General features: G+C 33.3%; 4 protein-coding genes across 5 annotated transcripts; 3 read left to right on the top strand and 1 right to left on the bottom strand.

Moving 5' to 3' along the window:
• The first annotated feature begins 5,095 nt into the window (after positions 1–5,095).
• LOC126892896 (trypsin-7-like) lies at positions 5,096–74,952 on the top strand. Its single transcript, XM_050662728.1, has 4 exons — positions 5,096–5,149; positions 29,757–29,870; positions 34,043–34,198; positions 74,706–74,952. The coding sequence occupies exons 1-4, from the start codon at positions 5,096–5,098 to the stop codon at positions 74,862–74,864; spliced, it is 483 nt and encodes a 160-aa protein (XP_050518685.1). The 3' UTR covers positions 74,865–74,952.
• A 2,934-nt stretch (positions 74,953–77,886) lies between these two features.
• On the top strand, positions 77,887–160,993 carry LOC126882556 (trypsin alpha-like). Its single transcript, XM_050647526.1, has 6 exons — positions 77,887–78,075; positions 107,051–107,210; positions 107,265–107,400; positions 139,743–139,856; positions 158,923–159,072; positions 160,750–160,993. Exons 1-6 carry the CDS (start codon positions 78,015–78,017, stop codon positions 160,894–160,896), a joined length of 768 nt encoding a protein of 255 aa, XP_050503483.1. The 5' UTR covers positions 77,887–78,014; the 3' UTR covers positions 160,897–160,993.
• On the top strand, positions 129,572–139,232 carry LOC126882561 (uncharacterized). Of its 2 annotated transcripts, none has more exons than XM_050647532.1 (2): positions 129,572–129,911; positions 138,869–139,232. In XM_050647532.1, exons 1-2 carry the CDS (start codon positions 129,684–129,686, stop codon positions 138,971–138,973), a joined length of 333 nt encoding a protein of 110 aa, XP_050503489.1. In that variant the 5' UTR covers positions 129,572–129,683; the 3' UTR covers positions 138,974–139,232. The 2 variants fall into 2 exon arrangements, with proteins under 2 accessions (XP_050503489.1, XP_050503495.1); XM_050647538.1 differs by having other exon boundaries at positions 129,572–129,879.
• Positions 160,994–195,740: 34,747 nt separating the features above from the next.
• Positions 195,741–197,833, bottom strand: LOC126882572 (piggyBac transposable element-derived protein 4-like). Its single transcript, XM_050647548.1, has 2 exons — positions 196,229–197,833; positions 195,741–196,173 (listed from the first exon to the last, which is right to left on the bottom strand). Exon 1 carries the CDS (start codon positions 197,762–197,764, stop codon positions 196,376–196,378), a length of 1,389 nt encoding a protein of 462 aa, XP_050503505.1. The 5' UTR covers positions 197,765–197,833; the 3' UTR covers positions 195,741–196,173; positions 196,229–196,375.
• Positions 197,834–214,256: the final 16,423 nt, after the last annotated feature.

The raw sequence follows: 214,256 nt of genomic DNA on the forward strand, positions 1-214,256 counted from the left end.
GTTGTCGGTGGACGTATTTCATATATATAGTTATAATGTATATTTACATTTAACTATATAAGTATAATATAATAATATAACTACAGTGCGTCCTTAAAGTAAAGCATAAATTCGTTATTTCGTAAACCGGCGACTTTAAGGAAAAATCCCGAAACAGGTCGATTTTTATTTTTAAATTACGATCTTTTGGCATATATATCATCCTCGTGACGTCATCCATCTGGGCGTGATGACGTAATCGATGATTTTTTTTAATGGGAATAGGGGCCATGTGATAGCTCATTTGAAAGGGTATTTAATTATCTATTCAATAATATAAACATTAATATAATTACTTATGCAGGTTGTTCAAAAAACATTTTTTTAATTAAAATAAGTGAGACAAAAAGAAGAATATATACAGCGTGTCTACTTGAGTTGGAAACATATGGGAAACTTTTTTATTATTAATTTTACGAAAAAAAGTTATTCTTTATAAAAAGTTCTGCATGCCCCAAAACCTAAGATTCAATTATCAGATATCAAATTTTCTCAATATTATACGAGGTATGTCAAAAAATATGAATTTCGGCTAAGGGTAAAGTACCTTTATTTCTCTCAATATCGAAAATTCTTTTGATAAAAAGTTGTTTGGAATTAAAAACTAAGATGAAATATGCAATTACATGCTTCTTATTGAAAAAAAAATATTTTTCTCAAATTTATGGATACCCAACATCGTTTTTAATTATTACAAATATCATAACTCGTTTATTATTCATTTTACGAAAAAAAGTTATTCTTCATAAAAAACTTTGCATGGTCTAAAATCTAAGACACAACCATGATATATCAACTTTTATTAATTTTATACGAGGTGTGTCAAAAAATATGAAATTCGCTCAATATTATAGCACCTTTATATTTCACAGTATTTCAATTAGAAGGATGTAATTGCATATTGACACATAGTTTTTAATTCTAAACAACTTTTTTAATAACCGTTTTCAATATTGTGAAAAATAAAGGTACTTTACTCTTGAGTGAAATTCATATTTTTTGACATAACTCGTATAAAATTAATAAAATGTCATATCTGTTGGTTGAATCTTTGGTCTTAGGACATACAGAGATTTTTATAAAGAATACCTTTTTTTCGTAAAAGTAATAATAAAAGAGTTATCGTATGTGTAATGAATAAAAACGAAGTTAGTATCAATAAATTTGAGAAAAATTTGGAAAATATTTTTTTCCAATTAGAAGCATGTAATTACATATTTGAGCTTGGTTTTTATTTCCAAACAACTTTTCATAATAAGAATTTTCGATATTGAGAGAAATAAAGGTACTTTACCCTTAGCCGAAATTCATATTTTTTGACATACCTCGTATAATATTGAGAAAATTTGATATCTGATAATTGAATATTAGGTTTTGGGGCATGCAGAACTTTTTATAAAGAATAACTTTTTTTCGTAAAATTAATAATAAAAAAGTTTCCCATATGTTTCCAACTCAAGTAGACACGCTGTATGTAATTTATTTTAAATCAAAATGCATTTTACTACTGTCAGTAAAGAGAAAAAAAAATTATTTGACAAATAATAGGTCTGGATCCCGCGTATGAAATAAAAGTTGATTAATAGCAAGCTGAAAATTTGTTAATACCTTAAGGTTGTCTAGTCGGACAAACTTTGATATATGGGAACGCTGGAACAGGGGCAGTTTTAATTTGTGGAACAGGTTAAAAATTTGGAACGGTCAGACCACGAAAACGGCACATGTATTTTGTCCGACAGAACAGACTTAAACTCTCCGAACAGAGATTAAACTCTCATGCAAAAATCAGACTGCTATTTATCACCAAATGGGCGTTTTAATGAATGGAACATGTAGAATATGTCAAATGACAGGAATTCTGACAGGTGATAAATAGCAGTCTGATTTTTGCATGAGAGTTTAATCTCTGTTCGGAGAGTTTAAGTCTGTTCTGTCGGATAAAATAAATGCGCCGTTTTCGTGGTCTGACCGTTCCAAATTTTTAACCTGTTCCACAGTTAAAACTGCCCCTGTTCCAGTGTTCCCATATATCAAAGTTTGACCGATTAGACACCCTTAAGCTATTAACAAATTTGCAGCTTGCTATTAATCAACTTTTTTTCCATACGCGGGATCCAGACCTATAAACATTGATTTTCGTTTAAACGAAATGTTCAAACTGCCAAGAGACAGGTGGGTGGCAGCTTTAACATTGAATTTAAGCGAAAAACAATATTTATTTGTCAAATAAACATTTTTTTCCTGTTTTCTGACAACAGTAAAACGTATTTTGAATTAAATAAATTACATATATTCTTCTTTTTGTCTCAATTATTTTAATTAAAAAAATGTTTTTTTGAACACCCTGTAAAAATAAATATGTTAATGTTTATATTAGTGAATAGAGAATTGAATACCCTTTCAAATGAGCTATCACATGACCCCTATTCTTATTTAAAAAAATCATCGATTACGTCATCATGCCCAGATGGATGACGTCACTAGTATGGTATATATGCCAAAAAATCGGAATTTAAAAATAAAAATCGACCTGTTTCGGGATTTTTCCTTAATATAGCTGGTTTACGAAATAATGAATTTATGCGTTACTTTATGGACGCACTGTATACATAATATGTTACAACATATTTAACACAATATAACTTGAAAAACAAACACAATATTAGTTATAAATTCCTATTAACATAAACAAAATGCGCTAATGTCACTGTCACTAAATTAAATGATAAACGTCAAAATTTTTAGTAAACAAGGTATGAACGTAAAAAATATACTGACATTGTTACAGTAAAAATTCCTTTAAACATTTTTCGAAGTGAATTATTGGTATAAATTACAAAAATTATTGTATTAAATAAACAAATTTAAGTAATTTTATTTGCAGTTTATATACGATTATTATTAAAAGTGGCATGCGCCACTTAAATCTATTTTCAGCCCGTGAGTAATGACCCGTGAGTAACTTCAGCCCGTGAGTAATGAATTATTACTCACGGGTACAGTAATGGGTGCTATTATCTATGAAAAAATAGCGAATAATGCGAAATAGCGAATTTTCCTTATTCGAATAGGGTCTTTCTTTTACTCAAAGCATAAACAATTTACAAATAACAGTCCCTCTAAAAATTGTGATGGAAAGTAGATTTTCTTGAGGCATATCGATGGCGTCACGACAAAAAGGCGTAAGCGCCAAAAATTCTAAATTTATGTTTTGGTATCAAAATAAAATAGTTTTTACGTCCTATCGACTATTAAAAAGACGCAGCTGTAAAAAAATTCCAAACCAACTAAAAGGGGCTTTGAATGTTCTAACCGCCAAACGAGCTTCTTAAAAGATGAGACACTGAAATCAGTAAGCGACAAGATCCGTAGTGGAAGGTGGTGCTTACGTCTTGGGTCTGAAAACGTGGTTATATCAATAAGGTAAACAATAACTTGAAATATTTTTAATATTTAATGGTTTGTTAAGCGTTTAGTTAGATTATTAATGTTGAGAAATCATAATATACCATAAGAATCCACAATTTTACCAACTGTCGGTTACGCCTTTTCAGAAAAAAATTTTTCGTTTATGTAACCGCCGTTTGGCTATTTAAAATACACTATGACTCAAATTTGCCATAAAAAAATTACTACTTAACCGACTTAAATAAGGTTTGAACCTAAATAAAATATATATTTACTCTGTTGTATAGTCGTCTTTTTTTTATTTTAAAGTTATATTCTGGTAATAATATTATTTTAAAAAACTAACATTTGAGTGGCGCTTACTTCTTTTTTTTTAATGGTTTTTAGAATGGTTTCTCGGGGGCACAAAATAATAAATCTTGAATTGCTATCCATTTTGGAGGATCAGGATAGTAATGTGCAGGAATTCAGCGGAAATAATAAAAACCATGGTTCATTTTCCACTGAAAATGAGATCCTCAATGAAGCGCTAAAGCATGATGTTTTTTAGAGCTTATACTAAAAGACCATAAACAAGAACTCCAAATGCCTAGTTCTGTTCTAGATGATGATGCCATTGTGGATTTCAGTTTTCCTCTAAGTCCAAATTTGAATATTGACAGCCGTTTATTTTCGAACATTGATGAGACTGCCGAAGAAGAGACTTATTTATTAACCTGTGATAAAAAGCTTGTACCTTACTCAGATAGTGATGATACTAATGATAGTAGTAATAATGCCGCAATAGTATTTAGTCCATTAGTTAATGATAAGATGGGTTGTAATGATTTTATACAACATAATGATTCTTTATTAAACTCCGAATCAGATTCATCATCCTTGACAGTATTTCTTAAAAATGATACTGAAATTGACAGCATTAGTTCTAGCTCATCAACTGGTTCAATTTCTAGTAAAACATCAGGTAGTGCATCTCAAAGCACTTAACCTGAAGGTAGAGGACAAAAGAGGAAAAAAAAGGAAAGTAATTTATTACGTCAATGAAAGTTACCTACGTAACTTGGGGAAAAGTTACTGTAAATATAAAAACGAACTCGTTGCTGAAAAAGTTTTGCTTCCTAATCCATGTTTAGGCAAAAAATGTGTCAATCAATGTAATAGCTTTAATATTGAGGACAGAAATAGTATTTTTAAAAATTTTTGGAGTCTAGGTAATAATTTAGATAAGAAAAATTTCATTAATGGTTGCGTTAATGTCATACTGTAAAGAGAAAAAGAACAGTTTCTGATTCACGTCGTAATCTAACTTATCAATACTTTCTTTTGAAGAATGATGTACAAAAATGTGTTTGCTTACAATTCTTTAAAAAGCCAGTTTATTTTCTTGTTATAATTAATATAACGTGATAATTAAATTAACTTTATTTTTGTATGATATTTTTTTACACAAATATAACTCTATATAATTTTTTTACACAAATTTATAAAGAAACTCATAAATATATTGCGTAGTGTTTATTTTGTATTATTTTTAGTTAATTGTTATGCTTTAAAATGAAAAGATTTATTTTCCATTTTTATTATACTTCCGTAAAATTAAAACAAGTTCCTAAGCGACATTTTTTGATCAAAATATTTTTTTCCAAATATGGTAACCGCCTTTCAGAAAGGCTTAAACACCACAGGACCTAACATTAAAGGCGTAAGCACCAAAATGTTAAATATCTCATGTTTATAATAATTGTTTTATAACTAACATATAATAAGTCAAAATGCCTCAGTTCTATAATAATAAAATGCCAAAAAAATGTAAAAAAAAAAGAAATATTAAGCGATATTAAACGTTTTTTGTGTGTCCTGAAAAAAACTGTCAATGGAGCTTATGCCTTTCTGTCGTGACGCCGTCGATATGATCCTGTCCATGCAATCCTTTATTCCCACCTAACTTCTTTTAAATCGTATCACAACCCAGATTTTTAAAAAGTGACTCAATTTAACTGATTCCTAAACTATAATATTTGTCAACAGATGTATAAAACCTGTTACAGAAAAATATAGAAAGCTCATAATATGGCCATAAAAGAACCTAAAAAAGCGTTTGTTATTTATGTTTTATAGAAGATGTCAAAAAATAGAACATTGTTTGAAAGTGAACAAAAATTTTTACATCCAAAATTGCCCTTTGACTACAAATCAGTTATTATTTGAAAAGTAAAATTTTTGCTTGTTTTTGATTCAGATGGATGCACAATTCCTGGACAGCTGTTTCTGCCTTACAGGCTTCCTTAAGGTGATACAGTAGCGATCAACAGGTGGCAACAAACGCGGTCCAATATTGCGAAAGTTCTGCGAACTTTCAAAAGTGAGGCAACAGTGCGTCGGTAATTCGACACTGACAGTGACGTTTATACTATCAAAAACAATACTTTTTATACACATAGGCGCGAAATGTTGCCAAGTCAGTGACGTTCGATTTCTTGTTATAAAAAATCGATTTTTAGTAGTTCTAAGATTACACAAAATCTAGGCATGGGATAAAAAGTTTATTTGAAGAAAGTGTATTTTTTTGTCTTTCTTAATGGCGGTACAGGCTCCTTTTTTCAATATTTTATTTAGTTGTAGAGTAATTTCCACATACTAACATATTTCTGAAATTGGGCTTCTCTACCGCCATTCTTTATGATATTACGAATATGTGTGCCAAATATCTCGACAAAATATTCAAAATTAGAGCCGCAATCTTGGAACGCGTTTGTTGCTACCTGTTGTTCGCTACTGTTTCCTCTTAACATAGCTAGCGCGCACACATCTAAAGCGAAAACGTGCCAACCCATCTATTTAAGGTAAATTTCAAAGATCATTTGAAATCCACATTGGCACGCAATTCAGCGACATATCTTAAATGAACTGAAAAGTCTCAGATACAGAATCCACGATTATAATAAAAATTAAAATGGTAAATAATTATTTAAATCTGAAACTTTTCTTGTTGGAAATTCTTTCTGGTACATCCTTAGTCTGCGACTTTTACAATTTATAAGACAGCCGACGACGAATATAGAAAACAAAAAGGACTCCACTATATGTGGTCACATTCCGTTTTCATTCGTCTAGGAAAAGGACACAAAGAAACTCCCTACTACTCAAATCTGAGTAAATATAGAAAAGTAAAACATGGTTTTTGTTTGCATTCGATTCAGAGGGATTCGCCAAATTTGTATTGCGATTTGGCGGTAAAATCTGGCAGTATGGACCTTGAACTTTAGACACAGCTCGTCAGCTTGCTTGTGGCAGGGATAGTTTTGTACATTTCAGTCTGGCATGTCGCCCAATGTAATGCAATAACTTATGTCTTCATTTGAAACTCTTCGAAAAGGTGGTGGAGAAGATAGTTTTGCAACATTTCAGTCTATTATTTCAGTTTAGTCCTTTGCTTCAAAATTTCAAGTAGTAGGGAGAAAGGAAACACATTAGAAATCCAGGGCTAAGAAGAGCGTTAAAAGCCGGACAGACTAATGCCAAGGGCTAAAGTATTAGAAATTTTATTCCTCCTACTTTAAATTTTGAAGCACAGGACTACACTGAAATAATAGATTGGAATGTTGCAAAACTATCTTATTCACCAATTCTTCGCAGAGTTTACAGTGCTGGACACAAACAGATCAAAAAGAAATGTACATTTATAAATACATAATGTAAAAAACACACACTCATTGGCTGGTTGGACAGAAGGGTGTGAGTGGACCTTAGGGATGAGAAAAACCTACCGGTTTTAACCGAAAACTGGTTTTTTTACTTCGCAATAACCGGTTTTACCGGTTGTGTTTTGTCCCGGTTATAACCGGTTTTTTCTTTTTAAAGTAAAAACCGGTTAATAGGTTTTTACGGTGATTCGGATTAGCTTAGGTATTATTTTGGATCCCAACCATAATTATTATTCTCAAGTAATTATTCCAAATATAACAATAATTCAAATTTTATTTTATAAATACAGAAGCAAACTAAAAGTGCAAACTCACCTCAGCCAGAAACAATTAAGTTTTATTATAATATTTCGTTGAAAAGGTATTTGTAATATAATATTTACATAAGAAGTGATCTGGTTGAAGTAGACGCAAACATCATCTATTTTTCACACTTGACTCTTGTCATTGAAAGTGAGTGAATGACTTTTTCTGATTACCAAAAATAATGTTCTGACTATGAATATCGAATTACCGATTACGAATACGAATCTCCAAGCATTTTCCTACGTCTTCAAAACGGTACACCCATACAGGAAGTATTAAATGAGTTGTAATGTACCTATTATACAAAAATACAAACGTGTTAAAAGAAATACATGATAAATTTTTTGATGGTAGTAAAAATAAAAGATAAATTGCATTATCCAATTTATTTTTAAGTGAAATATTTATGTTGCTATTATTTTTTTTTAAATCCCTTTTGAAAGAGTCTGGGAAATTTTTTATAAGTTGAAATGGTTGGGTTAAATTGTATATTATTGCAATATGTATATGTTACAGTTCAAGTTGATTATCCAGTTGGAGTTAACTCCAACTAGTTGGAGTCAACTCTAACGGCTGGTTTCAGTAAAAGTTGATTATAAATATAAAATGAAGATTTATCTTCAACATTTACTAGTAAAAGTAGACTCCAACTAGGAAAAGTATACTCTTCCCAATGCCATTTAGTAAAAGTTGATTCTGATTCACACAAACAGCCGATTCTAGAAATTAAATGTTACTGGATATGTTCAAATTAGTCTAGGCTGTATCGTGCCCCCGTTAGGTAAATTACTCCCATTCGAATTTTTTGCACAAACTTACTCAAAAAGAGGTCCTTGTAACAAATCTACTGGGTGCCAGGCAGTACCTTGATCGATAAATTGTTTAAACAATTTTTTTAGACAAATTCACAAAAATAATTTTTTCACTTCGAACAATTTTTTTTAGATCATTTGGGTTATTCTGAGCAAAAATAGTTATTTTTCTACAACCACCATTCAAAGTGCACTTTTCTGCACGGTTTTATGTTAGCAAACTTGATATTTTCTCACAGTATAAGATATTTGACATTAGTGTGCAGAAAAGTGACGTTTCTGTGCCACAAAGTGACGTTTCTGTGCCGCAAAGTTCTTTTCTGCACAGTTGACTTTGACTACCTCATTCTGAGTAACGTTATATTCTGTTTACATCCGTGGACTACCGCATTCTGAGTAACGTTATATTCTGTTTACATCCGTGGTTAAACTTTAGACAAATATATAACCTATAAGATAATTATTATATTTAACTATAGCATAGAAACTAAATTATGGATGTTACAACTGTTTTGTTTTACAATTTTATTCTTATTAAACATTTTATAATTATCAAATAACCAATTTATTAAGTATAAGGAATTTAAATTGATTAGTAGGTATTAATTAAATACAGTTTAAAATTTATCACATAGGTACCTATTATAATTAATCGTCGTTTGGAAATTGTGATTTTTATTTTTAGGAAAAACTGTGCTTGTAGAAAAAGTATAGTGTGAAACACGTGCAGAAAGGTAATTTCTCACTCGTTTGAATTGCGGCACTCGCTTGCGCTCGTACCCAACTTTTCAAACTCGTGAGAAATTAGTACCTTTCTGCACTTGTTGCACAATATACTATTTTCTACGGCCGTGCTAAAACATCCACTTTTCTGCACGCATTTCGTTTCCGAAAGTTGCACTTTTCCGCACGACGTGCGGGAAAGTAAATTTTCCCGCACGGCGTGCGGGAAAGTAGAATATCTTGTAATATGGCATTATAATATATTATAATACGTGCAATAAACTGATAGTTAGGTATTATTTACTAATTTATTTCAAATTTATCGTATTTTGTTCATGTTTTAATGAAATTAATGCGATTATTTCATTCGTAGGAGATTCTGACCAATATAAATCTACAGAAATAAAAATTAAACTGATTATTTTTTAATGATTTTAACTTCCAATCGTATAGCAAGATATTTGATCACGTGTTTAATTCTGTCCAATCAGATTAAAATTATACTGAGAATTATCTACTGTAGAAAATTACCAATACAATTTTTTTAAATACATTGTTTCTGTTTAATGGCAACCAGTTTCCTAGTTTTGACAACTGTCACATTTAAGAAAATATCCATAATATACGTATTAAAAAATAATCTTACGAATATCACACGACAGTAAGAATAAATAAGAACATAATGCTTCATTTTTACTCAAACTCGAGCCCTGGGGCTCTCGTGTCTATTGCCAGGAAACAAATTTTCGAAAAACTGTCGCATTATTTTCAATTTATTCTCACTCTCTTGTGATATTATACCCGATAATTTTTGATAATTTCCCGTCGTCAAGTATATTACGTCAGATGCCCTTCGCTGCTATGAAAAAATACATTCAGTGACATTAATGACAATTAATGTTTTAAAAATTATAAAAGTGATGACTTTCAACCAACAAATACTTATAACCACTCTGTGTTTAATTGTACTAATTTGTACTTACATAAATAAATTACAATAAAATTTTGGTTTTTGCACAGTTTTATTCATGAAATATTCGCAACAAATTACACTCGATCTCTGAAATTAATATAGGATTTAAGAGCTCTTGTGCAATTACTACTTATAATTCGTTATAATAGAATTATTTTGACATAATATTAAAAAGTCAAATCAGTAGACAATTACAATGGTTTTGAATCGTCGTCATGGAAACCAATATAGTCGCCATCGTAATCAATTATATTAAAAGTTTGGTTTTGACAACCTTGTCAAAGAATTAATTTGTGTACATATTTTCACTCCTAAATAAAAATTGATATAACTCTATTTGTTGTGGCTTTTTTCATCGATTATAGACACGGACACGTTTTTTACACGTGCAAAATACAGAGTGTTTTTAAATATACGTTAAAATGTATAGATACTTACGTAAGAGAAAATAGATATTGTACAGGGCGTCAATAAGTTATATTTCATGAATGAAATACCATGACGTCACTTTTACTTTTCCTCCCTATCGAGGAAAAGTACAACTTTGCTCCCTACAATCAGGTACGGAGAAGTATACTTTCGGTAGAGGTAGGTGGAAATAGTTATTTTCCTAACTAGTGCGGAAAGTGATACTTCCACGCACGAGACTGCCGGCCGTTGACCCGAACGACGCGATAGCCGAGTTCGGGCAAGCAGTCGAGTTCGGCGAAGATATTTTCCAGGAACAATATTTTTTCTAGGGCCGTACGTTTGGAAAAAAGCCACAACAAATAGAGTAATATCAATTTTTATTTAGAAGTGAAAATACACATATTAATACGCTTTTTGACAAGGTTGTAAAAACAAAATATTCATTAAAATTGGTTACCATGACGACGATATTGGTTTCCATAAAGACGATTTAAAACCATTGCTATTGTCTACTGATTTGACTTTTGAATACTATGACAAAATAATTCTATTTCAACGAATTATCAGTAGTAATTTCAGAAGAGCTCTAAAATTCTATATTAATTTTAAAGATTGAGTGCAATTTGTTGCGATTATTTCATGAATAAAACTGTTCAAAACCAAAATTTTATTGTAATTTATTTATGTAAGTACAAATTAGTACAATTAAACACACAGATGTTATAAATATTTGACGGTCGAAAGTCATCACCTTTATAATTTTTAAAACAATTGTCATTAATGTCACTGAATGTATTTTTTCATAGCAACGAAGGGCTCTGACGTAATATACTTGACGACGGGAAATTATCAAAAATTATCAGTTAAATTTTTATTTCTGTAGCTTTCTATTGGTCAGAATCGCCTATGAATGAAATAATCGCGTTAGTTTCGTTAAAATATGAACACATTAATATAAATTTGAAATAAATTAGTAAATATTCTCTAGATATTAGTTTATTGCATGTATTATAATATATTAAAAATCCATATTACAGGGTAGTCTACTTTCCCGCACCAATGCGGGAAAATTCACTTTCTAACACCAGCACGGGACAGTAAATTTCAGCATCGAAATATGTGCAGGAAAGTGGCTGTTTTAGCACGGCCTTGGAAAAATAGCTATTTTCTACGGCCGTGCTATAACAGGCAGTTCAACCCACGCATTTGTTTTCCGAAAGTTACACTTTGCCACACTAGTGCAGGATAGTAAAATACCTTGGAGTATGGGTTTATAATATATTGTAATACATTCTGCATATACAATAATGCTGGTGTATGGGGTGGAGGCCTGGATATTAAAGAAAGAAATCAGCGATCGACTTGAAGCATTCGAGATGTGGACCTACCGAAGAATATTAAAAATAAGTTAATTAAAAATCCATATTACAGGGTAGTCTACTTTCCCGCACCAATGCGGGAAAATTTACTTTCTAACACCAGCACGGGACAGTAAATTTCAGCATCGAAATACGTGCAGGAAAGTGGCTGCTTTAGCACGGCCTTGGAAAATAGCTATTTTCTACGGCCGTGCTATAACAGGCAGTTCAACCCACGCATTTGTTTTCCGAAAGTTACACTTTGCCGCACTAGTGCAGGATAGTAAAATACCTTGGAGAATGGGTTTATAATATATTGTAATACATTCTGCATATACAATAATGCTGGTGTATGGGGTGGAGGCCTGGATATTAAAGAAAGAAATCAGCGATCGACTTGAAGCATTCGAGATGTGGACCTACCGAAGAATATTAAAAATAAGTTAATTAAAAATCCATATTACAGGGTAGTCTACTTTCCCACACCAATGCGGGAAAATTTACTTTCTAACACCAGCACGGGACAGTAAATTTCAGCATCGAAATACGTGCAGGAAAGTGGCTGTTTTAGCACGGCCTTGGAAAAATAGCTATTTTCTACGGCCGTGCTATAACAGGCAGTTCAACCCCCACGCATTTGTTTTCCGAAAGTTACACTTTGCCGCACTAGTGCAGGATAGTAAAATACCTTGGAGAATGGGTTTATAATATATTGTAATACATTCTGCATATACAATAATGCTGGTGTATGGGGTGGAGGCCTGGATCTTAAAGAAAGAAATCAGCGATCGACTTGAAGCATTCGAGATGTGGACCTACCGAAGAATATTAAAAATAAGTTGGGTAGATATAATCACAATCGTTGAGGTTCTCAGAAAGATAAAAAGTTTGCTACAAAACATATTGCAGGGAAAAATACAGGGAAAAGCGAGGTATTGGAAGTAGACGTATCTCCTGGCTTAACAATCTGAGAAAGTGGTATAATTGCAGTTCCATCGACTGGTTCAGAGCCCCGATCTCAAAAGTGAAAATAGCTAAATGATGACCAACCTCCTTAGAGGAGACGATATCTAAATAAGAAGATAATACATTAAATAGGTAAACTAATATTAATTTAAATATTACATATTATTTACTAATTTATTTCAAATTTATCTTATTGTGTTCATGTTTTAATGAAATTAACGTGATAGTTCGTTGAAATACAATTATTTTGCATTATATTCAAAAGTCAAATCAGTAGACAATACCAATGGTTTTGAATCGTCTTCATGCAAACCAATTTTATTTTATTGATTCGTTCATTCATAAAGATTTTGACAAATAGTTAAAATCTACAAGAATAAGAATTACGATTATTTCATTCATATGAGATTCTGACCAATAGAAAGCTACAGAAATCTAACTTAAAATGATAATTTTTGATAATTTCCCGTCGTCAGTATATTACGTCAGATGCCCTTCGTTGCTACGAAAAAATACAGTCAGTGACATTAATGACAATTAATGTTTTAAAAATTATAAAAGTAATGACTTTCAACCGTCAATATTTATAAAAACTGTGTGTTTAATTGTACTAATTTGTACTTACATAAATAAACTACATAGTCCACTGAAATATTCTCAACTGCTCAAAATTGGCAAAGAAGACGAAAACCTTTTGCAAATATGTTTTCGACCCTCAGGAATCCGAATCTGAAATTAGTTTTGCGAGAAAATGCCGGGAAATCCGGAAAAATCGTAAAATAGAGCTTTTCTGCAGTTTTCTTGAAAACTACAATAGCTAGCGGAAAAATAATCAAACCATCGTGTTTATTGGACGATTTTACATAAAAATAGATGTGCTACTTTGCGAGAAAATGCCGGGAAATCCGGAAAAATCGTAAAATTGTGATTTTTCGCAATTTTCTCGACAACTACAGTAGCTAGCGAAAAAATAATTAAACCATCGTGTTTATTGGATGATTTTACATAAAAATAGATGTGCTTTTTTGCGAGAAAATGCCGGGAAATCCGGAAAAACCGTAAAATAGAGATTTTCCGCAATTTTCTCGAAAACTACAGTGGCTAGCGGAAAATAATCAAACCATGGTGTTTATTGGACGATTTTACATAAAAATAGATGTGCTTTCTTGCGAGAAAATGCAAGGAAATCCGGAAAATTGTAAAATAGGAGATTTTACGCAATTTTCTCGAAAACTACAGTAGCTAGCGGAAAAATAGTTAAACCATCGTGTTTATTGGACGATTTTACATAAGAATAGATGTTTACTGAAAAATAATAGTAATCCCAACGATAAGTAATTAAATTCTTGTGTAAAGTGATAAAAACTTGTGTGATATCGGAAATAAACAAAGCAGGTTTTACAGTAGGTGGAAACAAAACAATATAATATTATTGTGAATGGTGTATTTCTACAGGAAAATAAAGCATATTAATAAACAGAATCAGCTGAAAGTAGAAAACTTTATTATAATATAATTAATGTTATTATAAACAGATAACCAGGGCCGGATTTTGATTTTTACCTAGGAATAAAAGTGCTGGAAAATTAGTAACGGCCAGCGCGGGCGCGGGTGGGAATTTGAACTGTGAGTAGAGTTCTCCACGAAACTTCACCCGTGACGCATTGACTAATAACTCTAGCACGAAAAATAACTAGGAATTAAGAACAATGAGTTCAGATAGCGAATTAGCTGATGAAATGAAAAGGAGAAGGGAAGAGGAGGAACATCCCAGCAAAAAATCAAAAAGAACAGCTATATCATTACAAAAAACAGGTGAAGAAAACATAAGCGAAATGGAACAAATGATGAAAATGATGAGAGAATTAGCAATGGATATAAAAGACATAAAAGAAGAACAATATAGATCTGGAGACGAAATCACACAACTAAAGAATGAAATTAAAGAACTGAAAGATCAACAAAGCGGCTACAAAGATGAAATAAAAAAGCTGCGAGAAACAAACGAAAAAGCTATAAAACAAATAGGTCAATTAGAAAAAGAAATTAGTAAAGCAAATGAAAAAATAGAGAAATTGGAAAATGAAAGAAAGAGGAAAAATATAATAATCATCATCATCAATGGTGCTACAGCCCTATGAAAGAGCCTCGACCTTCCCAAGTCTATTACGCCAGTCAGTCCTATCCATTGCCAACCGTTGCCAGTTTGCTGCGCCTATTTTTCTCATATCCTCATCTACGCCATCTTTTCATCTAAGTTTTGGCCTACCGCTATTTCTACTTCCCACCGGTTGTGACATAAGGATTCTTCTAGGAGGGTTGGTAGTCTCCATCTTAGTCTCTTAGTTCCTATTCTTATAAGAGATACTACGGGCCGGTTGTTCGAACGCTAATCAAAAATGATTATTATCAAATATTTAATTACTGTCACCAACTGTCAATGTCAACTTTGTTTGGGTTGCTGAAAACATAATTATGGATTACAATTATAAAATTAGTTAATCAATTATGTTAATAATTGTTATGTTAATTGATTAACTAATCTCATAATTATAATCAATTATGTTTTCAGCAACCCAATCAAAGTTGACATTGACAATTGGTGACAGTAATTAAATATTGATAGTGATCATTTTTGATTAGCGTTCGAACAACCGGCCCTACGTCTTAAAAAATATACTAATACAAGGAATAAAAATTGATACAAATGATCAGAAAGTTTTACGAGGGGCTATGGAGAATTTTATAGAAAAAGAGCTACAAGTTTCAGTAGATGTAAATATAGCAAGGAAAATAGGAGAAAATACTGTCGTAGTGGAACTTAACAGCGTGAAAGACAAAATAGAAGTAATGAAATATGTGAAAAGAAGAAAGAAATTAAAAGCAAGGCTATGGTAGAGAGGCATAATGGAAAAAATGTAAAAATAGGATACCAGAAGCTAAGCATTAATGGTGAAATATGGACATGGAATAGCAGTCAACAGCAACTCATAAAAGAGAAAAATATACAACCAAAAAACTATTAATACAACTAAAGCAGACTGAAATAACAGAGACGACATGGCAAAGTAAAGGTACACGGAATAGACAAAGTGTACAGATTATTAATGAAAAGAAGCCCGTAAACGAACATATATTAGTAGGAACATGGAATGTAAGAGGAACATACGAAGAAGGAAAACTGAAACACCTAGTAGATGAATGCAAAAAATATAAATTCGAAATAGTAGCACTACAAGAAACGAAACAACTAGGCCAAAACTCAATGGAAATAAATGACTATTTATTTTTCAATAGAGGAGGGGAATATAGAATGTTAGGCACAGGATTTGTAGTAAACAAAAAGCTGAAAGATCTAGTCGTTGACTTTAAACCAATTTCAGAGAGAATATGCATACTAAGAATAAGAGGAAAATACCAAAAAAATAACATTTATAAACATACATGCACCGACTGAAGAGAAAAACATAAGAGATAAAGGAAAACTTCTACAGTCAAATAGATACAGTACTTATTCGAAAATATTCCTAAATACGATATAAAAATAGTACTAGGTGATGCTAATGCCAAAATAGGAAAAGAAGAAATATACACACCCACCATAGGAAAATAAAGTCTGCATGAAACAATGAGGATTAGTAATAAATATGTATAAGTCAGAATACTTCATAGTGGGAAACGAAGACATTGAAAACCTACCATTGGAACAAGGACATGTTGTTGGTGTAAAACAATGCAAATATTTGGGAGCTATATTTAACAAACGAGGAAATAGTGAAGATGAAATACAACACAGGATCAATAAAGGTAGAAGCATCACTAGATCAATTCAATTTTATGGGACAAAGATATCAGGAAGGAAACAAAGAGAAGAATATATGAAAGTATAATGAAGATTGCTACAATCTACGGTGTAGAAGTTTGGGACATAAGTGCAAGAAATAAAAAGAAGCTACTTAGTACAGAAATGGACTTTTTGAGGAGAAGTTGTCAGGTTTCGAGATTAGGACATGTAAGAAATGAAACAATTAGAGAACGTATGAAGGTGGAAAAACTATAATAGACGATATTGAAAAGAGACATGGTTCGGTCACGTTAAAAGAATGAATGAGACTCGCTGGCCGAGAAAAATATTAGACTGGGTCCCACCGGAGAGAAGAAGAAGAGGACGACCACGGAGAAACTGGAGGGACAATATTCAGGAGGCAATGGATTCGAGGCAATTAGATAAAGATATGTGTTACGATAGAAAAAATTGGAAGCTGGGTATGGAGAGGCGGCGACAGCCGTAGAAATCCATTATATATATATGAAACAACAAATGAAAATGGTAACCTCTTAATAGATTTTGCAAAAGAAATAAACATGCTCGTTATGAGCACGTACTTTAAACACAAAAGAATATACCAAGGAACATGGAGATCACCACATGGGAAAACCATAAACCAAATAGATCATGTGCTCGTCGAAAAAGACATGGAAAAATGTATAAAGAACATAAGAACATATAGAGGACCAGATGCAGACACAGATCACTTTATAGTCGGAATACAACTGAAATCGGGTTATACCAGTTCTTCGAAATCAACAGAAAAAATGGTACAAAGTAACTAAACCTATTAGACTACTGTCAGAAGAAGAACAAAGTAAATATGAAAGACTAGTCACTAGAGAACTGGAAAATATTGCAGAAAATGGAAACATCGAACAAAAATGGACGCAAATAAAAGTATGTATGTATGACCAAAGTAGCGCAAGTCAGTAATAGAAATATAAAAGATGGATTCAAAGAATGGTTTGATAAGGAATGTAAAATAGAACTGGGTGAAAGAAATAAGTTAAGACTCAAAATGATGCAAGTGAAAACACCAGAGATGGAGATAAAATACAAAGAACAAAGAAAACGAACTAAAAGAATCGCAAGAGCAAAGAAAAGAAAGTACAACGAAGATAAATTGAAATGCATAGAGGAAAACTATAAAAATGAAGAAGTCAGAAACTTGTCTCTTTCAACATCTTTCTTCCATCTGGTTTTCGGTTTACCTTTCTTCTTCTTTGCTCCTATTCCTTGTCGTACCCCTCGCACCGACCCTAAACTTATCTGTTTCCTTTCGATTTATTTTAACCCTGTTCTCTGTTTCTCTGAGTGTAACTTTTACCATCTTTATTAATTTTTCACTAATACCAATTTCACATAGTGCTTTGTATATTTCTTTCCGTTTAACTCTGTCAAAAGCTTGTTTAAAGTCAATGAATAGGGCCATTGTAGATTTCCCGTATTCGTAGCTTTCCGCTTGTATCTCATGCAGTAGGAAAATTTGATCCACCGTGCTACTTCCTCTTCTGAATCCACATTGATATTCTCCTATATGTCATTATCTATCTTTTGTGTTATCTTGTCTTTTATATGTACTGCAAGTATTTTATATGCAACGTTTAGTAGGACTATTCCCCTGTAATTATGGCATAAACTTTATTCTCCTTTTTTGTGAATTGGACACAGTGTGGCTTCAGTCAATTCTTTTGGTATGTGTTCTTGTTCCCAAATTTCTTTTATCAGCTTTTCCAAATGCTTAATTAATACTGGTCCTCCATATCTAAACATTTCGCTGTTATTTCATCCTTACCTGGGCTCTTGTTTTTCTTTAGTTTCTCTATTATTTCTTTTATTTCTTTTTCATTAGGCCGTCTTTCCTGTATTTCTTCCTGATCAATACTTTCATTCGGTTCTTCTTCTTTTTCTTCTTCTTCTTATTCTGCATATTCTGTTATGGGAATTTCATTTAGAAGCTCTTCGAAGTATTCTCTCCATCTGTTCAATATTTCTTCGTCGCTTACTAAATTCCTTACATTTTTGCTTTTTTAGTGTACAGGTTTTCTTTGGAACCCCCTTTTCTCATTTTTTTACTCCTTGATATAAGTTTCTGACTTCTTCATTTTTATAGTTTTCCTCTATGCATTTCAATTTATCTTCCTCGTACTTTCTTTTCTTTGCTCTTATGATTCTTTTAGTTCGTTTTCTTTGTTCTTTGTATTTTGTCTTCATCTCTGGTGTTTTCACTTGCATTATTTTGAGTCTTAACTTATTTCTTTCATCCAGTTCTATTTTACATTCCTTATCAAACCATTCTTGGAATCCATCTTTTATATTTCTATTACTGACTTGCGCTACTTTGGTCATACATACTTTTATTTGCGTCCATTTTTGTTCGATGTTTCCATTTTCTGCAATATTTTCCAGTTCTCTAGTGACTAGTCTTTCATATTTACTTTGTTCTTCTTCTGACAGTAGTCTAATAGGTTTAGTTACTTTGTACCTTTTTTTCTGTTGGTTTCTAAGAACTGGTATAACCTGTTTTAGTTGTATTCCGACTATAAAGTGATCTGTGTCTGCATCTGGTCCTCTATATGTTCTTATGTTCTTTATACATTTTTCCATGTCTTTTTCGACGAGCACATGATCTATTTGGTTTATGGTTTTCCCATGTGGTGATCTCCATGTTCCTTGGTACATTCTTTTGTGTTGAAAGTACGTGCTCATAACGATCACGTTTCTTTCTTTTGCAAAATCTATTAAGAGGTGACCATTTTCATTCGTTGTTTCATCCAGACTTTATTTTCCTATGGTGGGTGTATATATTTCTTCTTTTCCTATTTTGGCATTAGCATCACCTAGTACTATTTTTATATCGTATTTGGGAATATTTTCGAATACTGTATCTATTTGACCGTAGAAGTCTTCCTTTATCTCTATGTTTTTCTCTTCAGTCGGTGCATCTCTCTCTCTCCCTCTTGTCGTTTCCCCATTAGTGAGGATCGTGATTTCTTCCAATATTCCTAACAATCTTTCTCCATTGGTCTCTATTTTCAGCTACTCTAAGAGCTTTGCAGAATGAGTTTCCAGCTGAATTCTTTATTTGATCGGACCATCTAGTTGGTAAGCGTCCTCTTGATCTTCTCCCCGGAACGTTTCCAGAGACTATTAATCTCTCCAAACTGTCGTCACCTCTGCGAACCACGTGACCAAAGAATTGCAGAATTCGTTGCAGACATATTGTGTACAGCCTTTTTTTAATATTGAGTTGGTTTAGAATGGAAACGTTTGTTCTATGAGCTGTCTATGGTATGCGCAGCATTCTTCTCCAGCACCACATCTCAAAGGCATCAATTTTTTGGTGCTCGCATGCGAAAAGAGTCCAAGTCTCTGCTCCGTATAGAAATATTGAAAATACAAGGGCATTTACCAGTCTCATCTTGATATTTTGAGAGATAGATCTGTCTTTCCAAACTTAAGTTAGGCGACTCATCGCATTTTTTGCCATACCAATACGTCTCCGAACTTCTGCTTCACAGTTGCCATCGTTAGTTATACTAGACCCGAGATAGACAAAGGTGTTTACTACCTGGTATTCCTGTAACATGTTAGTCAGTTGAATAGTGTCGAATCTGTCGACCACCATTATTTTTGTCTTAGCTTTATTGATTTTCAGACCAACTTTATTGCTTTCGTGCTCAACTCTTCGCAGAAGATCAAACATTTCTTGCTCATTTGCTGCTCTAAGTGTAGTGTTATCAGCAAATCTCAAGTTGGAGATTTTCCTATCCTTCTAAAGGCCCATCCTTCTAAAACCATCCTCATGACATGATCACCATAAATGTTAAATAAGTCAGGTGACAACACGCATCCTTGTCTAACACCTCTCTCGGTCTTGAATTGGTTTGAGAACTTCTGATCTAGTTGTAATGTCGCTATATTAGACTGGTACAGATTTTTAATAAGTGTCACCAGGTGCATTGGTGCGCCCATTTCTATTAAAATTGACCACATATTTATCCAGCTTACACAATCAAATGCCTTTTGGTAGTCAACGAAGCATATAATCATAAGTACTTGAAATTCTCTAGACTTTTCAATAAGTTGTCTCAGGTTCAGGATTTGTTCCCTTGTACCTTTACCCTTTACAAATCCCGCTTGTTACTGAGGTATTTGGTAATGTAGATAGGTTTTTAATCTGTTTTTGATGATTGCAACAAGATTTTACTAGCATGTGTTATTAGTGACAGTGTGCGGTAGTTTTCACATCTGGTAGTAGTTCCTTTTTTGTGTAGCGGGATATAAATTGAGGTGCACCGATCAGATGGCCATTTTCCTGAATTCCAAACTGCGACACAGATAGAATGGATGATATGTAGTCCTTTGTCACCTAGTAACTGTAGTATTTCACATGGTATTGAATCAATGCCTGGGGATATATATCTCTTTAGTGATTTAATTGTATCTTTAACTTCAGCGAATAAGACAGTAGGTTCTCTAGGGTAGTTAGAGGGCCACTGATTTTCTGCTGATACCTCGTTATTTTTATATAGCTCGTCACAGTAGTTTCGCCATTTTTCCAATATTTCGTCAGTATCGGTCTTTAGATTACCTTCCTTATCTATTACAGACCACGTTTGACGTTTAAATTCTCTGGTAAGGAGTGTGATCTTCTGGAATAAATCCCTCAGTTCATTTCCACAGCCATATTCCTCTATCTCTCTGCATATTTGAGAGATGTAATCAGCTTTGTCTTTGCGGCACTGTTTTTTGATTTCTTTCGATAAATCTCTGTATTCATCGTTTGTTCCGTGTCTAGCTTTGTGTTATTTTCTGCGTTGAATAACAGTCCACGTATTATCGGATATCCATGGCTTAAGGCCAGTGGAAACCGCTGTCTCACAGTCTTTTGCAGCGTCGATTACTTTATCTTTGAAATAAATCCAAGTGCTTTCAGGGTCACTATCTACTTGGTCTAAAGAGAGAGCTTCTTCTAGGTTGTGTTGGAAGTCATTGATTTTTGATGGATTTAGAGACATGACTTTTCTCTGGGGTCTTCTTTTGGGAACTTTAAAAACGAAGTCGAACGTTCAATACCAGTAGTAGTTGATGATCGCTTTCACAGTCTGCGCCAGGATATGTCTTACAGTTGATGGCCGACGACTACCATCTTGATCTTACTAGGATATAGTCTATTTGATTCCTTGTTGTTTCTACATTCTAGGTCTATGATGTTGATCTACAAGATGTTGTTCTACACAGAACTCCACTAGACGGTCCCCATTCTCATTTCTCTGTCCCAGTCCATTTTTCCCCAGCACTCCTTCAATATTTTCATTAGATGACCCCACTTTGGCGTTAAAATCTCCTAAAATTATGATGAGTTCACGTTTCGGAATAGCGCGAACAGTTTCTTCTAGACGACCATAGAACCTGTTGATGTCTTCTTCTTGTGCAGCTGTTGTAGGAGCGTATACCTAGACAAGGTGTAGGTTATTGGAGGATATTCTCATTTTAAGGGATATTATCCTGCCATCAATAGTATTATATCCAATTACGCAGTCTTTAAGTTTAGAGGGTACAATTATTGCGACTCCATTTGTACTTTTGTTATCTGGGCCTGAAAAATAGACGACGTTGCCAGCAGTTGTTTTAAAATGCCCTTTACCTCTCCAGTGAGTTTCAGAGAGTCCCAGTACCGAAAGATTGTGGTCTGCCATTTCTTTTTCAATTATGTGTAACTTTCCTGGGTTTTGGATCAGTCCCTGGACGTTCCATGTACCAATTCGCTGACATTTTCTTAAATTAAATGAAAATTTGGATTCAGTCTCACAATTTCTGCCAGGTGCCTGGTCCCTCACACCTTGGCAGCCGGTAGCAAATTTCACACCATCCGACCCGGAACCGAGATGGCGTGAGTTGGATCGCTACATATTCCATCTTCACTTACTGAAATTGTCATCGTTATGGGAAGAAATTCTCTTGGGAAAATAGTGCATTGGCTTCCCTTTGAATTCTGCAACGCTGTATATGAGCCGTTTCTGTGGCTATGATTCTCGCCGCATGGTCAGTTTTGTAACAACCAGCTGCCACTGTCCAACCTATCACCATGTCTGGCTACCTTCACTTAGTTTAGCCTGCAGACCAATGCAGTTGCCCGGGATGTGGCACGTGAAGCCATAAGTGGTGAGAGTTGAGTGCCTTATGAGGACAAGTTATCAAAAACAATCTCCCGTCGATGACGTTTCATGTGGTCGTTCCAATAAAAGGTGCTACCTCTATAACACATTCTTACACCCCACATCGGTGCATGTATGTTTAAAAATGTTATTTTTTGGTATTTTCCTCTTATTCTTAGTATGCATATTCTCTCTGAAATTGGTTTAAAATCAAGGATTAGATCTTTCAACTTTTTGTTTACTACAAATCCTGTGCCCAACATTCTATTTTCCCCTCCGCTATTAAAAAATAAATAGTCATTTATTTCCATTGAGTTTTGTCCTAGTTGTTTCGTTTCTTGTAGTGCTACTATTTCGAATTTATATTTTTTGCATTCATCTACTAGGTGTTTCAGTTTTCCTTCTTCGTATGTTCCTCTTACATTCCATGTTCCTACTAATATATGTTCGTTTACGGGCTTCTTTTCATTAACAATCTGTACATTTTGTCTATTTCGTGTAGCTTTACTTTGCCATGTCGTCTCCGTTATTTCAGTCTGCTTTAGTTGTATTGCTAGTTTTTTGGTTGTATATTTTTCTCTTTTATGAGTTGTTGTTGACTGCTATTCCATGTCCATATTTCACCATTAATGATTAGCTTCTGGTATCCTATTTTTACATTTTTTCTGGATTCTTGCTTTGCTTCTAATTTCTTTCTGGATAAATCTTTCTTCTTTTGACATATCATCATTAATATAGATTCTTTCGTCCTTTTTGGTTTTTAATTTACCTTTATTTTTCATTATTTCTATTTTGTTTTTCACGCTGTTAAGTTCCACTATGACAGTATTTTCTCCTATTTTCCTTGCTCCATTTACATCTACTGAAACTTGTAGCTCTATTTCTATAAAATTCTCCATAGCCCCTCGTAAAACTTTCTGATCATTTGTATCAATTTTTATTCCTTGTATTACATTTTTTAAGAAGTAGTACCTCTTATAAGAATAGGAAGACTAAGATGTGCAGGACATCTAGCAAGATCACAGCATAACAACCCTCTTAGAAGAATCCTTATGTCACAACCGGTGGGAAGTAGAAATAGGGGTAGGCCAAAACTTAGATGGAAAGATGGCGTAGATGAGGATGGGAGAAAAATAGGCGCAGCAAACTGGCAACGGTTGGCAATGGATAGGACTGACTGGCGTAATAGACTTGGGAAGGTCGAGGCTCTTTCATAGGGCTGTAGCACCACTGATGATGATGATTATTACTTTTTTCCTCTTTCTTTCATTTTCCAATTCTTCTATTTTTCATTTGCTTTACTAATTTCTTTTTCTAATCGACCTATTTGTTTTATAGCTTTTTCGTTTGTTTCTCGCAGCTTTTTTATTTCATCTTTGTAGCCGCTTTGTTGATCTTTCAGTTCTTTAATTTCATTCTTTAGTTGTGTGATTTCGTCTCCAGATCTATATTGTCCTTTTTTTATGTCTTTTATATCCATTGCTAATTCTCTCATCATTTTCATCATGTTCCTCCACTTCCCTTCTCCTTTTAATTTCATCAGCTAATTAGCTATCTGAACTCATTGTTCTTAATTCCTAGTTATTTTTCGTGCTAGAGTTATTAGTCAATGCGTCACGGGTGAAGTTTCGTGGAGAACTCTACTCATAGTTCAAATTCCCACTCGCGCCCGCGCTGGCCGTTACTAATTTTCCAGCACTTTTATTCCTAGGTAAAAATCAAAATTTGGCCCTGGTTATCTGTTTATAATAACATTAGTTATATTATAATAAAGTTTTCTACTTTCACCTGATTCTGTTTATTAATATGCTTTATTTTCCTGCAGAAATACACCATTCACAATAATATTATATTGTTTTGTTTCCACCTACTGTAAAACCTGCTTTGTTTACATTCGATATCACACAAGTTTTTATCACTTTACACAAGAATTTAATTCCTTATCGTTGGGATTACTTTTATTTTTTAGTAAACATCTATTCTTATGTAAAATCATCCAATAAACACGATGGTTTAATTATTTTTCCTCTAGCTACTGTAGTTTTCGAGAAAATTGCGTAAAATCTCCTATTTAACAATTTTCTCGATTTCCTTGCATTTTCTCGCAAAAAAGCACATCTATTTTTATGTAAAATCGTCCAATAAACACCATGGTTTGATTATTTTTCCACTAGCCACTGTAGTTTTCGATAAAATTGCGGAAAATCCCTATTTTACGATTTTTTCGGATTTCCCGGCATTTTCTCGCAAAAAAGCACATCTATTTTTATGTAAAATCGTCCAATAATCACGATGGTTTAATTATTTTTCCGCTAGCTACTGTAGTTGCCGAGAAAATTGCGAAAAATCCCTATTTTACGATTTTTCCGGATTTCCCGGCATTTTCTCGCAAAAAAGCACATCTATTTTTATGTAAAATCGTCCAATAAACACGATGGTTTGATTATTTTTCCGCTGGCTATTGTAGTTTTCAAGAAAACCGCAGAAAAGCTCTATTTTACGATTTTTCCGGATTTCCCGGCATTTTATCGCAAAACTAATTTCAGATTCGGATTCCAGAGGGTCGAAAACATATTTGCAAAAGGTTTTCGTCTTCTTTGCCAATTTTGAGCAGTTGAGAATATTTCAGTGGACTATACAATACAATTTTGGTTTTGAACAGTTTTATTCATGAAATAATCGCAACAAATTGCACTCGACCTCTAAAATTAATATAGAATTTTAGAGCTCTTTTGCAATTAATACTTATTATTTGATTCATAGGAGATTCTGACCAATAGAAAGCTACAGAAATCTAAATTAGACTGATAATTTTTGATAATTGCCCGTCGTCAAGTATATTACGTCAGATGCCCTTCGTTGCTACGAAAAAATACATTCAGTGACATTAATGACAATTAATGTTTTAAAAATTATAAAAGTTATGACTTTCGTCCGTCAAATATTTATAACAACTGTGTGTTTAATTGTAGGTACTAATTTGTACTTACATAAATAAATTACAATAAAATTTTGGTTTTGAACAGTTTTATTCATGAAATAATCGCAACAAATTGCACTCGATCTCTAAAATTAATATAGAATTTTTGCCCTCGTGACACTTTGACAGAATTTCACTCGCCTTCGGCTTGTGACCAACAAAAGGTAGTCCGGCATATAGAAACATTTTATGAATTTTAAATCAAAAGATTTGTATTGTATCGACCTAGTATTTGGAGGTGTGCAATAAGCTATGAAAAATGAAGACCTCGTAAATAATAATAAACACAACTTCATTTGAGATGAAAAACACGTATATCAAGATATACGAGGTTATCATAGTTACTTGGGCAAAGGCTCTATTTAGTGCAAGGATATTTACGTGTTTTTCATAGTTAATATTTGTATTTCCAATTTAATAGCAACATTTAACACTTTTAGCTCTGGGCCAATATCAGATATTTTTCTCAATGTGTTCGAATTAATAATATGTAACGTAATTTTTGTTTTAAGGGTATATTATGCAGAAAATCAGTTTTTTGGCTCTCCTGTAAAATTGTTATTTAATGAGATACGAGGTTTTCACACTAAGCCATTGACAAGAGAGTGAGAATAAATTGAAAATAATGCGACAGTTTTTCGAGAATTAGTTGTCTGGCAATAGACACGAGAGCCCGCAGGGTTGAGTAAAAATGAAGCATTATTTTCTTATTTATTCTTACTGTCGTGTGATATTCGTAAGATTATTTTTTAATACGTATATTATGGATATTTTCTTAAATGTGACAGTTGTCAAAACTGGAAAACTGGTTGCCATTAAACAGAAACAATCTACTTAAAAAATTCTATCGGGAATTTTCTACAGTAGATAATTCTCAGTATAATTTTAATCTGGTTGGACAGAATTAAACACGTGATTAAATATCTTACTATACGATTGGAAGTTAAAATCATCAAAACATAATCGATTTAATTTAAATTTATGTAGCTGGTCAGAATCTCCTATGAATGAAATAATCGCGTTAATTTCATTAAAATATGACCCCAATAAAATAAATTTGAAACAAATTAGTTAAGTAATTTTTAGATATTAGTTTACTATAATTGTATAATAATATTATTATAAAGCCATATTACAAGCTATCCTACTTTCCCGCCCTAGTGCTGGAAAATTTACTTTCCCTCACTAGTGCGGGAAAGTGTAACTTTCGGAAAGAAAAAGTGAGGGAAAACTGCTGCTTTAGCACGGCCGTAGAAAATATGGATGCAAGACAGATTTGCATCGCATGAGTCTTGCATGGCCTAGATATAAAAAGCTGCCTTAAGGTTAGAATAATAAAATTTCGGGCAGCTCGCCATGTAAGATTAGGCATTTTTTTCGCCTAACCCGATTGGACTACGAGTGCAATTTGCTTGTGTTAATGGGGATACTCTTTGTTTAAAAAAATAATTATTTCTCTATTTGGTTTGGTTTTTATTTAATAACGATGTATTATATTAAGTATTCGTTTAATTTTAATGATTTTATTGTTTAATGATTTACAGTAAATGTATGTATTTTAATATAGTGCTAGTAAAAAGTCCGTTCCCCCCATCGTATCTTTTGAACGGTTGTACGTATATTAGTAAAATTTGGTGGGAGGAAATAGATGTAGGCTTATTAACTAGTCATAAAAGGTGACGTAATAGTGACAGATAACGTTACAGCGCCACTGTGACAAATAATTTTAAATGCGTCCTTATGACAAGTTATACCTCGTTTGAAAGGTATTGAAAATACCTATTCAGTCATACTAATTGTGTTTGAGTTTAAGCTCAATTTGGTGAATAAATTAAATAAATATAAAATTGCGGTTTCGCATTCAGTTAATAAAAATTCAAACGTCCGCCTATGATTACTTGTTAAAAAGGTTGACGTTGACGTAAAAACAACTAGAGAATTGAAAAAAGTCAAACTTTTTTGACAAATTACCATAGGCAAACTTTTTAATTTTTATTGGTTAAAGGCGAAACTTCAATTTTATATTTATTTTATGTATTCATCAAAATCAAAAACAACTTATACCCAAACAAAATTAGTACGATTGAATATGAATTTTCAATACCTTTCAAACGAGGTAGTGTAGAAAACAGAGTTTGAACTTCGCAAAATGAACACAAGCCCGGTTTTATTTATATTTGGTATATCAAGGAGTGCCTATTATGAGACTAACTTTTTCTTAAAAAATTTCGACCCGGAACCCCCATTTTCATCCCTCTAAATGTGGAAATTTGTGGTTTTTGCGAAACGTAGCCTTTCCTGTACGTTTTGCAAAAAATTTACTTAATAGTGAAATAAAGAGGACTATATTTCCTACTATTAGTGGGTGATAGACAGCATATGTCTATCACCCACCGTTTAGCGGCGGTGGCGCCCCAAATTTGGCAAGTTTTTAAAAAAATAATTTTCCCTACTGTAATGGAAATTAAGAAGAATCCCTGCGTAAATTAATCACAAATAATTGACTGATTTTTGGTATAGGTTTCATTTAAGGTCAATTGCCTATTTTTTAATTACAGGTTGTTACATTTAAAAAAACCCCTTTTTATACCATCTGAACCGCTTATGCTAGAGTAAAAAAACTTTCAGCGATTATGCAAATACTGGCGTTATTTACAAATTTGTATAATGCACCCCATTTTTCACCGGAACCACCCTTAAAAAAGAAGAAATAATAAAGAAAGTGATTTTCTTGAAATCCTTCACACACCATCCCCTTTATTAAAATGCTTCATATATCATTTTGCGCACGTTCTTATTACCCATGCATGGACGCCTAAAGCGATTTCTTGATGCAACCCCTGTAAAGTAGCCAAAACATAGATAATAATAAAATGAGGGGTTTAAAAAAAATTTTTTTTTGCTTTTTGACCCATATGGGCATATGATTCATTAATAGAGTTTTTCATAAATATATATGGTTATTGCAACATTCCTGCGGAAACTACCCCTATATTCTTATTACCTATGATTTTTTTTTAAACAAAGCTTATACAAAATTAAAGACCGCTATTTTCTCTACAAATAAGGTCCTATGCATTTTTTTCGTATAAGTAACCGTTAAGACACAGTGGCGCCGTAAACCTCAGAAATGCTTTGGCAGGCTCCAGTTTTTATTTTTTTTTTAGTTAAATATTATTTTTATTGATAACGTACTAATGGAAATTAAAAGAACACACTGTCTGCTACACATTATTACCCATACATATTTTACTTTCTTTGCACCCTAAAGCCACAGTGGTGGCCCAAAATAAATTTTTGAATATTATCTTTATTAATTCTCTTTTTTGGGTGGTTCTGGGGAAAATATGGGGGTGCATTATACAAATTTGTAAATAATACTTGTACATGGTTAATCGCTGAAAAGTTTTTTTACTCTAGCATAAGCGGTTGGTTCAGATGGTATAAAAGGGGTTTTTTAAAATTTAACACCATGTAATTAAAAAATGGGCAATTGCCCTTAAATTAAACCTATACCAAAAAATTAGTCAGTTTTTTGTAATTAATTGCCGCAGGGTTTCTTGTTGATATCCATTACAGCTGTCGGGAAATAAATAGTAGAAAATATAGTCCTTTTTCATTTTACTATTAAGTAATTTTTTTGGAAAACGCACAGGAAGGGCTACGTTTCCAAAAACCAAAAATTACCCCCTTTAAAGAGATGAAAAGTGGGTTCCGGGGCAAAATTTTTTTTAAGAAAAATTTAGTCTCACAATAAGCACCCCTTGATATACCAGAAAAAAATTAAACCGGACTTGTGTCTATTTTGCGAGGTTCACCCTCTGTTTCCTACACTAAGGTATCACTAGATTTGCCATAAGGTCCTATTTAAAATTATCGGTCACAGTGGCTCTGTAACGTTATCTGTCACTTTTTTGTCACCTGTTATAACTGTTTGAGAATCTTACGTCTGTTTATTGCGTCCCTCCAAATGTCACTATACAACCGTTCAAAAGATACGAGACGGGAAACAGGCATTTGATTAGCACTGTATAGTAATTTTCTATAAAGTATTTAAAATATTTGAATTTCAATGTATTTCAGTTAGCAAAAAAAGTTACATTTTCCAAGAAAATCCAACCTATACAATTGCCAGAACAAGATTATGAAGTACCAGCAGGCACAAAAGTTACTACTGCGGGTTGGGGCAAAACTGAGGTAAACATTATGTATAAAAGTTTAATCTGTCTTTAGTTTTTTTTTCTTTTTTAAATTTTAAAACTCAAAATATAAACATTAGTTTTGTTATAAACATTTTTGTATGTAAAAAATACAGGATCCTTTGTAAAAGGTATCTTTAAAAGACCCCAATAAGGGTTACATCACAAAACAGAATGTTTTCGGAATAAAAAGTAATCCATCATCAGTGTTAAGCACTAAAATGATAAGTATAACTTAATTAATAAAAGACAATGGTGTAAAAGTTAACTAAGGTTAAGAATTGACAGAGGCCGTACTTACAATAGCATGCATGCGTGAGCCACCAAAAAGTTATGGTTAAAAACCCTTTAGTTGCAAGATCTTAAATGATACTACATATTATGATTAAATCAGATGGATGTTGCAAATATTCCTGGATATTACCCAGGACACAGAATAAATAACCACACAGAAGCGAATCTGACTGTCGTCTCCATTGATTTTGTTGGGACCGAAATAATATAAAATAAAACATATATAAATATAAAATTTAACTATAAGCAACTGTCACGTCAGTCGCAAAAGTGAGGTTGCACCAGTTACTGTATGGTTATTTATTCTGTGCCCAGGGCAACAGAGGGCTCTAACCCACGTGGATGTGATATGAAAAGGATGAACCTCACATGTTGAAAATTGAATGTCAACTGAACTGAAAGGTGAAGGAACTTTAGAAGTATGTCAGAGGCAGATTGTCAATGCGACGTTATGAACTGTTTTGTTATTTCAGCCAACTAATTTTTGTATATCCCATAGTTTAGTGTACACCTATAGGCTCTGAGCTTCGCTGGTGGCGCTCCTGGCGGATTACGAATTCAACTTTCACCGATAATTTTTAAATGTATTATTTAATTTTTATCGCTTAATATTTACAACGCAAAAATTAATTAAATTGTACTCGATTTTTTTATAATTTTGCTAATCATTTTGACGTTCTATTGATAAAATATGAATTTCTTACTTCGGATACTTTCACAATTATCGTGTAGATGGCGCTAAGATTACCGTTTATTTTAATCAACGATATTACGGAACATTAAAAAAACTTAAATTCAGTATTTAAAACGTAAGTATATTTAAGGTAAAAATATATACCACAGCTTTGACGAACTAATATTTTTTATAATTAATGTTTTTACTTTTAATTTTAAATTAATCACTTTGACATTTATGTAAAATTTCCAGTAAACATTTACAGACTTGTCACTACTGGCGCTCGCGAATTTGTAAATATTCCCTCTACGTACGAGCTCACAGCGTATATTGGAACCGTATTTCTTCGATCCGATCCGATATAGACTGATCTGATGATGCCAATATTCGTCCAGGAGGATCGGATGTGGAAATGGCGTATGTTTTATTTTTCACTTTTTTCTAAAAATTCGAAAGGGTTCCCTTATTTTCATCATAACTTGCTTAATTTTAATGCTACTTACTTCTTTTGAAGCTCATTTTATAAGTATTCTGAAGTACTTTGACAAGTGCTAAGGAGGTATTTTTTATAAAATGGGTTTTCCCTTTATTTAAGCTTGAATACTTAGATTTGAGTAATCGTCGAAAAAAATATACATTCAATTGCCCATAACTCACTTTGAATTAACAAAAGTTTAGTGCTTTAAATAAGAAGTGTATTTAATTTCTAATTTTCTTGAATTTTGATAGTAATAACTTTTTTTGTAAAAGCTTATAGTTTTTAAGTTATACGTGAAAAACAGCTAAAGCATGCATTTTTTTACGAAAAAATAAAATCTTTGATCTTCAATAACTTAAAAAGTATTGATTTATATTAATAACTTTATTATAACAAATCTTACTTAGAATATGTCCCTATACCGATTTATGGTAATATTTTTAATAAAATAATTTTCGCCCCCGAGAAGCTTTCACCCCCAGGGTAAAAGCGCAAGTTTGCATCATCTCACCTTTGTTCCTTGAGGTATCTAACAACTCACCAATTTTCATGAAAATCAATGGAGGTTCAACGAAATCGGAGGTGAAAACCTTCAGTGACTGCAATAGTATTAACTATAGTATTAATTGTTGATTTTATAGGGTTTCTAATAGGAGTAAACATATACAAACAAACATTTTTCACAATAATTCACGTTTTAAAATCATAGTGATAGATATGCAACAGTATATTTTTCATATAATTTTATTCAATTTTTTCAATTTATTCCAATCTTTTCTTTACTATATAAATCGTGCTAAATATAACTTGTTTATTCAATATATAAGTACAGTGAGGACGTTTGAGTTTAAATAAATTCATTATATCGAGAATGGACGAATTTGGAGAGGAATTCTGAGACAGGTTAATTTTTATTTTTAAATTATGACTTTTTGGTATATATATAATTCTAGTGACGTCATCCATCTGGGCGTGATGACGTAATCGATGATTTTTTTTAAATAAGAGTAGGGGTTGTGTGAAAGCTCATTTGAATGAATGGATATTTAGTAATATAAACAATAATCCAATTATTTATACATGGTGGCCAAAAAATATTTTTTTGATTAAATTAATTGACACAAAAAGAAGAATGTAAGCAATTTATTAAATTCAAAATACATTTTACTGCTGTCAGAAAACAGGTAAAAATATTTATTTCGCAAATAAACATTGCTTTTCGCTTAAATTCAATGTTCAAACTGCTAAGAGACAGGTGGGTGGCAGCTGTAACATTGAATTTAATCGAAAATAATATTTGTTTGTCACATAATAATTTCATTCTGTTTTCTGACAGCACTAAAATGTATTTTGAATTAAATAAATTGCATACATTCTTCTTTTTGTCTTAATTAATTTAATTCAAAATTAATTTTTTTGGACACCCTGTATAAACAATTACCTTAACGTTTATATTACTAAATAGAGAATTAAATATCTTTTCAAATAAGCTATCACACCATCCCTACTCTCATTTAAAAACATCATGGAGTACGTCATCCTTCCCAGATGGATGACATCATTAGTACGATATAAATATGACAAAAAGTCATAATTTACAAATAAAAATCGACCTGTCACAGGATTTCTCTCGAAATTCACCCATTCTCGAGATAATGAATTTATTCCAACTCAAACTTCCTCAGTGTATGTATGTTATATATAGACTTAGGCAAATATGCAGATTGCATATTTTGCATATTATGCATAAAAAATGCAAAAATATCAAATTTTGCATATTTTTATATAATTGTGCATAAAATTCGTATAATTTGATATTTTGGTTATATATTTTTATATTCATGTAACAAATAGGTTGGAAATCTCAATATTTAATGTTGATTTATAATCACCTGGTATTCAATTTTGTGGTATCGAAACTAATAAAAGATATAGCGGCTTATACATAGTTTTGCCACGTTTTATCCTACAAGGGTTCCAAAATCTGCCAGTTTATATTTCTAAGTATTAAAAATTTTTATTTTGACGGTCATTTTCTCACTTTTGTTGTAAAATAAGCCGTAAACACCTGTATCTGTAATTGATGTGCTTGGAAAATGCCGAAAATAAACAGTTCCGTGTCATTCATAAAATCAAACTATATATGTAGTTTTGTTCAGAAAACTATTACTCAATAGGATTCCTCCAAATTATCATTGTTAGACAGTACATTTTTAATAAAAGAATTTGAATCATTGTGTCAAAATGTTAAAAGTAATTATGTATATTGGTAAGGAAACTTTCCAAAATTTTAAACAACCGTGGAAAAAACAGTAGTTACCAGGTTCTTTCTTAAGAGGTTCAATTGCTAGCTGGGACATTTTCCGAACCATTTAATTTAGAGCCAACTATTATGGTGAATTTGAAAAATGCCCCAGTTACATTAGTTGACGTCGAAATAGTTTTTTTATATACTCAGATAGAAGCCATATGTTTTTGCTAGAAAAAAAACAGCATTTGATAATTTTGTTGTTACCACAATTCGAAATAATATTATTTATTTGTTAAAATACTTAAATATTTAAATTACATAGTATATGTATAAAAATACCTACGCATGTTAGTACAATATGTGAAGATGTTTAAAACACTGCATATTTATGCGCATATTTCATACATTTTTATTTGCATTTGCCTAAGTCTAAGTTAAATAAATTATATTATTCTTTTTTGTGCTTTTTAGCATCGAGTCAACTATACTCCGTTCTTACTGGAAATCTCCACCAAAATCATAGACAGTCAAACTTGTGAAAAACTTTTTTCCTCGACGAAGGGCGTAAAAGTTACAGAACGAAATATATGTGCCGAAAACTTCAAAGAAAAGAAAGTTGCATGCGGTGTAGGTAACTTTAAATCTTTTTTATGCCTAAGATATTTTTTAAGCCACCGACATAAGTAGGGGAGCAAAGTATGCTAAATGTGCAGTCACTCGAGCGTTACTGAGACCTATTTGGTTGTGAAGAATAGGTCCTAAAACCAAAAAAAGTTTATTTAAGTTTTCAATTTTAGTGGGCGCTTGCCATTTTTTAATTTAATTTTCCATTTCCAACAATCGTTTTTCCCGATTATAACGCCATCTATCCATAATTCGAAAAAATATTTCGAATAAAAGTTACTTATTTTTACGTAAGAAATCCAAATCTGCAATAAAAAGTGGGGGCTCCCATTTAAGATTTTAAAGTAACCCCCCACCCCACCTCCGTAGAGAGTCGTGTTTGATGCCATTCGATAGATTTTTAAAAAATATCGACTAAGTGTATTTTACAGTTTTTCGATCTGATGTTCATTTCGCGAAATATCGCAGGATTCGTATTTAAAATATTAAATTTTATCCCCCACCACTCTCCGTGGGGGTCATGTTTGGTATCATACGATAGATTTTTAAAAAATATTGAAAACATATTTTTTAGTTTTTCGATCTGTCATTTATTTCGCGAAATATTCGCCTTTTTCTTGTGAAATTTTGGGACTCATCCATCTGCTTACGCTTGGCTAAAATCGTCAGATTTTTGAAATATACATTCTTTTGCATATTTTGCATATTTTGCCTTATCTTAATCTGACAATTTTAAGTTTTTTTAAGGATAGATTTTTTTTCGGGCCCCCTTAACGAACTCATTTGTGTTAAGAGCCAATTTATGGTATAGGTACATCTGCAGGGTACCAGGTTTCTCTCCATATGATAATCTGACGCGCTCGAGTAACTGCAAAAATCCCCGCTTGGGCTCCCCTACCATAATGAATTTTGTGAGAAAGAATTTCTATTAGGAAAGAATAATTAACTGGAATATATAAAGGCCAATTATTATACTAAAATGGGTAGGATATGTGATACGCATTAACCATAGCCGCTTTACAAATTAATAATTACTCTGGGCTAATTAGCAAAATTCATGGAAAAGTTATTTACCAGCAATTTTATTGCTGGAATCAAATTATAAGATCCTATATATTAATAATATAGGTATGCAAAGTCCGCAGATAGTGTGCTACTTTTTTTTATAAACAAAATGTCGCCGACAAATCGTATTTTTTTCAATAATTGCTCTATAACTCCGAAGATTTTAACTTTACAACCAAAACAGCTTAATAAAAATTCACCGCAATTAAATTCTGCATAGACATTTGTTTTTCACGATTTGCTCCGATGATAATTTTCCTCGGAAAATGCGGGTTTTCCTAACAAAAACTCTAATTTTCAAATAAAGTTTTAGGTAAGTAATTATTAATCAATAATTAAATAACTTAGTGACATCAAAGCTTTCTTGGCATAGATTGTAATTCCAGAAGCCGGTGAAAATTAAACGAATATTTTAGCAACAATTCAATTGTTAATTAACAAATTACGATCGCAATAATAAACAAAATAATCATGATACATTGATCAAACTTATAAAGATTATAAAGATGAGATGCTTATTTAATATTTTATCGACGAAATATAAATTTTTTTTTGCATAATCTTTAAATTTTGAAAAAAAAATAGTTATAATACGCTGGTCTAATTAGTAAAGTACAAAGAAAGGTTATTTACCAGCAATTTTATTGCTGGAATCGAATTATAAGATCCTATATATTATTAATATAGGTATGGAAAGTCCGCATATAGTGTGCTACTTTTTTTATAAACCAAATGGCGCCGACAAATCTTATTTTTTTCAATTATTGCTCTATAACTCCGAAGATTTTAACTTTACACCAAAAACACTCAAATAAAAATTCACCCCAATTTAATTCTGCATAGAGACATGTTTTTCCCGATTTGCTCCGACGAAAATTTTCCCCGGAAAATGTGGGTTCTCCCAAAAAAATCTCGAATTTTCAAATAAATTTTTTGGGCCAGTAATTATTTATCAATAATTATATAGCTTGGTGAAATAAAAGCTTTCTTGTTATAGATTAAAAATTCAGAAGCCGGTGAAAATGAAACGAATATTTTAGCAACAATTCAATTGTTAATGAACAATTTACAGTCGCAATAACAACCAAAATAATCATGAGACATTGATCAAACTTAGAAAGATTATAAAGGTGTGATGCCTATTTAATATTTTGTCGACAAAATATAAATTTTTAATTTTTTGCATAATCTTTAAATGTTTAAAAAAATTGTTATAAACAAATTAACATTTCTCAGAAATTGTTCATTACATTCTAATTTAAAAAAATACTTAAAATGCGTATTTCATAGGTCTTGAAAATGAATGCTTTAAAAAAATTTTCCAACCATTTGCAAAAAAGTTATGAAACAGCAAAGTTAATATACGAAATCTCCGTTGTTTATAATTAGTTTTAATTGTTTCAAAGCTTAAAAGTGAGTCTATGGTACAACCTAATTACTCACAAAGAATGTCAAAAATTACTGCAATGGTTATATTTTAATCAAAGATTAAAAACACTTTTTTTGTAATTTTTAGCGCAAACGTAGGCCTGATACAGAGTCGGAGCTAAAATGTTCACTCGAAGCGACTGACACGCAGCATGCATTATTTATTAAAAGTGTACATCACGCGGCCGGTCGTCGCTCCGAGTGAAAATGTTAGCTACAGTACTGTGTTACTCTACTTTCGCACGTGTAAATTACAAAAAAATATATTTATAATCTTTAATTAAAATATAACTATTAAACTGATAATCGCTATTTTTTTGTAAATAATTAGCTTGTACTTTAAACTCACTTCTACGCTTTGAAAGAATTAAAAAAAAAGTATAAACACAGTAGTAATCATATGATTATTTTGCTGTTTCATAACTTTTTTACAAATGGTTGCAAAAAAGTTTTAAAGCATTCATTTTAAAGATATTTAAAATGCCCATTTTAGCTATTTTTTTTAAATTATAATATAATAAAAACTTTCTGAGAAACGTTAATTTGTTTATAACTATTTTTTTATAAACATTTAAAGATTATGCAAAAAAAATAAAAAATTCATATTTTGTCGACAAAATATTAAATAGGCATCTCATCTTTATAAGATTTCAAAGCTTGATCAGTGTATCATAATTATTTTGGTTATTATTGCGACCGTAAATTATTAATTTACAATGAATTGTTGCTAAAATATTCGTTTAATTTTCATCAGCTTCTGGAACTATAATCTAAACCAAAAAGGCTTTTAAGTCACCAAATTATTTAATTATTGGTAGATAATTACTTATCTAAAACTTTATTTGGAAATTAAAGATTTTGTTGAGAAAACCCGCATTTTCCGAGGAGGAAAATTTTCGTCGAAGCAAATCGGAAAAAACGCGTCTCTATGCAGAATTTAATGACGGTGAATTTTTGTTTGGGTGTTTTTGTTGTAAAGTTAAAATCTTCGGAGTTATAGAGCAATAATTGAAAAAAACACGATTTTCGTGAGCCATTTTGTTTATAAAAAAAGTAGCACACTATCTGAGGACTTTGCATACCTATAATATTAATATATAGGATCTTATAATTCGATTCCAGCAATAAAATTGCTGGTAAATAACTTTTCCCAAAAATGGCCTATTCTCCGATAATCAGCCCAGACTAAATGTATTTTGGGGAAAATAGGACAGCCTAGAAGAGGGCAGAAGGCAGAAAGGTGCAGTTAGAGAAGATCTGGAGAAAATAGGAGTTAGACAAAATGGTAAATATGACAAAGACTCACGAAGAGATGTAACGCCATTAATAATGATGATCTGAAATATGCGGACGATACTGTATTTCTTACAAATTCTGTAGAAGACTTACTGTTTTTAATTGACAGTGTTATTCCAAAATTCACTGAATAATGCTTTTAAAAATTAGATCTATGATAGTCAGCAAAACACCAATAGACGACTATTTTTTTAACATAATTACACCATAATATGGTATTTAACCTTTCAGAGTTAACGTGCGGACTGTGATTCCGCTTGTCTAAATATTTGTCGATTTCTGACGATTAATTATTACGATCTCGGTCATGGCGTGCTCGCTAGCTTCAAGTGAGGGGATACTCTATTCAGTAATGTTGTGAGAATTGTCTTAGTGCGTTTAGTTCTGCTGCTATATTGACCTGCCGAACGTGAGTCCGCACGTTATACAAGTTGCCACAAATCTTCAGGTAAGATTCAATTTTAAAATATTTTATTTTTAGGGTGAATATAAAAATATTTATGTAATTTATAATTGGGAGTGATCTACTGATTACGTTTTCTGTATATAAACTTATTTTTGTTACAGATTTTTTAAGATGAGTTTCGAAAAGCAACTAGCATATCTTGAAAAGCGGCATGCGGAATTTATCTCTGATTCTGAGCCAGAAGCTGAACCTGACGATGATGATCCTAGTTTGGAAGGAGATTATGAAGAAGTACGGGACCACGATACCGACATGGAAGAAGACATTGAGGAGAGAATCTTAGAATCTCCGAAAACATCAGCGAAGATTGGCTTATTTCCGTTCATTCATGTATGTACTTTGCGCAGCTCAAACATTTGTTTTTATTTAGTCATTATTTAGTTTCTTAGAAATAATTGTTTTGTATTTTTTTAATTTAGGTTTTTGTGATTTATAGGACTCAAAATGTGAAAAGGATATATCCGTTAACTTCTATTTTTGAAGCATGATTTTATGTGCAAGTTATAATAAATTTGTTTGCAAATGTTTTTTTGTGTTATATTTAAACAATTGACAAGCTCTTAGACCGTTTTTCCGAAAATATTTGTTTTTTGGACCTTTTCTGGATGTGCGGACTGTGAGTCCGCACGTTACACTTTATGTACCATCATGCCACGTTATCTCTGAAAGGTTAAACAGAACACACCAAGGAGATCACTTACCAAAACAATAATAATGAGGGGCAAAATTATGGAATAAATTAATTTTTCGAGAACCGGAGATTTTGGAGTGAAATCCCGAAGCAGGTCGATTTTTATTTTTAAATTATGATTTTTTGGCTTTTACCTATATCATACTAGTGACGCCATCCATCTGGGCGTGATGAGGTAATCGATATTTTTTTTAAATGAGAATAGGGTACGTGCGTAAATCATTTAAAAGGTTATTCAATTCTCTTTTCACACGACATACCAACAAACGAAAATATAACGACTACAACATTCGCAGACGACATAGCTATGTTAGTCACAGATGAAAATCCCACAACAGCTACCGCGAATCTCTTCAAAGGAATATTAGGAACACTGAAAAGTGGACAAAGAAATGGCGAATAAAGATCAATGAATCACAATCACAATATAATATATTTATATTTACAAAATGCCGCAAAATATCGCCTAATATAGAAATAAATAACAAAGCAATTCCACGAGCCGAAAGCATTAAATACCTTGGTATGCACCTGGACAAAACTTTGACATGGAGAACAAACACATATAAGGAAAAACTACCAACAGTTAAATTTAAAATTTCGTAAACATTATTGGATACTGGGCAGAACATCGAAGTTGTCTATACGTAACAAACTCTTGTTATACAATAATACAATACTCAAACCGGTCTGGACCTATGGGATCCAGCTATGGGGTACAGCAGCAAAATCCAACATATCAATAATGAAAAGATTACAACCTAAAGTGTTACGCTCTATAACAGACGCCCCATGGTTCGTGTCAAACAAAGACATTTATTGTGATATAAAAGTACCTACGATCAGTGAAGTGATAGTTCAGTGCAGTGTTCGGTACATAAAACGCCTAGAAAGCCATCCAAATACCCTGGCAATAAACTTGCTTGATAATAGTCAACAAACTCACAGACCAAAATGAAAAAATCCACTGGACCTTATTTATAAATAAGTTTTATAACTCACCGTAATTGTGTTTATATTTTAGATATATGTATTGTTTGTAAATGTAAAATGTATGTTTGTATGTAGCATATTATCGGAATGCCATGTTTGTTCCATGTTTTTTCCATACTAGAGGTCCAGTCATTGGACTGGCCTCTCTAACGTCAATTTTTTTTACTTCAAATCCCAAAGACGCTTATTGTTAGAATTTTTATAACTAACAGATTGCTGAATAAACGTAAAATGTATTTTTTTTAAATATATTTTACTGCTGTCAGAACCAAAACAAAAAATTTATATGTCAAATAAACGTAGCTTTACGTTAAATTAGGTGTTCAGACTGACGAGAGGCAGGTGGGTGGTAGCTTTGACATTGAATTTAAGCGAAAATGTTTATTTGTCAAATAAATGATTTTTCCATTTTCTGACGGCAATAAAATGTATTTTAAATTAGAATTAAAAAAATTACATACATTCTTCTTTTTGTGTGAATTACTTTTATTCAAAAATTATTCTTTTGGCCACCCTGTTTAAATAAGTAGTATAGGAATGTTTATATAACTGAAAAGATAATGGAATAATGCTTCATAATATGATGTATCACACAACCCCTATTCTCATTAAAAAAAATATCGATTCCGTCATCACGCTCAGATGGATGCCGTCACTAGCAGGTATGATAAATATGCCAAAAAAAATCATAATATAAAAATAAAAATCGAACTGTTTCGGGATTTCTCTCCAAAATCTTTCCATTCCCGAAAAAATGAATTCATTCCATAATTTCGCACCTCCCTGTTATATTTTTTCATAAAACACCGTAAAAATATAATTCGAAATAGATGGGTTCTGCGGTTCTGAACGTGTGAAGGTCGTTCTGTAAATCGTTATGTAAAGCGGCGTTTAGACACAGCGATAAGTCACAGCAACTTTTTGTGATGACAAATTTCTGGGATTTGTTGATGATTGAAACGCTGTTTAGACGCTGCGATATGTTGCTGCGATTTATCGCGATGTGATTTACCACAACAAATTGAAGAGGGGAGTATTGTATACACTTTACACCCTTGTTATACAGGGTAATTACAAAGTTATAACCAATTTTATATGAAAATCGTAACAAGCTCAACTCACTGTATATGTTTACTAATAGCAGATACTGTACGAGACATAATCATATCAAAAACAAGCAATAAACACTAATTACAACACCTGCGAATGAATTTTTATCCCATCTGGTAGCTTCTATTGAGAGAAAAGTGTGAGTTCCCCATAAGCGCAATACATATACAAATTTACATTATCTGGTTGGTAAATATTTCAAAAACTAAACAAAGGAGATATATAGGTAATAACAAATAAAAGGTAAAGGTTTGGTCATGTTCAACGTCGAGACGTTAACCACCCAATACGAAGAATAGCTGAAGTGCAGATTCCTGGAAGGAGTAGGAGAGGAAGACCAAAGAAGACCTGGGGGGAGACGATAAGGCAGGACATGTTGGTAAAGGGGGTTAACATTGATATGGCCCAAGATAGAATTGTGTGGAGAAATGCAATTAGGGAAGCCTACCCCGCATAGGGATAAGGCGAAGAGAATGATGATGATGATGAACAAATAAAAGGTAAAAACTTACAATCAAAGCCTTAACGGTGAAATCCAACAATATTTCGCGTGTGTACACTTCTCGAAGTCTCGAATGCATCTCATTCTTTATATCGTAGGGGAAGAATTCTTGGATCTCAAGTGATAAGCGTCCGATCTTCTTCGCTATGTGAATTTCGATGATAACATGCTAGCAAGGAACAACACAGGCGTCGACAAGGGTAAAAAGGGATATGATTTCGAACTATTTAAACCACCAAATAAATTTTATGGGATTTCCAACACTCTCCCCCGTTTAAAGGCCATAATGCATTTATCAATACCTAATACTACATATCACTATTTGGGCAACAAGCAATTACAAAACAAACAAATCCAATATATATTATTAAACTAACAACTATTAAAACTTAAGCTTAAATCAAAATTAAAATTAAAATGGTGGTTTTGTCGCAGTCCTACTAACAAATCCGAACAAAAAAAAGTGTAAAGTAACGAAAAATAAATTTAAAGTAAATCTAAAGCACCGAAAAGTTGGCATCTAATCCTCTATCGGCAAGGGACAGTGTCGGACAAGAGGCCGTTTCAAATTTCCGGTAGTCGTAAGCACGGTGGCTACCCGAGCTACCCCGTCTTTGCCCTCATGCAACTCAACAAGACGCGAAATTTACACGGAGCCAAATTATCCTCCTTTAAAACAACTAAAGTACCGACTTTAGGTACAAAGCCAGAATCTAACCATTTGGACCTTTCTTGTAAGGTATGTAAATACACCTTACGCCATCGGGCCCAAAAATCCCTATGGATGCGTTGTAACAACTGCCATCGGGACAAACGATTGAGGGATACCTCCGAAAAATCAAGCACAGGCAATGATGTCAAAGGCTCAAGAGTTAGGAAATGCCCTGGGGTCAAAGCGTTGAGATCCTCAACATCATTGGTCAATGGGGTGAGAGGATGCGAATTTAAAACGGACTCAGTTAACGTCAGGACAGTGTAAAATTCTTCATATGTCAAGATTTGAGCCCCGACTAACCGAGAAATATGCTCTTTTACTAAACGAATGCCGCGCTCATAAATACCACCGAAATGTGGAGCCGCAGGAGGCGCAAAAGAAAATTTAATATTTTCTTTATCGAGAGCACTGTGATGGTACACGACAACCCTCACGGAATTTTCCTAATTTATTTGTTATAAGAATAAGGTCAATATTATAGTTGCAATTTGTATAATTTATTACGACAGTAGCAAAGTTCAAAGTATTCAACTCATTCGCAAGACTGCAAACAAAGCACACGTCATTATTGAAATACGTATAGCATAACCATATATGGTAATACATATGGGCATTGTTTTTAATATAATAGATATAAGTGGGAAGGTCGAGTACCTGAGACATCGTTGTTGGATGAGTGTGTTCGCTGAACTCTGCTGGCGCGTAGTCAGGGGATATAGTTACCGAGATATGGGTCACCTTGACCTATCCTAACGATAATGTCGGTCGACGTAGTTGTAATTGTACCTTTAACCTTGTAAGAATAAAGTTATGTAAAAAGTTTAAGTTTGTTTGTTCGGGATAGTGTCTTCGTCCAGCAACCCCCAACATCACATGGCGATCCGTGCCTTAAGTTAAAGAATGGAGTTTTCTGGTTCGCATACAGATTGAGGTATGCAGCTCTACACGTAAGATGGGAAACATCCAGAATAAAGAAAAAGAGGAACAGATCTTCATAAACCAAGCAGGCAACAGCGGAGGTGTGACAGCTGAAACCGGCGAAAACAAGAAGCTATCAATCCCTGGAGTTTTGGGAATTGTATCGTTCAGCCTGGCCATAATCATCGTCGGATGGCTACTGTATCGACGATGGAAGAAGCAGCTTCGACGCCAGATCCGACAGGAAGTATCTAAATCAATGGAGATGCTGAGGTTAGACGCCCAGAATCCAGGACCAAATGCATAGACACATGAACCCATATTCGTGAGTAATTTTTCTTTTTAATACAATACAGTTTAACTGCTTATGAAGTAAGTTTGATGACTATTTTTTTTAATTTTCATATTGACATTTTTATTTTTTTTTTATTATGTAATTACTCACTTACTTATTTACTGATCCAATATTATCCAATATTATTGATCCTTTTATTTTACTTACATTTATGTTTTATTATAATATTTTATATGTTTTTGATATATTTGATAAACTTAACGGCAATGATAAGCTTTACGAACTAATTGAGACTTCGAGACACTAGGCCATATACTATTGAGTAACGTAGTCAGGCCAAGCCGAATTTATGTTCGAGGAAAGATTTCAACGTATTCTGGAAGATATAACTATATTAAATAGGAATCTCACAAAAGACACTATAGAACGAAGGGAAAATAAGCTAATCACAGATAAATGGGTGGAAAAACTCAGGACTATCACGGAACAGTTTAGGACGGTGCATAAAATATACAAAGGTGACAGCTGTAAGGCAGCAGAAGACAAATTCATTGCAGATATTATTGCAAAAATTGGAGAAAAAATCGAAAAAGTCCAAACATAACTACGGAAAAGACAAGTTGAACATAACAACGACAAGATGGGAGAGAAATTCGAACTGAAAACAGCAGGGAACCTGATCTCTCACATAGGAAACACCGAAGAATCAATTAGAGCATTCATAGACGCAATTGAACTGTACTATGAATTTTTAGATAAGGAGGGAAAACCGCAACTAACAAAGTACCTGTTGAAGGTGAAACTAACGCAAGCAGCAAAATTACGACTGAAGACTACTTACAACTCAAACGCGGCACTAATAACCGATATTAAAGAAAAGTTTCTAGTAAAACAATATATCCCTGTTCTGTCAGCGGAGATCAACTCAGCGAAACAAGAGAATAGGTCAATAGAAAAATTTGGAAGAAGTTTAGAGGAACTCATGGCTAAATTAACAATAGCACAAGCAGAGGGAAACAGAGATGCAGAAGAAGTGCTGGCCAAAGTAAACGAAAAAATTGCAATAAGCGTGTTTACTAACGGTTTAAAAAATGACAAGATAAAGACAATTTTGAAAGCCAAGAACTTTAGCACTTTAGCGGAAGCGATAACAAGCGCAAAGAACGAAGAATCGCTAACTCGAACGGAAACTGCAGGAATGTACCACATGAATAAAACATATAGAGGCGGAAGAAGAAATACAACAAACGGATACAAAAATAGTTTTGACAGGAGAAAAGAAGGTAACAAGACATATAATAATAGAAATACAAATGGAAACGAAGTAAGACAATATCATAACAGAGGTAGGTCTCAAAGAAACAGAGGAGCAGGACATGGTCAACGAGGGAGAAATAATAATTGGTCACAAGGTAGAAACCCCAGCAACAGAAATTCACCAGGAGCATATTTCGCAACAGAGGAGCAGCCCCGCCAAGAGCAGCCACACACAAGCACAATACAAGAAGTAGATTTTTTTCGTGGCCCATCGAATGGAGGCAGATAATTCCACAGCAAGTGGATTAAATTATATTAATGTTTATTACAGAGGAAAACGCAAAAAACTATTAATTGACACTGGCGCAACAGTCAGCGTTTTATTTGAAGAACGTTTAGATAAAAACTACACCGACATAAACAAAACCCGAAGTATTAGCTTGCGAGGCGTTACCGGAAAAACTGTATATACAAGGGGAACCTTATTGTGTGACCTTGAAATATTAGATAACTCAGAGAAGATAACGTTGACACAGGAATTTGCAGTTATGAAGAGTTTCACAAATAAAGTCGATGGAGTTATTGGTAGCGATTTTTTATACCAATATTTTGCTACAATAAATTACGAATCCTTAAAATTATCGTTACATGTAGAAGGAATGAGAAGAGATTTGGAAATGCTATCTATGGGAGAAATTTATACGATAATAATACCTAGGAGATGTGAAAAATTATTTTTTTTCGAGATCGGGACACACTACGGAGATTTTGTAACTATACCACAGGAGATAGCGGAAGGAATTTTCTCGGCAGGAACAGTCTCAAAACCAGTCGACGGAAAAATACCAATAAGGATATTAAATATCAATGATAGAGAAATAATTGTTAAGAATTTTAGACCGAAGGTCGAAAGATTAGACAAGTTCGACGTTTTCCACATGGGAGAATCAAAACAATCGGTGAGTCGTGCCGAAAGACTTTTGAATATAATAAACACAACAAATTTATCGCTAGAGGAAAAAAGAGCAATAGAAAAAATATGTGTAAAATATTCCGATGTGTTTTTCTTAGAAAACGATCCATGCACAACCACGGACGTATACAAAGCAAAAATAAAATTGCAAAAAGGAGTATCACCTGCTTATACAAAACCGTATAGATTACCACATGGACAAAAAACGGAAATAAATAGACAAGTAGAGAAAATGTTAAAAGACGGGATTATTGAAAATGCAATATCAGAATTCTCATCTCCACTACTTATAGTGCCAAAGAAAAACGATGAAAATGGAAACAAGAAATGGAGAGTTGTGATAGATTACAGACAACTAAACAACAAAATTGAGAATGACAGATTTCCATTACCATGCATAGAAGAAATCCTAGACGCTTTATCAGGAGCAACATATTTTTCACATTTAGATTTATACCAAGGATATTACCAAATAGAACTCGATTCTAAGTCCAGACCGTACACAGCATTCGCAACCGATAGAGGTCAATATCAAATGACACGACTTCCGATGGGGTTAAAGACAAGCCCAGGATATTTCTCACGAGCCATGACTATGGCAATGTCAGGTTTAAATTATGAAAACATGTTTATATATCTTGATGATTTGATAGTCTTTGGCAACAGTCTACAACAGCATAATCAGAACTTAGTGAAGGTATTAGAGAGACTAAGGAAAGTAAATCTGAAATTAAATCCAATTAAATGCGAGTTTATGAAAAAAGAACTATTATATTTAGGACACAAGATTTCGAATAAAGGTATAGCACCAGATCCGGAAAAGATCACCGCATTGGAACAATATACAATACCACAAAATGCAAAAGAAGCAAAAAGATTCGTAGCCTTTGCAAATTATTACAGAAAACATATCAATCATTTTGCAGAAATAGCCGCACCTCTAAATAGACTATCAAGGAAAAATGTAAAATTTGAGTGGACAACAGAATGCCAAAAAGCTTTTGAAAGCCTCAAGGCGTCATTATCAAACCCCCCCCCCCCCGTAATGGAATTCCTAGATTTATCGGAGAAGAACACGTTTATTCTACGGACAGATGCATCTGGCATCGCACTAGGAGCAACTTTGTCAAACGGGAATGACAAACCGGTAGCATATGCCAGTAGAACACTTAATAAAGCGGAAATGAATTATCCTACGATAGAAAAAGAATTACTGGCAATAGTATGGAGCATTGCTAAATGGAGACGTTACCTTCTACAGAAAGAATTTATTATTTTGACAGACCACCGACCATTGGTGTACCATTTGGTATGACAAACCCTTCCAGCAGATTAACCAAATTTAGATTGAAGTTAGAAGAATACGACTTTACAATTAAATACGTGAAAGGAGCTGAAAATGTAACAGCTGACGCCTTATCACGAATATAAGTTACATCAGAAGAACTAAAGCAACTAAATAAGGACTCAGAGAAAAGTATATTAGTGATGACGAGAGCACAAACGAAAAAGCAGGAGGAAATCGCCGATTCGAAGAACGAATGGACTGATCAACCAGACGTAGTCGAATTGTTGAAATTCCCGAAAAGTGCGGTAGAGGTAAAACTGATAGACAAGGACGATTGCAAAACAATGAAGCTAGATTCGGCTGAAGAAAATACAAATAGTAGTATATTGTACAACGAAGAAGACGATATTATTTATATGATTCGAGATTTTCGATCAACGTCTGCACTACGAGCGTCGTTGAGAAACTCGACATATCAAGAACCTCGATCAACGACTGCGCTACGAGCATCGTTGAGAGCCTTGATTCAAATGTGCGCACAAAAGAATATAAAGGAACTAGTACTAGTAAAGAATAATAAGAATCAGCCAATTATTGAAGAGAAAAGAAAGGATCCTAAAATATTTAAAGAAAGAGATATCAAAATATGTATAGTACAAGACAAACAGAATATAGCAGATGAAAAATTAAGAAGAATTATAATTAATGATTTTCACATGTTACCAACAGGAGGGCATGCCGGAATAAATAGAATGTACAAAAATATAAGGAAATATTATTTTGGAATAGTTTACGAAAAGATATCGAGGAATTTGTGAAGAGATGCGACGATTGTCAAAGACATAAGCATTCTATCATAACCAAACAACCTCTAACTATCACATCGACTGCCACCTGCGCATTCGACACAATATTTATAGATCTAGTAGGACCATTTGAGATGGATGACAGTGGGAATAGATATATATTGACACTGCAATGTGAGCTAAGTAAATACATAGAAGGATATGTAATAAAGAACAAAGAAGCCGAAACAGTAGCCAAGGCATTGGTAGAAAATTTTATTCTGAGGTATGGAGTACCCAGAAAAATAGTCACAGACCAAGGCTCAGAGTTTATGGCAAGAACATTTAAGGAAACATGCTCATTATTGCAAATAGAGAAACTAAACTCAACAGCATATCACCACGAAACAATAGGAGCTTTAGAAAACACTCACAAACATTTAAATGCGTACCTTAGGATACAACTATCAAAATTCCCTACAAATTGGAGTACATGGGTGCAATATTTCTGTTTTTCGTATAACATTTCAGTACACTCAGCAACGGGTTATACACCGTTCGAATTAGTGTTCGGAAAAATATGTAGACTGCCGACAAATGTTCAAAACGAAATAGAACCCCTGTATAATTTTGACGACTATCCCATGGAACTGAAATACAGACTACAAATAGCCGCAAAGGAGGCCAGAGAAACACTAACACATACAAAACACAGCAGAAAAAAAATATATGATGCCAAAACGAGTAAAATAACTTATAAACCAGGAGATAAGGTATTAATAAAAAATGAGCCAAACACAAAACTTAACTCTTTGTTTTCGGGTCCATATACCGTAATTAAAGATGAAACGCCTAACGTAATTATTGAGAAAAAGGGTAAACAAGTAGTCATACATAAGAATAACGTTAAGCTGTATAATATATAAAAAGAATAAGTACTGAAAAATGTTATAGTGTAAAAGTGTAATAATAGTCCACCATAAGACTTTTACTAGTACTTAAGGTTCAGTGTACATATTTATATATCTCATTTTTTTTTCTTTTCTCATTTTCTTTTAATATGTTTGTTTAATTTTCTTATAAAGGAGAGACGTCAGTCAGCATAAATAATATAAAATAGAGATGAAAGGAAATTGTTACTGAAATTCCCTTTCATCTTTTCCCCGCCCAGAGAGATGTGATGGTACACGACAACCCTCACGGAATTTTCCTAATTTATTTGTTATAAGAATAAGGTCAATATTATAGTTGCAATTTGTATAATTTATTACGACAGTAGCAAAGTTCAAAGTATTCAACTCATTCGCAAGACTGCAAACAAAGCACACGTCATTATTGAAATACGTATAGCATAACCATATATGGTAATACATATGGGCATTGTTTTTAATATAATAGATATAAGTGGGAAGGTCGAGTACCTGAGACATCGTTGTTGGATGAGTGTGTTCGCTGAACTCTGCTGGCGCGTAGTCAGGGGATATAGTTACCGAGATATGGGTCACATTGACCTATCCTAACGATAATGTCGGTCGACGTAGTTGTAATTGTACCTTTAACCTTGTAAGAATAAAGTTATGTAAAAAGTTTAAGTTTGTTTGTTCGGGATAGTGTCTTCGTCCAGCAACCCCCAACATCACATAAAGCTACGCAATTGTCGATGCGCGCCATGAAAGTTGGTACCGTTATCACAAAATACTTGTGATACTCGACCACTCCGAGCAATAAAACGCTGTAAAGCGGCTAAAAAGGCTTCTGCGGATAAATCACTAGCCAATTCGAGGTATAAAGCCTTTGTGGCGCAACAAACAAAGAGGCACAAATATGTCTTTTGGCTTCTAACTCCTCTATAACCAGACATAGTTATCGAAAAGGGTCCACCATAATCTACCCCACAAACCGAAAAGGGTTTAATGGCCCTGAGACGAAATTTAGGCAAATCACCCATAGGGGATTGTAAGGCCCTAGGAGATTGCTTCCAACATCTAATGCATTAAGACAAGACTGAATTAACGGACTGCTTAGAAGACAATATCCAAAACCTTTGACTAACCAAAAATTGCGTACTCTTAAATCCAGCATGTACTTACTTTTCATGATAATGTCGAACTAGGAGAGTCGTAAGACAAGATTTCTTTGGTAACAAAAAGGGGTGTTTTGTCTCATACGACAAGGAAGACCACCTACTCGTAAGCACTGAGTATTATCATCTAGAAATACTCCAAATTTGCGAAATGGTTTTGGAAACGAGTTCGACTGAAGCTGGTCTTCAAAATACTGTTCCTGTGTGAATCTGACAAGAATAATCAGCGAGCTTTTCAATTCTACTGAACTTAAGGGTCCTACACGTTTTGACTTTTTAAAACCAGAATTGTGCGCGAATCGCAACATAAAGACCAAAATTTTTTGGATAGAGGTAAACCACGATTGGTTTTTAACAAACAAGACAAAAAATGTTCCTCGCGAGTGGAAACAAACACTAAACTTTTCTTTACCTCTTCCGAAGGGGATTTTTCCCGCAATGATGGAAGAACCTCTGAAAAGATTAATGGAACATTATACAAAAACGAAGGACCTGTCAACCAGTCTAGTTTCGATACAAAAGCGGCCGGTAGTATGCCTCGCGAAGGCCCATCGGCTGCATTACTTTGAGATTCAATGTAATGCCACGAATAATTTTGACTATGGGTCTGGATATACGAAATGCGATTTGCGACGAAAGTTTTAAACCTAGAAGGTGAACTGTTAATCCGGTGCAATACTATTTGCGTGTCTACCCAAGCATACACCTTTTGAAAGATTATATTCTTCCACGACTGTGATACAAACGACATAAGTTTGATCAAATGAACAGCAGCTAACAATTCTAATCGAGGTATTGTAATCTGTTTCGCAGGAGCTACTTTCGATTTGGCACAAAGTAAATTAACTTGAACCATGTTCCGACTATCAATACTACGAATATTAAACTACACAAGCGTATTCATTTTCACTTGCATCGGCAAATCCATAAAGTTCTAAGATGGAACAAGAGGAAATATTCAAAAAACAAGGAATTTTAAACTGTGAAATAAGAGATAATTCACTTTTATATTGCTCCCATACACGAATAATTTCTGAGGGAGGACGATCATCCCATTCAAGACCAGTTGCCCAATGTCGTTGGATTAAATATTTGATAAAAAAGGTAATAGGTGTTAGATAACCACAAGGGTCATAAATTCGAGCTAATTCGGATTAAAACGATCTTTTAGTACAAGGGACATCCTGCAATTTGACTGCAACTTAACTTCAACAAAGGGGCTAATTCTTCAACTAAACTTTGTGCTTCTTCGAGCGTCGAAGCACCGAAAACAAAATCATCAATCTACGAAGGATTACAAACAATCGAGGCGGCTTTAGGAAAACGAGAGCCTTCGATATTCCTGAATATAAATCGATATTCCTGAATCTCCTCAAGGCTAGAAAATCTCCATTACACACGTTGATAATCTGTATGCTCAAGAACTACTAAAATATTACGATATATCTGACGAATATCTGCACACAACACAAAACGATTAAGTCTAAAATTTCACAAAAGCGAGATGATGTCCTGTTGTAGCTTAGGATTGATTAATAAACAATCATTTAACGATTTACCAAGCCTTGGACTTTTCTGAGACGCATTATATACCACTCGAGTTTTAGTAGAGACACTTTCCGATTTAACAGTGCATTGATGTGGAACATAACACTTTTCCTTTGTCTTTTCGACCTCAGGGACCAATTGCATATGACCTAAACCAATATACTTCTGCAGGGACGAATATTCCTTTTGCAAACTAGGCTGACGAAACAAGCGACGTTCTAATGAAATTAATCTGTTTAAAGCAACATCATATATATCTCTTAAAAAAGGCGGTGATTCACGAAAAGGCAATAACACGACATATTTCCCTGAGACGTCCCGACTATGCATTTCCCGATAAATGATTTCGCACAGAACGTCTTCCGGTTCTGAGACTGGCTCTTCCGGTATATTTTCCAGTTCTAAAGAAATTCCTTAACGAAGAATCTAGTGAGTCTTCTACATTTGAAAGACAAACAAGCGACGTTGACGAAAGGTTGGGTGTGCTAGTTGGTCTTAACAAAATATATCCAAAAACGGTATTTAGAGCATCAGGTTATCCCAGTTTACCTTCAATTTTACACTCTAACAACACCTTCGAAAATATAATACAACCAATTAACAAATCGACAGATTGACTACAATTAAATTTGGGATCAGCTAACTTCATATTTTTAATATAATTCCAAGCAGAAACATCTATTTTGGTGGTGGGAAAATCCGAGCAAACCCTATCTGTAACAATAGCCTCCAAATGAAACACCGGTGACTCCTGATGACGAGGTAGGATAGAGAAATTTATTTGTCCCTGATTCAGTTTCGTTTGCATCGAATTGAGTCCATTAATTTCGAACGAGCAAGGAGTTTTAGACCATCCCAATCGATTGGCAGCCTTTCGACTAATGATCGAACTCATCGAACACAAATCAAGAAGACATCTCAAGGGTTGTTTACACCCTTTACTGTCAATTGCATGAACCAAAGCAGTACCGAGCAAGATTTCCTTTTTGGTTTCATTTTCTTTTCTACAAAACTAGCGACACAATGGGATACTTCAGGAGACGATTCGATTCCCGATGTCCCTGCACTATTATTTTCTGAGAACGACTGACTATTTCAACAGTTTCTATCGAAGTTCAACAAACTATTATGCAGATGTCTACTACATTTAATATATTTGAAGGATTTAAGACAAGATTTGACTGAATGGTTAGCTTGATTAAGACAATTAAAACAAGAAGAAGACTCTCTACAAAACTGATATCTCTCTTTTGGTGATTTTTTCAAGAAAAACGAACACCGGTTGAGAAAATGGCGTTGTTTGCATAAAGCGCAACATACTGATGACGAATTTGTCACGAACGACGAGCTACTACGATTCTGTCTTGAATCATTCGCCTGGTATTTCGAGTTGACCTTTGGCTCCGTGTTAGTTGGGACCCGCGACGACTTCTTTTCCTCACCTGTACTACTGACTAAGTTATCATAAGCTATGTATTGTGTTTCGATGAACGCTACTAATTTTTTGAATGACAGAATTTATTAGATTTATTTTCCAACTCAAATAACTTAATGGAATCAACATCTAATTTGGACAAAAGCAAGTGGAACATAATGAAATCCAATGCTCGGTGGGAAGGCCTAAGGTTTTCAATGCGGTTAAATTTTCCAAAAATATGTCTACCAATTTCGCCAGATTTTTAGAGTTTACCGCGGAGATTTGTTGAACGCCCATTATCGCGTCCCAATGGGCGGTCACACAACGGCGAACATTTGTGTACCGTTTAACGATTAAACCGTAAGCCACTTGGTAATTCTCGTTAGTTATGGGCAAATTTCGAATCAAACTAAGCGGAGTGCCGTCTAAACAACCTTTCAAATATTTGAATTTTCCTACGTTTCCTAGGGCTGCATTGTTATGCACTATCGAATTGTACATGTCTAAAAAGGATGCAAAATTTCGGAAATCTCCTTGAAATCGAGGGAGCTCTATCCTGGGCAGACGCATGTGACATGGATGAGCTCCACCTGAAGCACAAGACGCTGGACCTGGACTTTCAGGCTGTGACCCGAAGAATTCCGCGTTAAATTTTTTTATTTTGTAGAATAGATCCAAGAATAATTCTCGGACTTTCTCTTCGTCCCCCGTATCAAAAGCCGGTACTGACAAAACATTATTAATAATACCTGTATGCTGTTTTAAAAATTCCTCCTTGATCACATCTAGTTCGCTAAAACCAACAATATTTCGCGTATGTACACTTCCCGAAGTCTCGAATGCATTTCTTTCCTTATATCGTAGGCGTAGAGGAAGAATTCTTGGATCTCAAGTGGTAAGCGTCCGATCTTCTTCGCGACACATGTTAATTTCGATAACATGCTAGCAAGAAACAACACAGGCGTCGGCAAGGGTAAAAAGGGATATGATTTCGAACTATTCACACAACCAAATCAATTTTATGGGATTTCCAACACACTGTATAAATATAAAGCACAGCGGCAATGGTTTATTGCTGCCATATTTTTTTGTTTATTGTCAGAATTTTTAAAAATGATTGATATTGCTAATTTTCTTTATATCTAATACAGGGTAAGTTGAAACTCAAGTACATTATTCTCACAGTAAAATTTAAATGGGATACCCTGTATTTTACGTCACTATTGAAAAGTACCATTACCGTAATTTAATTTGTATACAACATTCCCTATGTCTAAATTAGTTTTCGAGATATTTTCATTTTTCTATGGACCAGTAGCGTGGCTACACAGATCACCAGAATTTAATAAACTGGACTGGTTTTTTTGGGGTTACTTTAAGAATGAAGGTTATAAAATGCCTCCAACAACAAGAGAGGAGATGAAAAATAGAATACAAATTGTATTTCGAAGTGTTAATTTACAAATGCTTCGTAGTGTAAGTAACTTATTCAATGACCATTTTTAGGCATGCATATAATGTGTTAGGTGGTCATTTTGAACAACATTGTAATTACTTTAGGTGTTCATTACGTTTGGTGTTCATGTCTTGTTTGTAAAATTTTTTACTGATAAATTATCTTTCATTCTTTTTTTGTTACATTGGTACATTTACATACAAAAGTAGTTTTTATTTGTTTTCACAAAATGTTTGTTTTGTGTTTTTTTTCTTTCTTTTTTCGTACACTTACACAAAAAAGTAATTTTTAATTGTTTCAAAAATTTTGTAAGTATGTTGTGGTTGTGTTTTTTTTTGTAAAATTTATTACTAATAATGTTTTTTTTCTTTATTTGCTACATTGTTACATTTATTACCAGATTGATAATGGTAGGGGAGCCCAAGCGGGGATTTTTGCAGTTACTCGAGCGCGTCCGATGGTACCTGGTACCCTACAGATGTACCTCTACCATATATTGGCTCTTAACACAGGGGGGTTCGTTAATGGGGGCCCGAAAGAAAAATATATCTTTAAAAATACTCGAAATTGTCAGATTAAGATAAGGTAAGTTAAGTACATGCAAAAGAGTGTATATTTCAAAAATCTGACAATTTGAGCGAAAAAAAGAGAATTGTTTCACAACAAAAGCGAATATTTCGCAAAATGAACGTCAAATCGAAGAACTATAAAAGCTACATGTTCCATATTTTTCAAAAATCTATCGAATGATACCAAACATGACCCCCACTGAGGGGGATGGGGGTAAATTTAAAATTTTAATTAGAGATGACGCGATATTTCGCAAAATAAACATCAGATCGAAAAACTGCAAAATAAATGTATTCTATATTTTTAAAAAATCTTTCGAATGGTACCAAACATGACCCCCCACGGAGGTGGGGTAAGGGGTTACTTTAAAATCTTAAATGGAAGTCACAAATTGTTATTAGAGATTTGGATTCTCGTAAAAATAAACAACTTTTATTCGAAACATTTTTTCGAATTATGGATAGATGGCGCTATAATCGGAAAAAACGATTGTTGGAAATGGAAAATTAAATTAAACAATGGCAAGCAATAAAATGGAAAATTTTACTTAACTTTTTTTTATTTTAGGACCTAATAATCACAACCCAATAGGTCCCCACAGCGCTCGAGTGACTGCACATTTAGCATACTTTGCTTCCCTACCATAATCAGTAATCATACATTGTCAGTTTTAGACAATCCAGTGATGGCTTACTCAAATTTTGGAAAGTTTTAGACCCGTAATTAATAATTTGCTCTGAAAAATGTAAATATCTCGAAAACTAATAAATTTAGACATAGGGAATGTTTTATAAAAATTAAAGTAGATACGGTAATGATACTTTTCGATAGTGATATAAAATACAGGGCGTTCCATTTAAAATTACTGAAAAAATAATGTACTTACTTTCGTTTTGACTCACCCTGTATACAATATAAAAAAATTAGCAATATTAATCCTTTATGAAAATTTTGACAATAAATAAAAAAATATGGCATCAATAATCCATTGCTTTTGTGCTTATTTTTATTTATACAGTGAGTTGAACTTGTTACGATTTTCATATAAAATTGGTTATAATTTTGTAAGTATCATGTATAACCGTTATAACCCATGTATAACATAACAAACCTTTATATTTTTGTAATAGAGAAGTTAACCTTCCGATGACAAACCTTTTTTTGTTACACGAATGACCAAGGGGGAAAATAACCCCAGGTCAAAAATGTCAAAAATGACAATTAACAAAAAAATGAAGTTTTTTTTAATTTTTAATTTTTTTTTATGGCACGGACTTTATGTCATTCAGCCAGTCACAACATGAGTATTAGTGTCATGTGTAGTGTGCATGTTGAGTAAGTGTCTTGTTACTTTGCAAAGTCGACGTCATTAGCGTAAAACTAATTGGAATTACACATAATAGACGCTATTTTACTAAACATCAACTCCAGAATATATTTTTTATTCGTAAAATATAGGAAATTTTTTTTATTTCAAAATATGAGGATATCTAGGATGATATTAAAGTCAAATAAAAAAATAATGAGTTAAAAATTGAAAATACTTTTGAATTTATTAAAGAAAAACATACGCTGGGGTCATAATTTCCCCCGCTTGGTCATCCGAAGGTTAAGATGATTTCGAGTATAAAATAAAATATAGGGTGTTCCATTTAAAAAAAAACATAATCTTGATCTGCCACTATGTTATCGAACACCCTATAACATTCTTATTAATTTTGAAATGTGAATCTCAAAGTTGGCTACAATTTTTTTATTACCTTTTATTGCTATCTGTTACTATAACGGATCTACGAAGCTTTACCCCACTAATAAATCACCCTGTACATATGATTCTTATAGTTGATAAAAGTATTATATTATTGTCGATTAATTGACAAAGCCACATAGTATCAAATTATAAGCATTATCAAATAAATTCTTCTTGTTAAAGTTCCCTCTCCTATCGGAGGTTGGATATCATAATGGCTATGGTCACTTTGTGCGCTCCTGCTCTGAATAGTTGTACTGAACTACATTTAAACCATTCTCTAAGGTTCCTCAGCCAGGAGATGCGTCTTCTTCCTATGCTTCTTCTTCCTTGGATCCTTCCTTGCATAATAATTCTCAGCAACTCATATTTTTCTCCTCTGGTAATGTGACCCAAATATTCCAGTTTTCTAGTTTTATACTTTTTATAATTTCTTACTCCTTATTTAAACGTCGTAGCACTTCAACATTGGTAATCCTTTGAACCCACTGAATTTTCAATATTCTTCTGTAACACCACATTTCGAACGCTTGTATTCTATTCTTCTATTTATGAAATAAATGGTATCCATTTAATTGGATATGTAAATAAATTCTAATTGGGTAAGTTTCTCCCAAATTGAAGCAACCCAACTACAATTCCGATAAATCGCGGTACCGTTTAGACACGACGATAAATTAAAAAAACTTATTGTGAGATAAAAAAACTTCGATCGTTAGAATAAGTTGATGCAATCCGATACCATCTTCAATCCAACTCCAACTTTGATAAGTCGCTGCGATGCACCATTTATAGTCGGAGAGATTGAAGCGGATTTTGTGCGTGATAAGTAATATGGAAAAACTATATGGGGATATGTTGAACTAGTTGTGTACATTACTTTCCCCAACGGCCGGAAACCAGAGTGGGGGCCGAGGGTAGATATAAGGGGTCAAAATCGCGGTTTTTATTAATTTTTTTGTGATGCTCTTGATAGAGATAGTGCACCAAAATTTGGGAATAACTAGGTCATGATGTAACTAATTAAAATCTCCAGGGGCGGGACGCTGCGTGGTCGACAAAGGGGTGGGGGAAGGGGGGAATATTAAAATTATAATTGGGTTTTTTGTGACGTTCCTGATCGAGATAGTGCACCAAAATTTGGAAATACGTAGAACATGACCTAACTAAGTAAAACCCCAAAGCCGGAAACCAGAATGGGGGCCGAGGGTAGATATAAGGGGTCAAAGTCCCGGTTTTTATTATTTTTTTTGTGATGCTCTTGATAGAGATAGTGCATCAAAATTTGGGAATAAGTAGGTCATGACGTAACTAAGTAAAATATCCAGAGCTGGAACGCTGCGTGACCGACAAAGGGGTGGGACAAAGGTGAATATAAAAAATATAAGGGGTTTTTTGCGACGTTCGTGATGGAGATAGTGCACCAAAATTTGGAAATACGTAGACCATGACCTAACTGAGTAAAATCTCCAAAACCGGAAACCGGAGTGGGGGATAAGGGTAGTTATAAGGGGTCAAAATCGCGGTTTTATTATTGTTTTTCTGACGCTCATGATCGAGATAGTGAATCAAAATTTGGGAATAAGTAAGCCATGACGTAACTAATTAAAATCTCCAGCGGCGGAACGCTGCGTGGCCGACAAAGGGATGGAGACAGGGGTAAATATAAAAGTTCTAAGGGGTTTTTGTGACGTTCCTGATCGAGATAGTGCACCAAAATTTGGGAATAAGTAGATTATCACATAACTAAGTAAAATCCCCAGAGCCGGAAACGAGAGTGGGAGACGAGGGTAGTGATAAGGGGTCAAATCGCGGTTTTTATTATTTTTTTTTGTGACGGTCATGTTCGAGAGAGTGCATGAAAATTTGGGAATAAGTAGGTCATGACCTAACTAAGTAAAATCTCCAGGGGTGGAACGCTGCGTGGTCGACAAAGGGGTGGGCAGGGGTGAATATAAAAAATATAATGGGTTTTTTGCGACGTTCGTGATGGAGATAGTGCACCAAAATTTGTGAATAGGTAAACCATGACATAGCTAAGTAAAATTTTCAGAGCCGGAAACCAGAGTGGGGGACGAGGGTAGTTATAAGGGGTAAAATTCGTGGTTTTTATTTTTTTTGTGACGCTTATGATGGATATAGTGCACCAAAATCAGGGGTAAGTATAAAAGTATAAGGGGTTTTTTGCCGTTCGTGATCGATATAGTGCATCAAAATTTGGGAATAAGTAGATCATGACATTACCAAGTAAAATCTCCAGGTGCGGAACGCTGCGTGGGGGACAAATGTTGTGATGTGTCACAAAATAACAATACAAACTGCGATTTCGACCTCTTAAAAATACCCTTATCCCCAACTCTGGTTTCCAGCCCTTTAGATTTTGCTTAGTTAGGTCATGATCTACCTACCCAAAAATTTTGCTTCACTATCTCGGATACGAGCGTCACAAAAAAATAATAAAAAACGGGACATTGCCCCCTTATAACTACCTTCCTCCCCCACTCTGGTTTGCGGCTCTGGGGATTTTACTTATTTATGTCATGGTCTACTTATAAAAAAATTTTGGTGCACTCATTCACGAACGTCGCAAAAATCCCCTTATATTTTTTATATTCGCCCCTCTCCCCACCCCTTTCTCGGCCACGCAACGTTCTGCCCCTGGAGAATTTACTTAGATACACCATGACCTACTTATTACCAAATTTTGGTGCACAATCTCGATCATGGGGGTCACAAAAAAAATAAAAGCCGCGTCTTTGACCCCTTATATCTATCCTCGTCCCCCACTCTGGTTTCCGCCTCTGAAGATTTTACTTATGGTTTCCGCCTCATGGTCTACTTATTCCCAAATTTTGGTGCACTATCCCCATCGCGAACGTCGTAAAAACCCCTTATATTTTTTAAATTCACCCCTGCCCCACCCCTTTGTCGGCCACGCAGCGTTTCACCCGTGAAGATTTTACTTCGTCATGACCTACTTATTCCCAAATTTTGGTGCACTATCTCGATCATGAGCGTCACAAAAAAATAATAGAAACCGGGACTTTGACCCCTTATAACTACCCTCGTCCCCCACTCTGGTTTCCGGCTCTGGGGATTTAACTTAGTTATGTCATGGTCTACTTATTCCCAAATTCGGTGCAATATCTCGATCAGGAACCTCACAAAAAAACCCAATTATAATTTTTTTATTCACCCCTTCTCCCAGCCGTTTGTCGGCCACGCAGGTTTTCGCCCCTGGAGATTTTAATTAGTTACGTCATGAACTAGTTATTCCCGAATTTTGGTGCACTATCTCGATCATGAGCGTCACAAAAAAAATAATAAAAACCGCGAATTTAATCCCTTATAACTACCCACGTCCCCCAATCTGGTTTCCGGCTCTAGGGATTTTACTTAATTATGTCATGGTCTATTTATTCCTAAATTTTGGTGCACTATCTCGATCAGGAACGTCACAAAACACCCAATTATAATTTTTACATTCACCCCTTCCTCCACCCCTTTGTCGGCCACGCAGGTTTCCGATCCTGGAGATTTTAATTAGTTACGTCATGACCTACTTTTTCTCAAATTTTGGCGCACTATCTCTATCAAAAGCGTCACAAAAGAAATAATAAAATCCCCGACTTTGACCCCTTATATCTAGCCTAGGCCCCCACTCTGGTTTCCGGCCGTTGGGGAAAGTAATGTACACAACTAATTCCACATATCCCCATATAGTTTTTTCATATTACTCATCACGCACAAAATCCGCTCCCAGCTCTTACCCGTTGTCCTAGGTGAGCGACAAACGCGACAACGCGACACGACGCGACGCGACGCGAAAATATCAAGTAATGGTTGTATTTGTGTGTGGCCTACGTTTTCGGGTTAATCAGTCTACGACAAGACGCGACGAAGTGCGAATTTGTTTTGTTCGCGATTGTTCGCGACGAGACACGACGCAGTGTCAGTGTCAAGCTTGCAGTGTCAAGTGCAAGTTGCTTTTTTCAATTCAAATTATGCTACTCAATAGTTTATTAAATAAATAAAAACTAATATGTATAGTATTATACCAGTGTTTTTTCATTAACATACTTTAAAGCCAGTAACAGCGTCTTCTCAATAGAAATTGGTTTTTGAAAATTACTTATTGACATTTGAATATGTACTGGGTTTAACAGCTGCAATAATATAATCGAAAGTGCATGGTAATAAGCCACAATACATTTTAAACCGACGTGGATTATTTATTAATTTCGAATATAAATGATGAAACTCTCCAAATTTATTTCGCTCTAAATATATGATATTTGTTGTCTTTCGTCTTCGTTTATGGAATTTTTTAAAGCTAAGTATTTAATATGAATTTTACAGCAAAACTGCCGTATACTTCCCCATACTTAAGATTAGGAATGAATTGACATCGTCACCTTTGTCCTGGTTTGAGTGGTGGAAAGCGACGCGATGCGACGCTACATAAGCCACACGTCGCGTGAATTACTGGTCGCATCGCATCGCAACGCATCGCATCGCGTCGCGTCGTTTTCCGTCGCTCACCTAGGACAACGGGTGAGACTATTACACACAACGATAGATTGCAAAAACTCGATTGATATCGATAAGTTGCTTGATTTATCGCTGTGTCTAAACGACCGGACCCTTTAAAAGTGAATATTTGGAAAGTTGACTAATTTTTGGACATTTAAACATAAGCTGGAAGCCCGGAAGCTCATATTTACCAAAAAAAGAGACCAAGTTTATTTTGATGGTAATTTCCTTATTTTTGATACTAAATACTTTTTTAAACACAAAAATAAAGATTTTTTCTACGGGCGTGCAAAAATGTCTACTTTAACGCACGCATTTTAGTTTAGAAAGTTTCACTTTTCCGCACGCATGTTACTTTTCCGCACGCGGTTTTTACTTTTCCGCACGAGTTTTAATTTAGATAATATGTTAATATGGCCTTAAAGTAATTATAATACATGCAATAAACTAATATTTAGATATTATTTACTAATTTAGTTCAAATATATCTTATTGTGTTCGTGTTTTAATGAAATTAACGCGACAATAATTGCCTCCACACTAGAGCTCACAAATAATTATTCTAATATTGGCTGCAATCATGCACACATAAATAATGTACTTCTTTCAACTCCTTTAATAAATGTCAAAGATTCATCAGATAATTTGCATGTATGCAGGGTACTTTTAGATTTAAGTAGTCAATCAAATTTCATATCTAAAAATTTGTGTGATAAACTTAAAATACTTTTGTACAATACACAAGCAAATATTTCCGATATAAATCAAGTATTTACTCCTGTAAAATATCGATGTTCATTTTTTCTTTATGCAGTGAGTTTAGGCATACAACATCATGTTTGATGTTACCAAGTATCTGTAGCAAAATACCAAGTACCCCAATTGAGCCATCATTAATTCAATTGCCTTCTAAAATCTCCTTAGCTGATCCAGGTTTTTATGAACCAGCTGATATTGACATAGGGTAACGGGTACAGTGATTGGCCACTTAAGGGATTTCAAATTGAATTAAAATTGTAAATTTGTATATTTTAAAGTGAAATATTTTGTAAGGGTTTTTTAATAATAATAAAACATCAAATTTTATAAAAACAGGTTATTTTAATAAAAAATAATAATGTATATAAAAAATTAACACAAATTTAAAAACATACAAAATTACACAGTTATTGGCCATGCAAACATAGTTATTGGCATATAGAATTACAGTTATTAGCCACTCATAAAATTCCTAATTTTCTTTTTTTGTTTGTGCAGTTAGGGCACACAAAACTATTTATATTTTCAATTTCTTGTTGTTTCTTAACACAACTACCAATATGGTAGCCTCTGACACAAAATAAACATTTTATTCCAACTTTTGATTTAGAAATGTTATAGGAACAAGAAGAGCACAATCCTGTATACAAAAGATTATTATTTACAGGTATGTTGGTGTTGTCTGATTGTTTCACCAATATATCTGAGAGAATTTGTATTTTTTCATATTCTGGATATCCCTCTGTTTCGAAAAACAACTTTCTTTTAGCCGAATCACCAGCACGTTTTTCTTTGGTGGTTTCCAAATTTGTACATTTGCTTTGGGAAGTATTCCTCAAATTTGATGAATTCTTATTGTTGGAGACATCAAAAAATACGTTATCAATTGATGGTGGACTAGCGTTTTCCTCTACGGAATCAGGAAATTGGTTCTGTGACAGTTCGTGGTTTTCTTTGAGGTTAGTCACTTCTGGTATATGTACTCTAACTCCACTTCCCAAAGTAGTGCTTTTAATTGTATGATCAAGAGGTGTGTCTGCTTTAAAAGTATTTGTATCTACAATATCTCCTGTACTTAGTGTAACATTTTCTTTATTCTTCACAACATTTTGACATTTTTTGCTCTCGGAATTGGCTCTTGTGGCAATTTTTTTTATTACTTTCTTCTTGGTTTCTTTATTTTGTTTACCTTTATTGTTTGATTTTGCGTCAATTCACTTTTGTTTTCGTTCTAATTTTATTTTTTCTTGTTCTTCTTTCTCTTCAATTTTACGCCTCTCTGCATTTTGACGATCTGAAGAAGTGAGCACGAAAGGCAACCTTTCTGTTTGCTTTTTACCCTGTCTTTTTGGGGTTTTTGGCCAAAAAAGAATTTGTCAATTGAGGTGTCAATTTATTTATATAATGAATTGTCTTGATTTACTGAAGGCAAAAAATCGGATGTCGATTGAATATCTAAAGTCATTGTATCTTCTGTGACAGTAGCATCTTTTAAATTATATATAATATCACCGTTTTCGGGAAGTTGAACTAGAAAATCAGAAAGTAGATTGTCTTCTGTAATAACAGGAATATCTTGTATGTGGCATATAATTTCATTGCCACCTACAGGTTTAAGTGTAAGATCTGAAGATATATGATTTTCTGTGATGATATCTTGTATATCATCTGTGATAACACCTGTCTCTGTAGTCTGAATTGTGTGTATATCTACGGTATTTTTAAATAAATTAAATATATTAAACAGCAATTTTGAACCTCCATTTAGTTCTTCTGAATTATCCAAACTTTGAAATTCTAGTATTTTCTCGGCTCCAACTGTGTGTACAAAATCTTCATATGTTATTGATTTTGTCATTGAACTAGTGTGATTAATACCTTTATTCGGGTCTTTGTTCTTTCCTAAACATTTGGAATAGTCTATTACCTCAGGGTTCCATGGATACAATCCAGATGCTTGAAAGCCATTAATTATGGAATCTGATTTTAATTGACTAATGGCTGTGCATAATACTAATGCAAAATTCTCTTTGGTGACTACTGAGTTTGGGTTTTCTCGTCTGAACTTTAATACTGCCCGGTTCCAATTTGCCTTTAATGGTTTAAATGCAGCAACATCTGCAGGCTGTATAATTCTGGTCGCATTGGGATATAATGCCACTAAAACAATTTGTAACTTCACTGGTTTGAATGGTTAAGTGAGTTTTATGTCCATCAACGAACAAAATGACTGGAAATTTAGTGTTTTTTGCAACTAGGTACTTATATAAGACGTTTCCTATGTATTCATAGAAGTTTTCATTCTTCATCCATCCCGTATCGCTACAGCCTATGCCCCATTCTCGAGGAACTGAATTTATAACATTGCTAGGAAGTCGTTTGTATGGGTAAATAATCATCGGTGCTGTTATTTCTCCAGACGCTGCAAACGTAAACATAACCGTCAAATTAACTTTGGAGTGATGTTCTATTTGATATACATTTTGCTTCTTTTTACAGCCAACACTCGTTTATTTTTGGGACACAGGAGGAAGCAGGTTTCATCCCCATTTAAAACACGTGAAGGGTCTTGAAGAATATCAATGTAACCTTTACGATGCAAATATTCTTGAACACCGGTGAACCATTTTCTTATATCTTTTTCAGACACAACTGAACTTGCTGCTGTTACCGCTTCTGGAGTTCACTCGCTTAAATATGGATGTCGCTTTAAAAAGGATCTATACCAACCTCTTCCGGGCCGATTGTCAGTAAAAGGATTAGCTCGTGGATTTGCGTCAAGAAAACCATTAACCGAGTCTTGTATATCTTCCACTCTTACTGGAAAACCTTTGTCTTGGCATGTTACGATCCAATTCTTTAAACGATTCTCTTCCTCCAAAGAAAGAATAGGATTGGGACCAAGAGTAGTTTTTTCATTAAATTTTTCGCTTGCTCTAAACTGCAGTGTTGCTCTTGGCACATTAAATTGTTCAGCGGCTTTCCGTTGGCTCATGCCATTTTTTATGGCCTGAAAAGCAGACTGAAGGTCTTGTTCTGTATATTTTTTGTGATACGTTTTATCTTTCCGGATATTTGGCATTTTTGATTCTAAAAATAAAAATCATTTAATAGTATCTAATATCTAATAATGTTAGCTACAATACGGACGTTTCAAATTTGATTGAGATTGCCCGCATTGGCACTAATTTTACAAAAACTAAAATAATTGTAATTTTAGAAAAACGAATCCGGACAAAAAATATATTCTTATTGCACATTACAGTTATTGGCCACCCTGTGGTTTAGTGATTGGCAGTCTGCCAACCACTGGTTATTGCCATAAAAAATAAGAAAAAACGCTTGAAATATGTTGTGTTGGACCAAACTAAGCTAAAAGAACCTAAATTATAATAAATATTTTAATTTAAAGTAGGTACAGTAATTGGCCGGTAGGCCAATCATTATAACGCGGACAAATTTAAGATACAGTGCTTGGCCACTAAAATTTACCGCCAAAAAATTATAACCTTACTATTAAAACCACCGATAATGTAAGATGTACCCCACTAAATCGCCACAAAACATTAATATAAGCAGATACACAATATTATTAGCCAAGATAACTCACCTCATGAATTGCCTTCCTTAACAAATTCTTTAAAAAACTCTTAAAACTGGATGCACCTGTTAAGCTTCGAACAACACACGCCGTCACAACTAGACAATATTAACTGAGAGAGATAATGGCTACACCAAATATATAGCAATGTTGCCGAATTGCAATGCAAATGCATTTATTTCCTTATACTTTCTGAAAATCTTAATATTTCGGATTTTTGTGAAAGTGGCCAATCACTAGTGACCGGCCAACAACTGTACCCGTTACCCTATTGCTAGGTGTAGAAGTATTCTACAAACTTCTCAGGGATGGTAGCATCCGATTAGAACCCAAATTGCCTATTCTTCAAAACTCAGCTTTAGGCTGGATCATTTCTGGAACTATTCCATCTCCAATAATAAACAACATACCTACAAAACAGTGGCGGCCCGTGAGGTAGTGCCATAGAGCCATGGCACTACCTTGCTAACTATCCATAAACATATAAAACTTTTTAATTTTTTTGTGTGTATTTCTTTTGATCTTCATAAATTATATAAAATATGGCAACTATGGGCGCAATACAATCCCTGCCGACAGCGGAGAGTATTCGACAGGAGAATCTCCTTCGCGCCGAAGTCAGTACTGGCACGAGTAAAGAGAGAAAGATTTTACGAGCATTATATGTAAGTGACAGAGAAAGTGCTATATTGGACTATTAGTATACCTTAACATTAGAATCTCTGTGCCAGACACGAGGGTATGAAGCCAGGTCTATTTATTTTGAGTTTCTTTACGTGCTGGTTTGTCGCTTTTATTATGTATATTTTCTGTTAAAAAGTTTTTGTATTTTAAACTTTTAGTGCATCATGATCGTGGGTATTTTGATAATATTTTGATTATTTATTAAGTTTAATTTATTAATTGACAATAAAGATTAGTATTTTAAAATTTTTTTTGGTGGTTTTTCGCTAGAAAAAAAAACTACAAATGTTATAAGGTGTTGTGGAGCTTTCGAGTTAGCTTTAAAAGGTCACGACGAAAAAGAAAATTCAGAAAATAGAGGCATAATATGCCTCTATTAAAATATTATTTAAGAAGCTGGTCAATTTTAGCGCCGAATTAGACAACGACTTAAAGGTTCATATTATTCAAAGTACCAGATCTTTCAAAGGTCTACCTTCTCCGGACATTTAGTTGCTTCTAATTTATTTATATCGGAGAAGTTTTCTGCTTATAAGCATCAGTTCTCCGAATCATTTCTTAATGAACCATGGAGACAATTTTAATTTTTAAGCAAAACTCGGTTTAAAACTGAATTAGAAGTAGGTACTGTATTAGCGAGACGAATTAAGTACTACCTCTGGGGCTGTTTCGCTATCGGTCTTATTGTAGAGACAATCGGTTTACATCGGTAAACATCGGTTTAAAAAGCACATTTGAAGAAACTATTAAACTTTTAAGTATTTAAGTTACCATTCCTATATCAACATCTGAAGCAGAACGCTGTTTTTCGATGTTTACATCGAAACCTAGTGCTTTAGGTATGCTATCTGCAGAAAAGCATTTTGTAAATTGTATTGATAATTTTAATTATAAAGTCATTGAAAACTTTGCAACCAAAAAATAGAAGAATGAACTTCATATATCGTAAACTTTAAAAGTGACATTACAAAAATTTGTGCATGTGTGTGAATAATGAAATAAAATTATTTTTATAAATTGGTAAATAGAGACTAAATCGTAATAACAATTTTCAAGCACTATCAGCAGTAAATGCTGGTGGTAGGTTAAGAGGTTTTTATTATTAATTAATTTACGGAACTGTTTTGATCAATGTTGGACAATTGCTTGGCACCTCAGATCAATAAACTTAAGATATGTACATAAGATAAAAGTATCCGCGCATATTTTTTTTTAGTTTTTGTTGTCAGTATACCTTTTTTTGACAATATCGTGAATCCGTCACTAAAAATTTTGGCGGCTGCCCGAGTTGTGGCACTACCTTCTTAAAGTGGTACGAGCCGCCACTGCTACAAAATACTTTCTAACTAATACTTCTGATCTTCAATCTCAATTAACAAAATTTTGGGAAATAGAAGAACCTTTTCACGACACCAAATGTATAAATAATGAAGAAGAATAATGTGAAACATACTTCACTAAAACTACCACTAGGAATGAGGAAGGTAGATTTGTAATAAACATTCCTTTCAAAAGAGATCCTTCTTTATTACTTGGTGATTCTAAAGCCTTAGCTTTAAAAAGATTTTATACACTAGAGCGTAGACTCTTATCTAATGCTCCACTTAAAATCTTATATGAGAATTTTGTGAAAAACTATGAGGAATTAGGACACATGTCTAAAATCGTACCTCAAAACCAAGCAGACAAATGTTATTATCTACCTCATCATGGAGTCTTGAATGAGAATAGTTCTACTACTAAACTGAGAGTGGTCTTTGATGAATCTGCCCCAAGTGATAATGGCATTTCTATTAACAATCTCCAGATCGTCGGGCCTAAAATACAAAATGATCTTATATCTATCCTAGTTCGTTTTCAAAAACATCAAGTAGTTGTCTGCAGTGACATTAAAAAAATGTACCGCATGGTTCTAATAAATTCAGATCAAAGATGTTTTCAGCGAATATTTTGTAGACAATCAACTACTGACGAGCTCTCTGAATATAATCTAAATACTGTTACATATGGCACAGCATCGGCAAGCTTCCTTGCGATAAGAGCCTTGCAACAAGTACCTATTGATCACAAAACAGAATATCCGTCTGCTAGTAATGCTATCTTAAATGACTTCTATGTCGATGACTTTCAATCTGGTGGAGACTCAGTAGATGGTGTAAATAAATTTTGCCATGAGGTAGCATCTTTGCTGGAGCAATCAAGTTTTAAATTATGCAAATGGCTATCAAACAAACCCGAATGTTTAACTGGCTTAAATCCTAAAATTCTATATGATTCAATATCAAATCGCGTATAATTTTCAGATGGAAGCAGTATTAAAACTCTTGGACTTTACTGGTCACCTTCTAATGACTATCTCATTTACCATATTAAAAGTCATAATCAAGTAAACTCAACCTCAAAACGATCAATACTCTCTATTATATCTACCATATTCTATCCTCTTGGTCTTTTAGCACCTTGTATTATCATCATTAAAATCCTTATTCAACATTTGTGGTCTTTAAAATTATCCTGGGACCAAGAGGTAACTACATCCATTCAGATTCAATGGGACAAATTTGTACGTGAACTATCAATGCTAGAGGTATTAAGAATTCCAAGATGCATAATTTCAAATAATTATTCAAATATGGCTTCTTTAATTCTTCATGGCTTCTCTGACTCTTCAACAGCAGCTTATGGAGCAGCCATCTATATTCGATGCATTGACTCTAATGGTCATATCAATGTTTATTTACTTCTTGCTATATCTAAAGCAGCACCTCTCAAAACTTTAACTGTACCAAGGCTATAACTGTGTGCAGCTTTAGTTCTATCAAAACTTATCAATCAAGTTAAATCTTCAGTTAAATCTTCTATAGCTATTAACTTTGATTCTACTCATCTTTGAAGTGATTCCACTGTGGTACTATTCTGGATTAAAACCCCAATACATCTCTTAAAACCTTTTGTATCAAATAGGGTCAAACAAATTCAAGAAATAACTGATCTTAATTCATGGTTTTACATAAACACCAAACAAAATCCTTCGGATTTATTGACAAGAGGATTATATCCCAATCAAATTATTCATTCTGACCTTTGGTGGTCAGGACCTTCGTGGTTAAGTCAACCACAGTATATATGGCCTATTTCTGAACCATTCATACCAGGTCCCATACCAGAATTAAAACATTCCAAATTCGAAATCTTACTGTGTTTTAACCTACGTAACATGTCTGTTTACCCTATCACTATCCTAACAAACCAATTAGCATAAATTGGACGTACTAATATGACAACAACTAAGTTGCAACGAAATCCTTGTAACGGCATGTAAGTAGATTAGAACAATATTACTATCTCTTTTATTATTACTACTTTGAATTTGGAAGCATATTTAAGTCAGCTTATGTTTATTTTGTTTTTTAATGGTTAAAAAAATTTTAATCTCAACAAATTCACAAACTGTATGCACCCATTTGCACATACATGCCTATGAGCATTTTTACTCATAGGTGTGCCTTTGTATATAACAATATTCTGAAATGTCAACAGTTACAAACCTTTATTTCTAAAAAATTTTTATAAAATTTTTTAAATTTGGCTTTCTATTAACATCTCTTCAATCAGACACTGTTCTAACAGAGGTTTTCTCTTATTGTAGCATTTAACTACTTGTAACGCCGACCTGAAGATGATCTGTATATTGTAGAGATCGAAACCGGTCGTCAAAGTATAATTAAATGATTGTGAGTATGTCTGTGTTTCATTACTATATTTAATATGGACTCACATATGCAACCCATTCAATATTTCAATATCAGAATTAAAACCTTAAATTAATACTCTAGTCTCTACTCGAGCAAACAGACTTATTTCCTTTGAAAAGTTTTCTTCTTTTAGTCGATTAAAACGTAATATGACATATTGCTTCCGATTTATTCATAATTGTAATCATAATAATCACAAACTATCTGGTAGCTTAACATCCTGTGAATTATCTAATGCTCTGGACATACTCATAAAACAATCACAACAAGAATCTTTTTCTTAAGCCCTTCATATGCTTAAGACAAACAAGCCTTTAGACAAAACTTCAAAAATTCTTAATTTGAATCCTTTTCTAGATAATAAAAATATTTTAAGAATAGGAGGAAGATTGCAAAATTCAAGCTTAACGTATTCAAAAAAAAAGCATCCAATACTTTTGTCTAGCTCACATATATTTTCAAAATTATTATTTAGGCATGAGCATGTAGCATTACTGCATGCTGGTCCACAACTGTTACTATCATTCATTAGGGAAAAGTATTGGCCTCTAAATGCAAGAAATTTAGCTAAACAAATATATCACACATGGATTAAATGCTATCGTTCTAAGCCGATAGCAGCAGTCACTATCATGGCACTTATCCCTTCCTCTCGTGTATCTGCTCATCACCCTTTCTATATTACAGGAGTAGATTAAGCAGGGCCAATTAATATTTTGGATAAAAAAGGTAGAGGATCAAAAACTCAGAAATGTTACATTTGCTTATTTATTTGTTTCGCAGTTAAGGCAATTTACCTTGAATTAGTATTAGGTCTAAGTACTGAAGCTTTTCGTTAAAACCCAAAATTACTCTTAAGTGCAACGATCTAGTCTTAATTCGCAACGAGAACACTAACCCGCTACTGTGTTCACTAGGCAGAATAATCACATTACATCCAGGCCGTGATGGTATATCAAGAATAGTAACTACTAAAACTGCCCATGGTGAATTCAAGAGGTCCATATCAAAAATATGCCCCTTACCAATAATAGCAGAAGCCGAGTCTTGAAAGCGTGTGGATTCATTTAGAATGTGAATCACTGATTACAGCCGACGATAAATAAAACTATCGAGTTGCTATCCGAAACAATATTACACACTACCACCATCATTAGAATGCGCACAGGCCATTGTTTAACAAAATAACATCTGTATAAAATGAATATAAAAGATAATCCTTTTTGTGAATGTGGTCGTCTCGAGGATATAAACCACATCTTTTTTGAATGCCCGATTAATGTGATTCCTAATCTTGATATATACACATAATTCATTTCCATGAACTTCAAAACATCGCTCTCTATATACAATATTCTAAGTTCCTTAACGTTCCTTAACGAAGTAAGATTGAAGACTCTGAAAGCAAGATTGGAAATTTTGGATTCGGCACAAGAAACACAAGGGGAGAAAAACTATGGAATTTCTGGAACAAGAAAACATATATATTATGAATACCTTCTACAAAAAGAAACCTAACAGAAAGTGGACATGGGTTGCACCTAACGGAACCACCAAAAATGAAATAGACTATTTTTTCTCAAACAACAAAAGAATATTCGAAGACGTAACAACAATAAACAACGTAACAACGGGTAGTGACCATCGTATAGTTAGAGCAAAAATAAATATTAACATGAAAGAAGAGAGGAAAAGAATATTTAAAAAAACAACGCGAATAGATGCCTTTAAAGTAAAAACAAATGAAGAGCAATTCCGAGAGGTCTTAGCGGATAAGTTCAAATATGATCCTTCACATAATCAAGATGAAATTGACGAAATTAACAAAAACATCAATAAGAACCTTCTCGAAGCCGGACTACAGGTCGCAAAGAAAACAAGTACTAAAGAAGACAAAATAAGCAACGAAACTAAAAAACTAATGACGGAAAGACGACAACTACTAACGCAAAACAAACGCCATACTCAAGAATACATAGAACTTAATAAAACAATTAGAAAAGAACTAAAACGCGACTTACAAAAATGGAACGAGAACTTAATAGAGCGAGTCATTGAAAACAACAGAGGCTTAAAATGTCTAAGACCCGCATTGGGTTTTCAAAAAATCATTAAAATTAAAGACGCCAATAGTAAGGAAGAGAAGGACAAATATAAAATAACAAAAATAGTCGAAGACTTCTACAAAAGCTTGTACAGCTCGCAAAGCCAGCCTAATGAATCAACAAAGGAGAACGTCAAAAGAAAAATAAAAAACGTGGGATCAGAAGTACTACCAAATATAAAGGGATTCGAAATAGAAAGAGCTTTAAAAGAACTAAAAAATAATAAAGCTCCAGGACAGGACGGTATAATTGCCGAGCTCTTGAAAACAAGCAAGACAGTAACAATCCCTATACTAACAGAGCTATTTAATAAATGTCTCCATAATTGCAAGATTCCTAAAGACTGGAACAAAAGTCTAGTAATACCTTTACACAAAAAAGGGGACAAATGTGACCTACAGAATTATAGACCGATATCGTTGCTCAGTCAAGTATACAAACTATTCATGAGAATTATTAACAACCGGTTGACCTACAAAATGGACAATTACCAACCAGTGGAACAGGCTAGCTTCCGCAAAGGATATAGTACATCAGACCATCTGCTGACAATGAGAACATTGATAGAGAAGGCAAATGAATACCAACTACCCGTATTTCTTGCCTTCGTAGACTATGAAAAGGCGTTTGATAGTATCGAGATGTGGGCCATAGAACAAGCTATTAATAATTGTAGAATAGATTCGAGATATAGACAACTAATACATAATATATATGAAAATGCAACTATGATAGTACAACTAGACGAAAACACAAATCCCATCCCTATTAAGAGAGGCGTGAGACAAGGAGACGTAATATCGCCAAAGTTTTTCAACCTAGCACTAGAAGACGTCTTCAAAACGACAAATTGGTCAACCTATGGCATTAACGTTAATGGCAAGAAGCTAAATCACCTCAGATTCGCTGACGACATTGTGATTATAGCGAGCTCATTCGAGGAACTGCAAATTATGATAGAGGAACTCGCAGGCAGCTCCCAATACGTCGGTCTAAAAATGAACATGAAGAAAACAAAAATAATGACAAACACAGATGACCCCAGACGCATAACTATAAATGGCAGTGAGATAGAAAAAGTCCAGGAATATATCTACCTAGGCCAAATCCTGAAACTTGACAAAGAAAACTAAAGTGCGGAAATTAATAGGAGAGCAAGACTAGCATGGGCAGGATTTGGAAAACTTGGTTGGATACTTAAGAACCGCAAAATACCTCAATATTTGAGGACCAAAGTGTTCAACCAGTGCATCCTTCCTATCATGACATATGGGTGTCAAACCTGGACCCTAACCAAGGCAAATATGAATAAACTAGCTACAACAGAAAGAGCTATGGAAAGAGCAACGTTAGGTATACGACTGTCAAATAAAAAGAGGAGCGACTGGGTAAGATCAAAAACAAAAGTCGAGGACATAACAACAAAAGTTGCCAAACTTAAATGGAGCTTTGCAGGCCACACTGTTAGACAAAAAGACCAACGTTGGAATGCCACGATACAACATTGGAGACCTTACCAAAGTAAACGACCGAGAGGAAGACCACAGATGAGATGGGTTGATAATATTAAAAGAGTAGCCGGAACGAATTGGAAATATGTTGCTCAGGATAGAGACCGATGGAAGGAGTTGGGAGAGGCCTATGTCCAAACGTGGACGATAGAAGGCTAAGAAGAAGAAGAAGAAGTTCCTTAACGGAAGAATCAGTCAATCAATGTGATTATGCGTTTTCTTGCAATTAACCAAATAAGCTTATAAACTGCAATGCGTTTTCTAGCAATTAACAAAATAAGCTTACAAATTGCAAGGCTCAACTGTTTATATGTATTCGTGTTATATGTGGCTATTTGTCATTTCATTTATGTTTTAATTTTTAGTCATAACCTGACCCAATTCATCTAATTTAATTATAATCATAACACCTCATCAAAAGCTTCCTTACAAGAACATATTCAGCGATTTTGGTATGGCTTAGAGCCAGACTACGTCAAGATCGCCTATAAATCGTGCTGGTAATCGCCTTGCAGCGAAACCAAAAACAAAAAGAAGAAGAAGAATTAATTAATGACAGAGACATTTTTCAGGATTATGTATGTGGTCTAATTTATTACTTGTAGCGTAATTAAAGAATGAAATATTCGACCTATGTTAAAATAAATAAATATCTTCTACAGTCCACAACTAGTTTCCTGCACACATCTTTTTTATACACTCAAGAACGTCGTTCTACAATTCGGCGTATTGGTGATTAAAACAAACATTTTACTCAGACTATTTTAAAATTACCTGAGGAACCTCCGATCTTCGTTTCTCGAGAATTTCTGGATACCCTGTATACTATTATACAGTCATTGTATCATTTAACTCGTCGTCAAGACACGTTATTTCCAATAAAAAATATTGAAACACAGTATGTAAAGTATGAACAATTAATGTGAAAACTATTTATATATCCTTATCTATTACAGGGTGATTCAGGTGGACCACTAGAACTAAACGGCACGTTAATTGGCGTTGTATCATGGGGTGATTGCAATTCACCTGCAGAAGTTGTAGAGAAGTATACTACAGTTTTTAGCGATGTTAGGGATTTTATACCATGGATCAAAAAACATGCTGCCATCTAGTGTAAATATTCTTTTCACAAAAAGTTTTTATTCACATAATTGTCTAAAAAATTCCAAAATCAATAAAGAACTATCAAACATAATAAAAGTCTCTATTGTATTTAAAAAGTTTTATATATATACAGGGTGATTGATTAGTGGGTTAAAGCTCCGTAGATCCGTTATAGTAATAGATAGCCATAAAATTACTAACAAAAATTCTAGCCAACTTTGAGCTTCACATTACAAAATAAGTTATATTGTTATAGGGTGTGCGAAAACATAGTGGCTGACCAAACTTATGTTTTTCTTAAATGGAACACCCTGTATTTTATTGTATATTCGAAATCTTCTTAACTTCTCCATTACAAAAATATAAAGGTTTGGTATCTTATACAGGGCATTTACAAAGTTATATCCAATTTTATATGAAAATCGTAACAAGTTCAACTCTCTGTATAAATAAAAATAAGTACAACGGCAATGGTTTATTGATGCCATATTTTTTATTTATTGTCAAAATTTTCATAAATGATTGATATTGCTAATTTTCTTTATATTGAATACAGGGTCAAAACGCAAGTACGTTATTTCCTCAGTCATTTTAAATAGAACACCATGTATTTTATATCATTATCGAAAAGTTCCATTACCGTACTTTAATTTCTATACAACATTCCCTATGTCTAAATTTATTAGTTTTCGGGATATTTTCATTTTTCCATGGACCAGTAGCGTGGCCACCCAGATTACCAGAATTTAATAAACTGGACCGATTTTTTTGGGGTTACTTTAAGAATGAAGGTTGTAACATGCCTCCAAAAATAAGAGATGAGATGAAAAATAGAATAAAAAGTGTATTTTTAAGTGTTAATTTACAAATGATTCGTAGTGTAAGTAACTCATTCAATGACCTTTTTAGTCATGCATGTTAGGAGGTCATTTTGAACAACTTATGTAATTAAATATTTAAAATATTTTATTAAAAGTAGCTTTAATTTTTTCAATAATGTTGTATTTTGTGTTTTTTTTTGTAAAATTTTTTACGGATAAAATATTTTTTGTTCTTAATTTGTTACATTATTACATTTACATACAAAACTAGTTTTTAATTGTTTTCGCAAAATGTTGTATTTTGTGTCTGTGTTTTTTTTTTGTAAAATTTATAACTAATAAATTATTTTTTTTTTATTTTTTACACTTACATACAAAAGTAGTTTTTAATTGTGTAAGAAATGTTTTATGTTTTGGTTCTGTTTTATTTTGTAAAATTTATTACTAATAAATTATATTTCTTTCTTTATTTGCTACATTGTTACATATTTATTACCAGATTGACAATTAAGACAATTAAGACAATTAAGTCATGGCTTAGTTAAAGTTTGGAAAGATTTAGACCCGTAATTAATAATTTGCTCTGAAAAATAAAATATCTCGAAAACTAATAAATTTAGACATAGGGAATGTCATATAAAATTTAAAGTATGGAATGTTACTTTCCTATGGTGATACTATAATTTTTTCTCTATTCTATTTCATCTGAAAATTCTCTATTCCAAAAAAATGAAAAAAGCCCTAAAGAAAAACCATGCAGAGAGCCCTAAAGGATATATGTTTGTAACTTTTGTTTGAACAAGCAGAATTAGAGTTTTTTATCATTTTTGTTTTTGTTTTTATCATTTTTCTTAGATATAGGTTATTATATGGCCTTTGTTGGTAATTACCTTTACTTTTACTATTAAAATAACTGATGGCTCCCATTACCCACATGATGGGGTAATGGGAGCCACATCCTGTTTTTTAAATATTTTTAAATAAATTTTATTATACCTAATTAGCTTTTTTAAAAAAATGTCACGTATAACAAAATTATACATGTAAAGGTTCCTATATAAATTTTTAAATTTGTTTAAAGGTTAATAGTATGGTTTAAATAAAAAATATTCTTAGGTGTCTCCCATTCCCCCTCTCTCCCCTATGCATTGTATAAACATTATTGAGCAGCGGAAACAGTTTTTAACAAATTACTTACGCTTCTTAAAAGGGGGCTGGTTTTCACAACGTTCTCGGTGCATAAATGATAATAAACTGTCGGAATTTAGAATTACAGAAATATTTGTGTACCGGGAAAAGAAATAGAGCATTTCACCATTTCACCCGATTCACCGTATCATCCTGAATTACCCTAGATAAGGAAAAAATATTGGTAAAGCTCGCAACATGGAATAAAGAGTACTCAAAAATATATGAAATGATGTCATGCAACTGCAGACACGTGTTACTGACTAGTTAGTCGTCATCAGTACGGTATAGCCAAGTTAGAAAAAGGAGGAATTTAACTTGGGGAAGGATCACTACAGAAGCAAGTGCCAATTGTTACAAAAATGTTAGAAGAGCACGTTGGATTAATGGCTACATCTAACACAGCCATACTAAGGAGCTACAGCTACCTGAGGAAAGCAACGCCAAGATGTTTAAAACATAAAAAGGATGTTAATTAATGCGAGTTAACAGTATAGGTATAGATAAGGAAAAAATATTGGCGAAGCTCGCAACATGGAATAAAGAGTACACAAAAATATATGAAATTATGTAATGCAATCGCAGACACGTGTTACTGACTAGTTAGTCATCAGTACGGTATAGCCAAGTTAGAAAAAGAAGGAATTTAACTTGGGGAATAATCGCTACAGGAGGAAGTGCCCAATTGTGGCAAAAATGTTAGAAGAGAACCAAAGAGGGGTGATTAGACAAAGAGCCAGAGCAATTTTTGAAAACTAGTTCACTTTTACTGCTTTTTTGCACCATGTCACGGGAATCCACTTGTAGTGGTTAAATAATATTTTTTATATGGGTAGTAGTTACTGGTTAAGCGGTTGAAAACAGTATAAATCATAGTCTAGCAATTAAACAAATTTGTTGATATATAAGGCTAAAAATAATATATTGTTTTGCATAACAATTTTCTTTTAATTTAAGGCTACATTATTTGTTCTCTAGCAAAATATTTTTGACTGATTCACGCTGAAATAATTGCTTAATTCTTCTCACTTTGTCATAAGCAAACATACAATGTTTATCCATGATAACAGTTACTGTTTGTCATAAATCAGTTCCAATTAAAATCTGAACAGAAAATGATTGTGTGAAAAGTATGTGATATTCATCAGAATGAAACTGTGTACAGCTATTTTCTTTTTCATCGTTAAGTTTATTGATAACTGTCAAAATGGTAAGTTAATTCTATTTTTTTTTAAGTTTCTTTTATGGTTAAAACCATGAAATCTTTTGAACTGAAGTAGTTAAAATATCGGTTAGACTTGACATTCTTACACATTTTATCTTAGGATCTTGAAGTTGAGTTCATTTATACAGAACTGACAATTAAATCTCAAATAAAACCCAATATATAACCCAATGTTACATTTAAAATTGCATTTCTTTGGAGTCAATTTTATTTTTTTAATGTATAGGGGGTTTCAGTAAAAGCTTAAGTTCAAGTTTTTGGGGTCGCCGCCCTTGTCCCCCGGCCGCCATCTTGGAAAAAGGGGTGCAAAGGGCTTTCGCGCTGTATCTCCTAAACTAGCAAATATTCTACAATTTTATACCTACTACTTTTTATCGTCAAGTGACCAACAAGGAAGTTATAAACAAAAAGAAAATTTTGTAAGAAATTTCCTTTTGGAGGTTATAACTTTTTTCTGTTCATTTTACAATAAAATAACAGCATAACGATTTTATAGAGAAATTTCCATCGAAAATTTCCACTTTAAATTTGTTAAATTTTATTTATTTATCAAGGTTTTACAGCGCTCCAAACTTGACCAAATTCTCGAGTTCTCATAGTAACACAATAAAAACCAAACATTGGGCTTACTTTTCTATCTATATATTTATTTATTATTATTTTAATATTCCTTTGCTATTATTAAGCTATTTTTGAACATTTTCCCGGCCACCTATGAGGTAGAGTCTGGAGGCGCGTTTTTTTTGGCTTAATCCACGCCTAATCCCAGTAGGCCTAATCCACGCACAATTTCTAGACAATAATTTCTAATATTATTTATTATGTTGAAAAAGATCTATCATAGTTATTATTTTTTCATCTTTTTCGATGGTCCAGGCTGCGAGTTAAGATCTGAATCAGTATCCGAGGTGAATATTTGTGGTATAATGAGAGTTAGAGTTGGAGTCATTGTCGGTAGTTTATATACCATTTCATTTTCTTCAATTATTAATGTTGATATGTCCACGATGTTGCTGCAACTTTCACCACCACAATAGAGACACACTGCTGAACATTTGAGGTATGCTTTTCGGCAACCACATGCACTTCCAGTTTCCATTGCATCTGCTATAGGTGAATATCATAAGCTCGGGGGTACTGGAGGCTTGGAAGTTTGGATTGGTATCCAAAATTTTCCATGCTTTTTCCAGCCCCAATTTTCTGAATCACAATGTTTACCGAGCCATGACTGAATCTGGTGATACACTCGGACTCTGTGGAAACGGGCTGCATCTTGTGTTGGAGGAAGTGAGAATAGATTAAATGCATTTTTTGTCACTGTTTTAGCGAATGGTTTGTATCTCGGGGTTTCCAGAGAATCGCCTTTATTTCCGCCATATAAAGAGAAGAAGATATACAAATTTACAAAAATATAAATTCTACCCTCAAGACTCTCAATATACTCTATAAAACTCAAAATACTTTTCACAATTTTTAATACGACTTCACGTGGTATTCAGTCCGGTATTCAATGACGTAGCTGCAAATTTTGTCAATTCCTGTTTATTGCTCAATTAACTTCCAAAATACTATGTAAAGATGATACAAAAAGACCGAACTGTAAAAATGTGCTGAGCCACTATAGGGTAATTGCGTCGTTACTGAAATACGCGCTATGTTATATCTTGTTTCAGATGCATAATGACGCAACTGTAGATAGGGTTGAAAATGGGGCGATTAAATTAAGATAATGAAATTCGAACCAATATCGATGAAAATAAAAGCCATCGTTGTCAAAAAACAAACGCCATACCGATGCTCCTGGACGATTACTCTTTATTTAATCCCTATTTTAAATATTTAGAAATCTTTTTTTGCTCTTCTGAAGAATTTTGCATTTTGCGGTTGCGTCATTCTTCTTCTGGACCGGCGAATTTGTCCTCAAACAACTTCTTGGGATTTTCTATAATTATATGCTTAGGGTTCTAAGATTTATAGTGAGGAGAAAGGTCAAAAACAGATTAATAATAGCATAGGAATGTTAAAATCATAATAAATTGTATGAATAAAAAATATTAAGATAAGAAAAGTAAGCCTAATAGGCTATTGATTATGTACTATAGAAAGGAACTACAACGTTAACGGGGTTTTATTATTTCATATGGTCAATGAATCTCTTTATATGAAAAAACCGCTGAGTGCTACCATTTAAAGTGGTGCGTTTTTGAGAAATGGGTGAATTAGTCCCTGGGCACAGGTTATATTAGGGTGAGTTTTATGCACTTTTGGTACAAACACGTCGACATAAAAATTATTTCTGGTTAAATATTCTATCTAAATATAACTTTTTAAAGTCAAAGATACTTTTTTTTACAAAAATATATTCAAAAGAAAAAGCACAAAGAAACCCAAAAGAAATAATTTTTGTTTTGTCCCATAACTTTTGTCCACGGGGATATAGCTATACACATTGCTTCACAGAAAAAAAACTTACATATTTTCTCTTTAAAATGATGTTTGGTAGAGGTCATTGGGATTTACAGTTTTCGAAATATGATTTTTCAAAATTCGCCGCTCACAGCAATTTTGGGCAATTTTCCTTGTTATTTCGCAAATATTGTTCTGTAACTTTTTTCTACGTAACTTTAGGTATATGCAATGGTACATATAAGAGGAATAGAAATCAATTACCTTTAAAATGGTCTACTGTATAATGTTGTACGACTTCTTTTAAAGAGGTTATCTTTTTCAAGACTTTTAGCGAGTTTTTATATTTTTTACGATTATTTTTTAAATTTCCCATCATAACTTTTTTTTCTATACGGCATATATTATATTATAATAAAAAAGAAAGCTTATTCTGTTTACTTTAAAATGGTGTATGTATTATAAAAATTCTAGGGTTATTTTTGAATAAGATATGCTTTTTTCCAATTGTAATAAGTACTTGCAACGATTTTTGATTTTAGGATTATTTTTTAAATTCCTCATTATAACTTTTTTATGTGATTGTGTGTTATGATTTAATCTTATTTTTTATAGGTAAGACTTTGGATCCACTTGACTCGGTCGGAAAAACTTGAAAATATGGATTAATTCCAATATTTACTGTCAAAGCTCCTGCACCACAAGTTTTGCTTGAAAAAATAGCATGTAAATGTACCAAAAGATGTACAAAAAACTGCGGTTGTAGGAAGATAGGAATTAGTTGCTCAATATTCTGCAAAGGGTGCATGTGCATGGGTACTAATTGTGGGAACTCTAAGATAACTGAGGTGTCAGAGGAAGATATTGAAGCTAATGCTAACGAAGAGATGGACTTTGATTTTGAAAATTTTTTAAATGTCAACGTTTAAATAATTTTAAATAAAGTGATGTTGTTTAAGACTAATGTTTATGTAATTTTTGTAAAAGAAATAATTTTAAATAATACAGGTAAAAAAATATCAAAGAATCACTCGGTTTCCATTATGTATTTAAATATAGATGATACACCATTTTAAAGAACAGAAAGTAAGCCCTCTTTGTTGCGCAATATATAGATAGTATATTCATGTACAAGAAGAAAAAAGTTATAATGAGATATTTCAAAAATAATCGCAAAAAATGTAAAAAATATTTTCTTTATATTAGGTATTATATAATATATAATATATTATATAATAATTTTGTTTTATTTTTATATTATATTATAAAAAAATCGTTAAAATTATAAAACCTTGAAAAACCATAATCTCTTTAAAAAAAGTCGTACAGCGCTATACAGTAGACCATTTTAAAGGTAATTGATTTCTATTCCTATTACGTGTACCATCGCATATACCTAAAGTTACGTAGAAAAAAGTTACAGAACAATGTTTGCGAAATAACAAGGAAAATTGCCCTAAATTGCTGTGAGTGGCGAAGTGAGAACTCACCTAAATGTAACCTGTGCCCAGGGACTAATTCACCCATTTCTCAAAAACGCACCCCTTTAAATGGTAGCACTCCGCGGTTTTTTCATATATAGATGTCCATTGACCATATCAAATAATAAAACCCCGTTAACGTTGTAGTTCCTTTTAGCTATCTTATTTTGAATATAATCAATAGCCTATCTATAACGTTTTGTTTTTATTGTATCCCTATGAGCATTCGTGAATCTGGTCAAGTTTGGAGCGCTGTAAAACCTAGATTAATAAATTAATAGAATTAAACACCTTTATAGTGGAAATTGTTCGCTGAAAAACCCTCTACAAAAGTTTTATAATGTTATTTTATTGTAAAATGAACTGAAAAAATTATAAGGTGCAAAAGGAAACTTGTTAAAAAATGTTTTCTTATTTTTTTTATAACTTTTTTGTTGGTCACTTGACGAAAAAAGTGATAGAAACAAAACTGTAGAAAATTTAATTTGCTACATTATATGTTTTGTTAAATTTTCCGTAGGGTTGGTAGTTTACCAGATATAGCGCGAAACCCCTTTGTACGCCTTTTCCAAGATGGCAGCCGGGGGACAAGGGCGGCGACCCCAAAAACTTGAACTTAAGCTTCTACTGATCGTTTTTACACATTAAAAAAATAAAATTGACTCCTCTAACAAAGGTATGGCCTAAAAAATGTAACATTTCAATGGACTGCAAGTCTAAATTTTTAGGTCATTTAAATATCACCTCTGTGTTCTTAACGGGGGGTATGGTTTGAAATCAACATATCAAGCACATTTTTGTGAATTTTTTTAGAAGCTATGGTACAAATGTTTTATTTTTAAATTAAATAAACATATTAAGTACAATGCGAAGGATATTAAAAAAAAAACAATCCAAAATATTGAAATATAAGCCATTGGTGACAAATTTTGGCAGGCAGCTCACAAAAAAATGGATTTTGCGGTGGACATCAGAACTCGTCACTAGATCATACGAAACAAAAAATTCAAAAAGATTTAATTAGCTTATGAGTTTCACGGAGTCACAACGTCGAGTTTTTTTTATATTTAATGATTCTTGAATTTTTGGTATCACTCAGAAATCAAAAAAATGAAATTTTTGGTAAAAATTTTGTGAAAATCAACAGATTTATTATTGTTGAACAAAAAATAAGCGAAAAAAGGAAATATCTCGACGTTGTTACCTCATGAAATGTCTAAAGAAAATCTGTGCAAAATATCAGGTAGATCGGCTGAGTAGTTTTTCAGTTACAATGTCCACCGCATTTTAAAAAGCAGTTTTGAGGAAAATGCTTTTAAAGTTTTGACAACTGCATTTTCATCTTCTTATTTGTCTGCCAAATCGTAAAGTGATGCATATTGGAATATGTTTTTTGAATCGAGGAGTAATCTATAAAAGAGACGGCGAACAGTTGTTTAACGTGTCTCACTACGCTCAAGCGTGCTGGCGCGAAGTCGCGGCAAAGCGAGTCGAAGATAGAGATATTCAACACGCTGCATCTCTGGTAATTTTACTCCGATTATTTTGAAATTTTCAGAGAGTATTCTTGAAAGTATGCACTTTTATTTAAAATAATAAAAAAATTAAATATTTCAAACCATACCCCCCCCCCCCCTTAATTAGTTATTTTCCAAACAATTTTTTATTCTTTCTTAATTGCTAAAAATATTTTTAAATACAAATAGATTTATCCATTTTCCTAAATACGGCAATATGGCTATTTACATATGGATGCATGCAGTATGCGGTAAAATAACCAGTACTCAAACGAATATTGAAAGATTCATGATTATTTAAATATCTAGTATACATGATATAACCTTGCAAGCATTATTCACGACGACGCACGTTCCCGATAAAACAGATATTGAAGATGACCTCTGACCAGTGGCGGATCTACAGGGAGGGAAAATGAGGAAATTTCACCCATAAAAAGGTCAAAAATTAAAGAACATGAATTTGTTCAAACATAAAAATATATTAGCTGATATGAAACTGAAACCACAGAAAGACAAATTCAGCCCAATAAACACGCTAGCTAGGAAAATTAAGGGAACCTAATGCCTATAAGTTATTATTTATGTCTTTTATGTAATCTGTTTTATGTCTTTTGGTTTGTTTTTTTTTGTTTTTGTAGATCCGCCACTTCTTCTGGCACGAAAAAATCTTTAATTCTAGTCCGCAATTCCGAAATGACAGACGGTGGTTCTGGCTTCCTTCAGCGTTCCCCATATGTACGCAACTGGTGGCGTTAGTTCTGGTGAGCGGCAACTCCCAAACTGATCGCGCAGTATTCGAAGAGACTTCCTGGCAGTGTGACAGGTTGCTCATTCCAGCTGAAACTATTGTTGATTTTAAGCTTGGACCGTTTTCATGACATTTTCTGTATGAACAAAAATAGTACTCCACCATAAAAATTTTTTCTGCAAACCAGAACCATTCTGAAGCATCTGATATTATCACGACATTCACATAGGTTATAACAACGTTTGGAAACCACTCAATACGTTTCGGCGCCTGACACATACAAATGTTAGTCCAGGGTAATAAGGATTTTCTCGGGACACTCAAAGATCCAGGTAGCTGACTACTATTTTAGTTATTGTAGACCTATAGGAAGAAAACCTACCTGTTTCCCGCCTAGAGTTCGCGTCCGTTCTTTAATTATTAACAATTTAGTGCAAAAATCGTGATTTTTTCGATTTTTTGCACTCCATTCAAAAGCTAAACAGTTGACATAAAATTACAAAATTTAGTTTTTTAGAACATTGAAAAACCTTCAAAATGCCGATTTTTGAAAGTTAAAAAGGTAATTTGTTACAACGAAAACGGCAAAATAAGTGAAAATCGTTATTTGTTAATAACTTTTACTAAAACTACCTTAGAACTTTAGTGTTCCACCCAAAGTTGGGTATTGGGGTACTTAACAAACCCTCAAAATTTGAGACCGATCTATTAATTAGTTTAAGATTTACTCTATTTGTTATCCCAGATACCTTTATTTTGCAATAAGATAAGACAGAAAATAATGAAGATAGGGCAATTGTGAGTATACCAAATGAAAGTGGAAGAGTGATAGTATCAAAATATATTAAAAAAAAAGATAAAAAAATAATTAATATAGTCAAAAATCCTATGGTAATATGGCTATTTACATATGGATGCATACAGTATGCGGTAAAATAACCAGTACTCAAACGAATATTGAAAGATTCATGATTATTTAAATATCTAGTATACATGATATAACCTTGCAAGCATTATTCACGACGACGCACGTTCCCGATTAAACAGATATTGAAGATGACCTCTGACCAGTGGCGGATCTACAGGGAGGGAAAATGAGGAAATTTCACCCATAAAAAGGTCCAAAATTAAAGAACATGAATTTGTTCAAACATAAAAATATATTAGCTGATATGAAACTGAAACCACAGAAAGACAAATTCAGCCCAATAAACACGCTAGCTAGGAAAATTAAGGGAACTGAATGCCTATAAGTTATTATTTATGTCTTTTATGTAATCTGTTTCATGTCTTTTGGTTTGTTTTTTTTTTGTTTTTGTAGATCCGCCACTTCTTCTGGCACGAAAAAATCTTTAATTCTAGTCCGCAATTCCGAAATGACAGACGGTGGTTCTGGCTTCCTTCAGCGTTCCCCATATGTACGCAACTGGTGGCGTTAGTTCTGGTGAGCGGCAACTCCCAAACTGATCGCGCAGTATTCGAAGAGACTTCCTGGCAGTGTGACAGGTTGCTCATTCCAGCTGAAACTATTGTTGATTTTAAGCTTGGACCGTTTTAATGACATTTTCTGTATGAACGAAAATAGTACTCCACCATAAAAATTTTTTCTGCAAACCAGAACCATTCTGAAGCATCTGATATTATCACGACATTCACATAGGTTATAACAACGTTTGGAAACCACTCAATACGTTTCGGCGCCTGACACATACAAATGTTAGTCCAGGGTAATAAGGATTTTCTCGGGACACTCAAAGATCCAGGTAGCTGACTACTTTTTTAGTTATTGTAGACCTATAGGAAGAAAACCTACCTGTTTCCCGCCTAGAGTTCGCGTCCGTTTTTTAATTATTAACAATTTAGTGCAAAAATCGTGATTTTTTCGATTTTTTGCACTCCATTCAAAAGCTAAACAGTTGACATAAAATTACAAAATTTAGTTTTTTAGAACATTGAAAAACCTTCAAAATGCCGATTTTTGAAAGTTAAAAAGTTAATTTGTTGCAACGAAAACTGCAAAATAAGTGAAAATCGTTATTTGTTAATAACTTTTACTAAAACTACCTTAGAACTTTAATGTTTTACCCAAAGTTGGGTATTGGGGTACTTAACAAAACCTCAAAATTTGAGACCGATCCATTAATTAGTTTAAGGTTTACTCTATTTGTTATCCCAGAGACCTTCATTTTGCAATAAGATAAGACAGAAAATATTGAAGATAGGGCAATTGTGAGTATACCAAATGAAAGTAGAAGAGTGATAGTATAAAAATGTATTAAAAAAAAAAGAAAAAAAATAATTAATATGGTCAAAAATCTCAATGCCAAATTTTTTAAATTTTGTAGTTTATAAACATTTAGAATAACTTTAAAAATGTTGAACGTGAAACAACCTTTTTATATATTCGAAAAGATAGTATTTTAACACGAATTTTCAAATAAAAAAATTTAGCCTGGGTTCATTTGGGACATATGTTTTTTTTAATTCACAGCTAATTTGTTTATAATAATTAAGGAATCTCATTAATGCCATTTTAAAGAATGGGATTTGTATATTTTCTTAAAAAATTTGCCCAAACATTATACCTTCACAGCGCCCTCTACGAAAATGTAGTTCAAACGATTACTAGGGGAACCTACAAATCCACCGAGTTAAAATACCGAAAAAGCAATTTCAAACGAATATAATTTTCTGTATCTCCGGATCAACTCAATGGATTTTCATCTTTCTTTTTTAATTTGTATGTAATTTCTACGTACATTACAAATATGCAATTTGTTTATAAATTTATTAATTAATAAACAGTCTAATTTGTTTAAACAATTCTTGAAAAAATATTTTTTTCACAAAAATCTATTTTTTTAATCATAATATCATTAATGATCATAGAACAAGTTAAAATACACTTTAATAAATAAATGATTTGTATTAGATAATTATTTATTGAAGATAATTTATTTATTAAAGTATACCTTAACTTTTTCTATTATTAATAAAGATAGTATTATTAAAATCATGGATTTTGGGAAAAAATTATTTTTTCAAAAATAGTTTAAACAGATTAAACTGTTTATTAATTAATAAATATCTAGACAAATTGCATATTTGTAATGTACAGAAAATGACATAAACACTAAAAAAGAACGATCAAAGTATATTCAGTAGATCCCGAGATATAGAAAATTATAGTAGTTTTAAGTTGCCTTTTTTAGTTTTTGAACTCGTGCATTTGTCGGCTCCCAGCTCCCCCTTCACTTACCACGACTAGTCACCAATTGAACTACATTTTTAAAAATTCTAGTAAAATACCAACTTTTCTAATATATAAAATGACTTTTTCTACAGACAATATTTTTAAAGTTATTAATGCCTGGTTGCACCAACAGATCTTAAGCTATAGCTTAGCCAAGCTCTACTTATAGATAGGGCCTGCTAGAGTATCACTTACGTTGCACCATAGTTTTCGATTCTTACCTTATTACCAATTATATCTATTACTATATTATGATATTTTTATAATTATATTATATTAATTTTTATGTTATTCTCGTCTTAAGCTTAAGATCTGTTGGTGCAACCTGGCATTAATGATTATAAACTACAAAATTTCACAAATTTGGCATTAGATTTTTGACTACATTAGATAATTTTTTTATCGTTTTTTAGTACATTTTGATAGTATCAGTTTTTTGCTTTTGTTTTGCATACGCAGAATTGCCCTATCTTCATTGTTTTCTGTCTTATGTTATTGCAAAATAAAGGTCTCTGGGATAAACAATTAGAATAACTCTTAAATTAATTAATGGATCCGTCTCAAATTTTGAGAGTTTGTTAAGTACCCCAGTACCCAACTTTGGGTGAAACACTAAAGTTCTAAGGTAGTTTTAGTAAAATTTATTAACAAATAACGATTTTCACTTATTTTGCACTTTTCGTAGCAACAAATTATCTTTTTAACTTTCAGATATCGCCATTTTAAAGGTTTCTAATGTTCTCAAAAATTAATTTTTGTAATTTTATGTCAACCATTTTGCTTTAGAATGGGGTGCAAAAAATCGAAAAAATCGCGATCTTTAAACTAAATTGTTAATAATTAAAAAACGGACGCGAACTCTAGGCAAGAAACATGTAGGTTTTCTACAATAACTACAAAAGTAGTCAGCTACCTGGATCTTTGAGTATCCTGAACATTGTCTATTTCTAGCTTGTTACCCTGAAGTATTTGGGGCATACGAATTTTAGTACTGTTTATTTTGCTGCATAACCTATAACAAAACTGAGAAAATCTGAAGTCTCTCAGAACTCTGAAGATCCCTGGGAGCGTGAAACGTTCGTAAAGAGATGATGATCGCCACTAAACCGAAAACTAATTATGTGCAGAATTCCCATAAAATTCCAGAAGTTGTCTCCCCTTCTAGGTATCAGATGCCTGAAAGACCATCGCCATCACGATATTCGTGAACAGTAACCTCAAATACGTCTAAGTAATGAGTTTGCACTGGTCGTGTATCGAATTTCCATAAAAGTCCAGACGAGGCCCATCATGGTCATAAAGTGCCTTGAAGACTATCACCGTCATGATATTCGTATTCAGCGACCCCAAAAACGCACGAGTATTAGTATTAAACTCATTTCCCTCAATTATTACCGATATAAATAAAAATTATTTAACTGGTCTAAAATAATTCAAATACGGTTAGTCCGGCTAGCAGATCAATAATTAAAACATCAGATCAAGATAGTTCTGCTAGCGTACTACCCGTAGAGTTCCCTTAGTCCCAATCCTTCTAAAACCCAAATCTGCGCCTTCTACGTTCGCACAAAGGAAGCCCAGAAAAAACTCCAAATTGCGTGGAATGGTAATACATCATTAGAACACAGAGACCAACCTACATATCACCTTGGAGTAACTCTGGACCTGTCCCTTACCTACAGACAACGTAGTACCGTAAAATGGGGTTACTTTGACCGCTGGGGTGAATTTGACCGAAAACATAGAAAAATATCTATTGTGATATACTTCAGCCACCCTGTATAATTTTTAAAATTATTTTTAATGATTCAAATTTATAAATATCTAAGAATTCATTTTTAATTAAAAAAAAAAGAATTAATATTCCAAGGGTTGTTAAATCCACCGATATAACGAATTAAGAAAAAATGGTTTAAAAAACGGTCAAATTAACCCCACTTACAAGAAAAATAATTTTACAGGCAAAATGCATATACGGTCAACTTCCCCCCCAGATGGGGTGAACTTGACCAAAGGCATTTTTTATTTTTTTTTTCTGTCATGATTATTTTTTTAATGCACTAGGTGCATTTTTCCGTTGGAACTTTACCAGCTGCAGACGGGGGATGTGAATTGCATAGTGTAGAATTCCTTCCCTCTCGTCTTCACTGCAGCATCCATTTGACTTGCAAATTGTAGAAGTCTTGGAGGTGTCACCAGGAAAGTGTACCAATAAGTTTTCAATTTAAAAATCTTTTAGTAATATTTTTAATATTTTCAATATTAATAATTTACTATTAGGATTGAAAACTACTTCGTCTTTCAATGCCAGATGGCGCTAGCCACCTACTATCATCACTTCAGTTGCAATGGGTGGGAAAACCTCTCGATGCGAATCAGTTAAAATATGGAGAACAGTGCCTACGTTCCTTCCGATGAAGACTCGAATAAGAGCCGAAAATCGCGATTCAAGGGACTGGACTGCACTCCGTATTCTAATTGAAAAGTAAGATTGTTTTGCCTTCGCATTGCAACTGAATAAAAATGGTATACATTTTTATTTTATAGTCGTATTACTCCGTAGAGTAACTAGGTGCATTTTTCCGTTGGAACTTTACCAGCTGCAGACGGGGGATGTGAATTGCATAGTGTAGAATTCCTTCCCTCTCGTCTTCACTGCAGCATCCATTTGACTTGCAAATTGTAGAAGTCTTGGAGGTGTCACCAGAAAAGTGTACCAATAAGTTTTCAATTTAAAAATCTTTTAGTAATATTTTTAATATTTTCGATATTAATAATTTACTATTAGGATTGAAAACTACTTCGTCTTTCAATGCCAGATGGCGCTAGCCACCTACTATCATCACTTCAGTTGCAATGGGTGGGAAAACCTCTCGATGCGAATCAGTTAAAATATGGAGAACAGTGCCTACGTTCCTTCCGATGAAGGCTCCAATAAGAGCCGAAAATCGCGATTCAAGGGACTGGACTGCACTCCTTATTCTAATTGAAAAGTAAGATTGTTTTGCCTTCACATTGCAACTGAATAAAAATGGTATACATTTTTATTTCATGATTATTTTCTTGTAATTATAATCTAAGCTACTGAAAGTAGACGCCTAAACCCATAACATATTTGCATATAGAGAAATGTAGCAAAATTTAAAATATAATTTTTATAGGATTAAAGTACAAAATCGGTCAAAGTCACCCCATTTTACGGTATAAAAACGAGAGGAAAAGTGACAACTAGGAATAGCATATTCAGAAAGCTAACAGTAAGTAAAAGGGGTGCATATGCTAAGAACAACGGTACAGGCACTGTGTTTTTCAACTGCTGAATATGCGTGGTGGGGCAGATTTGCCTACAGCAAACAAGTTGATACTGCGCTAAATAAGACATGCAGGATAGTAACGGGGTGCATGAAGCCAACGCCACTCTCAAATCTATATAAATCAGCGGGTTTTGCAGAAACCTCACGCGCAGAGGCGTTGCAGAGCACATAGTGAAAATTAAACAAATCGCGGACGATTGGCATACCCTGTACAAAGCTCGAACACAACGAAAGCGACTAAAATCCAGGAAATGCTTCCTTGTAACAATTAAGCCTGGGTATTTTTTTCTTCCCTAGGACCTATGTTCCGAACAATTAAATTCTAAATCGAGTAATTAATACGTAATCCCACAAAGTTAAGAAAAGCGTGGTTAAAATTCTGAATATTAAATAAAACATATATGGTTTGCATAAAATTAGTTGCTAAATAACCCCATGACGAAACACTGGATATGTTTATGTTTATATTACATATTAAATGTTCAATATTATAAATTAAAACGATACATTGTCGATGTTGTAAGACTTACTTTCCGGGAACTAAATGGCCCCTACTCGAAACTACACTCGCCTCTGGGTTGTTCAAAAGATTAACTGCTGATGCCCTTAAGGCCATCGGTACATAATTCGCAAATATTTTACGGCTATCCCTACTTTTTCTGTCTTTATACGGCAAATTACGTGTAGTAAAATTCACACTGGTATGGATATGTAAACCTTACTAGAATGTCATTCTACTTGAAAATGGCATCATTAACTTTAAAGTCTTTCGAATGTTCTTGGATAACTGTTATTTGTGTAATTGCAAATTATTAATTCAGTTAATAAATGTGATAATTTTTTTACTAACTATATATTCAGTGATTGTAATAATTTATATGTACAACAAAAACTAATACTCAATCGAGAAAAGAGGAAAAGTGTTAAAATGATTTTTTAATAATATATTGTTACTATGGAACGCTTACAATTTTATACATCTCTAACAAAATAATACTTGGATCACAGAATATATCTTGATGTATTCTCTGCTTGGATCTTCCATAAATAATAAACAATAAATAAATTTTTATCAAGACCACGTCTTAAATCAATTATTTATCAAATACACTCTCAATATTATTTAATCAACAACTCAAAATATTCCCGATGCAATGTCAAATATTTAAAACTGTCACTGTGTCTTGTCATCATATTCTATTTAACTCAGTGCGTTGTATGACAAAGTTAGCGCATGTTCGATTTGGAAAATATCACCAGGGATTATTTTATCCATTTTTTTCGAATCCTGAAAAACTAATAAATATTTTTAAAAAAATTTAAACGCAGAATGAAAGACTAAATTATTGTCGAGGGCCGAAAGTCCCTTAGAATAAATAAAAAGTTTCTTTTAAATGAAATATTTGAAATTAATAACACTACATTTTCTCTTAGTTTTTGACTCCTGTAATTTATTAAAATAAACATTATAGAAGTTGTTTTCAGGGACTTTTTGCCCTCGGTAAGAACGTAATATTTCATTCTGCATTTAAATTTTTCAAAAATACTTATTAGTTTTCTCAAGATTTGAATAAAATGATTCCCCATTTGAATAGCATTTCAGCCGAAAATACGTACCCATCCCCTTAATGAAAATTTAAAGTAATTGACAACGACATTAAGACCAGGTTGATAGGTTTTTTAAAAAATAAATCCTAGGTCAAGGACCCTGAAATCAGTATTTAGTTGAATAATTATTTTTGCACTTAATAGTTATGTTTGGTTTTGAATTGAATTGAATTGATATAGGTACCTATTTTATTTTAAATTGATTATAAAACTAATTTGATCAAAGAAGTTGTGAGTTCAGATAATGGGAAACCGAGATAAAAAGATAAACAAGATTGTACGGTATCAATGACGTTATCTGGCATCAATGAAATTTATCTTATTGTTTGTGAGAAAGGAAGATACACTTTCTGTAATTAGTAACAGGTATAAACTGACGATTTTGATTTGATAATTTTTAAAGTAGGGCGAATGTATAATTGAGTTTATAATCGTTATAAGAAAATTGTAAATTGCATTGGTATTTGTTTAGATCTACCAAGATATATAAGTGGGAAATATAAGTGGAGGAGCATATTGTTGCTCAACCAATAAAGGAATAATTAACACATGGAAGGGATATTGGTGTATAAAAATGATATTTCTATTGACCGAGATGATATGCAAAAATCTCATACAGTGTGTCAATTGGAAAAGGTGCCACTTTCTATAAATTTGGTCCCTATAGACCATATAATATAATTTTTGTAGGAGATATTTTGCAGACCAGTTTGCAACTAAATTATATTAATCGTCTAGCGGGGCAGACATAACCACTAAAATATTTAACAAAGAGGGGGTTGAGTGATACCTTATTACAGAGGTCATTCAATTGCCATTTCAACTCGATATTTAATATCTGTACGTATTTAAAAAAAAAAGAATGTGTGTGTACTTTGTACGCACGTACGAAATTATTCTTCTATTATATAATTTTAACGAAGTAAATATACTTAACAGGTTATTTGTATTCTATTTAAATATTAAACTAACTTTCTTATCTACCACTTTCAAAAAATTTTTATAAAACAACCAAAAATAAAAAAAAAATGAATCGTCGAGGATTGGAAACCGGGACCTTTCGATCTCTGACCGAACGCTCAACAACTAGACCACCGAGTCTCCTGTAATTGACACGTAAGTTTCGGATATAATTACACAACACGGTGACAAATAGATTGAGTGGTATCGTGATAAAAATGTTATACTTACATATTTTATTTTCTTACTACAGAAAAAGAGAAATTCAAAGACACAAAAATTAGAATAAATAATACATTTACTAAAAACACTAATATGTATATTCTTTTAATGACTTATTTGCGCTGATACAGATACTATTTTGAAAGATTAGAAACGAACTACATACTGTCTGTGTGCGCATGCGCGCAGATTTAAAAAATTTTGCTCTAAATCGCGCTGAAAGAAGAATAACTTCAAAAAAATACGATATTTAATTGAGGTATCACTCAACTTCTCTTTCCATTAAAAATTGTGGGTGTTGTGTCGACACCCCCAAGAGAATTGGTGTAATTTAGTTAAAAACTTATCTACAAAATGTCCCCCTGACAAATAAGTTTGACGTGGTTTTGCATAATTTTAGATTTTTATAGGGACCAAATTATAGAGGGTGGCACCTTTTCAAATTGACACACTATATTATACAGTAATGAGCGCGCTAATAACCGGCAAAATAACGCAAAAGATGAAAAACATATTAAGTTGTGAGATAAAAAGGAATAAAACTAGTAGAGTTGTTAAATTTAGCGATAGTAACAATATGAATTGACATTATATTGACTGTTTCCCACCTTTAGACGTATCAGAGGCGTATGTCAACTAAAACTGTCACTGTGAGAGTGGCATTTCTCAAACTCGTCCGATACGTCTAAAGGTGGGAAACAATCAATATAATGTCAATCTATATCCTCATCCCTTTTTATCCCACAACTCAATATGTTTTCCATCTTTTGCGTTATTTTGCCGGTTATGAGTGCGCTCATCACTGTATTTATGTAGTATAAAAATCTCGTTATTAAGAGTTTATAAGAATAGAGTATCTGAAAATGAAAATAAAATTACAATAATAATTCAGGAAAATATCGGGACCATCGTTTTAAGGTGGAACCAACCCATTTGTACGGAATATTGCGCAACCTTGTGTTAGATTCACACAACCAGAACCGTACACTGAACTGTGTTGAAATAAAGTGGATAGCTTACAAATCTCTGGAATGGTGGAAAAATTCACCAGTGCAAAGACAAACGCCCCAGATGTTCATTACAAAACATTCGCCAAAATTTACGGCAGACGTAATAAGCAAAGAAAGGAAAACAGTTAAAGCCATAATAGTAGGTCATAATAGCAGGGTACTGTCAGCTAAATTGATAGTTAAAAAAGACGGCACACATAAACGAAGCGGTTTCGGCTTACGGGCAAACCGCGCGGTTCTCGCGCGCGGGTATGGTAACACAGTGAAGACGGGTAAAAGCGAGAGAGATCGTTCAAATTTGTCAGTTGCGTCTACTACTTGTAGCAAAATGTCGTCTTCCGATGACGATATAATTGCTTTAGGTTCTGTTTTGGCTAAACTGAAAAGAAAGAGAGTTGGTGTACACATCCTATTAATCGAGAAAGATTAATTTATGGTGAATATCATCATCTAGTTCAAAAATTAAAAGAAGATAATGAACGATTCTTCCAGTATATGAGAATGACTCAAGAGACTTATTATATTTTGGAGAAAGTGGAGTATCGTTTAACTAAAAACTGGTGTAATTTGCATATGTTTGCATATTCATTGTAAAATCACTGAACTCGCGCGACAAAAAGATGAAATAAACTAAATTCTCCTTCGAGTAAACATTAAAACCGCGTGGAAAAAACTAAATTCTCATTCTAGTAAAAGCGGTCAGGCGAGTTAAAGCGGTTGGCCCTCGCGAACCTGCTTTGACTATGTTCGTGTACATTTAAAGACGTGCATTCATTTTGAAAACGTTTAAAAACGGGTCCGCGCGGTTTAACCGTAAGCGGAAACCGCCTTCACTGTGTTCGTCGACTAAAGCTAATGGGATTGGTAGATGATGATGCAGATTCTGTCACTAAGAAGAAGAAAATAGCAGAGCACATTTGGTCAGTAGGGTAACCTGAAATATGTGCACTTATTTGTATTAGGCGAAGAAAATAATTGGATTTACTAATTATTGTTATAAATTACTGTAGATTTTTATATACAAATCTAATTTTTATAATAACAATGTTTGTTTGTTTTGAAAATTTAACTTACTCTAAGCCGTGGATGGATATTATTGCAAAAAAGATTTCGTTTTATTACCTTTTTATTTTATTTACCATGCACAAATATCTAAATTAAATAAATATAAAAAACTGATAGTCAAAAGACAGTCAAAACAATATTTCTCAATATTTTTAAAAACAACAGTAAGTACGTTTTAAAATGTTTAAAGTTTTAACTTGTTCGCCATTTTAATCTATGAGTTAGTTACAAAATTTTTCATCGAATTTATTTTGATTAAAAATGATATCTTTCTTCATGCTTTTTGTCTTATTAAAGGCAAATTTTTTAACTTGAAAGTTAACTTTCTCTTTTCTGTTAAAGAATGTTTTTATCATGAACAATTCATCATCATCATCTATTTTAGTTCCAATGCCTCTAGTCCTCTATGTGACGCTTCATGTTCTCTAGTGGATTGAATAACATTCACCGTCTGCTATAATTAATTGGAACCTATAATGATGGAACCTATTTCACTATACTACGTATTCTGATTAATTTATAGAAAGCTTTTTCTTTATACACTTGTTTGTAAAACTTCCGCTACGTTGGCTTTTACTTTTCTAGCAGTAGTGCACAGATGTACAAACTACATATATGTTGTGTTGTGTTCTGAAGTTCTTCAATCAGTATGTTCTTCTTCTTCCTGGATCCCACTTTCCAAATATTTGTCCTTGCAGGATGGCTGGTAGGAGGCTTATCTGGATTCATTTCACATAATGTGTCTAAAGTACTTTAGCTTTCGGGAGATGATAGTGGTCAGTACCTCTCTGTTCTTCTTCATTCTTTTGAGGACTTCCTCACTTGTAAGTCGGTCAGTCTACGGGATTTTAATTACCCTCCGATATCGCCATATCTCAAATGCTTCTAATTTTCTGCACATATCTTCAGGGCCGGTTCTAGGATTTTGACAGCCCCGGGCAAGACAAAATTTGGCGCCCTGTCATACTAACATACAAATTTACTGCAAATATTAAAAATAGTAAAAAAGTCGAAACATCAAAATATCATGATAAATAACTATGTAAAAAATATATTTATTAAAGAAATAGTACAATAGTTATTATAAATAACTATTTATAATTAATAATAACTATTGTACTATTTCTTGAATAAGTATGCCTAGGTATTTTTACATATCGCACCCCGGGCACTAAAGAGAGTTAACTCAAAAAATGTTATTTTTGAGAAACGCAAAAAAACACAAATTTTTGTGATGATTAATTTTACCGTATTTTAAAAGCATAGCATAGTACATTAGTGCTATTTCTTTAATTTTCTCTAGTACCGGTTAAACTAGATGCAATATTAAAACATTAAATTCAAAATTTTAGTTGCACCTGTTTTCGATTTCGTATCTTTTGTTGAATTATTTTGAGTTGTTTGAGGGAATTCTGGTTATTTAGGCACTCAGTGCAATCGCTCGCACAAGAACTACTGCTGCTACTGGTTGATGTAGAAGACGAAGAAGATCGTCTCACGATAGCTGGAACAACAAAACGCCTTTTTTTCGGGGGGGTTACTTTGAAATCGGGATCATTATCTGAATCGTCAATTTCACTTTCATCTTCTGTTCTTTGTCGAGATAGCTGGGGTGTACGATAAGAATGTAATTTATCGTCAGTATTGGTTGTGTATGTTGATGGCTCTGAACACAAATTCTGCATGTCTTCTTGTGATGGCGTGGATTTTGAGTAAAAATTATCGCTTAACTTGTCTGTGTTATGATGCAAAAGGTTACCTGGACTTACTGCATTACTTCTACTAATTCGATTTTTCGGTTTATCTGAAATTTTAAAATATAAATGCGTCAAAAATTATGGATCTAGTTGCCTAAAAAGAATTACCATTATTATGTAGTATAGATGGGGTAAGAAATTAAAAGTGTTCTTTTCCAAACACTACTTGAACCCAATGATTGACGATGACGTTTTAGTTTCATTTTTCATTCCTATACCATCTATGTGGCATGATTATAAACTTTCTTTTAAAGCAAAACATCAAAGATTGGAAACCAAAGCTAATGCTCATCATAAAAGCTAAAAAAGAGTGTCAACTAAAAACACCTATGTTGTTTGCAAATACGTAAGTAAATTTACTATGTGTCAGACAGAAATTATAAAAAAACAAGTAGGCAGATTGATACTAAATGAAAAAGTTCAAAAAAACCTGTGTTAAATGAATACAAACTTGAATTGTACAGTGGTGCACGAAAATAGATGCAATTCAAAACTGTCAACATATTTCAACAAAACAAAAACAAAATAAAATATACAATAAAATAATACTTACCGATTTCAACAAAACGGATGCAGCACGAAAACAATCAGGAAAAAACACAAATTAAACCAACAAAAGGGAATCAATTCAAATTATTTGGTATGATTTTGAGCGTAAAAGTCAGCTAAACAGCGCCAACTAAAATTAAATCTGATTTGATGCGTGCACACACCTTCGTTGTTTAGAGTCAACTAAAAATGTCGCTGTGTAGAGGCAGCCACTTTTCTCACTCCCGTTCATCAAAACAGACTCAAGCGACCTCTGCCGTGAAAACGTGGAAGTTTTTGTAACTCTGTTTATGTGGTGCTGTGCGTAACAATAAACTGTCAACAAAACAGTGAAAACCCAGCTTATCCTAAATTTTGAGTTGACTCTCTTTAGTGCCCGGAGTGCGATATACTTTAATAACTGATGCAAGCTATGGCATAACATAACAAGCGCATTTGAAGTTCAGGCGATGAAGGAACGAGAAAAGATAAAGATAAATGCACATTTTCAACAAATAGAAAAAAATGTGTATAAACGTTGTAAAATACCAAAAAAGATGTTGATTTTGCGCACAGAATGTGCATCCCTAATGACTAAAGACCGGATTATATGTTCCTGTTTTGACTGAAATATGTGCATATATATGTCTGAAATATGAGTAAAATATGTTGAAAATATTCCCTAAAAGTTTAAAATATGTTCCATATATGTGGAATATGTGAAAAACATTTTAAAGTAACAAGAAAATATGCATTAAAAAATGTATAAAAGTTTTATTAAATAACGGTAAGTACATATTATATTGACAAAATTAACCTAAATATACGAATGTATACCTATCTTGTACCTATTACTATTACTTACGTTTCTACATTTTATTCCTTCTTATAAAAACAATTCACAATCAAATGTTTTTAACCCGGGAGTAGTCGCGCTCACTTCTGTAACGTCGATAGTCGCGTGTGAGATTATATCTCAAAATACGAATTTAAAACAAATTTTTATTTTGTACTATTTTTATCTACTTTTTTATTGAAAATATATATTTCTAACAATTTTATTAAAAAAACCTGTGTTAACGGCCACCTGCCAAAATCGGTCACCTGTCCTAACGGCCAGTTTAAAAATTTCCCAAACCAATAATATGTAGACTACAAAAACTGGCAATACCGTCCACCTTTCTATATCGGCCAATAGTTCTTTTATTTTTAGTGGCCGTTACTGACAAATTTTACTGTACAGTAAAACCTATGTTAACGGCCACCTGCCAACATCGGCCACCCGTCCTAACGGCCAGTTTAAAAATTTCCCAAACCAATTAGGTATATATATGTACACTATAAAAACTGGCAATAGCGGCCACCTTTCTATATCGGCCAATAATTCTTTCATTTTTAGTGGCCGTTACTGACAGGTTTTACTGTATTACGAAAAAGGATGAAATGTGAGATTCTATCTAACGGCGCGACTACTCGCGGGTTAAAGCTAATTGGCTCTCCCCAAAGCCATAAATTCCACAAAAAGAAGAAGAAGAAAAAGTTCCTACGCATTACTACACCCTTCCTCGAAACACTTACGAAATTTTTTAAAAATTGCAAAATTTTTCATCGAGTTATCGCGAAAAAGGATAAAAATTGAGATTCTATCTCACCGCGCGACTACTCGCGGGTTAAATATTTTCAATAGTAAAATTATGTCGCCTATCCGTTAGTAGTAATTTGTGTGTTGAAAATCTTTGTTCAACATCAGCTGATGTGATTGGTGCAAATTTTATAACATTAACCATCTCCGCATTTAAATTGGTATTGACATCAAAATCGTCACAAATAATTTGGTTTGCTTCCTGTAATAATAATTTTAAATCACTATTTTTCTGTAAAGTTTCAATCTATTTTTTATTTATTGATTGTCCAATTTTTCCAGAAACTTCTTCAGCGTTTTCCTTAAATTTCTGAATTAAATTAAGGGACTCTTGTAGTGAAAACGACTCAGTTTCAAGATTGAGGATGGTTTTATAAACAAATTCATAATTCCTTTTAATAAAACAAAGCTCATTGTGCAGTGATCTGTTTTCTAAAATTGATTTGCATTTTGAAATCGCACCAATATTTGTTTCTTCAAAACATAAAATTAGTCCTTTTATAGGGAGAAAATGTTCCGCATAAAAACAGGCAGCTTTTAAATATGTTCCCCAACTTGTGATTATAGGCTCTGGTGGCAAAGGAGTATTTGGTAATTTTTCTTTATATCTGAATCCTTAAAGGCGATTTTGAAAATATTTTGTTCACGTTGCTAATTAAACTATTAAATGTAGGAAATGAATTTCGAATTTCTTCCTCCACTCAGTCTAAACCATGCGCCAAACACGTCACATGAATTAAATTGGGATATAGAACTTTAAGTTGTTGGCCAGATTTGACCATGTATGACGCAGCATCGGAAACCATAAGCAAGATTTTGTTAGCTGGAACAATGTCGGGAAGGAAAAAGTACATTAAAGCATCATTTATAAACCTAACCATTGTTACATGGTTAACTGTGTCAAGCTGTTTACAGCAAAAAATATGTCAAAATATGCCAATCTATGTTAAAAATATGCCAAAATATGTTAAAAATATGCCAAAATATGTCAAACGGTCGAAAATATGTTCAAACCATCAAAATATGTTAAAAAACCGAAAATATTCTAAATATGTAAAATTAAATTAGTGTCAAACGCCTTTAATTATCATAATTCGTCCACATCCTGAAGCGTTTGATTGTATCTTTGATGTTATCGATATGCAAAAAACATATAATCCGGTCTTTACTAATGACTAAATTGATGGAGTGGCATCCACATGGCATAAAAAACACGAGGATCGAGGATATTCTTTGCAAACACGAGCTTGTACACCTTTATTTTTCCGTTCGAGTTAGAGTCGTTGTCATATCCTTGGCCCCTACAGTAATCTAAATTCAATTGAAAATCATTCATTAATTGTTTTATTATACTTACCTATAATGTGTAGGCCTATGACTCGATACCTAGACCCAAGAACATGGGAACAATGGAAGAAACAATCGAGATTGCACTAATATTAATAAAAGCAGGGTAAGCACTCTACAAGAATAACAAAGTTGATATCAAAATGGGCAACAGAATATGCAGTCCATTTAAGAAGACAAAGGGACTGCTACAGGGCTGCTCCAGATCCCCTTTCCCATTAAAAATATTTCTGGAAAAATCCCAGTAATCATGGAGAGGAAAGTGTAAAGGAATGGGCATACCATTGAGAAACGAATACGTATATACTCTGAGTTTTGCTGACAACCAAATAGTGATCGCACACTATTTGGAATGGAAATAAACTTAAAGAAAACTGAATACAGTGGAACCCCGATAAGTCGGCCCCGGCTAACCCGGACCGATTTTCATCAGACAAAAATTTAACAAATAAACAATTTAACAATTTTATCAAATAAAAATATATGTAGGCAAAATAATATTTGAGAGATAATGTGTATTTGTGTAATTTGAACTACATATACAATAGTAAAAATGATTCATGCACCCGGCGGCAGGCAGAGCGACCGTCTCGGCTTATCGGAAAGAACAGGCACCTGTCTGTATTCCTTTTCCTTTATTTATGTCAAACTGTCTTAGCATTGTTTAAAATAGACGTGACTATTTAAAAATTCTTTTTTAAAACAATGGTCTTAGTCTGTTCTTAAATAACAACATTGTTCCTTGTGACCGTATTGTGTGTAGTATTACAGTCGTATTAATCACTTCCGTTCTGTAATCGTGCTTCAGATTGTGTTTGCGTGATTTTTGTCTACGTAATGGTAACAAAACGTAAAAATGTTGTAGTGACAATGGAAAAGAAACTAGAAACATTAGGTAGGATTGATAAATTCGAATCTTTAAAATAAATTTATTGCAGCATCATAAAATATGATATTATGATACCATATTATGGTGTCGGTACATCTCTACAGTATGACTGAGTTTTTTACCAAGAAATGAACAAAACTACACTCTATACAACTATACGTAATTTATATGTGTACTGTGCATATGTGTTTCATGTTTTTGTAATTATAATGGAGGTTATTTATTAATTTTTACCGTATTCTCCGGCTAACCCGGATTTTCGATAACCCGGATCGGCCGCGGTCCCGATTAATCCGAGTTATCGAGGTTCCACTGTACCTAACAATGTAGAATATAGAAATAACACAATTGGAAATAGACGAAGGTAAACGAATCAAAATAACAGACAAGTTTTTAGATTTTATAATATTAAACAAAGGAATAACTGAAATATTTATAAAAAGAAGAATATATACACCATGACAAGAAGTAATGTTACTAGTAACAGAAATGGACTTCTGGAGAAGAGCAGTAGGCAAATCAAGAAGAGATCGGATACCAAATGAGAGAATACGAAAAATGATGGGAGTCACACATACAATAATTGATGACATAAAAACAAAACAACTAGTATGGTACGGCCATGTACAGAGAATGCCAGATGACAGGATCCCTAAGCAGATTTTGGCATGGACACCACAAGGGGGAAGAAAAAGAGCAAGGCCGAGAAGAAGTTTGACGGAGGGAATTGAAAAAGGACTAGAAGAAAGAGCAATCCCTCCATCTCTATGGTTAAACAGAGAAGAATGGCGGTTAGGAGTCGGAAGGCGTCTGAGAACGCTGTAAACCGATAGTAGTAGTAGTAGTACAAGAAGTATCCAGTGTAACATATTGGTGTGAAAATTGTATAAAAAAAATCAAAAACAAAATAAGAACAACAGAGATGGAATTCCTAAGAAGAAGAAGAAGAAGCTTCATAGTAACAAAAAGAGATAGAATAAATAACAAAGAGGTAAAGAAAAGAATGGGAACTAACTCAGATATAATAGACTACATAGTACAGAAGGAATTAACCTGGTACAGACAGTCAAAAGAGCAGACAAAAAATATGGATAAACAGAATAACAGAGTGGAGCACCATAGGAAAAAGAAAGAGAGGCAGACCACGAAGATCTTTCAGAGATGAAGTGGACGAAATAATGGAAAAAAGAAATCTGCAGGAAGGGGACTGGCAAAATAGAAAGAAGTGGAGAGAACGGTTTAGTGAAGGAATACACTGAAAACTGTGTAAATCCTTAGAAATGATGCAGGGTGCTTCTATGTAAATAAGTGCGACAAACTCTAAGGAGTAATTCTACATGAAACATGATGACACGTTGCTCTATAAACGTATGTCTTGAGATTTTTCTAACAAACTGACGATTTATTTATTGCTCTAAAGTTATTCCGCACCTTTTTTTTTTCATAAAATTAAGAATTTTATATCGATCATTGGCGCGCATGCCGGTAATAGTGTGAATTAAAAAAATAGTACGTCACTGAGATGTTTAAAATAACAAATCATTTTGAAATTCCTCGTTCAAATTATGAATAAAAATCTACCCCTTTTTTCATACGACGATGCGCCGTTTTTATGCAAAGAAATAAAACATCTTAACGCTTACAAGGTATTCGAAATAGGTTTCTATACATTCATATTTATTATCAAGAAGAACTTGTCATTCTTAATTGATACATGCCCAGTTTGGTAGAAAAATAATTTAAAAGAAGAAATAAATCACTTTAAAATGAAAGAATAGGTAAATTTATTTACTAAGATCGATGAGAATAATAATTTTAAAAAATCACTTGAAATGTGTCGTCATTTACCTCATTCTAATGTAAAATTTAATATTAGATAATATGATTTCCTACCATAAATTTAATTATTAATTTTTTTATTACGATAGCTCCTTACCGAAATTTATTTAACATAATATAATAAAAATTCATTAATTCGACAACCAATATCTTAAAAAACTTTTTTTGTTTCACAAAGCACACGCGCCAGTGTTAATGCAAATTTACAGAAATAATAAAAAATAAAAATATTATTTAACCAATGAGACGTATGATGACATAAGCGCCAAAATAGTATGGCTGTTTATTCATGAATTTGTTGATAATTTAAAATTTGATCTTGTATTTTTTAAGTAGATTGTTTGCATACGTGACAAATAACCGTTTAAAAAAAATAAACTTTTAAATCTGTCTGCAGTGTGCAGTAATTTTATATGAGTGATAATAGCCCTAACAATCCTTAGGTTGCATTATTTTTAATAGTGGGCTTTGGTTTTAGTCCATTATTCTTTTTTTTTAGTTATAAATTCTGACTATAGATAAAAAAGTTTTCTTTTAAATAATATTAGAAAATTATTCAATCAATATCTTAGGAAAAATGTTCAAAATTAATATATAAAATCTAAAAAATATTTTATTTTTATATCAGCGTCCCTAAAAATTTGGAGCCCGGGCGGTCCGCCGGCTATCCGGCGCTGCATATCTTCGCTCAAGGTCGACGATTCATCACCATAAAAAAGTACAGATACGACGTAGCATCCGAGCATTCTTACTTTTATACTTAAAGAAAGGCTGTGGCTCTAGAATAGGGCCCATATCCGGTTGAAGCTTTATCTAGCTTTTTCAGTGTGCGATCTTATTTCTTAGTTTTTGGTCCATTCTTAATTTATGGTACCGAGTTATTTGTAGTGCCTCACCCTTTTCACAGGGTTTTGGTTGATGTAAAGTTGACCTTCTGTTCTTACTAATTATCATATACTTTGTCTTATTTACGTTTACATTGAGTCCACATTCTTAACTGTAACACGTGATTTTGTTCACTAAGCCTGGTAGGTCTTCTAGCTTGTTCACAAATGCTATGGTGTCATCTGCATATCTGATGTTGTCTAGCTGGTACCCATTTAATAGAATACCTTCGATATTCGAATAGAAGAGCTTCGATAAGTATTCTTTCAGAGTAGAGATTGAAGATTAGAAGCGACAAAATAAAGTCTTGTCTCACTCCACGCGTGAACTTCACATATTCGTTGTGTTCGGCTTCAACTCTGAGATTTGCGGTGTTTTAAGTACGTGTCTAATTACTACTCGTTTATTTTAGCGTAGGTACATATTACGTAAATATAACTAATTGCATGTAAACAATAATGCGAGGATGTTCATGCTAATATGAAAGTAGTTCGCGCATGCGTGTAAATAACTCTTCGGCGCGTGCACCTCGGGATTTGATAGTCAGAGAGCTCGATACATTACACTTCTCCCTCCTAGATGAATTTACTCATCATAGTCCTCCAAATACTTTGGAGGTTTTCTTATATGAGCGGGTGGCTTCTTGACTTCAGAGACCTGCTCTCCAAGTTCTGGTTCTGGATCCACCAAATCGTTAAGATGCGGAAAAGCTGTTGCGGAGTTTCGCGTATCCCCTTTTCCATCGAGGTTGACAGTGTAACTTCGTCTCTGGATTCCTGGTCACATACACGAGTTCTTATTTGGTCAGAATGACGACGTAAAATTTTACCATCAGGTGTTTGAACTCTGTAGCTTAATGATCCGGTGGTTTCAATTATTTTGGAAGGAAGCGACTTTTGACCAGGAGTAAATGACCTTGCAAATACAGTCTCGTTTTCGTGAAAAACTCTCGGCCCTGCTTCCTTAGGCTATTTGATCGCTTGCTTGGATAGTATCTCTTTCCTAAAATCAGGCTGTAGACGATCAAAAAGTGAGCCTAACTTCCGCCCCATTAATATTTCGGATGGACATCTCCCTGTCGCTTAATGGGGTGTAATGTGCTGAGTAAGGAGATATATGTGCAATGCTACTTGTATGTTGGTTTGTTCATTGCTATCTATCATTTCATAACCTTCGGATGACCAAGCGAGGGAAAATGTGACCCCAGCGTATGTTTTTCTTTAATAAATTCAAAAGTATTTTCAATTTTTAACTCATTATTTTTTTATTTGACTTTAATATCATTCTAGATATACTCGTATTTTCCAATAAAAAAATTCCCTATATTTTACGAATAAAAAATATATTCTGAAGTTGATGTTTAGTAAAATACCGTCTATTATGTGTAATTCCAAGTAGTTTTACGCTAATGACGTCGACTTTGCAAAGTAACAAGACACTTACTCAACATACACACTACACGTGACACAAATACTCATGTTGTGAGTGGGTGAATGACATAAAGTCCATGCAAAAAAAAATTAAAAAAAAACTTCATTTTTTTGTTAACGGTCATTTTTGACATTTTTGACTTGGGGTCATTTCCCCCCCCCCCCCCCCTTGGTCATCCGTGTAACAAAAAAAGGTTGGTCATCGGAAGGTTAAGTGCGTTTTTTACATTTTGTACCATGCGTTCCGTTTACCCATTACTACTTGGATGGTACGGTACAACCAATGCTTGTCTAATAAGGTTTTTCTTTAAAAAATCTTGGAACTCAGCCGACGTAAAACTAGTTCCGTTATCCGATACGACAACATATGGGATGCCATGAGTGGCAAATAACGCAGTAAAAGAAATCCATTCGTTCCACGTAGAAGTTTCAATTTTTTGACTCGCTAACATTTAAATTTTCTGTGTGTCCGTAAGATGCCATCTTTACTAACCTTGTCTTAATATTTATCTCTGGGATGAACAAAGAACAAAGCACTTAAATCCCATTTATCTTCACCGCCAGTTTTAAGTACGGGTCCGGGTTGACATAATATTTAATTAATACAACAGTAATTGAGAATTACTACTCGTTTATTTTAGCGTAGGTACATATTACGTAAATATAACTAATTACATGTAAACAATAATGCAAGGATGTCCATGCTAATATGAAAGTAGTTCGCGCATTCGTGTAAATAATTCTTAGGCGCGCGCACCTCGAGATTTGATAGTCAGAGAGCTCGATACATCACACGGTCTGATTCCAGTAACGGTTTCTAATTATTACATTCTCGATCATTTTGAGACTGACCAGGTAAGCTACACCATAAGTGCAGCATTATCTGTTGTCGCTTTACATTTTCTTGTACAAATTAAGAATCGTGCTGTAATGAATGCCCTGTCAGTTAGTGAATTTGTTAGCCGCACTTGCCTTGTTTTATATTACTTTAAGTTGTTACGTATTACAAATAATTTTACAGAACGGAGTACTATAAAAAGAATATTTATTTTTCAGCTAATATTCCTCACTTAGATGGAAGAATTGTTGGAGGAAAAGATGCTAATATTACCTCATTTCCATATCAGGTATCTTTAAGAAGGTCAGCGCAACATGCTTGTGGAGGTTCCATATTCCATCCCTATTACATCTTAACTGCTGCACATTGTGTGTCAAAGTAACAAAATATTTTTAGCAATAAAACTTTAGTGTAATAATTACTTTATTTTAGTACGGCAAGAACTTACACGATTAGAGCAGGAAGTAATTATAGTAACAGAGGAGGAACGGTAATGAAAGTTTGCTCTGTTCATGTACACCAAAACTATAGTGCTGACACTATGATTAATGATATTGCAATTTTAAAAGTAAGTAGCGGTTTTTTTAACATCGTCATTTAAATTATTTTACAAGTTATATTATTATTTTCGCTTGATGAGCATTCATACAACTAGGTACTCTAAATTATTATAATAGCCATAAGATTTTATACCTTTTTAATTATTTTGGGCTTGTCTTTTCCTTTCCCTCTGATGTTTTTTCTTCGGAGATACTCTCTTTTTTTCCTTTTCCTGTGAGGAACATTATGTGACTTTTTCTTTTTGATACATCTATGACAAACATCAACTATAATGATAATTTAACAGTTCCTTCCGTCTGATCTCGTCTGAAGTTTATTCATTATAAAAAAAAATAATCAAAATCAAACTCGATCGTTCTGAAAGATATGATAGCAATTTATCCCAAAGAAGAAGCCATTGGAAGGTAAAATGGCCAGATTAATGATTAAGCAAAAAACATATTGGCGGACAAGAAATATATAAAACCAAATCAACGAAATGTGGATTACTACAGGAAATCAAGAAGTTAAATTTATGAAAAAAAAACAGAAATAAAGAGCAGTAAAACCAAAAGTTATTACAATAATAAATATGCCTATATACTCGTCTAACTTACGTTAAAATAGACAAACACAGTATAGCCTGAAATTAAGCAAGACATGCTTGGATGAAAAATAACAAAGCGACTGGCTCTGAAGACTTAACTGCAGAACTGCTAAAACACGTCCCTTCGGCCTTAATACAAGAATAATATTCGTGGACTTTCAAAGAGACTAGGATAGTGTCCCAGTACACAAATTTTGAAAATCAATGTAAAATCACGGAGGAAATAACCGTTACTCTATATAGGACTTCGACAAGTATGCTGCCTGTCACTAGCCTTATTCAAACTTTATATAAATGAAACACTAAAAAACTAGAATAAGAACTGTGGACCAATGGGGGTAGAACTTGTAAAAACTATATTCAGTCTTTTGTTGGCCGATGATTAAATAATTTTAGCAGAAGCATCGTCTACATGATAAAAAACCTGGAAGAGAAATCAGGGTTTGATATTAATTCTAATAAAATGCAACATATTATACAGGGTGTCCCGAAAAGATTGGTCATAAATTATGCCACAGATTCTAGGGTTAAAAATAGGTTGATTGAACCTCATTTACCTTTATACAATAGTGCACACACAAAAAGTTACAACCCTTTGAAGTTACAAAATGAAAATCGATTTTTTTTTTCATATATCGAAAACTCTTAGAGATTTTTTATTGAAAATAGACATGTATCATTCTTATGGCAGGAACATCTTAAAACAAAATTATAGTGAAGTTTGTCTACCCCATAAAAATTTTATGGGGGTTTTGTTCCCTTAAACCCCCCAAACTTTTGTTTACGTTCTAATTAATTCATTATTGTGATACCATTAGTTAAACACAATGTTTTTAAAACTTTTTTACCTCTTAGTACTTTTTCGATAAGCCAGTGTTTATCGAGATATTTTGAATATTTGTCGATTCCACCACATATCGCACCTTGAAAACCATAGGGCAGTAACTGCAAAAATCATAATATTGAGTTATGAGCATTTTAAGTTTTTGTAAAGTTAATTTTATTTACTGTAATTCCAAAAATTAGGCTGCAAACCTGGTATTTGGCACAATTGTCTTTAATGTTGCATATTTTTATATGAATTAAGAAGTACGTAAAATTTCCCCCAGGAAATAGGTATTTTAGCACATACGGCCATATGGTTTTAAAAAATATATCAATTTTCGCAAATGATACAGTAAAAATTCATATCACATAACAGTTTTTTTAAGACTGTACTTATTTATTACAAATTTTTAGTGTTAACACTTAATCAAAGTCTTGCATATTATAATCTGTCTGTTCGGTTTCTATTGTTGCATTGGTCACGTGTAAATCTGCATATAACCTATGATAGTGCTCTTGAATAACATTAGCCTTACATAGTGAGAGTCTACATATTGTTTTTTTTAAATTGCATATTCCTGGTGGATGCGAATATGCTTTACTTAGTTCCATATTAGCCGCCATCCCTCGTTGTCTTTGCCTTATATTAATGGTTCTGAACTCTGTATCCTTGAAGCTTGCCTTAACCTGAAACTTATTTTTAAGTGTCTTCTCCACCTAGCTCATCTTATGTGATTCCAGACGACCTGATTTCCTTCTTCGTCAATGTTATAATTGTTCCCCATTTCCTTACATCGTTTTTTAAAATCCAATATATCCGATGTACTCATTTCATTAATTAAGTTCACCTGTTTTTTTTTTGCTGTTTGAACTACTGTGAACCATTGCGCAAGCACGTAAATTGGTCATATTTTAAAGACTTTTTTTGTTTCTCAATCAAAGAATGCGCGTTATCTACCGTATTTTGGAAGTGACACGTTATCAAAAATTTGTGGGTAATTTTAGGTATGTTCAATTTCTGTACTGCAGATTGATAAAGATAGACAATATACTTGTTCTTATTTTGCCCAACAACGCTATTTAATTTGAATCAAGATTAGCTATTCGCTCGAACCAAAGACAGGAGTGTCCTGCATTTGTGGTCAAGTAAAAAATTGTGAAATTAAATGTTGATAATCAGAGAGAGAGAGAGAGAGAGAGAGAGAGAAAATTTATTGTTTTTAAAAATGAGTTTACATTTATAAAACACAACGTGGTATAGTACAAACACAGTACAAGGTACATTAAAATACTAACTATAAAATAACATTTACTATATTATTTTCTCTTGGATTTACTTGACTAAAAAAGAGTTTGGTCTATCTTCTCCAGTTGACAGACCTCTATTGTGATGCTCACGATCTAAAAATCTTCTTCCTAACCTAAAGTTAAATCGTTCAATGCCAATTTTTTCGGCCAAAAAGCAGGATTGTAAATTTCTTCCCTTAAGTCAGGTAGTACACCTATCATGAAACATTGATTATCCCTTCTTTTCTGGTCAGTTGGTAACAATTTTACTTGTATATCCTCGCAGTTTGTCTTAGTTATTATGAAACTCTTGATGTGGTCCGCATTTACACTATCTGGAACTTTTGAGATGAATAGCCACAATTTTTTGTCTGGTTTTTCGGATTTTCCATAGAAATCCTTATCACCAATTCCAGTTCCCATTATTTTCTTGCGTCTTTTTGTCACAATCTGATATCCTTCATCGTTCGTTTTATTCTCTGAACTCCCCATTGTGATATGATTAAGATTCATTTTTGTACGTTCCTCATTTTCGACAGTTAAATTTGTAATGTAGTCACATATCTGTTTGGTTTGAATATCCACTAATTGTGCATTTAATTCGTTTGTAGTAATTTTTGAATTGCCCTGTATATTAGAATTCCTTTCAACATGTTTTGTGTTTTTATCATTAAAATTTTTATTTGAGTCAGTTTCATTGTTTGTTTTGTATTTAGAATTCGTTGACTGGACACTGGCCGTCTTATCTTCATTACCTTGAGTTTTTATTAAACCCTCATTAGCAGTTGTGTTGGGTTTTTGTGAGATTTTGGTTCTGGTTATTTCTGATTTCAATAAATTTAATTTTTCTAGCAAATGTTCATTATTTGATTTTAATAGATTATTGTTATCTAATAATAAATTGTACTTATCACCTTTTTCAGCTAACAGCCTTTTTAACCACTGATTTTCTATCGCTATGGCACTAAATGATTCGATGGGTTGTCCATCACTATTTTGGCAGCAGATTACACGCGAATCCCCTATCTTGAAGAATTTCACTTTGTTTTTCACAGCACATGAGATATGATAACTATTTCCACATACTATACAAACGAGTGTTTTATTAGGCTTCGTTTGACAACATTTAAATGTATTCTCTTCAAAATCTACCTCTTTTACTATAGAGAGAGGTGACGGCACATTTTTACTTTCCGCCATCTTGGATAGGATACAATGAATCTCCTTTTGTAATAAAATAAAGAGACTTCGCCTGAAGGTGTCGGTAGTAATAGTAGTGTTCGCGCAGTACAAATCGAGCATACCCAGAGTAAGTTCGGGATTAGTTTCCAATGCGCAGGCGTCAACGTAAACTTATCCTGGACATGCTCAGTATTTTTCGCTCCGCGAACAATTTTCGGATTCGCAATGTAATGACGGGTTGCATACATTAAGGTTAGAGAAGGAAGACTTTTGTTGTCTCTTTCTTATTTCGAAATAAATGTCAAAAAAATGCAAATGCAACAAATTTGTATGTCAACAAAGAGAAAGAGAAAAGAGAATAAAGGCAACAGGCAAAGGATTAACTTTCTATTCAATAATTCAATGCCTTTCTTAGAAGGTAGAAATTTGATTAGAGTCTTTCTTTATTATTTCCACAATATAATGTGGTTATTTCCACTCTGAAATCCAGCTTACATTTTTGTAGAGAGTAAAAGATTGTTGATATTTAGATATAAAAATTACCTTTAACTTCCTGGGGATTGAACATTATCTGAAGGAAGGAATAATTTAGTAAAACAATCATTTCCAATTTTGATATCTATGTATTGAATTTAATGGGTTGTGGCATTGTGTTGTGGTTTATTACACCACAAAAATAATGAAATATAACAAGACACAAGAAATAGTTTCAGAATAAGTTTGATGTATTGTTTATGTTTCATTATATTCAATAAGAGACTAATTTAACTAATAAATTAAACTGAAAAATAAACCACAAGAATATGTAGGTACATACTTATAAGCTCATTTAGATAGAAGAAATTAAGTAAAAACAGAGTACAATTTATTGTAATACATACTACTATGGTGGCTCCCGCCTTCTGAGCCACCCTGGATACTGAGGCTATCTTCTCCCGGTGAGGGTGGTTATCCCTTATCCGAGGGGTGGAATAATTGATACGCTTTTACTTGTTGAGTTGTTTTATTTACACTCGCATGAGCATAAGCTGGTAGCACCGCACCCAAAGAACGTCTCGTGAAGAAAGAGACACTATCTTTAATGTGGAAATATTACGTCTGATCACCAAAATAGAATGACGAATGTCTAATATAATAATAAGAATTCCCTTGTTATAGTTTTGCTGTTTATATATTTAGAAATGCCTATTCAGCATCGACCATGAAAAGTGTTTATAATTGACTCTGCAATTATTAGTGAATCGTGATCTAGGATAACAATATTTATATAATCGAATGAAGGTTGTAATATTGTTATGATGACATAAATAACTGAAAGTAATAATTATCGTAGATAATTACAGGGTGTTTTTAAGATATATCTACTGAGTACAGATGAATTCTTGTACACCTTCCCTTTTTAGGAATTTTCCGACTACGGGGAGGGAAATTTGCAAGTCGTGCTACCAACCCATACTGTGTTGTAATCAATACAAAAAATTTATTTTATATACAAACTTCCTAAGCCTACGCAAATACATAAATAATATAAAATGTTCGTTTAACAACATTGTTTCGTAACACTTATCACTCACTGTGTTTTCGGATTGTAAGCATATAATCTATTCTTATGTATTTCCTTGATTTTATTGTTTTCTATTCTGATTTTACAATTAACGTTATTTACTTCTGTTATCGTGAAAGGAACTACATAAAGACTATCAAACTTACCATTCTCTTCCCTTTTTACAAGGACTAGGTCTCCTATTTTAAAGTGTTGTGGTGTTGCTTTGAGCTTATTCTTTTCTTGCCGCTCTTTTTTGTGTTTTAATAAGAAGGTTCTGGCTCTCTCGTGTGCGCTTTGTAGTTTGTATCGTAACTCATTGTAGTAGGCATCTATATTGTAACATGGTTGAATCTCATGTGTAAGGTCTTCCGGTAGGTTAACCTTCCTGCCATATAACAGTTCGAACGGTGTGTATCCATGATACGCGTTAGGGGTTGTATTGTAGCAGTATGTGAACATTCTGCAACACACATCCCAATTTTCTCTGTCTTCGTCTATGAATGCTCTTACGTACTCGTTCAACGTTCTGTGCAATTTTTCGCAACTTCCAATGGACTGTGGGTGGTATGCCGTTGAAAAGTTGTGTTCGATTTTTAATAGCTTTGTTAATTCCTGCATTGCTTCGTTCTTATACTCTGTGCCTTGGTCTGTTCTTATTTGCTTCATGAGTCCGTATGTTGGTATGAAATGATCAAAGATTCCTCTTGCTATTGTCTCTGCTTCTTTATTGCACACTGGTATGCTGACCGCGTATTTTGTCAGTTCACACAACATTGTGATACAGTATTTATTACCTTCATTACTTCTCGTGAATGGACCTATTGTATCTATGTATACTATGTCCCATGGTTTGGAAGATGTGTCCGATATCACGAACTCTTCGACATGTGTTCTTTTCGGTTTGTTAATTTGACATTTGTGGCATTGTTTTACGTATTTTCTTACGTCTTTTTCCAAATTTTTCCATCGGAATCTTGCCTTTAGCTTCTTAATTAATCTGTTATTCCCTACGTGTCTTCCGAACATCGGGTGATTATGGTATTCTCCTATTAATCTGTGTTTTTCTTTGTCATCTTTTATTGTTTCTGGTACTTCACATATGTATATTTCTATATTCTTCAATTTTTTATTTCCTTCTTTAATAAATTCATCAATTGTGCACATTTTAAAAATAATATCATTCACGTATATTTTTACTTTACGTACTGCATTCTCTACCGCCAGCTTATCAAGCTGTACCAACGCTTGGTTTAAATCGAAACGATTCAATCCTGTGGCTATGCTTTTGCTGCATTTTATTTTGTTTTTGGCCCTAATGCTCAGTCTTGGTGAGATTAGCTCTGCTCCAAAGGACAAAATTGGTAGTCTATGCGCCTCTAAATTATTTAGTACCTTCCTTACTGTCTGTTTGGTGGCTTCTGGCTGTAGTGCGAGTTCACTTTCAGCCTTTGTTTGTCTTGCTTCTTTCTCCTTTTCTTTTGCTTGAGCTCTTGTTATAGCTAGTATATGGGCGTTGTCTATGTATAGGTTTTTTAGTTGATGCAATGTTATTCTTGAAAGGCTGTCTGCGTAGTTACTTTTCCCTGTTATATACTCTATTTCGAAGTCATATTCTTCTAGGTCTAATCTGATCCTCGTGAGTTTTGAGGTTGGTTCTTTCATTGCAAATAGGTGTGTCAAAGGTTTATGGTCTGTTTTTACTTTGAATGTTGGTGCTCCATATAGATAACATTTAAAATAATTAATTCCCCAATGAATCGCTAGTAATTCCTTAACGATTATAGGTTTATTACATTCTCCTTTACTAAAACTTCTTGATGCATATGCTATAGGTAGGTCAATTCCGTTATAATCTTGACTTAGGATTGCTGAACAACTCTCATTGGATGCGTCTGTTGTTAAGATAAACTGTTTGTTGAAATCAGGATATTTTAAAATTGGTGGTTTCGTCAGAGATGCTTTAAGCTTTTTGAATGCTTTTTCACACTCCTCGGTCCACGAAAATTCTACTCCTTTCCTCGATAATTTGTTGAGTGGTCTGCATATTTCCGCAAAATTTTTAATAAAACGTCTGTAATAGTTGCAAAATGCTACAAATCTCTTTGTTTCTTCCGCTGTCTTAGGTGTCGGATATTGTTCAATTGCTGCATACTTCGCTTTGTCTGGTGATACTCCCTCTTGAGAAAGATCATGTCCTAAATGTGTTACTTCCCTTCTAAAGAATTGACATTTTCCTGGGTTAAGTTTCAAATTGAATTTTCGACATGTCTCGAATGTCTTTTTCAGGTTGTCTAAGTGATGTTTTTCGGATATTCCAATTACTACGATATCGTCCATGTAAAGAAATGCTTTGTCTGGTGTTAATCCTGAAAATGCTATTGACATCATTCTTGAAAAGCTATTTGGGCTTACATTTAATCCAAAAGGTAATCTGGTAAATTGAAATGCTCCATTTTCTGTGCTGAACGATGTGTATTTTCTCGATGATTTTTCTAATGGTATCTGGTGAAAGCCTGACATTAAGTCTATAACTGAAAACCATTTTGCTCTTCCTAGTTGATCTAATATCGAATCTATTCTTGGTAATGGAAATTTGTCTCTAACTATCTTCTTGTTCAGTTGTCTAAAATCTATGCATAATCTCCATGCTTTTCCTCCATCTATAGCTTTTTTCGGTACCAGTACTACTGGGCTGTTGTACTCGGATGTAGATGGTTCTATGATTCCTTGGTCTCTTAGGTTTTGTACTTGTCGATTTAATTCCTCTGTTTGCGCATGAGGTGTCCTATAATTCTTGATATATACCGGAGTTTGGTCTTTAACTCTTAGTTTTTGTTCGTAGAAATTGTTACAGGTTAACATATCATGCCTTAGGGCGAATATGTCTGAATATTCCTCGCATAACGATACTAAGTTGTCTCGTATGTATTCTGGTATGTCTAATTTCAGTGATTCTCGTAATTCTTTTTTCTGTCCTTGCTGTCGTTGACTAGCCTATATATATTGAATAGTTTAATATCCAACGTCCTGATTGTGCTTGCGTCTACATTTACTGTTTCGTACGTTGTGTTCAAAATTTTGATGTATGGATTATTACTTGAAATAATTGCTCTTGCTATGAATATTCCTGGTTGTATTTCTTGCTGTTCCACTATCCTGTCTTTCTTTAACGTTTGAAAAATTTTTACGATTCTGTAAATTTCACATCTAGGCGGTATTATTATGGTGTCATTGTCTATATTATCCAGAATTTTCTTACTAATGTAACAATCGTTGTCCTCTTTAATGTGCATTTTAAGGTTTGCGTAATCTAGTATACATTGAAAGTTAGAAATAAAGTCTCTCCCAATGATTCCGTCTGTTGGAATTGGAAAGTTAGGTTCTACCAATTGAAAGATGTGTTCGAATCGAGTTCCTTTTACTTCGAGTGTTGTCTCAACTTCTCCCATTGTTTGCAACTCTCCTTTAGTGACTCCTTTTATTTTCGCCTTTGTGTTTGGTTTCACCTGTTCCTTCATAAAATCTTGTGAACATTTTAGTATTGAAATATCAGCTCCTGTGTCTATGATAAAAGTGCTTGTGTTTTCAAGAATTCCTGTTTTCATTCGTACAAAGTTTGTTAGGTTTAGGTCGAAGTTGTAAATGTTATATTTTATTTCTGCCTGTGTGCTTCCAACTTCTTGTTCATTCAAAACCCCAACTGCTGGTTTTCTTGCTCTTCTTGACTGTCCTCTATTTCTAGTAACCTTACGTTCCTGTTACGTCCGCCTCTCTGGTTTCCTCTGTATGTTTGATTGTTAAATTGTCTGTATCCTCTGTTCGAATAATTTCGTTGATTGTCCGTTGCTTCTCCTTCGTTCCGTTGACCGAAGTTATTTCTTCTTCCTCTGTCATATTTGTTATGGTATCCTCTTCTGTATTGCTGCTGTCCTCTCCTATTCTCGTAGTTTGTCCTATAATTTAAGACTCTTCCTTGTGCATTTTCTTCAGTCGTATCGATCGACAAAAATTTAGATACTACTTCCTGCGGTGATGTAAAGTTACCTGCTTCCAGTATTAGCTTAGCTTTCTCTGCATTAGCGTTTCGTTTCATTGTTGTTACTACTGCTTCCGTCGTATATTTCTTTGCTAAGTCAAGTGGCATTCCTTCCGCTATGTATGCTACTTTTAATTGTTCTGCTAACTCTTCCACTTCAGATGCGTACACTGCTGCATCTCTATGCCCTTGCCTTTTTTTGGCTAATTTGGCTATTAAATTCTTCGGATTATCACCTTTTAATTCTTTCTTTAGTGCTTCAGCTATCCGTGGAATCGTATCTTCTGTGGTTATTAGGTTCCTAGCCTTATTGGTGAGTCTCGTTTTTATTAGCGTTACAGCTGTGTCTTCATGACCTTCTGCCAATTTTCCAAGTAGTTCTAATGCGTCTAAAAATGGTTGTAATTTCCCTGCGCTTCCATCGAACTCGTTGGGCAATATCTTGCTTGCGATATTCAAAAATTCATTGATTGCCAAAGCCATGTTTAATATTGTTATATCTTGTTTTATGTCACCTTTTTCCTCTTTTATTCCGTCGTTAATTATTTCTTCTTCTCCTTCCTCGTCGCTTTTTCCTTCTTCTATTTCCTCATCGCTTTGTTCCTCTTCAACTTCCTTGTCGATTGGTTGATGTATTGAACTTGGAACCACTGTTCTCACATTTACTGCTTGAAATGATCGTATAGCTTTGTCTCTGATTTTTCCAAAATATTTGTTGCACGATTCCCTTTGTTTGTCCGAAAGTGCTTCCCAGTTTTTCCTAGTCAATTGCGTGAACTTGTTATAAGCTTTAATTAGCTGTGTCGTCACTTCTTCCTTTATGTCCTTAGATTTCGGAACTTTTTTCTTTAAGACTCTTCTGCTTTGCCTGTCTATTTCTTGTGCAATTTCCTCAACTATTTTGACAAAATCTTCCCAAGTAACTTTGTTGCTACTCATTTATACATAATTTTTCTTCAGCTCCTGCACTTCTTAGCGAAAATATAAATTCGATAGTCTTACGGTGTATATAGATATGTAGTATATAGATATATAGTAAAAAATGTGGAGATAAAATAATACGTCAATATATGGTAAAAATATGTAAAAATTGCAGTGGTAATAAAAAATTCAAAAATAACTAACGTTATATTAACCCTTGTAAATAAGTAGTTAGAATAATAATTTAAATGTATTATGCATATAGCGTATATTTGTTATATATCGTATATTTATTTTGATAGGTATATTTACGATAGCAAATATTAAAATAAAAAATTGCAAAAATGTACTAAAAATCAGTAGTCAAATAATAAATGAATAAAAGTCAGCAAGGATAAAGTATACGTTGATAAATATGTCAAAAAAATCATATAAAATTGTATCATTGCGTCCTATAATAACTTAATATGAGGGTAAAAAAAAATCTTTGTATATTGATAAATATTGATAATAGAATAGAATAATTAAGTAAAAATAGGTAAACTTGAAACATATATTAATGTAATTAAGGTAGCACATAATGTTTATACTTTATACTTTATATTAATCAGGAAATACCATAAAAATAGCTAATATGGACTTACCACTTTTACACGTCTTTGTTCGTATCACAAGTCCTCGCTGCACGTTCCATAGCATTGTCCATTTTCCATTGTCCCACGATGTTCCATCTCCATACTATTCCCTTTTCAGCTCCGCGTCGGCCTGATGTCTCCATCCATTTTACATACCACACTGTTCTAGGGTGGTCGAGGTGCCAGAACATTGACGTGTTTTTCCATTTCTCGTTCTACTGCTTGTTCCTTACGTTCTCGCCTGGTCTTGGATCGCCATATGGTGGCTCCCGCCTTCGGAGCCATTCTGGATACTGAGGCTATCTTCTCCCGGTGAGGGTGGTTATCCCTTATCCGAGGGGTGGAATAATTGATACGCTTTTACTTGTTGAGTTGTTTTATTTACACTCGCATGAGCATAAGCTGGTAGCACCGCACCCAAAGAACGTCTCGTGAAGAAAGAGACACTATCTTTAATGTGGAAATATTACGTCTGATCACCAAAATAGAATGACGAATGTCTAATATAATAATAAGAATTCCCTTGTTATAGTTTTGCTGTTTATATATTTAGAAATGCCTATTCAGCATCGACCATGAAAAGTGTTTATAATTGACTCTGCAATTATTAGTGAATCGTGATCTAGGATAACAATATTTATATAATCGAATGAAGGTTGTAATATTGTTATGATGACATAAATAACTGAAAGTAATTATCGTAGATAATTATAGGGTGTTTTTAAGATATATCTACTGAGTACAGATGAATTCTTGTACACTACCGTAATAGATAATTATCGAATATCGAATGAAAATAATACTAGAAAAGGTACCTACTTATTTATAAACATACGAAATGGAAAACATTGACAAAAACAACTAAAAAAGCTTTAATATAAAAAATATTAAAATTTCTTTGAAGAATATTTAAATGATACACTTTACATAATTTCAAAACTTTAAAAACCAGAATCTACATCTACAAGCTGTTTAACAAAACAATATTTTAGGTTAATAATTGGAAGCGGTAAGAACAGAATGTCAAGAAATTCTTCCCAAATATTTTGTGCGCATGTGCGAACTTAAAATCCGAAACAAAATCCTCGAACGTCGAGAGCGTATCCCGGACATGTTCAGGATCTTTTTTCTGTCCTGCGCGAACACCGAATTAAAAATCCGGAGGGTGTTCAGAGGGAAAGATTTGGACTCCGCGAACGCCCAATTTTGTAATGCGCAGGCGTTCTCCCTCTGGGTATACCCAGGACGTACTGCGCGATCAAAGCTATTGATTGTAAATCAAAACAAGCAGTGATGCAAGTGTTGTATTTTGCAGATTTTAAGTCATTTATTTCTCTTTCCTATTGAGTTCCACTTCTTGACGGTGAATATTATAGGCTGTTTCTAATGTCGATTTATCTAGTTAATTTCTGTAACTTTCTCACAGCAAGCAAAAGTATTTTTGGGCTTAAAGAAGTCTATATTAAATTCCGTGTGAAATATGGTCATCATCGTAGCGTAATTTCCGAACACCGAAACTTTTTTTTTGCAAAATTTTATATAATCGCGATGAATATCAGCAAGAGTTTTGTCATCGCTGACGAATTATCTGGTAGTTTGTTTCCTTAGGTAGTGAGATTGTACTCTAGGAATGGACTCGATGTAAATCATTATATATTGTTTCACGACCTCGTTGATTCTTTTTCCATTCTTATGAGTTCTTCGCTTTTCTTTTGGGATAAACCCATCTGCAGTACGACGTTGTATATCAGTTTGTTATAGTCTTGTCGCTTATTTCCAGTGTTGCAATGAAATCTCTATGCAGCACTCTATGTTTTGTTACATGCAAAGGATGTTTCCTTAGTAGATCTTGCTTTCATTTTACGAGCGTGGGTCACATTTTGCACATATTGCCATATAGATCTGAGGTTTTGTTCCAATTTTAGAACCGTAGAGCATCAACTACTGCAGATAATGCCTGATGGTATAAAAAGAAGAATCGATTTTTGACAAAAGCCATAGGGATGTATCTTTCTGGTGCCGAAGTTAAAATTTTTTGCAGACGCTGCTCTATAGCATTAAAAAATAGATTTATTTTCCTATTAGACTGCATTCAAAGGTCATTTCATGAAAAAATTGCAGATATTGCCATATGGTTTTCAAGGTGCGATATTTGTATATGGTTAAGTACGATTATAGAGGCCTGTTAATAATCTGAAAATTTATTTATAATTTACATTTTTAGGTATATTTTGAAAAAGAAGCCACATCTCGATAAAAGGTGACTTGTCAAAAAAAGACAAAGAGACAAAAAAGTTTTAAAAATACTATGTTAAACTAATGGTACCACAATAACAGTTTAATTGGAACGTACACAGATATTTGGGGGGTTTAAAGGAACAAAACCCCCATAAAATTTTTATGTAAATATATTAAAAAAGAAGCCTCATCTCGATAAAAACTGGTTTATCGAAAAAATACTAAGAGGCAGAAAAGTTTTAAAAACGTTGTGTTTAACGAATGGTACCACAATAATGAATTAATTAGAACGTACACAAAAGTTTGGGGGGTTTAAGGGAACAAAACCCCCATAAAATTTTTATTGGGTAGACAAACTTCATTATAATTTTGTTTTAAGATGTTCCTGCAATAAGAATGATACATGTCCATTTTCAATAAAAAATCTCTAATAGTTTTCGATATATTAAAAAAAATCGATTTTCATTTTGTAACTTCAAAAGGCTGTAACTTTTTTTATGAGCACATTTGTACTAAGGTAAGTTAGGTTCAATCGAACTCTTTTTGACCTCAGAATATGTGGTATAATTTATGACCAATCTTTTCGGGGCACCCTGTATAGTAAAATTAGGAACACCGCAGAAGACTTGGTGATAAATAATAAAAACTCAAAATAACAAATGAATATAAATACTTGGGGTAACTCTAACGAATATAGAATTAGATAATATGGATGTAATAAATAAAATATTGAGAGAAAAGTCAATAACACAACAATTACACTGGATTGTATGGAGCAACGATATTACAATCAAAACTAAATACCAAATCATTAACGCAACAGTGGAGAAGTCTTCACTGTATAGTGTTACAGATAAAAGAATGAAGAACGGAAGAGACAAGAATACTCCTAAAAACTTTGAAATCGAAATGAAACAGAAGGAGGGTACGTGTTTAGTGTACATTATTTTTAGTACATTCTTCAACGGTAAAATATTGCAAAACCTCTAAATTTTAAGGAACCGCTTGGATTGACATGAAATTTGGCATACACATAGCTAATGAGCAAAACAAAAAAAGTGATATTGTGCCGATGTGTGCTTTTGTCCTGGGGGTGCTTTTAACCCCCTCTTGGGGCTGAAAAATATTCGTCCAAAGTAAGTCCGCACATGGATAAACCGACTAATTTTAAGTAACTTTTGCTCTATAGAGTTTTTTCACCAAGTTAATACTTTTCAAGTTATTTGCCAGTGAATAGGTTCATTTTTTCAACAAAATAACCACGCTTTTAGACAGTTTTTCGCAAATAACTCAAATAGTAAGTATTTTGACGAAAAAACATTCTCATAAAAATATATCTTGTAAAAAATTCAAAAAAATGGTGTATATATTATCACGTCTCTATACCTAGTAGAAGCAAAGTTATAGCTAATGAAAAATAGGTTCATATTCGTCAAATTCCAAATAGAATACTTGATTACGTGAAATAAAGCACATTTCGGGGAAAACTCATTACAAATTATTTAAAGTGTTTAGAAAAAGCTTCATTTTTGTTTTATAAAAAAAAGTTCTAGCATCAAAAGTAAACAAGTTACGCTCAAAATAAAGTTAGTCCCTTTTTTGGTAAAAAAAATCTGGAAAATCACCCCCTAATTATTATCTCAAATGAACTTAATCGTTACGACTTCACAAGTTTCTTGACTCATGTATGTATTGTTTATATGATCTGTAAGTTTCATCGGTTTAAAGTCCTTATTTTTGAAAGGGCTGTAGTTAAAAGGGGTTGAACGAGTCACTGATCACGAATGTATGCAAATTTAGAAACACCAAATCTTAGTCAATTTTTGTCTGACATAAAACAAAAAATACATGATATTCAGAAAAGCAATGCTGACTTTTTTTGTTTTTCGAGATTTATGGTATCTCTAACAATTTTTAAGTTATTTTGAAAAACAAAACATATTTTTCAAAATTAAAATTTTTAAAAATTTTCCTTTAAAACCAAAATTTTTCAAAATCAGCACTTTGAATCGATGAAACTTACAAATCATATAAACACAACATAAATAAAATAATTTGCGGAGCGATAACGATTAACTTCATTAAATTTGCTAATTAAGGGGTGGTGTTCCCGATTTTTTTTGCCAAAACAAAAAGGACCAACTTTATTTTGAGCGTAACTTACTTAAATTTAATGCTAGAAACTTTTTATAACAACGAAAATAAAGCTTTTTTTAAAAACTTTAAATAAGTTATAATGGGTTTTCCCCAAAAAGTGCTTAATTTTTTTGATATTTCACGTCGAAATTTTTATTTGAAATTAGGTAAATATGGGTCTATTTTTCATTGGCTATAATTCTGCTTCTACGAGGTCCGGAGACCTAGCGCGTACACCATTTTTTTTTACTTTTTTACAGGCTATATTTTGGCTAAGAACGATTTTTTCGACAAAATACTTACTTTTTGAGTTATTTGCGAAAAACCGTCTAAAAATGTGGTTATTTTGTTGAAAAATGAACATTATTCACTCGCAAATAACTCGAAAAGTGTTGACTTGGCGAAAAATCTCTATAGAACAAAAGTTACTTAAAATTAGTCAGTTTACCCATTTCCGGACTTATTTTGGACATATATTTTTTCGCCCCCAAGAGGGGGTGAAAGTCACCCCAGGGCAAAATCACGCATCGGCACAATATAACTTTTTTTCTTTGACATGTAAGCTATGCGTATGTCAAATTTCATGTCAATCTAAGCGCTTCTTTAAAATTTAGAGCAAAAACCGTGAAAGAATGTACTATTTTAAAATTTCGATAGAAAGTTTGTCTGATATATGAGACTGTTTTTTGTGTGATTTTTAGCGCATTGTTAATTATTTCTGTCTTTTTTTCGACCTGCTCTTTTTTGCAAGAATAAATTTTCTAGTTTTCCTTCCTGGTCTATTTTTTTGACATATTTTTATATAAATTTGTTTTAGTAGGTATAGTCTCCTTGTTATAATCTTCTAATCTACTAAACTTCTTTACTTAAGTTGAATTGTTTATATTTATTCTCAATTTTTCCGGTCTCTCTACATCATTCGTTATATTATGCTTAGTTTGTCTATCTCAAGTTAGTAGTAAGTAAGTTAGTATCATTATTTTTTACTTTGCATTTTTGCAATGTGATCAATTGAGATATCACTTTTTTATGGTGTCTTCCACAAACCTGTCTAGGTCGTTCATGTCATTACCCGTGTTGAGCTGCCCCCCCCCCCCTCACTTGCAAAAATTGAAAAACAAATAGCCCTGATTTATGAGCTATTTATGAGCTCTCATATCCAGCAAATTAAAAATTTTGAGCTCGTTCCACTGAGCAGGAATTTAATATTTTAGTGGAGGGGCTGAGTCAGCCCCCCACTACTTAAAACTAGGAATATTGAATCGATTTTTGCGGCAGAATTACGAGCTATTTATAAGCTCTTGAAATGATATAATTTCGATTTTTGAGCTCATCCCCTTCACCCCCAAACAACCCTTTACTTGATTTAACTTAAGAGAAAAATGCTGAGGAAACTTAAAATATATCGTATTGCGGATATAATTCCTATAGCTTATATATTCTAAGAATAAACTATTGTGAGCGGCCGTGGGTAACGGCATAAACGCTGGCCTCATACGCCAGTAGACGTGGGTTCGATCCCTGCCAAAGACAAACCATTTTCATTTCCAATAATGACACGAGCCGTCTCACCGTGCCTCGGAGAGTACGTTAAGCCGTCGGTCCCCCTGGGCTAGTGTACATCGACACTAGTTACTTGAAACAGGGTTAAAGATGGAATTGGCGCTGGAACTATCCGAAAGGATCTCCCCGGCAAAAATGCCATACGATATTATTATTATTAGAATAAACTATTAAATCACGTGCATTTCGATTATTGAGCTACAACCCCTTCGCAAGAAAACTACCCCAACTTCCCGGCTTAAGAGGGAGTTGTACTTAAAATGCATTAAATTAATTATTTGGAGACTACATATCATTCAATAATTTATGAGATCACAAATTACGCTCATTTAGAGCAGTAAATTGCAATTTATTTTGTATAGTGCAGTCACTGAAGGTAAAAATCAACGATTACCTTCAATTTCGGTGAACCTTCATTGATTTTCAAGAAAATTGGTCAGTGGTTATAGGATACCTCAAGAAACAAAGGTGACATGGTGTTACCTTGCGCCTTTACCCTGAGGGTGGATACCGCCCCTTCTCGGGAGTGAAAATTATTTTATAAAAAATAATTGTTCAAATCTATAAAAGGACAAATTATAAGGAACATTTGTTATATAAAGTTAATAAAATAAGTCAATGTTTTTTAAGTTATTAAAGATTAAAGATTTTAATTATTCGTGAATAAATGCATGTTTTGAAGCAGATTTTCGTAAATCACTGAAAAACCGTAAGTTTTTACAAAAAAGTTAATAGTAGTTTAATTCGTATAGCTTATATTCTAAGAATAAACTCTTCAATCACGCGCATTTCGACTATTGAGCTACAACCCCTTCGCAAGAAAACCATCCCACATTCCCGGCTTAAGAAAGAGTTGTACTTAAAATAATTTAAATTAATTATTTGGCGACTACATATCGTTTAGTAATTTATGAGCTCGCAAAATATACGCATCTCAATTATTGAATTGCAATTTTCTTTCTATAGTGCAGTCACTGAAGGTAAAAATCAACTATGACCTTCGATTTCGGTAAATCTTCATTTATTTTCACGAAAATTGGTGAGTGGATAGAGGATACCTCAAGAAACAAAATTAAAAATAACAACTTGCGGTTTTAGCCTGGGTTATATGTCACCCCTTCTCGGGCGTTAAAATTACTTTATTAAAAATAACCCCACAAGTAGAGAGAGGGATAAATTCTAAGCAAAATTTGTTATATAATGTTATTAAAATAAATCAATACTTTTTGAGTTATTTAAGATCAAATATTTTAATTTTTGTGAAAGAAAATGCATGCTTTAAAGCGATTTTTCATAAATAACTCAAAAACTGTTTTTACAAAAAAGTTTTCATCACTAAAATTGAAGCTAATAAAAAATATAATAAATTGCTTACTTAAAAATAAGGTTAATTTAAAGTAAGTTATAGGTAATTAAATATATATTTTTTCTGCGACTATTCAAATCTAAGGATTCAAGCTTAAATAACGGGAAAGAGGTGCATTTTATGTAACACTTACTAAATACTTGTCAAAGTACTTAGAAATACCTATCAAATGAGCTCCAGAAAAAGTTGATAGTATCAAAATATATACTCCAAAAGTTTTTCCAAAAAAAATGAATTTTTTTTAATAACTCTGATAATTTTTATGATATCAGGCACAATCAACTAGTTGAAAGGTAATTTCAAGAGCTATAAAACTGCATTACATTTAATCTTTCAAATACTAAGGGCCGGTTGTTCGAATGCTAATCAACAATGGTCATTATCAAATATTTAATTACTGTCACCAACTGTCAATGTCAACTTTGTTTGAGTTGCTGAAAACATAATTGATTACAATTATGAAATTACTTAATCAATTATGTTAATAATTGTTATGTTAATTGATTAACTAAACTCATAAATATAATCAATTATGTTTTCAGCAACCCAATAAAAGTTGACATTGACAGTTTTGGTGACAGTAATTAAATATTTGATAGTGATCATTGTTGATTAGCGTTCGAACAACGGGCCCTTAATTTTTTTAGGATAATAGTAAAGGGCTCCTGTTACATTGTTCTCGTAGTAAAATTTAGGCTTAAACGTTTCTATCTTCGTTATTTTGCTTCATACAGAAATCAAAAGACAAGTAAAATCTTTGCTAATAAAAAAAAAACTCAAATTTCGTTATCTATCATTTTTTACGTGTATCGATTATTGTTGAAGTTATTATCAAAAGCAAATGATTTACGAAAATTTGAAAAATTTTGATTTTTTTAAGTCATATTTAAAATAATAATTCCAACAATACTCGATACACGTAAAAAATTATAGATAACGAAATTTGAGTTTTTTTATTAGCAAAGATTTTACTTGTCTTTTCCTGTTCCTGATGTTATAAAAATTAACAGAGTTATTAAAAAAAAAATTCATTTTTTTGGAAAATTTTTTTGGAGTATATATTTTGATGCTATCAACTTTTTGTGGAGCTCATTTGATAGGTATTTCTAAGTACTTTGACAAGTATTTGGTGTTACATAAAATGCATCTCTTTCCAGTTATTTAAGCTTGAATCCTTAGATTTGAATAGTCACAGAAAAAATATACATTTAATTACCTATAACTTACTTTAAATTAACATTATTTTTAAGTAAGCAATATATTATATTTTTTATTAGCTTTAATTTTAGCGATGAAAACTTTTGTAAAATCTTACAGTTTTTGAGTTATTTATGAAAAATCGCTTTAAAGCATGCATTTTTTTCACAAAAATTAAAATATTTGATCTTTAATAACTCAAAAAGTATTGATTTATTTTAATAACATTATATAACAAATTTTGCTTAGAATTTGTCCCTTTCTCGATTTGTGGGGTTACTTTTAATTAAGTAATTTTAACCCCCGAGAAGGGGTGACATATACCCTAGGCTAAAACCGCAAGATGTTATTGTTAATTTTGTTTCTTGAGGTATCCTCCATCCGCTATAGAAAGTGACTGCACTATAGAAAGAAAATTGCAATTCAATAATTGAGATGCGTATATTTTGCGAGCTCATAAATTATATTAAACGATATGTAGTCACCAAATAATTAATTTAAATTATTTTAAGTACAACTCTCTCTTAAGCCGGGAATATGGGATGGTTTTCTTGCGAAGGGGTTGTAACTCAATAGTCGAAATACGCGTGATTTAAGAGTTTATTCTTAGAATATAAGCTATACGAATTAAACTACTATTAACTTTTTTGTAAAAACTTACAGTTTTTCAGTGATTTACGAAAAACCGCTTCAAAACATGAATTTTTTCACGAATAATTAAAATCTTTGATCTTTAATAACTTAAAAAGTATTGACTTATTCTAATATCTTTATCAAATGTAGCTTATAATTTGTCCTTTTATTGATTTGTGCAGTTATTTTTTATAAAATAATTTTCACCCCCGAGAAAGGGCGGTATCCACACTCAGGGTAAAGGCGCAAGGTGGCACCATGTCACCTTTGTTTCTTGAGGTATCCTCTAGCCACTGACCAATTTTCGTGAAAATCGATGAAGGTTCACCGAAATTGAAGGTAATCGTTGATTTTTACCTTCAGTGACTGCACTATACAAAATAAATTGCAATTTACTGATCTAAATGCGCGTAATTTGTGATCTCATAAATTGTTAAATTATATGTAGTCGCCAAATAATTAATTTAATGCATTTTAAGTTCAACTCTCTCTTAAGCCGGGAAGATGGGGTAGTTTTCTTGCGAGGGGGTTGTAGCTCAATAATCTAAATGCACGTGATTTAGTAGTTTATTCTTAGAATATATAATCTATAAGAATTATATCCGCAATATCGATTTCGACAGTGGAAGCTTGTATTAAATTTAAATGTCTTAAATTTGCCGAGAAAAGTGTAGTTAATATTGCTATTAGTTAGGGGAAGCAATTTTTATTTTTATAAAAGTGCACAAAATTTTTGTAACTGCAAAAAGGAGTTAGAAATTTAATATCATTACGAATACCTGTGCGTTGTTGCCAAATCGGTCTGTGAATTAAACAGCATGAGTAGAAATAGAAGTTCATCTACAACAGCTATACTGGATGAACAAAGTATTGAAGTTATTGTTAACAAGCTGACACCTATTTTATCCACCAAAGTAGAGTAACAAATAAATAAACTTGGTAACAAACTTGATAAACTAGAAAAAACATTAAATGAAGTAAGTACAAAACTGTCAACATTAGAAACTTCCGTAAATTCTAATAAATTGGAAATCACATTTACAAAAGCTAAAATAGAAGATATAGAACAGAAGTTCAGAGCAAGTAGTATTAGCATTATGGGTCTCAAAGAAGAAGAGGGTGAAAACTTATTATCGAAATTGATGACCGTTTTTAATGACACCATGAATATTAAATGTTCACCGTGGGAAATATATACTGTTTTTAGAATAGGCAAAAAGAAGGAGGTAAACCGAGATCAATAATTGTTGAGCTTGTATCATTTCTAAAAAAGAAAGAGCTACTTTCAGGCCGTAAAGCGCTCAAAAATTCTAATATATTTGTTAACGAAAACTTAACATCTAAATGTTATCAACTTTTACGTGCTGCTAAGCAAAAATATGGCAATCAAGCAGTTTGGTCTAGGAACGGAAGAATATATACAAGACTGGACAACAATGTTGTGCAGATCAAAGACTTAATTGATTTAAGTTGAAGTGGTAGGAAGCGCTTGGTCACAAAAACTTGTAAAGTATTTTGTTCTTTTTATGTTAACAGTAAAATGTTTATAATGAGGCTTTGTAAACGATTAGTTTCCAATTACTTTAAAATATTTTAATCTATTAGAATTTCATGTATTATTTCTGTTGTCAAGCTAAATTAATTAATTTCTGAGTTAATGGGAATCATAAAAAAGTATTGTCAGTTTAATCAAGTTATTTTCCTATCCAAGAATACGTATTAAAATATATTTCTTTTTTTATTTAATTGGTATCATAGTCTAGTTGATTTTTATTTTATGGGTTCGCTAAAAGCCGTCAAATTTTTTTATCTTTTGTTTTTCTTTTTTGGGTTCTTTGTTTTTATATTAGAATACTGAGATTACTCGTTTAATAAATAAACAGAGATTTACGTATTATGTATTATTAAGATTTATTGACTTTATATATTTTTTATATACTTTTATAACCTACATTACTTAGGCATATCTTATTAAATTGATTGCACTGTAAGATCCTTGTGAATACCTATTACCTTTTATATTTCTTTGTACAAAACGTATACATACATATAGACAGATTCTATCTTAACGTTATTTAACTTTATTAATTTTTATTTTTTTTCCTCTTTTTAAGTGTTACTAGTTTAATTTAATTTAAAATGTCTATAACTACGTATTACCAAAATTGTAGGGGTCTGCCTACCAAGACAGCAGAATTTATCCAAAATGTACATTCAGAGTCTTACGATTTTATTATATTAACAGAGACATGGTTAGCTAATGATATACAGGATGGAGAGTTATTTAATAAAAATTGCGTTGTATACAGAAAGGACAGAAATTTAAAAATTACAGGTAAAACAAGAGGAGGCGGGGTTCTTATAGCAGTAAGTAGAAAATTTTGTTCTTCGGAAATTCAGGTAGACACTCCTCTAGAAACCTTATTTGTAAACGTTAAGGTGTTTGGAAATACTATTATATTAAACTCTACATATATTCCTCCAGCATTTAAATTAGTTGTGTACCACGAGTATGCTAATTTATTTGAACGATTGGATCAGTTTGTTGACAACAGTACATATATTTTATTGGCGGGTGATTATAATATACCACAAATAAATGGTATAAACTACCAGTTTAATGATCGCAATGAAGTAGAAAATATAATTCAAAATTTAATGTTGTCGTATAATTTAAAATCATATAATAATGTCGTAAACATTGATAATAGGACACCCCAGATAGCACAAGTACGTTTTATGGACATCCAATGGACGTACATCTGTGTACATTGGAACGTCCAATGGACGTCCCGCTAAGGTACAATAGACATCCGATGGACGTCCAACGAATGTCCAGAGTTCACAAAATTGGACGTCCATATAACGTCCGCTACAAACGTACATTGTACGTTGTATTGGAGCTTTCAGTGTACACCTGTACACCTTATGTACATTCAATGTACGTCTTATGGACATTTGTAGGGCACTTTTCAGAAAGCAATCTAGTATCCATAATTTTGTGAATACATAGCAAAAAGCCTTTATAGGAAATAGTTCCTTATAATACTAAACTTATACTTAAAAATGTTACACAAAAGACCTTTTTTATTTCTCTTTACTATAACTTCATTATAATATATACTTTATTATAGGAACTAGGAACTTCATTAATGCACGACTGCACTTGCACGATAAACAGAAAACAAAAATATATCACAGGATGTATTTTCATAAAGACGAGATTCAGATAATGACGCCCTAGGAAGCATGCACATTAAAAGAGGTTTATCTCTGTTCTGTTTCTGTTCCAAACTATTTTTAGAGTCAGTACCGTTGTTGTATATTACAAGCGCGTTTGCCATTCTGTGAATTATCATAAATAAACCATCCTTCAGTATTCCACAACAATTAACAAGCGATAATCCCCTAAAAGTACCTGCCTAATACTACCTTTCACGACCGATAGCGCGAAGAGCGACAACGTTGTCAAGAAGATTCTCATTTAGTTTGTATTGGGACTTAAAATATAATAGTCGCGTTTTGTGTAAAATATCCATGGACCACAAATGGATGTCCAATGTACGTTGAAATCAAACGTCCAATGGACGTCCCGTAATGTACGTACATAGTACGTCCAGTTTTGGTCCATGGACGTTTGGACTTTAAATGTACGTTATATGGACGTACATCGGACGTTGTGTGCTATATGGGACTAGATTTGATCATGAGTAATTTTTGTATCAAGGTCGAAGAAAGCATATCACCATTAGTAAAAATAGATATAAGACATCCTTCATTGGAAATAGAATTTAGTATGAAGAAAAGTAGTTTTAACAAATGTAATAATTTAGAAAGTAGATATAATTTCAATAAAGCAAATTTTAAGCTTATTTATGAATTGTTAAGGGACTTTAATTGGGAATTATTAGGTCAGTTTGAAAATGTTAATGATTGTGTGTCGTATTTTTATCAAATATTATATAATATTCTAGATATAACGGCACCAAAATTTAATATAAAACCAAAAAACTGCAAAATATTTCCGCCTTGGTTTAATAATGATATTATAAGTGATTTAAAAGTAAAAGAGTTTTATAAGCGCAGAAGGAATCAATCAGAATATTTTCAGGGAGTACGGCCCTGAATGACCTACCGAAAGGTGTGTTTATTTCTGGTCTCAACAAAATTGCAAATTTTTGCAGAAAGAGTAATAGTTTATTTATAAATAGTTCAGTGACAAGTTTATTAGATACCAGTAAGTGCATCCATCGTATTATTTTTGTTTAGTATAACGTGGTAAACCAGTTTTGGCTAATTCTTATTTAATAACATCAATAAAGTACGATATAAGCTACAATTTATTCCAGTTTTGTTACTGGTTTAATTACCTGCTTAATTACTGGTCAGGTCCGTATTAGTTTTGAACACATGTCTCGTGTTAAATTTAAAAATGGAACCTAACATTCAGAGTCTCTCTGACTCGCAACATGTACAACAACCGCAGACAAATACCAATAAAACCTATTCATTAGCAGCTTCTTCTTCTTTTCCGTCGAAGCTGCAAGCGATTGTCTTCAGCGCCTTAGAAAATACGAAGCTGCAAGATTACTTAATTCCGTTGGGCAATCTAATTCAACCAAAAAATATTATATTTTCGTCTCGATTGTCGAACAATCGGATATGTATGTACCTTTCAAGCAAACAACTGGTGGACGAATTTATGCAAAAGCACGGGCAAATAAAAATCGAAAATAATATTGTACAAGCTAGAAGACTGATTTCTCCAGCCGAACGTATTGTTTTGTCAAACGTATGTCCCAGTATACCACACAGTTTGTTAACTGATTATTTGCAAAAAATAGGACTTAATCTTCTCTCCCCAGTCACCTTCCTAAAAATCAGTTCTAATCTTCCTGAATACAATCATATTTTGAGCTTCAGAAGACAAATATACGTTAGTCCTCACAATATCTCCTTACCCGACTCATTCCTTTTAGACTTTGATAATACAACATATCGAATTTTCTTAGAAACTACGGCCTGTTATACCTGCAAAAAGTCTGGGCACATCGCCGCAAACTGTCCCGATAAAATGGAATCACTAGCAAATTCAAATAACAGTCAACCGATCTCTTCTTCCTCGCCCGAAACTATGCCTCAACCTACAGCTACAATTCTATCTCACGAACAAATTCCTATCGAAGAAAGCTCAGCAAATAATCTAAACAATCCTAATATAGAAAAAAGTCAAGAAGTTAGCACCATGGACACCTCCATACCCATTAATGTCGACCTTCAGTCGAAACGTAGTATCAATGAAGTTCTCACTTCCCCAGAAACAAGTCATACAGAAAAACCCTTTATTGTACCTACATCTAAACCTAAAGCCAAGAAGATTAAAAGCGACGAGGAGCATGTAGCAACGAAATTAGTCAAAAAACATGATCTTGGACCTGCCAAAACTTTTATCGAAAATCATTCGCCCGCATTTGTCCTCAACTTTGACCAACTGAACCTTCTTATTAGCAATATAACTGGCGCGCAAAACCCTATTGATATAATTATTCAAGATTTCACTACCAACCTAATGGACTTACACTACATGTTAACTAAAGTTTATCCACAATTGCAAAATAGATCATCCAAACGTTTTATCACCACTCTCAGAAAGAAAATCCTACGACACTTAGGAAACGAGGTATCTGAATCCGAGGGCGAGTCATCTCAGAGTAATCAGTAAATTTATATTTCCATATAATAAAATTCACTAAGCTATTGCAATGGAATATAGATGGATTTTTCCATCGCCTACCTACCTTACAAAAACTTATTTCTGAATTTTCTATCGAAATAATATGTCTCCAAGAAACAAACTTAAATTCACAAAAAAACTATAATTCTAAATATTTTAACGTTTTTAGAAAAGACAGAGTACGTGACAATAATTATTCTTCAGGTGGAGTTATGACACTTGTTAAAAATTCTTTGGTTGCAAATGATTTTCCCGTTAATAGTAATATCGAAGCTATAGTTATAGAGATTACTGCTCCTGTTTCAATGTACATATGCAATGTTTATATTCCATCTAGTTCCTCAGTTACGTATGAAGATTTAAAAAATCTTATCGAACAGATACCGTCTCCCCGAATCATTGTAGGCGACTTTAATGGTCATAATTTTATTTGGGGTTCGAAGAGTACTGACCGCAGAGGAAAACTTCTAGAAAAGGTATTGCAAGATCTTCAATTAAATTTCCTAAATGACGGGTCACCTACAAGATTTAACATCTGCACTGGGGAATCCTCCGTGATAGATTTAAGTTTGTGCGATCCAGGTATCGCCCCATGTCTCTCTTGGAATGTTCTCCAGTATACCTATGGTAGTGACCACATCCCATTTTAATTGAAAATCTCTCAAGTCAGCCTTGTCCAATATCTTTCTTGCCCAAATGGAATATAAATTCTGCTAAGTGGAACGAATTTGAAAACTATATAGATAAAGCTTTGGGAAATCTTGTAATGAGCGATAATATAAATGAATCTTTGAGTGCTTTTAATGGTGTCATCTTGCAGAGTGCGAAGCTCTTTATCGGCAAAACTAAGCCCGTCAAAAATCACGTCCCTGTGCCTTGGTGGAATTCGGAGTGTAGCGAAGCCGTACGTGCCAGCAAAACAGCTTTTAATAGATTAAAAAAGCATAAAACGCTTGAAAATAAAATAACCTACAAAAAAATGAAGGCTAGAGCTCAACGTTTAATAAATCAAACAAAAAAATCCAGTTGGGCACAATATGTCTCTAGTATTAACAGTTCCACTCCAGTAAGAGAAGTATGGAAGAAAATTCGTAAACTTTCCGGCATAAAGGGGTCACCCCCAATATCTAGTCTTAAAATTGGAAGTCAAATTATCACATCCCCGCTGGAAATTGTTAACGAATTAGCTAAAAACTACAGACAGATGTGTTCCAATGAAAATCTCGACCCCGTATTTCTGGAAAACAAACTAGAAGCCGAAAAGTCTACCCTTTCTCTAGAAAATTCTAACATCCCATTAAACGCTCCTATTACGTTACAAGAACTCAATAACTCACTTAATGAACTAAAAAACACAAGTCCTGGGCCAGATGATATTCCAACAGTTTTCTTAAAACACCTACCCACTTCTGCTAAAAATTACTTGCTCCGATTATTTAACTTTATCTGGCAACGGCACCAATACCCATCTGTTTGGTCAAAATCTATTATTCTTCCATTTCTCAAAAGCCAAAAATCTCGTTTGGATCCTGATTCTTATAGACCAATAAGCCTAACATGTGCAATGGGCAAGCTATTAGAAAAAATTATCAATTCAAGGCTGATATGGCAGCTAGAAAGTTCAAACTTACTTATAAATGAACAAAATGGCTTTCGACAAAACCGATCTGGGATAGACAACATATTAGATCTGGAAAGTGATATTCACGAATCCCTGGCAACGAAACAACATTGTATTGCCGTATTTTTTGACTTAAGAAGAGCGTTTAATACATGCTGGAGATACAACATCTTAAGAAAGTTACAGTCGTGGAATATTCGTGGAAATTGTCTTCACTATATTAAGAACTTTCTAGAGAATAGGTCGTTTCGTGTAAGAATTAACAGCCACTATTCCGAAAAACAAGAGGAAGAAAATGGGACTCCCCAAGGTTCAATTATCAGCCCTACACTCTTCTTAATCGCCATTAACGATATAATCGGAAACCTCATGAAACCTTTAAAAGCACGCTTATATGCAGATGACTTGGTCGTTTACGTAAAAGGCAAGGATATCAATTTAATTTCAACAGTTTTCCAAAGTTTTTTACACAATCTCGAAGAATGGTCTCGCGATACAGGCTTTCAATTCTCAGTTACAAAAACCGTAGGTATGGTGTTCTCTAAAAAGAACCTTACAAATAATCCTAATCTCAAATTTTTCAATACACCGCTTTCATTCAAACCATGTGTGAAATTCTTAGGTATGTGGTTTGATAAAAAACTTACTTGGAAAGAACACCTTAGGCAGTTAGTATTGACTTGTAATAAGAAACTAAATCTAATGAGAACATTGTCAAATAAATATTGGGGCTCTGATCGCTCCACTTTGCTAACTATCTACAGAATGTTAATAAGATCAAAACTAGATTATGGATCAATCGCCTACGCCTCTGCATCCCCCACATTATTGAAACAGCTAGACTCTGTACACAATACAGCACTTAGACTATCTCTTGGTGCATTCCGAACATCACCTGTAGAAAGTTTATATAGTGAAAGTGGAGAGCCTTCCTTATACCATCGACGAACTTCCTTAACTTTGTCACATGCAACGTCAATAGCTTCAAACGTAAACAAACCTCTTTTCAATAACACATTCACTAATAAATATATAAATTTCTTTACCAATAGTACTAAACACAAACCTTACTACGAACGAGTACGGTGTTACCTGAGATGTCTCGACGTCGAATTCCCAGATATTCTTCCAATCAATATTAAAAACCCCTCACCTTGGTTAATTAATATTCCCAATATAAATACTGCGCTAACCCAATTCGACAAACATATTAATAGTCATGCAGAGATCCAGCACCATCTAGATTTAGTTCTCAAAGAGAATTATGAGTATTGTTACAAAATCTTTACAGACGCATCAAAGTGTGAGAGAGGAGTAGGTGCTTCCTTCGTTACCCCAAGCAATACTTATCAATTTCGTCTCCCATCTTACTTCTCGATTTTCTCTGCTGAGCTCTATGCAGTGCTCAAAGCTATCATGCATATCAATTCTAATGACATTTCTAATTCAGTTATCTTAAGTGACTCACTAAGCGCTCTTCAAACCCTTAAACAGATCTATCCCAAAGGTCCTATTGAGAAACACATTAAATTTGAACTGATGCAGGCTCAAGAAAACGCTAGACGAATCAGATTTATATGGATACCATCCCACATTGGCATTGCAGGCAACGAAAAAGCTGACCAGTGCGCGAGTGAAATTGCCGTATGTGCCGATATAGAAAAAGATGAGTGTCGAAATACCGCGAGTGATATAAAAGCTTACTTTAAGAACCGTGTTTTGTGCAAGTGGAAAAACGAATGGCAATCGTCTCAAACTTCACTGAGACTAATTAAAAATGACATTATAGCCTGGGAGCCGTCAACTCGTAACAGAAGAGAACAGCTGGTGATAACTCGATTGAGAATTGGACACACGAGACTTACTCATTCATATTTACTGTCTAAAAGCGATCCACCTGTATGTGAAATATGTAATGTCCAAATTACTGTTAATCACTTGTTAATTATATGCCCCCGTTTTGCCAATTATCGCGTCATGTTTAACATACCTAAATGTATAAGTAATTTATTGGGCACTAATTGTTCAACGGACAATATTACAAAATTTCTAAAATCCACAGGAATATTTTATAAAATTTAGCATTGTATTCTGTAGCCGCCGCTAATCACCATCAAGGTGGATGCGGCTGTACTTTCTAAATAAAAAAAAAAAAGAATATTTTCAGATAAAATACAGTGAAAAAAGAAAGGAAATTAAATTAAAAATGCATATAATGCTTATCTTGGAGATATACCGGGTAATATAAAACGAAGCCCGACACTTTTTTGGAATTTTGTAAAAAATAATATTCTATTTTGTCTATGATAATGATTCCTCGTATAATAAAGATGTAACTACCGAAAAAATGCGTGAATTACCCCTACAATTTTTTGATAACATTCATTTTGAGACGATTAGCACTACTGATTTAGAAAAAGCGTTTTATAAATTGAAACCGAAAAGGTCTTCTGGCCCTGACAATATTCCTTGTTATATTTTTAAAGGATGAAGGGATTGTTTGATGTACCCATTGATGGTAATATTTAATAAATCATTAAGCTCCGGTGTTTATCCAAACAAATTTAAACAAACCAAGATTGCGCCAATATTTAAAAATGGTGATAAAAAATATGTCAAAAATTATAGACCAATTGCGGTCCTAAATTGTATAGCGAAAATTTTTGAATTCATTTTACGTGATAAGTTGTACAACAGTTTTAAACATTTGATCTCAGCTGATCAACACGGCTTCTGTAAAAGGAGATCAGTTGAAACAAATCTCTTGACATTCGTTAATAAGGTAAGGGAGAATATAGACAATAGAATACAGGTAGATTGTATATATACAGACTTTGCAAAAGCTTTTGATAAAGTAAGTCACGACAGTTTGTTATGTAAACTAAAGTACTGTGGAATTAGCGAACATTTATTAAATTTTTTTATCTCGTATCTAAGATTACGAACTCAGGTAGTATCATATAAAAGTGAATTGTCACACATATTTTTAAGTGGACCAGGAGTTCCTCAGGGATATAATTTGGGACCACTCCTTTTTTCAATATTTATAAACAATTTACCTTCACAAGTAACATCCGATTGCTTGTTATACGCAGACGACTTCAAACTATTTCGTAAAATTGAAAACATGAATGATTACTTAGAGCTTCAAAATGATATAGATAATATTTGTGAGTGGTCCTTATGGAATAAGTTTTTATTTAACTTATCAAAATGTAAAGTATTAACATTTAACATAAATAAAAACCCTTATAATTATATATATTTTATGTAAAATTCACAGTTAGAAAGAGTGACTTCTGTATGTGACCTCGGCATTTGTTTTCAAAATGATTTGAAATTTAATCAGCACATAAATAATATTGCTAAAAAATCGCACCAGTTACTAGGTTTTTTAAAGAGGACAACATATGGATTTACAAACACTGAAATAATACAATATTTATATTTTTCTCTAGTGCGTAGTAAACTTGAATTTGCTAATGTAATATGGAATCCTACACAGCTAAATTTAAACCGTTCTATAGAAGTAGTCCAAAACAAATTTTTAAAATATTTGTACTTTAAAAAACATAGAACCAATCCCGAATATGCTTCATATGATCCTATCAGAAAATAATTTGGTATAATAAAACTTGAGTATAGAAGAAGAGTTTTTGCCATTACGTTTCTTTTTAAAATATTGAATTATTTAATCGATAGCTCCTATCTTATGTCTCAAATAAACCTTTATGTAAAACCACGTAGTATACGCCCTCGTCAACAGACTTTTTTGGTAAATGATGATAGACCGATAACTCGACTATGTCATATACACAATGGCTTCTTTTTTTCTGTAAATATATTTGACACAAATCTACCAAAATTTAAGCGTGAAATCAAAGGGATATACACTAATGATTAAATGTTGTCGCATTAGTACCTCACTCTTAATATTATCACATGCTTATGTTGAATATTTTATTTTAGGTTTGTGTTAACATCTATATATACTTTCAAAAACAAAACATCAAAAACCAACCAAATATGTGGGTAAATACTTGCTGTCTTGGTGAGCTCCCTATGCATGAATAGGTATACGCAGGTTATTTCTGTTCTTGATATAAATGCACTTTTTTTTTCTTTTTTTCTTTTTATTATTAAACGTTTTTTTTTTGTTTTGTTTTTATATGTATACGTTTACACCTTATAATATTTATAATATTTAAGTTCTTTACGTTTTTTCTTTTTTTTTGTTATTTGATTTCAATATAATCGTTGTAATAATGTATAGAAACATGTAATTAGGCTCTGCCTGTTTGTTTCTTAAATCAATAAATAAATAAATATGATATATTTTAAGTTTTCTCAGCATTTTTCTCTTAAGTTAAATCAATTAAAGTGTTGTTTGGGGGTGAAGGGGATGAGCTCAAAAATCGAAACTATATCATTTCAAGAGCTCATAAATAGCTCGTAATTCTGCCGCAAAAATCGATTCAATATTCCTATTTTTAAGGAGAGGGGGGCTGACTCAGCCCCCCCAATAAAATATTAAATTTCTGCTCAGTGGAACGAGCTCAAAATTTTTAATTTGCGCAATATGAGAGCTCATAAATAGCTCATAAATCAGGGCTATTTGTTTTTTAATTTTTGCAAGTGGGGGGGGGCAGCTCAACACGGGTCCTGTCATTCGGTTACGTTCGGTAATTTATTGAGGTTTGAATATTAATTATTTTCATAAAGTTTTCAATATCTATAATATTTTATATCTATTTATATTTTCAATATCAGGTTTTATTATTTTGTTACATTGTATTAAAAATTGCGTACCACTCTTAAGTAAACTAATAATATCATATTTTAGCTTTGCAGTCCATTATCTTTCAGTGAGTGTATATTACCTATAGCATTGCCTAGAAGTACCGACAAAGTCCCTGTTAAACAAATGGGCATTGTAAGTGGATGGGGTTTCCAAGCTGTAAGTTTAAGCTTATTTATTATACAGTAAACTCTGTCTTAACTGACACCTCTCTTCGTCGGACACCTCTTCTATACGGACGATTTTTAAAACAAAAATTATTCGGCCATATATGAACCTGTACCCTTCAACTCCCTTCGACGGACACTCTCAACAACGGACGCGGACAGTAAATGACGGGTAAATTCCGACAGTAAAAATGAAAAAAAAATAACATTTCTTTCCAAATATGTTACAATATAAAACTATATGTATATAATACATTTATTATTTCAAATCAATACAGATGTCCACGACCTGATATTTTTGATACTGTTCACGTTATCAACACTACATAAGTAATACAAATCTAATGTTTTTGTTGGTCGGTGACAGAAATGCGTCACCAGGAAATTGTTAATTTTGTTTTGACTGGAACAAGGATTTAAGAATTTTAACCGGAATGTCTGATTAAGGATATCCAATAGACGTCGTTGTATTTTTATGAGTGTTTTCTTAAACAAATTATTTTCGGATTAAATTTCATAATAAATTTTGTGTCTAGTTTTAAATTTTTTTAAGTTTGAAAGAAAAAGTTGATGTGGTTTATTATGGAGAGAAGCACAAGTTAAGTGTTAGACAGTTAGCTGAAAAATTTGGAATTGGAAAACCCCAAACCAGTGAAATTTTGAAACATAGAAGTGATTTAATCAATCAGTTTTCTGAGAACGGAAACCTGGAAAGGAAAAGAAAATTTATGAAAACCCATAGTACCTACTGCATTATACCTATAAATAATTGTTTTTGTTTGGTTTTGTGAAGTGCGGTCTAAAAATATTCTTGTGTCTGGTAAAATTATTCATGAAAAGGCATTAGAAGTTGCAAGGGAACTAAGCGTTGATATGAAAGCTTCTTGTGGATGGCTCGAGAAATTTTGTAAACGACACAATATTTTCTTCAAATCTGTATGTGGTGAAGCAGCTGCTGTAGATTTATTAGTAGCTTTTAACTGGAAGGAAAAACTGCTCATTTTAATGACAGTAGGTAAGTACTCTTACCGCGAGAAATTATTAACCCAGATGAGACGGGATTATTTTTTAGAGTTTAGAGTTTAGAGCATTACCCAAGAAAACTTATACCCTGAGAGGAGAAAGGTGCATTGGAGTCAAGACTTCTAAAGATTGGATCACAATTTTATTTTGTACCAATATGATATTTTTATAGAAGAATGCAGAGAGAAAATCGAAAAGTTCAATAATCAATGTTCACAGACAATGCTGCGTGGTCATCCACAATTTGGGTTATATAATATTAAACTAGTATCTCTTTTTATATATACATATATACATGTATTTATTTTTTAAAAATTTAAGTTAACATATTTTTTTCTCTTTAACGGACACCTCCTTTAAACGGACACTTCATGCGGAAAGACTACTGTCCGTTCAAGGGAGAGTTCACTGTAATATAGTTTATCGTTTTTCATTTATGCCTGAAGGCCTACTAAGATGGCATTTCTCTCTTAAATTGATATACCTATTTTACACATTTTCGTAATGTTTCCTCGTATATCCATAGAGTATACCACGATATTATTAATTAAAATGAGCCCTACTGAAAAGGTCTGGAGAGCCCGAAACAGAAGTATAGAGATAATGGATCATCTCTAAACTGAAATGAAACATAAGGCGTTTTAATTTTTTCATTTTAATCATATTTTGAGTACACGAAATCAACTTTCGTTGGAATTTTTCCTAGACTAATAGACGGAATGTGACTGCATATTGTAGAGTCCCTTTCGTCTCCTGTATTCGTCATCATCTTGCTTTATAAATAATTTTAAAAGGCAGAGATTAAGAATGTTACCAGAGAAAGTAGTTCCAAGAGAATTTTTAGATTTATTGTTTAAATATGTTATTATTATTGTAAGATATATTTGATTATGTTTTGGAGTGGAAACATTGGAAACATCAGTTAAAAAATCAAACACGGAAAGTTTATGGCGAGTTAATAATAAAATCAAGGTAAGAAGTATATATCGCCATTTCGACATGTCTTTCAACAGAGATGGAAAAACAAAATATGTATAAGATGGAATGCAACGGCAGACACGTGTTTCTGACTCATTAGTCGTCATCAGTACGGTATATTCAAATTAGAATACGTGTATGTTAACATGGGAAAGTATCACTATTTATTATCAACCACGACTATCAACCAATTTGTGGCAATAATATTAAAAGACCCTTAGGGTTCCAGAGCAACTACTAACACTTCCATGGAGGAAGTTACAGCTACCCGAGGAAAAGAATGCCACACGTTTAGAACGTCTCAAACAATTCAAGAAGGAAGGGATAATGCGAGTTAATAGTAAAATCAAGGTAGGAAGTATATATCGGCGTTTGTCCCAACAAGGATGGAAAAAAACAAAATAGGTATAAGATGGAATGCAACCGCAGACACGTATTTCTGACTCATTAGTCATCATCAGTCGTAAGTTGTTCAAAAATTATTGTATTGCTCCTGTAGTGATCCTTTTCCAAGTTAACATACACCTATTCTAACTTAACTATACCACAGTATAAAGACGGGCAGTAGAACCACTCTCCGAAAAATTGGAAGTAAAATCTGTAGTCGCGCATGGCGACCGCGCAATGTTGGCAGTCGCTTTTGCCCCACCCTCGCATTGCTATTCGCATATAAACGTACGGCTTTTAACAGGGAAATTGACGTGCACATCCCCAATAACGAAACCCTCACGATAGTCTCTTACTACAAACACCCGGATCAACCACTCAACAGGCATTTGCTAGAGTACTTTTCGAGGCTCGGCAAGGCTGTGTTGATGGGCGATCTAAATTGTAGACACACACAGTTTGGTGATCATCGTCAAAACCCAGAAGGCATCCGCCTCACGGATTATCTACTAGACCTTCCTATTTCAAGAATCACCAACACTGAATTCACGTTTTTGAACGCCAATGGGGCTTCTATTGTCGACCACATCCTAGTTACTAGTAACATTCTGGATCGGTTCGGGGATAGATGCCACATAGGCGATTCGATTACGTCAGACCACTTACCTCTTCTTGTCGACACCGACATACTCATTCCAAAACAACCAAACCCTCCAAGATCTCTAAGAGACTATCGTCACGCTAACTGGACTGAATTCCAAAACTTCATCACACAAAATCTCCCAATGTTAGGCGAACTCGATACTAACGATAGTATCGATACAAGTGCAACCGATATCGAGAACCTCATCACTGAGGCGATCACGCACGCAATTCCACTCAAACAAATAACTTATACATCACCGGCACTTCCACAATACATCATTGCCAAAATTCAACAAAAACGACGTCTTATACGTCAATACAAGGCCAACAGAAACCCACTAATCAAAACAGAGTACAACCGGATCTGTGCCAGGATAAAGAGGGAGATATCTGTCCTAACGGCTCGCCGATGGGAAGATGCTACCTCAAAACTGGACTACAGAGACGGAGGTAAATTCTGGCAAAAATTCAAAGTCCTAACAAAACAAAAATTATCTCAACCATCTCATCTGTTGGTCAACAATCACATAGTCAATTCCCCAGAAGGGAAAGCCGAAGCATTCAGAAATTCGCTTCAAAACAATTTTCAAACGCCAGATAACCCGAACTTTGATCGCATATTTAAATTCAACACAGAATACATAGTAAATGTTACTCTCAACCACTACATTCCAGTCTATGATCCTATCATGGACCCCCTCACCGACAGGGAAACGGAGAGCTTTTGCCAAACCGGCAAAAACAGCGCTCCCGGACCTGATGGCATCAACCGAAGGTGCCTCAAAAAACTTCCAGAGAGTATCATTCCTCTTCTAACTAAAATATTCAATGCATGTCTCAAAAACAGCCACTTTCCTACTCCTTGGAAAGTGGCCAACACCATCATGCTTTTGAAAAAAGGCAAACCCCCAACCGACGTGGAATCCTATAGACCAATCTCACTAATCAATACTCTGGGTAAAGTTCTTGAGCTAATCCTAAAAGAAAGGCTCAATAACTTTCTCGAAAACCACAATATCATACCAAAATTTCAATATGGATTCCAGTCAGGTAAATCTACTAAACATGCATTAATAGATTTCACTACCAAAGTTACTCAAACCATCAACGATGGTTCAATCGCCATAGCCACATTTCTGGATGTGCAGAAGGCTTTCGACCAGGTCTGGCACGACGGGCTTGTTCGGAAACTTCTGGACATCGGGCTACCATTGCAATTTACCAAAATTGTACACTCCTACCTCCACAACCGTACTGTCAGAGTTAAAATAGGCGATCAAAAGTCCACCCCCTTCACTCCACAAGCTGGAGTTCCCCAGGGTTCAGTCCTAGCGCCGCTGTTGTACATTATCTACAACAGCGACATCACTAACCAAAATATCCCAGGTACTCGGCTGTTTCTCTATGCGGACGACACGACTCTGCTCTCAACTACCTCTCGATACAACCCAAGACTCCTCTTCAGAAGAGCCCAGGCTCTGTTGGACGGCGTCGGCGAATGGTGTTGTAAGTGGAGAGTCACGCTGAATGCGAACAAAACAACAACAATTGTGTTTCGCGCCCCTTCTGTGTCAAATAGAATCATTTGTAATGATGACGACCAACATCCTCTGAGTCTGTTGGGAGAAAGGCTTGTTGTTAGCCCGACTGTGAACTATTTGGGAGTACTGTTTACCAGGACTCTCAATTGGGACGCAGATCTAAAGGCAACTTTAGATAGGGTAAGGAACAGGGCCAGACTTCTTAACGCTCTCTCGGGAAAAATTGGCAAGACACACAAGAAGACTCTCATTCACACTTACAAGACCTTTATTCGACCCGTCATGGAGTACAAATCATGTATCTACTCTCTTTGCTCAAGACAAAAACAAGAGAGGTTGTTGAGGACAGAGCGGAGAATCTTGCGTAGATGTAACTATGAGCACTGGCGATATCCCTCAAACGAAATCCATAACATCTCGAACACCCCCAAAATCACCGAGAGAATAAACTCTCTGAACAGGAACTTCACAATCAAAGTAATCAACGGCCCCCCTTCCGACACACAAGAATCTCTCAAATGTTCCTGTTCATCTTCCGGCCACGTACTCCACCGAAAGCCCAAACGCAAAAAGATTCATGTACCGTCCGCTCTAATGCAAACATGCATTGACGAACTCCCGGTGGAGTACGAAAACATCCTTGAGGCTACCCCGTTAGCCTACCGTACCCACCTCTAACATTTCCTCTTCCCTACCCCGAACAGGGAGAAGTTGGTTTTTTGCGGTTTCCCAACTTCATTGCACAATTATACCTGTTCGTCCCAAGAAAATAGCCGCAACTATTTTCTCCACTCGAACGCTCACTGTCCACGCTGCGCTCAAAACCACCTCCTGACCGCCGACGAGGGACGCAGGTTCGCCTGTCGTTGTACAATGGTTTCTAGGGAGACTGGTCGAGAGCAAAGCACGGACAGTACACGTAAATGTCTATGGAACCAACAACAATCCATCAAACTTTCTTCTCTGTTGTCTTCTTAGCCTTCTGGACACCACCGTCCGGCATAACCAAGGATCCAAGAACACCAGGACACGGCGCTTGCCCCAGTGTGTTTTTCGGACTGTTTGCTTTTGCTGCCAACACTAAACATTCACCACAAACCCTGAAGAGGACAAAATCCTAAACAGGGACACACATTGTTCGCATTTCTTCTAAAGCATTTTTCTAGACAAGCAAATCAAACAATGAGATGATGATGAACAGGGAAAACCCGCATCCACCACTGGTGAATTACCAATGGCAGCTATGGACGCATTTTCTCCCGCTTGTCGGCGCTAGTGTAGTTGGAGGTCAACGTTTTGACAATTCGCGAAGTTTGTATATGGTGTTTTTGATTACGATTTAACAAATAATAAATTATGGCCGAAAAATACGGATCTTGGGCTGTTTGTGCGTTGAAACACGAATTGAGGAGAAGGAATACGGGAGTTACTGGAAAAAAGGAAGCCCTGATCGAAAGATAAACTATATTAATCATCGTCTCAATGTTTTATTTCTATAGCTCAGAGGGTATAGATCTGAGGGTACTTATTTTGTATTTACTCAATTCTTCCACGAGTCTAGTGTGTATATGATATCTGCCTTACTTTTTTATCAATTTAAAATTCCCAAATAAGTGCTCTCAGCATTAATTTTTGTATTTATCTCATTCAAAAATGTGATATTTTCAAAATGTGGCCGCCATGACAGTTGCGCATTTGGGGTGAATTTGGTTTAAGCATGGGTTGAGCGCATTTGATTCTGCAATGTTGCCTTATTTAAAAAAAATTATAATTCCTTATAGAAATATAGAATGTGTTAATTTATTAAGTATAATTGTTTGGGTGTTTGTCTAGGTGAAAGGCGACCTTAAATTTAAGGTGAAATTAAAAAAAAAAGGTTAGGTTTGATCAGGTTATGTTTTAGTCATTAAAGAATATTAGAATGGTACTAGGTCACTTTAATTTTCAGTTATTAACTTGTTTATATTATTTTTGATTAGGTTAGGTTTGATCAGGTTATGTTTTAGTCATTTTAAAGCATATTTGAAAGGTAATATGTCACTTAAATTTTCACTTATTAACTTGTTTATATTATTTTCGATGACGCTAGGTTAGGTTTGGTCAGGTTATGTTTTAGTCACTAAAAAATATTGAGAACTTGAGAATTATTTCACATTTTTCTATATTATTATTTCACATATATATTTTTTTTGTATTTTGACTTCATAAAAAGCGATTGTAGATGTGGCAACAGTGTGAATGTATATAAAATTGCATATCTTGATCCGTGCGTTTATAATAAATTTTGATCTGAATTTTATAGTGAAGTATTCTATTTTTTACAGTCGAATCTAGGGGCAATACGTAATCTCTTTCAACAAATCTTTTATTGCAGATAGGTGCATTTATTCTCAGCACATATTTATCCCTTCTTATTGCTCCAATCCACTTTATTCTCTTCAGGATATCTTTGGAAAACCTGTGTTCTGATGTTCTCGATGAGGAAAAATGCACAGCGTAACATTGAGGGATTTTATGTTCTTAAGTTTAATTCACGCAGCGAAACAAATATGCAATATTTACTTAGAAATAGATTGATTTGAAGTTTTGACGTAAGTTGAGGTGACCTCCAATTACACGAGCGCCACCTACGTTAAGCTTTCCAGATAAGCTGCCATTGCGTACTGCCGATATTACTTCCTGAGGTCAAAGAGCCGACAGAGGAGTGATTTTACTGTGGAACCTCTATATAGGGTGAGGCAGATAACTGGCCTATTAGAAATATCTCGAGAACTAAAGGCAACAGAATCATGAAAATTGCAATAAAGGGGTTTTGAAGGATGATCTATTAAATGAAAATATTTTCATCTCTTTGCAACTTCCAGTTATACCGGAAGTTGCTTAAAACTTCGTTTTTTTAAATGGGATACCCTGTATATTTTTACACTTTGGATTCTCTTCGATGTCTTCTTTCTTAAAATATAAGGTTTTGTAATATTATACAGGCTATTTTAAAAGATAATTACGTTTTTTTATTAATTTCGTAGCAATATTCACACTCTGTAGAATTGTAGTAGTTTGACATCTAAAACTCTACTTACTTACGTTCAAATGATTTTTAATATACTCTACTATTGTTAACAATCATTAGTATAGCTAAATTTTTAATTTTAGTATACAGGGTTGGTCGAAACTCGGAATGAGTATTTTCTGAGTTTTCTTAAATAGAACACCCTGTATTTTTGTGTTGTAGTGAAATGATATTTTATAGTACTTTTTTATTTCTTAAGCATTCCCTATACCTAACTGCTTTAATTTGTGAGTTATTGGTGATTCAAGCTAAACATTAATTGCAACAAAAAATACGTAAAATTTTATTAGGTTGGCCGTGAAAATACTCAATCCCAAATAATTTTTCAGAAATAAATACATATTAATCCAGACTGCTCCTTAAAATTACCAATAATGGTTTAGCTATCGAAATACCTACTTAGTTAAGATTGTTGGTGCGATTAACAATTAAGCGCAAATGAAAGCAGTTAGGTATAGGGAATGCTTAAGAAATAAAAAAGTACCATAAAATATCATTTCATTACAATACTAAAATACAGGGTGTTCCATTTAAGAAAACTCAGAAAATACTCATTCCGAGTTTCGACCAACCCTGTATACTAAAATTAAAAATTTAGCTATACTAATGATTCTTAACAATAGTAGAGTATAATAAAAATCATTTGAACGTAAGTAGAGTTTTAGATGTCAAACTACTACAATTCTACAGGGTGTTAATTTTGCTACGAAATTAATTAAAAAAACGTAATTATCTTTTAAAATACCCTGTATAATATTACAAAATCTCATATTTTGAGAAAGAAGACATCGAAGAGAATCCAAAAATGTAAAAAGATACAGGGTATCCCATTTAAAAAAACGAAGTTATAACCGAAGGTATAACCGGAAGTTGCAAAGAGATGAAAATATTTTTATTTAATAGATCATCCTTCAAAACCCCTTTATTCCAATTTTCATGACTCTGTTGCCTTTAGTTCTCGAGATATTTCTAATAGGCCCTTTATTTGCCTCACCCTGTATACTGGGACTATACTTACCGTACTGATGATGTCTAATCAGAGCTACAACACAGCCACACTGAGGAGCTACAGCTACCTGTGGAAAAGAGCGGCAAAATGTTTTAAACATAAAAAGGATGTAAATTAATGCGAGTAGTTAGTATAAAAACCCAAAGAAAAAATTATTGGCAAATCTCGTAAGTTTTCTTTTATTTTGTTTGTTCTAAGTACTTGCATTACGTATGCAGTTGTCTCTATCTTGGAAAACAAAGATATATTCTGAATTTATATTTAACATCCCGTGGAAGTTTTTTTCTCAATCGCGTTCGATATGATCAAATATGACGGACTAATTAAACTATTATATCCACTTGGTCTAGACAACAAAGAGGGCTGTCTAATAAACAATATCGATTACGAAGAAATTGCAGCGGCTTGAGTTGAAGATCATACAGACGACATAAAGATACACAGAGGTGTGCGATAGTGATGCATACTGTTCCCATTATTATTCAATACGCAGGATGGAAACCACTTATGGGATTATTGTGCCCTTGTTTTAAAAAATTATAAAAATCGCTGAGACCCGTCGATTTTTATATAGACATTAATTTATATGTATAGGGTGATTTACGTAAGCATAGCGTAATCCAGAAGTTTTATGTTGAGTGGAACACCCTGTATATTTTAATAGTTTTAAAATCTTCACAACCTAGTCTCAACCAAATATATTATGCAGGAAAATATTATGAATATTACAGTGTGAAATTTCCAAATTATACAGTGTGTCCCTCTAATAATTTTACTTTGTTCACAATATAGGTTTTTAAGAGTTGGCATCTTTGTCACTTATGCCCTTCTATTGTAGAATGCTAAAAAGCAATATGTGTTCTACTCTATTATAGAAAACCTTATTCCAATCGATAATAGATATTTTTGTTGATCTCTACTTTTTTTAATACAACAAATAATCCAGATATTGCTGTCATAGGTCCCTTTCGAAAATAAAAGTGTCCATAATCTAAATAAAGAACCCCGCAACACTCCTTATGGAAAACAGGTCCCGGTCAAATTTAACGAAACTTCGGCCAATGATAGTTCTCAGCGAGTAGATTAAAAAAAAACATGGCACCTAGGTCCGAAAAACTACTCTTCTCAAGCTACAGCCTTCTGAAGTTCTTAAATTCAGGTACTCGGTTTACGTTAAGTGCACTAATTTACGGTCAAGTGAATTAAATATCTATTATTGAAAAAAGACAGACTCATTTTCTTCATGCATATTTGCGTGTTGCATACGAATTCGTGGTCAAAAATAGATGCATCGTATTTTAGTCTTCAGAAAACCTCCGAAAAGTCCTCAGAAAACTGAAGAAGTGTAATAGAAAATGTTCTGCTACACCGAGAGAAAAAAATTCTTGACATAAAGAAACTTTATTAATATTTAAGAAAGATCGACTTGGCATATTGCCTAAGAAATATATCTTTGTATGTAAGATATAATTTTCTAAAATATATCAAATAAATTCTACTATAGCCAAAGAAATATATTTTAAACATGATTGAACTATCACTTTCTGGAAAACTTCAAACCCATTTATCAGAAAGAAATTACACTTGATGTTAATTAATTTTATTAGTCATAAAAATATATTTTCTACACAGAAAATTATTCTTTCTGAGCAATAATATTTCTTAGTAAGGAATATTATTATTTTACTATTAATAATTTATTTATTTAATGTTAAGAAATATATTTCGTAGAGATAAACGTATATTTAGAGTTAAGTTAATATTTCTTGAAAATAAAGTGATATTACATACGGCGAAATAAATCATTGTGTTAAGGTAAAATCATTATTTATTAATAAAACAAGATATAAAACATTATTATTACATACAAATATTTTCTCCACTCTTAAACCACTGGCTTCTACACAACAATAAAAGGATGGAGAGGCAAATCCAACTTCCTCAAATTTTCCTTCTTTTGTTAATAGCACTTTGTATATCAGCAATTCCCTAAAACAAAATCGTTATGTAGAAAGAGTAAACTTACTTTAATAAATTTTTTTTATAAAGATATAGATATTTATTTTGACAAATTTAGGAAATACAAAAAAAAAACAAATACACGGCCCCACATAAGAACTATTAATACTAATAATAATCAATCATATTTAGTTCAAACATGGCATTATTTAACCTACACATCTTTGTTTATTTTTTTCTTTTTGTTAATGAAATATTAATTATTTATCTGTATAATATTAAGTCACACAATAAACATTGTTTAGCTAAAACAAGAGGGAAAATACAACTAATGTAAAACATTGAATCAGACATAATAATATGTAATTTTCTTATTTTTTATAATCTAAAAGAGACAGCATACGTAATCATTAAGAAATTTTATTACGGGAAGGTATTATTAGTTTACGTCTAAGTAATTTAATACATATTAACTAATTCACGGTTTTCGGCAATAACATTTCTTAACCATAAACATATATTTCTTTTAGACTAACTGATTTCTTTATCTCAAATAAATTAACAGAAAAATCCTCAGCGTTGCACCCGCCATGTTTGATATAGCGTTATATTGTATATTTTTTATAGAAGACGATACATTCAAGAAACCTATTATAGTTGATACATAAGTATACACATTTTTAAAAAGGTACTTACATGTATAAAGTTCTACCATTTCTGGAAGGCCCCGCAGATGGTTAATAACTCCTTTCTTAATATTGTTCTGAAGCTATATATTATATCATTCTGTCCCAGCTTTAAATTGTGGCATATTTCCCAGTTAGAATAATAAGCTCCTTTATTTCAGAGTCGTCCATCATTAAACCTAAAAAGCATATAAAGATACTATTATGTTTCTTTTTTAACCATTCGGATACGCAACAATATTATTATTACATCTTAAATTACTCAATTTACTTTTATTTAATACCTATATATGTACGTACCTTCAAAATATCCGTTAATTTTTAAAGTACACCAATAAATCCAACATCCATCTATATGAACATGAACATATCACGCCATCTTGACAAACACTGACGACTAAATCATAAATAGTTAATCTGCGCAATTCTTTTGTGGAAGAAAATCTCTTTGCAGGTAACATTTCGGCATTAATGACAAAGTTTTTGTTTTATAACCACAGTTACTACAGAGGGTATTTCTGAAGAATTATTTCTTGTGGTTTAAAATATTTATTTGATTGCAAGAAAATTTCTTGTTCACAAATATAAATATGGATTAACTTAACATTATATTTCTTATACTGCAAAATATTTGTAGTTTTCAATTTAAGAAATAAAAACTTTAGGATAAGAAAATTAAATGTAACCATTAATGCATTTCTTAGTATTGAAGAAATTATCTGTAAGAAATTATTGAGTTGTGTTTAAAAACTCGTTTCTTTATATGTGAACCGGTATGTTTAAGTTAATAGGATATGTTAACTTTTAAGAAATATTGCTCAAAGAAATCGGTGTTTTAGGAGAAAAGAAATTGTTCTCTCGGTGTAGATTGGCAAAAGAATTGTCATGTTTTCATGAATGGTTCACACTTATCCAATACCAGAATATCTGCAGTTCCACCTTATCTTTAGAAAATTATTGAACAGTGGCAGATCTAGGAGGGGATGGGGCAATACCCCCGTAGCACGGTCCAGAGTTTAAAAAAATTGTTGAAACATAAAAAATATATTAGCTGACATAAAACTTACTATAGACAGACAAATTTCACCCAATTATCTCGACAGTTAGTAAAATAAAGAGGACTATGGCACCTATGTATTTTAAGAAGTTTGGGTTTATATTTTGTATATGTATTTTGGTTGGTGTTTCTTTGGAAGTTTCTCCAAGGGAAAATGTTTAGATCCGCCACTGCTAATGAATCACCTTTAGAAAACTAAGGAACAACCATAACAAGTGGTGCTAGAGTAGCACAAGGGTTCTGACGTTTTCATGTATGCATCGATGTAGTATTGGTAGATCCATCAAAATAAGCAGGCTGCGGTGGCTAGGCCACTTAGCGAGAATGAACGAGATGGAGCCGTCCACACACATTTATAACGAAGTAGTGGATACGACAGGATAGTTAACACGACATATGGTGCATCTAACCGAAATCAGCAAAATATTAACGTACACATAGTCGAAGATGACATAATTTTTTAGATTTTTTCATAGAAGATTGTAATTAATTTTTCGCGTTTACTTACTACCATGTATGTACGTGGTTTTTTTTTGCATTGAGATCAAGTCCATATTTTCCACTCCTATATCTCACATGCGGGGCATTATTCTTTGCAAACCATCTAGGCTATTTGCAAAAACTACTGTTTCGTCGGCATATTTACAGGACTCTATTCTGCATGCGTGAAAACGTGAGATGTCTTGTGCTGATCTGGCAGCACTTATTATGGTTGTTCCTCAGTTTTCTGAAGGCACTTCAGTAGCAGTGTTGCCTTGAGGTAGGGGGCGACTTCCAATAAAACATCAACCCCAAGATACATAAATAATAACATGTATATAATAACATGTGCAATAAGTTCCCTTAATTTTCCTAACTGTCGAGTTAATTGGGTTGAATTTTTGTGACTGTAGTAAGTTTCATGTCAGATAATAATATAGTTTTTATGTTTCAATCATTTTTTTTTTCTTTAATTCTGCACCGTGTTACGGGGGAATTCACCTATCCCCCTAGATCCGCCACTGTTCAGTGGTTTTCTAAAGATAAGGTAGAACTGCAGCTACGCTGGTATGGGATAAATGTGAATTATTATGAAAACATGATAATTTTTATGTTAATCTAGCAGCACATTTTCCTATCGCACTTCTTCAGTTTTTTGAGGACTTTTCGGAGGTTTTCTGAAGACTAAAATACGATGCATCCATCTATTTTTGACCACGAATTCATATGCAACACGCAAATATGCATGAAGAAAATGAGTATGTCTTTTTTCAATAATAGATATTTTCATTCACTTGACCGTGAATTAGTGCACTAAACGTGAACCGAGTACCTGAATTTAAGAACTTCAGAACGCTGTAGCTCGAGAACAGTAGTTTTTCAGACATAGGTGCCATGAACTTTTTGAATCTATTCACTGAGGACAATCATTGACTGAAGTTTCGTTAAATTTGAACGGGACCACTTTTCCGTAAGGAGTGTTGCGGGGTCCTTTGAAATTTATATAAACTTAAGCGCTGGTTTCCTCGAAAGCGGTGCCGACAAACTGCGACCGTAACACTGCGATGAATTGCGCCATAAAAAACTGTACCATGAAAAATAATAGCGGTGGAAAGTAGTGGTTTCCAAGGATGCGTTGGAAGCCACCGCTTGCTGAGTTTGCACATTCCATTACCGCAGTGAAAAGCCTTGAATTTTTCACCGTAATCTGACGTAATTCATCGCAGTGCTACGGTCGCAGTTAGTCGGTGCCGCTTTCGAGGAAACCAGCGCTTTACGTCATCTTACGTGCATAGAAATCGGCCCACTTAAAAATTTGGTGATTTTTGATGTCTCATATTTTCTAAACCTGTTGGCCGATTTAAGTGATTTTTTAAACATGTTATAGCCCAATTCTTTAACAATAGCACTGTAATAATATTGTTGCTAAACAGGTAAATTGTCATTGTATACCGGGTGTACCAATCAAACTGTGTTTTTTTTCTCAAAGTTTGCATCACCCTGTGGAAAATTCTAGCATTTATAAAATACTAAAATTAAAACCCAACTGTAGACTCAGGTTTTATTAACATTCTGATTCTTCTCACTTATGTTGGATAATAAAAAAGTTACGTACTTTAACAACTAGACATGTTCTTCATCAATACACGGTGTTTCTAAATAGGTAAGTGCGACAAACTTTAAGGGACAATCCGCATAAAAAATAATGACAGTTGCCTTTATAAATGTATGTCCGCAAATGTTTCGTTTCCGAGATACGGGATGTTAAATTTTTTTTACAAACTGACGATTTATTTATTGCTCTAAAACCAGTTGAGATATGGAAATGAAATTTGGTGGGTTTTAAGAGATAGTTATTCCTGATTTTTTGACATAAAATTAAGAATTATATGATCGGTCATATTACAGGTATGCGCGCTAATGGTGAATATTAAATTCTTAATTGTATGTCAAAAAATGTGCAATAACTACGTCTTAAAACCCACCAAATTTCATTGGCATATCTCAACCGGTTTTAAAGCAATAAAATATATCGTCAGTTTGTAAGAAAAAATTCAACATCCAGTATCTCGGAAACGGAACATTTGCGGACATACATTTATAAAGCCAACTGTCATTATTTTTTGATGCAGAATTACCCCTTAAAGATTGTCGCACTTATTTAGAAACAACGTGTATTGATGTAGAACATATCTAGCTGTTAAAGTACCTAACTTTTTTATTATCCAACATAAACGAATAAATCAAAAAACAAAATGTTAAGAAAACCTGAGTCTATAGTTTGAAGCACGACAAATTAGATAAACATAATGATATACATAAACTTGACAAAATTCGTGCTACATAATTTATTAACGCTCCGGTAGTTCTAGTCTCAGAAAATTTAGGGTGTGAGTTCTTACAACAATATTTAAGCTAAAGAAAAGAAATTATTAATTTTTTAGGCGCCATTAATAGATCAGAATCTATTGCTATATATCTATATAAAAATTACAAAAATGTTACGTAAAATGGTATCCCTTTGAATAGTAATGGTACTTACCCTTGGTGTCCGTGGTAGTCTGCATTTCCTAATACAATAAGGATCATAGATGGACTGTGCGAACAGAAAAAGACGACATAAGTTTAAAACATAGTTATCATTTATTCAGATAGAAAATTGTTAAAAAACTGAGTTAGTTGGTTAGAAAAGTGAAAAAATAAGTCTTTCGCGTTTCATTTTAAAAGTTCGAAAAAAGAAAAAAGGAACGAAACAGTTTATTGCAAAATACCTGGTGATGATCTGTTGTTGCTGAGCCGCTGGAATCTGGTTAGCTCGCAAGAGCTGTGGTGGATGCGGCGAACTCACTTTCACTTTACAATTTTAGATTTAAAGTTCTTCTTCTTCAAGTGCCGTCTCCTAATCGGAGGTTGGATATCATCATCACTATCTTTACTCTATCCACCGCTGCTCTAAAGAGTTCTATAGAACTGCATCTAAACCAGTCCCTTAAATTCTTTAACCATGACACTCTCCTTCTTCCTATACTCCTTCTGCCTCTTATCTTTCCCTGTATTATCAGTCTTAGCATTTCATATCGCGGTCCCCTCATTACGTGTCCCAGATATTGTAACTTTCTTATTTTTATTGTGTTTATTATTTCGCATTCTTTACCCATTTCTCGCAGTACTTCCGTGTTCGTTTTCCTCTGTGTCCATGCTATTCTAAGCATTCTTCTGTAACACCACATTTCAAATGACTGTAGCTTATTTATGTGTTCTTGCTTTAATGTCCAGCTTTCAAGTCCATATTGGTTCAGTTGGTCAGTTCTAAGCTAGGGTCTTTGTTGCAGAGAACTCTTTTCATTTTTACAAACGCATTTCTTGCTATTTCTATCCTGGTCCTTATTTCTGTTGTTTGATCATTTTTCTCTGAAATCCAGGTTCCTAGGTATTTGTATTTATCAACCCTTTCTATCGGTACATTTCCCAAATGTATGCTTGTTTGTATGTTTGTTTTCTTAGTTATTATCATGTATTTGGTCTTTTTTATATTCATTTTTAGTCCATATTCTCTACAGAAATTGTTTGTTTTGTTCAGTAGTAGTTGGAGTTGTTCAGCAGAGCTTGCTATAATCACGGTGTCATCTGCATATCTTATGTTGTTAATAGATCTTCCGTTAATTATTTTTCCTTCACTTTGAGATAGCAATGCTTCTTCAAAAATGGCTTCACTATATGCATTAAAGAGTAATGGAGACATAATACATCCCTGCCGAACTCCTCTCCTGATTTCAATTTCTGGACTGGGTTCGTTATCTATTACAATTTGTGCTCTTTGATTCCAGTATACATAATTGTTATATATTATACGAAAAATAAAAATTCCATAGTTCTTTGTTTTATGAAAAGAAAATAACTGCGTTCATGATTATTAGTGATACATCTCACTGACTTAATAATAAAACATACTTTATTTAGACCATTTTTTTTAAACGGAACCACGTTTCACGAAGATTGAATTAAGTTCTGTCTGCACGAGACATATTAAACAGAAACCTTGTCCGCGAAAGTTGAATTAAGTTCTATTTGCACGAAACATATTACACGCCGTACTAGAAAAAACTATTCCTTTATTGTACCGGACACAACAAAAAGAATATACCGGTATGGTACTTAAGACAACATATCGCACTTGCGATTTTCACGACAGAATCTTTAAGATCCCATTCTGCCTATTTAGGCACAGACAGAAAAATGCACGTCTTCACTGCATGGCCGCTAGAACTTAATTAAATTCTTCTTGTCCTAATCTCGGACAAGATTTCTTTCTCCTCTAAATTCACCTCCCTTTCTCCTCTAAATTCACCTCCCTTTCTCACAGCTATCACCTACTTTGACCAATAGTCATCATTCCGAACATTTCCCTACCAATCGCATAGTTGGAAAATAATCCTAATATGGTCATACGTTTCTTTTTCGGCCACCAATCACCATCGCTGTCCTTTTTTGTAACCATTTAAAGATTTCCACGAAAGTTACTGCGTTGCAATTTCTGTGGAGTTTCTAGATTTCTATGATTCAAACACTTAGCAATATCTCCTATTCTGATTTTTATGAGACATATCCTGTTGCAAAGTAAATAACTCCTAGGAAACCTGTCTCCGAGCCCTAAAATCTCTTTGTATTTTTACTGACTGCAATAGCCAAATTACCCACTTAGGCATCTAGCATTTCTTAGAATATTAATCTTCCCGCTTTCACGGGTGGTCTATGAGAAACGCCTTGGGTGTTACTTTACGTCGAATTTTCTATCGATAACGACAGAGTCGGACTTTGCGATATTTAGGCTGTGGTTTTTCAGCATGTTTCAAGTTGGGTTTTAATTTTAGCAAATAACAATATTATTACAGTGGTATTACTAAAGAATTAGGTTCAAAAAATCACTTAAATCGGTCAACAGGTTTAGGAAATAGGAGATATCAAAGTGACCAAATTTTTAAGTGGGCCGATTTCTATGCACGTAAGTTTATATTCAATAATAAATGAATTTATATTAGCAGGATGATTGGAACATTGGTCAGAGTGTTTATTAATCCGAAATTTTGGCAATTATTTGTGTTGTTTTTTGGGTAGCAAGAGAGCCGGATTTCAACTTATCTTCTGGAATCTTCCTAGATTTAAGATTTCATTTGTGTAAGAGAGGAAATATGCTATAGGTTTATTGTATGAAGGCCTTTATAAATTTTGTGCCCATTTGTAGACATTAATTTTTACAAAGCTAATAAATTTTTATTTAAGTCGACTTTTCAACGAAAATTTACAAAATTATGGGCAGATTAGGTAGAAAAAAATTGTTTATTATGTAGATAGTTTATGTTGAATTTCGATTATATTGAATATATTAAACTTCTATTGCGTGTATTTGGTGAGATGTGGTGAGCGGTGCCGTCCAAAATCCCGACAGCCAAAATCCCGACAGCCAAAATCCCGACGGCCAAAACACCGACACGCCAGTATCCCGACACGCCAGAATCCCGACAGGCCAAAATCCCGACATGCAACAATCCTCGCATAAGTAAAAATTCCGACTTTTGTTTAATACTTTTAATACAAAATACTTTTGTTTAGTAACAAAAAATAAAAAACAGATGGCCATAAACAAAAAACAAGAAATAAATGTAATTATATGTTAAAAAGAAACTTATCAAACCTGTCGGGATTCTGACCTGTCGGGTTTCTGGCGTGTCGGGATTTTGGCCGTCGGGATTGTGGCTGTCGGGATTTTGGCTGTCGGGATTTTGGGGTAGACCCGTGGTGAGATATCTAATAAAGATGCTAAGACCAAATACTTACTATGTCGGGATAGTATCATGATGTTTTTATCCCGGTTATTTTCCTTATGATTTATTACTATGGGATCACTAACATGAGAATTTTAATTTCATAAATGCATCTGGTTGTCTTCTTAAGGACAAATCCTAATTTATCCGACGTAGTCTTAAGTTAAAATTGATTAAAAACTTCCAATTAATAATGTGGACCCAGTCATTCAACTAAAAATATTGACAATACCATTTTATAGTCATTTATTTCTGAATTGTCAATACAAATGTTTTGCATTCTGTAAACTATGTCCAAACGAAAAATGAAACATCAAAATAAACTTATTTTAAAGTAAAATTTGTGGTTTATTCCCAATATAACTAGAAATTAAACTATTTATGGTAAAAATATTTTTCAGGAAGAAGGTGAAGTATCAGACGTACTTCAAATGGTAGAAGTTCCTATTATAACAAATGAAAAGTGTCAATCTCTATACATGGAAGAAATTGTAACAAATGGTATGTTATGTGCGGGATATCTAGGATCTGGAGGAAAAGATGCATGTCAGGTAAAGACTACTAGTATAATTATTTCCATGTGGTTGATCAACAATGTAGTCTAGGCACCAGCTAGGTCACTGTAGTCTTTTCAATTTTGATCGGCAAATCAAAGTATTTCCTATGTATTTGTGGCTGCTGATTACGAATTTCGTTGGAGGATTTCGATCCGAGTGGTCAAAGAATAATTGTTATAAACAATTTAATTGTTTATAAATTGTTTATAAGGCTTTAGCTCGTAAAGTAAAAGTTTTTTTTAACTAAAACAAAGAAAACGGCGTTTACTAAACTTAAATCCAATAATTATAACTCAAGATATAGTAAAATTAGTGCATAATGCACATTTCAAATTGCAAAATAAGTATTTTTCGAAGCATTTTCGATCGTAACTCAGCTTATACGCATGAAAATAAGCTTTGCAATTTGTACATTAATTTGTTTATAAGGGTTTTAACAAATTGGTGCAATAAACCTTTTTTTAATAGTTGTGATAAAAGGACTCAAAAGAAACATTTTAGCTATAAGAAAATGTTCGTAGGTTTAGTTTTGGAAAAGATATGGGATGCATTAACACTATGAGCTGCGGGCCAATATCAGATATTTGTCTCATGTGCCACTTTTAGGCAATTATTGGAAAATTGTTGAAATGTAAACACGGTAGCCGTGTCGGTGGCACCTGATTGATAACAGTGTTAACACGGGAGCCGTGTCGGCGAACTTAAAAGTGTTTAGCGCGCTCTGATGCGCAAAATCGGCTCACAGTGAAAAGGTTCGCGCGAACCTCTCGATGCAAATTATAATTTATATAATATACTGTTTTCTTCATTTTCGAATACCTTACAGAGCAAATATATCGTCCGAATTCGTATTATTTTTTATTATGTAGATAAAGGATCTAAATTTAGCATGGTTGAAAAGTTGACCCAGCTAACTATTTATGTCTATTTCCATTTTAAGTTTTTCTTTGTCTCTTTATACTTTTGCTCTGCAATTTTTAAGTTATGAGACTACTCAGTCTGCTGTCACATTCGGGAAAGTCCTATATGAGCTATTTGAAGTTGAGTCTGGTCTATCCTAAGGCAAGGTTATTTGCCGTGTTTGAAATTTTTTATTTACTGCTGACTTTCCAACTACCATATTAACCACAGTTGGCAGAATTTGTTAAGTTTGTATTTTGAGAACAACTTCGGAAGTGGAAATAAAAACGTCACAATAAGCATATTTTAAAGTCCCATAATGTCTTTTTCCCAGTAAAAGTAGTAAACTTCAGTTATTTTTTCACGTCTTTATTTTATTACCTATTTTAAAAATATTATGATACCCATTTCTAAAATTCTCTCTACTATCTTTAATATTTTTGTTAAAATTTTGTTTCTGAAATTCTTAATTTTTTTATTTCTTAAAATCTTCATTTTTTTGTATGAAATTCATTTTTTTTTGTTCGTTTACCTTTTCTACAATTACTTTTTATTTTATTTTTTCTTCACTAATATTTTAATAGCATTTTCCTGCACTTGGTCTAACTTTTCTTCTCCGGTTGTTTTGGAATCGTTTGTCTTTACTTCTATCTTATTTAATTCTTTGGTCAGGAGTTACTTATTATACCATCTCTGTTGTTTGGATTCACCGAATGTCAATATAGTTTTAGTTTTAAATATGTTCAATTAATATAATTCTTATCCTTTTAGGGTGATTCTGGTGGACCTTTTAGAGTAAATGGAAAATTGTTTGGAATAGTGTCCTGGGGATATGGATGTGCCCAGCCTTTTTACCCAGGAGTGTATACAAACGTTGCTGCCTATAGAAAATGGATAAAATCGATTACAAAATACTAAATAACATTTTTAGTAAACTCGTTCTTTTTCAAATGATCGTAATGAATATGTATAATTTGTGATATTGATATTAAACTAAGAAAATGATTTTTTATAATCTGGATTTTTGTGTCAACAAAATAGTGAATATCTGCCTTGTTTGATTGAGTAAGGTATTGTTTTTATATCAATCGAGATAAAAGAAGAAAAAGAAAAATTAATATTTCCAAATACAAACTGTATAAATTCCACCATTCCAATCTAACCTCAGATTCCTGTAGATAGAATAACAAAGGTTGAGGTCCTCAGAAAGATAAAAAGGGAAAAGAAACCATGAATACGATTAAGATAAGAAAGCTACAATATCTCGGCCACGTTATGAGAGCGGATACATATGTGTTGCTACAAACCATAATGCAGGGAAAACAAAGTATTGGGAGAAGACGCATCTCCTGGCTCAACAATCTGAGAAAGTGATATAATTGCAGTCCCATCGACTTGTTTAGAGCTGCAATCTCAAAAGTGAAAATAGCTGTGATGATTATCAACCTCCTTAGAGGAGAGAGACGGTACCTAAAGAAGAAGAAGAAGAATCCAACCTCAGTATAATAGTCCATTCTTTCACGGTTTTTGCTCTAAACTTTAAAGAACCGCTTGGAATGACATGAAATTTGGCGTATGTATAGCTTACATGTCAAAGAAAAAAAGTGATATTGTGCCGATATGTGCTTTGCCCTGGGGGTTACTTTCACCCCCTATTGTGGGTGAAAAAATATATGTCCAAAATAAGTCCGGAAATGGGTAAACTGACTAATTTTAAGTAACTTTTGTTCTATAGAGCTCTTTCGCCAAGTCAACACTTTTCGAGTTATTTTCGAGTGAATATATTAATTTTTCAACAAAATAACCACATTTTTAGACGGTTTTTCGCAAATAACTCAAAAAGTAAGTATTTTGTCGAAAAACGTTCTTAGCAAAATTATAGCCTATAAAAAAGTAAAAAAAATGGTGTACACGTTTGGTCTCTGGATCTCGTAGAACCAGAGTTATAACCAATGAAAAATAGATTCATATTCACCAAATTTCAAATAGAATATTTCGACGTGAAATATCCAAAAAATTAAGCACTTTTTGGGAAAAACCCATTATAAATTTTTTAAATTTAAAAAAAAAGCTTTATTTCTTTTTTTACAAAAAGTTTCTAGCAATAAATTTAAGCAAGTTACGCTCAAAATAAAGTTGGTCCCTTTTGTTTTTGCAAAAAAAAAATCGGGAAGGCCACCCCCTAATTAGCAACTTAAATGAAATTAATCGTTACCGCTCCACAAATTATTTTACTTATGTTGTGTTTATATGATCTGTATGTTTTATTGATTTAAAGTGCTTATATTTGAAAAAATTTGGTTTCAAAGCAAAATTTTTAAAAATTAAAATTTTGAAAAATATGCTTTTTTTCAAAATAACTTAAAAATTGTTAGAGATACCAAAAATCTCGAAAAACAAAAAAAGTCAGATTTGCTTTTCTGAATATCATGCATTTTTTTGTTTTTCTGTTAGACAAAAATTGATTGAGATTTGGTGTTTCTAAATTTGCATACATTCGTGATCACTGACTCGTTCAACCCCTTTTAACTACAGCCATTTCGATAATAAGGACTTTGAGCCGATGAAACTTACAGATCATATAAACAATATATACACGAGTCAAGGAACTTGTGAAGTCGTAACGATTAAGTTCATTTAAGATACTAATTAGGGGGTGATTTTCTCAATTCTTTTACCAAAACCAAAAAGGACTAACTTTATTTTGAGCGTAACTTGTTTAATTTTGATGCTAAAATTTTTTTTATAAAACAAAAATGAAGCTTTTTTTAAACACTTAAATAAATTGTAATGAGTTTTCCCCGAAATGTGCTTCATTTTTGGTTATTCACGTTAAAGTATTCCATTTGGAATTTGACGAATATGAACCTATTTTTCATTAGCTATAACTCTGCTTCTACTAGTTGTAGAGACGTGATATATACACCCATTTTTTTTTATTTTTTATAGGCTATATTTTTGCTAAGAATGTTTTTTCGGCAAAATACTTACTATTTGCGAAAAACCGTCTAAAAGCGTGGTTATTTTGTTGAAAAAATGAATATATTCACTGCCAAATAACTCAAAAAGTATTGACTTCCTGAAAAAACTCTATACAACAAAAGTTACTTAAAATTAGCCAGTTTATCCATTTCCTGACTTTCTTTGGACGAATATTTGTCACCCCAAAGAGATGGTGAAAACCACCCCCAGGGCAAAAGCACATATCGGCACAATATCACTTTTTTTCTTTGACTTGTTAGCTATATGTATGCCAAATTTCATGTCAATCCAAGCGGTTCTTTAAAATTTAGAGGTTTTGCAATATTTTACCGTTAAAGAACGGACTATAATACATACATATCAATTTATATCCAAGTAAATTGAACATACTAAATAAATGAATACCTACTTGTAAAAGTTACAAAATAAAAAAAAACTTAGCAAAAATTTAAAAATACGGAGAAGACGTTTATTAAGGACATAACAAAGTACCAAAAATACAATGATCCATGACAAGACAAATGCTAAATCTAAAGATCCAACGTAAAATAATAAAACTTAAAAGTTGTTTATTAGAATTTATTCCAGAGACCTATTTATAAATGTGACCTAGTAGACCAGGGCGCATCTGTAAAAATATTAATACATTCGGACGTTGAGGGGTAATTTTTTTGCAGAAATTGCTTGAAAATAACTCAAATAATAATATTTGAGTTATCCTCCCTCTCAGAAATGTCCAGAACATTGTTTAAATAATCAAAATGTCAAAAAATAAAGGAAAAATTCAATATTTTTCTTCGTTTTTTGATTATAACTTTAAAAGTGTTAATTTACGAGAAAAGTTGTACTGACATAAAACTTGTGTAATTAAATTTCCTACAGTATAGAATTGGGTTAAAATATAAAAAATATTCACCCTTGTTGCAAAATAGCAATAATTGCGAAAAATCCATAAAAAAACAATTATTTGCATTTTACGTTTTTCAATCATTTGTGCTCAACTTAGGACGTTCATATTTCACTTAAAAAAACTCTATGAAACTCTCAGTAAAAGAATACTGTTAATTCTATTAAGATCGGTTCAATAAATTTTGCAAAATAAATTTTGCAATCCAGCTTTCGCAAAAAAATTCATTTTTTCAAAAGGATACAGGACTGAAAATAAAGCAGATAGCAATTTCAAGCAAGTTGAAATTTTTTTGCTTATAGAAGTTTACTGTACCTTTCATTTAAAATTTGAAAAATTAAAATCAAGTAACTACCGCGGCGTCAGGAATTTTTTTAAATAAATATTAATTATTGGTGCTACGCGCAGGACAGCGGATAGTTTGCTCTGATTGGGCATTCCAATGACCTTTGATAATGATTGATACATTTTAATTTTTATTACATATCGATATAAATAAATTTGTTTATTGCAAAAAAAACACATACTCTATCTTTTGAAATAACACTTTGTTTAGCAAAAACTTTCTTTGTTCATATATTTTAACTTAGAGAATAAAAGTTTATTATTTTTAAACATATTATGCAATTGTTTAAACAATATTTCACAAACAATAATAAAATTAGTTTGATTTTTGTGGAATTAAAATATTAAAATACAATAAAATATAGAGTAAGAAAATAATATATTAGATAAAGCTAAGAAGAAATTTTGGTTGAAGTCAACTTGTGTGAATCGAACACCGCTGTCCTGCGCGTAGCATCAAAAATTAATGTTTATTTAAACAATTTCCTGACGCCGTGATAATTAATCTATTTAGACAAGGCGGAAACGGCGGGTTCGTTGGGAAAAATATTCCCATGAGATATTTTTGCATAATCACATTCGTGAGACGTCCCAGAATAAGGTTCAAGAAGTCGCCCACGTGAAAAGTGGGCCAATTTTTTTTTAACAATTTTTTTTTAATCAAATTGCAAAATCGATATTTTTGGCCCGCACTAATTTTTTTTAGGTTTTTTGGGCCATTCTGGACAAAGAAGGTCTCTTATAATTTTTCTCTAAAGTTGATCTTTTTCGAGTTATAAGCAATTTAAAATTTGAAAAACGCGAAAATGGCCATTTTTAAGACTTAATAACTCGGTTAAAAATTATTATTATGAAAGTCAGAAAGCTACTATATCAAAGTTTAAAGTCTCCGCTACATGATCCTGAAGAAATCTGTGTCATGAATTTACTACTAAGCTGTTATTTTTAATTAAAAACAATGAGCGGTTAGATCTTATTGACGCGGTTGTAAATGTGAGTGCGAGCAAGATGCACAATTGGACTGCTGGAATGGCTTCTCTCTCGCACTCAGCATTTACAGTGGCCGCACACATGGAAGGCGCTTATTATTTTTATTTAAAAATAACAGCTTAGTAATAATATAATGACAAAAATTTCTTCAGGATCTTGTAGGGGGGGCTTTAAACTTTGATTTAGTCATATATTGACTTTCATAATAATAACTTTTAACCGAGTTATTAAGCCTTGAAAATCGTCATTTTTCGTTTTTTTCAATTTTAAATTGCTTATAAGTCGAAAACGATCAACTTTAGAGAAAAATTATAAGAGATCTTTTTTGTTGAGAATGGTCCAAGAAATTAAAGAAAAAATTGTTCGGGCCAAAAATATTGATTCTTGCAATTTGATTAAAAAAAATTGTTAAAAAAAAATTGGCCCACTTTTCACGTGGGCGACTTCTTGAACCTTATTCTGGGATGTCTCACGAATGTGATTATGCAAAAAAATCTCATGGGAATATTTTTCCCTTCGAACCCGCCGTTTTCGCCTTGTCTAATTTTAATTTTGCAAATTGTAAATGAACGGTACAGTACACTTCTACAAGAATAAAAAACCGCTAAACGCCGTAAAAATGAGTGGCGCATACAATATTCCAGCTACAAAAGATCTGATATGAAAATTACGTGGCGCGAAAATGTATTTTCATTTTGATGTAAAACAAAATTCTAGTTTTATTTTAAAAGATTTTTCCATAATATTTGCTAAAATTGAAGTAAACGCGCCACAAAAGAGTTTCAAAATTCAAACTGTATCAAATTTACTCTTTTGTGGCGCGTTTACTTCAAATTTAGCAAATATTATGGAAAAATCTTTTAAAATAAAACTAGAATTTTGTTTTGCATCAAAATGAAAATACATTTTCGCGCCACGTAATTTTCATATCAGATCTTTTGTAGCTGGAATATTGTATGCGCCACTCATTTTTACGGCGTTTAGCGGTTTTTTATTCTTGTATCAGGAGTTTTTCAAGTTATATACAAATTAAATGTATGAAGTTGAATGCAATTTTTCTCGATTACACGTCAAGCTTTATAAATGGTCACCTTTGTCGCATTATCTCCCAAATGATCTAGTGACCATCGAATGTATACTAGATTTTTTTTCTAGTCGAAATATAATAAATAAAAATATTGGGATGGCCGGTAAATGAACTCAGATTATCCGTTACAGATCAAATTTAGCGTCGTAACCACTACAACTACATAAACCATTTCGGGAATAATAGTTAATTGGATTATACATTTCTAACTTAAGACTTCTAAACGGCTTAACCGATTTTGATCACTAAACATGAGTTTGAAACGTATTGACAAGTAGTATCTGATGCATCTGAGTTCAAGTATGAAAACTAAAGTTGTTACAGAAATTATTGAGCTTGAACTGTTTTTCCCCATAGGAAATAGGTTTGATCATACTTTTGAAGCGTATAACTTAAAATTTCTAATTTTCCCGGATATGAGGTAAACAACGTTAGATTAGCCTAGAGTCCTTCTACAAACGCTCAGTTATTGGCGCAATTCGTAGGTTGAAATTTTGAGTAATTGTCGAAAAACCAAAATTTTCAAAGTTTAGTTTTCAATTTTTTGGCTATACTGAGCCGTGTGTACGTCTGAGCTTGATCGCTTAGGCAACGTTTGAAAACCTAACTCAACCCTATTGATGTGGTTTATTTGCGATTTTCCTGTCTCTCCTTGAACCTAAGATATATACGCCCAAAAAATTTGCCATTTTGTATCTACCTAGCCCTATAGCTGGCTTATGGGTAGTCAGAAGTCAAAAATTACACCGGTTCTGAATCGGCCCTCACACCCTCTTGAAACACAGAAAAAAAATTCAGATCGGTGTAACTTTTCCACATACATACATACATACATACATACATACATACATACATACATACATACATACATACATATATACATACATACATACATACATACATACATACATACATATGTACATATCCACAAACATTTTCCCCTTTTTAAATAAAAATTGAGTTCTAATTCTGAGCTCGCTAACTTTTAAACGGTATAACCGATTTTCAAAATTAAACATGCGTTGGAAAGGTCATGATCTATGCTATCAGAAGCCGCAAAGGCTGAACTTAAGTTTTTGAAATTTTTGGGAGTTTTGGAGACGAGAACGAAAAACAGACCCTAAATAGGAAAAGCCGTAAAATCCACAGCCTTGGACCAAAATGAAGAAGTAATATATGGATCTAGGAGTCTTTTCCTAAACTTTAAGATGGGATTTGGCTCAATTTTCAATTCAGTCAGGTTTAGAAAATCGAAAATTTGGTGTATATAATATATAGTGTCGCATGTAGGGGTTGTGCGCCACTGGCGAGAACTGTCGTTCTCTGGTAATTTTCAAAATTAGATGTGCGTTGGAAAGGTAATGATCAGTACTAGCAGAAGCCGCAAAGATCGAACTAATATTTTTGAAATTTTTGGTAGTTTTGAGAACGAGCACCTTGGTCGCAATCTCTCCCAAATGATCTAAAACTTACGACACCAGTGATAAGACAATCCGAGTTCATATCCCAGCCATCCTAATAATTATGTAATTATGGCCGGCAAATAAACTCGGATTGCCCAATCAAACTAGCATCGTAACCACTACAAGTACATAAACCATGATTGATTAATAACATTGATTTTTTCGATATAAACTAAATTTCGATAGCCAATAAATCGAAAACTATTAATTTTATCAAAAAAATATAAAACATTTTTTGCTTACAATTAATGTTTTTACCAACATTTGCGGTCAAAATATAATAAAAAATTTCCACCCTCGAGACGGGGTGGCAACCACCCCATGGTAAAAGCGTCTTTCGGAATCATACAGATTTTGATCCTTAGACTCTCCACTACTTATTCTCAAATTTTCAAGCAAATCGATCCATTCTGTAAAAATTGCGAAGTGAAAAGTTTCAGTTCCTGGACTAATTATACTTTTGGAGCTCTATAACTTCTGAACGGCTGAACTGATGTTGATCACTAAATATGAGTTTAAAACGTATTGACAAGTAGTATCTGATGCATCCAAGATCAAGTATGATAACTGAACGTATTACAGGAATTATTGAGCTTGAAAAACGGTTTTTCCCATAAGAAATAGATTTGATTATACTTATGAAGCCTATAACTAAAAAATTCGAATTTTCCCAGATATGAGGTATACACCGTTAGACCCGTCCTGAGTCCTCCTACAAACGCTCAGTTATTGGCGCAATTCGTAGGTTGAAATTTTGAGTAATTGTCGAAAAACCAAAATTTTCAACGTTTAATTTTTCAGTTTTTCGGCTATGGTGAGCAGTGTGTATGTCTCAGGTTGATCGCTTAAGCACCGTTTGAAATCTTAACTCATCCCTATTAATTTGGTGTATTTGCGGTTTTCCTGTCTCTCCTTGAACCCAAGATATATACGCCCAAAAAATATGCTATTTTGTATCTATCTAGTCCTCTAGCTGGCTTACCGGTAGTCAGAAGTCAAAAATTAGACCGGTTCTGAATCGGCCCTCACACCCTCTTGAAACACAGAAAAAAAAATTCAGATCGGTGTAACTTTTCCACACACATACATACATACATACATACATACATACATACATACATACATACATACATACATACATATGTACATATCCACAAACATTTTCCCCTTTTTAAATAAAAATTGAGTTCTAATTCTGAGCTCGCTAACTTTTAAACGGTATAACCGATTTTCAAAATTAAACATGCGTTGGAAAGGTCATGATCTATGCTATCAGAGGCCGCAAAGGCTGAACTTAAGTTTTTGAAATTTTTGGGAGTTTTGGGGACGAGAACGAAAAACAGACCCTAAATAGGAAAAGCCGTAAAATCCACAGCCTTGGACCAAAATGAAGAAGTAATATATGGATCTAGGAGTCTTTTCCTAAACTTTAAGATGGGATTTGGCTCAATTTTCAATTCAGTCAGGTTTAGAAAATCGAAAATTTCGTGTATATAATATATAGTGTCGCATGTAGGGGTTGTGCGCCACTGGCGAGAACTGTCGTTCTCTGGTAATTTTCAAAATTAGATGTGCGTTGGAAAGGTAATGATCAGTACTAGCAGAAGCCGCAAAGGTCGAACTAATATTTTTGAAATTTTTGGTAGTTTTGAGAACGAGAACCTTGGTCGCAATCTCTCCCAAATGATCTAAAACTTACGACACCAGTGATAAGACAATCCGAGTTCATATCCCAGCCATCCTAATAATTATGTAATTATGGCCGGCAAATAAACTCGGATTGCCCAATCAAACTAGCATCGTAACCACTACAAGTACATAAACGATGATTGATTAATAACATTGATTTTTTCGATATAAACTAAATTTCGATAACCAATAAATCGAAAACTATTAATTTTATCAAAAAAATATAAAACATTTTTTGCTTACAATTAATGTTTTTACCAACATTTGCGGTCAAAATATAATAAAAAATTTCCACCCTCGAGACGGGGTGGCAACCACCCCATGGTAAAAGCGTCTTTCGGAATCATACAGATTTTGATCCTTAGACTCTCCACTACTTATTCTCAAATTTTCAAGCAAATCGATCCATTCTGTAAAAATTGCGAAGTGAAAAGTTTCAGTTCCTGGACTAATTATACTTTTGGAGCTCTATAACTTCTGAACGGCTGAACTGATGTTGATCACTAAATATGAGTTTAAAACGTACTGACAAGTAGTATCTGATGCATCCAAGGTCAAGTATGATAACTGAACGTATTACAGGAATTATTGAGCTTGAAAAACGGTTTTTCCCATAAGAAATAGATTTGATTATACTTATGAAGCCTATAACTAAAAAATTCGAATTTTCCCAGATATGAGATATACACCGTTAGACGCGTCCTGAGTCCTCCTACAAACGCTCAGTTATTGGCGCAATTCGTAGGTTGAAATTTTGAGTAATTGTCGAAAAACCAAAATTTTCAACGTTTAATTTTTCAGTTTTTCGGCTATGGTGAGCAGTGTGTATGTCTCAGGTTGATCGCTTAAGCACCGTTTGAAATCTTAACTCATCCCTATTAATTTGGTGTATTTGCGGTTTTCCTGTCTCTCCTTGAACCCAAGATATATACGCCCAAAAAATATGCTATTTTGTATCTATCTAGTCCTCTAGCTGGCTTACCGGTAGTCAGAAGTCAAAAATTAGACCGGTTCTGAATCGGCCCTCACACCCTCTTGAAACACAGAAAAAAAAATTCAGATCGGTGTAACTTTTCCACACACATACATACATACATACATACATACATACATACATACATACATATCCACAAACATTTTCCCTTTTTTAAATAAAAATTGAGTCATACTTCTGAGCTCGATAACTTTTGAATGGTATAACCGATTTTCAAAATTAAACATGCGTTGGAAAGGTAATGATCTGTGCTATCAGAAGCCGCAAAGGTCGGGCTTAAGTTTTTGAAATTTTTGGGAGTTTTGGGGACGAGAACGAAAAACAGACTCTAAATGGGAAGGGCCGTAAAATCCACACCCAAAATGGAGATATGACATATGGATGGACGAGTCTTTTCATATTCTTTAAGATGGGATGTGGCCCAATTTTCAATTCAGTCAGGTTTAGAAAATCGAAAATTTCGTGTATATATAGTGTCGCTTGTAGGGGTGTTGTGCGCCACTGGTGAGAACTGTCGTTCTCTGTGGATAAGCAAAAATTTCAACTTGCTATCTGCTTTATTTTCAGTCCTGCAACATTTTAAAAAAATGAATTTTTTTTGCGAATGCTGGATTGCAAAATTTATTCTGCAAAATCTATTAAACCGATATTAATAAAATATATACTTTTGTTTTACTATATCGTAAAGTTATTCTGGGTAAAATATGAAGGTCCTAGATGTAGAGTAAATGGTTGAAAAACGTAAAATGCGAATACTTGTTTTTGTATGTTTTTTTTTCGCAATTATTGCTATTTTTCAACAAGGGTGACTATTTTTTAAACTTTTAACCAATTCTGTATTGTAGGAAATTTAATTACGCAACTTTTATCTTAGTACAACTTTTCTCAGAAATGAACAATTTTAAAGTTATAATCAAAAACCAATAAAAAAATCTAATTTTTCCTTCATATTTTGACATTTTGATTATTTAAACAATGTTCCGGACCATTTTGAGTGGGAGGATAACTCAAATATTATTACTTGAGTTATGTTTTCAAGCAATTTCTGAAAAAAAATTTGAGTCACCTCTCAACGTCCATCTCAAAACAGATGCGCCCTGTACTATAGTGTGATGTGTCCATCGACAACGACATAGACCTGGATCCCGCATAAGAAAAAAAAGTTGATTAATAGCAAGCTGAAAACTTATTATTAGCTTAACGGTGTCTAGTCGGACAAACTTTGATGCACGGGAACACTGGAACACTGGAACAGGGGAAGTTTTAATTGTGGAGCATGATAAATGTGTCGTCCTGACAAGTTTATGTTTGTGAAAAATAGCAAGTTGTTTTTAGGTTTATTCAATAGCCAACGTTATATAATATATGAAAAAATGTTTGTCCGACAAAAATGTTGGGCATTTTAACGAGTCCGACACGTAGAATATGTTACATCACAAGAAAAATGCTGGTGATAAATAGCAGTCTGATTTTTGCATTAGAGTTTAATGAAAGGTTAATAAATCAATTAAAAGTTCTGTCCGACAAAATTAATGGGAAGTTTTTGTAGTCCGACATTCTAAACATGTAAGATATAGACAAAAATGCTGGTGATAAATAGCTTTCCGACAAAAACTAAATTTAATTAAGTAAATTATTCCTTACAAAGAATGACTGTTGTCGGAAAAAAATAAGGGGTAGGTTTCATAGTCGGACAATTTAAAAAAATAATTTTTGAAATTTCAATATCGGGTGATTACTCTATGTCAAAAATACCTACAATCAATTACAATCGATATCTTTCGATTTACCTCAACATCATTTAGGTACGTCACTGTAATACATTCTAACTAGTAGATTAGGCAAAGTATGGGCCGCTCTGTGCATCGAGGTGTAACGCCAATACTAGGGATTGAGTGGTCTAGCCATCTTTGTCTGTCACATGCGCGGGATCGCTTGGTTAAAAGAGCTAGATAGACCTCCGATCGACTTTTTGCTCTGTATTCCCTATCTACCCGTATGTCTATGAATACATTGCCATTTAAAAACTGTCACTTTTGACAATAATTCATAATAAATTGCACTCGTAACTTCAAATTTAAACTAATCGATTCATTTTGGCAGCAAATGATTTCTAGCCATGTGACATATTATATTATATATTTCATTTGTAGAAATTTGAGAAAAATTACGATATACAATTTTAATAAATAATTTATTTAGGTACCCTTGTTCAATCAAGCCCGTTTTAACTCAAAAGCATTATAGCACGAAAAGATTTCACAATTATCTGACAACTGATCCTCATTGAATTAAGGACCAAGTACCCATTTTACGAACTTTGTAAAATGTTCGACAATTACTCAAAATTGTTCCGTCGAATTGTTTGGTGGCTTAAAATTTAAACTGTTAACACTCAAGAATAGACACAAAAACACTCCATAGTTAATATAAATTTTAATTTCCAACACACGAGACCAAAAGAACGTCAGAGACCATACACTTTTAAGTACTACTTGAAATGCAGCCTTCTATTATATTATTAGCTTTGTTCTAGCATCAGTTTCAAACGGTTTGAAACCATTAGCGAATAGTCGACCAGCGCGAGGAGAGGGGATAGCACTGGTGACGGTATTATGTCCTCTCACTGACCAACTGTTTGCTGACGGTTTCTGACTAGTTTGACTGTTTGCTAGAACAAACGTTTAGATTATACCCATACTTCTAAGCATGTGTCATTTTGTACGTCTATGCTTATAAGCACCGAATTTTTGCACTCTTCACATTTTCCAACGTCGCGTCGTTTACAGGGTTAAGATTTGATTATGGAAAAAATGAATACAACGTTTTTTGTAGTAAATTTTCCATACTTTCTGATGCGCCTAATTAGAAAACCTTAAGATATTGCTTTCACATGTTCTATGACACTTTTCATTATCATTTTGAGAATATCTAGAACAAATTCCACTCAAAAAATAATTTTTTTGCAATATATACATGCATTGATACCTACCTCACTGTTTTTGGAGTGTGCATATATGTACATACAAATGCAAGTACGTGAATATAAATAATAATATTAAACTAAAATAGCTTTATCAATGTGCGACAAGTCATTCTGAAAAAATGATTTTTTATTCATTTCCTTCGATTTTCCCAAACTTTTTGTCCGACATATAACTTTTTGCGTTACAAAATATAATTTGTACATAAAACAATCAAAATTAGCTTGTTATTCACCAGCATTTTTGTCTAGATCTAACATGTTTATTTTAACTATTTGGAATGGGAAATAAGCCACAATATTATTAAAAAATGATTTTTATTATTAACGTTTCGACGCCCAAATCGGGTGCCGTTGTCAAAATACAAAATACTATGAAAATATATAACATGTTTATAACATGGGACTATGAAAACTTCCCATTAATTTTGTCGGACAGAACTTCCAACTGATTTTTTAACCTTTCATTAAACTTTTATGCAAAAATCAGACTGCTATTTATCAGCAACATAATTCCTGTGATGTGACATGTTCTACGTGTCGGACTCGTTTAAATGCCCAACATTTTTGTCGGACAAACATTTTTTTATATAATGTATAACGTTGGCTATTGAATAAACTTAAAAACAACTTGCTATTTTTCACAATCATAAACTTGTCAGGACGACACGTTTATCATGCTCCACAATTAAAACTTCCCGTGTTCCAGTGTTCCCGTGCATTAAAGTTTGTCCGACTAGACACCGTTAAGCTATTAACAAATTTTCAGCTTGCTATTAGTCAACTTTTTTTCTTATATTGTTTTCACCTATTTTGAAAAAAATATGAAAACGTTGAATTATCCACGTCCGTCTGTACCAGGGACATTGTAAACACAACTTCTCGGTCATTATACCAGATACAATATTAATAATTGAGGTATCGAATGAAACTTATAACCCAAGGATAATATTAAACGTGAGAAATTTGACGGACTTCCGGTTTTAGAGTTGTATGCGAAAGTTCTGTTATAAAGTCGCCGAAATAGTAAAAGCGATGTATTATTCGACATACTTCCGATTTCATGCCTATCTGTCCGTCTGTCCGTCTAACTGTGAATATAACTCCTCCCTGATTATACCAGATAGAATGACAAATGAGGTGTCAAACGAAAGCATATAATCCTATTAAACGTGATAAATTTGACATCAGACTTCCGGTTCAAGTGTTCCAACTGGAGGTACTGTGTTCAAGTCGCCGAAATAGTTTAACCCGCCGTTACACGCGTCTTCTATTGTGACGTGGTTGCACGCGTATGAGCGTCGCCCTCACCTACACCAATTCGACTTATTTCGAGGAAGAATGAATGTCAACATGTATAAATAAAAATGGGCTGTACTCACATATTATAGAAAGTCTCGTAAACCAATTTTTTTATTAATTTAATAAAACAAAAGTAAAAATAATCTAGATCAAAAGCAAATTTTCTTAATTTTCAATTTCAGCAAGCCACTGAAGAAATTAACGTTCTTTACGCGAATTCATTTTACTAAAAATACAAATTAAAATTAACAACTGTTCTGAAGCTATTTCTTTGTGGCATTTATGTAATTAACTATTAATATTTTGTATTTTGAAAACGACGTCCGAGGTGGAATTCGAAAAGTCAATAAAATCAATTTTTCAAGTTAAATTGTGTCTTATTTCCCAATTAGAATAGGTAAATTTAAAAATGGCTTCTTAACCAGTGGCGCACCTAGAATTTTCCTCTGGGGAGGGGGGTTTGCTTGGGCACCGAAAGTTTTTTGTATATTTTTTGAAAAACAAGTTACATTTTCCTACTTTCTTTTATATATATTTCTATAAGCTCTGGGTGGGATTTTAACCCCCAAACCCCCCCTCGGTGTGCCACTGTTCCACACCTAATCCAAACAATAATATTTTAATTAAACCTACCTAAATATTAAATAAAAACCTAAAAGTTTCTTTGAGATAACAGAAACGTGATTTCACTGTGATTGCACGCGCAGTGAGGAATTCCCTCACTTGAAGAGGGATGTCTCTTCTTTCAACTATCACACAGCACACTGACCGCCTGAAATATTCTATAACTTTTTCATACCCTCTCATGAACCAGGCTAAAGGCATTCCTGGGTGCTTAAGGTTATCGTATTAGTTTACACAATTTCATTGGTTATAAACAAATATGGTGAGGGATTCCCTCATAGCGCGTTTAATGGCGGGTTAAACAATATATTACTCATAGTCTGGGCTGATTACCGGAGAATAGGCCATTTTTGGGAAAAGTTATTTACCAGCAATTTTATTGCTGGAATCGAATTATAAGATCCTATATATTAATAATATAGGTATGCAAAGTCCTCAGATAGTGTGCTACTTTTTTTATAAACAAAATGGCGCACGAAAATCGTGTTTTTTTCAATTATTGCTCTATAACTCCGAAGATTTTAACTTTACAACAAAAATACTCAAATAAAAATTCACCGTGATTAAATTCTGCATAGAGACGAGTTTTTCCCGATCTGCTCCGACGAAAATTTTCCTCGGAAAATGCGGGTTTTCCCAACAAAATCTTTAATTTTCAAATAAAGTTTTAGATAAGTAATTATCTACCAATAATTAAATAATCTGGTGACTTAAAAGCCTTTTTGGTTTAGATTATAGTTCCAGAAGCTGATGAAAATTAAACGAATATTTTAGCAACAATTCAATTGTTAATTAATAATTTACGGTCGCAATAATAACCAAAATAATTATGATACACTGATCAAGCTTTGAAATCTTATAAAGATGAGATGTCTATTTAATATTTTGTCGACAAAATATGAATTTTTTATTTTTTTGCATAATCTTTAAATGTTTAAAAAAATAGTTATAAACAAATTACCGTTTCTCAGAAAATTTTTATTATATTATAATTTTAAAAAATAGCTAAAATGCGCATTTTAAGTATCTTTAAAATGAATGCTTTAAAACTTTTTTGCAACCATTTGTAAAAAAGTTATGAAACAGCAAAGTAAACATACGAATACTACTGTGTTTATATATTTTTTTAATTCTTTCAAAGCGTAGTAGTGAGTTTAAAGTACAAGCTAATTATTTACAAAAAAATATCGATTCTCAGTTTAATGGTTATATAATATATTAATTAAAGATTATAAATATATTTTTTTGTAATTTACACGCGCGAAAGTAGAGTAACACAGTACTGTAGCTAAAATTTTCACTCTGAGCGACGACCACCCGCGTGATGTACACTTTTAATAAATAATGCATGCTGCGTGTCAGTCGCTTCGAGTGAACATTTTAGCTCCGACTCTGTATTAGGCCTACGTTTGCGCTAAAAATTACAACAAAAAGTATTTTTAATATTTGATTAAAATATAACCATTGCACTAATTTTTGACATTCTTTGTGAGTAATTAGTTTGTACCATAGACTCACTTTTAAGCTTTGAAACAATTAAAACAAATTATAAACAACGGAGATTTCGTATATTTACTTTGCTGCTTCATAACTTTTTTGCAAATGGTTGGAAAATTTTTGGAATGGTTGCAAGCATTCATTTTCAAGACCTATGAAATACGCATTTGAGGTATTTTTTTAAATTAGAATATAATAAACAATTTCTGACAAAAGTTAATTTGTTTATAACAATTTTTTTTAAACATTTAAAGATTATGCAAAAAATGAAAAATTTATATTTTGTCGACAAAATATTAAATAGACATCACACCTTTATAATCTTTCTAAGTTTGATCAATGTCTCATGATTATTTTGGTTGTTATTGCGACTGTAAATTGTTAATTAACAATTGAATTGTTGCTAAAATATTCGTTTCATTTTTACCGGCTTCTGAATTTATAATCTATAGCAAGAAAGCTTTTATTTCACCAAGCTATATAATTATTGATAAATAATTACTGGCCCAAAAAATTTATTTGAAAATTCGAGATTTTGTTGGGAAAACCCACATTTTCCGAGGAAAATTTTCGTCGGAGCAAATCGGGAAAAACACGCCTCTATGCAGAATTAAATTGGGGTGAATTTTTATTTGAGGGTTTTTGGTGTAAAGTTAAAATCTTCGGAGTTATAGAGCAATAATTGAAAAAAATACGATTTGTCGGCGCCATTTTGTTTATAAAAAAAGTAGCACACTATATGCGGACTTTGAATACCTATATTAATAATATATAGGATCTTATAATTCGATTCCAGCAATAAAATTGCTGGTAAATTACCTTTCTTTGTACTTTACTAATTAGACCAGCGTATTATAACTATTTTTTTTTTTTCAATATTTAAAGATTATGCAAAAAAAAGAAAAATTTATATTTTGTCGATAAAATATTAAATAAGCATCTCATCTTTATAATCTTTATAAGTTTGATCAATGTATCATGATTATTTTGGTTATTATTGCGATCGTAATTTGTTAATTAACAATTGAATTGTTGCTAAAATATTCGTTTAATTTTCACCGGCTTCTGGAATTACAATCTATACCGAGAAAGCTTTGATGTCACTAAGTTATTTAATTATTGATTAATAATTACTTACCTAAAACTTTATTTGAAAATTAGAGTTTTTGTTAGGAAAACCCGCATTTTCCGAGGAAAATTTTCATCGGAGCAAATCGTGAAAAACATATCTCTATGCAGAATTTAATTGCGGTGAATTTTTATTAAGGTGTTCTAGTTGTAAAGTTAAAAGTTATAGAGCAATAATTGAAAAAAATACGATTTTTCGGCGCCATTTTGTTTATTAAAAAAGTAGCACACTATCTGCGGATTTTGCATACCTATATTATTAATATATAGGATCTTATAATTCGATTCCAGCAATAAAATTGCTGGTAAATAACTTTTCCATGAATTTTGCTAATTAGCCCAGAGTATCAACGCGTGTTAGCAATATGAGAATAAATAAATATATAATTTCGTTTTTTATATGACTTCCGGATAAAAAGGTGTAACCGGAAATGCCACATTATACGAGAAGAAATGGTACCGTAAGATGGGGTTACTTTGATCAAAATTAATCTTTCATCGCACCTAGCAATCATAAAGTTCTGATTTGTTTTTTGAAAAAAATATATTTAAATCGGTTTTTACTTAGCTATTTCACTATATAAAAATATTCTCAAAAAATAAAATATTTTAATAGAAAAAAAAAGATAAATGCCTGATCAAAGTTACACTTCAAGTGGGGTTACTTTGATCACACATACAATGTACCTGATATTTGTATTGTAACCCCTAAAATTAAAAACAAAATATTAGAAAAAGTGTTGTTATGTTTCCTGATAATTATAAACAAAAATAGGCGAAAATTCAAGGCTAGGTATTAAATATATACAAAAATTTAACATTTGGAAAAATAAAAGTAGCATTTGTTTCACCATATTAGCCTCATAAAATTTATAAGATATGACTCTTTTGCTTTATCTGCTTCCAATATTTGAGCTACAATTTTTTTAATTTTCTCAGTTTTTAACTGTTCGTCATAAATAAACTGCACCACAACGAAACAAGATTATCAGCACTAGGTTTTATAAAAGGAGAGCTTTTTATTGGTCCCATACCAGAACATTCACCAATATCATTTGATATATTTGAACTTTCGTTCTTTCCATGATGTTTTGTACTACCAGTCTCTTTCTCATCAGAAATTAGTTCATCAGTTTCAGATTCTAGTTTGTCATGATCGGACTCTTGTGCGTCGTGAATGCTAGAATTTTCACTATCACTGCTCTCAATTGTGGCTATGCTCTTACCCGGATCAACACTTAATCGTTTCTTTCTTAGCGGTTTGGACGTATTGTTGTCGTTATTGGCAAACCTTTTTTCTTTTAGAAAATTCGTTAGGACACTTTCTACATTTAACACAATTTCACCGTCGTTTTCATTTGAAGGTAATTTATTTAATACTTCACATTTATTAAGGGGATATATACCTGTAGCAGCAAAATTGTTTACTAAATTTCGCCGTACGGCAGATTCTTCTTTATCACCTGGACGTGGCTCACTTGACCTGTATTTGGATGGTTGAAACTTTGATTTATCCATCTGATCTAAACACTGTCTTAAAAGGATAGGAAAACGATATTTAGGCACAGTAGTTAGACGTAAATTTTGTAGTTTCCAAGTTGTTAGTGTAGCACGCCATGCGCTCTTCATGGATCTAAAAAATCCGACATCTAGGGATTGGCACAAATGAGTCGAATTTGGCACTAAGCAAACGAAAGTGATGTTGTTCTCATTGCATGTTTTTATTACATCTCCATCTAGGTGTAAAGAAAGGTTATCTCCTAAGAGTACTTTTCTGCCTTGTAATCTTTTGGCATGCGGTAGAAAGGAGGTCATAAACCAGTCGCGAAAAGTGGCTGTATCTATCCAACCGCTAAGTGTTCTATTGTATATACTGCCTCTCGAACAACATGGTTGATCGCAACAAGGTGCTCCAACAGGACCATTTTCTTTCCACGTGTCTTAAAGATGGGTACTTTTATAGATAATGTAAGGAGGTAACAGTATTCCACTAGCAGAACCACAAATCATTATACTAGTTGCCGTCTTGGAATGATTACATATTTGTTCGGGGTATTTTACCCCTCGTTTGTATACTCCCCATTTTTTTCCTGGGTCGTCAGATACATTGGTCTCATCATAATTAAATATGTTTTCAGGGGGTACATCTTTTAAAGTATCTGATAAGTTTGCCAAATAAGCCTTATTCGTTCCTCTGGAAATTTTACTTCGTACTTGTTTAATGTTTGTGGATAAACGATGGCCAAATGAATTTTTGTGTCGTATTAATAGACTAAGGGCCCAATATTTTTCCGGCATGTTATTGACAAACTTATTGACCACCTTTCCTTGACGTTCCAAATAACATTTGGCCATCATTCTTATATCGAGTAAAGTTTGCGGAAAACACCAATCTGCACACTTAGCCGCTGCTGCTAAAATAGCTTTTTCTTCAACATGACTGAAAACCGGCTGAGCTCCTGGATTTTTAAAATGTGCCTCTTTGAATTTGTTACGAACTGTTCCAGTCGGAATTTTATACGTTGCTGAAGATCCTCTTAAGGTAAGACTTCCAGTAACGATGTCATTAAGTGCTCGTTCTACCGTTTCTTCATCGAAATTTTTGTAAGGCCTACTGCCAAGACGTTTTGTGTACACGCACCATATTTCTGAAAAAGAAAATGTACACTAGTAGACTATTTTATACGCTGGGGTTACTTTGATCACTGATTAAAGAAGCCCCACCTCTCCGATCAAAGTTACACCGCGACACAATATTAAATATAAAAACATGGTAAAATGCAGTACGTTAAAATTTGAGGTTAAACCTACATCACGAAAGTACCAATAATAATATAACGAAATGATTTTGTTACCTAAATAACATGCCTATAGCTTACCATAGAAGTAATTTTGGTGATAAAATATGCACAAATTATTGTTTCTTTCAATAATACTTACATGTACATATATATGTATTTTGCCAGAGAACACGTGAAACACGACTCACACGGTTATTAATAACATTCCACTGTTGCCACGTATAAAAATTACAGCGAAATATTCGATCACTTTCGATTGAAATGAAATATATTTTAGGCGGGAAGTTGTGATTAAAGTAGCCCCGGGAGATTAAAGTAGCCCAATCTTACGGTATATGTGATATACTAATCTTCGCGTGTTGAAAATTCGAGCTCCAATATTTAGTACCGCTTTTGATATCATTTTCCCTTAAAAAGTTGTGACCGGCGCGGCGGTTCGGCAAAAATGATTCAAAGTTAGTAAAATGGTATATCAATCGACGCAAGGTTACACGAACTGTTCAAATATTGACTTTCGGTTCTACTTCCGGTCACTTTTGGTGAAAATTTAGAAGTTACGAAGTCCAGTTGCTTGTTTATATGGGACTCCACAGTTAATTGTAACAACAATTACATTTTTATTTAAAATGATTGACGTTTCTATTTCCACCCGGAAATCGTTTTCAAAAAAGATTATTAAAGAAAAAAAATTGTGCTGAAAAACGTATAAACGCCAAGATGTTGTTGAGGTTATGTTTCATCAAAAAATCACCAATTGAGGTTGACGTAGTTGGCCATGGTGTTTTTCTGTGTTTCTGCATTATTTGTATCTGTTTGCGATTCTGGGTTTGTGAATGTTCGCAAATTATGTGATAGTGGAAAATATGATAAGTTCGTCTTAATTTTAAAGTAGGTAACTATCCGTTCTGGATGTTATCGGTAAGTTCATAACCATCTTGAAAAAAGTGGGATTAGATAATAAAGGCTTAAGAATCATAATATAATTTATATTACAACCAAACTGCCAACATAAAAGTGGATGACCAATTGACAGAGACAGTTTCCATAGATAGATGAGACACAAGGATGCATTCTGTCTCTGGTGTTATTTAATGTATACTCTGAACATCTTCGACAAAGCGTTGGGAGAAGTACTGCAAGGAGTATTAGTAAACGGAGGGTGTCTAAACAACGTTAGATATACTGATGACGCAGAATAATGTCGCGCATATCAGATATAAGTAGATAACATGGACCAGATCTCAATAAAAAAACAAAGTACATGGTAGTCGGTAAGTGTGAAATATTAGATATACGGCTTTCGGTTAACCAACAATCAATTGACAGGGTGGACAACTACACATATCTTGGTACCAACATTAACAATTTGTCGGTCTAGACCGGCCAGTTGGCTGAGGCGCAGTCGATCAAAAAGTTTAGTGGATTTGCGCTCGAGTTTCGAGCCTCAGCCCGGTCATTTGAAATTAATAAAAAGGCCAACGTCGTAGTATAACATTCAATAGAATCTACGACTTGGTCTGGAATAAACTGGTGTCTGATCGGCCTATAGAGGAGCGGTAACGGCAAGGGATATGGGCTTGCAGCTTGGTGATACTCCTCCATAGATCCCTACCGAAAGGGCGTTGTTACGGTTTGTTAAACAAGTAATAGAGTTTATCTTACTAATAAACGAAAAACGAAACAAAAAAAAAACCCTTTGATCTATTTAATTTTGCCATGACTTTTATATTATAGAGATTTACTCTGGACTAATTAGCAAAATAAAAGGAAAAGTTATTTACCAGCCATTTTATTGCTGGAATAGAACCTTATGATTCTATATGTTAATAATATAGGTATGCAAAGTCCGCAGATAGTGTGCTACTTTTTTATAAACAAAATGACGCCAGAAAATCGTGTTTTTTCAATTTTTGCTCTATAACTCCAAAGATTTTAACTTTACACCAAAAATACTCAAATAAAAATTCACCGCAATTAAATTCTGCATATAAACTTGTTTTTACGGATTTAATTCGACGAAAATTTTCCTCGGAAAATGCGGGTTTTTCCAACAAAATCTTTAATTTTCAACTAAAATTTTAGATAAGTAATTGTTTATCAATAATTAAATACCTTGGTAATATGAAAGCTCTTTTAGTATATATTATAATTCCAGAAGACGATGGAAATCGAATAAACAGTTTAGCAACAATTCAATAGTTAATTAAAAATTTACGGTCGCTATAATAACCACAATAATTATGATACATAAGAACAGCTATGATTTTTGTATAAAAAGACACCATACCTATATAATCCATTTTACAGAACTGAAATTGGACTATTTAAGCGGCCTCAGGAATAATTTAAATTTATAAACAATTTTTTGGCTTATAAGCAAATAAAATATCTCGGGAAATATTAAACTAAATTAAATCATGAAAACGGTGTTTGAAAAATAAATGGTGGTACAATCAGTCAAACTTGACCGGCATTTACGGCAAAGATATAAACAATGGGATCATAATTTTTAAACCAACGCCTTTACGTTTTTGTCCTCTTTCTCCACACCAATTTCCATACCTTTAAAATGCTCAAAACAAATATTATTATAATAAAAACTATCGATATTACCAGTGAAAATTGCCAAAAATAGCAAAATTCCAATCAAAAATTAGTTCGGAAAAAATGTAATCTCAAAGTTCAAAATCGGTATACGTTAAAACAAATGCATTTTCCCATCTTCCCATGGAGCAATTTTCTTCATTCTTTTTTCTTGTTCCCAAGTAACTCGAGTACAGCCATCTAACTAACGCATTATTAGATGTCAAACTTGCTTTTGTTTTGTTATAATAGATTAATTTATTTATAAGAAAAGAAAACTACATATTTTTTTCAGTTGTAGACTTTTTTTAAATAAACTTACTACAAGTGTACCTTTTAACGTTAAAAACATAAATATTCTCATTTGTATAATTATTTAAACAATCTTCGTTTAAACAAATTAAAAATCGAAACAAAAGCAAATTTGACATTTAATAATACGTTAGTTAAATGGCTCTACTCGAGTTACTTGGGAACAAAAAAAGAATGAAGGAAATTGCTCCATGTGAAGCCGAGAAAATGCATTTTTTAACGTATACCGATTTTGAGCTTTGAGATTACATTTTCTCCAACCTAATTTTTGATTGGAATTTTGCTATTTTTTGCAATTTTCACTCGTAATATCGATAGTTTTTATTATAATAATATATGTCATGAGTATTTTAAAGATATGAAAATTGGTACGGAGAAAGAGGACAAGAATACAGAGGTGATGGTTCAAAAATTATAATCCTACTGTTTATATCTTTGTCGTAAATGCCGGCCAACTTTGATGGTTGTATCTCAGGAACCACTTATCACAATTAAACGTTTTTTCTTTTAAAAGAAGTGTCCTGCCACTTTTTCCAATACTAGCCCAGTCGGGATAGCATTTGACCTTGCATTTGGAGCTGCCCCAAATTTTATTTTTCTAATTTTTAGGGAGGGTCAATATTAGTATAAATTTAAAATACCGACTGAATTCCACCGTTGCGTTGGCCGCCATATTGATTTTAATCGAGAACCGTTTTTGCTCAATATCTCCGCCATTTTCAATTTTTTGACAAAAAGTGTATAAACGTAAATTGTTGAAAATGCGGTTTTCTATAATTTAATTTATTATAATTTTTTTCGTGCGGTCGATATTTTCCGAGTTATGAGGGGAAAATAGTGACAGTTGTAGCATAATTATTGAATTATTAAATTATCTTGTTTATTATTAGTTTTACAACAAATATATACCTATACAAAAATGAAGAGAATTAAATATTGTACAGTTTTGATGCCGTTCATTTTTCTGATAAAATTAATATTTAAGGTAGTACGTATGTGGTAAATGTGCGGGTTTAAGACCTGATTGATTTTGTAGCAATGGTTTTTGTTCAATATCTCCGCCATTTTCAACTTTTCGACAAAAAATGTAAGAACTGAAATTGTTGCAATTACGATTTACTACAATTTTTCGAGAGAATCAGTGGCAGCTCTACAAGGGGGGAAATGGGAAAATTCCCCCCAACAGGGTCCAAAATTAAAAAAAAATGTTGAAACATCACGATATTTTAGCTGACATAAAACTTAAAATATCGACAGACAAATTCAACCAATAAAACCCGCTAGTTAATAAAATTAAGTGAACTTAATGCATATAATGTCTTTTTATGTCTTTTATATACTTAGTTTGGTTGATGTTTCATTGGAAGTTTCAAAAATTTTATAAAATATAATTCTCTTTATTTTTGTTTATGTACAATTATGTCGTAATAATAAATGATACAATTCAATAATTATGCTTCCCGTCCGCTTCCATTATTGTCCCCCTTAACTCGAAGAATATTGATCGTGTAAAAAAATTGTGTCAAAGAAATTGTAGGAAATTGCATTTCCAACAATTTTCTTTCCCACTATTTATGTCGAAAAGTTGAAAATGGCGGAGATATTAAGCAACAACAGTTCTCATTTAAAATCAATATGGCGGCTAATGCAATCGCGGAATTCAGTCGAGATTTTAAATTTACACTACTATTGATCTCTCCTAAAGGATAGAATTATAAAATTTGGGGCAGCTCGCAAACAAAATTCAATTCAATAATTATGCTCCCCCACCACTTTTTACTATTTTCCCATGTAACTCGGAAAATATCAACCGCATGAAAAAAATTGTTAAAAAGAAATTGTAGGAAATTATATTTTGAACAATTTTAGTTGAAAGTGGCGTAGATATTGAACAAAAACATTAGCTATAAAATCAATCCGGTCTTACGCTCGCGACATTAACGCATACGTACTACCTTAAATATTAATTTTAGCAAAAAAATGAAAGAAATAAAAATTATGTAGAATTGAATTCTCTTCAGTTTTGTATAGGTACATATTTGTTGTAAAACTAACAATAAACGAGATAATTCAACAATACAATAATTATGCTCCAACTGTCACTATTTTCCCCTCATAACTCGGAAAATATCGACCACACAAAAAAAATTATAATAAATGAAATTACAGAAAATCGGATTTCCAACAATTTTAGTTTCTACACTTTTTGTCAAAAAATTAAAAATGGTGGAGATATCGAGCAAAAACGGTTCTCGTTTAAAATCAAGATGGCGGCTAACGCAACAGTGGAATTCAGTCGAGATTTTAAATTTGGTCTAATATTGACCCTCTCTATAAAGATTAGAAAAATAAAATTTGGGGCAGCTCCTAATGCAAGGTTAGGGCTGTTATTCTTCTAACACAACTGGACTATACCGTTTTCATGATCTAATTTAATTTAATATTTCCCGAGATATTCTATTTGTTTATAAGCCAAAAAGTTGTTTATAATTTTAAAATATTCCTGAGACCGCCTAAATAGTCCAATTTTAATTCTGTAAAGTACGTTAGATAGGTACGGTATCCTTTTATACAAAAATTATAGTTATTCTTTTGTGTCGTAATTATTGTGGTTATTATAGCGACCATAGTTTTTTAATTAACAATTCAATTGTTGCTAAATTGAATTTGTTGGAAAAACCCGCATTTTTCGAGGAAAATTTTTTTCGAAGTAAATCGGGAAAAACATGTTTCTATGCAGAATTTAATTACGGTGAACTTTTATTTGGGTGTTTTTAATATAAAGTTAAAATCTTTGGAGTTATAGAGCAAAAATTGAAAAAAACACGATTTTCGGGCGCCATTTTGTTTATAAACAACGTAGCACACTATCTGCGGACTTTGCGTACCTATATTATTAATATGTACAATCATAAGATTCGATTCCAGCAATAAAATTGCTGGTAAATAACTTTTCCCAAGAATGGCCTATTCTCCGATAATCTGCCCAGACTAATTATAAATGTTCGTTGGGACACCGTGTATAGCAAACATATGCATGTAGTATTATTATAATGTAGTTTTGACAATTACCCAGTTTCAGTTTTGTTAGCTAAATGATGTTCTAAATAAATATTCCCTAGTTATTCAATTTTCTGAGATGGTGGATGGAAGTGTATTTTAGGAGATGGTTCATGTGGATTGTGGATAAGGGATAATAATGTTAGGTTAATATTTAGAGTAAATATTCGCTTAAAAGTTAAAGTAAAGACTTACGATCCATGTTGCAGATAAGTAAAAAAACGATCCTGACAACAACGGTCCTACATGAATAATATAGGTAGTTACATTGCACAGCGAAAATTATGTCACCGAGTACACGTAAAATAAAATAAAGTAGCCACAAGTTGAATGATATATAGCGACAGTGCACCACCACCTTTCTACGTCCACGTATGTCTATATCATTGAATTATTCGCCAAGGGCCCTGTCTCCACTTTTATTATTTACAGTGGAAAATGGAATTCTCTTGTAAGCATATTTCAAAAGTGAATTTGTATGTACGCTCACTTCGGAATTGGTGCAAGTTAAAGTTTAGTTGAAGTGTTGGTCTTTCTTTGTTGTAGGGCCACTCGTCTGTAGTGGCTACTGGGGCGACGTTGTTAATCCGACAAATGCATTCGAAGTGCAGCCCTCAAAAAGAGATTAAATAATTTTTAGGAGTATTTGAATAACGAGAATGTGGAAATCTTAAGGGCACTGATTGAATGACTCTGGTTCGTTTATTTTTTAAATTTAAACGTATATAAAGACAGAAATAATTCTATATAGCATTATTAACTTGTTAGCTATTGCCGGCTGCATTGTATACCCTCTAGAATTTTATTAATTTATGACCAGATTATTATAGCTCCTTCCCACGGTTTGTGATTCTACGGATCATCACGCACAGCCGACGACTACGGACAAGAACGCACCGCGGACAGAGGTCTTCCCATGGTCCGCGGTCCGCGACAGCCTGTGTTTTTATTGAGATTGAACTATTTAACTTTATTCCTCGCTAGCGAAAGTACTGACGGTGTCACTCATGTGACTCATTTAATTTGTAATTTAATATGGGTATTGATTATATTGCATTTCTCATGTTTCTTATCTCTTTCAATGTTTTCGTTAATAGCATACGGTGTGAAATATGCAGTATGCACATTCCATATAAATCAATAAATTTATACACGTATGTGTTTTATTTTTAACAAAATGAATGTGTTAAATTTTATCAATTTGTAAAAAAAAATGGTTGGCCAAAAACACATTTTAGACCAACTTTGGATATGCTTTATAATAGCCCGGGAGATAGTGTCAAATTTGACCGGAGCATTTTAGCATGGCTGTTTTTCTTTATTTAGTTAGGTGTTCCAATAACAAATGAGGTGTCAGCTGGCCCAAAACCGGGGTTATTAAGCAAAACAAGATAAAATATGAAACTAGATGGAAAAAACATACCACTTATATTTCAACTATATATCTCCGTGGCTTACATCCATCATGGCCTGAAATACCTAGCTCCTGGCTTTCACCCAGGCGAGCCGTTTTCCATTCCCCACGTTGGAAATTTTTTGAAAAAATTATTTTTATATTACCACGTTTTTATTATTTAGGTATACGACACAATATAAAAAAGTCTGTATGTCTTTTATAGAATCATAAACTATGCATTTGATCATAATAATATGATGACCTCAAGCAAAGTTGTTGTAGATGAACCCGGGAAGGTTTCTTAGTTAATGCGACTAACCTAAGTAATCATTATTTACGCAGACACCACAAAAAACTATTGTTAATTAGAAAAAAGGGTTGTTTAGGTTGTATGTATATTTTGGTTCTACATCATATAAAATTAAGAAAAAACAGTTTGTCCAAAAAAAAGAATGTTGGGGGGAAGAGGGGGAGGAGGGGGTGGAAGGGGATCCCCCAGATTGGTCGTACCAAATCAGCAACGTACCAATCATCGTACCAACTTCAGGCGTTCATGTACATCAACTTTGCTTAAGGTCATCATAATATATGATCAAATGCATAGTTTACGATTTGTGTCGTACAAATAATAAAAACGTGGTATTATAAAAATAATTATGTTTCAAATCAAAATGCCAATTTTAAAAACAAATAAAAACTTCCAAAGCGGGGAATCGAACCCGACTCGCCTGGATGAAAGCCAGCAGCTAGATATTTTAGGCCTTGATGGATATATCACGGAGATAAATATTTGATATATATAAGTTGTATTGTTTTTCCATCTAGTTTCATATTTTATGTTTTTTTGTCTAAACAGCTGACACATCATTGGTTAATAAGCTTTGGAACACCTAACTCAATAAAGAAAAAACAGCCATGCTAAAATGCTCCGGTCAAATTTGACACTACCTCCCGGGCCGTAAATCCCCCATTCAATTAAATACAAAAGCTGAATTCTTTTGAATTCAGCTAGCCCAAAGTGAAAGTATTTCTCTGTATCCGTTTGGATACAGGTGGCCTAAATTACCAAAGTTATTTGTATCTGTAGATATAAATGATAAAACTGGCGTTTAACGTGTTAAAAAATCATGACAGCGTCCGCACGAGCTCATAACGCACCTTTGATCTTTACCGATTTTCGACGGATCACCACAGACGTGTCTGTGCTACCACGGACGACCACTTCCCACGGTCCGTGGTGAGAGCTGGTCTGTGTCCGTCCGCGAAATTGCCGATCCTGGGAAGCCGTTGTTACTACGGACCAGCACAGAGGCGTCTGTGCTACCACGGACGATACACTTCCCACGGTGCGTGGTACGAGCTGGTCCGTGTCCGTCCGCGATATTGCCGATCGTGGGAAGCCGCTATTAGACAAGAGAAGTAATGATTTCCCAAAATACTGTAAGAAAGGTATCCAAACTTTTAATAAATTTGGTAATAACAGTCATGTAAAAAACAAAATATGCAACAGATTAAAAGTCGTATTGAATTCAGTTTTTGAAATAGTCATTATCATTGGCTCTACAACCCATGGTGAGTCTTGACCTGTTCTAGAATCAGTTTCTATCCCTTCCTGTCCTTCGCCTTGGTATTCCAATTTCGTACTCTTAATAGTAGTAAGTCGTCTTCCACCTGGTTCATAAATCGTGCTCTGGGCATGCTTCCCCTCACTCCATCCGGCCTTTGGTTATAAAAAATATGTATCGATGACTCCATTTCATTCAGTCTCTCTAAGAGGCCTAGCCACCGCAGCCTGTTTATTTTGATAGACCTTCTAATACTAGGCTCACTATAAAGGCGTTAAAGCTCCAAATTATGGCGTCTACGCCATAATCCGTTATCCTGCAAGCGTTTATAAATAATATCTCTAAGGCTTTAGGTTCAAAACAACCTTCAAACCAGGACAAACGTGACGATGTCAATTATTCATTCCTATTCTTAAGTGTGGGGAAGTATACGGCAGTGTTACTAGAAAATTCATATTTTAAATACTTAGTTAAAAAATTCAATAAACGAAAAAGAAAAACAACAAATGTCATATATTTAGAACGAGTAAATTTGGAGAGTTTAATCATTTATATCAGAAATTAATGAAATAATCCACGTTGGTTTAAAGAGTATTGTGGCTTATTCACTTTCAATTATATCATTGCAGCTGTTAAACTCAGTATGAATAACTGAGCTATCAATAACTATCAATAAGTAATTTTCAAAAACCAAATTCTATTGAGGAGAGGCTGTTACTGACTTTAAGGTATGTTAATGAAAAAACATTGGTACTATATAGTTATTATTTGTTTTAATTTATTTAATTATCTACATATTACGTAACATAATTTGAATTGGAAAAAGCAATGGGGCGTCACACTGTGTCGTGTCTCGTCGCGAACAAATCAAGTTCGCACTTCGTCGCGTCTTGTCGTAGACTGATTAACCCGAAAACGTAGGCCATACACAAATACAACAATTACCCGTTGTCCTAGGTGAGCGACGGAAAACGACGCGACGCGATGCAATGCGTTGCGATACGATGCGACCAGTAATTCACGCAATATGTGGCAATTCATTATATTCTTAAATATGGGGAAGTATACGGCAATGTTACTAGAAAATTCCTATTTTAAACACTTATATTATATTTAGAGCGAAATAACTTTCGAGAGTTTCATTATTTATATTCGAAATTAAGAAAAACAATCCACGTTGGTTTAAAGAGTATTGTGGCTTATTACCAAGCACTTTCGATTATATTATTGCACCAGTTAAACCCAGTATTCAACTGTCAATAAGTAATTTTCAAAAACCAATTTCTATTGAGGAGAGGCTTTTACTGACTTTAAGGTAAGTTAATGAGAAAATACTGGTACTATACAGGGTGAGGCAAATAAAGGGCCTATTAGAAATATCTCGAGAACTAAAGGCAACAGAATCATGAAAATTGGAAGAAAGGGGTTTTGAAGGATGATCTAATAAATGAAAATATTTTCATCTCTTTGCAACTTCCGGTTATACCGGAAGTTGCTTATAATTTCGTTTTTTTAAATGGGACACTCTGTATATTTTTACATTTTTGGATTCTCTTCGATGTCTTCTTTCTTAAAATATGAGGTTTTGTAATATTATACAGGGTATTTTAAAAATTACCTTTTTTTATTAATTTCTTAGCAAAATTAACACCCTGTAGAATTGTAGTAGTTTGACATCTAAAAGTCTACTTACGTTCAAATGATTTTTAATATACTCTACTATTGTTAAGAATCATTAGTATAGCTAAACTTTTAATTTTAGTATACAGGGTTGGTCGAAACTCGGAATGAGTATTTTTTGAGTTTTCTTAAATGGAACACCCTGTATTTTAGTATTGTAATGAAATTATATTTTATGGTACTTTTTTATTTCTTAAGCATTCCCTATACCTAACTGCTTTAATTTGTGCTTAATTGTTAATCGCACAAACAATCTTAACTATGTAGGTATTTTGATAGCTAAACCATTATTGGTAATTTTAAGGACCAGTCTGGATTAATATGTATTTATTTCTGAAAAATTATTTGGGATTGAGTATTTTCACGGCCAACCTAATAAAATTTTACGTATTTTTTGTTGCAATTAATGTTTAGCTTGAATCAGCAATAACTCACAAATTAAAGCAGTTAGGTATAGGGAATGCTTAAGAAATAAAAAAGAACTATAAAATATCATTTCACTACAATACAAAAATACAGGGTGTTCTATTTAAGAAAACTCAGAAAATACTCATTCCGAGTTGCGACCAACCCTGTATACTAAAATTAAAAATTTAGCTATACTAATGATTCTTAACAATAGTAGAGCATATTAAAAATCATTTGAACGTAAGTAGAGTTTAAGATGTCAAACTACTACAATTCTACAGGGTGTGAATATTGCTACGAAATTAATAAAAAAACGTAATTATCTTTTAAAATACCCTGTATAATATTACAAAAACTCATATTTTAAGAAAGAAGACATCTAATAGAATCCAAAAATGTAAAAATATACAGGGTGTCCCATTTAAAAAAACAAAGTTATAAGCAACTTCCGGTATAACCGGAAGTTGCAAAGAGATGAAGATATTTTCATTTAATAGATCATCCTTCAAAACCCCTTTATTCCAATTTTCATGATTCTGTTGCCTTTAGTTCTCGAGATATTTCTAATAGGCCAGTTATCTGCCTCACCCGATATAGTTACTATTAGTTTTTAAATAAACTATTGCGTAGCATAATTTGAATTGACAAAAGCAATGGAATGTCACACTGCGTCGCGCGTCGTGTCTCGTCACGAACAAAACAAGTTCGTACTTCGTCGCGTCTTGTAGTAGACTGATTAATCCGAAAACGTAGGCCACACACAAATACAACCATTACTTAATATTTTCGCGTCGCGTCGCGTCGCGTCGTGTCGCGTTGTCGCGTTTGTCGTTCACCTAGGACAACGGGTAACCGTTCTTCGTTATTTTTTGTTGTCGTCCACGTTTCTGACGCATAAGTGAGGACGGGCTTGGTTAGAGTTCTGTATATATATATTTTCGTTCTTTTTGTGACTCTTTGATATTAAAAGTTTCTTGCCATAGTACGCTCCATTTGCTTAATAGATATATACGTGTGTTAATATCTTATGGCGTATTTCTTACGTGCTAATTACTCTATTACTTTGGTTGATTTGTTAGCCTAGATATATGAAATCTCTTACTCCTTCGAAAGTATATATGTTCCAAACGTTAAATCTTCGTGTTTTGCTAATTGATTATTGTTTTTAACTTTTATATACTTGGTTTTATTAGTATTAACGTGTAGTATCATTATGTTTGCTGCTATTTTCAATGTCGTGAACGATTGGACCAGGTCCGCCTTTCTTCTTGCTATGATATCAATATCATCTGCATACGCTAGATTTGTACACTCCTAATTAATGGTTACTCTTGTTGTTATTCTAGATTCTCTGATACGCTCACTTCAGAATTGGTGCCAGTTAAAGTTTAGTAGTTGAAGTGTTGGTCTTTCTTTGTAGTCCAGAGGAATAAGGATTTTCTCTGAGCCCTCAAAGATCCAGGTAGCTGACCACTTTTTTAGTTATTGTAGACCTAAAGGAAGAAAACCTACCTGTTTCCTGCGTAGAGTTTGCGCCCGTTTTTTAATTATTAACAATTTCGTGCAAGAATGGCGATCCTCTCGATTTTTTGCAAACCATTCAAAAGCTAAATAGTTGACATAAAATTACAAAATTTAATTTTTTATAACATAACCTTCAAAATGCCGATGTTTAAAAGTTAAAAAGTTAATTTGTGGCTACGCAAACTGCAAAATGAGTGAAAATTTTTATTTGTTAATAACTTTCCCTAAACTACCTTAGAACTTTAGTGTTTCGCCAAAAGTTGGGTATTGGGGTACTTAACAAAACCTCAAAATTTGATACCAATCCATTAATTGGTTTAAGAGTTATTCTATGTGTTTATCCCAGAGACCTTTATTTTGCAATAACATAAGACAGAAAACAATCAAGATAGAGCAATTCTGATTATGCCAAATGAAAGTAGAAGCCCGGTAAAAATCCGGAGGAAGCCAGCTCCTACCGACCGATCTGTCTCCTTGATAGTCTAGGCAAACTCTACGAAAACGTAGTTAAGAACCGCCTACAAGCGGAATTGGATGCTATAAACGCCATCTCTGATAGGCAATTCGGATTCAGGAAAGCCAGATCGGCGGTAGATGCTGTTAAGTTCATTACAGACCGCGTTAAATCCACGGCGAGGAGGTGGGCAGTAGTGATCATGTTCGATGTTAAAAATGCATTTAACTCGGCAAAAGCTACCTAACTAATAAGCACGTGTCTGCAGGTAACGATGACATTAAACTTACGGCAGGTGTTCCACAAGGGTCCGTTTTAGGCCCGACGCTGTGGAACATCCTCTACGACGACCTTTTAAATATACGATACGGTCGGGACTGCATCGCGGTTGCTTACGCTGACGACCTGGCCATTCTCGTAACCAGCGATCTGTACTGGGAGGTGGTTAGTACGGCCGAGATAGGTTTCAGGCGGGTGAATGCCTGGATGGACGAGAACGACCTTGAACTCGAAGGAGGTAGGAGAGAGGTGGTTATCCTAAAGGGACCTAGGGATAGACCGGACCTGTTGTTCCATTTTGGAAACAGCGAGGTCAAGTCGAGCCTCTGTGCCAAATATCTTGGCGTAGACCTCGACAAAGGGCTGGGATTCACCAAACACCTCGCAAGGGTGGTGAGGAAGGCCGAGGCACAAACTGCAGCTCTCCGAAAAATAACACCAAATATCGGAGGGCCAAGTAGTGCCCGGAGAAGACTGTACCTACACGTCGTACAGTCTACCCTTCTCTATGAGGTTCCGGTCTGGGTTGAGGTTCTACGTCACAAGAAATACAGAGATATGATAAACAAGGCACAAGAGAGTAAATTTTTATTTTACACAATTTTTGACCGGTCATGGATCATTCAGGGCATTCACCCACAGGATCGGGAAGTCGAACAACGACCTATTCCAGACCTGTCGCGTGAGGGAAGACGCAGAACACTCCGTTTTCCAGTGCAGCGTCTTTGCTCACGAGTAGGTCAGGTTTCGTAGTAGGTTTGGCGACATCGGCCCTAACAATATTATTAATTTTGCGATCGGAAACAAGGCGGATTTCGAGGCCATAATTGACATTATAACCGGTATAATTAAGAGAAAATCCGAGTTGGAACGACTGGAGCAGAATGGGTGAGGCGGGTCAACACAACAGTTATAAAAAAAATTTTAAAAGTAAAAAAAAATAAAAAAAGCAAAATAAGAAATAATAAGAAAAATAATCCGCGTCAGAGAAACATGACCCTAATTCTTCTAGGGCTCATTCTATCCGCCACACTACAGTCACCCAGCCCACAGAACAGTCACCCAAGCCCTGCCGTTTTCAGGCAGGGGTTGGTCCACCTTCCTCCGTGCAGGAATCAGACTTTTCTCTATTTAGTCCTACCGTTCCTAGGCTGGAAAATAGACCGTTAAATGACCCAATGCTTCTAATTACTTTCTTTCAGATAGCTCGGGATATCCCCATGCATCGCTCCCTAAGGAGCACGTCCAGGGATATTCCGGGTCGGAAGAGGGGGTGGTTTTAGTTGGTAGGCGGCTGGTCATGGGGGGCATGCGGGACGCACGGGCCATACTGTGGTTGGTGCGCCCTAGCGTGTTCTCCTTTCCTTTCCGTGTCCAACAGTACTAGGGACACCTTCCCTAGTCTGATAAAAGCGTTCCACCTCAGTCCAAAACAAAAATGAAAGTAGGAGAGTGATAGTATCAAAATGTATTAAAAAAAGATAAAAAAATTAATTAATACAGTCAAAAATCCTAATGCCAAATTTTTGAAATTTTGTAGTTTATAAACATTTAGAATAACTTTAAAAATGTTGTCGGTAGAAACAATCTTCTTATATATTCAAAAATACACGAATTTTCAAATAAAAAAAATTAGCCTGGGTTCATTTGGGACAAAGTTAGCCATGTTTTTTTTTAATTGACAGCTAATTTGTTTATAATAATTAACCCTTTCTTTACCGGTCGTCAATACCTATGTAGTACTGCCAGAACCAGAGTTTTTAAAATGTCATGAGCCCCAGTGCCATATATATACGGCATTATAGAAAATAGATCAAGAGTTGTTTTATGAGGAGATAATAAATACTATTGATATGAAATAATTGATTCAGCTTGTATATTTTATTATAAGAATATACATTTTAATACATTTCTTTTGTGTGATATTCTTCGAAGCAAGGAAAAACACATAGACCCACGTCGCATTCATTGCACATATATCTTGAATCTCGCCTCTTTTTTTGGTCACGAATTTTAGACTGTGAACAAACAATACATCTTCGAACTTTTTTATTTGGTACCATAGCCGGAAAATGTCGCCCCGTCAGACGCTGATGTTTTGATGTATTCAACGTCCTGGGTATGGTTTTTGGTACATTATAACTGTAACAAAAGATTTTCGTAAATAAAATAAATTTATAGTCTCTCACAAAATTACCTTTCAAGCAGCTGTCGAGTTAGCCTCAATTGGAAATCTGCCAAGGGCAACTGCCCTGGATTTTGCATAAGGAATAATGCATGACTGTTCAGGACACATAGATCAAGAATGTGAAAGAATAGTTTCTTGTACCACTTTAAAGTTTTTCTAACGCATTCTGTGGAACATATCCGTTCTGTCTACTGCTCCCATATTTTGGTTGTAGTGGACGACACATTCCGGTTTCTTCACAGATTCCCCTGTCTTCATGTTTGTTTTATTTACATTTATCATTTGATCTTTATGAAAAGTTGTCAACATATTAACGTCTCTACGATATTTCCATCTAACGGCTAACATATTATCGCTAACCATCGATTTTGTTTCGCCTTTTTCTAATTTACCCGATAAATCACTCATTTGTTTTCTGTTAGTTCTAACGGTACCACATGTATTTGTTTTGTGTTCAAATAAATAGGTAGAAAGCGTTGGAGAGGTATACCAGTTATCCGTGAATAGAGAGTGGCCTTTATCTAAATAAGACTTCATAAGTGTTGTTACAACTGACCCTGATATCCCCAGATCCTTGTATAGCTCTATTTCTGTTTTAGAGCCTGTATATACGATAAAATTTAAAACGTATCCTGTCTCACAGTCGCACAAAAGAAATAGTTTAATGCCAAAACGATGACGTTTTGTCCTTATAAACTGCTTGAAAAGCAGGCGTCCTTTAAAAAGCATTAAACTCTCATGAATTACTAAGTTCTGGAATGGAGAAAATCTCTGAGCAAATGTATTTTTGATCTTTTCGAAAATTCCTCGTAACTTATGGAAAGAGTCGCCTTTAATTTGTTGGGCATTATCTGCAAAATGTAACATGCGTAATATAATTTGAAAGCGGTTTCTGGACATAACTTTTCCAAATATTGGAGTGTACAACAATTCATCTGTCGACCAATTTTCGACAAGTTTGTTTTTTCGATGACGAGCAGCAAGGAAAAGAACATCAATAAAAGTAAAGAAATCTTCTTTAGTCATTGCTGTCCAAGTTATTTTTGTATTCAAATGTGTCTGTTCTAAAACATATTTATTAGTCTGCGTTATAATCATGTTCACTACCTCATCATTCATAAATAATAGAAAATAATCCAATTCACTGAATGGAACTTCCGTGTTTTCTAAACAAGCACCAGCAGTTTTATCGTCAAAATTATGTATTTGAGGAATAAACTTGCCTTTTGTCCAGTTCACGCTAAAGTTTTCAGGTAAAGCATTCCTTACCGCTTGTGCTTCTTTCTGTTCATCATTGGCCGCCATTTCATTTATCTCATCCTCACTGTCGCTGTGGTTTTCGGTGCACAACATGTGATCAATCTCTTCTTCGCTACTAGCTTCACTGTCAGTAGGTTGAAATTCACTTCCACTGTCAATGTAGGGATCTTCATCCGAATCTAGACAATCTAGTATTCTATCGATATCGGCCTCCGCAAGGCCACACATACTAACTTTAGTTTTCTCACGTTTTCTCTTCCGCGACGTATTCGAACTACACGCCATTTTATTTACTTTCCTTACCGCTTGGCTTGGCACGTTGCACTGTTCAGTATAACCGACCGGCAATGCCGGTATCCAATAACTCGTGTTGAATCGGGCTCCATCGATATTCTTTGCTGATGCCATATATTTGCGGCGGTGGTTCTGATAGCACGTTTATATGAACGAATTATTACGGCACTGAGCGTACAGACTTGTTTAGACTGCCGTATAAATGTGAAGGTGGGTTTAAAATGTGACCAAAAAATAAAAAGTGTCGCCTGTATATTGTCCTAGAATTTAAAACAATTTCACCGGCGAACGTATAAATACGGCGGTGGGACTGAGAGCCCATCTAGTTGTTGCCGTATATATACGGCGCTGGTAAAGAAAAGGTTAAGGATTTTCATTAATGCCATTTTAAAGAATGGGATTTGTATTTTATTTTAAATTACACAAACATTGTACCTTCACAGCACCCTCTACGATTTTTCAAAAATATAGTTCAAACGATTACTAGGGGGAACCTAAAAATCCACCGAGTTAAAATACCGAAAAAGCAATTTCAAACTAAGAGCCGTTTTACATGACCGAGATTTACTTCGAAAATTATTTCAAGAATAATAACGAAAATTTATGTAGTAAAGTTATATAATTTTTCCATTGTTTCTTGTTTTACACCTATAGTTAAATCAACATAATTGTTGTGAAACGCATGCGTAGTGTGTAATGTGACTGACGTTAAATAGAATTTTGTTGTAAATAAAAGGCCACTGATGAAAGAAAACTAAGTTAGAGGTACCATAAGAAAAGAAGAAATTTGAAATGACATTTTAAGGTTACAAGTTACAACTTTCATTTGTTTATTTTTTAGTAATATATTTGGACAGAGAAGTAAATTCTTGTGCAAAAATAATTAATTTAAACAAAGCAAAGATACCTACCTCACTGAATAAACAAATCGTAATTATTGTGATGAATAGCAACAAAGTTTAACGTTCTGCGCAAAGTTTATCATTTAACGTTCTGCGCAGAAACACTCGCAGTTTACTCTGAAAACTTTCTAGAATATAGAACAGGTTCTAAATTTTTATACTGGAAATTATCATGGTAAATTTCAGAGTAAATCTTGTGTTTTACATCTAATATTTATAATTAGATAATTTTTCATGGTAGCTATCAGCGACAGTTTCGAAGTAAATCTCGGTATGTAAAACGGCTCGAATACAATTTTCTGTATCTCCGGATAAACTTAATGGATTTTGATCTGTCCTCTTTTAGTTTGTATGTAATTTCTACGTACATTACAAATATGCAATATGTTTATAAATGTATTAATTAATAAACAGTTTGTTTAAACCATTCTTGAAAAAAATATGTTTTACAAAAATCAATTTTTTTAATCATAGTATTGTTGTAATCCTAGATGGATTCAGGGAGTAAGTGAATTATTACTGTGTTTTAACAAGTTTGCTTAACTGTCAGATCCGTTACTAGTCTGACTTACTAACTTACACACACCTATGCTAAGGTGATTCATAACACCACCCCCTTCTTTCAGGCTGTTCTCCCCGAACAGTACCTAAATGGACCAGGTCGGTGGATTCTGCCTCCATAAGGACACAGTCTCTCTAGGTGGACGACCTTCGGCTTATTTCGTGGCGTCAGTTGCACCCTATACAAAAGGTCGTTTATCTTCTTAATAACCAGGTACGGTCCCTCCCAGGGCCGCTGCAACTTGGGAATTAAACCTTTCCTTCTCATTGGTTGGTAGAACCAAACTGCATCACCTTCCTTGAAACTAACAGGTGTGGATTTCTGATCGAACTAACCTTCATCCGGTCACTGGTGAGTTGCAGTATTCCTGGCGAAATCTTAGACCTTAACAAGTCGATCCTTCAGGCCGTTGACATACTCAGTATTACTCAGGGAGTATCTCCTGAACCGACTCTCCGTCTGGTAGATTACTATGTAGGAGATCTATGGGAAGCCTATATCTCGACCAGTTAACAGCATTGCTGGAGTATAGCCAGTTGCATCATGTTGGGAACTTCGGTATGCTAGCAGATACAGAGGCACCAGTTTGTCCCACTCTCTCTGGTTTTCGTCTACAAACAGGGACAAATAGTTGTTGATGGTCCGGTTATGTCTTTCTACCATGCCGTCGGATTGAGGATGAAGCGGTGTCGTTCTGGTCTTCTTAATTCCTAACAAAGCCATCATGGTCTTCCAAACTGCCGATTCGAAGTTGCGCCCCTGGTCAGAATGAAGCAGAAGTGAAACATCACGTCGGAAAACGACATTCTCAAGCACGGCTTCACCAACTGTGACTGCTTCTTGTTTTGGTAGTGCAATTACTTCAGGTCATTTGAACAAATAATCCATAGCAACCATCAAATATTTGTTTCCTGACGATATCTCTGGAAATGGTCCAAAAATATCTACAGCAACTCGTTCCCATGGAGTTCCAGTAATATATTTTTGTAGTTTTCCCCTAAGTCTTGTTTTGGGTCCCTTCTTGGATGCACACAGGTCACATCGTTTGCACCATTCTTCCACATCTTGCCGACAATGAACCCAATAATACCTCTCACGGACTCTATCCAGAGTCCTATTGATTCCAAAATGCCCCCCCGGAGCGACTATCGTGGAGTTCTGCAAGCACGTCCTTAACACATGACCTTGGGAGAACAACTTGGGGCACTGTTCTTGTTCCATCTGGACTCTCCCATTTACAAGTGATGATGTCATCTAGTAGACACAAGGAGTCCCACTGAAGCCAATAACCCTTCACTGCTTGCCCATATTTTGCAATCTCCTGCCACTGTGGTCTAGCTCCGTTGTCCAGCCACTCCCGAACTCATTTTAGATCTGTATTTTCTTTCTGTTCAGCTTGAAGGTTTTCTAGAGATTCTTCGTCACTTATATCCTCTATGGTTCTCAACTGTAGAATCTGGCCCTCTCGTTCTTCTTGGCGCTCGCAGAATCGACAGTTCCTCCCTCTGCATGGTCTTCTTGAGAGACCGTCGGTATTCCCATGACTTCTTCCCGCTCGGTGATGAATTTCAAAATCATAGGTCTGTAGTTTCTCTAGCCACCGAGCTATCTGGCCTTCAGGTGTCTTGAAATTAAGAAGCCATTTTAAGGCAGAATGGTCGTTTGTTATCAAGAATTTTCTGCCATAGAGGAAAGAATGGTAGTGTTCTACTGCTTTGACGACTGCCAATAACTCTTTTCTCGTGACACAGTAGTTTCTTTCTGCTTTTCCCAGAGTATTGCTGAAGTATCCTATGACGCGTTCCTCGCACTCTTGTAGTTGGAAAAGCATCGCCCCGATGCCGTTCTGAGAAGCACCTGTATCAAACACAAAAAAACCCTGTTCTTTCGGATATGCTAGGATTAGAGGCGTAGTCAATTTATGCTTGAGTGTGGTGAAGGCAAGCTGGCACTCTGGTGTCCAGTCAAATGGCAGCTTTTTCTCAGTCGGATTATGGAGAGGTTTGGCAATCTTACCAAAATCTTTCACGATGCGACGATAGTAACTGCAAAGGCCAAGGAAGCTTCGGATATCGTGTTTGTTTCTTGGTGTGGGCCATTCCTGTACTGTATTTATTTTCGCCTGATCTGCTCCAATTCCTGAGGATGAAATTACATGTCCAAGGAAACTAAATTTTTCTTGGAAGGGCTCGCACTTCTTGGCATTTACTTGTAGGTGAGCGTTTCTTAGTCTGGTGAAAACTTCTTTCAAATTGGCAAGATGTTCGTCGAAATCTTTTCCGACGACCATAATGTCGTCGAGGTATACCAGACAGATTTTCCATGTATGTCCTCTAAGTATCTAGCTCCATTAAATGTTCAAAGGTGGCAGGTGCATTACACAATCCTAATGGCATCATTTTGAATTGGAAGAGCCCATTTCCGCCAGAAAATGAGGTCTTCTCTCTGTCTGCAGGGTGTACTGCAACTTGCCTATAACCGCTTTTGAGGTCCACAGTGGAAAACCATTTCGACTCAGTCAAGGCACTAAGTGTATCATCAATACGGGGCAGTGGACAGCTGTCCTTCTTGGTAACGCTATTCAGTCTCCTGTAGTCGATACAGAACCGCGTGGAGCCATCTTTGTTGGTTATCAACAATACTGGAGAAGACCAGGAGCTACTCGACTCTTCGATGACATTCTCCTTCCGCATATCTTCAAGGATGGCAAAAGCTTCTTTTTTGCAAATGGAAGACGTTTGGTGCCTGTCTTATGGGGTTGGAGTTGTCAGTGTTTATCCGATGTTGGAATAAGTCAGTGCGGCCAGTTATTTCTCCTTTAAAGAAGATGTCACTTTCGTTCTTGATGAACTCTTCTGCTTTTTGGTATTCATCTTCAGATAGATGTCCCCATGATTTCTTAAGATTTTTCAAAATTTCCGTGGAGAGTTGGTGTGTACTGCTAGCTGTTAGCACGTTTTCTTCTATTCTGGTCACTCTTACCAGGGCCGGCGATAACGGGCCTGCAAGGGATGCATTGCAGGCGGGTGCCCCTGTTTGGGGGGCGCCAGAATGAGCATTTTTTCTGCTGGTATTATGTAAAATACTAAAATAAAAAAATTCTTTTTTCTTAAATGTGGTTTAATTTCGTCATAATACCCTAATCTGTGTTTGTTAGTTTTGCATATCAAATAATATACAAAAATATGCAACGCCGCATAGAATTCTTACCATGTAGTAATATAATTTATTGGTCAAAGATATCATATTTCAACCAAACAACTTTGCTATGAGAATGCTTTGTTTATGTTCTTCAAATTTCTTGCAAGTTGTTAGTGTTGTATCATCAGTTTTGAGAGGAAATGAATAATTTCTAGTAAAGTAAACAAGATTGTGATACTCTTTTCTTGCCGCCCGCGCCTGTCTAATTTAATGTACCTATTAATATGTATCAAGTTAAGTATTAATCCCATAAAAACATAATATTTAAAATAAAGATTTTACTTTAAATTTAGTTTAGAGCTCTTTAGATTTAGTATTATTTCATGTGATTATAATACAGAATAGTTTGTAAGTTGTACTATGCAGTTAAAGAATCTATTAGCATTCAATTAATATAAAATTATATTTGTTAAGTACTCAGTAGGTAGGTAGGTACATACTAATATTAATCCACGCTTAAGTTATTATTTTTATTTAGTTAAATAAAAATGGATTAAAAAAAAATTATCTAGGAAGCTAGGGCACAAATCGGAAAAGAAAAAGCCGAAAAAGAAAAAAATGACAAAAAAACAATATCAGTTCTCTTACGCCCGGTTTCATAATCAACTTAAAGTGAACATTAACTAAAGTTCACATTGCAGTTGACATTTACCCATATGAATTGCAATGATAAAGGTACTAACTAAAAATTTAAAGTCCACTTGTAACTGATTATGAAACCGACCGTTAGCCAATTTCTTAAAAAAGTTAAAGTAAAGTTGTTGTGTCAGATGATGGGTCCAATAAAACTGTAACCGAAATGTATTTTCCGGGTACATTTGCGAATAGCGGGACACCGACTTAAGTCGCTGCCCGGAACACACATTTTTAGGACACAAGTCCAAAATCAAGTTATTAATAGGGAGAAAAGCTCTTCTAGCTACCCCTAAAATCAGGGGGTTTAACACATAAAGTAATACAGAGGATGTTCCATTACCCAGGGCATCTAAGGTAACGTTCAGTACAAAGCCTCCTTATTCGTTATGCACTGCGATGGGGAGGGGTGGTGGTACAGCTTGGGGGTCAGATAGATACGGGGTCAGGTTACACAGTGTAACCGGTTTGATCTTCGGACATGTGGGTCTCACTGTTCCATTTGAACACACATAATGTTCCCGAGGCTGTGGTTGTACGAGTATCTGTGTGTGGGGGGGGAGGGGCGCCTGTGCTAGTTTTGCAGGCGGGCACCTTATACCCTAGCGCCGGCACTGACTCTTACAACTGGCTCGCATATTCCAAGCACTTGGCCCTTTTTGAAGGTAATCTTGTTTCCATTTGAGTTGGCCACACTTACTGGAACCAGGCTTATCTCCATCTACCAAACATCTGGCCACAATGGCGCCCTCATGAATCTGCTCATCTGGTTCTAATAACATGGCTCCCAAGCCACCAGATGCATCAATTTGTGTAACCACGATGTTTTCACTGTTAGGAGGGATCTTCGTGTTTTCTGCTACTAACATATTTAGCACATTTAGCTTTCTAGAGGAGGACAGTAGAATTTCTTTATTGCGACGACTAAGGTCCTGTGTCTGACATCTACAATAAACCCGTGTTCGGACATAATGTCGACAGCTAGGATGAACTCGTCTACGATTTCGGCTACTAGGATCACTACTTCTCTCTCGATGTGTCCCAGCTCGATTTTTACGCAACTTTCCCCATAAACAGTTATGTTTTTGCCTGTCGCTGTCTCTAGTACGGGAGGTTTCGATATTATTCGTGTAGATGACTGGTCCAGTAAACGTTTACTCATAACTGACCTAGTTGCCCCAGTATCGATGGTAAAACTGTATCTGTCGCTATTGAGAAATCCATCGGCAACTAAGCTGTCACTACTTCGTCTTATTGTGGATATTGAGAATCTGGGGGCTTGGGACATGTCAGCCAACGTGCGCCCCTTGACGTTGACTTCTTTTAGTTTTCCGAATTGCGTTGATATTGTGGAGGTTGCCTACTGTCCCCTGATATTGTACGTTGTCTGCAATCGCGTTGGAGGTGGTCTAACAATCCACAATTATAACACTTTAGGCACCCCTGATGTTTTTGCTTCAAATATTCAGCTATTCGGCCAAGATATTTCTCAAATTGGGCGGTCAACACCTGGGACAACATATTTAGATCGCCTTTTTTTCCAATTCAGCAACACCTCTTATTTGATGGACTTTGCGTTGATGGCGGGACACATTCTTCACGGCTTCGTACTCCAATGCTGCGACAATAGCGTCCTGCTGGAGGTCTACATCGCGCAGGCCATCAAGGAAACATTGGATGGTAAACTGGTGTACAAACTCTTCAGGGGCTTGGGGCCAAGCGAGTCGTGCCATCTTTTCTACTTCTGCTCCGTATTCTTGCACAGATTCGTTGGAGCCTTGGATACGCACTTTTATTTGGCTCTGGTATTTTTGCTTCAAATATTGGCTGCCGTATCTTAGTTCTAGAGCCGATAGGACAGTCTCATATTTCTTTTGTGAATCCTCTGAAATATTTTGGAGGATCTCTACAGCCTTATCTCGAAGTGCTAATATGAGAACAGTTGCCTTCTTTTCATTTGTCCATCCATTATTTGGTGCAGCAGCTTCGAATTGTCTTCTATACACTGGCCAGGATATCTCGCCATCAAATGTAGGAGGCTTAATTATTCCGTTGACAGGGGAACAAATCACTTCTGGTTTACCTTCAACTTTCAGTTCCTGGGACTTTTCAATTTCTAGGCGGATATTTTCAAAAGTTCTCGTTACTTCATCGTAACTGTTTTTCTACTAGGCCTCTTGTTACTTCAATCTCTTTAATCATGTCTTTTTTTGTCACTTCGATTTCTTTTTTCATATCTTCTTTTGTCCCTTCGATTTCTTTTTTCATATCTTCTCTACTCACTTTTAAAGTCTATATTTTTGAGATAAGTGTCACGAGCAACTCTCGGTCTTCCTGACGACGTAAATGTTCTATTTCTTTTTCTTCTTGCCGACGTTTCTCCATAGCGGCAATCATGTCTCTAATTTTTTCCATCGTCTCGCTTCTTGTTTTCACCATACAAATTCTCTTAATCCCACTTTACTCCTGATACCAATGTTGTAATTCTAGATGGGTTCAGGGATTAAGTGAATTATTACTGTGTTTTAACAAGTTTATTAAAATTAAATCTACAAAAAACGTGACAAAAATTATGACAAAATTAAATTGACAAATATGCTTAACTGTCAGATCCATTACTAGTCTGACTTACTGACTTACTTACACCTATGCTAAGGTGATTCATAACAGTATCATTAATGATCATAGAAAAAGTTAAAGTACACTTTAATAAATAAATTTATTTTTATTAGATAATTGTTAATTGAAGATAATTTATATATTTAAGTATACCTTAACTTTTTCTATGATTAATAATGATTGTATGATTAAAGTCATGCATTTTTGGAAAAAAAATATTTTTTTTAAAAATTGTTTAAACAAATTAGGCTGTTTATTAATTAATAAATGTCTAGACAAATTGCATATTTATTTGTAATGTACAGAAAAATTAAATGCTAATTAAAAAAAGAACGAACAAAATATATTCAGTAGATCCCAAGATACGCAAAATGATGGTAGTTTTAAGTTGCCTTTTTTAGTTTTTGAACTCGTGCATTTGTCGGCTCCCAGCTCCCCCTTCACTTACCACGACAAGTCATCAACTGAACTTCATTTTTAAAAATTCGTGTAAAATACCAGCTTTTCTAATATGTAAAAGGATGTTTTTTACGGACAATATTTTTCAAGTTATTCTAAACGTTTTCAAACTACAAAATTTTAAAAATTTGGCATTAGGATTTTTGAGTATATTAGATAATTATTTTATCTTTCTTTAGTACATTTTGATAGCATCAGTTTTATACTTTTATTTGGCCTACGCAGAATTGCCCTATCTTCATTATTTTTTTCTTATGTTATTGCAAAATAAAGGTCTCTAGAATAAACAAATAATATAATTATTTTAAACTATTCAATGGATCGGTCTCAAATTTTGAGGGTTTGTTAAGTACCCCAATACCCAACTTTGGGTGAAACAATAAACTTGTAAGGAAGTTTTATTACATGTTATTAAAAAATAACGATTTTCACTTATTTTGCAGTTTGCGTAGCAACAAACTAACTTTTAACTTTCAAAAACCGACATTTTGAAGGTTTTCCAATGATTTAAAAAATTAAATTTTGTAATTTTATGTCAACTATTTAGCTTTTGAATGAGGTTTTGAATCGAAAAAATCGCAATTTTTGCACTAAATTGTTAATAATTAAAAAACGGACGCGAACTCTAGGTAGGAAGCAGTTAGGTTTTCTTCCTATATAGGTCTACAATAACTAAAAAAGTGGTCAGCTACCTGGATCTTTGAGTGTCCCGAACATGGTCTATTTTCTATTTCTAGCTTATTTCCTAGGGGTATTGTTGTAGGGCCACTTGTCTATAGGGGCTACTGGGGCGACGTTGTTAATCCGACAAAACGGATTTTAAGTGCAGCCCTAAACGGAAGATTAAATAATTTTTTGGAGTATTTGAATAATGAGAATGTGAAATATTGGGGCACTAACTGACTGAATCTTATTTTGTTTCTTTTTTATTTTTTTTTATTATTATTTAGCTAATGCCTCGACAACTAATGGCCATTGGCATGGTAGGTACGGTAATTTTGAACAATTAAGTACCTAGTATCATGTGTAGTGTGTGTGTTGAGTAAGTGTCTTGTTAGTTTGCAAAGTCTTTTTTAAATTAAAACGTTTATAAAAGCAAAAATGATTACAAAGTCAAAAATGATTACAAACATTTTTACAACTGACTTATTAGCTATTTAATTCTCAGGTAAATAGGTCTGGATCCCGCGTATGAAAAAAAGTTAATTAATAGCAAGCTAAAAATTTGTTAATAGCTTAAGGGTGTCTAGTCGGACAAATTTTGATGCATGGGAACACTGGAACAGGGAAAGTTTTAATTGTGGAACAGTTTAAAAATTTGAAACGTCAGACCACGAAAATGTCCCATGTATTTTGTCAGACAGAACTTGCAATTGATTTGTTACCCTTTCATTAAACTCTCATGCAAAAATCAGACTGCTATTTGTCACCTGTCATAATTCCTGTCATTTGGCGTGTTCTACGTGTTCCACTCATTAAAATGCCCAGTTGGTGATAAATAGCAGTCTAATTTTTGCAGGACAGTTTAATGAAAGGGTAACAAATTAATTGGAAGTTCTGTCCGACAAAATACATGGGACGTCTTCGTAGTCTGACGTTCCAAATTTTTAACCTGTTCCACAATTAAAACTTCCCCTGTTCCAGTGTTCCCATACATCAAAGTTTTTCCGACTTGACATTCTTAAGCTATTAAAAAAATTTCAGCTTGCTATTAGTCAACTTTTTTTCATAGGCGGGATCCAGACCTAACAGTTTATAGCGATTAGAATAGGTACATAAATTTAAAAATGATCAATGATTATAGAATAATCATAGGTATTATAGTTCTTATCCGTGTATTATTTTAGCCGTGATGTATTGCTGCGGTTAAGTCATTAGTCTATTTACTTACGGCCTTTGCTCCTAATAGACGGAGAGCTAGAGGCGAGAAATCATCGTCATAAGTAATATGGAGTTTGGCATGTGAAATGTGTCTATTGTATATTGATAACTATGACCCCTTTCAGGCTGACACCTCAGTGGATACAGGAAGTAGCAATAAGGGATGAAAGGGGAAAGTTGGTGCAGTCATTAAATGTTTTCACCTTCTATTTTGTTAAACCTCCATCGATTTGCATGAAAATTGGTGAGTAGTTAGAGCATAACTCAAGAAATAAAACTGATATGGTGCGAACGTGCGCTTTTACCCTGGGGGTGGATGCCACCCCTTCTCGGGGGTGAACACTATTTTATTAAAAATAACCCCATTAATCGATAGAGGGACAAATTTTAAGCAAAATTTGTTACTTCTAATTATTAAAATAAATCAATACTTTTTGAGTTATTAAAGATCAAAGATTTGAAATTTTCGTGACATAAATGCATGATGTAAAGCGGTTTTTCGTGAATAATTCAAAAACTGTAAGTTTTATCAAAATAGTTATGATTACCAAAATTGAAGATAATAAAAAATAAACGAGATTTATTATTCGAAAAACCTTTGAGAATTAATAAAAAGTGAGTTATAGGTGATGGAATATATATTTTTTTCGGCTAGTACCCAAATCTAAGTATTTAAGCTCAAATAACGGGAAAACGGTGCATTTTATAAAATATATTTACTGAACACTTGTCAAAGTACTCAAGAATACCTATCAAGTGAGCTCCAGATGAAGTTTATAACATCAAAGCTAAGCAAGTGATGATGGAAATAAGAGAACCCTTTCGAGTTTTTAGGAAAAAGTGAAAATTAAAACATACGCTATTTATATATTTATTTTGAAATTTGTTAACAGAATAATTTTTAAAGGAATTTCGGGAATGAAGTTATTATTATGATTTATTATCAAGTTCGTTTTATTACAATTTAAATATAACAAGTTAAAAATGCGAGCATTATTATAACGAAAACTTTGTTTTTTATGTATTTAAATTCCTAATCTGGAAAATCGTTATATGAAAAGTTGTTTAGAATTAAAAATTATGTTTAATGTGCAATTATATCCTACTATTTAAATATTGTGAGCTATAAAGGCACTTTACTGAGCGAATTTCTTGAGCGAAATTCACATTTTTTACACATCGACTAAAATCGATACAATTTTATATAATCTTATGTTTATGATTGCATCTTGGATTTTAGACCGTGCAGATCTTTTTATGAAGAATAATTTTTGTTCGTAAAATTAATAATAAAAGAGTTATAAATAAAAATGATGATTGTTAGGTATCTCTAATTTGAGAAAAAAATTAAATATTTTCTTTTTATTAGGAGAATGTAGATAATAGTTACATTATTATAATAATTATTAATTATTTAATTATAATAATAACAACTATTGCATATATTAGAACACAGTTTTTAATTCCAAACAATTTTTCGTAGTAACAATAATTTACAATAGTGTGAAAAAAAAAGGTACTTTAATCTTGAGCGAAATTCATATTTTTTAAAATACCTCCTATAATATAGATAAAATTTCCTATCTGATGATTGAATCGTAGGTTTTAGACGATGCAGAACTTTTTATGAATTATAACTTTATTTCGTAAAATTAAAAATAAAAAAGTGTCCCGTAATATATGTGTCCAACTTAAGTAGACACACTGTATATTATACAATATAATATACATAATACATAAATCATTGGGTAGACAGCACCAAAAATTTGTAACCTGCCATTTAACATTGCTTACATTAAAATTAATAAGTAATATTTATTTATTTGATATTTCAATTCTTTCACAGTTTATATGAAGTAATATATTTTTGCAATAATATGTATTTTACTAAAATATTATTTTTATATTATTTTGATATTTAATTGAATTTTTTCTATCGATATAAACTTAGTGGCGTTCTAGACAGGGGCATGGGGGCAGCTGCCCCCCCCCTACAGTTTTTACAGTATTTTTGTACTATAATTTTCGTTAAAAAGGCACGTTATCTTGTTTATTCACCGGTTGTGTTCACTTGCCAACTTTTTTTGGTCTAGAACCGCCCCTGTAAAAACTGAATATGTACAGAAATTGAGGGTGTCCAATAATGGGCACATTTGACATAATATTCAAACACATTTTTGCTATATTTTATATAAATGTCTTAAAACAATTTTAAAAACTTATATAAATAATATAATAATTAAGCTCCAAATTTTTGGAGCCTAAACTTTGAAAAATGTTTGTAGCATAATGTAATTAGAACACAGTTTTTAATTCCAAACAATTTTTCGTAGTAACAATAATTTACAACAGTGTGAAAAAAAAAGGTACTTTAATCTTGGGCGAAATTCATATTTTTTAAAATCCCTCCTATAATATAGATAAAATTTGCTATCTGATGATTGAATCGTAGGTTTTAGACGATGCAGAACTTTTTATGAATTATAACTTTATTTCGTAAAATTAAAAATAAAAAAGTGTCCCGTAATATATGTGTCCAACTTAAGTAGACACACTGTATGTTATACAATATAATATACATAATACATAAATCATTGGGTAGACAGCACCAAAAATTTGTAACCTGCCATTTAACATTGCGTACATTAAAATTAATAAGTAATATTTATTTATTTGATATTTCAATTCTTTTACAGTTTATATGAAGTAATATATTTTTGAAATAATATGTATGTTACTAAAATATTATTTTTATATTATTTTGATATTTAATTGAATTTTTTCTATCGATATAAACTTAGTGGCGTTCTAGCCATAGGCGGGGGGCAGCTGCCCCCCCTACAGTTTTTACAGTACTTTTGTACTATAATTTTCGTTAAAAAGGCACGTTATCTTGTTTATTCACCGGTTGTGTTCCCTTGCCCCCAACTTTTTTTGGTCTAGAACCGCCCCTGTATAAACTGAATATGCATGTACAGAAACTGAGGGTGTCCAATAATGGGCACATTTGACATAATATTCAAACACATTTTTCCTATATTTTATATAAATGTCTTAAAACAATTTTAAAAACTTATATAAATAATATAATAAGCTCCAAATTTTTGGAGCCTAAACTTTGAAAAATGTTTGTAGCATAATGTTTAATGGTATCAACTTTTCCGGGAGCTCGTTTGATACATATTTCTAAGTACTTTGACAAGTGTTCAGTAAATATATTTTATAAAATGCACCGTTTTCCCGTTATTTGAGCTTGAATACATAGATGTGGGTACTAGCCGAAAAAAATATACATTCCATCACCTATAACTCACTTTTTATTAATTCTCAAAGGTTTTTCGAATAAGAAATCTCTTTTATTTTTTATTATCTTCAATTTTGGTAGTACAGTTTTTGAATTATTTACGAAAAATCGCTTTACATCATGCATTTATTTCACGAAAAATTCTTTGATCTTTAATAACTCAAAAAGTATTGATTTATTTTAATAATTAGGGGTAATAAATTTTGCTTAAAATTTGTCCCTCTATCGATTAATGGGGTTATTTTTAATAAAATAGTGTTCACCCCCGAGAAGGGGTGGCATCCACCCCCAGGGTAAAAGCGCACGTTTGCACCATATCAGTTTTATTTCTTGAGGTATGCTTTAACTACTCACCAATTTTCATGTAAATCGATGGAGGTTTAACAAAATAGGAGGTGAAAACCTTGAATGACTTCGTTAACTTTCCCCTTTCATCCCTTATTGCTACTCCCTGTATCCACTGAGGTGTCAGCCTGAAAGGGGTCATAATTATCAACATACAATAGACACATTTCACATGCCAAACTCCATATTACTTATGACAATGATTTCTCGCCTCTAGCTCTTAGACTATGATATTAAAGAACCGCTTGTATTGACATAAAGTTTGGCGTACACATAACTAAAATATCACAGAAAAAAAGTGATATTGTGCTGTATGCTTTTTTCTTGGGGTAAGGATTACCCCTTCTAGTGGGTGAAATTAAAACATTCAAAATAACTCCAGAAGTGGAAAAACTGACTAATTCTAAGCTACCTTTGTTCTATATTATTTTGTCACTGCGTAAATGCTGTTAGAGTTATTTACGAGTGAACATATTAAATTTTTAACAAAAAAAAAATTTTAATATTTATATTTTATATTTGTACCGATTTTCGCAAATAAATCAAAAGATGAAAATTTTATCGAAAAAAAAAAGAAAAATATTTTTAACAAAAATGTAGCTTGTAGAAAGTGAAAACAAAACAGTGTGTATGAAGTCTGCAGACACAGTAGAAGCACAATTGTAGCTAATGAAAAGTAGATTCTTGTTCGTCAAATTCATATGGAATATTTCAACCCCAAATAACCAAAAAATGAAGTAATGTTTGGCAAAAACTTAGCACAACTTTTTTAAAAGTGTTTAAAAAAGCTTTATTTTTGTTTTTTGAAAAGTTTATAGCGTCAAAAGTAAGCAAGTTTTGCCCAAAATAACATGCAATTTGAGATCTCCCTTGTCGAGTATTTCGCCACTCTGTTATGCTTTATTTTTCCAACTTAAAAAGCTCAGAGGATAAATAATTTCGAATTTTATTTCCTGACTTATTTGGCTTTCGACTCATAGATGGTGATAGTAGCATATTTGGTTATAATTTTGAATATTTTTTGATGATTTTATCTTCCAATCGTATAGTAAGATATTTGATCACGTGTTTAATTCTGTCCAATCAGATTAAAATTATACTGAGAATTATCTACTGTAGAAAATTACCGATAGAATTTTTTTAAGTAGATTATTTCTGCTTAATGGCAACCAGTTTCCTAGTTTTGACAACTGTCACATTTAAGAAAATATCCATAATATACGTACTAAAAAATAATCTTACGAATATCACACGACAGTAAGAATAAATAAGAAAATAATCCTTGATTTTTACTCAAATTCGTTGTCATTGGGCAATAGCCACTCGAGCCCTGCGGGCTCTCGTGTCTATTGCCAGATAACAAGCAAATTTTCGAAAAACTGTCGCATTATTTTCAATTTATTCTCACTCTCTTGTGATATTATACCCGATAATTAGCCCGAAAGGATGAAAGGATTTGATTTCAGTTCAGTGCCTCTACCCAGGTGCTCCGATGAGGAAACGGTTATTCCGAAATACATAGTAGAAGCTCTGTATTATTGTAATCAAATCTGAACCATCTTTTCTTTCCTTTTAGTTTAAAACAACATATTTAAAGAGCAAATAGATACATGACTTAATAGATTTTAAAAATAATTAACAACAAACTATTGAATTTTTGAAGAACAATTGTTACTTTAACTGTAAATGAAGTATCCATAGTACCGGGTGTCCCAATAAGAATGGCTCTCGGCCATATCTCAGGAACCGTTTATACTGCAGCTTTGGGAAAAAAAATTTATAACAAAAGTTGCCCCGAGAAAAGCCTGGAAATTATTTTCATAATTGTAAGTCCACCGCTAGAGTGCGTAATTGAATATCAAAAATAAAAAATCTAAATTTTACAAAATTTGCCTAATTAAAGGGCACTGGAAATCCAATTCATCGTATTCTTCATACAATTCTGTGCATATTTTATTTCACAAGTTTAAGTCTACCTGTGCAAATAAGAGGTGGGGGTGAGTGGGAAACTTGTTATGAAAAAATCGCTGTAAGTCCGGTTCTGCTTAATCGAATTTTACAAACTTGGTCTTGCTCAAACAGCTCTTTTTGTCAATGTAATATTTATAATTTGGAAACAGCCTATTACGTAATATGCCGGCTAGAAGGCGCTGTTTATTTTTTTTTAGAAATCTAGTTTTCTTTGGAAAATATCAAACACAAGTATGTATTTTTTCCTGTATTACAAAATTAGACCAAATTAGCAAGAGAATACCAAAAACCGCATGTCGATACCTTTTTTCTATCTCGAGATATTTTAAGAAACGTGTAAATTTTAAACATAACTGTTGCTGTCATATAGGTGGAAATATATAGAAGCACGTAGTGTGCTATAAAAAAAACAAAGGAACATTGTCTAGATTTCACCGTATATAATGAATCAAAACAACAATAAGACAAATAACACTATAAAATATAACAAAAAAAGAGTGTGTGTACTTTGTACGCGAGTAAGAAGTTATATTTCTATTATTATGATTTTAACGAAATTAATATATTTTAAACAGTTTAATTTTATTTTTATTTAAATATTACACT

Source organism: Diabrotica virgifera, chromosome 1 (assembly GCF_917563875.1).
Source record: "Diabrotica virgifera virgifera chromosome 1, PGI_DIABVI_V3a".
In the NCBI taxonomy this organism is placed as follows: Eukaryota; Metazoa; Arthropoda; class Insecta; order Coleoptera; family Chrysomelidae; genus Diabrotica; species Diabrotica virgifera.

What these genes read in the sequence shown, in the direction of transcription:
- LOC126892896 (XM_050662728.1), top strand. Translation starts at nt 5,096, where the DNA reads ATGGTAACCGCCTTTCAGAAAGGCTTAAACACCACAGGACCTAACATT. An exon ending in CAGGACCTAACATTAAAGGC is followed by an intron (nt 5,150 to 29,756) that starts GTAAGCACCAAA and finishes AATGTATTTCAG; the next exon opens with TTAGCAAAAAAAGTTACATT. An exon ending in CGGGTTGGGGCAAAACTGAG is followed by an intron (nt 29,871 to 34,042) that starts GTAAACATTATG and finishes TGTGCTTTTTAG; the next exon opens with CATCGAGTCAACTATACTCC.
- LOC126882556 (XM_050647526.1), top strand. Translation starts at nt 78,015, where the DNA reads ATGAAACTGTGTACAGCTATTTTCTTTTTCATCGTTAAGTTTATTGAT. An exon ending in TATTGATAACTGTCAAAATG is followed by an intron (nt 78,076 to 107,050) that starts GTAAGTTAATTC and finishes TTTATTTTTCAG; the next exon opens with CTAATATTCCTCACTTAGAT. An exon ending in GCTGCACATTGTGTGTCAAA is followed by an intron (nt 107,211 to 107,264) that starts GTAACAAAATAT and finishes ACTTTATTTTAG; the next exon opens with TACGGCAAGAACTTACACGA.
- LOC126882561 (XM_050647532.1), top strand. Translation starts at nt 129,684, where the DNA reads ATGTCTATAACTACGTATTACCAAAATTGTAGGGGTCTGCCTACCAAG. An exon ending in GAGGCGGGGTTCTTATAGCA is followed by an intron (nt 129,912 to 138,868) that starts GTAAGTAGAAAA and finishes ATTTTATTTTAG; the next exon opens with GTTTGTGTTAACATCTATAT.
- LOC126882572 (XM_050647548.1), bottom strand. Translation starts at nt 197,764, where the DNA reads ATGGCGTGTAGTTCGAATACGTCGCGGAAGAGAAAACGTGAGAAAACT.